Source organism: Prunus avium, chromosome 4 (assembly GCF_965620075.1).
Source record: "Prunus avium chromosome 4, drPruAviu1.hap1.1, whole genome shotgun sequence".
Taxonomy (NCBI): Eukaryota; Viridiplantae; Streptophyta; class Magnoliopsida; order Rosales; family Rosaceae; genus Prunus; species Prunus avium.
In genome coordinates this window covers 25,233,682-25,509,306 of record NC_142287.1, presented here as the reverse complement: position 1 = coordinate 25,509,306, position 275,625 = coordinate 25,233,682, and the positions used below count along the sequence as shown (strand labels likewise).

At 37.1% G+C, this 275,625-nt stretch overlaps 36 protein-coding genes, 2 long non-coding RNA genes, 1 other non-coding gene and 1 pseudogene across 58 annotated transcripts in view; 23 read left to right on the top strand and 17 right to left on the bottom strand.

The window, feature by feature from the left end:
* The window catches only part of LOC110771773 (RNA-binding (RRM/RBD/RNP motifs) family protein), a 5,783-nt gene extending 632 nt beyond the window's left edge, over nucleotides 1-5,151 (top strand). Inside the window, exons 1-2 of one of the 5 annotated variants that reach the window (XM_088251961.1) lie at nucleotides 1-809; nucleotides 4,656-5,151. The exon at nucleotides 1-809 is cut by the window's left edge and continues 632 nt beyond it. In XM_088251961.1, coding sequence (XP_088108087.1) covers nucleotides 1-808 — 808 coding nt within the window. In that variant the 3' untranslated portion in view covers nucleotide 809; nucleotides 4,656-5,151. The other 4 variants (XM_088251963.1, XM_088251962.1, XM_088251960.1 and 1 more) reach the window with 4 other exon arrangements.
* Nucleotides 5,152-6,682: 1,531 nt separating this feature from the next.
* On the top strand, nucleotides 6,683-12,967 carry LOC110773009 (mucin). Of its 2 annotated transcripts, none has more exons than XM_021977499.2 (6): nucleotides 6,683-6,839; nucleotides 8,144-8,258; nucleotides 8,395-10,066; nucleotides 10,146-10,262; nucleotides 11,035-11,189; nucleotides 12,638-12,967. In XM_021977499.2, the coding sequence occupies exons 2-6, from the start codon at nucleotides 8,163-8,165 to the stop codon at nucleotides 12,803-12,805; spliced, it is 2,208 nt and encodes a 735-aa protein (XP_021833191.2). In that variant the 5' UTR covers nucleotides 6,683-6,839; nucleotides 8,144-8,162; the 3' UTR covers nucleotides 12,806-12,967. The 2 variants fall into 2 exon arrangements, with proteins under 2 accessions (XP_021833191.2, XP_021833195.2); XM_021977503.2 differs by having other exon boundaries at nucleotides 6,718-6,839; nucleotides 8,144-8,184.
* A 290-nt stretch (nucleotides 12,968-13,257) lies between these two features.
* On the bottom strand, nucleotides 13,258-15,841 carry TBL31 (trichome birefringence-like protein (DUF828)). Its single transcript, XM_021977504.2, has 5 exons — nucleotides 15,302-15,841; nucleotides 14,755-14,926; nucleotides 14,358-14,557; nucleotides 13,923-14,066; nucleotides 13,258-13,670 (listed from the first exon to the last, which is right to left on the bottom strand). The coding sequence occupies exons 1-5, from the start codon at nucleotides 15,676-15,678 to the stop codon at nucleotides 13,316-13,318; spliced, it is 1,248 nt and encodes a 415-aa protein (XP_021833196.2). The 5' UTR covers nucleotides 15,679-15,841; the 3' UTR covers nucleotides 13,258-13,315.
* Nucleotides 15,842-16,703: 862 nt separating this feature from the next.
* On the top strand, nucleotides 16,704-21,565 carry IPT9 (isopentenyltransferase 9). Its single transcript, XM_021977497.2, has 11 exons — nucleotides 16,704-17,088; nucleotides 17,667-17,720; nucleotides 18,452-18,494; nucleotides 18,689-18,797; nucleotides 19,131-19,329; nucleotides 19,502-19,724; nucleotides 19,912-20,006; nucleotides 20,151-20,242; nucleotides 20,504-20,579; nucleotides 20,793-20,932; nucleotides 21,020-21,565. Exons 1-11 carry the CDS (start codon nucleotides 16,822-16,824, stop codon nucleotides 21,096-21,098), a joined length of 1,377 nt encoding a protein of 458 aa, XP_021833189.2. The 5' UTR covers nucleotides 16,704-16,821; the 3' UTR covers nucleotides 21,099-21,565.
* Nucleotides 21,566-22,315: 750 nt separating this feature from the next.
* On the top strand, nucleotides 22,316-25,166 carry LOC110771779 (malate dehydrogenase, mitochondrial). Its single transcript, XM_021976126.2, has 7 exons — nucleotides 22,316-22,626; nucleotides 22,728-22,901; nucleotides 23,013-23,181; nucleotides 23,413-23,474; nucleotides 23,617-23,738; nucleotides 24,090-24,207; nucleotides 24,767-25,166. Exons 1-7 carry the CDS (start codon nucleotides 22,393-22,395, stop codon nucleotides 24,905-24,907), a joined length of 1,020 nt encoding a protein of 339 aa, XP_021831818.1. The 5' UTR covers nucleotides 22,316-22,392; the 3' UTR covers nucleotides 24,908-25,166.
* Nucleotides 25,167-26,207: 1,041 nt separating this feature from the next.
* Nucleotides 26,208-30,404, bottom strand: GTE3 (global transcription factor group E3). Of its 5 annotated transcripts, none has more exons than XM_021976130.2 (5): nucleotides 28,483-30,404; nucleotides 28,351-28,396; nucleotides 28,135-28,242; nucleotides 27,964-28,040; nucleotides 26,208-26,546 (listed from the first exon to the last, which is right to left on the bottom strand). In XM_021976130.2, exons 1-4 carry the CDS (start codon nucleotides 30,016-30,018, stop codon nucleotides 27,991-27,993), a joined length of 1,740 nt encoding a protein of 579 aa, XP_021831822.1. In that variant the 5' UTR covers nucleotides 30,019-30,404; the 3' UTR covers nucleotides 26,208-26,546; nucleotides 27,964-27,990. The 5 variants fall into 5 exon arrangements, with proteins under 5 accessions (XP_021831822.1, XP_021831823.1, XP_021831821.1 ...); XM_021976131.2 differs by having other exon boundaries at nucleotides 26,208-26,542; XM_021976129.2 differs by having other exon boundaries at nucleotides 26,208-26,502.
* Nucleotides 30,405-31,382: 978 nt separating this feature from the next.
* On the top strand, nucleotides 31,383-32,833 carry LOC110771766 (UDP-Glycosyltransferase superfamily protein). The gene has a single exon (XM_021976113.2). It carries the CDS (start codon nucleotides 31,385-31,387, stop codon nucleotides 32,831-32,833), a length of 1,449 nt encoding a protein of 482 aa, XP_021831805.1. The 5' UTR covers nucleotides 31,383-31,384.
* Nucleotides 32,834-35,620: 2,787 nt separating this feature from the next.
* LOC148295100 (uncharacterized) lies at nucleotides 35,621-42,582 on the top strand. The gene is made up of 2 exons (XM_088252388.1): nucleotides 35,621-40,554; nucleotides 42,567-42,582. Exons 1-2 carry the CDS (start codon nucleotides 35,621-35,623, stop codon nucleotides 42,580-42,582), a joined length of 4,950 nt encoding a protein of 1,649 aa, XP_088108514.1.
* A 14,047-nt stretch (nucleotides 42,583-56,629) lies between these two features.
* Nucleotides 56,630-63,253, bottom strand: LOC110771789 (P-loop containing nucleoside triphosphate hydrolases superfamily protein). The gene is made up of 9 exons (XM_021976140.2): nucleotides 62,625-63,253; nucleotides 61,090-61,304; nucleotides 60,389-60,539; nucleotides 59,458-59,649; nucleotides 58,907-59,069; nucleotides 58,577-58,812; nucleotides 57,695-57,874; nucleotides 57,484-57,606; nucleotides 56,630-57,207 (listed from the first exon to the last, which is right to left on the bottom strand). Exons 1-9 carry the CDS (start codon nucleotides 63,057-63,059, stop codon nucleotides 56,902-56,904), a joined length of 2,001 nt encoding a protein of 666 aa, XP_021831832.2. The 5' UTR covers nucleotides 63,060-63,253; the 3' UTR covers nucleotides 56,630-56,901.
* Nucleotides 63,254-74,655: 11,402 nt separating this feature from the next.
* On the top strand, nucleotides 74,656-77,808 carry TCP4 (TCP family transcription factor 4). The gene is made up of 2 exons (XM_021976128.2): nucleotides 74,656-77,369; nucleotides 77,468-77,808. The coding sequence occupies exon 1, from the start codon at nucleotides 76,014-76,016 to the stop codon at nucleotides 77,331-77,333; it is 1,320 nt and encodes a 439-aa protein (XP_021831820.2). The 5' UTR covers nucleotides 74,656-76,013; the 3' UTR covers nucleotides 77,334-77,369; nucleotides 77,468-77,808.
* A 3,127-nt stretch (nucleotides 77,809-80,935) lies between these two features.
* Nucleotides 80,936-81,009, bottom strand: TRNAI-UAU (transfer RNA isoleucine (anticodon UAU)). The gene has a single exon. It is a non-coding gene; the product is annotated as a tRNA-Ile (tRNA).
* Nucleotides 81,010-85,253: 4,244 nt separating this feature from the next.
* Nucleotides 85,254-89,177, top strand: LOC110771785 (uncharacterized). The gene is made up of 5 exons (XM_021976136.2): nucleotides 85,254-86,958; nucleotides 87,080-87,193; nucleotides 87,553-87,719; nucleotides 87,799-88,006; nucleotides 88,112-89,177. Exons 1-5 carry the CDS (start codon nucleotides 86,269-86,271, stop codon nucleotides 88,274-88,276), a joined length of 1,344 nt encoding a protein of 447 aa, XP_021831828.1. The 5' UTR covers nucleotides 85,254-86,268; the 3' UTR covers nucleotides 88,277-89,177.
* LOC110771782 (sodium/calcium exchanger NCL-like) lies at nucleotides 88,784-93,835 on the bottom strand. The gene is made up of 7 exons (XM_021976134.2): nucleotides 92,955-93,835; nucleotides 91,084-91,269; nucleotides 90,677-90,858; nucleotides 90,405-90,550; nucleotides 89,914-90,190; nucleotides 89,452-89,757; nucleotides 88,784-89,174 (listed from the first exon to the last, which is right to left on the bottom strand). The coding sequence occupies exons 1-7, from the start codon at nucleotides 93,385-93,387 to the stop codon at nucleotides 88,926-88,928; spliced, it is 1,779 nt and encodes a 592-aa protein (XP_021831826.1). The 5' UTR covers nucleotides 93,388-93,835; the 3' UTR covers nucleotides 88,784-88,925.
* Nucleotides 93,836-93,985: 150 nt separating this feature from the next.
* Nucleotides 93,986-98,860, bottom strand: LOC110771783 (sodium/calcium exchanger NCL). The gene is made up of 7 exons (XM_021976135.2): nucleotides 98,337-98,860; nucleotides 97,221-97,406; nucleotides 96,632-96,813; nucleotides 95,766-95,911; nucleotides 95,344-95,620; nucleotides 94,939-95,247; nucleotides 93,986-94,462 (listed from the first exon to the last, which is right to left on the bottom strand). The coding sequence occupies exons 1-7, from the start codon at nucleotides 98,728-98,730 to the stop codon at nucleotides 94,214-94,216; spliced, it is 1,743 nt and encodes a 580-aa protein (XP_021831827.1). The 5' UTR covers nucleotides 98,731-98,860; the 3' UTR covers nucleotides 93,986-94,213.
* Nucleotides 98,861-106,560: 7,700 nt separating this feature from the next.
* On the bottom strand, nucleotides 106,561-108,651 carry LOC110771764 (uncharacterized protein At5g64816). Its single transcript, XM_021976112.2, has 2 exons — nucleotides 108,513-108,651; nucleotides 106,561-107,171 (listed from the first exon to the last, which is right to left on the bottom strand). The coding sequence occupies exon 2, from the start codon at nucleotides 107,135-107,137 to the stop codon at nucleotides 106,760-106,762; it is 378 nt and encodes a 125-aa protein (XP_021831804.1). The 5' UTR covers nucleotides 107,138-107,171; nucleotides 108,513-108,651; the 3' UTR covers nucleotides 106,561-106,759.
* A 456-nt stretch (nucleotides 108,652-109,107) lies between these two features.
* Nucleotides 109,108-115,468, bottom strand: LOC110771767 (sodium/calcium exchanger NCL1-like). The gene is made up of 9 exons (XM_021976114.2): nucleotides 114,903-115,468; nucleotides 113,017-113,241; nucleotides 112,452-112,633; nucleotides 112,214-112,359; nucleotides 111,679-111,937; nucleotides 110,802-110,947; nucleotides 110,197-110,458; nucleotides 109,692-109,997; nucleotides 109,108-109,463 (listed from the first exon to the last, which is right to left on the bottom strand). The coding sequence occupies exons 1-9, from the start codon at nucleotides 115,315-115,317 to the stop codon at nucleotides 109,215-109,217; spliced, it is 2,190 nt and encodes a 729-aa protein (XP_021831806.2). The 5' UTR covers nucleotides 115,318-115,468; the 3' UTR covers nucleotides 109,108-109,214.
* A 2,070-nt stretch (nucleotides 115,469-117,538) lies between these two features.
* LOC110771775 (sodium/calcium exchanger NCL1-like) lies at nucleotides 117,539-121,988 on the bottom strand. Its single transcript, XM_088251565.1, has 9 exons — nucleotides 121,474-121,988; nucleotides 120,619-120,837; nucleotides 120,332-120,513; nucleotides 120,094-120,239; nucleotides 119,558-119,816; nucleotides 119,152-119,297; nucleotides 118,538-118,802; nucleotides 118,034-118,339; nucleotides 117,539-117,839 (listed from the first exon to the last, which is right to left on the bottom strand). Exons 1-9 carry the CDS (start codon nucleotides 121,985-121,987, stop codon nucleotides 117,591-117,593), a joined length of 2,286 nt encoding a protein of 761 aa, XP_088107691.1. The 5' UTR covers nucleotide 121,988; the 3' UTR covers nucleotides 117,539-117,590.
* A 4,332-nt stretch (nucleotides 121,989-126,320) lies between these two features.
* Nucleotides 126,321-130,089, bottom strand: LOC110770939 (uncharacterized). 4 transcript variants are annotated; one of them, XR_015835057.1, is made up of 9 exons: nucleotides 129,845-130,089; nucleotides 129,241-129,338; nucleotides 128,962-129,032; nucleotides 128,530-128,673; nucleotides 128,169-128,273; nucleotides 127,951-128,037; nucleotides 127,605-127,781; nucleotides 126,719-126,801; nucleotides 126,321-126,522 (listed from the first exon to the last, which is right to left on the bottom strand). It is a non-coding gene; the product is annotated as an uncharacterized LOC110770939 (long non-coding RNA). The 4 variants fall into 4 exon arrangements; XR_015835056.1 differs by lacking the exon at nucleotides 126,321-126,522 and having other exon boundaries at nucleotides 126,609-126,801; nucleotides 129,845-130,084; XR_015835058.1 differs by lacking the exons at nucleotides 126,321-126,522; nucleotides 126,719-126,801 and adding an exon at nucleotides 126,808-127,064 and having other exon boundaries at nucleotides 129,845-130,086.
* Nucleotides 130,090-130,800: 711 nt separating this feature from the next.
* Nucleotides 130,801-131,969, bottom strand: LOC148295099 (uncharacterized). Its single transcript, XR_015835454.1, has 4 exons — nucleotides 131,638-131,969; nucleotides 131,445-131,524; nucleotides 131,231-131,317; nucleotides 130,801-131,095 (listed from the first exon to the last, which is right to left on the bottom strand). It is a non-coding gene; the product is annotated as an uncharacterized LOC148295099 (long non-coding RNA).
* A 6,431-nt stretch (nucleotides 131,970-138,400) lies between these two features.
* LOC110771777 (glutamate receptor 2.8-like) lies at nucleotides 138,401-142,049 on the top strand. Its single transcript, XM_088252634.1, has 5 exons — nucleotides 138,401-138,834; nucleotides 139,122-140,362; nucleotides 140,484-140,796; nucleotides 140,896-141,287; nucleotides 141,380-142,049. Exons 1-5 carry the CDS (start codon nucleotides 138,567-138,569, stop codon nucleotides 141,776-141,778), a joined length of 2,613 nt encoding a protein of 870 aa, XP_088108760.1. The 5' UTR covers nucleotides 138,401-138,566; the 3' UTR covers nucleotides 141,779-142,049.
* Nucleotides 142,050-147,339: 5,290 nt separating this feature from the next.
* LOC110774443 (glutamate receptor 2.7-like) lies at nucleotides 147,340-150,473 on the top strand (annotated as a pseudogene).
* A 2,222-nt stretch (nucleotides 150,474-152,695) lies between these two features.
* LOC110774442 (glutamate receptor 2.8-like) lies at nucleotides 152,696-157,416 on the top strand. The gene is made up of 5 exons (XM_021978978.2): nucleotides 152,696-152,993; nucleotides 154,446-155,698; nucleotides 155,788-156,100; nucleotides 156,213-156,610; nucleotides 156,727-157,416. Exons 1-5 carry the CDS (start codon nucleotides 152,726-152,728, stop codon nucleotides 157,120-157,122), a joined length of 2,628 nt encoding a protein of 875 aa, XP_021834670.1. The 5' UTR covers nucleotides 152,696-152,725; the 3' UTR covers nucleotides 157,123-157,416.
* Nucleotides 157,417-162,135: 4,719 nt separating this feature from the next.
* On the top strand, nucleotides 162,136-166,102 carry LOC110774460 (glutamate receptor 2.8-like). The gene is made up of 5 exons (XM_021978998.2): nucleotides 162,136-162,542; nucleotides 163,329-164,581; nucleotides 164,672-164,984; nucleotides 165,095-165,492; nucleotides 165,609-166,102. The coding sequence occupies exons 1-5, from the start codon at nucleotides 162,275-162,277 to the stop codon at nucleotides 165,999-166,001; spliced, it is 2,625 nt and encodes an 874-aa protein (XP_021834690.2). The 5' UTR covers nucleotides 162,136-162,274; the 3' UTR covers nucleotides 166,002-166,102.
* A 287-nt stretch (nucleotides 166,103-166,389) lies between these two features.
* On the bottom strand, nucleotides 166,390-169,368 carry LOC110774444 (basic leucine zipper 34). 3 transcript variants are annotated; one of them, XM_088252233.1, is made up of 4 exons: nucleotides 168,231-169,368; nucleotides 167,956-168,061; nucleotides 167,736-167,862; nucleotides 166,390-167,133 (listed from the first exon to the last, which is right to left on the bottom strand). In XM_088252233.1, the coding sequence occupies exons 1-4, from the start codon at nucleotides 168,827-168,829 to the stop codon at nucleotides 166,946-166,948; spliced, it is 1,020 nt and encodes a 339-aa protein (XP_088108359.1). In that variant the 5' UTR covers nucleotides 168,830-169,368; the 3' UTR covers nucleotides 166,390-166,945. The 3 variants fall into 3 exon arrangements, with proteins under 3 accessions (XP_088108359.1, XP_021834671.1, XP_021834672.1); XM_021978979.2 differs by having other exon boundaries at nucleotides 167,956-168,049; nucleotides 168,231-169,366; XM_021978980.2 differs by having other exon boundaries at nucleotides 167,956-168,046; nucleotides 168,231-169,359.
* Nucleotides 169,369-172,393: 3,025 nt separating this feature from the next.
* HGO (homogentisate 1,2-dioxygenase) lies at nucleotides 172,394-175,791 on the bottom strand. The gene is made up of 8 exons (XM_021978999.2): nucleotides 175,193-175,791; nucleotides 174,973-175,052; nucleotides 174,517-174,684; nucleotides 174,176-174,351; nucleotides 173,974-174,043; nucleotides 173,689-173,843; nucleotides 173,430-173,513; nucleotides 172,394-172,977 (listed from the first exon to the last, which is right to left on the bottom strand). Exons 1-8 carry the CDS (start codon nucleotides 175,651-175,653, stop codon nucleotides 172,753-172,755), a joined length of 1,419 nt encoding a protein of 472 aa, XP_021834691.2. The 5' UTR covers nucleotides 175,654-175,791; the 3' UTR covers nucleotides 172,394-172,752.
* Nucleotides 175,792-178,098: 2,307 nt separating this feature from the next.
* On the top strand, nucleotides 178,099-183,930 carry LOC110774453 (TAF RNA polymerase I subunit A). The gene is made up of 9 exons (XM_021978989.2): nucleotides 178,099-178,546; nucleotides 178,665-178,781; nucleotides 178,877-178,959; nucleotides 179,761-180,200; nucleotides 180,698-180,864; nucleotides 181,113-181,195; nucleotides 181,607-181,740; nucleotides 182,761-183,066; nucleotides 183,652-183,930. The coding sequence occupies exons 1-9, from the start codon at nucleotides 178,202-178,204 to the stop codon at nucleotides 183,837-183,839; spliced, it is 1,863 nt and encodes a 620-aa protein (XP_021834681.1). The 5' UTR covers nucleotides 178,099-178,201; the 3' UTR covers nucleotides 183,840-183,930.
* Nucleotides 183,931-185,749: 1,819 nt separating this feature from the next.
* RABA1G (RAB GTPase homolog A1G) lies at nucleotides 185,750-187,787 on the top strand. Its single transcript, XM_021979002.2, has 2 exons — nucleotides 185,750-186,171; nucleotides 186,970-187,787. Exons 1-2 carry the CDS (start codon nucleotides 185,954-185,956, stop codon nucleotides 187,400-187,402), a joined length of 651 nt encoding a protein of 216 aa, XP_021834694.1. The 5' UTR covers nucleotides 185,750-185,953; the 3' UTR covers nucleotides 187,403-187,787.
* An 805-nt stretch (nucleotides 187,788-188,592) lies between these two features.
* On the bottom strand, nucleotides 188,593-193,553 carry LOC110774464 (RING/U-box superfamily protein). 2 transcript variants are annotated; one of them, XM_088251553.1, is made up of 8 exons: nucleotides 193,407-193,553; nucleotides 193,155-193,215; nucleotides 192,143-192,348; nucleotides 190,425-191,283; nucleotides 189,723-190,102; nucleotides 189,534-189,626; nucleotides 189,168-189,335; nucleotides 188,593-189,053 (listed from the first exon to the last, which is right to left on the bottom strand). In XM_088251553.1, the coding sequence occupies exons 3-8, from the start codon at nucleotides 192,338-192,340 to the stop codon at nucleotides 188,904-188,906; spliced, it is 1,848 nt and encodes a 615-aa protein (XP_088107679.1). In that variant the 5' UTR covers nucleotides 192,341-192,348; nucleotides 193,155-193,215; nucleotides 193,407-193,553; the 3' UTR covers nucleotides 188,593-188,903. The 2 variants fall into 2 exon arrangements, with proteins under 2 accessions (XP_088107679.1, XP_021834695.1); XM_021979003.2 differs by lacking the exon at nucleotides 192,143-192,348.
* A 7,733-nt stretch (nucleotides 193,554-201,286) lies between these two features.
* Nucleotides 201,287-206,271, bottom strand: LOC110774470 (uncharacterized). Its single transcript, XM_021979012.2, has 8 exons — nucleotides 206,048-206,271; nucleotides 205,065-205,102; nucleotides 203,976-204,041; nucleotides 203,788-203,871; nucleotides 203,673-203,707; nucleotides 202,439-202,524; nucleotides 201,680-201,745; nucleotides 201,287-201,534 (listed from the first exon to the last, which is right to left on the bottom strand). The coding sequence occupies exons 1-8, from the start codon at nucleotides 206,112-206,114 to the stop codon at nucleotides 201,500-201,502; spliced, it is 477 nt and encodes a 158-aa protein (XP_021834704.1). The 5' UTR covers nucleotides 206,115-206,271; the 3' UTR covers nucleotides 201,287-201,499.
* Nucleotides 206,272-211,537: 5,266 nt separating this feature from the next.
* LOC110774451 (Polynucleotidyl transferase, ribonuclease H-like superfamily protein) lies at nucleotides 211,538-215,556 on the top strand. Of its 2 annotated transcripts, none has more exons than XM_021978987.2 (8): nucleotides 211,538-211,773; nucleotides 211,919-212,003; nucleotides 212,700-212,781; nucleotides 213,004-213,112; nucleotides 213,660-213,748; nucleotides 213,821-213,885; nucleotides 213,984-214,068; nucleotides 214,965-215,556. In XM_021978987.2, the coding sequence occupies exons 1-8, from the start codon at nucleotides 211,659-211,661 to the stop codon at nucleotides 215,133-215,135; spliced, it is 801 nt and encodes a 266-aa protein (XP_021834679.2). In that variant the 5' UTR covers nucleotides 211,538-211,658; the 3' UTR covers nucleotides 215,136-215,556. The 2 variants fall into 2 exon arrangements, with proteins under 2 accessions (XP_021834679.2, XP_021834680.2); XM_021978988.2 differs by having other exon boundaries at nucleotides 211,539-211,773; nucleotides 213,987-214,068.
* A 1,644-nt stretch (nucleotides 215,557-217,200) lies between these two features.
* Nucleotides 217,201-219,516, top strand: LOC110774471 (transcription elongation factor 1 homolog). Its single transcript, XM_021979013.2, has 5 exons — nucleotides 217,201-217,336; nucleotides 217,967-218,098; nucleotides 218,362-218,432; nucleotides 219,047-219,068; nucleotides 219,180-219,516. Exons 2-5 carry the CDS (start codon nucleotides 217,986-217,988, stop codon nucleotides 219,238-219,240), a joined length of 267 nt encoding a protein of 88 aa, XP_021834705.1. The 5' UTR covers nucleotides 217,201-217,336; nucleotides 217,967-217,985; the 3' UTR covers nucleotides 219,241-219,516.
* A 1,428-nt stretch (nucleotides 219,517-220,944) lies between these two features.
* Nucleotides 220,945-225,702, top strand: SHH2 (DNA-BINDING TRANSCRIPTION FACTOR 2). Its single transcript, XM_021979015.2, has 9 exons — nucleotides 220,945-221,340; nucleotides 222,896-222,981; nucleotides 223,069-223,114; nucleotides 223,303-223,465; nucleotides 224,020-224,095; nucleotides 224,279-224,330; nucleotides 224,599-224,742; nucleotides 224,854-224,973; nucleotides 225,092-225,702. The coding sequence occupies exons 1-9, from the start codon at nucleotides 221,287-221,289 to the stop codon at nucleotides 225,458-225,460; spliced, it is 1,110 nt and encodes a 369-aa protein (XP_021834707.2). The 5' UTR covers nucleotides 220,945-221,286; the 3' UTR covers nucleotides 225,461-225,702.
* A 413-nt stretch (nucleotides 225,703-226,115) lies between these two features.
* LOC110774467 (GroES-like zinc-binding alcohol dehydrogenase family protein) lies at nucleotides 226,116-229,934 on the top strand. The gene is made up of 7 exons (XM_021979009.2): nucleotides 226,116-226,528; nucleotides 227,168-227,395; nucleotides 228,159-228,232; nucleotides 228,342-228,501; nucleotides 228,652-228,771; nucleotides 228,882-228,990; nucleotides 229,497-229,934. Exons 1-7 carry the CDS (start codon nucleotides 226,301-226,303, stop codon nucleotides 229,676-229,678), a joined length of 1,101 nt encoding a protein of 366 aa, XP_021834701.1. The 5' UTR covers nucleotides 226,116-226,300; the 3' UTR covers nucleotides 229,679-229,934.
* A 148-nt stretch (nucleotides 229,935-230,082) lies between these two features.
* Nucleotides 230,083-232,110, top strand: LOC110774468 (uncharacterized). Of its 2 annotated transcripts, none has more exons than XM_088252166.1 (4): nucleotides 230,083-230,768; nucleotides 231,234-231,368; nucleotides 231,611-231,707; nucleotides 231,798-232,110. In XM_088252166.1, the coding sequence occupies exons 1-4, from the start codon at nucleotides 230,643-230,645 to the stop codon at nucleotides 231,953-231,955; spliced, it is 516 nt and encodes a 171-aa protein (XP_088108292.1). In that variant the 5' UTR covers nucleotides 230,083-230,642; the 3' UTR covers nucleotides 231,956-232,110. The 2 variants fall into 2 exon arrangements, with proteins under 2 accessions (XP_088108292.1, XP_021834702.1); XM_021979010.2 differs by having other exon boundaries at nucleotides 231,611-231,697; nucleotides 231,798-232,108.
* Nucleotides 232,111-237,718: 5,608 nt separating this feature from the next.
* Nucleotides 237,719-241,103, top strand: HCF243 (Serine/Threonine-kinase pakA-like protein). 2 transcript variants are annotated; one of them, XM_088252164.1, is made up of 2 exons: nucleotides 237,719-240,201; nucleotides 240,733-241,103. In XM_088252164.1, the coding sequence occupies exon 1, from the start codon at nucleotides 237,960-237,962 to the stop codon at nucleotides 240,189-240,191; it is 2,232 nt and encodes a 743-aa protein (XP_088108290.1). In that variant the 5' UTR covers nucleotides 237,719-237,959; the 3' UTR covers nucleotides 240,192-240,201; nucleotides 240,733-241,103. The 2 variants fall into 2 exon arrangements, with proteins under 2 accessions (XP_088108290.1, XP_088108291.1); XM_088252165.1 differs by lacking the exon at nucleotides 240,733-241,103 and adding an exon at nucleotides 240,478-240,492.
* A 2,185-nt stretch (nucleotides 241,104-243,288) lies between these two features.
* On the top strand, nucleotides 243,289-244,626 carry LOC110774465 (uncharacterized). 2 transcript variants are annotated; one of them, XM_021979005.2, is made up of 3 exons: nucleotides 243,289-243,602; nucleotides 243,681-244,033; nucleotides 244,133-244,626. In XM_021979005.2, exons 1-3 carry the CDS (start codon nucleotides 243,435-243,437, stop codon nucleotides 244,284-244,286), a joined length of 675 nt encoding a protein of 224 aa, XP_021834697.1. In that variant the 5' UTR covers nucleotides 243,289-243,434; the 3' UTR covers nucleotides 244,287-244,626. The 2 variants fall into 2 exon arrangements, with proteins under 2 accessions (XP_021834697.1, XP_088108880.1); XM_088252754.1 differs by having other exon boundaries at nucleotides 243,290-243,602; nucleotides 243,681-244,625.
* Nucleotides 244,627-245,091: 465 nt separating this feature from the next.
* Nucleotides 245,092-247,311, bottom strand: LOC110774448 (uncharacterized). Its single transcript, XM_021978983.2, has 4 exons — nucleotides 246,789-247,311; nucleotides 246,084-246,302; nucleotides 245,577-245,602; nucleotides 245,092-245,492 (listed from the first exon to the last, which is right to left on the bottom strand). The coding sequence occupies exons 1-4, from the start codon at nucleotides 247,185-247,187 to the stop codon at nucleotides 245,258-245,260; spliced, it is 879 nt and encodes a 292-aa protein (XP_021834675.1). The 5' UTR covers nucleotides 247,188-247,311; the 3' UTR covers nucleotides 245,092-245,257.
* Nucleotides 247,312-248,230: 919 nt separating this feature from the next.
* LOC110774447 (serine/arginine repetitive matrix protein) lies at nucleotides 248,231-249,803 on the bottom strand. The gene is made up of 2 exons (XM_021978982.2): nucleotides 249,002-249,803; nucleotides 248,231-248,799 (listed from the first exon to the last, which is right to left on the bottom strand). Exons 1-2 carry the CDS (start codon nucleotides 249,578-249,580, stop codon nucleotides 248,377-248,379), a joined length of 1,002 nt encoding a protein of 333 aa, XP_021834674.1. The 5' UTR covers nucleotides 249,581-249,803; the 3' UTR covers nucleotides 248,231-248,376.
* Nucleotides 249,804-254,074: 4,271 nt separating this feature from the next.
* Nucleotides 254,075-255,599, top strand: LOC110774445 (UDP-glycosyltransferase 79B6-like). Its single transcript, XM_021978981.2, has one exon. It carries the CDS (start codon nucleotides 254,135-254,137, stop codon nucleotides 255,530-255,532), a length of 1,398 nt encoding a protein of 465 aa, XP_021834673.1. The 5' UTR covers nucleotides 254,075-254,134; the 3' UTR covers nucleotides 255,533-255,599.
* Nucleotides 255,600-263,212: 7,613 nt separating this feature from the next.
* LOC110774472 (UDP-glycosyltransferase 79B3) lies at nucleotides 263,213-265,043 on the top strand. Its single transcript, XM_021979014.2, has one exon. It carries the CDS (start codon nucleotides 263,330-263,332, stop codon nucleotides 264,797-264,799), a length of 1,470 nt encoding a protein of 489 aa, XP_021834706.1. The 5' UTR covers nucleotides 263,213-263,329; the 3' UTR covers nucleotides 264,800-265,043.
* Nucleotides 265,044-275,625: the final 10,582 nt, after the last annotated feature.

The window sequence follows — 275,625 nt, the reverse complement described above, 5'->3', positions numbered from 1 at the left end:
CAATGTGCCGTACGACATGCCTGCGGATAAGCTCTTGGCGCATTTTTCTTTCTATGGGGAGATAGAGGAGGGGCCGCTAGGGTTTGACAAGCAGACTGGGAAGTGCAAAGGGTACGCGCTGTTTGTGTATAAGACTCCGGAGGGCGCTCAGGCTGCGCTGGTCGATCCGGTGAAGAACATCGAGGGGAGGCAATTGACTTGTAAATTGGCGATTGATGGGAAGAAGGGCAAGCCAGACGGGCCCGGTCAGGGTCAAGGACCTGGGAGTGGCCCTAATGCGCATGGGGACGGTATGGGGCTGGCACAACCTTCTTCGATTGCCGGGCAGTATGGTGGGCCCGGTGGGATTGGGTCGTATGGTGGGTTTTCCGGTGGGCACCAGGGCCCACCTCCGTTGGGTCATCATCCATTGGGAGGCCCTGGGCTGTCGTCTGTTGGAAATCAGGTGAATTCGGGTTTGGGTGGTGGTGGTGGGTATGGGGCCGGGTTGGGTGGGCCTTATGGTAATTACGGCGGGCCTGGTTCGGTGGGTTATGGTTTAGGTGGCGCTGGTGGGTTGGGTGGAGCTGGTGGTGGACTTGGTGGTGCTGCGTCAGGTGGTGGAGCTCCCGGTGGCGGTGTGGGTACTGGGTCGTCTTTGTATGGATTGGCGCCAAGTTCAGCTGGGTTGCCCTCTAGTAGGTTCCCAGAGAGCGGGCACTACGGCTTGTCGTCCTATCAGAATCAGCACCACCAGCAAGCTGGAACATCACCCATGCCTAGGGTTCCGCCAGGGGGGATGTACCCGAATGTGCCACCTTATTACTGAGGTATTTTCGTTGCTTTAATGCTGTGCTAGTGATTTTTTGATGCATTATTTGGTGCTTTGTTAGGATCACTGTGCATTGTGGCGTGCGTGGTTTTTGCTTTATAATGGTTGTTGCTTTGCGTCAGTTCTTGCATTTGTTCTTTGTTGCACGTGCCTTGCCTAGGATCCATGGCATCTCTGTTCGTGAATTTCCTTGTCTTTGTGACTGTTTAAATTCACTTTGGTTTTGTTGCGAAGTGTTTTCATTTTGCATAATTTTTCCCTTGGTTGTAGTATTTCTCTTTTCTTTGCCTTCTTTTGTTATGAGTGTTTTTTTTTTGTCAAATAGTTTCATGCACTTCTCTGTATCCTATCCTCCTAGTTGTGTTGCCTCTAAAGTTTCAATCTGAGCATAATTATAAGATAAAATATGTAACAGTTATGTTATAATCTATCTTGTTAGATCATATGTAGTAAACAACCAAAACCAATGGAGTTGCCAACTGAATCAATTCGTCAAAAAAAAAAAAAAAAAAACAAGGAGGAGCGTGTAGCCTGTCTTGTGCCTATATTAACCTATATTTTAATCTGGTAAGCTCATATGACTGAGTTTGAGTTTTAATGAGTTTCACAATGCTTATTGTTTGTAGTCTGTGATAGTTGGAGTACATATTTCTGTTATTTTAGTGTTTGCTACTTTTACTTAACTAATGTATTTCATAAAACTGGATGATGCATTCATTTGTACTTTTTACCTCTTACATATGGATGATTGTAGGGATGTTGGGATGCTGGGTCTTTAAGAGATGCTTTGTTGAGTTTGAGTTGATTGTGTTGTTAAACATTTTTGTTCAGTGATTTTGTTCGAGTATGGATGAGGTTGCATGCGTGTTTTATTTTAAATTAATTTGTTTTGAGGTCCCAAATGTCTCTTTTTCTGGGACGCTGGGGGAAGCTTTTCTTCTTGTGTCTGTTGGTATAGTTTTCATTTGGGATGTGATGGGATTGATTCAACATCGTAACATAATTTTATGTTCAAATGTGGTGATCATGGTATTACATGCCTGATGAGCTTTGTGTGGAGTTGGAGTTTTCTCAGTGTGTAGTTTTCATCCCATTCTTTGAGTGTGTCTCGATATTTGAATAAATATAAGAAGGTTTCAGATGTGAAATGTGATTGAATTATTTGGAGGTGACATATGAATTCTGGCTTTAGACGTTGAGGCTAATGTAGTTGAAATTGTATGGTTTGATCTTTAGTAATACAATTGAGTTGGAGGGTTAATAAAGTAGTGGGATTATGCTGGTGCTTTCCTTTTGAATGTGTTCTCAATGCACGCATTTATATGATGAAAATGTGTATTTTTACTTGTTGGATGGAAACTCTGGCTTGGGCTCAAGTTCTGCATTAAACCATCAAATTGATTTTGATTGATGGGAGCCAACTCTTTATTGTAAATGTTACTATTATGTCCCTTTAAAATGCTGTTGCATATTTGTAGCCTGTTGTAAGACGATAGAAATCATTTTCAGAAATTTGATTTGGCTGTGCCATAAATTTGTTTTTGGGCATTTTTTGTTTTTCTTTTCATTAATGGCTGCATTTCTCAGCTTAGTTGTTCTCTCTTGTTTTACCCCTTTTTTCAAAAAATTTGGGTAATCCAGTTTTTATTTTGTATGTTAGTAGGAAAGAGGCATGAGCTGTCGCTATGCTTTGTGTGCTGTTTTGGTTATTTATTTCAAGTTCCATGAACTCTGTTTTGCATGGTTGTTGAGTGGAGCTGTTTGCGTGCTTTATGGTTCAATTGAGCGATGGATTGAGTTGTTGATGGATGTTTGATTCAGGTGTATGACCGCTTGTTGGGCGCTGATGCTTTATCTGGTTCTGGTGATTGCGTGATTGCAGATATATGCTCTGGTTTGATGATTGTATTAGCTGTGCTTTTATCGCCTCTTCCTCACATCATCTGAACCTTTTAAGGTGTAGGTTGTTTCTGAGTTGTGGTAGCCAAAGTGACTAAATTAGATTAGTCTTTTGTATTCTGTCAGGTACTGATGTGTTATGTGAGTTATGTTTTTTTCAATATAAAGTATAGTTTTGTTTTTATAATTGAAGATTTACATTTTCTTTTACATCGAGAAAAGATGTATGGCCGTTGTTTCTCTGACATGTTTATTTGATTATTGGTGTGAGTTTGTTTTTATGGAGCTCTTCAAGGTGGCTGCTACCTAGTTTATTATTGCTGTTATTTTTGTATTAGAAATGCACACACACGTAACAATCTTAAATGTACACGGTTCTGCTTCTGCTGGTGAGGTTATTCCCTACCTATATTTTTTATGAAAAAGCATAATTGTTTTCCGTTGGTTTTTAAACCCAATGCAGGAATTTTGGTTCCCTATTTATCAGATGTCTTGACCATATTGTCTCTATAACTGCAGTGTGTTTATTCGTGAGTTTGTTCTTTTATTCGTTGTGAGGTTTCATTTCGCCTCCATGTTTATACCTTGATAAATATCTAAGGGTTTGATTATTCATCAGAGGAGGTCAAGATTAGCCTTGTGTGATATGTTTATTTTTGTATAGACAGTGCTTATATTTTTATGGTAATATTGCTGCAGCGGGACGTAGTAGGCTTCTGGTTGTTGAATAAAAAGCTCTGTTGTGTTGGTGACAGTAGAAATCTTGATTGTGAAAATGGCAGAACATACATCAAGCCTTTATGATTTAGCTGTCTTTGTTGGACTTTCTGAAAGTGAGTGTAGCATTGACTGCAATTGAGTTTTGATGGACGGTTTATTATAATTTGGTTCATATGGTGTTTCTCAATTTGAGAGGTGGTTTTTGGTTGATTGTTGGTAGGTGTTCATTTGTTTATGGACATGAATATTTTTATTTTATATTTTATGGGGATGGGTGGGTGAGAGGGCCAGCTTTGCGCATTGTGTTGTTTCTGCTTAGTTTTTTTATATGACAGCTTTTTGGTCTATCATGGTTTTTTGATTTCTTAGTAGACCTTGTGCTGCATTTCAGTTCAATTTCTATGTAGTTATCCTCTAGTGCAGCGATTTTGACACTGTTGGTCTATCCATTGTATCCAGTGTGATGATGTAGCTTTCTCCTTTCCTTTTTTATTATTTATTTTTAGATTGTTTGGAGTAGGTTAGATTGTTTGGTGTAGGTTGACTGACATACTCATTCACATTTTTTGTGACTTATGGTTGAGCTATATCTGCTGTTCTTTAGGCAGGTTTCAGTCTTTGCTCTTTCCTGGTTCCAATAGATATGGAATGACCTCCTAAGAATTATATGCTCTTTCGTGACTGAGCTATCAGCATCCCTACGCAGATGTGTTGGATTTCCTAGTTACACAGTTTTTTTATCTTCTCAAATTTCGAACTTCGAACCTCTTCTAACAAGGTGGAGGGAAATACCACTAGACTAATATGGTTCTCTTTGGCCTGTACTCCTTTATTCTGTTTCTTTCTTTTTTGAGTTTGGAGAGTTGAATTTCCCCCACAAAATGAAAAAAAATGTGGTTTGTCTTGTATCCTTTGCTAAATTCCCTAGCTTTGTCAGGAAAATAGTGTTCTTGACATCTCTAGGAAATGTAAAATAAGTATTGAAATGGTCGCCATCATCATTAGAAGTTTGGCTTGACTCTTTGCTGTGGCTGTAAGCTGAATTTCTTTTTTATTTATTTTAAATTGAATGATTGTGGAAATGCGTTAAGTGAAAAATGGGTCGACTAGATGTTGCTGGGTTTCTAGTTGTTTTTATTATGATAGATAAATATTCAAGTTGCACAATTTCAGACATTTAGTTCTGTATGACGTCTTGATTCTTTGTGTGCTGTAATTCAATTAGTGGCCGGACGTGCTTGTTTCTGTGGTTCTTCATGTCTTCCGTATGTTCGTGTACATGGTGGCTGACAACCATTGCCTTATATACGCTTGATTTTCTGAAATTTTGAGTTGTTACCCTCTCTGTTTTTCGGTTCACTGCGAGTGAGTTTTTGGTGTTGCGGGTGGTGTTCAATTCGAGGGCCACAAGTGATGTGAGGGAAATTGTGTTAACAAACCCCTGCCAGATGACCGACCAGCAGAGTGGTTATCGGAGTGCGGATGACATTTGCTGCATTGAAGCTTCCAATGCCTAAAAACAATGTCGAATGGTGGCTGCCAAAGGCATCATGATTCATGCTTACCTTTCCGGATAAATGATGCCGGGCGCTCTGTGTGTTGAAAGTTGTATAAAGTTAAATCCTTTGATGTCAAAATTGAAAATACCCTCTGTACGTGACCAATAAAAAGTTAATGAAAAGTGAAAATAATGGAGAATCAATATATCCCACTTTATTCTTGGTGCCTTTGTTTTATTTATGACGTCGACTTTGTTATCAATTGGCGACTTGGATAAGTATGTGGAAACTTGAAAGCCAATTTAGTTGGCCTCAACTCAACTCAGCTGCTTCAAGTTGGCATAGTCGTGTATGATATCTAACCATGACATCATAAATGTGCCTGTTCAATTAAGAATTGACCCCCCAAAAAAAGAGTAATGGCTATCCCAAAATGTCTTTTTCTTTCTTTACTAGTTAATACTATTTTTTAGTAGGGGATCAAATTTGGGTATAAGGAGACGGACACAATCAACTAGTCCAACTCCAGCCTTTCCAAAATTTCTTTAATATAAGTTACTTGACCTCAACTTTTCATTCAATTCAGAAATTGATAGAACAAGACATACTGAATCATGCTAGCCATGCCAATTATTTTACTCTCTAACTCTTAAATCTTTAGGTTCTATGCAAAATCCCAAAACAAATATATATTTTTTAGCCGGAGTCCGGAGAGGGGGTGGGGAACTCACACGCACATGTACAGTTTGAACCCAAGAACATTTGGGAGTACACCTAAAATTTGGGCGACTAACATCCCTTTTTATTCTTTAATATTCTTTGGAAATTATGATTTTTTTTAATTAACAAGGGGACCTATAACCCTTGTTATCAGGTTGTAATAAATTACTGTCAACATGAACAGAATAAACTGTTAATTCATAGTCATAGCGGAATCAGATTCGTTAGAGGTTATGGCTTTTAATTCAAGTCGACTTACAAAGGATACACCAGTCCAAGGTTTATGCGAATTTCTTTTTTTTTTTTTTTGGTCAATCAATGCGACTCTTTTTAACTGTCATGATTTTTTAAAATCTTTTAATCTTCATGAGTTGAAGACTTTACGCTAACCGTGCGGCAGAATTTGCTTCTTGTTTAATTCATGTTGAAACTTCACAAGTTCTGTATGAAAGCCAAGAAGATGATACTTCCAATTTTTAAGTTCAAATCAATTATTTTTTATATATTTATAGATAGCGATAGATTTTATTCCATGAAGAGAACTAACAGAAACAAAAGTGGATTAAGGCTGAAAGGATCAGGCGAGCCTCTCTCCACATATAAAAGGGAAGTTGTCTCACTAATACATCCATTAGCTTACCCTCAATTATTTTACTTATTTTTTGTTGTTGGAGCATATGCTCTATAAAATAGAAGCACTCTACAAGAGTACAAAAGATAACAAGAAAACTATCCGAAACCCAAATGTGAAAGGCATGGATAATAGCGTAATCTTTAAAACTTACTCTCAATTATTGAGTACTAATTAAAAGTCACTTTCAATTTAAATATTTCAGATCAAATTATAGTGAAAAGGAAAACAAAATGTTATAATGCATACAATAATAGGGTCAATAAACTTTTGGTCATTGTCTTGTAACTTTTCCTATATCAATAAATAAAAAGGAAACCAAAAAAAAAAATATTCTCTTTAGAAGTTTAGTCGGACTAAAATTATACCTACTTATGTTTTGTAATTTTTAACTAAGTATTATTTGAGTAATTAACATAAGAAAGAGGTTCTTAAAACCCTGCCCACAGCCCTTCTTCCTAAACCTCTCTCTCTCTCTCTTTCTCTGTCTGTGTCTGCCATAACCAAAGGACCAAGTTCAACTCAGCTTACTGGTCACACCACAGGCTACAGCTTTCCGGTAATTCATCTCCTCTCCGTCATCCTCCTCTTCCTGCTGCTGTTCTTTTCTCTCTTCTTCTTCAAATTTCGTCTCTTTTTCACTCAATTTTTTTTTCTTTTTGGTTGATCATATTCTTATTTTGGAAAAAGTTTTTCTTTTTCCGAGCTATAATAATTAAGTTTGTGTATCTCTGTATCTTTTTATGTATTCAGAAGGCTACGGTTTATTTTTAAAATTTTTTTGACAATGATTTAATTGAAGTATGCATTGGGGTATTGAGGTTGAATTTTAGGATTGCCACAGAGTATGATCAAGTTAAATTGATCGCCTAATTGTGACAGTACCTAATTTATGTTTGAAAAACTCTGGTTTTGTTCTTGGGTTAAATGATGGAGGACGCATATATATATATAGCACAATTGTGACAGTACATAATTTACGCCGTATATATATTTTTGTTGAAGAGCTAGTGAACAGGCAAACTTCTTGAACTTGGGAACTTTGAAATCGAAGAAATCGAATAGCACAATTATGAGAGTGTTTGATTCCCCCCTGCATGTTTTTACTGTTGTGTGGTATGTGAACAAGTATTTTATATATTTATTCTACAAAATAATGATCCTCAAATAAATATACAAACATACAATCTCGGTAGTGATGGTTACCGTGGATATTTTCGGTTCACTGTGTTCTCCAGAATGCTAACCCTCAATTCCTTTAAGTGGTTTGTGTAGACCTTGGTTTCCTATTTCTGTACATCCAATCTTATTACATTTTTCATTCTTTTTATTTCCATCATAAATAATTTGGTTTATTGATTGATCGTTTCATGCATTTATTCACCATCAAGTGTAGTGCTTACTTTGATTCTATTTTCTAGTTGGTTTGACTTCAAAATATCACATGTGGTGATTCTGTCTCCTATAGTTTTTGGTATTCCATTTTACTGCAGTTATGGTGCTTCCCATAACCCGCACCTTAGCCTTTTGTGAACTTTTGTGCACAGTTTTGATTATACTTGAAAAATTTGCAATCTGTTACTTAATGTGAATGTATGGTGTTAGTACTTGTAAAACTCTGCAAACCCTTTGTATTTAATATACTGTGATATTCTATACAAAGCCTTGGAGGACACTGAAACTTTCTTGGGATTGCATGTATATTTTTTGGTCAGAGTATAACCTTTATGTTTTAAGAAATTCAAACTAGTCAATTTGATGGCTATTAGTTGCTGTTGTGTTTCTTGCGCTGGGATGTTAACTTGTACTGTCCTCTCTGGCTAATGCAAACCATTAAAGAGAATATCATTTGACTGGCTGTAGGTGAAGTTCAGAATTCATCATGGATTTAAAAAAACTCAAAGGTATGAATTGGGTTGGAAACATTTACCAGAAATTTGAAGCAATCTGCCAGGAGGTGGATGATATTGTGAATCAGGTATAATGAAAGAAAAAAAAAAACCCAAAAGAAAGGATCTTAAGTGCTTCTGGACTTCGATTAATTTTGTTGCTGCTGCTAACTAGTGACTGCAGCTGTCAATTCCTCTTGTAATATTCAATGATTTCTTTCACAGGATACAATTAAATATGTCGAAACCCAGGTGCAGACAGTGGGCAAAAGTGTGAAGAAACTCTGTTCTGATGTCGTCCAAGATTTAATTCCTCCTTTAGGGAATCCTGTTAATCATGACGCTCAAGAGGTGGCTATTACATATAATTCTGCCATTAGTACTAAGTCAAGGGAAGACTTAGAGGAAAATTCTTCGGATGAAATTGAAAAGCAATCACCTGCAGAGCCCAATGTAATGGATCCTGTGATAAACCAGCCGAGTCTTGTCTCTAGTAAATATTTCCTTGCAGATCAACCTAGTTCTCCAACATCAATGGATGGTTCTGAGGTGTTAGAGTCCGACGTATCTGTGGGAAAGATTCGTGAAGTTTTTTCAAATGAAAAATCTTTAGGTGCAACTGAAATGAAATCACCTTCAGAGCCCCATGTAATGGATCCTGTGACAAACCAGCCAAGTACTGTGTCTTGTAAATATCAACTGGCAGATCAACCTAGTTCTCCAACTTCAATGGATACTCTTGAGCTGTCAGAGTATGACTTGTCTGTGGAAAAGATCGATGAAGTTTTGACAAATGAAAAGTCTTTAGATGCAACAGAAGAATCACCTACAGAGTGCAATGTAATGGATCCTGTGACAAACCAGCTGAGTCTTGGCTCTAGTAAATTTTACCTTGCAGATCAACCTTATTCTCCAACTTCAATGGATACTCTTGTGCTTTCAGAGGCTTACTTTTCCGTAGAAAATCAAGAGTCTTTAGATGCAACAGATAATCAACCACCTACAGAGCCCAATGTAATGGATCCTGTGACAAACCAGCCGAGTCTCATCTCTTGTAAATGTCACATTGCAGATCAACAAAGTGCTCCAATTTCAATGGATACACTTGAGGTGTCTGAGTCCGACTTTTCTGCGAGAAAGATTGATGAAGTTTTGACAAATGGAATTTCTTTAGATGCAACTAAAAATCAATCACCTACAGAGCCCAGTATAATGGATCATGTGGCAAACCAGCTGAGTCTTGTCTCTTCTAAATATCACCTTGCAGGTCAACTTAGTTCTCCAACTTCCATAAATACTCCTGGGGTGTCAGAGTCTGACTTGTCTGTGGAGAAGATTGATGATAATTTGACAAATGAAAACTCAGATGCAAATAATGAAGAAATTTCCATAAAAATCCTGGATTTAACTTCTCCTGTTGTGTCAGAACACTTTACAGAGTCACCATTTCAGGTATTTGCTCACAGTAATTATGAAAACAGGCATACTTTTTTGCCTGAGGTTGCAACTATATCCCCAGCACATGGATTGGAGTTTGAATCCCAGCAAAAATCTACTGTTTGTTCAGATGAAATTTTGAGTGTTTCTGGTGCCTCAAATACTACTTCTGAAATGGCCTTTTCAGTTGTATCTGGGGAGGATACTATAGCGGAGATGGGAATTGCACCCTTCAGCAGCTGTAATGCAAAGGAATCACTTAGGCTCTTTGAATATTCACCTGAAAACTTATCCCTGGAAGCAATGTTTTCTCATAATTATGTTGAGGTGACTGGGTGTGTTTCTGATGTTTCTAATGAGATCCCAACATCTGTTTCACCCTTAACTGTGTCTGGTAAAATTAAGGATGTGGATATGGGACTTTCTTCATTCAGCAGTGTCCTATCACTGGAACCAGTTGGTTAGTATTTTTGGTTCTCTCATTGGTATTCTTGCTTTTCCTTAGACAACAGGCATTCATTAACTTCTATATATTACAGAAGAAGGCACTTCCAGAATTACGTTGACCATGCCTCTGATAGTACCATCTGGAAAACAGCAAGTTCAGATCTGCGAGTCTGTTCAATTTGATGCTCTTAATTCCTTTTCAGATATTGGTATGTTCTAGAATGCATATGCGGCACTTTAATTTATTTCCTCTCTCATCTCTCACCTTTAAAACCCCATCGGCCAAAGTCTCGAGTCTTCTTTTATTTGGATTTTTTATCGTAGTAACAACAATAGTGATGAGATAATAATTCTTATGTTTCAATCTTGCAGAACCTCAATGCTAAGTATTATCTTTTAAGTGATCTAGATTTGCCCCATTTTGTTTTCCAACTTAAATGTTTGTTCCAGCTACTCCTCATTTTATCCCTCTTTGAGTTTCATTTCAAGCAATTAGATTCCTGAAGTTTCTAAACTGAGGGGGGCATCTGATTAATAACATAACAAGCTATAAGCCCAGAATCCTTTAGTAAAAGTAATTTGTAACATCATAGTCCTAACCACTTCTATTAGGTGTCTATTTCTGCTCTACAACCTCATTTTTTCATGGAGTATAACCACATGAGATTTGATGAAGAAGATTGCAATGCACCTTTAACATACACAAGTATGAATAAGAATGCCAAATTGGACCTGACCCTTCTTTATGACATACTTGAAATGCAGAACAGAGTACATAATGATGTTTCAATATATAACAATGCTGGCCATGATTTTATTTTGGTATTTTGACTCTACGACTGAAGTGCCCTCTTTGTGCTATTTTGCACATTGGTATACTTGGCAACTGAGGGAACTATTGTAAACCATAACTGTCCCTTGCGTCTGCTTTCTGTGATTTGTTTTAGATGCCACCTCTCTAATCTTGCAAAGTGTTTACAGGCCTTTCAGATGAATCAAGTTGTGATTTTTCTCACTCTAGCATGGAAACCATTGATTTGCATGATAAGGTGAAGCTTGAGGAGAGCTGTGTCATTGTAGACGATAGTGTACTGCATGCTATCTCTTGCAGAACAAGAAAACTAAGATCATACAAGGTATTCCTTCCACTTCTCCAATCCTCCCTTTCTGTTTAGGTAAATGAAATGTTATTTTAGAAAGGTTCTGCATATTGCATTTGTTATGAATATTAACATGATGGTGGCATGCTCAGTTTCGTGTTTGAAGTGTTCTTACATAGTCTTAGTTAGAAGGCATAATTCCAGAGGGCATGTTAGGAAAGAGAAGCTGAAGGCTATAATAGCAGATGGTTCTTTACCATGACTTTCCATATAAAAAAATTGACTTTCTGCAAAGGAGGATTAATGTATACTGCACATCTCAACTCTGGCCCCAGACTTTCCAGAATCCGGCCTAGTTCAGGAACAAATCCTGGAGTTCTATTTTTTTTTTCATGGGAAAAATACAATTTATTTCCACTCTTTGATCACTAAATAGGAATAATTAGGTTTAGTGGGTAATTGAAGGTTGACTGTGGGAAGGTTCCTTCCTTGAATGGTGATGCCTGCTAATGGTCTGTCCAGAGTAGGTTAAGAATGTATTACATCTCCTATTTGCATGAATGATTACTTAGAAGATTCTCATTGGCTTGGGTGATGCTCCTAATATTAAATAGCTTCCTTGGGTTTAATTATGAAACAATTTATCCCTCTCGATAGCTGTCTCTGTATTTACATGGAACATTACCTGCATGAGAGCAGTTTATCATGCGACACCATGAGGTCAAAGAAGGGAGTGAGAGACAGCAGATAATTTTCCCCTTGTCTTTTGTGCCATCTATGCTTAAAAGGCTATTCCCTTTTACTTCTTTTCGCGCACTTTTTCCTTTCAATCCACTATTTGGGAAACATTTATAACACAAAATTGAGTTATATTTTATGAGTTTTAACTCCTGATTACAGACAGCCCTTTCTCAAATATTTGAAATGTTTTGTGTTGTTAATATCCTTGATTAATCTTTTAGCAATAAACAGACTGGTCACTGGTGTGAAGAGCTCGAACCCGGCATTCAAAATGCCCTTTTTGACATACACTGTGCAATCACAGCAAATTAGATCTGTTGAGTTTCAATCGACCCAATTGATCGCAATTTTCTTAATGCATGTTATATGGTTTTCACTTGTCCAAACATTACAAATTTCTATTGAAACCAATTAGAAAATAAAGAAGAACTACATGCATCATTTCAGACTGGCGTTTAAAATACTTCATAATATGGTTATGGATTCTTTCTTATATTAAAAAGGCATATTTACAGTGAACCCATAATAAAGATTTAGATTGCAGTCACCGATCTGAACTTTGCTGAGAATAAATGATTTATCAATTTTTTATATATAAATAAATTTCTTGTAAAGAAAAGAAACTAAACATGTTGCTTGAAGGTGATGCCATCAGAAATGTGAAACTGTATCAACAAATTATGTGCCTCATTAGCATGATGAGCCTGACTCTATCAATTTTTCATTTGCTTTGTTGTATACAGAAAAGAATCCAGGATGCTTTTACATCAAAGAAGAGGCTGACAAAGGAATACGAACAGCTAGCAATTTGGTTTGGGGACACTGATATAAATTCCAGCCAAGAAACACTCTCTAACATGAAAAATTTGCAAACTCATGATGCCTGTGACTCTGAATGGGAGCTCCTTTAAGTAAATGAACGTGTCCCTGTAAATAATTGGATTGGTTACAAGGCTGCTTGCCTTTGCAGGTAAATATGTTGGAAATAATACCATACCGAAGATTTATGATTGTGGATGATGCCACTATTTCGTTGTTGAAATACACAAAATAAAGAAGTTAACCTTATAGTATCGAGTTCTATCTGGTCAGTATTTGTTTCTTTCTGAGAGAAAGCTGCAATACTGTGATACCCTTGTGGTGCGTGGATTTTATCTTCTCTCACCAAATTAAAGTCGTTTGCTGTTTGAAGAACATACAAAAGAGTTGCGGATTTTATGTCTATGGTCACCAAAATAAAGTTGTTTTTCGGTTGAAGAAAAGAAAAAGAAGACCAAAAGTGTTAAATTAAATACAAGTTCTGTTGCAGGTGTCACGTCCTTTTCTTCTTCCTCGCAAAATGCTGCACTATTGATCCTCAATATTAACATACAAATGTACCTCTCATAGATTTTATCCAAGGCTCAACTGTTAAGTTCAACTTACAAAAGATTTTGATGGCTCTTTAACAAATGTGCATACAAAATCTCATTCCATGTATCAGGAACCCCAGGTAGGCACCAGTGAATGCAATCAGCAAAATTTTTAGGATCAGATCTTTGTTCCTTTGTCAAGAGCTTCCCCTTGCGTTCCCCGTATACTGATGTATGTGCGTCTTTTCGGTACTCTGACAACTGGGTAATGTTCAAAAATGTTACCTTCACTTTCAAATCCTGTATTTGGTCGTGTATCATTTCCATGATTTCCATGTTTGAACCAGTACCCCAATATGAACCTTGAATTGGGTAAGACTCGTTGAAGCAGTTCTCATCACTTCCAGCCTTCCATTCCCAACTCCTACAAAAGAAATTTCAATGATGCTTTCATGATTACAGAATAGTTAAGGACTTTTGCAAGCAGTAGTCTTATTTTCATGGGATTAGGCAGGTTTGATGAACTCGGTCTGAATTAGGCCTGCGGATTAACATAACTATTCCATAATTGTGATGCATTTGGATTTAGCTGTCATTTGGGTTGCAAGGTTTTAGGACTTCAGTTTCTTCCTCCTTTTCTTTTTTGAAGATGTTTGAGTGGAAGTGTGAAACTCACCATAAATGTGTTGGAGACATACTCATGAAGAAGACCTTTTGTCTCTCAGGGTTGATGCTGGATTCCAACCATTCTGCCCAAGTTTGTAAGGCCAGTCTGTATGCTGTAGTGACATTATATTCTTGGACATCAGGAGATCCATATCTGGGGAAGACAAGCAAAACATAATTCATTGTCAAATCTCAAATCCTACTCTACTCTCGTCTCAAAATTCACTCAACAAGACTAACTTAAATACAAATGCCTTCAATTGGTTAACGCATTTCTAGTGACATTAAACGTTAGGTGATCAACAAATTTTGGCCATGAAATTTGCATTTAGGATTCAGGACCATCAACAAAGTGGAGATTGAATGTCACTAAAAATGCGTTAACCAATTGAAATCAGAACGATGAAATTATGACATAGGGGTGCCCTATAAATATGTCACTCACGTAGCATTGATGGTAGGCTTGTGCATCCACCATACATAGCTCTCGAACACCAAGATATCTACTCCTTCCCAGTGTTTTCCATGCTTAGCTATGGAGTCTAACTTCACCAGCCGTTTCAGTACTGTATGTTTTGTCGCATGGTCCGAAATCGACTCCACAATAAATGGAGCCCAGTAGTATTCAATGGATGCATCAAACTCCTGGGAAAGGGGAAAAAGAGTTTGCCTTAAAATGTAGGACACAATGAGAAGTTCCTAAGACCTGAAGAGCATGAGGGGGAGTCGAACTCTTACCTTAAGCGTGGGGTTAGTGTTTTAAGACATGAGCTTTAAGCCTCACTAATGAGAGGGTTATTTTGCATATAAAATGTTTAAGTTAAAGGCAGTAGAATGTTTACCTCAACTTTGAAGATCTTTCTGGGAGGGACCCTTTGGAGAGATTTCTTTCCTTGAGGAATTATAGATTGAACCATACAGACTAGGGATTCAAACTGCCCTCTCTGTACAGAGTCTCCAACAAACATCAGCCTTTTACCCCTCAAAATCTGCATTAGCTTCAATGGATCAAACCTGAATTCAAAGCCAAAGCCACTTACTAAAAAAAAAATTGAAAAGCATGAGATGGTTCGACCCACATCCCATATAAAATGCTTGAAAACAAGTTTCTTGCCCAATTGACATGAATTAGGCATGAAATAAGTCCACTTTTTTTCCCAGTGAAAATCCAATTTCAAGATTAAAAACCATCAGAATAATTTCATGGGCCACTTTTGAAAAAGAAAAACAAAAAGGAAAATCAGCACCTCTTGTGATGTTTTCCAAAGAAATTTTCACAGCACATTAACTCTGCTTTTAAGAATGATTATTGCTTCATTGTTTCTTTCTTGGACTGTCATATTGTGCCCTTAGAATTTAGAATGCATGCAAAAGTGTAGAGTTTTTTACCTTGGGAGGTTGCAGTCATTAGGTTGCCACCTCCAATTCTTATAGTAAGAATCGGGCCTACCATTTCTTTGGCAAGTAACTTGCTTTACCAAGTAAGGACAGCTCTCTTCTGTATAGTGAGGATGGGACACATTGTCCCACACCCATTTCCCTTCAAACACATTGCAACTTTCATCAATCCGGTCCTCAGGGGAAACAACAACTGCCGGTCTCTGTTGTTGACCTCTTGGCCTGCCATATAGCTGAAAGACAAAGCTGTCATTGCTCTTCAAGGCGTCGAGGACTAGTCGTGCAGTCCCAAGGACAAGCAGAGAAGCCAACGCAACCGGGAAGAGGGATTGGATTCGACGGTCAAGAGAGAGCTGCTGCCTTGTCATTTGGGGGAGGTGATGAAGATGATGGCTATGGTTTATGTTTGATTGTTGAAAGACATTTTCTTGGTGAAGTATTTGAACAGGGTACCTTGAAGTTTAAGTCTTTTTGGTGAAGTGACACATGCAACCACCAGTTGGTAGGATCAAGTTTTTTAGGTATGTCTCATTTTAAAATTGAAATAAGGCTGTTGTTCTTTTGAACTCCTATGTGGGCCTTCAGATAGTAAACAATCTTCTTGATGCCATAAGTGATTTTCTTCCCACTATGTTATTTTTTTATTTTTCAAGTAACATTAGTTTTCATTGATGAAGAGAGGTGGCATGTTGAACTCCCTGAATTGGAGCCCATCATCAGTGGTTGTTGATTGTAGGCCCTTTCTGTTTTGACCATGAATCCTTCACATGGAGAGGGAACTCTTATGCTATATTTGCTATTCTCGTCAATAACACAATTATACGTGGGATAACTTTTTTATGTGTCATTGTGTTATTCCGGTCACAAGAGAGTTTTTGTCCTTCATAATGATCAATTATGCATTGGTCTTGGGGCAAAAACCTTTCTGAAATTGGAGAAATTATTGTAAAATATTATAATACAATTCGTTCCCGTATGTGTCAGAAGTTAATTGAAAAAAATGGAAAAAAGCAAAAGAAAAATCACACAAAGAAAAGGGGGCACAAATATCTGAACCCCCAAAAAAAAAAAGGGAGTTTCACTAAAATACCCAAAATGGGGGCTGAAATTATAAAAATACTCAATACCCAAAACACTTTATAAACATACCCAAAACTCATCATTACACACACTTAAAATTCATTTATAAACATATCCAAAACCCATCATTACACACATACCCAAAACCCATTTTGGGTATGTTTCTATGTTTAAATAGTGCTTGGGTATTTTTATAAATACATGTCTAGGATTTGGTATTTTTATAAATATCTAAATAAATAAATAAAAAATCTGAACCCCAAAAGAACCCATAAAACCCAATAACCTCACTTAATCCATTTCCTCTTTGGTGTTTACAAACACTGAGAGCTTGAGACCCAAAACCCCCTAAACCCAAACGGACAAAATAACAAAGCACAAAAACAATCCAATCCAATCCTCTCTGAGCTCTCTCCCTCTCTACCCAAAACATGATTATCAGTAGTAGTTGTGTGCGTACATTTTGCCCGCGCCTCACGTCGTCGTCGAAGAAGCGTGCCCTCCGGACGGCTGCGCTGGTGACTTTCACTATCCGCCGGCGACGTTTGAGCACCGCGTGCTCAGTTTCAGCCACCAAGAGTAAAGAGAAGGAGAAGGTGATAGTCGTATCTGGGCCCACCGGAGCAGGGAAGAGCCGCCTGGCTTTGGAGCTCGCTAAGCGGCTCAATGGCGAGATTATCAGCGCCGACTCTGTTCAGGTTTTAGCAAACACACAATACCCAGTTGGTTTTTCTTGTTCTCTGTTTGGGTGCTGAGAAAAAAAAAGGGAAAGAAAATGGAAAAATGTAGCTTTTTTCAAAGTAAGCGGCAGAGTGGTTAGTTCATTAGTTGGGTGTTCTTGAGATACTAATTTGTAAGTATGGAGAGTTTGGTTTATTGGGTATTTAGTCATAAACCATGTTACTTACTGATACTAATAGACAAAAAGAAAGTTGACATTGTGTTATACCAAATGGATTTGAATTACTTAAGTTGAAAATTTTAATTGTTATAATCAAGCTTGCCTTCAATGAATAATGCTAATTTCTGTTTATAGAGGCCACAATAATCTAGATAAGGAACTGAAATGTAAAAAATTCCAAACAAATGATAAACATCAGGAAATACACAATAAAATAACTATGAGCATCGAAATGGAAGACAACTCAAAATATCAAAATCTCATTCAATATAACATTGCCTTGTTTGGATTGCCTTTTGTTTATGCTTATAACACTTAACAGGCAGTGCAATATTGCTTAAAGTGATTTTGTTTGATATGGCTTTGTTGCCTCAGGTATATCGGGGACTTGATGTTGGATCTGCCAAGCCTTCCCCAGGTGATAGACAGGTGCTTGCCTAATTGAGAAAATTGTACATTTAGTGTATGTATCTACCATTGAAATTTAATTTATGATAATATAGACTTCTGGAGTATGTTTGTTTCAGTTGCATTGTATGCCATATTAGTTTTATGTTTTTTTTTTTCATTTTGACCTTTTAATGTTTGTATCTATGGTGTTATGTCGTGCTTAGATTTTACATTTTAATAATTGTAATATGATAGTTGTGGATGTATTGTTCTGCCATTCTGACATGAATTTTTGACCCTTTTAAGCACTAGCAATTCATATTATATTCTCTAACAATTCACATAATATCCTCATTTAATTTTATCTCTTCTCTGCAATTCAAGAATAGTTCATATGGAGTAAGTCTATTGTATAGATTGCTTGTCTGATTATTAATGCAGAATTTCATATGTAGGTAGAAGCCTTTATGTCCTAATGAAGTTTTGCATGGAAAATAGAAATACTTCATCATATTGATAAAACAGCAAGTTTCTAGCTAATTCAAAATATAACGAAAACAAAGAAAAACAAAACTAGTATAATTACAAAGTAGGTTTGTTTAACTTGATACTAAATTTTACTGCTAATGATTGATTGGGCAACTTCTCCCTGTGTAATCTCAACTGGTCTGTTTTTTGTAACTGGAATTTGACCAAATTTTTTTATTCTTTTTGGTGGATTTTTTATAATAATAATTCTTCTTTTTTTGTTTTTCTTTCTTTTAATGCAGGAGGTGCCGCATCATCTTGTTGATATTTTGCACCCATCTGAAGGTGTGTTGTCTACTAAATTTAAGGGCAGATAGAAATGTATCATAGCATATTATGTCTTCATCTTCTAGGATTTGGAGGCTATAATTGAAATTTGGGTGTTGTGGGATGCTTGGATGATGTTGAGTTTTCTACTGCTAGGTTTGGAACTTTGGATATTTCTGTTCTCCCAATTCAACACATGTTTTATTCTTCAGACTATTCTGTCGGAAAATTTTATGAGGATGCAAGGCAAGCTACAAGATCTATTCTTGATAGTGGCCGTGTTCCCATAGTTACTGGTGGCACTGGATTGTACTTGCGCTGGTATGTGATGATATCTTCTCGAGTAAATGCTAGTTTTGATCTTTGTTTCTTTATTTGTTTCTTCTTGTTTTAGAGTTGGAATGTTTTTTTTGGTCTGTTTATAGCTAGGATGTTGAGTATAGATTAACATAACTGGTCTCTTAATGTAATAGCCTCCCTTGTAAACTAATAGCTTCTGAAATGACATCTGCTTATTGATTGATGATATTGGCAACATTTAATTTGGTTGCTTAAAGGTGAATTTGAATAAAAATTTATGTAATTAAGAGCAATAACCTTCATTTTCTTTCTCTCTTCTTGTTGGTTGTATTAATAGCATTTTTGTTGTTGCAGGCTCATATACGGAAAACCAGATGTTCCCAAAGCGTCTCCAGATATTGCATCTGAAGTGTATTCCGAGTTAGCGGATCTGCAGAAAAATGAGGACTGGGAAGCAGCTGTGCAGTTAGTGGTCAAAGCAGGTGACCCAAAGGCTCAATTTTTGGCTGCCAATGACTGGTATCGATTAAGACGCAGCCTTGAGATCATTAAGGTTGGTTTGTGACGTATATGCATTCCTTGAACAGAGACACAGACGCCTGCATATCATTATTTTTTTTGATAAATTTGCCTCAATATTGACTCTTTAGTTGCATTGTTTGAAGCTTATCCCCTTCAACTTCACTGATGGTAGATGTAATTATATGCATGTTCTGAAATGACAGTCTAGTGGATCACCTCCATCTGCATTTCAAGTACCCTACAATTCTTTCAGGAAACAATGTGATTCTAGTGTAGTTGACAGACATGACATCAATCCTTCTACTGATGTTGTGGAAGAATTAAAATCAAAGGAATTGGACTATGATTTCATTTGCTTTTTCCTCTCAAGCAAAAGAGTTGGTCTTTATAGATCAATTGACTGCCGATGTGAAGATATGCTGTCAGGTAAATCTTACTATGGCACATCACTACAAATTGATCATTCATCTTTGAGTTTTCAAACTCAAATCAGGCAATTTCATTAGGTTTACATATGCTGATCTTTTAGGATCATTATTTCAAAGAGGGTGGGGTACTCTCTCTCTCTCTCTCTCTCTCTAATCTTTTTTTTTTTTTTTTGAACTCTCTGCAGGAAGTGATGGTATCTTGTCTGAGGCTAGATGGCTTCTTGATAGTGGTCTTCTTCCAAATTCAAATTCAGCAACCAGAGCAATTGGTTACAGACAAGTATACCTCTGATATTCCTATATTATTTTTCAAATATTCAAGCAAAGGTTGTCTGATTTTGTTTCATTAAAATGTATTTAACATTTTTTGTCATTTTATTATTATGTGCAATAGGTAGTAACAGTAAGAAATATTTGCTTTTAGGCAATGGAGTATCTATTGATGTGTAGGCAGCAAGGAGGTAGCTCTCCAAGAGAGTTCTTCAATTTTTTATCTGAATTTCAAAAGGCTTCTAGGTAATGCGTTTTCTCTTCAGATTTATGTATCAAAAGCCATAATTGCCTAGGAAATATGTTTCACCAAGCTTTCAGACATTTTCAATGTAAATTGGTTGTAACTTGTATAAGCAACAACAGATGCAAAATATATTGTCTGGAAAAACAAATTTCAGTTATATGTATTTATAGAGAGAGGAGTGGAGAACTACATGATTTGTAGAGTTTACAAGATTCTCATACATTACATTCCTCAATAGAATTTGTTAAATTCATGTGCAGAAATTTTGCAAAACGGCAATTGACGTGGTTTCGTAACGAGAGTATCTATCACTGGCTTGATGCTTCCAAACCCTTGGTATGTTTTCCAATTTTGTTTTCATTTGTTTCCATTATTTGTCAGTAGAGAAAGATGTAGCTTCCGCCCCCAGTTGTTATTCCTATATTATTATGTCAATTGAAGATTTGGCTTTGTGCACGGTTCTTATTTCACCACAGCCTGTGAATGCTTTAATTATATATATGTTTTCCTTAACCTTGTTCTGATTAGCATAGTGGACAACTTTTGCAGGAAACGGTGCTCAACTTCATTTATGATGCATACCATGACAAAAGTGAAAATTTGGTTGTGCCTGAATCACTGAGAATGAAGAAAGAGTTATCAAGCCGCAGAGAAGAATCCGAACTAAAGGGCTATCGAACTCAAAATAGGTATAATTTACGAACATTGAAGGTTTACTTTACAGTTAATTTGTGGACACAGAGCTAAATACTAAATAGTTTCATTTACACATGAAGGCATTTTGTCAGACGTGAAGATTGCTCAGACATCCTAGACTGGATAAGGAGAACACAAGGCTTAAACAGTGAATCGTAACCTGATCATTCACTTCATTGAGTCTTGATTTTTGCAAAAGCAATCAATGCAATACGATCATCCCCTATTCCGACTGGGCGGGCCTCTGTTTGTCTCTACAGGATCAGAAAATCTCATGACACAAGTTTAGAGTTTGTTCCTCTGCAAAGGTTAGTGTTTGAGCTCTTGCTTAAAACAGTTGTTTGTGTCAAGAACCTGCCACTGATGTATCTCTGCAGCAAGTCGAGGGCTTCGCGGACAACCATTTTTTGAGCATTCATTCATCTTCAACTTATGGATTTCTAAAACAGCATGAAAGATATCTGAGTTTTCTGATTGTAATTTTTTGTCCACCGACTTGATAAGTTTTGTAATCTGATATTGTGAACAAATCCACAAGATTGTCACTCCAATGTCCAATGCAGCTGTTATCAATTATGATCTTCATGAATGTTAACATTATAAAACGTGATTACCAACCTTTCAAATGGGATGAGAGTCATGCATGTTTTTTTAATTAGCAACGCTGACAATGTAACGACCTATCGGTAAATGGCCTCTTCTGCTTTTCTTTTCTTCTTCTTTAGTCTTTTACCTTTGTTTTGACAGCAAAAGCGCAACGAAAAAGAAAAGATAACATGACAGTTTTATAATAACATGTGATAGCCTAATTAAAATAATAGAATTAGAGAATCTTTAGAGATTAAAATTCATTGTCAAAGTAAGATTCAGCAATGTTGTGTAAAAAATTAGATAGTGAAATGGTGATGTGATAGCTTTCATAAACTATAAAAGTAATTAAAAGATGAAATATTCTTATTTTATTCGTCATAAATTAATATAAAATCTTCTGAAATAAAATTTGTTGTTTTGAAGATTAAAATGTGCAAAGAAAAGGAACCATTAGTGTGGTGGTTTGGAAGGAGCAAATTCTACTTAAGAGTTCGAGTCCTAACATCCATGTGAATTTAGTATATTGTTGCTCATCTTAATGGGAAATGTCAACAACGAAAAAAGGATTAAAAGGCAATCTATAAAAAATATAAAAAAATTAAAAGGCAAAGGTTTATGATTGTTTTGGAAAAACGTAATATTCTAAGAATATACCATGAAACAAGATCAAAGTATAAAAATTTTAACTGCCCAGACAAAATAAAAAATCAAATTAACCCTTGATGTTAAAATAGTATCCAACAGTTGCCTGCCCTAACAAACCATAAATATCAAACCAACCCTCACTTCGTAGTTGTTGTCTAAGCAGCAGGGTAGCAGAGCAGAGAGCAGACTCCTCGACACTCCCGAAGAAAAAACAAAGATGAGGCCTTCCATGTCCCTCGTCAGATCCGTACAACGAGTCACTCGCCGGAGCTACTCGTCCGAGGCCGTGCCGGAGCGGAAGGTCGCCGTTCTCGGCGCCGCCGGTGGCATCGGGCAACCTTTATCCCTCCTCATGAAGCTCAACCCTCTTGTCTCCCACCTCTCCCTCTACGATATCGCCGGAACTCCCGGCGTCGCCGCTGACGTCAGCCACATCAACACCAGATCTGAGGTACTAAAAACCCTCTCTTCATCGATCGGTTGTCTCCGATTGGATCATAAAGTTTGCAACTTTTTTATTAATTCGACGATTTGATTGATTGCGATGGTTAGGTCAAGGGTTACGCCGGTGAAGATCAGCTCGCTCAAGCCTTGGAGGGAGCCGACGTCGTAATCATACCCGCTGGTGTGCCCCGAAAGCCCGGCATGACCCGAGACGATCTCTTCAATATTAATGCCGGTATCGTCAAGGGTCTCACTGCCGCCATCGCCAAGTACTGCCCCAATGTGAGTATCCCTCTGTGCAATTCATTTCTACCATTTTTGTTTCCCAAAGAGTTGAGTTTTACTTTTATTATTTTTGTTTAATTTTGGTTGTTGGGTGATTGTTTTGGGTAGGCACTGATTAACATGATTAGCAACCCAGTCAACTCTACGGTCCCGATTGCGGCCGAGGTGTTGAAGAAAGCCGGGAAATACGACGAGAAGAGGTTGTTTGGTGTCACTACTCTTGATGTGGTCAGGGCTAAGACTTTCTATGCTGGCAAAGCCAATGTTAATGTTGCTGGTATGTACATTATTGACCCACTTTTATTCTGAAATCTCTTTCCTTTTGGTTATGTTTGTGTCATTTCTCTGTTTTTTCTTTCTGGGTTTTGTCAAAGATTGACATTCTCAACTTAGGTAGGTGTAATTAGCATTTCTACCTTTTTTTTAAAATGGGTTTTAGAAGCTCAGTTATAATGTAAGCCTTCATTTTGTTCAAGCAAATAAAGAAAATGTTTTTTGGTGTGTGCAGAGGTTAATGTACCAGTCGTTGGTGGCCATGCTGGCATCACCATTCTCCCACTATTTTCTCAGGTACATATCCCTCAAATTGTTTAATCTTTTGATTGAATTAGATTGTTTGAGTTTAATGGCAGTGCTGCTCCTGTGGAATGTGCTTTGGTTGGGTTTGGCATATAGTTGGCTAATTTTGTACTGCCTTTTTTGAATGTTTTAGGCTACCCCAACAGCAAATTTGCCTCATGATGTTATCAAGGCTTTGACAAAAAGAACGCAAGATGGAGGAACAGAAGTTGTGGAGGCTAAGGCTGGAAAGGGATCTGCAACATTGTCAATGGCGTAAGTGTTCGGATAAAACCATTGCATGCACACTTCGTTTTGTACTAGATGCTTTGATTTTGTATTTCCTCATGGAATGTGCCTATTTTCAATTAGAAATTCATATTTGCTCATGTACAAAATTATACACAAAAGTTTATGTGTTGAATGTTTCGTAATTGATTTTCTTGTCTGCATTAAGACGTTATGTTTCTGTTGCTGTTGAAAGGTGTTAATGCTTCTTCCCTCACATTGTTCACCCTTTTCATATTACTCCATTGGTTTCCATGTTTATTTTTTCGTTTTCAGTTGTAGGAATAAAGAAAAAGAAATTTACGTTTGTCTCGGACTAACTTGCCTATTATCTTGCAGCTATGCTGGAGCTCTTTTTGCTGATGCTTGTCTGAAGGGACTTAATGGGGTCCCCGATGTTGTGGAATGTTCGTTCGTGCAATCAAGCGTTACTGAACTTCCTTTCTTTGCTTCTAAGGTTAGTGAGATAAACCAAAGTTGGTTCTTTACTTTCGTTTTGCCTCAAGCTAGTTTTAATTCTTCCACATCGGTAATATGCCAAGACTTGGCTTTACTGCTTAGCGCTTCATTCCTGTTCAGCTTGTGTATTATTGTGCTACTTGGCATGTCTCCAAATGCCATTATTTTTGTAAACACGTAACAATGTCTGCCAAGTGTGCACCTTCCCTTTTGGTTATTGATGTCTTTTCAATATATGGTGATTTTAATATATACTTGTAACTAATTATTATTCGTTGATGGATGCGCCCTTCAATGTCTCAACCATTGCTGTTGCATGCAAGTATGTTACATGAGAGTTAAAAACTTGCACTGTCACACATACTCATGGACTGCTGGCAGTAAATAGATATAGCATATTTGGTCAGTTGAATATCTCCATAATGGTTCATCCGTACAATGCCCAGTTTTTAATCTTATGTACTATGTTTGTTCAGTTGATTATGGACACGATAATGCTAAATTTTTCTTTGCTGTTCATGTGATGAGTAATTTAGAGTCCTTTGATTGGTTTGCAGGTGAGGCTTGGAAGGAATGGTGTGGAGGAAGTTTTGGGGTTGGGTAATCTCTCAGACTTTGAAAAGGAAGGATTGGAAAGCCTAAAGCCTGAGCTCAAAGCATCTATTGAGAAGGGTATCCAGTTTGCCAACCAGAATTAGTGTAATGTATTATTAGTGCATTGGGGATGGAGGTTATCTACCCATCCCGATAGTAACCCTTCCAAATTTTGCATTTGTCCAAGTAGTGTTATATTTTTAGTGCTGCCAGCAGCACGGGCACCGGCTTTACTGTTTTTATTGGAGTAAGCTCTGATAGACAAAGGTTTTATCAATAATCCCCAGTGGCATGTGCGGGGCTATTTGAACTTGAATGAAAATGTTTCATTTATTCAAGGAATGGAAAGTTGATTACTGTTTAGTCATTGACTTGGATTATAGTTTGTGGCCGCCATCATCTGGCAATCAGTAGTATTCTCCTGATTCAAGGAAGATTTCCAGTCTTATCATTTCTATTCTCTGCATGTTACTTGGATGTTTTGAAAATAATGTTATTGGATGATAACCTAGAACCTTTATGCCCCATGTAATTTTCGTAAAGTAAACCTTGTTTGGATGATTGCAAAGTGATTTGAAGAAAATGCTAGCAAATTTGCTGTTCAGATCTGCTGTTGGCCGCTATGCCGTGGGCCAGACAACTTCTTGAAATAGATTGATGAAACGGTTTGATGATTTGGGGTGGGCGTGGGTTTATTTCAGTCCACTACCCTTTAACCGCTGCTATTGTGTCGGTATACTGACCCAAACCAAGCTGATCGCTGTCGGTTTGGTATCTTCGATTTGTCGGTTCTATCATCGGAGCATGCATGCTGGTGAGAGTTGAGCAGATCTTGAGTAGTTGTCCGATGTTTTTGTCTTGTGATCCGGATGATTAAAAATGTAGTGAAGTTTTTATACTAATATAAGCATTTGGCTCCAAATGGATATGTTTGTATGATTTTTGACTTAGTTGGGTGATACTCTCTGTCCATGCTCCAAATGCTAAAGGACAATGATCCATTGAACTTGGGGTTTGCACAGTTGCACGCGGAGTTTCCATTAGAGGCCGGCATTCTACAAAGCGAGCACAACTTCACGCAAAAGCGGACCCTCTTTTTGTTTGTATTTTGTTGTGCAGAAGAGCAAGGTAAAAGATGATAAGGTACAAGCACAACCCAACCATATAAAATAAACGACTGGTTTTCCGTTTGAAACCAACCCTATGACAGTTTGTTTTTGGGTCCTAGAAATTAACATTAGGCAGAATATTTGAAGAGTTTTAAAAACCATAACTACAATCCATAACTCTAGCTCATTAGGCAGAGCATGTAACGATATGACCTTTGAATTCAACATGTGCAGGTGATCACAATAAACCTTCCCAGCAAAAGTTAAAATGGCAGCTCTGTTGAGTGAAAAAAGGTTTAAGCAACAAAAAAATAATTACTCTAATATATAATTTTGAGGTGGAAACGAGGAGCAACTAGTTTGCAGTTTGCACATTTGTCATAGAAACTGTTTCCTGCCATCATAATATAGTTTGGTTCTTTTACTTTTCATACAATTTGTTCATAAGGAACAAGCACTGCTAATTAAGTTTTCCACATCAATATACACCTTCGAAGAACTCTGATCAGGAGCAGCAGTAAGATGGACCACTTTGGATGCCTCATCTACACCAACCGTATCCCGGGCTGAACAAAGACTTCTAAAAAACTCTGATATGTCAAGAAGATGGGAAAAACTTATATCAGACGCCTTCCTAATTGAAGCAAAATAATTAGTGAATGACTGAATATCTCATGCATGTACAGAATCAGTCAATGGCATACACATGAGTTTAAGGAAACTACTGCAAACTTAATATGTTCATGAATCAGGACTAATAACATCATTTCACCCAAGTTGATAATACATAGTAACAAACTGCTGCAATTGCATATCCACTAAAATCCAACATTTTAAAGATTGCCACGGCATTAACAACCTCATAAATACTGTTCACAACATTTTATCATGCGATATTGGGTTTTGCATATGCATTTAAAGATGCACATAGCACACATGATATCTGTCTACAGTGTGAGACAAACTTACATTACAAGGGATTCATGTAATGCAAACTCAGAATCGGAGTATATTCACTAACATTTAGAGGTATTAACCATCTTTTAAAATGACTGTTAGAGAGGGGACTCTTAAGTATTGCTCTCAAACTAAACTATCAAGAGTTTTCCAGATACAGGAGTGTGCGCACACACACACACACACGCAAGGTGAAAGACTCACTGGATGCTAGAGTAATGATGGTATGCTGAAACACAGAATTGTGAAGAAGAAAACAGCTTCCCATAGGTCTCACAAAAAGTCAAGGGTAAACTGCTGTCAAGTCACCCCAAATTTTTCTAAACCTTCCAAGCATTTTAAGCACATATTCAACTTGGTCTCCCGGTAATTACAATGACCTGAATAAAATGCAAAACTTATAACGAGAACATGCACAAAGGTCTAAGGGCCAGTTTGGGATTGTTGTCACTTTTTTAAAAAGTTGTTTCTGTTGTACTTTGAAAATAATTAGCTGTAAAGTAAAGCAGCTCCATGTTTGGTAAACAATATTTTTAAAGTGCTGTTATAAGTAAAACAATTCATTAAAGGCTCATCTCTACTTCTTTGAAAAGCAGCTTTGAAACCAACCCAAAGCTTGCTTTTAAAAGCTGTTGTCAAAAGGCCACTGCTTTTAAAATAATCGGGATATTTTATGTTTACCAAACACCTTAAACTGCTTAACTTTAAAGTGAAATAGGTTTTTGGCGAAAAATAGCAATCCCAAACAGGGCCTAACTCTTCTGCCATGTATCTCTGCATTTAAGTCTTCAAAATCAGCCATTTATAGAGTGGAGAGAAAACAAAAGGAACAAACCATAATTGCTGCAATGACAAATGTCACACTTACAAGTTAACTTTTTATTAAATAAAAGATACTTTTCTAGTTTCCTTTTATGGGTTACCAAGATCAAAGAGGGCCAATTTTAAGCAATCATGGAACCCCAAAGATTGCATATTATCGTTGCCTAGTTATTGTCTATCTATGATTCAAAAGTTATTCAGTAGTCGACACACTGACTTTGACTCAAAAAAAGAAAAAAAGAACATTCATTAACAAAGATAATGCCACCTACCTCAACTAAATCAATTCAGGTCCTAGGTCAACGATTTGAATCTGATCCACATCCAGATGAACTATCATTGTCAGAATCTGCAAAGAATATAACACAATAAATATATTATTGACAATCTTAAACAGCACTGAGACCTTACGTGAACAATAACAGAAAAACACTGATAATTACCACTTGAAGAGGATCCCGATCCACTGCCAGAACTACTTGATCCACTCACATTATCTCCTTGCTCTTCTCTTCGAACTGGGGAAAATGCATTATTGTTGTTTTCAACTGCTAAATATGAAACTGGTTTAACTGACACAGTGCTAATAACTAGACTGTCATCAGATCCAACAGTCACCTCAATAGAAGTACCACTATGCTTACGTATTAAACTTATACCTGCTTTGGCTTCTTTTTCTGCCACTGTAGTGTATGTTGCCACATTCTGCAAAGATGATAAGTTTAAACATCATCTATTAGTGAGAAAAAATCAAAAGTAAGAAACAAGGCAGGGACTATTTATTGTCTTACTGTATCCTGGATGGCATGGCCAGGTTCTGCTATTGATTGAGGAGCAAGCTCTGTTCTTCTCTTATTTTTGCTCAAGCTTTTTCTGTAATTAGTCACGAACCTATCCAGTTCCCAAAGCGTTTCAGGATCAACACTTTCAATGTCCACCTCAATCTCATCCTCATGCTGACAAAGCCCTAGATTCCTCTTTTTAATAATCTGGACAATGGTATCTAGTTTCTCAGAAGGCAAAGTCTGAAGGTTTGTGCTGAGCCTCTGCTTCTCCGCATAAGTCATATCCCTTTTGTTGGGGTCCCTGGCTTTTGGCTTCTTCGGAACTGGTGGTCGACCTGGATGACCAGAACTGACAGGTTTCAACTTGGGATCAACAGGCTTTGTCGTAGATTCTGCTCTATCTAGACTCCTCATCTCTAATGGCAAAGGAGGAGCAGCCGCAGGAGCTTGAATTTTTCTTGAAACAGGTGGTGGCAAATTTGAATCATTCCCTATTTCATTTCTCCTATTAAGATTATACTCGGCCTCTATAGCCACCCATTGATCTTCAAACATTTTCAACAATTGCTCCGCCATAAGATGAGCATCCTGCTCTTTCGGGTTATACAACATTGCATTATTAAATGTAAGTCTCACCTCCTCTGCAAATTCCACAGGAGTCTTATACCAATTCTCGTTCAGCCTAGTCTTCACCGTGCCCAAATCCATCGGTTTCTTAATAATCGTATTGTAATCGTGAAGCCCAAGTGCCTTCACATCTACAGGCTTCTTAAACACCCAGCCAAACTTATGCTTAATCAACTTGTCAAGCAACGTACTACAACTCTTGAACAATGGACTCGGATTCTTACCTTTCCTGAACCAAGGCTCAACTCTACCCTCATCTATTGTCCTTCCATTGGATTTCAACTTCTTGCTACTCCCTAAAGGTGGTAACTTCTCCTTCCCAATAGGAAACTCTGAATTCCTAGAACATTGATTTGCCTTCCACGTCCTCTTCTGCTTCTCCATATACTGACCAGCTCCACCATCATCCTCCGCCCCCGAAACACTCAACCCCCGATATGGCCCCGAATCACGGAGTCCTACAGAACCCACCTCCGAATTGACCCTCATTGTAGTTTTAGTTTTAACATTATCTATCACATCATCAGCTGAAAACTGTGACTGAACATACCTCTCACTAAGCTCAGCCTCCTTAGCTTCAAGATTCTTTACCAAGCACCTGACTTGTTCAAGCTCACTCATCAGCTTCCACTTAATCTCTCTAAGGTCAGCCTTGGACCAAGAATCCAACTGAATCCGCACCATGTTCCCGAACTTTGAATACCCGCGTGGTCCATTGTCTGGCTCGGCAAGGCCAGGAAGCGAGCCATTGTCGCTCGACGAGTCGTTCGACGCCAGCGCGCCACGGACTTGCGTCATGTTCTGGGGAGGCGACGAGTGGTGGAGGACATGATTGGGATTCTTGGAGTAGCTCTGGGTCTTTCGGGAATAGGCCTTGTTGCTCGCTTCGTCACCTACCAGTGGCCCTGAAACCATGCTATGAAACCCCCTCAAACAACCCTAAATATTAAGCTCTGCTAGAACAAGGCTTCGGGACAAAACCCTAATGAATTATTACATACCTAGGGTTTTGCTTCAAGGAAATAAATATGGCCTCAAAAACCCTAACTTTTTAATTTTGCCCAAAAACCCTCAGAAGTGAAATCGAAGTTTATGCTGGGATTTTGGGAAAAGACTCCAACTTTATGAAAACCAAAGGCTTTGTTTTAGGGTTGGGGGAATTGGGATGCAGCAAGGGCTATCGCCGTAGTAGGTTGTATCAGCGGCTGTAGAAGACAGTGGCTCTGCAAGTAGTAAATGCCAGTGTTGCCTGCCTGCGTGTCGTTTTCTTCTTCTTTGTGTTGTAATTGTTGTCGTTCGAAATTATTATTAGCTTTTGGCTAAACAAGCAGGTAAACCCTATTATAATATAAATGCCTGCCATTATAATATTTCTTTTTTGTTAATAGAATGCCTTCAGTTTTTTATATGAGTTTGTTTTAGGAAATTGGTAAAGGGATTTGATTTGAGGAATTTTATTTAAGGAATTTGAATTAGGGTTTGTGTTTGAATTTGAGGATATGATTTGAAGATTTAGGGTTTAGAGACGACCTAAACCCTGTTAACAATTGTATGATTTGAATATTTGGATACTTATGTTCTTCTTTATAAAGAGAAATACATACATATAGCTTTACATGTGGAAATAGATACAGGAAATAATTAGGAAATATCTCCTAATTAGATAGAGAAATGTCAACTAAACTAATTTATACAGGGATATATTAATAGGAAATAAATATCCATAATTTGTTAGGAAGTAAATCTCATTAATTGTTATATTAACTCACGTAAAATATTCATTGGGGATTGTGTTGTAGCCTAGAATTAACAAGATTATGTTGCACCATGTAACTTGCCAATAAGTACCAGTTTTCCACATAAGGTGGCAAATATTGAAGCAACCAAAACATTTATGTCATATGAACTCAGTCCTCATTTTCATGGTGACTTTGTGACAGTTGTAGGCATCTTCAAGTGAAACACAAAACAAGTGGACATGGTCAAATATAGAGTTGAAAGTAAAAAGTGTTATCGAAATTGAAAAAAATAGGAAGTAAAATGCAGCGTTGACATAAGATCTCTCAAGGAAGGTCATGTGTTTGCAGTTTGCATATAGAATTATGCACAAGTTCGAGGAGATCCGGCATCAATGGCCTAAAGCATTTATAAAAATCTTATCAAAAAGTCTTCGTACGACTTACATTACCTAATTCATATAATATTTATCAACCAGTCTTGATTTATGCACTTGGCTTAAACAAACAAGCCAAAACTTTCTTTGAGACTCTCTAAATCAGCAATGGGGTTGAAGCACCAAACTCCCAAAAGCTCTTCTTCCAACTTCCTCTCTTGTAGATATTCAACCATTTTCACCTTACTTCTACTCTTTACATCCTTTTTCCTCTTCTTTGCATCTCTTAGGAACATCCAGGAACCATTCTTCTGGGCTGATTATACCCAATTCAATGGTGATCTTAGAGATGCTAAATTCCCATGGAACAAACTTTGTTTCGGGCCGACTTACGAAAAGCTCAAGATTGCTGTCTTCTCCAAGACATGGCCTGTTGGTGCAGCCCCAGGTGGCATGGAGCGCCATGCTTCCACTTTGTACCATGCACTTGCTGCTAGGGGCCATGAGATTCATGTCTTCACTGCGCCTTCAGATAGGAGGCCTCGCTGGGACATACATGAAGGTAACCTTCATGTCTATTTTGCAGCAAATGATCATGGCTCAGTCAACATCTCTTTAGCATTTGATGTTTTCAATAAAGTGAATGAAAATGGGGCATTTGATTATGTGCACACTGAGAGTGTTTCGTTGCCTCATTGGCGTGCAAAAATGATGCCTAATGTGGCTGTCACTTGGCATGGGATATGGTATGAAATTATGCACTCCAAGTTACTGCAAGAGCTTCTTTCAAATCCAAAAGGGCAGCTATCAGAGCCTATGACAGAGCTTCATGAAGCAATGCCAAGGCTTGTCGAAGAAATTCGGTTCTTTAAAAGCTACACTCAACACATATGCATAAGCAGTAGTGCTGGTGAGGTTCTAGTTAACATCTATCAACTCCCCCAAAGAAATGTCCATGTCATACTCAATGGGGTTGATGAAACAGAATTTACCCCCGATCAAAAAGCGGGTGCAAGGTTCCGAGAAAAATATGGGGTGCCTGCCAATGTGAGCCTTGTGATGGGAGTTGCAGGGCGGTTGGTCAGGGACAAAGGGCATCCGCTTCTCTACGAAGCCTTTTCTTCAATTGTCAGCCGCCACCCCGGTGTGTTTTTGCTTGTAGCAGGATCAGGTCCTTGGAGAAGAAGGTATGCTGAATTAGGCCCCAATGTGAAGGTTCTAGGAGCATTGGAGCCATTGGAGCTGTCTAAATTTTACAATGCACTTGATGTGTTTGTGAACCCAACATTGAGGCCCCAAGGGCTTGATCTTACATTGATTGAAGCAATGCAAAGTGGGAAGCCAGTTCTAACCCCGAACTATCCAAGCATAGTTGGGACAGTGGTTGTGGATGAAGAATTTGGATACACATTTTCACCCAATGTCAAGTCTTTTGTAGAGGCCTTAGAGTCAGCAATTAGAGATGGGCCTAATGTGCTGAAGAGGAAAGGCCTGGCTTGCAAGAAATATGTGGTTTCAATGTTCACTGCAACTAAAATGGCATCTGCTTACGAGCGTTTCTTTCTCTGCATGAAGAACACAAAATATTGCCAGTACCCTCTTCCCACAGACTGTTAAAAGTTCGTTCGGAGTTCCACCTTGAAGCAACATTTGGTATATGAATATTTATACACTTTTGAATCTTATTTACTTATATATATGATGTACTTATCCGGCCAAATAAATTTGTGCATTAGCATTCTTGAACATTTTTCCATACTGATACCAATTGTATCTCTTTCCTTCACAGTTATAAGTTAAACTTGTATTAACATTCTTTACAAATATGTACTTGTTTAAGTGTACTAGTTAAACATGTAATCTGATGACAGACCTTGGCTTGAACTTGTGAGAAGGTAGCCATCCGGATTTTGCCCCTCGTTTCAGTTATTGCTTGAAATTATCTCCGTTTGAATGCACCTTAGTTCAAATACAAATTGGTACTTTCAATGTGCTTCTTAGACAGATTTGTATTGAAAATAATGAATCTGAGGAAAACCATTTCCAGTTAATGCATTGCGCAGTGTTGAATTTCATATTTCAAGATGTTTGATTTATTCATTAGACTCTAATCCGTGCTGATCGCAAACTATTAAACACTTAGAAATTGGAAAAAATCAATCTAAAGGTTGCAATGCTGGTGGGCAGCAAAAACATTCCCAAATTGCTGCTAAAGTAGAAACTTTGGACAGAACTGAATGTGTCATTTATAACATTACAGCATCAAAGCTAATCTATAACCAATGCGTTTTAGTAGTCAGCCAGTGAGTCCTATGGAACCAGGCATATTTAAATCATGCTTAGGATTATGTCTGCTATGAAAGCAACATAATCAGATTAATCATATTGGTGAATCTAGCACTAGTGCATAATGTTAATGTTAAGCATGAAACTTTTCATGATCTAGATGATCTGGCATTAGTAGTTACTGAGACAAAACTCTAATTAAATGAACACAGCAAGAGCAGAATGATTGGTCCTAGATGTCACATAAATTTAAAACCGAATGAGTCTTTTCAAGTTTTGCCTGCTCGTGTTGCTTTACTAGGTGTCCTTGTTGACTGCTCCGCGTGGCACTCTCGCCTTGGTCATCCTGCTTCGTCTACTTTGCAATTTTTGTTATCTCATAATAAACTGCCATCTTCTGGCTCTCGGTCTAGTTCTTTTTGTCAATCATGTCCGTTGGGTAAAAGTGTTAAATTCCTATTCTAGGCAAGAATCAAGTCCTTGAGAGACAAGGAATATTTACAGCAAATCTATGAAATAAATACAAATAAAACAGGAAACTAAATCACGTCTCATTAAATACAACAACGGCATACATATAGGGGGGGTACAAAAGTTAGCATGGTGCAACTTGGAAGTTCAACTGGTAAGGCATGCATTTCACAGCTGATAACTGGAATTCTCAATAAGGAAATACTTTCTAAGTTTACAAGACCAAAACAAAACAAAACAAACAATTGGAGTGAGATCAGATCGCCTGAAGAAAGGTTGTAACATGATGAATAAGAGACTTTCCAGCTTGATCAGATTTGCAAAAATAGCGCTTTTCATATCTTGGACTGCTCAGATGATCAAAGATCTTTGCCCCCTGGCAAATGCGTAATGCTAAAGACACCAAAACAAATCCCAACACTTTGCATCCCAACTAATAATAACATACTACTATGTCATCTGCTACATCATTTGGTGACTAAATTTTGAGAAAAGTTTTGGTGACTCTAGTGTTATTTCTGGCAAAAACATTCCCAAATTGCCTAATGATGTTGTGGATCTGGTCCTCCAGGTGAGGCTCTATTTATATCTCCACCCAGAAGAAACCTGCTCTGATAAGACTCATTTTTTGGTACATGAAACCCCAGTTTACGCAAGAAAAGGCGGCTATCAGTTTTATGTGGCAGGGTTGAGAACACAAGAGAAAGACGTGCCTCTGAACTCACTACAAGCATTGACAGAATGATTAAGAATGCTATCAACAAGCTTGCCCTTGGAAAGCTAGGCATAATGATCATTAAAGGGCTTAAAATTAAATGACAACTAAGAAAGGAAGTAGCTGTAAATCTAATCACCAAGGTGAAGTAAGCAGCTTTGAGCATAACAAGAGGCCCCCTATATAAACATAACTAGAGGGAGACACGGTGAAGGGCTTAAAATGAAAACTAAGAAAGGAAGTACAGCTGTAAAGCTTAATTAATTACCAAAATGAAGCAAGTAGCTTTCAGCATAACAAGAGGCCCCTATATATAATATTTTATGTTTACACCATAATTAACCGAGCATGTCCAGCCTTAAAACAACTAGCACCAAGGCAGACTTGCCTTCTCCCCTGCCGAAGGAAGACACTCTTCCAAGATGCCAGACACCTGCCAAGGCTCCCGACTGCTGAAGGTCCCAATTGCTGAACCTAATCTCAAGGACACGTGTCGCCACCACAGCGCTTGGACATAGTCCCACATCGGAAATCTACACAAACCTCTCATTTTCACTTCCTTATAAGTAGGGAACAATACCCTGGTAACTGGGGGGACTAAATTCTGACTCTTACTGTTACTCTGTCAAAATTACCACTTACAGCTGACTTAAGCATCGGAGAGCCTTCGGCCGGCACCACACCGGTGTCCGAAGCTTAACGACTGTTTCTTCCTCTTTGTCTTTTGCAGGGTATCTAGATACTGAAGGTCCTAGCCACCTAAACTGCTGAAGACCCAAGTCTTTACCTAAGTTGACCCTCTCCCAAAAAGAGCATCAACAGTTTGGCGCCGTCTGTGGGAACCGACTTCTGAATCCCAACTCCCTCTACCAGCCCAGCTGGCTCCTTCCCCTATCAGGCCCCGTCGCCTCTTCCACACCCCACACTCCACTATGGTGAGCGAGGCTAGCCATGCTACCCAGCGCCCCACACCCCGTGGGGATTCCTCCCGAAAGAAACCTTCGGCAGAGGGGGATCTCCAGGCAGAGGTGGAACGCCTCCGCGCTAGTGTAGTCAAGATGTCAGAAAACTACGAACATCTTCGCACTAAGAATGTTGAGCTGGAGCACGATTGCCGAGCCCTAAAGCGCAATGTGGAGAACACTCGCCATCGATTTATCCAGCAAGACCTCACCCAGGATGTCGAGCACGCCCTGCCGAACCAACATGCCATCTCCCGTCATAGCGCCCCCATCCAGTCGAGGCCTGACAAAGGCAAAGGCCATCTTCATCCGGAGATGACCAAGTCGCGACCCCTCCACATCTCCCCACCAAGAGATCGGCCCCATAGCCCAACCAAAATCTACAAAGATTGCCGGGACCGTATCTCAGAGAAGCGGAAGAAGCCTATCCCCATCAATGTCGACCTCAGTGACCCAAGGGTGACGCACCTCGGTCCCCTACCAAAGCCAACCCGCGTGCTTACCCAAGAAGGAGTGGGGGACTCGGACGACTGGGAACCTCGCAACCCCGAAGACTGGGAGACCTACCATTCCGAAGACTTCGAACAATGGGAGGATTACCCTCCCCAACCCACCCAACACTTCAGGTCTTCGGCACCCAATGCTCTTCCGCATGCTGACCCAGCCATGCGCCTCCTCTTTGAGAAGGTCCGGCGCCTGGAGAGTGAGCAACACCGCAGCCACCAGCCTCTCTGGGCTAAACCTCGCCCTGGGCCCTTTACCGAACGCATCCTCAATTATCATCAAGAGAAGGACATTCAGCCACTTCGTATTGCCTCTTACGCAGGCACAGAGGACCCCCTTACCCATATCCATTCCTTCCAGTCCGCCCTCGGATGCAAGGGCCTTAGTGATGAGGGCATGTGTCTCCTTTTCCCTTCCACCCTCAGTGGCGCAGCTCTGAATTGGTTTTACCGGCTGAACCCCCGCACTATCAACTCCTTCGACAGTCTGAAGCAGACCTTCCTGGACCATTTCATGATCCAGACCGATCGCCTCTACTCCGCTGACGATCTGTACATGCTTCGGCAGGGTGAGGACGAACCCCTTCGGGAGTATGCTGCCCGCTTCAGCCACGAGTACTCTCGTTGCCCAGACACCGACGATCGAGCTGCATTCGGCGCTTTCAAAAGTGGCCTTAGAGAATCCAACTTCCGCTACCTAGTCCACAGCAACCCATGGAACACATATGCGGAGCTGATGAAGCAAGCAGCTATTCACGCCAAGGCCGAGTACTTTAACACCAAACGTGGCCCAGCCAACCAGTCGAGGAGCACCTTCGGTAATTCCCCATCTGCTTCAGCACCCACCCCGGCCAAACCTCACCATTCAGCTCCCGTTCCTGACCACCAGGGTACCCAGTACCCTAAGAGGAAAGACAGCCACCAGCATACCTTCAACAACGAGAAGCGTAGCAGACACGACAACCGCCATCAGCCCCGCGGAGGCCACCCTCCCAGGCCAGGTGGTCGTGCCCCACTCCCTTTTGAGCCGAAGCCCAGGTTCGAGGTATTCACCACGTTGAACACTACTTATGAGAATGTTCTGGTCCAGGAAGCCCCCATTATACCCAAACCTCCCCCTCGGAGACTGCCCAACAAGCCTATGCCGAACACAGGCGTCTTCTGCCGATTCCACCAGTTCACTGGCCATGATACCGAATCTTGTATCACATTGCGCAACATCATTGAAGGCCTCATCCGGGAAGGGAAGCTAGACAAGTACGTGCACAACCACCCAGCCCCACCTAACCCACACCAACGACAGATCAACATGATCTCTACCATTAGTGGTGGCCCTACATTGGCTGGAACCTCCAATAACTCCATCAAACATTATGTCCGCTCCACCTATGCGCACCAGGTCTTCAGCACCGAGCAGGGACGCTTGCCGAAGACCCATAAATTAGGCTGGGCCCCCATTACCTTTAGCGAGGAAGAGGAGCGTGGTGTCATTTTCCCTCATGACGACCCACTCATCATCCGGGCGGACATCTCTAACTTCGATGTTGGGCGTATCCTGGTGGACACTGGCAGCTCGGTCAGTGTGATGTTTGCTGAAGCTTTCAACGAACTCCAAGTCCCTACTCACTTGCTGGACCGTAGCATCACACCTCTGGTGAGCTTCTCTGGCGATGTTGTCCAGCCTATTGGGAGCATCCACCTCCCTATCTCCATTGGTTCAGCACCCCAGCGAGCAACGATCACCACTCCCTTCCTCATCGTCAACTGCCCCACGGCATACAACGTCATCCTTGGACGCCCAGCCTTAGCAAAAATGAAGGTATTCGTCTCCACTCATATGTTACTACTAAAGTTCCCCACCCCCCATGGCACAGGCATGGTGCGCGGCGACCAACTTGGCGCCCGAAGCTGCTATGCCTCAGCAGTGAAGTCCACCAACCACCAACATAGGGGTGAGGCCCTAGCAGTAACCAAGGCCCCAGCCCCTCCTCGAGCTGGCACTGAACGACCTGAAGACCCCAGGGAGGAATCTGTCACCCAGCTGGCCGAACCTGTGGAAGACCTTGAGCTGGTTACTCTCCATGACAACATCCCAGACCGGCAAGTTCGAATCGGCACCTCCCTCTCACCAGAGCTTCGCTCTGACCTTGTCGCCTTCCTCCGCCTCAACTCTGAGGTCTTCGCCTGGTCTTACAATGACATGCCTGGCATATCACCAGACGTTATATCCCATCGGCTGAGCATTAATCCCGCAGTCCGACCCGTTCGGCAGAAGCGTCGGGCCTACGACCCAGAGAGATACGAGGCCATGAAGGCGGAGGTGGACAAGTTGAGCAGCATCGGCTTTATCAAAGAAGTAGACTACCCCACTTGGCTAGCTAACGTGGTCATGGTTAGGAAGCCAAAGAAAGGCTGGCGCATGTGTGTAGACTACACCAACCTCAATCGGGCATGTCCGAAGGATAGCTTCCCTCTACCTAGGATTGACCAACTCGTGGACGCCACAGCAGGCCATGCCCTTCTTAGCTTCATGGACGCCTACTCCGGGTACAACCAAATCTTCATGCACCCTGACGACCAGGCCCACACCTCCTTCATTACAGATCGCGGCCTCTATTGTTATAAGGTAATGCCATTCGGCCTCAAGAACGCTGGTGCCACTTATCAGCGCCTAGTGAACAGCCTCTTCGCCCCATTGATCGGCAACACCATGGAGGTCTATGTCGATGATATGCTAGTCAAGAGCCGTACCGCTGATCAGCATATCCCTAACCTATCTGCTATGTTTGCCATCCTGAAGCAATATAGGATGAGACTCAATCCCACCAAATGCGCATTTGGCGTGGCTTCGGGCAAATTCCTTGGCTTCATGATCAGCCAGCGGGGCATTGAGGCCAATCCAGAGAAGATCCAAGCTATCTTGGACATGAAGGTACCGACGACAGTCAAAGACATCCAGAGCCTTACCGGGCGCGTCGCAGCACTCACCAGGTTTATCTCCAAGGCTACTGATCGATGCGCCCCCTTCTTCAAAGCTCTTAAGGGCACTAAGCGTCACATCACCTGGACCCCAGAGTGTGACAAAGCTTTCAACGAGCTCAAGGAATACATGAGTCGGGCCCCTTTGTTATCAACCCCTGAACCCGGAGACATCCTCACGATTTACCTATCCATCTCAGCTACAGCGGTTAGCTCTGTACTCATCAGACCACATGAAGGTACTGAGCATCCAGTGCATTACGTTAGCAAGGCTTTACAGGATGCTGAGGTTCGGTACCCAGACATCGAGAAGCTGGCGTTTTCCTTAGTAGTATCCGCCAGACGCCTGAGACCTTATTTCCAGGCACATACCATTCATGTCCTAACCAACCAACCACTCAGACAAGTACTGCAGAAACCAGAGACTTCCGGTAGGCTAGTCAAGTGGGCCATCGAGCTTGGCGAATTCGATATCCACTACAAGCCTCGCCCAGCTACCAAGGGTCAGGCGGTCGCCGACTTCATCTCTGAGCTCACAGAACCCCGGGCATTGGTCACCCCCCAGGTCATACCTGCAGGGCCCACTCCTCCATCGAATCTGGTTCACGTCGCCAGCCATGGCACCCTCGACCTTACTCAGCCCTCGTGGACATTGTACGTGGATGGCTCCTCCAATGCCCATGGTTGTGGAGCTGGCCTTGTTCTCATCTCCCCAGATAAGGTTGTCCTTGAGTATGCCCTCCGCTTTCAATTCCACGCTTCCAACAACGCGGCCGAGTATGAAGCACTCCTAGCTGGCCTTCGGCTAGCCAAGGAGATGGGCGCTAAACAAATCCAAATATTCAGTGACTCCAAGCTCGTTGTTCACCAAGTCAACCAGGACTTCACTGCCAAAGACATCTCTATGACTGCATACCTTCAACATAGTCGCCACATGTTGACTACTTTTGACGCTTATCTCATCAGCCAGGTACCACGATCGGAGAACAGCCATGCTGATGCTTTGGCTAGGCTAGCCTCGGCCTTAGACCAGGGCAGCGGCCGAAACATTCACATCGAGTTCCTGGACCGCCCTAGCACACAAACCCCACTCATCTGTACCATTGATCACAGCACTACTTGGATGGACCCCATCCTTCAATTCTTGCAAAACCAGACACTACCTACTGATCCTGCTGAAGCACGACGTGTTCGTTATCGCTCTGCTCGATACCTGATCATCAATGGCTCTCTATATAAGCGTGGTTTCAGTCTTCCTTACCTTCGATGTCTTACCCCAGAGGAAGGCAACTACGTCCTTCGGGAGATCCATGAGGGCATCTGCGGCAATCATTCAGGCGCTCGTTCACTAGCACACAAGGCCATTCGGCAAGGATACTTCTGGCCTTCAGTTCACACTGATGCCCAGGCCTTCACCCAGAAGTGCGACAAATGCCAGCGATTTGCCAACATACCACAGCTCGCAGCTGAGCCATTAACCCCCAAATCAAAAAAAAAAAAAAAAAAAAAAAAAAAAAAAAAAAAATTTGCACCTGCCGAACGGTAGGCAACGTGCAGAAGCAATTTGGGAAGTGAGGGAGCACTTGGCTGACCCAGCCATCAAAAAAAAAAAAAAAAAAAAATTTTGCACCTGCCGAACGGTAGGCAACGTGCAGAAGCAATTTGGGAAGTGAGGGAGCACTTGGCTGACCCAGCCATCAAAAAAAAAAAAAAAAAAAAAAAAAAAAAAAAAAAAATTTTTTGCACCTGCCGAACGGTAGGCAACGTGCAGAAGCAATTTGGGAAGTGAGGGAGCACTTGGCTGACCCAGCCATCAAAAAAAAAAAAAAAAAAAAAAAAATTTTGCACCTGCCGAACGGTAGGCAACGTGCAGAAGCAATTTGGGAAGTGAGGGAGCACTTGGCTGACCCAGCCATCAAAAAAAAAAAAAAAAAAAAATTTTTTGCACCTGCCGAACGGTAGGCAACGTGCAGAAGCAATTTGGGAAGTGAGGGAGCACTTGGCTGACCCAGCCATCAAAAAAAAAAAAAAAAAAAAAAAAAAAAAAAAAAATTTGAACCTGCCGAACGGTAGGTGACATGCAGAACCAATTTGGAAGTGCTCACTTGCCTAGCACTTGGCTGACCTAGCCCTCAAAAAAAAAAAAAAAAAAAAAAAAAAAAAAAAAAAAAACGGAACTAACCTTGTTTAAACCACCACGGAGTAAACCACCTTTTCTCCTCTTCACTTCCTTTTCCTCAAAGCTCAAGTGTGAGTCCTTCTCCAGTCCAAACTCTTATTTATAGATCCTCAAAAGGTACCAGTCTTGGGCCATGAGAGTACCCTAGCACCTTTTTCATTTTCCCTCCCAAATCTCCTACACAGTTTGAACTTCCAAAGAAAAAAAAAAAAAAAAAAAAAAAAAAAAAAAAGCCTGCCGAACGGTAGGTAGCATGCAGAAGCAATTTGAGGGGTGATTGTTGGCTGACCTAGTCACAAAAAAAAAAAAAAAAAAAAAAAAAAAAAAAAAAAAACCTGCCGAACGGTAGGTAGCATGCAGAAGCAATTTGAGGGGTGATTGTTGGCTGACCTAGCCACAAAAAAAATAAAATAAAATAAAATAAAAAAAAAAAAAAAAAAAAAAAAAGAGAAAACAAAAAAAAAAAAAAAAAAAAAAAAAGAATAAGCCAAAACATCTAGGCCATACTTTTGAAGCTTGACGCAACTTCTGGGTTGCCAACTTGGGGGACTAGGGAATGCCCTACGACTCATACTAACCTAGGAATGCTCGGTCATAATTATGCAAAAAACTTACAAGTTCCCAACCCAGAAGCTACTTCTTGACCGCGAACTTGGGGGACTACTGTTTACACCATAATTAACCGAGCATGTCCAGCCTTAAAACAACTAGCACCAAGGCAGACTTGCCTTCTCCCCTGCCGAAGGAAGACACTCTTCCAAGATGCCAGACACCTGCCAAGGCTCCCGACTGCTGAAGGTCCCAATTGCTGAACCTAATCTCAAGGACACGTGTCGCCACCACAGCGCTTGGACATAGTCCCACATCGGAAATCTACACAAACCTCTCATTTTCACTTCCTTATAAGTAGGGAACAATACCCTGGTAACTGGGGGGACTAAATTCTGACTCTTACTGTTACTCTGTCAAAATTACCACTTACAGCTGACTTAAGCATCGGAGAGCCTTCGGCCGGCACCACACCGGTGTCCGAAGCTTAACGACTGTTTCTTCCTCTTTGTCTTTTGCAGGGTATCTAGATACTGAAGGTCCTAGCCACCTAAACTGCTGAAGACCCAAGTCTTTACCTAAGTTGACCCTCTCCCAAAAAGAGCATCAACATTTTATATATAGAGGTACAGTTCATCAAGTCGAAGAATCTCTCTTAGAGGCCTTTGATTTGTGTTAAGCTCTAATGTGTATTTGAATACTGCAGGATATCAGGTTGTTAATGGAAAATCTTATAAGCAGATAACTACAATTCAGGAAATGCCTGTCTTGTCTGAAATGGAATTTATATACACTTTCTTAAGTCACTCCCAATCACACAATTGGATCTTTCTGACATTGCATTTTAAGGATTATCCGTAGCGGGCGCCGCCCTACCCCCTACCTACATAGTCCTTCTCATTTATAGTACATTCTCTGATATTGCTAATCTTAGTGTACATTTATATTCTTAGGTCTTTCTGACCCAAAAAACAAAAGAAAGATTCTTAGGTTAGGTCTTGCTTAAGTATGTTAGAGCTTCTATAGCATAGCCAATGTGTAATTTGAAATTCAAAAGCATCACACACTTATATTCTGTAATCTATTTGCATTAGTTATTTCTAAATGTATCTCTTCCTCTGTAATTGCTGTCTCTTTTTTAATGAAGTTTCTTTGTGACCAGAAGAAATAAATACAAAGAGCCAACCTTTTCAAAATATATATTATTTCTTCAAAAAGTTCTTGTGGAACTATTAGAGGCAAACAAGATCAAGATGGATGGTAGAAAATGGCAGGAAGGTCAAGAAACACATCATTTCAGGATTTGATGAGAGAATCACATCTTCTCTGGAAAGCTACTAGTTAGCAATTTGGATAATGGAAATTAAGGGACTCATGCCTTCACCTAATTAAGATCCTATCTACTCTACAGACAGGAAATTGGATAAGTATAAAAAGCACTATGCATGAAACACTGACTCATCCAGCTTATAAGTCAAAGAATGAGTTTAGAATTACTAGTCATTCATCATTTCCTCCATCTCTTTCCATTTTTTAAGAGATTATCTATTCATATAATTTGAAATTTTTTAGTTACCCTGTAAATGATTTCCACCCATGGTAATCTGTACCCTGTTCTTTTACCCTCCAAATGATTTTTTTACCATGTTTTCACACAGCTAGAGCCTAGATGCTATTGCTAGCATACAGGGATCTGGTCTTCAGGTAAAGCCATTTGTGTTTCCTGCAGTTTCTGTCCTGCCAATATTCAAGATAGATACCAAAGTCATTGACCTGTCAAAGTGCTCCTTAATTTCATTTCACTTGTAGAAAAATAATTAATTAGGGAAAAAGTAAAACACCTTTCTATACACAATATAGTATTGGCAAGCCAGTGCTAAACAAGAGATTAATGAAAGTTTTCAAATTAATATTAATTTGCTGATAACTTTATTGATTATGACCTCCCCTCTGTAAACAATAAGAGATAACTCTTGTCCTGTTTGGGGCACTACTCAAAGTTTGAATGGGATGGGATTGCTTATGATTGATGAGAGATAAACAAAAACTATATAAATAGTTATTATATGTGTAAATATGCAGGTACATATCAACTAAAACTATATATAATTTCCCAGAACAGCGTTAATTTTTTATTATCAGTTTGTTTATTTATTTATTTTACTTTTATCTACCCGATGACATGATTCAAAAAAGTTAAAAGTTACTCACTCACCATAGAGAAAGTTACATATCAATTTCTAATTATTTATCCATGTTAGATTCAGACTACAAGTTTCAACATTCTGATCCGGGGAGAATCATCAGTTGATTAGAACTAGAACTTTATGCATCTCATTCAAACAAGGAAACCTAGCTAGTGTTGACGGATACAAATTTCAGTGAAAAAACTTAGTAGTCTCACGAAGTTCAAGAGTAGCCAACGACCATTGGTCCACCAGCATCGAGTCTCCAGTTTAATTGAGGTCTTAAGTTCAAATCTCATGAACAACACTTGTTGAATAAAAATAAAAAGTTCGACAGTACAAATGTTTCCAAATGATCACAAGTTAGTGATGATGTCCATCGGGGCCGCCGGGACTGACTCGCTTGGAGTCTGTAAATCCACTTCCTGCAGCTGCAGTTGCAGCTTGCCTTGCAATGCTAGCCTTTAAGACTTTAATCTGCATCAATGCCTGCTGCTTGCTCATCTTGCTTAATAATGGAGCAGGGGGAGGACGAGACTCGGAGTTGGAAAATATAAGCAAAACCAGGAAAAGGCAGAAGCCAATTTTGAGGCTTGCACGAGGAGCCATTGTTAACAAATTGGGTCTTAAAAATTGCTCAATGTGTAGAGGGTAGAGACTTTGAGCCAGGCTGGTTGGATATGTAAGAGTTCTATATATATATATATAGAGAGAGAGAGAGAGAGAGAGAGAGAGAGAGAGAGAGAGAGAGACCTCCATTGCTTTTTTTTTTTAATATTCTATTAATATTGAAAGCACTAATTAATGGGGTAAATACCACAATCAAGCCCCTGTTGAAAAGGGTTAGGCTAGTGCATGCAATCCACTACCAAAAAAGAAACAAATTTCCATCAACAAGTGACATTTGCTTTGTTTTTGCTAGTATAAAATTGTGCACGTGAGGTTTTCGTGCATGATTTTTTCCATCACTTTTCTATCATGTCTTAATTTTCTCATTTAAAGTTATTCTTATTTTTTTCTCATAATAAAATGCTCTCTTATATAAGCACAGGGATTCTCATCGTGATCTAACATGCATGAAACAATTCAACGTAAAATTCACAAAGATAATCAACAACTATCAATCATCCACTATACACGTGAAGAACTGACTAAACAAAATACGAATGTGTATACATATTATATTATATTATATTATATTATTTCCACGTCTCCTAATTAAACTTTTGCCGTCAGTTTGCTTTTAACTAGCTAGGTCTAGGTCTTGATTTGCATTTCATAAAGGAATGTTTTAGATACCAAGTGTGTCTCTGCAAACGTGTAGAACATATAATACTAGTTGATATTGCTATTCATTCTTGTCTTGTATGCCATGTCTGATTATTACCTTTAAAAGTTGGTGCCAACTTCCAAGCCAAGTCATTAGCTTGGCCTTACGCAGCATGCATGAGGTTTTTTTTATTTTTCTTTCTTTCTTCATTTTTTTTTTTGGGGAAAGCCAAAAAAGATGGCATGTTTCAATGGATTCTTCTTCTGCAAAGTGATGCATTATCGAGCTTTCGAATATTTGCTTCACCTTCAATACTCCCAAGTTGAAATATTATATTTGTAGGAAAAGTTTAAATACTTTTTGGTACGTATGAACTTTTACAATTTGTCTCTTCTCTGTATAACTCCAAATTAAGTGATGCCCACCTTTTCACCTTCCTTTCTTTCTGCTTCTTAATTCCTTCTTGTTGTCTAGTGCCGGTGCTTCGATTTGATTGAGCTATAGAGATTGATAATCTAAGTTGAACTTGGAAGATCTCTGAAAAGCTTCTTCCTCGTTAATATTATTAATAAATTTGCAATCGTTTAATAAGATTCAATTGAGAGATCCCTCGAATAAATGGCGCAATCAAAAATTCCTATTTGCATAGTCTTTGACGATAAGAGAGGGGTTTTGTTGGTTGACTTAATTTTAGATAGGCTTATTTACACCAATGCCCCTTGAAACTACGATCAAATCTCACTTTGCCCCTCAAACTTAAAGTGGCCCACTTACCCCACTTGACCGTGGTTTGGTGACCCACTTTACCCCATAACGTCAACTTCGTCCAAAAGTCCATTAATTAAGATGACTTGGCAAGGGTGTTTGTGTAATTTTGTACCCATGGTTCATTATTCACCAAAATTAAGATGACTTGGCAAGGGTGTTTGTGTAATTTTGTACCCATGGTTCATTATTTCACCAATTGAGGAGTGACGTGTCAAGTGAAGACTACCTCCACATAGATAAAAATATAATTAAATATTTTAATAATTAAAAATAAAAATATTTAAAAAGTACATTTTTTAAAAAACAATAATAAAAAGTTTAAAAATTGATAACACAATCCACCTTACCCCATCCCCCTCTTCCCCATCCTCAACCCCAGCCACCCCATCTCCACCCCCTTCCCTAGCCACATCCACCCAACAGACCCCTCAACCCACCCCCCCACCCCCGACTCCCATTCCCAGTCTCTCCTTGTCTCCCTCTCTTCTTCTCTCTCCCCCTTAATCTGTCGCACTAGACCGCCCTAGATCTAAACCCCACCACCATCGCAACCCAATCCTTACCTCCCAGCTCCCCCGAACCTCGAACCCAACCCCTATAGATCCGCCGCCGACCCACTCCACAGACCTGCACTGACCTCAACCCAACCCCCACAGATCCACCCCGCCCTGACCCACTATCTCCTATCCTTCTCTTCTTCTCTCTCCCCTTGTCTTCGTCAACCCCCTCATCCTAATAGTATAAACTCAAAAATCTAGGTAATGATTTAGATGAACCCGAATTTTAAGAGTACTGCAATTGACAGAGTAGAGAGCCCTCACATGGCGAAGAAGTTCAGGCTATTAACGATCATGAAGTCCAAACTCGAGATTTCCTAAAATAAGAAGAGACTACTCCGAGGACATTGTTGTAAATAAGCGTTTTAGATAGGCTATCCACATATTGTTTTGTTCATCAGCTTCGGGTCTCGATCGACCGACAACAAGATAAGTGATGCACTATAAACTCAGGCGGCCACTTTCATCATTTGGTAAGCTGTCGATAAGTTTAATTGAATATAAAACTACGTACTTTTTCCCAAAGTCAATCTTATAATTTATATTGCATCAATTATGCCGGTGAGTTGAGGCTCGATAAGTACAAATCCATCTTCTAATATATGTGCTCAAGAGGTTCCACTTCCACAGCATATATAACCCACGGCTTATTAAACAAAATTGAATTGCTGCTAATAGAGTCACCGAAAGGTTTATGGATATATTTTTTTGGCTTTTAATAAACAAAGGTTCATGGATCTTTGAAGCATGAATGGTCAAAGTGCTATTATAATTCGTAATTAAAGAAAAAGCAATTCAACTCATTTTCTTGCTACCAACAACTACCTCATTATAGCATTTCCGACCAAGAGCCACATCCTCAACATCAATAATAGTGTTTTATGTTAGTTGTGACACTATTTTCTTAAGGCCACTATGTAATTCAACTCATTTTGATCACCAATAGAAAGCGCATAGAAAGTTGAAGGCCATTGTTTTTCTTTTCTTGGGAAAATACTACGAGGTGTTCCCATACCTAGAGAACGGGATTAATTTCCGTTTGGAATTCGGCTTACTCTTGACCACAAATTTCCCCCACTTGATGGCCATTATTTTGGTACAACATACATTGTGCAAAAGGAAGGAGTTCATTGAGAATACCCCACACCATCATAAAATGGTTAATTAAATGTTGCATGCATGATATGCATTATCCATATACGCAAATGTTATAGGACTTTTTATTATTATTCGAAGGAGTTGCATCTTAATTGGGGAATGATGCTTATTTGTCACCACATTCAAATGTGCTACAAAGTTCCACTACATATAGATAGATTGCATTGGATTGGAGTTGGACTCTCACAATACGCCTGATTCATTGCATTGGACTCTCACGATATGAAAGACTTATGATAAACAACACTCATTCTTGTAAAAGCCTAATGCAACTCGAATGCTTCGTGTCGGGAGAGACTAATGATGCCGGGGATCGGGTCCTCCTGGACTCACTCTGTTGGACGTCTCAAGAGGCTTTCCAACTTGTCTTTCGATGCTAGCCTCCAACACTTGTTTGGCACTCTCCATCATGGCCTCTTTGTGGTTGCTCTTGTCTAACAATGGTGCAAGAGGACGGGCTTGATCAGAACTTGAAAATGAAAGCAAGACCAGCAAAAGACAGAACCAGAATTTGAGGCTAGCCATCGTCAAGGTTGGGTTCTCAGAGCTTCTAAGTGTAGAACTCCACGTTATAGCGTGCGGTCGGGGGTGTATATATAGAGAGAGAGAGAGAATCCTCTAATGCACACGTGCTCGAATTAATGGGATCAGAGAACTTCAAGTAAAGCACAATTAATTCGGCTTTTCTCATCATGCTATATGCGGTGCATGAATATTCACATTCCTTTATTAGTCTAGATTTTCTTTAAAAAATTACAGTAATAAAAGATTTGATACGTGGTGCGACAGGAATTTGATAAGTTCACACTTCACATTCACATCCATTTTCAGTTCAAATTCCTTCTTTAATTGTTAATAACATCTCTCTAATTTCTGATAAATACCACGAGGTGTCCCCACACTCAAAGAATGAGATTAATCATCGCTCGGGGTTCGGCTTGTCCCTAGCCACAAAGTGCTTTCAACGGGTTTCAAACTTCCGCCATTGAGGCACCATGTAGCTCGCCGACTGGAGGTGGCAGTTTGCCAACCGCACCACCTTGTGGTTAACATCTCTCTAATTTCACAATGAAGGGAGACTCACCTGAGGCTGTGGGTCTTGGTATCCAACCGCTATACTCGAAAAATTCAAGTTGTTGAGGAATTGGTAAACATTAATATTGTATATTGAGCTAACACCCCTATGCGATAATCAAGCCGATTCCAAATTCTTAAAACGAATCAAGTTATACCAGGTCTCATTTTTGTAGGAGATTAATTTGGTCATCACAAATGTGTTGTGAGAAGAGAACAAACATTCAAATGATCTCACGGTGTTTATGCGTCTATCTCTTTTCTCATGAGATCACCTAATGACACAAAAGAGATATGAACCGTCCCATCCGAATCAAAGTTTTGTGTAATTGTGGGACGTGATCCTTTGCTTAATAATACCATGTGTCTCTTTTTCCCTTGCCTTTTATCGGCTTCCTAAAAACATATTACCCCACACAAATCTATCTTTGTCGATTGTGTTAATTTACTTCAACTCAAAGGCAAAAGATACCAAGGGCCCAAAATTTCTGTCTCACACGGCATAATATTATTACGATCATGAATCTCATGAAGTCTCTTTTGGCCTCATGCAGCATGCTGCATTTTTGTCAGCAAGTAAAAGTTTGCTGCCCAATGAAAAACCCTAACTACAACTTTCCTCATGAGGCTTCGAACCCATTAGATCAAGATTACTATTTAGAGATTTTATTTGACGAAATTCCCAATCAAATTAGCATAATATTTGTCTGCTTCTGTTCTCCAATATCAGTCACTGTTATAAATATTCATGAGTCAGCCACTGATTCGATCTCTTTTTCCGTACATTAAAGTGATTGTATACGAGGGTTAGATTGGCCTTGAATATTTTTATCACTCGGAGTTTCTATTTGTTGTTCATCTATTTTGTCTTACTGAATTCCAGTTGATGCGCCTGTATATATAGTTTATGGTTACGGTGGCTAGTGTTGCAGGGCAGCTAGATAATCACCACCACCTTGATTTAATTGTCGTTTTCCTTTGGTTTAAAATATTGCTGACAAGGACAAACCTATGGAATTATGATGCCTTAATTCTTGCCCAAAAAGTGCTAAATCCAAATAACATATACGACTTAACCCCACCCTAACGACTAATAATGCCAAAAGGGGAATTCGCAGGCTTATTTCCTCATCCACCAATATCATTGTCGTCTTTGCTCATCTTTGTGGATTAATGATACAAAAATATTGATTTTTTTAAAATTAAAAAAGAAAAGAAAAAAGAAATGGTTATTTATTTGATCAAGCAAAGCGTAAGCCATTTAACCATTTGATGGTGATCATTTCAAAAAATTTATGGAAAACAGTTGAATCACTGAAATACAGTGTGTGAGTAAGTTTCATCATGCGTACTCAAATGACACTATTCTAGAAATTTCTCAACCGCTAGCCAATTGTATATGTACATATGTATATAGTTAGAGGGATTCAATTGAGGAATTTCTCAAATAAATTTATTTAAGAGGCATCTTTGTAGGGCTCATACATTGTATTTCAATAATTTGGACCGTCTTTAACATTTGTATAGTATTATGTTGTATATTGCCTTTATTTATGCAACTGGATAGGTCCACCCTATGAGTGTGACAATTACACTGTCATGTCACGTTATCAACCCACACGTAATAACATGGATGGACGACATAGTTTATATGTCATGAACCAAAAGTATAGTGTTAATTAATAAATAAATACACATATTATAATATGAGTGGATGGAATGATAACATCACAGGTACACTTAAACATCCATGAAGAATAAGCAAAATGGGAATGAGACTTCTTTTACAGGAGTCGAACATTACTTCATAGGGACAAAAATACCACTAAAGTAAGACTTTTAGAGTTAGATCTCCCCCCAAGCAGGGACGGACCCATTCCCAGGCTAACCTGGGCTATAGCCCAGGTGTCTTGATTTGTTCTAGCCTATAGTAATACTCCCAGCTCGCCCAAGCAAACCCCACAAACCCTTAGCTAATGCACGCAGAGAAAAAACAAATTGAAGAAAGAGCCAATCATCTCTCCTGTTACACGCCCTTCAATGCTTAATCAAAGCAAACCAAATTAATCTTCAATTATTAATCTTCTTTTATTGTCTTAATTTGTTGATGTTGAAATTTGGGACTTTTTAGAGTTTATGAAGTATCAATTAGGGATTTACAATTTTTATTTAAAAAAATTCTATGTAATTTTTTTTTTGGCTTGGCCAAAGCATTTGATTGTACAGGGTTTGTAATTAAAAATATACAAATGAAAGTAGTTCAGCCCCTTATAGTCCCCTAAAATTCCAATATATTTGTAATTATAATCATTCATGTTTTACGCCATAAACCCTTAATCCTAATAATTTCTACATTTTTGGAAAGAAAAAAAATAGCTTCTTCATTAGTAATTGTTTTATTAGTATGAGTTTATTCCTTTTGTTGGTTAGTGTGAGTTTTTGTTTTGGTTAATTAATATAGGTTTTGTGTTTTTTTTTTAATTGGAAATCTATACACGTCGATTCCATTGATTATGTTCCTCCCTTCATGGCTTGTACGTAAGGTAAATCTAACCCACCCTAATTTGAAATCCTGGGTCCGTCCTTGCCCCCAAGGGGGATTAAGGGGGGACTGCGATACCATAAAAAGCAGCCATAAGAGCAACTCCACCCATTTGCCCTTAGCCATGGCAAGGGGGGAGTTAGGGCAGCCACTATTCACGTGAATAGTGGTTGCCCTTGCAAATAGTATTTTGTGTTTCCACCCGTTGCCATGGCTAAGGGCAATTACTATTCATTTTTTTGTTTTTTTCACAAATTTTTTTACCTCAATAATTAATTTGGACAAAAAATTTTAAAAAGATTTTTGGTGTGGGAAGTGAAAAATATGACTAAGTATTTATTTTTTAAAAATCTAAATTTTTTTTGTTTTTGTTTTCGATTTTAAAAAAAAAAAATTGTTGCTGACCTCATTGATGACGTCAGCAACCCTTGTTTTGGATCTGGGGCTGAATCTGCCTTCGGGCCAGCCCGACTTGCTGGGACCCACAGCCTATCGGGCTTGGGCTCACCGCTGGAAGCTGTTTTTTTTGTTTTTCTCCCCCCAGCCCAAGGCTAGGGAAACCGCTGGAGTCGCTCTAAAGTGTTGTAGGGGAGGCATGAGATCCCTTTCGGTGGGGGAGAGGAAAAGTGTTTGATGGTGTGACAATCACACCAAAATTACTCAACCCTTAGGACTTTTTTTTTTTCTTTAAAAATTATGGGATTGCATTCATAATTCAACAAAAAAAGTCACTAACCACAAAGGTCCAATACAAACTAGCCAAAAAGGACAATTACAATTACGAGGAAATCTTACATCAATATTAAGACAATATGGTGCGCCTCCACTAACGATCACACACAACCGAAGAAGCTCTGTCATAGGCATCCCAACTAAGATTATAAACTCTGAATAATAATAAAAAGATAAAGCTTGGAAAACCAAGACGAAACAATACAAATAAAAACTCTCTCAAAGAGATGCAAAAAACTCTCACAAAATAAAGGTGAAAACTACACATAAAACCCAAAGAGAGTTTTTGTGACTTTATTCCAAAAATAAAGAAACTAAACCAGCTGGATTGCCACCCCATTGTCACAAAGCCAACCCACTGTCCACAAACACTAGAAGATAATAGATCCACACCAATCGACTTTCCTCTTCAGTAAATAGAGCTGATTCATCAAAAAATGATAGATCCACATAGATCCATTATAGAGTTACGCTATAAACGAGTCAATGAAACATAGAGGAAGACAATGCGTGAGGGGGAAGCAAAGGAGTATGGGAAGTGGGGGAGGTGGAGTGGAAATGAAAAGGAGAGAAAGAGGGGACAAAAAGCATGGTAGTCACCACCCCAAAAGGGGTGGCGATATAGGACTTTTCTCTCTTAAGTTTTGATTAAGATTAGAGCCTAGATAACCGTCCCAAACTCACATTAAAGGAGGTCCAAAGAATTAATTATATTTTATATTTAGGACAACATAATATATATATAGCATTCTACTCCTTCCTTTGTGGAAACAAAAAGCTTTTAGTTCGTCAGAAACTAAAATTTGGTAAAAATTCTACGACGATAGACCTTGTAGATGCGTTGACCCAACTTAGAATATGCATATTCACTATTATGTTTTCTCGAACTAAATATGTTTTTCTTCTTCTTTCTAATATTGTAAGAAGGCCTAAACTCGAAACCAACTCCTCCTCTATTGATCAAGACTGCATAAAATAAAGGAGTCAAAAATAAAATAAAATAAAAGAAAAGTTTGCATGTCAAAGAAACACAATCGAAAGCTATAATAAATAAATAAAGAGTAAACCCATAAACACAATCACATCACAGCATAAAGTAATGATGCATGTATTACCGACCCATTAATTTTCAGGTTTAGTAAACCCATAATTAACATAATGTACATATCCACAGCCGAGCAGCATGTCATGATGTGGCTGGCTGGGTGGGTCACTCCCTCGCGCATTATATTATAGTGGTAGTTGACCACAGTAGGGCCTGAATTTGATTATTTAAGCATTTGACAATTAATATTTATGTTAATCCAGAAACTTATTATGGATAATGCTTCACTAATCATGATAGGGACTTTGACACTTTGAATGAAAAGTTGGTTTTTAAGAATTAGGAAAAGGATCTCAATGAATTCATCAAATGATACGACAAGCAACTTACGCATGATTTTTGCCTACACCAATCAATGTATACTAGCAACCTTGTGCAATTGGATATCGGTTTATTGGCTTGTGTCTTCTCAACTTAGGGACGTGGATCATATAGTTGGTTATTGAGTTTTTATTATCCCGTTTCGTCATACAATGTAATTTAATGATTGGAATCGCCTATTTTTTATTTTGGAAGAGAATAGCGTCAATGTATTATTGAAGAGGTGGTAATCAATACAACAAAAGAGACTAAAGTTTAGAGGATTAAGCGAACATCCCTACATATAAGGGTTTCGTACGTCGTAGGAATAACCATAACCAAGCTCCTTCTGTGAGACAAATTAGTTGTGAGACGGATCCGGGTGAAACACTGACCAATCATCTCTTTCTTTTAGGTCATTACTGACCGATCATCTCTACAACCCCTTTCAATTCTTCAAATTAAACCTTCTCTTGCTTGTTCGAAATATACATTTAACATGCATGTTATGGTTAACCACATTCAAGTCATCAACGTTCGTGACAACGTGGAAACCATAATACCATGTCCAAGAGCTCTCACCAACCGATTCTTCCACGCATAGAGACGTGAGAAAGTACAAAATGTTTATTGGATAATTAGGATAAAATTAACAAGTTCATTAATGATGAATGACGATAAGTTGATGCCATTTGGAGGTGGCTCTGCATAACAAATGTTGGTAATTGCGTGATGATCCGTCTATTTTATTGCTTATTATTTGTTTCTATGTCTAGCCAGTATCGACTTTCTTATAGACTTAGCACTAGCAGCTGAAGCTCTTCATTTATATGAATCTATATGCTTAGCATTATCAATAGTATCCCTAACTTTTATGTAATCTTTTAATGCGTTCTAGGACTAAAAGGCACTACCCTTTTGTAAAGTTATAAATTTCACTTTTTTGGCTATAAAAGTCAGTTTACTTTATTTTTATATTATAGTTATTGGCACAGCCTTTCAAACAACAAATCGTTTGGAGGTCAAATAATAAGAAAACAACTGTTTTCATCATCTTGGCTTGAATTTATAATTTATATGGGGATGGGTTGTTGAAAAGAACAAGGTTGTGGAGCTGAATAGGATTAAGCTAGTGGACGGCTGCTTTTCCAGCACTGCCTAGAAATTTAGAAATGTTATCACCTCCATTATCCCCGTTTTATGCAAGTGTTTCTCTTGAAGTTGGGATCATCTGCAAAATAGAAACTCATGGAAAGAATACAAAAGAAGGGATTTTTGTAGAAATGTCACCTGAACTTATACATCAGTTTTAATTTGTCACCTTAAAGAAAAATTTAAGCAAAATGTCACCTTAAGTTTTCAAAATCTATGATTTGTCACCTGACTTTAACATCATCCAATTTTCCATCCATTTTTAAGGGTATTTTAGTCTTTCCAATATGTAAACCCTCTTTTTTATATAATTTAAATCATGGTCTTAAATATCGATAATATCCCCGATATTATCCCAATAATATCTGATTTTTGGGGGTCCGATATTTTAACAACTAACCATATAGTTATCGTCAATATATCGATATTATCCCGATATTATCCCGATAATATCGGAAAGATATTTTCAACACTTTTATGAATGATTTGGTCAATATATCGAGATATTATCGATAATATCCCGATAATATCCCGATATGAAACTCAAAAAATGTAGAGAACTGAAGTAGCTCATTGAACTGATTTGGGCACTCTACGGAAAGCATGTCTCCTAGAGTAATACAAAAGTAGCTCATTGAGCTAATAAACAAAGCATGTCTAGCCGACAGAATGCTCACATGCTTTTACAAAATGGATAAAATATAAAACTTAGCTTTGGATTCCTGGCTTGGTTTACAAAATGGATAAAATATAAAACTCACCAACGTTTTTTCAACTTACATTACTTACCCTACCATTCAACCACTCACCTGCTTTTACTTACCCTACCATGGCAGTAGGCGGGCAGGACCAGGAATTGGTGCCATAGGGAAGAACTATACTCGTAGAGAAAGAGGCAAGGGGACATTGTCAAGTCAAGAAGATGACTCGTTATCTATAACTTCGGACTCTGTTGGAGTAGGAAGTAGTAACTATGGTTATACTCATAACCAACCATTTCCCTACCCTTCATATCCCATTCCTGTTGGGATGGAATCAAGTGACACATGGAAAGAATCCGAGACTCAATCTTCAAATGATTTTGCTTATGGACAACGTCAACCAATCTCGGATCCATATGGGTGGCATGTTAACAATTACATGGAAAACTATTTTGGGGATTTATCATTTGATGACTACTCTTCAAAATATACTTACTCTACACATAGAGATGATGAAGATAGTGAAAATTTTGAACCTCATAGGAACTCTATGTGGTACTAAGTCACTCATGTATCTTACCATGCAATGTATAAAGTGTAAAATATTGTAGTAATTCATTATATATAAATGATTATGGTGTGTTTAATCTTCTTTCATTAATTACTACATATTTCTATACTTACGGTGTTTGCCAGCTCGCTATATAATCAACTTAAATCAATTAAATCCATCATGCAATGCATTTCCTTCCAATTTTTTGTGATAAACTAATAGATAATTGACTAAATAAACATCCTACAAAATTTCAATAAAAATTTCCAAGTTTTTCTTACAATTTCCATGGTTTTTATTCAATTTTTTCCGATACCGATAATATCCCGATATTTCCTGCGATATTTCCGTGTTTTTTGACTTCCGATACTTCCGATACCTCCGATATTTATGACCATGATTTAAATATAAAGCCTATGTAAACCCTCTTGCTTGGAAAGACTAATATACCCTTCAAAATGGATGGAAAATTGGATGATGTTTAAATCAGGTGACAAATCATGAATTTTGAAAACTTAAGGTGACATTTTGCTTAAATTTTTCTTTAAGGTGACAAATTGAAACTGATGTATAAGTTCATGTGACATTTCTACAAACATCCCTACAAAAGAATGACATATTTCTCTGCAAATTAGTACCTGAAACTTATCACATTTAACAGAAGAAATCTATAAAACAGAAATCAAGATCATGCAGCATTTTACTTAAAATTATCATATCATTACATAGATGATCAATTGTCATCTTCATCTTTCTCTGTGTGTCATCAACAAGGTAGTTAAAATGTAACATTACATATTTGACATGAGAGAAGATATTTGGCAATTGGTACAAGATCAGACTGGCACAGTGCACACACAGACACCCTTACCCCGAGCTCGCAGGTAGCGTCATGAATTTTAGCATTAAAATGTAACAAAGTTCTATGGCAACATCCTAATAACTATTCTGGAAGTAATGGTAATCTGTCCACATTGGAGGGCGAACCATTCGTACCATTGGTACTGAGAAAGTCATCAAATCCACTATCAGCATCAATTATTTTGCTAGTATGATTCTCTTCTGTCGTTGTAGTATGAAATGGAAGGATACGGAGGCGCACATCCGGCTCCTTACCAGTTCTTTCTGCTTCTAGTTGGTATTTTCGAATAAGGTCAATCTGAGCAGATATAATGTGAGATGCCCTTGGAAGAAGTTCCACAGGTTCCCCTTTTGGAATTACAACCTGCTCAACGGCTATTCTTGCCTCCTGTAAGATGAATAACTATTTTATGGAGTTGTATTGCATGCAAAGTTAATGAACTAAACTTTGATTAGACTCAATGTTCCAGAGAAATCCCTCAACCAATTATTTGTAAACTAAAGCACAGATTGCTGCCAAGTTATTATCAGATTTGGGCTTCAGCTTTTAACTGTCTGGATTGGCTTGTGCTGAAGATAGCATAGTCAATTCTTGCCCACTTGAAGCAATCCAATCACAAATTTTTAAAGAAAATGTATGTGGGGGGAGAAGGTTCATAATCACCTCTAAAGCATCAATCTTCTCAGATGACTTCATATTGTCTATCGACCCATAATCCTTCAAACCATCTCTATGATCACTCATTAATGCCCGAACTGCCTTTCTTATTTCCACCAACGAGCTTGACTGGAAGAAAAAGAGAAACCAATGGTGAAACCATAACAACAACAAAAATTACTTTTAAAACTAGCAAAGCTAGTGCGATTTTGATTACCTTAGTCGCATAAATGGGTATTCCATAAGATTTAGCAACTGCTTGAATTCGGGGATTCTTCTTGAGCTTGGATTGCAAGGCAAGTAGTGCATCTGCCTTGCTGATATCATCTATGAACTGGACAGCAGCTTCATCCATCTTCAACTGTTTAATCCCTTGTATCACGCTGGCTTCTAAGATCTAAAATAACTGCTCATTTGTAAGTATTATGCTTGAAAATAACTTACGTAATCACACTCCAGCTTCTATGTTTTGAATCTATTTTATTTCATTTTTATTCTTCTTTTTGGACTGAACAATGCTTTAATTTCAGTTAACCAGGATAAGATGAGTATTAACCCCAGAATTTACATGCCTTTTTTTATTGACCAAAAAGCTATGAGGTATAGCAAATATAGCTTTTATGAAATGTCATTCAGTAAGAGGCTAAACCCTGATTTACTGACCGCTAAGCCATAGCCAGGAGTTCAAAAGAAAAGCTGCAGTTGTGTATTCGCTGCAGTGGGGCGTGGAAGATAAGAATATGCTACTCTGATATTTAACTTGTCATTTCCTTTAACTAATGAAACATAGGTGAGAACATGGCACCTGTGATTGGAAGATAAAATGTTGTCAATATCCTATAGGATTTATAATCTTCTCTGATTTTTCTTATATTAGATATTACTATTAGTCACTAGGAAGCACAGGTATGATAGCAAGCTTGTCACAAAAGATTCTTCGTTCAATAGTTGCCCCCATCTGTAACAAGGGTGATGGGAAGCAGGAAGAATGAAGACCCTTAACAGTTTCTAGTTCTAATTGGTTGTGAACTGTTACAGAGGTAGCAATTTTCACATTGTCCTCTCTCTCTCTCTAATTTTCAAGGTAGTGATGTCTTACCCCATAAACAAACAAGCGAAGTTGTATCCTTTCACCCCTAGAATCCTCTTGCATATTGGGAGAGACCACAGGAGTGAAATCAATATGGCCAAATCCTTTATCAGCCATATTTGGAGCATCTTCAATAACATATTCGTCCTCTTCATCTAAGGAACTGTAAAGAAAATTTTCCCTTTCAGTAGTTACTTCTGATCCCCGAGAGTGAATTTTACGAACTTCAAAATTTGGGAAACGACCTTCACCAGCATAACATGATTTTCAGATTTAATTCATAATTTATGGGAAAGGAAAATGAAAGAGAAAAGAAATTACGCTTCCAAAGAAGCATACCTGAGAGGATAGTATCCACTGTTGTTTCTAAGCTACGATGAACTCTCAACTCATCCTTTGAAATTATCTCCACCCCACAACTAAAGGTTGCAGGTCCTTTCCTTTCTTGCACTGTCTTCTGAACCCCCCTCCGGCTGGCCTCTTCATCCCCTAGTGTCACACTCTAAAAAATGATTGGAATGATGTAACTGAACAGAAATAACTTGAACTCATACAACCATTATAATTAAAATAAATAAAAGTCAAAGAGAAAATTATAAGAATTAGCAGAAAGAGATCGATGCACTGCCATCACTACTTTAGCACAACCCAAAGACCAACACTTGATTGTCAAGCTCAGCAAGAAAAAATGAAACACCAAAGAGAAGGGAGAACATAAACATATTAAAAAGAAAGAAAGAACTAATTATTATTTAACAATGAAACTAAACGTACTAAGTTTAATGCAAGAATATACAGTCGGTATAAATATGCGATGATGCCATGCCAACGTTATTGAATGTACTTTATGCGGTAAATTGCAATATCATTTTTTACTATGGCCAACTGACCTGTATTCCTCCAACAAGCATCTCTAATGAAGGATTCATTATCAAATTCTCGATAGTTACACCGTGAGCGGTGGCAACAAGCTGAATTCCACGTTGCGCAATTGTGCTTGCAGCCATTGCTTCAAGTTTAGTGCCAATTTCATCAATTACAATAACTTGTGGCATATGATTTTCAACAGCCTCTATCAAGACCTGAATAAAATGAGAGATATGAGAATGAGAATCATTTAATGATGGAAACACTTGCATTGTAACATGCTGCTAAATATTTAAATGTGTATAAAATGACAGTTACCATCTGTACTCTTTCATTTTAAATATTTCCAAGTTGATGCATTTTGTTCTAAGTTCTATCTGTCCAAAGCGATTTAGGTATTTGTAGATATTGGATTAAGCCCATCTCCAGGCACAGATGCACACACACACACACACACACACACACACACACACACACACACGCAGAGATATACAGAGACAAAAAGAGAAGGAAATAGAGGAATAAGAAAGGAGAATGACATTGTGAAAGGTATTTTCTGGGAATTAAGGTAGCATTGCCACAAAAATGTGATGAGAAAAGATCCTGCAGATTAAATAGCACAGCATACCGCAGAAAAAAATAGTCCTTACTCTATATGAGCTTAAGGGGGAAACAAAAGACTTTTCTTTTTATCTGGGGGAGGGAGGATTTGAACCATGGTCATCTTCCAACAAAGTGGAGAGAAATACCACTAGACCAACAGCTAGTTGGTAAGTCCTTACTCTGTATGCATTCTTCATGAATATAGTTTAAAATTTTCATTGGCTTACACACTTGACATCCATCAGAGAAAACTCTAATTAATGAAAATTCACCCTTATCTTGTCAATACAAGTAACAGGATAGTGACACTATTTAACAAAATAACTGATATAATACACTTTTCAATCATGCCTTATGTTGCAAATCAGAGACAGGGACTTGCATTCGCCGAGCATTGCCTATTCCTGAATGAGGTATATCGCCATCCCCACCAATCTCATTTGAGGTGTCAACAATCATGACACGTTTCTCATAATCATTTGCAAGCATTCGAGCTATTTCCCTGCAAGTTAGAATATCATGGCGATCAGATTGATAGACTCATGAAAAAGCATCCAAAACCTGCATGTTCTAAGATTGCACAATAACTACAATTTTGCCAAAAGTATATTAGCAACAATATACCCCAAAACCAAATATTTGGTTGGGTATATTTCAGGGCTGTTGTCGGAGCATATAATTTTGTACCACCGAAGGATGAATCCCTCCTGGCAAACTATATTATCAGTGAAGACGACTTGACCACAAGGCCTGTATTACTTTCCCTATGAAATCATATGATATAACCAGAGAGAAGAACTGCAAAAAAGTTGGATTAGGATTTAATTGATACTCATGATAAATGTAAAGATAATTCAAGATATTCCTGACTGGAAAACATATCAGTACAACAGGGTGCATAACTTTGAAAATTCTAATTCCTTAGTAAGTATACTATCTGCCAGATCTTGTGTAAACTGCATTGCAACTTCTATATTTCCTGCATTCTACTTTTACTTAGATATTGCAGCAGGGTGCGTTCAAGTCAAACAGAGAGAAAAGGCAAGACTAACCTGATGATTGTTGTTTTTCCTACACCTGGAGGCCCAATGAGTAACAAAGAACCACCATCTTGAACCAAATCTCGCAGCAAACTAGCACTGCCACATATTGCCCTACCAACACGGCAAGTTAGACCTATGATGGCACCTTTTCTATTCCTAATGGCACTAATGCGGTGTAATGTCCTGCTAATTCCTGCCCGATTGTCGATGGCAAAATCACCAACCTACAGCATCCAGATAGTTAGTGCCAAATATGGTACTCTGTTATATAATCAATTTTATAAATAAATTTAAAAAAACTCTAGAACAAAATGGGTGGTGGTACCCTTGAGCTTTGGCTAAGCTAGTAAGGGAGGGTGAGGATGGGGTAGGAAAATTTTGAAAACTAGCCGACTTTCAGACCTTTTAATATATAAAACATATAAAATATAAAATAAAAAAAGGGCTAAGTCTTTAGTGGGTGCAAAAGATAACTAGTTTTCAAAAGCTCCCATATAGAACAAATTTTATTGCTTCACAACACACTTTGCTATTCGCTTAAGAACATGACTAGACTCTAGACTAACTCAATTCCTAATTAGATATTTCGACTTTTGACCTCTACCTCATTTATCATTTCCATGCACAATTTCGGCCCAAAAAGTCCTTTTATACCCTAAATCTAGTCTACGCGAATGGTTAAAACCATTTTTTGTATCCTGTGATATCAAGCCTCTCTCTTTCACAGTCATACAAGTTCAGGACAAATGTACAACATTGCACTATAATGACAATTGTTATATCGCCCATCCTGCACTGCATGGGTCTTATTTATCCCCCAATGAAAAACTAACGAATTTTTACATGCAAACTTCATATAAATGATCTTTGGGTTTGTCATTCTTCCTTTTACAAGGAACTCCAAATCCGCAAAAATTAACAAGAAGGCACAAGTCTGATGGCTTATAGTTCTCTCTCACCCTCCTGTTTCTTTGTACGTGACCAAAGGAGCAATCTTCAAAATTTACAGGGGAGATTATCTTATAGGCAATAATCATAAAATAGAAATACTAAATTTGAACTGTTAAGAAGAAAAATGTGTCCCAACATGAAAATGGAGCATAAATGAATAGATAACTCATACTGCAGATAAACCTCTTCTGTCTCCCTCCTAACTCAAAATCCCACTAGGCCATTACTAACACTGGGTAATAAATCATTTACACAAAAGTCCGATGAAGAAACAACTAGTTAATTACGCTCAATGATAGTCCTTTCACAATGCAATCAAAGCTAAAGTACATCTATAACCTCCTACTGTTTTAGTCTATATATATAACCTGCTTGCAACAAGACGAAAAGCATTTTCCATAACCTAAACCCAAAACCCAAAACGCAAATCAGTCATGTTTTGCATAGCTGACCCAGCAACAAAAACTCATGAAATTCAACAACCATGATTAATATCCACACAAAACCATCAACCTAAAACTACCACCACACACTAAACTTGTATCACAATCCAAGTCAATTTCTCAAACAGTCAGTGGGAAAAAATAGTTCACCTGAGAAGTAGCATGCTCAAGATCCTGAACCGTAATAGGAAGCTCCGACAACACAAAGTCCCCAGAGGGAAACCGAGCCAAGGGCTTTCGACCCAAGTCCATAACCACTTCAATCAATTGGTGAAGCTCCGGGTGCTCGCCAACTTTCTGCCGCATTTCTTCTGGCAAAAGGGCCAAAAGGCGGCCCAATTCCACCTCAAAATCTTCCTCGTCCGGTGAAGCAGAACATGATGATGGACTTGAAGAACACAGAGAGCCCAGAAAAAATCTTGGGTACCCAGAAGGGATTTTGGTGAGAAAGTGAGGAAAATATGTGTTCGGCGGGGATTTATGGGAAAAAGCTTGGGTCTTGCATTGGAATTTTGGAGGTAAAGCTAAAATATGGAGTTGGGTTAGAGGTTGTGGGTGAAGCAGATGAAAACAATTACTGAGCATCTGTTTTGGAGGGAAGAGTAAAACTGTTTTTTCTTTTTTCTTTTTGCATATGAATTTAGATAACGGAGAGAGAGATTGAGGAGGTATCTCAGTTGTTAAAGGTTGGATTGGATGTGCCAAATTTTATGCCTTTATTCTTTTCTGATATCTATAAGGGGTCATGGGGGAATATGCAGATTCTCAGCCACAATCGATTGCGTTTCAAAGCGTAACATGTTTTTGGTTGATAAAAGAAATAAAATAAATTCCACATTTTCAAATGGTGAATCACAGAAACAAACAAAAAGAAAGGGTTGGGCCTGAGCCAATATTGTTTAAGCAGATGTTTTGTAACTGGGCTATCATGGTGTAATGGCTATCGGCTCCATTGGGCTTAGTTATGAATGTCTAGAGCTGCAACTTGTATATGTGTGTATATATATATATATATATATATATATTAATACTAACTCGATTGCTTGGGCAGCAAGGTTGATTGCTTGGGCGGCAGGGTTACTAATTTTTTGTCCGTAGAATTATAAAAATATAATTGACAATTGAAATATTATATCACTTTTAAAAAAACTCCTAATCTCAGTTCAAGCATAAATCAAATGCAGGATAATACTATTTTCTTATCAAGCTTCTCAGTCTGCCACCAAACATTGGACAAGCCTTATAAAACAAGAGATCTTTTGAGCAACAAACAAGGCCTATCTACATAATTCTAACTCTATAAGTAGAGGTGCTAATAAATCATTTTAAAACAAAAATAGGTGCTATATTTTCTCTACTCTCTCTCTCTTCTTAGAAATTGAAGTCGGCCAAAACCCTAAAGCCCCATTTGGTTCACGGAACAGATTTGTGGGAAAATCACTTCCCATGTCATTTTCCAATGCATGGGAAATGAAAGATTCATTTCTCACGTTTGGTAATGTTAGAAAAGTAACCGGGAGATATCACTTTCTTTCCTTTCCCATGTTTATTTTGAATATGAATGGAAAACAAAGTTTGTATAATTTTTCAATCATACCCATATTAAATCAAATAAAAAAAGAATACATTTAATGATATATTGTAATTCTAAATTGTTAATGGGGACAAAATGGTCATGAAAAATGTGCATTTAATGTTGGCTCATTTTCTCAAACTTTCTCATGAGGAGAGAGAACAAAACCCAAGTTTAGAGAAGAGCTTCACTTTCCCCCCTACTTTCCCATGTGCCAGGCAACCATTTCTCATGATTGGACTTACCAAACATGGGAAATCAATTGATTTCTCATCCCCAAGCTTCCTTTCCCATAAACCAAATGGGCCTAAAGGTAGTGTTTTCGCTAGGGTTTGCTTGCATCCGCGATTCTCAACGTCGTCATTTCAAAGGCCTAGAGATCTTCGACAAGGTCATTCAGCTCAACAAAAAATGGCGTTAGCTTAATTTCTCTCTCTCTCTCTCTCTCTCTCTCTCGATAATCTTCAGAGTTCAACAAGATCAACAAGCGAGTTGCTCAGCTCAAGATTGTCAGTATTTCATCTATCTCTTAATTTTATTTATTTTTTTATTTTTCAAAATTTTCAAAAAAAAATTTGGCTACGGGATAGTTTTCTGAAAATATGTTGTTTAGCTAAAAATAAATGTTTCTATAATTCCAAAAAACCAGATTCTATTATTAGTTCCATCAAAAGCAGTTTGACTGAATTTGTTTTCTTCGGGATTCTATGTTTCTTTTTTGTAATCCCAGTTTGTTATTCATGTAACTGAGTATTAAAATTTTCTGGGATAAAAGGCGGGTGACGATGCAACTGAGGTTATTAAAGACGCTGAGGAAAATAAGAGGTTGGTGGCGGAGAAAGAAGTTGAAGTTCGAGAAGCTTCAAAACAGTTGAATTCCAAATTGGACCTACTACACGGAGGGCAATTGCAGTAAGCTGCATTTTTCTATATTAACCCTGCTGTGTTTTTGTGCCTCTTGCAGAGCAATGAGCAGACAAAGGAACATGTCCACTTACTGAACTCCACTCTTACAGCGACTCAGAGAACCTTGTGCTGCATTCTTGAGAACTACCAGGGGGAAGATGGTGTGGACATACCACAAGTTTTACAACCCTTCATGGGCGGAGAGACCTTCCTACCTTACCTTTCGAGAACAGACCGGCACCAAATCGAAGTCCTAAATTCATAATTTTATTTTTTGAGTTGTCACTGAAGAATATGATAACAAGATTAGTTCATGAAATCGCTGCATATGTAAATTATTCTGATGATTGTTTTCAAAATCTCGTATAAATGATCTTTGGGTTTGTCATTACTTCCTTTCTATAAGGAACTCCAAGTCCGCAGAAATTAACAAGATAGCATAAGTCTGATGACTTATATATAGTTCTCTCTCACCCTCCTGCTTCTTTTTATGTGGCCAAATGAGCATTCTTAAAAATTTTACAGGGCAGCAGGTGTTATCTTATAGGCAATAATCATAAAATAAAAATACTAAATTTTAACTGCTAACGAGAAAAATGCGTCGCAAGTTGAGTTGTTAGATCAAGTGCGGAGGGGGTCATTAACAGCTGTCCGATCAAGTGCAGAGTTATTATTAAATTGAGCCATATATATTCAAAAGGAAATGAGCGAAGATAAGAGGGAGTTTAGACCCAATTACAATGGCCCTGAGAAAGAAGCTCCAAATATTGGACTGGGCCTTTCTCTCCTTGATTGGCCCTTAGATGAGAGCCCTTTTACTTCTTGTCCTTACCCAACAACCCACTTAGCTCATTTGTTATACAACTCTTAACCAAATTAATGGATTTCTTTCCCTTGAAACATATTCTCACTCATTTTCTTTGACAAAAAATTGAAGAGGGTAAACAGTTTTATATCATTTCCCTTGTGTTTGACTGTTGCAAGAGTTCCTGGACTCTCAATCACCACTAGTTAAATTCTCTAAGGAGATGATGATTGATGGGTAAGTTGAGAGCTGTTTTTAAGTGGGTCCAAAGGAAATATAACTCTTTGTTTCCAAGTCAATATCTTGAGTTAAGATTCATATCATGCCTTGGATTTTGGCTTAGAATAAAGCATGACATTGAAAGTTCATTTGAACTTTTCCAATTTTCTTTAATAAGTGTGATGCTCTGTTTGGTTGAGAAGATACCAGACATAAATTGATAGAGACAAGTGCGTTGTTGCATTGTTGCCCCCATTGGAAAGTGTTCAAAATGATTATAAACAGCTAGCTTTGATTTTATCAGAAGGCAAACCTGGATGCTTGTTTGCCCTTAATTGATATGTTTTAATGCATGTACGTTACTCAACGATCAAGAATCATCCACTTGTATAGTTGAAAGAAGAAAATTAAACTTTTCACAAGAATACTTTGATCGAAAGAAGATTAAAGATCGACCCTCCAAGTCAATTTGTCCCTAACTTTTTGTTAGTGCATTTCCATTTATTTCCAAGACAATTAACTATCACAAATACACATTTGAAACCTAATAAGGAAAGTCTTTTTCTCCAAACTTTAATAATAAGCTAAAGTTTTCTTGCTCAAGAAGCATTGATCTCTTTTCTCAATTGTCAAATTCTTAGTAGACACACGCATTTAAAAAGGGGGAAATTTCTATCTTTCACCGTCAATTAAAAGTAACTTTGATTTCTAGTGGAAAAGGAATCGAGTTCTTAGCAATGCATGAGCAACAAAACAAAATGAGAGAAAAGAAAAACTATCCAAGCAAATTCAAGATGCCATTTCGTATGGAAAAAGAATTGGCACCATGTCCAAAAAGAAGCAGTCAATCTAGGCGTGCTTTCAAACTCACCCACCATATCTCTCTTTCTCACTCTCTGAAATCAACAAGTATACATGGACCCTAGCTATTTCATTTTAGTACAAAATAATGTATTCTAACACTGACCTAAATAGATAAGATTTTGTAGTACTCTTCAAGTTGCGTATCTTATCGATGTACTTATAATCGATTCGTATCTTAGCCTATGACAAATCAACGAATACAAAAGTTTTTGTCTTGAAGAATGTTTGTTCTAAACCCTTAAAACAGATTTACAATCATATGTTATTGGCAAATTATTGATACGGGCCAGTTTGGCATTGTTGTGCTATGAAAATAATCGCTGTCAGATTTGCTGTGATAGAAATCAACTGTGAGATCAAACAGTTTGGCGTTTGGTAAACTTTTTGTTAAAAGTGTTATTGGTACTGATTCCCGCATAATCAAAAAAAGATTGTAGCATAATCATTAAACCCATCACCTCTTCGAAACTGATTCCTGCATAATCAGAAAATGAAAGCATCTCATTAGCTGATTTCCCTTATAGTTTTCTCTCACATCAATTTTTAATAATAAGTGATTTTCTCATAGTTTACCAAACGGACTGGGCTTCCCAAAAATGTTAAAAAATCACTTATTACCCAAAATAAGCAATGTCAAACAGGCACTACGTCTTGTCTTTTAGAGAGATTTTCTTTCTTTCTTTTTTTGATTTTTTTTTGGGGGGGTTAAAGATATCTTGTGCACCTTAGGCCAATGGACACATTAATGGTGGAAAAAGACTGCATTGATTGCACCATCCACATCATTTAAACGTGATCAACATTGTGGTTGTCAATTACCGTTGAAATGCTTAACCGCAAAAGGCTAACAACTAGTTGGGTCCTAACTATAATTGTCATTGTAACTTGAACACAAGGGCATTGAGCCATGCTTACATTAGGAAACCACCTGTAAATTAATCTGAACACATTGACATTTCCGGCCAATTGTCGGCTTCGAAAATGACTTCCCCAGTCAAATTGCCTATCGAGAAAATGAATCAAATAATTCCTCTTTTTTATCTCGTGTGTACGATAATGTAAGAAACTTGTTTCACAGTGCATGTATCAGTCCACTTGAAATATCAGGTTCCAAATGAAGGGTTGTTAAAAGCAATTACACATGCATCCCGAGATTATGTATTCGAATTTCTCCTTTCCTGATGTCACTTGTATAAATATAAATAAAAAATTATATTCCAAAATGAAAAATGCTTCATGAGTAATAAATAGTAACCTCAAGTTAAATTTTACCAATCATTTCCAGTGGGCCTTACCTCACATGCCCAAAAGCCCTTTACTTTGGGTACCCTAGGACCCATGTCCATGACCCCACACAATCAACACCCACACGTGAAGAGAAATTCCACGTGTCCTGTAAATTCTATCAAATGATTATTGTTTGATTTAATAAAAACATTCGTTTCCCGATATGAAAATAAAATAATGAAAAAATATATACATGTACAACAAAAACTAGACCAACTGTAAAGTGGTTGGAAAACTATGGAGCAGTGTTAACAGTAACCCAGAAATAATATTAGTTTATTTTCTCCCTCTCTTGTCTCTGCCTGAAAAAGATAGGGCGCCGAATAAGCGACACAACAAAACCCACTCCTAACCTTTTCAACACGCCCACACGTGTAAAGGATAACTCACAAATGGTCCTCCTCCTCTCATCAAGTCTTCTTCTTGTACCAAAAAAGAGAAGATTCTAGGTTCTATATGATCATATGCTGCTGATATGATACAAACAATCAATTCATCAGACAACATTTTTGTCTAGATGAGAGATGATGCTTTCACAATCCACTAAATTATAAATTTATAAGCGATTAATCTTAAATTACATATATCTGCTAAATTTGATCGGAGTTCCAATTCTGCGAATCGTCCTAAGCGCTTAAACTCAGCTTGTGCTATTGAATCACATGTGCAAATAATAGAACATGTAATACTTGCTTTGAGTATTATAATAGAATATGTAATACTTGCTCTAATATATATGACAATTTCTTCACTTAGTAGTAGTTGTGGGTATGAAACCATTCAAACGATCAAATCAAATCAATCCAAGTTGTTTGGTTCGATTTTTAACATTTAAGAAAATGTAATCTTGGACTAACCAAACCAATCTACAATTAATTTGGTTCGGTTCGATTGATCTATTTGGAAACCGCCTAAATTGAATCAACTTGTATTAATTTATTATTATTATATTGATATTTTGAATTTTCTCATTGTTTATGACCATTTACTATTATCTTTTATCATATATAATGATATCAATCATTTAATACCGGAGTTTCCCTCAAAACTTCATGTTTTCAAAAATCATAAAAATAATAAAGTATAAGAAAATATAGAAAACTTGGTAATTGTGTATGAAGAGAAATAATTGAATCAAACCGGTCACTAAATAGATTAATTTTTTTATCTCACTATTAGTTTACCGCCCGAACCAATCCGAGTTAATATTTTATATTAGTTTGGTGGGGTTTGAACCCTAAACCGAACCAAGTCATACCCCAAGCTTATAATTAACAGGTTCAGGATCAATTTATGCAAACAATGTCCCAAATCTCCAAAGTTCAAAACTATTGGGTTGACCTAAAATGATTTTTTCTTTTTGTTTCTCGACATACCTGACCAATAAATTAAATATTTATAATCTTCAAAATCCCAGGGATACTGTCTTCTCTTGCATTTTATTCAGTACTGTAGCTGCACATTCTTTCCAATTCTCCATGAGATCTATGCTCTTTCTTTTTTCCTTCTTTTTTATTATATTTTCTTGCTAAGTTCCATGAGATGTCTACTGAAATAGAAACAATGTATTTATTTTTTTGTTTTGGCTTCCCTGACCAATAAAATAATTAATTTCTAATTTTCTATGAGATTTCTACGGTCTAGCTTTTTTCTTCCCAATTTTCCATAGCTTTTTTTTTTGGGGGGCTAAGTTCCACGAGATTTAATTTATACTTCAAAGATTGATATGTATAATTTCTTTTTCTTCTCTTGATCCCTAACCATCAAAAGGGTTCTTGTCTCTTGCGTTTTCCCCACTGTTCCAGCACATTCGTTTTTAACAACTTTCTAGAGAATTCAAGCAAGTTATAGAAAGAATTAATTTTTGTTTTTATAAATGAAGCACAATATTCATATGAGTTAAATTAAATATTTTGTGTCAAATTATTTTTAAGAAGAGCGTTGGATTGATAAAACGCTAAAAATTCACGTGGTCTAAATAGAGTATTGTGAATAGAGTAACTAATCTTTTAATATAAATTTGAGATCAAAATACAAGGAATTTGTAGCTCAAACGGTTAAGAGCAATTATCGCTTTGCATGAGATTCTGTTTTCAAAACTTTCATTCTTCAATATCGTTTGCATAAAAAAAAAATAGAAATTGAAATGTGATCAACAAACTTAAATGACCAAGGAAGCCAAAATGATTGTGAAGTTGGCTTTGAGATGAAACCCAATGTGTGGAGAGACCTATATATATATATAAATGAACCCCAAAAACTTATACTAGATGAATGATGAGCACAATAGTTACATCCATATACAAAATTTTATATCTTTAACAATTATATTTATTAATACATCCAACCACACATGTACAAGAAACATTTCCATATCATTAGCAACTTCCAAAGGCTTGCATGCTCAGCAATTAAGTATGAGTACTTGTAATTCCATGGTAGGGTTCTAATTCTGTTTCCTAGCTTCTTGTTTTTATGTAGGAAAAGAAGATCTTCTTTCCAAAGTATAGTATTTTGTAGCTTTTCCAGCTTTATTTCAAAACCCAATTTTTTTATATATATCCAGAAAAATAGAAAAAAATATCATTGTGGGAAACCTTAAAACTTTCGAGCACTTCAAATTGATCCCATCTTTTGAGGTTTTGTTTTCTTCAAAGATGGCAGAAGAAGAAAAAAGTTGTTCAAAACGCATTCTCCAACATATAATTTGTGCACCATTTTGCCATACCAATTTTCGTGCGTTGGCAGCACCTTGTTAGATTGATCGAGAGCTAGCTAGCAACAATTGATAGGCTCAATCTTCTAAGCTTGACAAGTTGCAAGGGGCACAGGTACCTTTTGACAAGTTGCTTGATTTTGAGGCTGCTCTATCAGAAATTCAGACATTGATTTAGTCTAACGGACTAGGTTGTCGAGTCATTTGTTGTAGGGTAACTATCGCTTTTGATATATGTAAATTCATATTAATTAATGGGTGTCAGTTGAATTGGTCCTGGTGTGCTTTTAAGTGGTTCTCAAGTTCGAACCGCCATAATACCAGTGCATGTGAGTTTCTCTACTCCTCTTCCTAACTGTTGGCAATTTTTTTTTTTTAACCCCCTCTCTTACAAAAAACACTCTTAGAACCGTTTTCACTTTGAGGGGGGAGGAAGCCACTGTTCTTTCTCCCTTCTCCTATTCTGAGTTTGCAATCTTAGTTGGGATGTCTATGCCATAATTTCTTTAATCTTGCTTGATTGTTAGTAGAGGAGCACTCCATTATTGTAATGGCCATTTATGATTAGTGGCTTTTTTAGCTTAATTATAAATGCAATCCTAGAATTTCTTTATAATAAAAAAGTATAATTTTTTGACAGAAGGGTATGGAGACTAAGGTGCTAATACAAAAGAACAATGTGATATTATTTATAATTTGGCCTATGTTTGTAATTTAAAATGTAATTCTTACCCCACAAAAATGCTGAATAACGTGGTTTTCGTTTTTTAGTATTTGTTTTTTTGGTTTGTACCGAAAATAAAATTATTGAGGTGTTAGCCAACTTTTGGTGATGCAGGAAACCTCTGAATGTTGTACAAAAATTCGTGTAATGGCCCCGGAAAGAGGATATTGCCAAGCCAAATAATTTCCGACAGAAAAATTTAAAGCTAAGATAATGACTTGAATTGAATCATGGATGAAGTAATCTTAAAATAAAATGAATGATGAAGTACTATATATATATTTAAAAAATATTTAAGAATTTAAATGAGACGTGTTCTAAATTCCTTGTATCATATATTCTTTGTCATTACACTAATGTGCCCTTTGGATTATCTTAATTACATAATTAGCACCTAACACAGCAAGCAAACAAAGATTGAAGCATGCAAGACTGCGATGTGAGATTTACAAATTACAAATTCGGGCTAATAGTATCCTTGACTCATAGTTGATAGTGGTTGGTGCTAATTAAAATATCAATATTTCCACCATAACACAAAATAAATCTCATAGTTTAAGTATAAGTATATTCGTTTATTAGAGCGATGGGACTTGGCTAATGACCCATCAATGTCAATTTCGTATGTTGTCTGTTTGTAGGGTCAATTGACCCCGGTGAGTTTCATATTCTCTTATTTGTATATTGATATTGTTTGCCTCTCTTCTGCGATTCTTTTTACGAATCATGAATGTAAGTTCACGCTTACAGGGAAAGGAGGAAAGTATTTTTCTTTGTATATTATGGCATGGTTACTACACGTGGATTTATATCCTTGCATCGAAGCCTTGTGTTTAAATTTTCATTCTTAGAATATCGCTTATATAAAATAAAATAAAAATATTCATAAATGTATGACCGACCATATTAGATATTATATTAAGCCTCAAATTAGCAACTACATGAGTTTCATACTCTAACATTAAAATTAAGATACGATGACGTCTAATCGTTACAAGATAAAAATACAAATGAGTTATTTATAATAGTTGGTGTCCTAATTAATACGAGATAAAAATACAAATATTAATTATTATGAATATATGGTGGATAGCCTATTTTAGAAAAAAGAAAATATGAAAAGGAGGGGAGCATTCATGATTGAACCAGACATTCAACCAAATTGGAGAAAGAAGACCCGACTGACAGCTGTCCCAAACAAGAATATATCTTTCCCTTTTCTTCTCTCCAAGATTTGAAACGTAATTTCGAAATCAAATATAAGGGGAAAAAACACCATAGGTCTTACGTGATGTGCATGTAAACATACAATTGGATTCCCAACAAATATTTGTGAGGGAGCAGTTTAGTTGCCGATGCTCCATTTAAGGAAAGCTTTTCTGGCACGGATCTAATGTACTCTTTTCTCTATCCTACTCATTATTTAACTAATCAAATGAGCAGTGACATAAAAATAAGTGACATCGAACTTGTGACACCAAATTCTCTCCCCATTTAGGGTGTCATCTTTTACACCTCCAAGTGTTGCCAACTTGCCATGTAAGGTTTATGCCTTCAGACATTTAGGGAAGTTTTCATAGGTGAATGCAGAGAATCTGGATCCCATTAGAGAGTTGCTATTCGTACTCCAAAATTTTCATTCCACACCCTTTTAGTTTGCCCGTTCATTTCTTGAATTGACATGAAATAGTGTATAATGACTTTTCTAAAATGTCAATAACAACTCTCCCTAATGCCAGGCTTAGGGAAGCAAGCAACAAACAGTTTTGTATTAGGATCGCATGTATCTTTTTGTTGGTCTATGGACATATAGTAGGGTTTTTACGAAGGGAAGAAAATGATACTGCTTCCCTCCTACCTTAAAAAAATATTTTTAATTCGTGTTATCATGGCCTTATTAATTGTAAAAGTTCACTAAGGTCATTCATCTCATTTTGCTTACTAGATGGATATTTGCAGCAAATCAATATTTGAAAAGCCAGTTTTAAGACAGGTTTGAACAATGGAGAGCAAGATGAGAGGAATGTCTAGGGTTTTAATGACATTGATTAGGGTTGGTGGTCACTCGAACAAGGATACAGGACTTCTTTTTCTTTTCTTTTTATGGCCCTTCGATAAGTGGGTAGGATTTTATATCATTTGGTAAACTAGTAAATGATTCTTAAAGTTGAAAGCCGTATGAAGATCAGGGAGCCAAATTCGAATTGTCACTCTCGCATTAGTGCAGATAAAAATTAAGAAAACTCTCACAGAGCATCAAATCTTATGTGCATTTATAGATAAACCTTTAGTTGTGAGGTTTTAATTTAGAAAAATCTTGGTACTGGACGGCTTACTTTTAAACTGTAAATTATTATGGTATTTATCTTAAATGAGATTGTGGACGATTCATAACCTGTATCGAGCCACACATCTTCGGCGCTACTAATACTATCAAAGGTGTAGTTTTTAAAATTTTAATTTATACTTATTTCTAGGGTATTTTTGAAGGACTAGAGTTTCCGAGTCCCTAACAAAATTACAAACCTTAAGTATAAGACATTTTAGTTTACAACTCATTTCATATTCAACTTTAACAAGCTGCATTCATTTGCATGCATGCCATTTTAAAACATTAAGGTTTTTTTAAAGGACCTTTTATGTTGAGATAAGAGATAATATACTAAATTCACACACACTATATGAATGCTACTCGAATAAAAGAAAAGAAAATTGCTCCAAATAACTACACTTGTGGATTCTTTGCTAAAAATATTAAGTTCTTTCCATCTGACAAACACGATACATTAAATTGTTAAAAAAGTACAATTAGTAAAAAGAAGAAAGAAAAAGACAGGTCCCAAAAATGTCATGTAAAGTAAGCAGTAAACCAGAACAAAGAAAAAAGTGGTCTGGAAGAAGGACACTGAAGCGTAGCAAAAGAAAGAGGAACAGGGAAAAATAGAGAAAGATGACGTTGTTGCTTAACTTTCCTTTCAAAATGGAAGAGAGAGAGAAGAGAGAGAGGAGAGAGAGGACATAAAAAGGTGGAAGAGGGTCGCTTTCAAAAGGCGTGGTGGTGGTGGTGGCATATAAATGATCTAATCTAATCTACCAAAGAAAGCATCCCTCCGCAGACAGTGCCTTGAGCTAAAACCAAAGGTCGTAACTTGTGTCCAGCAAGTAAAAACCTGAATTTAAAACAACTGTGGGGGAGAGAGAAAAAGAGGTGAGAGAAGAAGGTTAAACTGGAAAAAGAAGTTCAAGTTAGAAGAATTCGATTGAAAATAGAAAAAAGGGTTTGGATTTGGAGGGTATTTTGTGTAGTGTCAAAGTTTAGATAGTAGAAAGAGAGGAAACCACAGCAGACGCAATGATGAGATCACAGAGATCTTTAATCCTCTTTCTGACCAAACACTGCCACCCTTACCACTGGCATCATCAACTCCCTTCCATAGCCCAATAAAAAGTAGGGTTTTCTCTCTTCTCTCCCTTTATTTCCCAATTTTTACTCTCTCTCTCTCTCTCTCTCTCTGGAATTGGGAAAATTGGGATTTGGGTGTGTGGGCTTTGTTGCCTGCGCAGCTGGGTATTGTTAACCCCTATAAACCAGTTTGGTAAGTCCACATATAGAGCAGAAGAAGCAGTGTATAATTAAAGAGGCACAAAAACCAAAAGTTAGACTAGCATAGAGGAAAGAGAGAGAAAAAGAGAGAGAGAGAGATGGGTTAGGCTGGCAAGAGAGCTGGTTTAGCCTTTCTCTTTGGTCTGCTTTGGGTTTTAATTAGGGGACCCTTTTGGAAATTGGTGGTGGTGGTGGTGGGGTGTTGTGTGTTATGTGATATGGAACTGAAAACATTGAATGGCAGAGGCTTTTGGGAGAGGCAGCAGCAGAAGCAGAAGCAGAAGCAGCAGCAAAAGAAGCAGCTTTCAGAGAAGAGGTGGCAGCACAAGCAACAACAGCATCAACAACAAGAACAGGAGATCAGAACCCACTAGCAAAAAAAAGTGTTGTAGTAGCAGAAGCCCAAATAGTAAAAGTAGCAATAGTGGTAGAAGAAGAAGCAGAACAAGTACTGTTCCATTAAAAGCTGGAAGAAGAAAATCACAAGGGCCTGACTCTGGATCCTCAAAGGAACCATCACCACCATTATCTCCACCTTCCTCTGCATCAAAACCAAAACCCAATTATCAATTTTACCCATCAACAACAAGGCCAAGAAGAAGAAGAAGAAGATCACCAAAATCATCAAGCTTTCAACTTTCAGCAACATCCTTATCTCCAACAAGCAGACCAACAGCAACAACACCACCAGCATTTCTTTGGTGGCTTATTGTTAGACACAAGATCCACAGAGGCAGCAGAGCTTCAAGCCCAACAACAAGAAGCCCCAAAGAAACGCAACTTCTTCACTTCTTCTTCTTCAACTTTGGGGGAACAGAGCATCGAATATGCAAGATCAAAAATGGGCGACACCCACCACCACCACCACCCCCAAGCAACGACGTCGTCCAGGCTGGGGATAAGGCCGTCTTCGGGACTCAGCGCCGACATCGTGGAGGTGGTTCGAGGCAGCCACATTGTCCGGTCCACGGGTCGAAAAGACCGGCACAGCAAGGTCTGCACTGCAAAAGGCCCACGAGACCGCCGCGTCCGGCTCGCTGCTCACACCGCCATTCAATTCTACGACGTCCAGGACCGCCTCGGCTACGACCGGCCCAGCAAGGCCGTCGATTGGCTCATCAAGAAGGCCAAAGCCGCCATAGACGAGCTCGACGAGCTTCCCTCATGGAACCCACATTCAGTTTCGACCACAACACCGTCTACGGCGGTTACAGCCATGGAGACCCAGAACCCAACAACCACTGGCTTCCACTGCTTTGCGGCGGTGGACGCAATTGGTTCTGCTAATCGAAGAGCAACAATGGTGGGGAGTGGAGTTTCAGAGCAAATTGTTCAAAATCAAAACCCACTTACCAACTCGACTTTACTCCCACCATCGCTGGACTCGGACGCCATTGCAGACACTATCAAGTCCTTCTTCCCAATGGGTGCTTCTGCAGGTGCAGCCGAGGCTCCATCGTCGACGTTACAGTTTCAGAACTACCCACCAGATTTACTGTCCAGAACAAGTAGCCAGAGCCAAGATCTACGCCTTTCTCTGCATTCTTTCCAAGACCCAATTCTTCTGCAGCATCAACAAGCTCAAGCTCAGCACCACCAGGCTCAAACCCATCAAAATGAGCAAACACTCTTCTCAGGAACACAGCAACAAAACCCACTTGGGTTTGATGGATGGACAGAGCATCATCACCAGCAGCAGCAAGCCGAGATGAACAGATTTCAGAGAATGGTAGCTTGGAATAGTGCTGGTGGTGGAGATACTGGTAATGGTGGTGGATCGTCATCATCAGCTGGGTTTGTATTCAACTCGCTGCTCCCAACGCAACAGAGTACTAGTTCTCTGCAGCCATCGCTGTTTGGCCAAAGCCACTTCTTTTCTTCTCAGAGGGGACCCCTTCAGTCCAGTAATTCGCCTTCAGTTCGTGCTTGGATGATGGACCAACAAAACCAACAATCGATTTCTCATGACCATCATCATCATCATCAAATCTCGCCATCCATTCATCATCATCATCAGTCTTCGTCTTCCATTTCCAACATGGTATTCGCCTCAGGAGGCGGATTCTCCGGCTTCCACATCCCGGCACGAATTCACGGCGAGGAGGAACACGACGGCATCTCCGACAAGCCGTCCTCTGCTTCCTCCAATTCTCGCCATTGAAACAAACAAAAAAGAAGACTGAACTTCTCTTCAAAGGTGCTACCTTTAATAAATTTTGTTCTGCAATCTCCTGTTTTGCTTGTTTTGGATCAATTTACACATTGCCTACTTGTTGGGTTGGTTTGTTATTGCAGGGCTCAGACTCATCTCTACCTTCCACAGGGAGATAAAATGAGTAAGCTGTTGGTGCCAATTCAGACATGGCCACAGAGAAGATTTTCCGGTCGCTTTGATTCAATGGCGTGCGCCTTGGGAAGAAGAAATCTGAGTGCATTTTCGGGTTTTTTCGATCTCTCGGCTTTAACTTTGTTTAGCTTTTATTTCATCATTTAGTTGCTTATGTTGTTGTAGCAGCTCTGTTTTCATGTTTGAGTTGAGCTCTTGAAGCTCAAACTTTTTGCTTACTCTCTTAAATTTGCTCTGTGTTTCTGTTGCTAGACTAGTAATGTGTTGTGTTGGTTTGCTTCATTTTTCATTCCTAGAGTTGATTGGAAGTTCTATGTCTTAATTCATTAGTTAAATTAGCACAGACCTGAGCCACCGAAATTGGTATTGTTCTGAAAATACCAGATCACCCAATATAGGAAATTTTGCAGATTTTGGTTTGAGAGGTAGTTGATCTTTAGCCTATTTCATTCCAGAAATGAGAGAGAAGTGCAAAGTGGCCTTCCTTTTCATCTCACTTAGAAATAGTACATTTATCGTGTAGGTGGAAGAGAGTCTTAATTCCCTTTGTCATTTTTTTGGTCTTTACTACTTTTCAGTGAAAGGGTTCATGCCTCAACAACTTTCTCAAACCTTCAAAAAAATATTGAATGAATAATATATTTGATCTTTTCTATCTCTATCCTTGACCAGCACAGTCATTTTCCATAAACAGTAGAAATTGTTGGGGATGGAGTAGACTAGTAGCTGATTCTTTTAAATCCATATCTTCCCAAAGCTGCAATCTTTGGGAAAATTCCTAACTTAAGCAGGGTTTTCCCTTTTAACTCCATATTGCTTTGCTTTAGCATCGCTGTATATAATGAGCAAACTTGAATGTGGAGCTGAGACTAGGATTTTTTTGAACTATCTAAACAACTGTTACATGAAAGTGATAGCATAGTTTGATGGATCTAGAAAAACCCATTTACCCAATTGAGTGTCAGTTGAACATGGTCCTGTTCATGCTTTGACTTGAAGAAGTAGAAGAATCACTGTCAGCCTTACATACTTTGAATCCCATTTTACCTGAACTAGTAGAATTGGGTTCAACTAGCTAGTTTGGCCATTTTACCTGGAGCTCCTATAATGCCTTTTTTATTGCAAAGCGAAGACCAAAGATCCGCAGGCTTGGGTTAGGGCCGGTTGGTTAGGGCATTGAGTAAGTTTGAATCGAGTACATTAATTTAGAGTATTTAGACTATCGCTTGTATTTATAAATAAATAAAAAAAACTGAAAAAAGACGAAGGAGCAAAGATCCAGTAAAAGTTAATAGCAAGTCCTGAAATTTACTTATGACTAAGGGTCCAGGTTTTGAAGGGAATCTAAGGGTCGTGGTCTATGACCTATAATGAGTACGGGTTTTAGACCAAGTGGGGCTAAGTGGGAGTACATCTGCAGGAGGAGCCATGAAGGAAGGGGATTGGGATAATCACAAACTCAATTATGGAGAGAGAATACACAGATGGATACCACCAAAATCTGGTACTTGCCCATCTGTCTTTGGTCCCCTACTACTACCCTGTAAATCTCAGTGCCTAATAAAAATCTTTTAAGAGCATAGCTGGAAACTTTCTTTTCCCTTCTTTTCTTTTTTTTTGGGCGCCCTTCAAGATAAAACACTTAGCTTCTACTGTGACGGTGACATTTTGTTATGGTTTCTGGTACTTGTAAGGGTTGATGACTTGATGGTTAGTTGATCCCTGTGTTTCATTTTTTTTCATTTTTTACCGAAGAAACCAAACATATGATCATGGTGGTATACGCATGAGTTGTAGGAAGACATTGGAAAAGGGTGGTGAAGACATAAGGATTTTGTCTGGATGCAGAAGACCTAACAAAGCATGCTCTGTGTGGTGAATGAATCTTATATATATTATCAGTTTTTACGATTGTAAGATAAAGCTGATCTTTTCCCTGCATGCTTACAGCTTTTAGCCCATCAATCCCACATCTCACATCCCTTCTTATTCTCTTGTTAATTTAGCATTAAACAACATAGATTATAAATCATAAGAGATTAAAGAATCCAAATCATTGAGTTGAGCAGTTTTTAATCATACGTTAACGACATACACAAGATCTATAATTGCACGAATGTGCACTTTAAATATACAAATAATAATATCATATATATGTAGCTATGTAGCTCATTAAAATTATTGTAACCCACTCCTTCCATTATAATTTATAAAATCCCACCACCATCCACAAGTGTACAAAACTAGAACACACAACGCATATCCTACACCACCTCTTAAATTCCAATCTATTTTTTTTATAATTATGTTTTTGAATAGTGAAAAACTAACAAAGACTCGTCATCCTGCAAGCTTGTAGCTTAAGTGGTTAAGAGCATTTATCATGTATATGAAGTTTTAGGTTTGATTTACTCCTCTCCAATATCGCTTGTATGAAAGAAAGAAAAAACCAGAAACAAAAACAAAGATTCATCATCCTGCCTGATATTATAATTCAACCCTGTTTTCTCTGAGTCCTTTTACCTGGAACTCAACCAGTTATGCTGCCATGCATTGAATGCCAGATATCTCAGCTTGGATTGGATCTATTTCCCAGAAGAAAAAAAAAAATCTGATAAATGATAATAACAAATGAACTGGACCAGTGGATCTTGGTGTCGTGTGAACACTCGAATTGCTAAAGGAGCAGACAATGCATTTATTTACTTTTTCCCCACCTTCGTTTGTTGCACAAATAAAGCTTGAGCTATAGGCCAAAATGGGTTGTGGAGGTTGCACGACACATGCATTGCTTCTTGATTTTCGGTTGCAACAACTACCGTCTATGAAATTTGAACTCAAGACATTCTTTGACAAAATGGAGACAAAGTGGCACTAGACCAAGTGATTATGGATAACCCTGATTGCCAAAAGTTATAAGGGAATACTCAAAATCTTGATCTCTTGGTCATCATTGCCTGTGAAAATCCATGGTTGCTTACAGGTTTCATTGCAAAGGCGCTGTGCAAGTAGAGCATTTTTAAAGTTTAAACAAGACAGAAAGCAGTGGCTGATTGCAGATGCATAATTAAAACAGGAGTGTTCAATCAGTTTCTGAATCCAGGGATTGTACAGGTAACATGTGCTCCACATGCATGGCACTGGCAGCAGGTACTGCTAAAAGCAAAACCTACTACTTTCAAAGGAAGTTTTGAAGAGAAGATGCAGGTGGCAGGCAAATACATGAAAATTAGGCATCCTATTCCTCATGCATCTTTAAGACCAAGCATAACCAGCGGCAGATGCCTTAGGGTTGTTATAATGTGTAAAAGAACAAAAAGAAAAAGAAAAAGGAAAAGAAAGCTCGATCGATCCTACGGTATATATTGATGCTCTCATTCTGATTCTGCATAAAAATAACATATTTACCCAACTTATGGTCCCGGCGGGGCTCGAACCCGCGACCTTCGGCTCATAAGACCAACGCTCTAACCAACTGAGCTACGGGACCTGTTTGTTATAAGATTCTTTCTTTTGCAATTTAAACTCTCCAGAAGAAAATATTTATACTCCAATTTCAAATATCTATGCACATATGATGGTTATTTTCTTAGTCTGTATAATCTCACAACTGTTGATTTAATTGGTAAATATCAAGCAAAGTCTACCCTGTTTAGGACGAACTCTAGCAACATATTTAACTTGGAGAAGTAGGGTTGAAAATGCGTTCTGAAATGGTACAAGAAAAACAGAGAGGAAACTCTAGAAACTACAATGGTGGGAGAAAATTATTTATTAGAAATGATTGCCAATGTTGCATTAGTAAACACAAATTAAGTGTCACACTGCTCTGGGAAGGATTGAAAAAAACTTACCTATACCATAGTGGCGTTATCTCGAGCCAATCACCCATTGTTATGTGTTTTAACTTTCTGATATGGCAATGCACGATAGGTTTCAGATACCACCACAGTGACATCCCGTTACATGTAAGTTCTTCTCAGAAAAATCGGGGGATTAAAGTGGGTGTTTTTCTTATTTAATTCAAAATCACATCTTTGAATTGCACAATTATTGAAGAACATAAAAGGTCTTTCCACAAACAAACCTCAAATAAGCAGCAAAATCTTGTTGATCTTGAGATTTGAATTTGAAAACCTACTCCAACAAATGGAGACTAAAATAATTCCCAGTACTAGATCCGACGATCATTGATTGAGGAGGGAGGATCTAAATTTAAAATTTTCTATCTATCTCAAGATTTTGCCCCAACAAGGTTATATTCCAATCACGTGAGAATTACTCTATTTCCCAGCTTTAGTATTATAAAAAAAAAAAAAAAATTCCCTCAAGAAAATTCACTGAAAATCCTATGTTCCAAGTAGAGCCACAAAATATGAAAAATGTGACAGAAAATGACATTCAATCAAATATGGGCTAAAAAGTTATGTCACTAGGGAGAAATTATAATATATTACGGTAGTATATTTATGTGTACATCTTGTATACGTGTATAATATGGGTGGATAACAGGGTTTCTTTTTCCACTTTTAGGGAATAGTATTAATAAATATCTACTTATATCACAAGTTATAACATGTGTACAAGATATATCACATGTCCATATTACTGTAATATTCTATAATCACTCGTCACTAGGGACTAATTAACATCAATTGTCATTTCCATTGTTATCCATGATATTATTGTTCCTATATTTCATAAGAGTGTGATTATTTCTACTCTTATTTTCTATTTCCCCACTCACCTTATCTTTAAAAAAATTTACCCATTTATAAAATGACTTCTAAAGACTTAGACAAATTTTAAAGATAAATTTACTTATTTCAATATTTTCATAAGCTACAAGGCAGAGAAAAAACTTAAAGATCCAGAAAATCAAAATATCTAGTCCATTGAACACAACTTGATCCTCTCCATATCTCAACTACTAATGATTAGCAAAGAGAATTTGCTTGAATTAATAATTAAAGGGCATTTTAAGAATAATGGTAGGTAGAAAGATATTTGTATTTTTTTCAAATTTACATGGTGAATAAGATAAAAAGTGGATAAAAAAAATAAAATAAGGGGTGAAAATATCAGCACTTGTTTCATAATCGTCATTCATGATGTTTTTCATGGTTTTGTTTCAATCATGGAATAGCATACCTTTACATTAATGTAACTAATTTTACATAATTATCTGCATAAAAGGAACTCCAATACTTCTGTTAAAAAATAAAAAATAGAGGGAATGAGTGAGAACTAAATGACAATTATGAAGTGATAGTGATACCTTGAACTAGAAAAAAACCCCATATTTTTATTTTCACATTAACGTACTAAATAAAACAAATTTGGACACAAGACGTCCCATCAATTTTTATGATGCTATCAACTACAATAAATTCTTGGTTGTTAACTATTATAACTTCAACCCAATGATGATTTCAATATAAAAAAATGTTTGATTATATATTCAATTCAATCAACAAACCCTAGAAATAAAGTTCGGTTTCTCTTGCCCCAACTTCCTAGTGTTTCAATGTGTTTTGTTTTTAGACAAGCCAATTTGACGATTCATAGATTAGCTTGCTTTGCTATGTTCTCTCATAAGGTATTTGAAATGGCACGAAGTCCCTCCTCATATCGTTCAAGATACTTTAATAGAGGACCTTATGTAATTCTTCATTTATTTTTCTAATACCATCGCTTCATTTTTATAAATAAATTATATAAAAAAAATTCTAGAAAGAGAGAAAGCAAGAATGAGACAAGGTAAATATCTTATTGGTAGATGCCTTAGCCTTATATTTTGTGTATCCAACAAAATCTTTGGCTTGTTATGTTGACAAAAGGAGTGGTGTCATGGAGGCTCCAGTGTCCTTCTCTATGGAATATCGATGGTGGGTGGCTGATTTTCTTGAAGGCACCATTTTTGTTTTGTTATGAGTAACTTTGGATAGTCCTGTTGTGGCCAAAGTGGATCCCTTGCTAAAGGTAGACATAGCTTTGCTCATTTTGTATGTCACAAGGAAAGATTTGAGGATTCAATTATAGTGACCTCTCAGCAATTGTGTTTCCTATTTCTGTTTCATATTTATCACCACATAATGATTTAACCTTATTTAATAATAATATATGCCTGGAAATTCTGAGTTGGCTGATTTGCTGTCAAATTTGTAATGGATGGTACTTGAATTTTTGAATCTAACGGCTCATCAACCAGATGAAGATTGAGGATCTAGTATAGTAGCATGTCCAAATTTGGTAGATTTTCATTTTCCATGATAGATAGAAATCTTAAAACCTTAATCCAAACCAATAAATTTCAGAAATTCTCATATTTGAAGTCTTTAATTATTGCCCTAATTATTATAGAATTTGAATCAGACCGAATGATTCGTCTTGGTTCATAGAAAAACTGATGATATAACAAACAATCCGTCTTGGTTAGCAAAAATCAACTAGGGTGGTCAAGAGCGTTTATCCTACGTTCACAAATGAAGAATGTTAATGTTGAAGATATGATCCAACAAAAATCAAGAAAACAAGTGCAAGATACTTGTAGTTCAAGTAGTTAAGAGCGTTTATCCTACACTCTTGTATTCGAATCTCTCTCCCAATATTACTTTTGTATAATTACTGGAATAAATATTAATGCGATGTAATTACTGAGCATTTTTATACTTTTTTGGATTAATGGAATAAAGGGATTCAAATTTTGAGACATCTTAAATACAAAATTGATTATAAAGCCGCATGGATTTGAATGGCGTAATTAAAGGGCAGCATCTTTGTCCATCGATTTTGTTGCCTTGTCAAGCCTTGCATTGCATTCTACATTTGATGTCCTCTTAAGCTTTGATCTTGTCAATCCAATTCCAATCCAAAGGGGAAAACCATTAAAATTTGATCTAGTCTATTATATATATCTTTCTTCACCTACCTATGCACCATGTCACATTCAACTCGGTTCTTGCTAGTTGGTAAGTAGCTATGAACCTCAGAAGAGCTTTCCTTCTAAGGCTTTACCTTTCAAAATACTTACTTAATAGTTATCAGTAACTTCCTATTTGATTTCAATAATCATTTCTTAATGGCTTGTTAGGCAATAGAAACTAACATAGTAACCAAAGAGGCGGGCTCAGGTTATTGAGGAAGTTTTTATCCATTTGATGTCAGGACATACCCATAATCTCGAGTCGGAAGGACTTATGCATAACACCCAACTACCAGCTACCATTGGTATAAATTTATGTAGAAAATTACAGATCACGCCCCAATAAGGATTGCTGGCAGCGGGACTTGAATACTAATGAGACTATACACAGTGCAAGAACCTTACCAACTAAACCAACCCTCATTGGTTATCTTTTGTTTCTCTTTTTTCTTGTTGTTCTAATAAGTTTCGATCTTCTTTTTTTATCAAAAAATACAAAGGGGGGCAAGTAATAGCTTCTTTCTTTTAAATTTTGTAGGGGTAGGTATGACAATGGGAGATGGGTTGGGTAGAGTGTGTCATTCTCCCCTCACCCTGCCTCTTTCAATGCTTTTCCTTTTTCTTTTCTTTCCCTTTAAAGATGATAAATGTTTACATTACATGCATAATGAAAATAAATCAATTAATATATAAAGAAAACTTGCACTTGTACATCTTCAAAAGAAGAAGATGTTCCAAACTAAAATTCAACTAAAATACATGCATGCAAGCAAATATTCAAATAAAAATAAGAATTTGAAAACTCCAATGTATGTTACAAGGTTTGGCATTTGATTTGGGAGGTGGTGAATTCCATGCAATGCAAGTGTCGGTGTTAGGGACACTTTTAAAGGGCTCCACGTGGAGGTTGAGAGGTGGGTCCTACCATACTGCAAAAGCCAGCCATAGATGCCCAAAAATGAAACAAACAAAGCTTATGGTGACATTGGCAAGCCAAGACTGTGGATGTGGCTGGTAGCTCAATTTGGTGCTCGGAAAAAACATTATTGGAGAGCAAAGATCTGAGCTTTTGGTTCACTTCACAAGGAGAGAAAGTAGTAAGTGAGAGAGAGAAAACAAAGCTCATAAGAGTCGGTCTAGCAAGGAAATGAGGAGTGGAGCGAGAATGTGGGCTACAAATTTGAGAAAAATATTATTCGTAGTGCTCTAGATTTGCATGGTTTGAATTTCAAAAAAGAAAAAAACCCAAAAGAAAAGAACAGATTTTTTGGTCATAAATTTGCATATATAAGCTCTGTCATCTGATCTGTCTCTCAGACAAACAACTACATGTGAGAAAAATCTGAAACCCCTCGGATTATCTCTCTTGCTCTACACTCTGTTTGCTCTCTCTCTCTCTCTCTCTCTCTCTCTCTCTCTCTCTCTCTTTCCTTTCCCTTTTCAATTTTTCAATTTTTATTTTTTGCGAAAAACTTGGCTAGGCTCTTGGGTTTGTTCCTCCCTTAGCGAGATTTTGGGCAATCTTAAATTCCTCTATAGAGTTTGTTTTCAAATCATGGTTCTTGAAAATCAAAGATTTGGGTCTCTCTCTCCCATCTTTGTTTCTTTGTTTCCTTAAACACCCAAAAAAAAAATCGAATTTTTATTGATGGAAGAGAAGAAGAGGAAGGGTGACAGAGACCAAAGACTCGAGATGGTCCTAATGAAATTAGCATCAAGAGCAAGTTCCTCTCTTATAAATCCCCATTCTGATTTCTGGGTTTGATCCAAAATTCCTTCTTGTCAATCTGTTCATTTTGTAAAAGTAGATGGAACATAGCAAGAATGGCTCAAGAAGACCAAACCCAAAAGTGTAGCAATACTAGTAGTGGTGCTAGTCTTGGCTTTGCGAGCATTACTAGATCTTCATCCAAAAAAACCAAGCAAAAAAAAGTGCCACAGAGAGGACTTGGTGTGGCACAGCTTGAGAAAATCAGGCTTGAAGATCAGCAAAACAAAGCAGCAGCCGCTGTGATTTTGTCAACCCCATCTTCTTTATCCTCACCAACCAAATCCACATCCTCATCATGTCCTTCTGTCCCAATTAGACATTTTTATCACTCTAATCATAATCAACCACCCTCTTCAATCCCATTTCCTTCTCTACCATCACTAGATCTACCTTCACCAAACTCAATTTTCAGGCCACCAATAATTCCAACCCAGAACATTGATGTAATTAGGAAGCCAATTAGCACGGTTCCATTGGGAAATAACAATAATAATAATGGTGGTCATGGGTTTGAAATTCAGGGACATGGCAATAATAATGTTCCTAACTTGTGGAACCCTTGTGACTTCAATCTTGATCAGAAGGAGAGTTCTAATTCTGGGATTGATCCCGGGTTGGCGTTTCGGTCTACTTTGAATTTGCCTTTTGAGTCCAACAACCCCATTTGGCCTCTCACCAATGTGCCACAAAGAACACAACCATATCATCAGCAGCCTCCTCCTCCTCCTCCTCCTCCTTCAATGGTAAGACATTTTTTCTTTGTAGTTTTTAACATTGTTTTTAATTATTGGGAAGAAGTAAACTTTTATGATCTCCTCCTTTTGATTGTGTTGAGAAGGAATTTTGGGGTATGGAACTCTGCAGGTAAATGTGTCATCAGCAACTTCATCATCATCTGTACTAAACTTTCAGATAGAGCCCCCTTCAAACCAAAGCTATTACAGCAACTATACACCTATGTGGCCGGATGAAGAAAAGGTTTGTTCACCTCTATATTTAGTCAGATATGATCGTTTCTCTTTCCGGTCAAATTAAGTTAAATTAGGAAATTTCTTACTAGTGTATCTATAAATGCTTCTTTTTCCTAGTGGAAATTAGTAGAAATTGTCAGTTAAAGGAATTGCAATGAGTGGGTTCTGATTGGATTCTGGAAATCCTAATTTATATTTTGAAAATCTTCTTCTCTTGAAAGGAATGTTAGAAGCTGCAGAATTGTATTTCATTTCAGTTTGCTTTATTTTGTTGTCTTAAACTAGGATTCAGCACAATTTGTTCTGTTAATGTGTGAGGAACCTGAGAGATTGGTCTTAATGCTGACTACCTTTGATATGTAGTAGATGGTTGGCATGAAGAGGCCATACCCCTTTTCCCTAGACAATCCACCAGGCCCCTCCATCAACTTTAAATTCCCTACCTTTGTTGCTCCTATGAGAGCAGATGAAGCAAGTTCATGTGGGAACAGATGCACCTTCAATTTGGAGCCTTCAGGCAACCCAATTTTCAGGTTAGCTTATTTTTATCTTCCAAAAATTGCACCAGTACATATGTATGCTTGCTCATGGTTTTCTTTGCACTATAATCAGAGAAGCCCCTTCATGCTCAACTTCAATTTCGGAGTCGAATTCGAGGAACAGTATTAAAGAAAATGGGAGTGTCAATGGAGATTTTCTCACCTTAGCCCCTCCTACAACCAGTAGTAGGACATGTCCCAGCCCAAAGTTGAACCTCCCTTCAGCATATCTAGCGTTCCATAACCGCGAAGTCCCTGAGTTTGAATCATTTTCTTATCAAGTGAGATAAATCAACAGAAACCCACTTCTAATTCACTAGTTCTGTTTAATAATCTGATCTCATTTTCTAATTCTATTTTGTTTCTTTCTATTGAATTGTTAAAAGGGCAATGCAGAGGACACAAATTTCCAGCCAGGACCAAGCGGTTCACATCCACAACAAGCTTTCTACAGCTTCTTCCCACCAGCAAAGGCACAAATTGGAAGAGCAGCAGCCACTATAAACAACAATTGTAATGGCGAAAGTGTGGATCTCAATTTGAAGTTATAAATCTGATCTTTGGCAGGCTAGTTGTTTCTCTCTGTGAACCATATTAGGAAATTCTTTTTTTTCTTTTTTGCTGCCCATAAATTTCAACATATCAGTAGGGTAGATATGTCTAAATTTGCTTATGTAAGCTTGAGACTTGTGAAGGGTGAGAATTAGAAAAAAGACAGAGGAGATGCAGATCTGTCTGTTTGAGTGGTTACATATATATTCATGAAGCCAAATACCAGTGGTTGTTAACTTCTTGTGTGCCTTGGGATTTTGGGGTTTTCTTTGAGTTATGTTTTAGTTTGTTTTGGTTGGTGGATGATGGATGACAGAGGCAGGCAGCACTGAGAGTTGCTAACAAACTTTTGCATGTGGTGGATTGTGGGAGGATCTGATTGTGCTTTGTCCTATCTTCTTTATTGTGGGCTCCACAGATCTGACCTTCATTATAGTTGCAAACGTTTGATGTAAGAGTTGTGGGTCATACAAGGAAAACCAGCTAACGAAGGCAGAACAGAAAGATAATAAGAGAAAATAAGCAAAGGTGTTCAATTGCTTAACATGAGCAGAACAGAAGAAGGTTTCAATTGGAAAATTTGTCCAAAATCTCTACTTTATTATTCTGCACTGCATGAAAAGCAAGCACCCTAAAGATCCCATCAGTCTAAGACCAACCATAAACGTAGTCCAGGACATAAATGAGTGCCACGGAGAAGGGGTAAAGTAGGAAAGCGATCGAAGACGTCCAGAGAGGGAAGACAGTGCGGAAACTGCTAAACACACCCATCACAATGCAGACAATGAGAATAACCAGGACTTCTGCTGAGAAGTCCCATTCTAATCCTCTGAAGTAAACCAGGGCCAAAAATACCGATAGGCAGAGGACGTTGTTCATGGTTGCCGATCCATACAACTGCAACACGAAACAAAGAGGTAAAGAGGTCTTATTTCAGTACACAATGCAGTTGCCAGATGTTAGAGTAGAAAAAGAAAAAGAAAAGAGAAGAAACTTTCATGATGCAAAAAAGCTACTTGAGAAAAGATTTTGATAAATGAGTGCATTGTATTATGTCAATGGAGAAGCTAATCGAGTTAAAATGGACTAAGTTTTACGTTCGATGTTTGGTGAACTTAACAATGATAAGACTGGACTATTAAATTGGAAAACTATCGAACATAAGTGTACAAACCTGAGAAAATGTCAGCGAGGCAGTTCTTATCTTTTTGCGGCTAGCGAACATTATTGCAGAGACAGCCTCACAAGAAGTAGCCAGAGGTAATGCAACAAATGAGATGAAGAAAGTTGGAATGCTTGTGGCACTTGAGAAGTTATCAACAACATCTATCAAGGGATCAGCAAATGCAGCCGCAATGAGAGTTCCTACTAACAACATCAGTACTGCTTTGAAGGTCGTCCACTTGGGATTTTCAACACCTTCAATGATCTCATCGCTTTGACCTCCCGCCCCGAGAAGATCGTGCTCTTGCTTTGTTCTCTGCCCATAAATTTCCAAGCAGTTAGTGTTGGGAAGAATCCAAGATCTTATAGCTTGGTATGCAAGGCTTAGAATTCCCAGTGTGAGAATATGAACTCCTGACACTTGGTAGATTAGCATGATAAATTCTCAAAGTTTTGGTAAGCATAACCTTACCGAGTGAAAGTCGAATAGAAATTTCATCGTGTGAGGATCATTGTTGGAAGAGTCATCTCCCAAACGCTTTGCCTCATGAATCCATTTCGAGATACCATCGAGGAACTCTTGAAAATCAATACGAGAATCGTGAGAAGTGTCAAATTCTTCCATCACTTTGCCCACAGCATCATCCCTATCCAACTGTATTTCATCAAATCGGATACCGACAATCATTGCTCTTAATTCAGAATATGAAATAGATCCATCTCCGTCCTGATCCATTACATGAAACAACCTGACACAACATATAGTAAGAAAGCAAGAGGGATAACAACATCTCTAATAGAAAAGAGAAGAGGCACAAAGAACGGACATGACTAAAATGCTTGTGCTTTTAAAAGCACTTTTAACTACTGCTAGAAGTGCTTTTTTAGTTATCTGAAAATGGTTTTAAACCTTCTAAAACCACTTCTAAAAGCACTTTTTGCTACTCCATTCCTGATACTAACTTTTTTATGATTTCTTCGTTAGGTTCACCATCATCTCTAAGGAGCTTTCCCAATGCTTGTTTCTTCAGATGTTGCAATATTCCTGATATAACATGCTTGTGCTTTGCATAAGCAATTCGTCTCCTCTGGATCCAAGGCTGAAACACCTGCACCAACAATTAAATATAAGACAAGTAAATAAACAAATACGACTTTGCAATCAAAAATCGAACTTAAACGTATTTTTGAGGTCATGCAGAGTATGTAATTGCTGCATGAAAATCACAACTTACCTGATAAAGGCAGTAAGAAATAAATAGTGCGACAGAGACAATGAGGGAAACCAAAACTGCTATGTCTTTTCCCAAGTTCGAATTGAGAAGCTGCGGTAGTTGAACTATAATGAAAGGGATGACAGATATAACCATAATCCTTGCAGCATAGCTAGTCCAGATATCAGTACTGACACCAGAACCTGCAATTACAAATAGCTTTACTTAATTCATGATCTTTACTTACAAATCAAACATTTCAAAGGGAGACAACACATTATTGTATCACGTAGACCGGCTCATTACCTACAAATCACAGTCCGACACATATACATAAGTAACTCGTTAAAAGAACAAAAGAAAAGTTTATGTACGCATGTCAAACTACGATCTGTCTTTAACGAAAAAACGGTTCCTCATGGACATACCAGTTAAGCTAAACCCTTTGGTATCTTTGTTATCAATGGCAAAGGAGTTCTGAATATCGCATTTGCCAACAACAACACAGGAACCCCATATTAGTGTAAGAATCAATACAGTTGAACCAGCTAGCAACCCCATTCCAACTGAGACTTGGCTTTGAGCTGTTTCTGTACTCCCAGAAAGTCCAGATACTGAAAAGAAAAGGCAATTTAAAGCTAATTATTAATTACCTGTACATACATAGGAATACAAACCGAGGAATGAAAAGGAAAACTGTTTTTTATTTTATTTTTAAAGATGGATGTGAATGTTGTTGAAGTAATCCTTTTTTTTTTATTTTTACCATGCGTTATTCTATGCTACTTTAAATTACAAACTACCTTGACAAAAAACACTACAAAAGAGAATTTGAATTGAAGTACAAGGGAGCGATACATTGCTATGGCTAACTAGTTCTTGTTTCTTTCGTATTTATTTTTCATCTGAACTAAGATTATTAGACCAAACAAGGCTTAGCCACGTTGGCTAGAGTGGATGTGCTTCCCGCTTTGCACCCAAGTTCAAATTCCCCTCTTCGTAATTTAGATTAGTTTAAAATAGATTATCGCTTGAAAAAAAAATATTATTATCCCAAACAAAGTCCAATGATTCCAGTCTCCAGACCATGTTCTACTAAACTTTTCATTTAAAAAAAATGTCATTTTCTAATACATGTGGGTGTGGCGTTTTGAAGAAAAGAATTGCTGTCACCCACACAATTTTTTTTACTTTTATTGTTATAACATTTTGTTTCATTTTGCTAGTGTTTTTGGAATGCAAAAAATTTGAAATAAAAACATGATACTAATTATAATTTGTCAGTGGTAATTTTTCCATTTTTCTAAACTGAATAGTAACTTTCGTTACATTGTTCACTAAATATAAATATATCCAATTTAAAAAGAATTTATAAGAAGATAAACTATCCACACACACACACACAAAAAAAGAAAGAAGAAAAACTACATGGTAGATTGAATCTATATAATTAAGACAATTTGCCATTGTCAAGTTCCATTTGGTGAGAGAGAGAGGATTGATGTTTGGCTTACCGGGCTGCCATTATACATGCAAAGACGAAAGATAGAGAGAGATTGATCATGGAGGGTTTGTTTGTTTCCCTAACCATGGGCCATAGTTTTGTCAGAAAGCAACCGTCTCAATTTCCATTAAATAATAGTAGGTCCAACATTTACTTCTTCATTTTCATACAACAAACAAGCTTTGCCAGGCAATAAATAATTTTATCAGAGTTTATAAATATTATAATTATAAAATGCTCGCACATATACATATATTTAGTAATATTGCACCCTCAAGTGTGAATTTTTTTTTTAATACAAGTATAGTCTAAATTACAAGGAGAATGAGAATTTCACACACAGAATACCAAGATATCATAGGTGTTCAAATATGAGACCATTAGTATGCAAGTGAATGCATTTTTTCACTAAGCTTGACCTCGTTAAGCAGATGAGTCAAGTTTATCTTAAGTTTGGGTTCGTGGCATCGAGTACGAGTTTAAAAAAAAATAAAAAAAATCATATGAGCCAAGCTTAAGCATAATTCTATGAGTTTTGTTTGGAAATTAAGCCGAACTTTAATATCAAGTAATATTTATCCAAAGGAAGCTTCATAACCTTAGTATTGGACTTGACTTTGACTCATTTCCACCCCATGTCATGTCTAAGCAAGCACATATAACAACTTGTTGTTTTGATGCGATATCATAAGTCAAATACACTGTCAAAAAAGTCGTCTTCTTAATATGAGTTTTTTTTTTCATGAAAAGCAAACAGAGAGGAGAATGAGAGAGGAAGTAGAGAGAGAGATTCACCGAGAATGAGAATGGCATCGGGAAGCGAGCCAAGAATGGGGAGAAACAAGCCTCCCACAATGCCGGGGCCGAGAATCTCCAGCAACAGCTCGCTGCCATTGGAGAGGTACGTGGCCGCCAAGTACATCAAGTATCCGTACACCAAAATCAGGAACAGGTTCCCCAGCACACTGCTCGTGCACGGTAAGAACCCGTACGTCTCCTCGCACGCGCCGTCCGCCTCACCCGACAAGGACCCGTTGAGGAGCTTGAGAGCTAGGTGGGGTGCTGTCGAGTTGTGGGGCCCCACGTAGACCCCATCGGAGATAACTGCTACATCGTGTGGTGGGGATTGATTGCCGAAGAAGAAGCGGCCGTGGGCTAGGCCGCAGAGGAATAGTAGAAAGATGAAGAAGAAGAAGGGACGGGGGAGAGCGTTAACGCGGTGAGGCATGGCTTAATTTTCAGGCGAGCATTAATTGGAGTTCTCTTATGTTTCAAATTTGGGCTCTTTTTTAAAATTTTGGGTCCATTTTTGGGTTGTGATAAAGTCGACGTTGTAGGCCACAAATTTTCGATTCTCCTTTGCTGTCTGCCAAACCCCTCAGCCAACCAAGCGGACAAAAAAGCAAGCAAAGTAAATTTTGGGTCCACATGATTTGAGAAAATTACATTATATGTCATTGGCGAGATTCCCTTCCCTTTCACGCTTGAACTTCAATTGAATCGAAAGGAAATGGGACTTTCAATGGACCACCAAATGGGTTGGATTAAGTTTAGTAGAGTCCGTAAGAGGCTTGTAGCTCAAATAGTTAAGAACACTTACCCTGCACCTGAGATTCCGTGTTCGAATCCCTAATCTCCCAACATCAATTGTATAAAACAAAAATATATGGTTTAGTCCAGTCCAGCCTCTACTTTAGCTAGCCAAACGTGGGACTGGACTGGTTGTACAATCCGACTCCTTATCCCACACATAAGAGAGGGCCTAAGAAGAAGAAGTTGTAGTTAATCGGGATAACACGCTTAATTCAGAAGAAGATGTAAACGCATGACACAGAATCTGTGCTTTTGCTTTATAATGAGAAAATTGGCTGATAATAGTTTTAGTGCTCCCAACAAATCTCAAATGTCGCTAATGGAAATGAAACCAAAATGCCTGCCTGCTCACAATAACATTATCAAGGATCATATAAACCATAGGAAAAATGAAAGGAAAACGATTCGCTTTATAAATACCGAAGAGCACCCCAACGTACTCAGATCACCTCGTCGTGAGTCTATGACCAGCCTAAAACATAATCCAGAACATAAACAAGCGCCAGGGAGAAGGGGTAAAGTAGGAAAGCAATTGAACAAGTCCAGAGAGGGTAGTTGGTGCGTAAACTGCCTAAAATACCCATCACAACGCAAACGATGAGAATGACCAGGACTTCCGCTGAGAAGTCCCACGATAGTCCTCTAATGTAAACCAGAGCCAAAAATACCGATAGGCAGAGGATGTTATTCATGGTAACTGCACCATACAACTGCAACAAGGAACACAGAGATAAATAGGTCAAACTTCAGCATTCACTGTTGTAGCTAAATATTACAGTTGAAACACCACCTATAACATTTGTGGGGAATTTTTATTTTTATTTTTTTAATAGAAAAATTTAAATCCCTGCTTTTTGGGGAAAAAGAAACCAAAAAAGGTTACTAGATACTACTATCCATCCATCAAAATAGTTAAATCATGACCAACAGAAGAATTTTATCGGCTATTTGTACGTTGCAAAATATGCTAAACAATATAGAGATATTGGTTAATAATGATTTTGATATGTGATTGCAATTTTCAATGGAGAAGTTTAAAGCTTAAAGTCTTAAGTTTACAAATGTATATAAGAAACTTCTAAGAGTTCAACTGATAAATTATCAACACAACTGTTAAGAGGTGAAGTATTGTCAGGCTTGCAGGGTGATAAAACATAAAGAGAGATGGAATATGAGAACTACAAACCTCAGAAAATGTTAAGGAGGCAGTCCTTATCTTTTTGCGGCTAGAAAAGATAATCGCAGATACAGACTCACTAGAATTAGTAGCCAGAGGTAGTGCAATGAATGAGATGAAGAAAGTTGGAATGCTTGTGGCATCTGAGAAATTATCAACAGCATCTACCAAGGGATCTGCAAATGCAGCTGCAATAAGAGTTCCTACCAACAACATTAATCCAGCTTTGAGGGAGGTCCACTTAGGATTTTCAGCACCCTCGACAACCTCATCACTTTGATCACCAGCCCCCAACAGAGCGTGCTCTTGCTTTGTCCGCTGTACATGAATTTCCAAGGAGCTAGTATATTAGCACAGATCTAAGTCTTAATAAGAAAACCTTTTCTCTATCAGAACTTAATAATCAAACATTACCGAGTGAAAATCAGATAAAAATTTCATCGAGCGATGGCCAGGGTCAGAATTGGCATTTCCTGCACGCTTTGCCTTATTAAGCCATTTTGAGACACCAACCTTGAACTCTTCAACACTGATTTTGGAATCACGAGAAGTGTCAAAATCTTTCATCACTTTGTCCACAGCATCATTCTTATTCAACTCTATTTCATCAAACCGGATTCCTACAATCAGTGCGCTTAATTCAGAATATGAAAGATGTCTATCACCGTCCTGATCGATTGTGTTAAACAGCCTGAAACATATACAAACAGAAAACAGAGTAAATACAACAATCTCTAACAATAAATGAAAAACAGAAACAATCTCTGATAAATAAATAGAGGCACAAAGTACACACATGACTAAATACTTCATTGGTAATACTAATAAGCACTAACTTTTCTATAATATCTAAATCAGGTTCACCATCATCTTTAAGGAGCTTTCCCAATGCTTGGTTCTTCAGATGTTGTAAGATGCCTGATATAACATGCTTATGCTTCGCATAAGCAATTTTTCTCCTCTGGATCCAAGGCTGAAACACCTGCACCAACAATTAAATATAAGGCAAGTCAATAACAATCCAAACATGCATGACCTAAATATCAAACAGGAAAAAGAAAATTCAAACAGATTATGGTTAGCTACATAACTAAATATCTGACTGAATCAGAATGGGTTTCAAAACCATGCCATGAAAGAATTTACAAATTATGACTGCAATCGGTCATTTTAAGAAAGGAACCTACAAACTCAAGGGGGCCTGCTCACCTTTGATCCCAAAAAGGGGGTTGTCCAAACATATTCCCACATCCCATAAGAAATTGGAATCTATCATTTAAAAATTCAAAAATGAACCAATCTAATTCTATGAAATCCTCGGAAGTTGTCAAGTTAAGCTATGAAAACTTATTAGCAGGAAGTCTCAGGGCGTGGTTCGAAACCAGCTATTGACAGAAGTAATCTATTGGTATGTCATCTTCAATTATTTTTCCTTTTCTTCTTACAAGTCGACAATGTTTGCTTTCACTAGGCATAAATAGCAACCTCAGCATGCAACTCAAATTACAAAAATGTAAGAAAAATTGTCAAATTCGCAAGATGTAAATCATAAACAAAAAAAAAAAAGAAATACAGTTCAGAACCTATTGAGAAAGTAATTCAACAAATATATAATTTAATTTCAGCAAGAAAGACTAAAAATGAAAATTTCAAACTACGCAGTACGTAATGGCTGACCTGCTGTATGAAAAACTATAAGTACCTGATACAGGCAATATGAAACCAATAGTACCACAGAGACAATGAGTGAAATCAAAACTGCTAAGTGTCTACCCGAGGTCGAATTGAGTAGCTGCGGTAATTGAACAATAAGAAATGGGATGACAGATATAGCCATAATCCTTGCAGCATAGCTAGTCCAGATATCAGTACTGACACCAGATCCTGCAATTATAAACCATTTTGCTTACTTTATCTCTACTTACAGATAAGAGATTTCCAAATGTATGATTTATGAAGAGAGAGACACAATCATTTAAAAGATTCAGTCAACAAGGCATACAACTTAGCCCACTACATGTCTTTTGGATTAAAATATTTCCCTTGATTCATTTTTTATCTTTTTCAATCCCCCGTTCCTGTGGATCTAAATTTAACAATCATCATTATGTTATGTATTTCTGCATCAACTTTAACAACCTTTCTTTTGTAGAAATGCAAATCTTTAAATAATCCCCGACCACAAATAAAAGACAGATATTTGTAAGGTGCAATATGCGTAGTTACGATCTCCATTTATCACAGGTGATTAGTAAGTCCTAAATAAAACAATAAAGAAAATATGGACATACCAGTTAAGCTAAGCCCTTTTGTATCTTTGTTATCTATGGCAATCGAATTCTCAATATCGCACTTGCCAACGAGAACACAGGAACCCCATATTACTGTAAGAAGCATTACAGTTGACCCAGCTAGCAACCCCATTCCAACAGAGACCTGACTTTGAGCAGTTTCTGTAGTCCCGGAAAGTCCAGATACTGAAAATAATATGATAAAGCATATCAGAAACCATCCGTAATAGGAATTCAACTCCTTATTTTGATTCCAATTACGGGTTAGTGAACATGCCATTAAAGTTAATTCTTAAGCAAACCATCATAATAGGGGTAAAAAGAAACAAAGGGTAAAAATTAGAGTATCCTATCCTTTTTGTAGATAATTGCTCAGATCCCCTAAAATCCAACACGGGTTGCTAAGACTGATGTGAAGGTTTAAGTTACTGTAGAAGGATCCATCACATAACATAAAAGTTCCAACTTTACATATGAAAACCGCTAATTCTGCATAATTAACACTACAGGAATGGTCCCTTTGGTGTTCTTGTTTTTAAATAATTTCTTTTTGGTTTTTTCCATAATAAATTTCCTTCTGAACTAAGATTATTAACCCAAACACAGTCCAAAGATTCTAGATTACATATTCCAGCAAAAGTTGGTTATAAGGACGAGTTGTAGGAGCAAACAGAGAGTAACAAGGACAAGTGGGGTCGTATTATAAAGCTATATAATTCTCCATCCACTGTGTATCACAATACAACATTTATTCTGTCCACTGAGATCCAAAGGAAAAAGTTGTGTACAGAAAAAGTAAAGAATTTTGTTTTATTTTCTTTAAATACAAAAAGAAAATTCATAAACTTGTAGAAGGTTCAGGAACTACGAGATTTGGAAATAGTGACTGAAAGCACTGTAAAGGTTTCAAAGGTATGATTTTTATTTTTAAAAAAATTAAGAGTCACAAAAACAGAGTATGCAGACACTATTATAATATGGACGGCACTCACCGTTAAGTTATCATTTAAAGACGTATAATAGTTCCATTGGAAATAAATGAAAATTGTTAAATTTTATTCTCCGTTTTCCTTCACTTTCTCGGCAACCAAACAGAAAAGTTATAAAGAGACTGACCGAGAATGAGCATGGCGTCAGGAAGAGCCCCGAGGATGGGGAGAAACAAGCCTCCAATGATACCGGGGCCGAGAATCTCGAGCAACATCTCGCTGCCATTGGAGAGGTAGGTGGCGGCCAAGAACATCAAATATCCATACACCAGGATCAGGAACAGATTCCCAAGCACGGTGGTGGTGCAGGGCAAGAACCCGTAGGTCTGGTCACACGTGGACTCCGCATCCACCGAGAAGGGGTTAAGAGTGAGGTAGGATCTGGGGATGTGGGAACGGTGGTGGTGGACGCCATCGGAGATCAGATCTTGCGACGCGGATTGGGTGTCGGAGATGAAGCGGCCGTGGGCTTGGCCGCAGAGGATCAGGAGAAGGAGGAAGGGCACGTAAGAAGAAGACATGTGGCTTCGTTTTCAGCTTCAGCTGGACAAGAGTGGATTTGGATGTGAGGTGGCGGTTGGTGAGTGATAAAATAGGGAAGGGAAAGGAAGGAGGGAGTGAGAGAGAGTCGAAGAGTCTCAGCGTAGATGACGTGTTTGTTGGTTTTTGTGGGGTACAAATAATAATACAATATTACTAGCTTTTGTATATGGTATAGAGTGGGGCCGACGATTTAAATAACTTCCCATTTAAGTCACTAAATGGCGCAGATTAAGCTTCTCATTGCTACTTTCTAAATTATTTTATATTTTATATTTATATCAAAACACATATATAATCTCATTTCAACGTGACATATTATAAAAAAAATCCATATAAATCCTATTTTGAGATACAATTCCAAAATTTTAATCGATTAGAAAATAATAAGTGGCTAGTTTTGGATTTTCCTCTTCAAATAAGCTCTATATGGATTTTTCTTTCTAAATAGGCTCTATTTTGATGTTAGATTGTTCCATTATTGTAATGACTCTTTTATAGCTAGTTTATATTGACACTTTGTGATTGGCGACTCTTTTGACGGAATTATGAATCCAATCCTAGAATTTATAAAATAAAAAAGTAAAAAAGTCACGCGTGGGGGGCTGGCTAAGTTTCTAACTTGTACAATATTGAATTATTATTTTTTTAACATGTTTATTATTAACACCTTTTGTTTTCTTCTTCTCAAAAGATAAGGTGGGCTCAGGGCCGGCCCTGGGTGATTGAAGGCCCAGGGCAAAACTCTAAGAGTGTGCCCTTTATTCATAAATTATTATTTTTTTAATCAAATAATTAATTGAGTGCTGCTATTTCCATCATTTTGTCCTATTTTCCCACTCACCAGATCTTTAAAATTTAAAAGACAAGTTTATCTTTTTGTAAAATAACTTATAAGCACTTATGTAACTCATCTTAAGTGTAAATCCAGCATGGATGTTAACAATTTTAAAAAATTATTTTAGAATATTAAAAAAACATTAAAAACTTCATCACTTCCTTCCCAGGCCGCACCAAACAAGCCACCACCCAAACACCACCAGCCACCTAGCAACCACCATCTACCACAAGCCCAATAGTACCCACCCGCCTAGCTAGCTCTCAAGACACCTAATCCCCATCAAACCAAATTATCCATAACCCATTCTAAATAATTACCGACCAAATTTGACAAAACTCATTAACTAGTGTATTGCAATTTGCAAGTATGAGAATCGATTGAAATAGCCTTCCTCACCATTTGAGACAAAAACCAAAAGCCTGATAAGAAAATCCTTGTTTAGAGAAACCCAGGAGGAGATGCGTGCTTTGGGTGAGAGAGAGAGAGAGAGAGAGAGAGAGAGAGAGAGAGAGAGAGAGAGAGAGAATTCTTATGCCTGCCACCACTAGTGGACCCATAATTTTTTTAGTGGAGGTGCAATATTGACTAAGTATGAAAAATGATTTCTCGGAATAATCATTTTCTCAAGATAATTTTTGGCGGCTTTTATTCCTTACACATCAAATAAGAAAACTTGATTTTATGGGATTTTAGTATGAAGTATATATTGACTTAATGAGCCATCATTTTTAGCATAAATCGTTTTTTGCACTAAAACCGATTTTTCATATTTTGATTTGGTGGGAATTTGATTTTCTAGTATTTTTATTTGAATCCAAATGGGGGGTACTTCCTTATTTACATTGTAAACTTAAGTAAATGAAGTAATATAAAAATAAATGAAAGTAATAGGACAAAGACATTTACTTAAATGTTGAAAATGGAAATAAGGTAATCTGTACACCAGTTAAGCAAAGGGGCAATATAATGTAGCCATACCCATTACTTTTAGTTATTTTATTTTTTTATGAGCACTTATAATTTTGTTTTGCATTGTTTTGCATATACATAATATATATTTTTGTCTGATCATATACATATATATAAGCTAATATAATTTTTTTTTGTGCCCTTCTCAATCGTGGGCCCCGGGCGGTGGCCCTGGTTGCCCTGGCCAAGGGCCGGCCCTAGGTGGGCTAGAACCCATAGGAGCCTATACCTACCTCCTCCCTTTCTAAACTATATCCTTTGAACCCCAAACCTAACCATTTAAACCAACCACCACTAACACCCTTTCCAATCCCTCTCATGGGGCATAATCAAAGGAAAATGAATTATTTATCTCATGCTAAATTTGTGGATATTTAATTCTCATACCACAAGCTTTTCAAGCCACGTTCAATATTGAACCAATAAATCCATTAAAATTAGAATTTCATGCCGTTTACGTCTCTTTAACCATTGAAGATGACCACAACACCCCCCAAAAGGTTCGCAAATGTGGTTTGGACGTAGTAGTGTGAAATTTCATTCTCAAATGACAAAATTGGCATTTCATACTCTTTGATTGAAAAATAATAATTCTTTGAATACCGTATTATTAATCTTGCACCATGCTATGTACGTGAGAAAATTATTACTCGAGAAATCGAGAATATATAAAAAGATAGAGTAATGGGAGAAAATATTATTTTGGCCTGCAAATTTAACTTATTTCTTTTTAGTGTAATATAAATAAGAGCATGATTGGCACTTTGCCGATCCTTATCTCCTCCAAATAATAGTAAAGGTGATACATATCCGTTTTTCTTATGTTTGATTTAGCTGCCGACTCGTTTCTACGGGTGTCAAAATCAGGCCGACTTATATATTATTCATGCTTTGACGGTTTCCAAAGGATCCGTAAGTTGGGATTTGTTTTTTACTGTCTCTTTTCCTTCGTTTCAAACTCCTTTTCATTTTGTAGAGGCTAAGGAATATGCTTATGCTTGTGGGTCCACCCAAAACATGGTGCCCCACATCATAAACTTAGATGAATCCATCTTCTAATGGAAGAAAAACACGTGGCAGTTAATAATAATAACCCATGGTGTTGGGTTCTCAATTTCAATAATTCATTTTGGTGGAACTTCTTGTCAAATATGAACATCAAATAGCGCACTAAAAATAGAGCATTATCCTCATTAGGAAATGAGATTGACTTTTAGGTATTTGAGAAAATACACGGCTAGAATTGGAAATATTTTATTTATTATATAATCGAAATTGGTATAGGGTGATTTGAACAAATAACTTCAGGTGCACGAATAACAACTCTTAATCACTTGAATTACAAACCTCTGTATCGGAAAGATTTTAAATTGAACGTATATTGTTATGATATTTGAATGATATCAAATTGATCTTTCTCACATAAAAAAGAAAATTTGCAAAACACATTTTTTACACATGGAATTTCAAACCTTTCATTAGAAACAAACATATGTCCTTACAAAATGCCATCGTGTCCGGCCCGCTTCCTAATCTCAAGATAAAGACGTGGGAAAAATGGCCCCCAGGGATCTATTATTGTCTATTGTCGGCAATACTTTTCTTCCACGTGTGAAGAATTCCCGCGTCTGAAAATCAAAGTGGGACTGAGAGGTGACGCGTCGTAACTGTAAGAGTTGACGCGGCCGCAGGTCGGCCATGCCCAGCAATGGCTCCACTCAATGTCAAACCCAACCCACTTGAGAAGTTCGACCCTGTTCCTATTTATGATCCAATATTAATGTTTTCCACTCCTTTTTTTTTTCTTTTTCTAATTGTCATATTTAGAAGTGTCTGACTAGGAATATTGATATCAATAAACATTTTCCATTAATAAGAAAAATATTTGAGATAGTCACATACGCGTAGATGACTTCTAACTATACTTAGAATAATGGGACAGGGATAGAATAGTGGGATTTACATTTACATTCGCGTATGCATGTGTAGACGACTGTTTTTAGCATATTTATATCCACTATAATGATGTGTTTATTAATCAGGAATTAGAATTCTTATCAGGAATTGAATTCCACCTATGAAAGATTCATACATTTACTTCACATCAAGGAATTGAAAAGTAAGTGGGACCCACAAATATTAAGAATTGAATTCATGATTTTGGAGGAATTCAATTCTTAGGTGAGAGATGGTATTCTAATTCATGTAGAACTAACCTATTATGAATTTATCTTTTTTATCCATTATATCCTCACACAATTTTCAAAATTCCAAATTTGCCATCTACTTTAATCAAACAACAAGGACATTTTAGTAATTAATCCACTCACCAACCCCAATTCCATATGGTTTAAATAAACAACTACAATAGGAATTTGAAATATAACTCTCTTCAATCCATATGGTTTAATAAACAACTTCAATAGGAATCCAAAAACTAATTCTCCTCAATCCAACACCTCCTCCATTCAATTCCGCCTAATCCAATTATGAATTAGTAAACATACCATAATACAATTTCTTCTTACTATTCATATCTAATAAAATTAGGTACTGATTCCAAACAGAATTTCCGAATCACGCTAAATTTGAAATATTCATATGTAGCGAAAAGGAAAATTTTGGAAATTTTATTGTATTGCTTGGTTCATTAATCTGAATAGCAGAGGACCATCAAGGTGGAGTGAAGGGCTCCCATGCTGCCTTAAAGAAATTAATAAAGTGCATTATTATGTAACTTTTAATAAACATTAAATTATTTGATGTACTTTGCTCGTTGAAGATGCAAAAAGTACAATTAGTGACAGAGACCGTCTCTCAATTTAATAAGCTATATATTAACTGCCATGGAGAGATGGAGCTGTCGTTGACCCCAGTTGAAATTTTTTTTCCAGGTATATATATATACACATATAAATGCCATAATTGATTACAACAACTAAACAAATATTCCGTGAATATATAGATTTTTTTTCCCAAATATTAATTTTAAAAAATAAGTCATTAGAGAGTTAATTAAGGAATATATGAAAGAAAAAAAAGTATTAATGTTTTGAAAATGTCACATTTTCTAACTATATTCGGAATTAGTTTTGTACTTCAATGGTAGTGCAAAAAAACTTACCTATAACCGTGATAACATTATTTTACTATTCTTGACCAACAACACAACGAAATATAAAAAAATTATCCTACGCGTCATTACGTTATTGGCAGGAAATAGTAAAAAGTGCTATCCCCGAGAGTTTCTCCCGTGATAGTGGGTTGGAGTTAGTTGCAATGGTCAATGGTGGTGGGGTGGAGTTAGTTGCCAATGGTCAATGGTGGTGATAGAGTGATAGCTACAATTGCAAAGTACATAGAGTGGTATCAATGAAAATTAATCTGAAAGGTTGAGGATAATACTAACATATTAAATAGGTGGACAACCACAAATCACAGTAAATAATAGGAAAATTATATTTGAATAATTAAGCTGAGCTAATTTTTTTTTTTACTAAGCTTAACTTGTATTGCTAGCTAGTTCTGAATCCCAAAATAAAAAGAAAATAAAAACCCAAAAGAAGCGATAAAAGAAAAGGAGACACTTTAACTGATTCTCACTCCAAAAAGAAAGCCAAACCATCTACCAACACTTCCCAACTTCCAACCAAAAGAAAAGAGTGAGCACCCACCTATCAACGAATAACAACCAAAAGAGAGGCACCTAACAAAAGGGTCACACTGTTACACTAGGCACACCGAGCTCATCAAATATCTGTAACTAATAATATTATGTCGATGGAGTAAAAGAAAGAAAGGAAGATAGTTTATTGAATAACTTTTCGGGATGACAATCACACTCCAAGTGATCATATCGCTTTATTTGTTTTATAACCGTGACACTCAAATATTGAATTACTGCGCATCGTACGCGTGGAGGATATATTGAGAACCCATAATCACACACAACGAATTTCTTAAACAAAAAGTTCATAATTTTCAAATTTTATAAATTCTTAATGTTTTGATTTTTGAGACCCATCTCGCAAAAAATCTTTTTAGTGTCTTTGATCCCTTATATTATTTATTCGATGTGCAGTGCAGGTGAGAGCATGCAGTGTTGTTCATAATTTGATGATATTGTCCTCTGTCAGCAATCTACTTGAGGATTACAGGCTACGTGGAGGCATTACCTCGTTACATAATAAATCCATGAATTGTCGGTACAATCAATCTCCTCAACTACCTTCATCATATTTTATTATATACAACCAAATTTGGCAAGCTCCACCTGATTCTTGACTAAATCATGTTTCAACTTCATTTTTTCCTGGGTCAAAGGGCAATAAACTTAAATGGAACCATAACTTTGACTGCTTGTATGAATGACGCTATTTCTCACAGCTTCTTTTAACAACCTTAACTGTCAAAATACATGCAAACTGCCGACATATGAGTTCTTTATCTTAGCTAACAGGTGTAGCCAAGTGGAGAAGTGGTTTGACTTGAAGATTAGTTTCAAATTCCTATGACACTTAGGTTTGAATTCCTATGGCACTTTGGTAGTGTGTGTGAGAAATTTTTCTCCTTTTACAATTTAGACTATCACTCGTATTTTAAATAAGAATTCTTTATTTAAAACGTATGTGTTTGTTTGTTTGGTGTGTGAGTGATTACACGTAAAGTGTGTAAATTTTCTTTCAAACTACAAAAACACAAAAAACAGATAAAGATTCCATGGCCTGGTCTTAAACATTCTAAGAATAGGATTCGGATCCCCGTTTTCATACATTGTAGTGGTGATGATGGCTTGTCTAGGATGGCCAGCAAATTTTTTCCTTTTTATAAGTAAAAGAATATACTCACCAAAGGAAGGCAAGGGCAACAGCCCAAACACATACAGACATTCGTATAAATGACCAAAGCCCAACAACCAAGGTTTTTTTTTTTTTTTTGGATGAAATGGGGGTATAAATCCCAACAAACAACTACAAATTAGCAAGAGAAATCTGACGAGAATGAGAGACCCCTAAGAGGTCATCTACCAAAGCTTCATTAGCCCATCAAAATAACAAATGTCTAAGCCCAGGTTGTAGCTCCACCTTGCAAGCCAGTCAGCAAGGCAATTCTTTTCCCTATATATATGATGTAACTAATAGTTCTTGCCTTAGAAGAGTGCAGCAATCTTGCAACAAACCAGCAAGTGGGTGAAACTGAGAGACATCAGTTTGTTGGATAAGTTGTACACCAAGAGCTAAGTCCATTTCAGTAATGAGCTAATTGATACCTTTATCTGAAGCCATTTTAAGACCCAAAAATAAGCCCCATAGTTCAGCTTCAATTATTTGGCCCTTTCCCAAGTTTACCGCAAACCCCTTAATCCATTCTCTGGTACAACCACGAAGAATACCACCAGCACCAATATTCCCAGAGGCAAGTTTGCAAGAACCATCCACATTCAGTTTAACCACTCCAGTACCAAGAAATTCTCAAGCCAAGAAAATATGTATCTTCTCCCCAGCTATATTACCACCACAAGGAACCTTACTCCATTCAGAGATAGCATATAAGATGATTTGCCTGGTGTTGGAAGGAGCAGCCTCATCAACATTAAAGATGGATTGGTTTCTCCATTTCCACAAATACCAATAAATAAACACAAAAACAGAGCACCAAGAAATACTCCCAGACCATCTAGTCTTTAACCAAGGCTAGAAGTCAGTATAAAAGAAATTATTTCGTTGGTGGGGAAGCAAGAAATATCACCAAATCTCTTTGGCTTTAGTACAATCTCTAAGAATGTGGAGAGTAGTTTCATAAGGTCAATCACATATGGAGCAAGAAGGGTCAGTAGCTAAATTCCTTCTTACTCTCTGATCATTTGACAGGATTTTATCTTGGTAGACAAGCCAGAGGAAGACTTTCAACATGGGGGGAAGGTTATACTGCCATAAAACCTTCCAAAATGAGTCATTCCAAGAATAGTCTCCAAAAAGCAGTTGATATGTAGATTTTACAGTGAACAAGCTAAAGGCCGCAGAATATATAAAAAAAAAAAGCAATGAGGAGGCTGGATGGCCAGCAGTTTCCAGACAAAGAAAAATACTGATGATAAGGGGGCTTGCACAAGCAACATTAATCACATTCATAATCAGAGAATTTATGTCAGAAAATGGGAGTGACCAACACTATGATAACTTGTAACACATGTTTCTCATTTAAAGAGAACTTGAGGATGAGAGTTTCAAGCATTCACTCTGGCATCTCCTAAGGCAGATGTCATTCCAGTTTGGTACTTGATGCTGGTTTACACAAACCGTCCGTGCGCATGCATCCGCACAGGCATCGAGCTCAGATACACCGCAGACAGTGACACAAGTATCAGGAATTGGGTCCTTTGAGAATGCACCAACCTTTTTCAGCATTCTCTTCGACGTGCATACCCTCTCACATACAAAAATTTCATCGGAACTCTTCTCCCTCCCTCTAGCACTCTTTATTCTCTCCTCTTCCGCACGCCTTTTCTTCACTCGAATTGCTTGTCCTGCAACCACTGCAGGGATAGCGGCTAACAGGGACCACCACACTTCCACCATCACCAATGCACTGGTCAATCTCTTCTTCAGAAGTCTAACAGAAAAAAAAGGAAATACAATGAACTTCGCTGATCATTTAGTTATCATTAGAATATTCACTTACGCATCACTTTACAAAATGCTACAGGTCATTTTGGCATAATCCAATGGCTATACAACTAAAGCCTGAAATATTCATGTCACCGTGAGAGAATCCTTGAATTACATGTAACAGATACAATGTCAACTAATAAAAAAGAAAGAAACATATAGCAGAAGTTGTAGAGCAAAATAAAATGAATCCCATGCAAGAACAAGGCCACAGAGAAAATGTACAAGCATTAGTCCGACCTTTTCTCTAATTCAGTTCCAAACAAAAGATCGAAACCAAGTTGACTCAAGTCATCTAGTAGAAAAACAATAGAGAAAGCAGGAAAGATTGCTAAAGGGGGTTGCCATTTGCCAAAAGCCTAGATCAGATATTTTCATTTTTCTTAATATGTTCGAAAGAATATTGGAGTCACCTGAGAAAACATTTGAATATACTCTTGCCTTGAAAATAAACAATTAACTATCATGAATGTACAGCCATCATACATTTTAAGTTCCAAGGGATATAAGAATCAGGCCACTAAGTTTGAAAATTTTGAAACTGAAAAACTGGGGACATCAAACTTGAAAAACAATATAACTAGCACATTTCGTACATTGCAAGCCTCTCTCTGTCAATTTTTTCCGGGTTCATGTTTTCTAGAAATTTGTTTGACCAAGTCTATCAGATGACTATATATACACACATGCAATTGATACAAGGTGCAGCCTTATTCAACTGGAAAACAACCCAGTTTATGTATTTCAAAAAAAGCAACCATCTTAAGCACAATAGCACAATTTTTGTAAGTTTCCCTTTAACAAGAACAAGTATTTCAAAACATCTCCTCAATATTTTTCTTGTCCCCTTCACTTCAGTTATTGGAACTTAGTTAAATAATAATAATAAACGATAAAAATAAGCAGACAGATAAACCCTTATGTATACAGCAGAGCAGACCCACTAGTTATTTCCAATAACATAATTTTTCACAGAATTAAGTATCATAACAATGCATCATATGATACATAAATGCCTACTCGGAAGAGTACAAACACACAGAAAAATTACAGTCTCAAACTCTCAAAGAGGCATTTCATCAACCATTGCAGTCAAGCACAACCTCGTGATCAAAGTTCATATCAAAATCAAGACTTTCCCAAATCAAAATTTGCACAAATGGAAAAAAATTTACAGACAAAAATCTAAAATCGCCAAATTAAAATCAATTTTCAGTAAGGAAGGCCATGGCAGTAACTGATTCAAAATCCTTGAAAATTTCGAGCAGAGAAAACGATAACTCACTGAAAAGGTTGAAGCTTTGGGAGTTGGAGAAGTAAACGTGCAAGAGTTTGCGAAGTTGAAGAGCTCCTGGAGGTGCCTGTGAACGTCGCGAAGGTGAGGAGCTTCTGAGAATCTGAGGCAGCGACCGGTTAGGTTGAAGAAATGTTTCTTATTCTTGGGCCAGAAGCCCGATCTAAACAGTAAAACCCAATGCACCCAGTTCTAACCACACCTAAATCTGATCAATACACCCAGTTCTAACTGATGATTTTTTTAAATTTATTTTGAATTTAAAACTTTAAAAAAAGCTCAAAAATTTGAAGAAAAATCCATGAGCTATATGGTTTGGTTTATTTATTTATTTAAAAATATTTTCTACATCATATAAATTTGGGGTTTTTTTTTTTCCAGAGCTGGGTGTTTAAATAAGATTCTAGGGTGCATTGTACAGCCCATGGAGGATGGCCTTTTTGAGAAGGGAAAAAATAATAATAATAAAAAGAAGAATTGGGTAAAAAAAAAAGGAAAGAAAAGGCAATCCATGTCCATTATTTCCATATTGTAAATTATTAATTAATGAATCATAATAAAATCTACTCTAATAAAAAAATGACAAAACTTTGCGATAAAATAATTATAAAAAAAATGGAAAATTTGATTCTAAATACATGTGCCTCCTAAGTTACAAAAATAATAATATCCTTTAGGTAGTTTGAGTATCAATTAGGTATATTTGAGAACGTCATTGAGAAGATAGACTAAAAGCAATGAAACAGGGTATAGCAGGTAGGCCAAGAAGGCTGTCCAGAGAGAGAAGGTTGAAACAAAACTTGCAATGACACCCATTACAGTGCAGACAATTAGAACCACCAGTAATTCAGCAGAAAATTCCCATGTCATTTCACGAGCATAAATTATTGCTAGAAGCACAGAAACCCCCAGCACATTGTTCATAAAAACTCCACCATAAATCTGCATAAAAAAAAAAAAGTTGGTCAAGATATGAAAATGAAAGAAATTTGAATACAATCGATAGTCTAAACTGCAACTTTACAAGGGGGAGGGGGGTTTCTCACACACACGCTATCAAGGTACTGTGGGAGTTCGAACCTGAGACTACTAATATGCAAGTCAAGACTATTTTCTATTGATTTAGACCCCATTGGCTAATTGAGAAAATGAACTTAGAAAATCACAAACCTCAGAAAATGTCAAAGAAGTGGTTCTTGGTGTTTTTCTAGAAGCTGCTTTAATTGCTGAAGTGGCTTGCCTAGCATTTGTTGCCAAGGGGACAAGCACAAATGCTACACAGAAAGAAGGAATGCTTGCAGCTTTGGAAAAAGCCTGAACACTATCTATAAGAGGCTCTGCTAGAACTGCTAAAACAACAATTCCAAGCACCAAATATGTTATGGCCTTCAACCAAGCCCATATTGACTTGTCAACAGCTGAACCACCCTTGCTTTTCTCTTCATCCACCAACCTATCTGTTTCTTCCCAAGTTCTCTGCATAATTTCATTTCAAAGAATTAAGCTTAACAATCCTTATATGCAAATCACAATTTGACACGTATTGTGTTTTTAATCTATATATGCGTCGAACTATGATTTATAGGTAAAAAAGAGTGACTTGTGTAACGTACAGGTAAGGAACCAAGCAATATTGTTTTCAGGCCATTTCCTTATAATTTTTACCGTTACTTACTTGATAGATATCGTCTTCAGATTCATAGGACGAGGAGGGGGGTTGAGTACCATTGGATTTATTTATCCATTTTGTTAATCCAGTAACAAATTCTTCCTCACTGATCATTTTGTCTCCACTTGTGTCAAGTTCTTCTATCAATTTCACAACTGATTCATCCACGTCCCCTGGAATCTTACCAAACTTGATATCCGCGATCAGTTCTTTTAGTTCTGCTTGCGATATATTATTATTTCCATCAAGATCAATCTTTTCAAACAACCTGTTGTTTTCACGTATAAAGGAACAAAAAGCATAGATTAATTGCTGATTAATTACATCTATATGACAGTTATGTTAGATTACCAAATACTCTCATACTATGCTACATTACCACTGGACTCGAAGCTTAAATTGTTAGAAAATGAACCAACATTGTATATATATCAAGCTAACAAATTGTGTTACTATTATTAGTATAATTGTTTGTATACCAACTAATTCTTCGTCTACTAGTATTTCTCTTTTTTAATGTTAGAAAATATGGTGCTAAATTCGATTTGTCCCTCCACGTTGATTGAAAAATAAAAAGTTTGTACGTGAATAGCAATCAAATGTGATCTAACCTTCTAATATTTGGTATATCAGGCATGCCATCTTCTGTGAGAATGCTTCCAAGTGAATTGCTTTGGACATGTCTTAGTACTTCTGACATTAGATTCTTCTTCATTTCACGTTCTCTTCTCCTATTTTCAATCCAAGGTTGAAAGACCTAATAAAGCATATACAAATTAATGAGGAAAATGGAAGTACTATTATGAATAAGGCAATTATCGTCCCACTACGAAAAAAGGAGGCAATACTTACCTTTTTGTCACTAACTAAATTATTTTCGTGACATGATTTAGCTGGTCAACTACTTTACTAAATTACTCACTCTTATTTGTGTCTAAGTTTGTCACCTTTCAATGCATTGGTGATTCTTGCTTAAAATATGACAAATTAAAGGGGTTTTATCATATAAGGACAAATAGGATGGCACCAAGACACAATGGTCCATCCCCTCAAAAATTGGACAAACTAGTCTAGTCACTGTCCGATAGTGATATGAAATAACTCCTATGTCACTGTCACTCTGGGGTCACTGTCAGACAGTGACATAAGAGTTATTTCATGTCACTATCAAACAGTGATTAGACCGGTTTGTCCAATTTTGAAGAGACTTGAACATTTTAACATTTTGTCTTGTGCGAAGGACTTTTTTATTTACATTTTCCATTAAATAAAACCTAATTTATTGTGGTTGAAAGATAAACAGTATTGATGTAATAAAATATATGAGGATAATATATCATAGTTATTGTAACCCAATAAATTATTACAATTATAATTATTTTTCCAATACATATTTTAAAAACCAATAAACTATTACAATTGTAATTAGTTTTCACATAATGCATTATGTTATGCTCACTATATGTAATTATGGATGATGAGAGTTACCTCATATATGTTCTCCAACGATCTTTGGGTACTTTGTTTATGCACTGCCTTGACCTCATCAATCCACTTTGTGAAGCCATTGATGAATTCATCTTTAGTGATTTTCCCATCATGATCCAGGTCAAACTGTTTCATCACTTCTGCTGTTCCTTTATCCTTATCGTCTTCTGTTGATATGAATTTGATTTCAAGGAGAAGTTCTTTCACTTCAGAAAGCGATATATAATTGTCACCATCTTCATCCACTTCCTCAAATAGCCTGCAATGTATACACATTGTTTCATTAAGTTAAGCAGTGATCAATAATAAACAATATATACCCTCTAATTCTTAGTTGAAAATCATATATATGACCCTACTCCGAAACCAAACCTCTTTTACTACTTAAAGATAAGATGCTAACATGTGCACATACGGATCATTTGGTAAGTAAATTTGGTGACTCTAGCATTATTGACCGATATACAAGAAAGAAAAAGAAAAAGCAGAGCTCCAATGGTAGAGCAAATACCACGCAGTTCCAAGGAAGCCTCACCTTCTGATAGCATATATATTTGGTGCCCCTTTGACAGTGAGGACTCTCCCTAATGCATGTTTTTGCACATGTTGTAAAATGCTCGACACCAAAAGCCCATGTTTGACAAACTCTAATCTTCTTTTTTGAACCCAGGGCTGGAAGATCTGCAGGGTTTTAAGATGTTGAAGATTATGAGTTCATAGACATTATAATTAGTAACATCAGCAAGTAAAAAAGATTAATTAGATGTGTATACCTGATAAATAAAGTACAATAAAAGGAAGAAAACAGAAACACAGAGAGCAATCAAGATGGCAATGCGTTCCTTGGAAGAGGATTGGAAGATATTTGCAATTTGCATTATAAGAAATGGTGCTCCTGAACAAATCATAATCCTTGCAAGGTGGCTGGTCTCTACATCCGTAGTAATTCCACAACCTATGAATTCAAAGGAAAAGTAAAATAAATAAAAAATAAAAAAGTTGACAGTGAACATTCTTCAAAGTAATTACTGTAATTATATGGTGCATTTTTGAAATTAAGGCAAAACTCATTGTGTATATATATATATATATATTATACTTTAATCTAATCTAAATTACGGGAAGTGAGATTCGAACTACAGTGGAGAGTCGGGAGCACATCCGCTCTAGTAAACTTGACTGAGCCTATTTTTCTTATTTATTACTGTAGAGAGGATGCATGATTTTTCTTATTTTTTATTTGGAATGTTAATAAATCCTCTTATTTTGGGATAAAAATTGTTTTCTGTTTCCCAGTGCACAAGTTTTCAGGCATATGACTAGGAAATAATCCAATACCTGTCAAGGATGCAGGTAGTCTTTTCCATGATAAAGGTGGAGAGGAAATTGAATCCTTGGAAGCCCCAGAGTCAGAGCTTAGTTTATTTGGAAAGTCTTGGCTGCTGACAATTACACAAGTCCCCCAAAGTATTGTTAAGAGCAAAATTGATGTTCCAGCCAACAACCCAACTCCAGTATACACATATTCCTCAGCAATGTCCTTGGAGTTAAAAAATCCAGAAGCTGTGAACAAGGGATATCAAATTAAAATTACAATTAGTCAGTCATATGCTATATGAATCTATATGTAATCAAAGCAGACTCTAGTACAATAACCAAGCTAAATTGCAACTTGCCAAATTAATTTGGTGTCATCAATAATTCAATTGTTTGTTTGATTCTTTTATTCCCTGATTTGGTTTTAGCTTATGTGGGTCTTGTGTGTAGATGCAGAAAAACTTGTATGAAACAAGGATAACACTGTTTTGCTATCCCTAACTAATCACAGATTGGAACGTGAAATAGTTATCACAAGTTACATGTCGCAATTGGAACGTGGAAAAGTGTTTCTCCTTTAGGATGCATGTGCTTGCTTTTTCTGCTATCTTGGTTTTTTTTCTTCTTTTCTTTTCTTCTATCTCGGTTGAATGAAGATAAAAGAAAAGGGAAAAAGAAGTAGAGTGATAATGCCTGACATTTATTATTGTTTATTAATTTTCTAATTAATAATAAATATATTGGATTATGATAAATTAACCTTTAATTTAATTTACATACAATTACCACTAGACCTGTACTATTATACGTTTTAAAATATAATCAAATCTTATATTTGTTGCGTGTAACTAACCCATTTGATTTGACCAAAAAAAAAGACTGACCCATTTGAATGTTGACTCTTCCAAGCTGTGCTAAATTTGACTTTAAAAGGTTGCTTCTTCTCTTTGCTCATTTGATTTGACTTTAGCCAACCTTAAGCCACGTTGTAACTTGTCCATTAAATAATCTATATATAGCAAAAGGTAGTGAATGGTAAAACATTCAAAATACTAAAAAATGCCTTTGGTTAATACAGACATTAAGAATTAAAATTATTAATTACATGAGAATAATATGGTAAATTCACACTTTTTTATATTAAAAAAAATTAAAAGAAAAAGAAAAATCAAATAATGGATCATATTTTTATGGAACACAACTATCCATTACCTTTTTTAGTTCTAAAATAATTTTTTTTTTTTTTAAAAACCCTCTCGCAGGCCCGGAAGCTGAGAGACTAGTTGTATAATATTGTGGATCACTAATCAGAAAATTTGTCCAACAAATGTGCAAATCACAGGCAAGTATATGTTTGATATCATCATCACTATTTTTAAATAATTGGAAGCCAGTGCACGTGACTTTTTCCAATAGGAATTGTAGACACATTACTATTATGGAGATCTTACAAATTAATTTTTAGAATGTCTTCTATATATATATATATTGACAGTTGGCATCCCTCACAGCCAGCAATATTATGTATTAATAAACAACAAAAGAACTTGTGTAGCTGTAGTGTCACATTTTTCATATATAATATAATTATTTTGATGTCAGCTAGGTTTTCGTTCAATATCATTTTTCTTGTGAATGTTGGAAGATGCCCTAAGTTTCCTCTTAATTATATCGCGGATGAAAATAATCATTAATTTAATGAATAATGATGTGTAGTTCAGATTAACAATTCGACAACACAATATATTATATGATAATTTAGCATTCAAGATGTGTCATTGACATAACATGCTTGATGAGAAATCAGAAATCAGATCCAACATTCAAAACCAATCAAAGTGATATAAGAAGAAGAAAACTAATGAAAAAAGCAATTAATGAAGAAGATGGAAATTTCAGTTACCTACCAAGAAGTAAAAGAGACTCAGGAAGGGCACCAAGGACATGAAATGCACTGGCACCAAAGACACCAGGACCCAAAATCTGGAAAATCTGCTCGCCCCCAGCAGCCAAATAAGACTCCCCATGAAACAGCAAGAACTCATAAACCACCATCAGAAACACATGCCCATACACACTGTTGGAGCATGGCAAGAACCCATAAAGCTGCTCACATGTCTCCTCTTCTGCATAATCAATTCCTTTGAAAACCAACAGGGAGCTGCTGCTGCTGCTGCTGCTTTGATTTTGATTATGAGGATGATGATGATGATGATCTGTTCCACCATCTGAAACCAGTCTAAACGAACGGCCTCCGACTTGGACTATAATTACAAGAAGAACCAAAACCCAATATGCAGTTTTGGTGATGTTGTTGCTCATATTCTCTTCTTGCTCTGCTTGGAATGAAGACGGGAGCTACATGCCAGTTTTCATGGTTTCAAAGCTTTGAAAACTATAGCTAGGAAGATCAGTGTGCATTAATAAGGTCAACGTGTTCTTTTTGTTGATTGTTTATTTAGTGGATTAGGTGATCTTTTGTGACTTTATTCCTAATCAGAAAACACAAAGCAACCAATTGTTTCATAAGTCTTGAAAGGTGTGCATAATTTTTTTTTAAATTTGTAACGTTGTTTTTCCTTTTGGGTCTGTCCAGTCTCATGACCTTGCTGGCCGTCATGTTTGATGCACATGAATTCCTAAACTATATATATATATATATATATATATATATATATATTTGTCACTACAAAAAATCACTTAAATTCGATATCATTTGACCACTCAATTGAATTATTGAAATTTTAGTACTTTTTTGAAGCACCATGTTTATTGATTTTGTAGGACATGATTGGATATTGAAATGGTTTCTGATTTGTCTAATTTTTTGCAAGGATGATTTTATGAATGTAAACTTAGAAAATAGAAGATTTGGATAATTGAAAAAATATTTGTAGAGGACCCTAAAGGATGTCCCTCAAATAAAATTGTTTGAAAAATCTCTTAATAGAAAGGGACTATATATGGGAGTTTCACTAAAACACCCAAAATGGGGGCTCAAATTATAAAAAAACCCAACACCCAAAACACTTTATAAACACACCCAAAACCCATCATTACACACACTCAAAACCCATTTATAAACACACCCAAAAAATATACAATTATTGATTTTGGGGTTAATTTTGGGTGTGTTTCTATGTTTAAATAGTATGTGGGTTTTTTTATAAATACATGTCTAGGATTGTGTTTATTTATAATAATCTAATATATATAGCGTTGGTTCCTTAAAAAAAAAAAACAAAAAAATTTGAGGGTTGGATGCTCTAAGCCTCCAAGGTTAGAGATATATGAATTCTGTGTCTAATGCATAATATTGTATAAATATAAAGCTAATTAATTTCTTGTTTATTTCAAATTTTGATAAGGGTTTTCATTCATTATTACTCAATTTAATACTTTCTATTGGCACAAAAATAAAGTAAAATACAAACGAAGATAATTCCAGTCACTTGGGTTGGGTCCCAACATGAGTGTCATCTTCATTATGAGCTTTGTGGCTGCGTGTTAGTTCTTTGAGGCCAGCCGGCAGTGGCTTTCGATTCGTTCCTGTCGATATATTCTGAGCTTCTTAGCAGCAGCCTTAATTGTTTTTGTTTGTCTTTCATAATTTACAACCATACATATATTACTGGTTAACGTATTTCTAGAATGATGTTAAGTATTGGGTGGTTTTACCAAAAATTCCAATAATGCACTAATTTGTGAATTCCAGAAGCCTGATTTGATGAGCTAGGATATTGATCTGGGCTTACTTACATGAAGATTGGGCTGCTTTACCGGGGCCAGATTAATTTTTTATTAACTTATGGGCTTACTATTTAGGGTCAGTTTGGCATTGCTATTGTAACACTCTGACCCTAATTTTATTGACTATTTAATTTATTTAATTATGAAATTACAATTTTGCTCTCGAGAGTAGGGGTATTTTGGTCACTTTTTAATTCAGAAGGGTTTTGGGGAAATGAATGGTACTATTGCGTAGATCGTGCTGAGATGAGTCTGTAAATACGTAGTAGGCTCAAATCGGAGTTGTAATGAAGAAGTTACTATAAAAAAAAACATAGTAGCAAAATCGTAAATGTTTCGAAATGGGTTTATTAAAATCAGATTTCCCTTCAGCTCTCTCTCCCTCTCCCTTCGCAAGAAACAGCCCCCAGAGTTACTATTCACCAACCCAGTTTTGGGCCACCATGGCCATGTCCGGCCACCAAATCCGGTGGGACTAGTACCAAAACGTCAAGCTTGACTTCCTCTTCCTACCCCACCCCTCAGCCATAAAACTGGAAATTTGGGGTTTTTATTTTTTTATTTTTTATAAGAGCTGGGTGTTTTAATAAGATTCTAGGGTGCATTGTATAGCCCATGGAGGATGGCCTTTTTTAGAAGGAAAAAAAAAAAGAATAAAAAGAAGAATTGGAAAAAAAGAAAAAAAAAGAAGGCAATACATGTCCATTATTTCCATATTGTACATTATTAATTAATGACTCAAAATAAAATCTACTCTAATAAAAAAATGACAAAAAATACACGTGCCTGCTAATAAGTTACAAAAATAATAATATCCTTCACACTTCAGGTAATTTGAGTATCAATCAAGTATATTTGAGAACGTCATTGAGAAGATAGACTAAAAGCAATGAAACAGGGTACAGCAGGTAGGCCAAGAAGGCTGTCCAGAGAGAAAAGGTTGAAACAAAATTTGCAATGACACCCATTACAGTGCAGACAATTAGAACCACCAATAATTCAGCAGAAAATTCCCATGTCATTTCACGAGCATAAATTATTGCTAGAAGCACAGAAACTCCCAGCACATTGTTCATAAAAACTCCACCATAAATCTGCATCCAAAAAAAGAGTTGGTCAAGATATGAAAATGAAAGAAATTTGAATACAATCGATAGTCTAAACAGATGCGCTATCAAGGTACTATAGGGGTTCGAACTTGAAACTATTGATGTGCAATTCAAGACTATTTTATACTGATTTAGACACCATTGGCTAATTGAAAAAATGAACTTAGAAAATCACAAACCTCAGAAAATGTCAAAGAAGTGGTTCTTGGTGTTTTTTTAAAAGCTGCTTTAATTGCTGAAGTGGCTTGCCTAGCATTTGTTGCCAAGGGGACAAGCACAAATGCTACACAGAAAGAAGGAATGCTTGCAGCTTTGGAAAAAGCCTGAACACTATATATAAGAGGCTCTGCTAGAACTGCTAAAACAACAAATCCAAGCACCAAATATGTAATGGCCTTCAACCAATCCCATATTGACTTGTCTACAGCTGATCCACCCTTGCTTTTCTCTTCATCCACCAACCTATCTGTTTCTTCCCAAGTTCTCTGCATAAGTTCATTTCAAAGAATTAAGCTTAACAATCCTTATCTGCAAAACACAGTTTGATACGTATTGTGTTTTTAATCTGTATATGTGTTGGACTGTGATTTGTAAGTAAAAAGGAGTGTCTCTTGTAACGTACATATAAGTAACCAAGCATATTGTTTTCAGGCCATTTCCTTATAATTTTTACCGTTACTTACTTGATAGATATCGTCTTCATCAGATTCATTCGACGAGGAAGGGGGTTGAGTACCATTGGATTTATTTATCCATTTTGTTAATCCAGTAACAAATTCTTCTTCACTGATCATTTTGTCTCCACTTGTGTCAAGTTCTTCTATCAATTTCACAACTGATTCATCCACGTCCCCTGGAATCTTACCAAACTTGATATCCGCGATCAGTTCTTTTAGTTCTGCTTGTGATATACTATTATTTCCATCAAGATCAATCTTTTCAAACAACCTGTTGTTTTCACGTGGAAAGGAACAAAAAGCATAGATTAATTGCTGATTAATTACATCTATATGATAGTTATGTTAGATTACCAAATACTCTCATACTATGCTACATTACCACTGGACTCGAAGCTTAAATTGTTAGAAAATGAACCAACATTGTATATATATCAAGCTAACAAATTGTGTAACTATTATTAGTATAATTGTTTGTATACTAACTAATTCTTGGTCTACTAGTATTTCTCTTCTCAATATTGGAACATGTGATGCTAAGTTCGAATTCTCCCTCCACGTTGATTGAAAAATAAAAAGTTTGTACGTGACACACGAATAGCAACCAAATGTGGTCTAACCTTCTAATATTTGGTATATCAGGCATGCCATCTTCTGTGAGAATGCTTCCGAGTGAATTGCTTTGGACATGTCTTAGTACTTCTGACATTAGATTCTTCTTCATTTCACGTTCTCTTCTTCTATTTTCAATCCAAGGTTGAAAGACCTAATAAAGCATATACAAATCAATCTTATATATTACAGAAACAATTGTAAACTAATTCCTAGCTGGGATGAAGCTGATCTTGTGATGGGGAGTCTGTCAATGCTAATTTAGTGGGATCGGCTGATTTCATGGAATGGGCTGATTGTGTGGAATCATGATCTGCATCATGATTCTCTTTAAATGGAAGTAATATTATGAATAAGGCAATATCTTTTTTCACATAATGCAGTATGTTAATGTTAATTATATGTTCAAGTTACCTCATATATGTTCTCCAACGATCTGTGGGTATTTTGTTTATGCACTGCCTTGATCTCATCAATCCACTTTGTGAAGCCATTGATGAATTCATCTTTAGTGATTTTCCCATCATGATCCAGGTCAAACTGTTTCATCACTTCTGCTGTTCCTTTATCCTTATCGTCTTCTGTTGATATGAATTTGATTTCATGGAGAAGTTCTTTCACTTCAGAAAGCGATATATAATTGTGACCATCTTCATCCACTTCCTCAAATAGCCTGCAATGTATACACATTGTTTCATTAAGTTAAGCAGTGATCGATAATAAACAATATATACCCTCTAATTCTTAGTTGAAAATCATATATAGGACCCTACTCCGAAACCGAACCTCTTTTACTTCTTATAGATAAGACGCTAACATGTGCACTGACAGATCATTTGATGAGCAAATTTGGTGACTCTAGCATTATTGACCGACATACAAGAAAGAAAAAGAAAACGCAGAGCTCCAATGGTAGAGCAAATATCCACGCATTTCCAAGGAAGCCTCACCTTCTGATAGCATATAAATCCGGTGCCCCTTTGACAGTGAGGACTCTCCCTAATGCATGTTTTTGCACATGTTGTAAAATGCTTGACACCAAATGCCCATGTTTGACAAACTCTAATCTTCTTTTCTGAACCCAAGGATGGCAGATCTGCAGGGTTTTAAGATGTTGAAGATTATGAGTTCATAGACATTATAATTAGTAACATTAGCAAGTAAAAAAGATTAATTAGATGTGTATACCTGATAAATAAAGTACAGTAATAGGAAGAAAACAGAAACACAGAGAGCAATCAAGATGAAAATGCGTTCCTTGGAAGAGGATTGGAAGATATTTGCACTTTGCATTATAAGAAATGGTGCTCCTGAACAAATCATAATCCTTGCAAGGCGGCTGGTCTCTACATCCGTAGTAATACCACAACCTGTGAATTCAAATGAAAAGTAAAAAATAAAAATAAAAAAGTTGACAGTGAACATTCTTCAAAGTAATTATTGTAATTATATATTACTAGGAAATAATCCAATACCTGTCAAGGATGCAGGTAGTCTTTTCCATGACAAAGGTGGAGAGGAATTTGAATCAGTGGAAGCCTTGAAACTTAGTTTATTTGGAAAGTCTTGGCTGCTGACAATTACACACGTCCCCCAAAGTATTGTTAAGAGCAAAATTGATGTTCCAGCCAACAACCCAACTCCAGTATACACATATTCTTCAGCAATGTCCTTGGAGTTAAAAAATCCAGAAGCTGTAAACAAGGTTTTTCAAATTAAAATTACAATTAGTCAGTCATATGCTATATGAATCTATATGTAATCAAAGTAGACTCTAGTACAATAACCAAGCTAAATTGCAACTTGCCAAATTAATTTGGTGTCGTCAATAATTCAATTGTTTGTTTGATTCATGTGTAGATGCAGAAAAACTTGTATGAAACGGGGATAGCACTGTTTTGCTATCCCAACCAATCACTAATCAGAAAATAATTGTATAATACAGATCACTAATCAGAAAATTTGTCCAACAAATGTGCAAATCACTGATATGTTTGATATCATCATCACTATTTCTTTAAATAATTGCAAGCCACGTGGCTTTTTCCAATAGGAATTGTAGACACATTACTATTATGGAGATCTTACAAATTAATTTTTAGAATGTCTTCTATATATATATATATATATATATATATATATATATATATATATATATATGTTGAGAGTGTATATGAAGGTTTATGTAGAAGATTTAGCAGATGATCATCTATGATTTTGTGACAACATAGGAAGAAGATAGAAATTTGTAAGTAACCAAAGTGATATAAGAAGAAGAAAACTAATGAAAAAAGCAATTAATGAAGAAGATGGAAATTTCAGTTACCTACCAAGAAGTAAAAGAGACTCAGGAAGGGCACCAAGGACATGAAATGCACTGGCGCCAAAGACACCAGGACCCAAAATCTGGAAAATCTGCTCCCCCCCAGCAGCCAAATAAGACTCTCCATGAAACAGCAAGAACTCATAAACCACCATCAGAAACACATGCCCATACACACTGTTGGAGCATGGCAAGAACCCATAAAGCTGCTCACATGTCTCCTCTTCTGCATAATCAATTCCTTTGAAAACCAACAGGGAGCTGCTGCTGCTGCTGCTGCTTTGATTTTGATTATGAGGATGATGATGATGATGATCTGTTCCACCATCTGAAACCAGTCTAAACGAACGGCCTCCGACTTGGACTATAATTACAAGAAGAACCAAAACCCAATATGCAGTTTTGGTGATGTTGTTGCTCATATTCTCTTCTTGCTCTGCTTGGAATGAAGAGGGGAGCCACATGCCAGTTTTCATGGTTTCAAAGCTTTGAAAAGTATAGCTAGGAAGACCAGTGTGCATTAATAAGGTCAATGTGTTCTTTTTGTTGATTGTTTATTTAGTGGAATAGGTGATCTTTGGTGACATTATTCCTAATCAGAAAACACAAAGCAACCAATTGTTTTTTTTTTTATAAACTTTGTAACGTTGTTTTTCTTTTGGGAAATATCGCTATATGCCACCAATTTTATAATCTTAACTAAAAATACCACCCCTTCCCAATTTTTTTGCAATTATCACCTATAAATACATACTTATTGCCCATTTATTGGCCAGATGACACTTTTGGTTAGTTTTTGGTTTCTCTTTCACGTCTCTCTCAACTCTATCTCACAAAACCCACAGCTTTGCCCTCAAAACCCAGTTCTTCCTCCTCCTCTCTGTTTTCTTCTCTACCCAAATCCAATTAAAAGGGCGGCATTTTGAGCTATTTCCCTATAATGGAATCGTGCAAGGCCCCCAAATCCACCCCCTTTTGACTTAAAACAACAAATCCACAAACCCTAACCAGTGAGAGAGGGAGCTATTTCAATGGCGATACAGACCTCGAGCTCGAGCAAAAGACATGCTTTAGGCGAAACGACTCAAAGCACTTCTTTGGTAAGCTTCCAATTCGCTATTTTCCCACTTATGTTATTTGGATTAGAGGGACCTTATGGCATAGAAATAGCGACAACATCAAGAAGTAAAAATGAAAGACTGAAACTATAATCTTCTCGCCAAGTGCAACCATTGACTATTCACGATAGGTTAAACTGTACATGTTTGGAATTTGAAGCAATTGAAAACACGATTGTTGTTTTTATTTTATTTTTCAATAGAAAAAGAACAGAAATCAAGGTTTCTGGTATTTAGTGCATGTATAACATTATGCGTTTATAATGTTTTGCATAGAGTGTGAACTATTTCTACAATGTAATTTGGAGGGAGTTTCTGTGGGGAGTTAATTCTTTAATCTGTCGATGTAGTTTAGAGGGAGTTTCTGTGTGGTGCTAATTCTGGGGCATTTGGAGAAGGAATAATGCGTCCAGTTGTCTCTGTAAAGATAAGTTTCTGTTGGGAGCTATTTTCAGGGCATTTGGGGACCTGTAAAGACATGTATTCAGAGCCAAGCTTATCTTTGTGCAATTCAGGTATGATCATAGAGTACAGATGTTATCGATGTAGCATTCACGGGTAATGGGTAAAGCTCAATTTTTTGGTATGCAATCATATGGATGGAATTTAACTTGACGTAAATTATATGTAAGAAAGTAAATTTTTGAGTATTGGTATCCAAATGTATGGTCCCTCCTCCTCCTTCCCTCTTCTCTCATTTTTTCATCATGATGGGGATCAGGGAATTAAGAGTCTTGAAGACTGTTGGCCTCTTAACTCAATCCTTGTGTGTCATCCAAATAGTTAGTTTGGTTTTGGCTGAATTTTTTTGTTTGGGATTGAGAACGTTAACAGGATTTTAGATTGACATCTCATTCATCCTTCTTGTAACTACATTTCATTAATAAAATCTGTGAGTGTTATAAGAAAAATTGAAGTAAAAGAATATATTAGTGTGAGGTTGTGCTACATGCAATCAAGTTCACCATGAGGCCATTAGTTCACTGTAAAATACTGGAGGTCTTTGCCTTTCAACAATTGCGGATTTAATTTTTCTTTCATTTGACAGATGCTGGTCCACACTCGCAAGAGATGTGTCATTTAGTGGTCTAATGGTATGTTGAATAGTGATAGTTTGTATGCATCACCCTTTTTCTTTTGGCCTTTCCCACAATTGCTTGGTAACACTGGGAAAATACGACTGCAACTCCTAATAGTCAAAATTTATTCTAATAGTGTTGCTACTTCTTAACATGCACTCCCCCACACTTGCTTATTGCTAGATTTTTTCCCGAAAAGGAAAGAAATACCCTGTTCTAGTCATTGGGGAATCATAGGCAGTTAAGCTTCTTGCATCTAAAAGATTTAGTTGTCATTATCCTATTTCTCCCTCCCTAATCTGGTTCTTATTTCTAGTATATTAGTTTTGTTTCAAATTATGATTTCATCTGCACTATGCAGGTTATGTTCTATCTGAAGGCTTGAAAGATTGAATAGAATATGGGAAGCAAAATTACATGCAATCCAAATTTCCATAGTGGTATCAATCTTCTTTCTTGGGCTGTGTGTTGCAAGTTCTTTGCTCTCAAGTATGCTGCAGATGCTACCTGCACTGTTCTACGGGTAGATCAGGTAACTAGTAACTACGTATTTGTCAATGGTTTTCCTAATTTTGAAGTACCCAAATTTGGTATGAACTACATCTTTGAATCCCTGATTGCATCTTTGAGGCCAAAGCAGAAAAAATGCTATACATACAGTTTTTTTTATAAAAAAAATCGAGGCTTTATGAATTAGTTGACTATTCTTTTTATTTATTTATTTAATTTTATACTTTTATACTTTTTGTGAAGTTTTTTTTTTCTTTTTTTTAAAGTTCCCCTAACTTGGCACAGATGCATGTATGCACGTGTGTACTCAGAACACAAACTCCTTTATAACTCAAAAGAACAGTCGCAAATGTTAGTTTTTAACTTGGAAAAATAAAATAAAATTGAAAGTTACGTTTGTGAAATGTTGAACTTTTATAATGAATATGGCTTCAGTGCAGAAGGCTTGATAGTAAATAGAAAATCTATATGCTGGGGGTTTTCTAGCTAGCTAAAAATGTGTGAGAAATGATGAATCTATCTGATTGCAGCCTATTTAATGTTTAATACCTTCATTAAAAAAAGGTTGTTGACAGTGCTTTGACTATCTTGCAGATTATAATGGGAAAACCAGCAGGTGGCCCTAGTAAGAGAGATCAGCCTGCAGGGATGGATGAGGACTAATTTTGTGTGTATGACAATTGACTATCTTTGCTTGTATTGCTCTATGTTAGGGAGACCATGTTCCGTTTTAGTAACAATTTTGTTTAGGAGAAAAAGAAACATATTGCAGTTCATGCTTTGTAAATGCCACTCTTCTGTTACTATGGACACGCGGTATGCCCTTGTTGGGTAGGTTTGGATTGAAACCATGGTCAAGTGCTTGAGCCATGTTTAGTGAGAAAGCTTGAATGGATTTTCTTTTCTGTTGTATTTGGCCCTTCTCTTTTCAAGCATGCCAAAAATCATCCTGGTTTTGTAATATGTGGTTTGTGCCCAATTAATTTACCGTGGATCTTGCATTTTTGTACCCAATATTTGATAGCTGCCTTCTTTTGAATGAAGATTCATTGAGGGAGAGAATTACTTTCCTTTTGAATATGAATCGATGTGCAACTCCAACTATCATTTGAAAGGTCAACATCAATTCATGCTAATATAAGGATGGATAACAATTGTCGTGTCCATGACATTTGAATTCAGGATTACTTTCAACGAAGTGGAGACTCTGTTATTAGACCAAATGACCATTGACATACGATATAATAGAAATATTAGGCCAATATACGTACACTATAGAGGCAATATTAGAGCAATATAACCACAATACGATAGCAATAGTATTACAATATACATCCAATAGGGTGTCAATATGCATACACTATCTATACAATACAATGGCAATATTAAGACAATAGACATACAATAGAACAGCAATATTAAGTGAATCTACATACAATAAACACACATCCATTACAGACTACATTTTACACATGCAAAATAAATCGCCATCGAACCATAACAATACTATCCCGCGAAGGGAAAAGGAAGATGGAGGGATGGATCATACCTGACAAGCTATTTCCATCCAAAGCAAGATAGCTAAGATTGGTCTTTTGGCCAAAGATATCTAGAATGCTTCCATTCAAATTATTAAAAGTTGCTGAAAGCCAAGAGATGATAAGTTGCTGAAAGAGTAAGGAACATTCCTGGTCAGGTTGTTGTTGTCAACTGCTATTTTTAATAGCTTTGACAAGGTGCCAAGCTCGTCAGGAATTCTCCCTACCAGCGAATTGTAACCAAGATCAATTGTGTGGAGTTGAGAGCAATATTCCTCGTATCTTTATTTTTTTAAGACAAGCGATATTCCTCGTACCTTTTTCACCATTTCTTGTTCATTTTCATTTAAAGATTTTTTATAAGCTCTTTTGTAGTGGCCTATTTTTTATACATTTTGATACCCCGATATTGGGATCGCTAAAGAATGCTTTGTTATATTAGTTGTGTTTCTATTTGTTTTTCTTTTGGACGGATTCATATGATGTTTGATCCATTCAAAATGCTGTGGAGAAATTGTACGTATGGTACAGATTAAAACAAATTCAACCAGAAAATGAGTTAAACATCTTTAAAACCTCTAATCGGATTCCCAATTCCATTTCGGATGCTTTCTATATCAGATTGAACCAACTAAACAGCAAACAAATCTGCTTCAGTTTTTGGTTTAAGTTTTACTATAACTTTTTAAGCTAATCCCAACTGTGGATTTGATCCAACGATCAAGACCTTTTCTCTCAGAAGGTTTTTAAAAATCCAGATGGAAGACCTCCTGTAAAATCATGCCTTCCTCTCCCCACTCCTTCCAATTTCCTACCAATATTTCTAAAGTGTCAACATTGGAGATTAAATAATACAAAAACCCATGCAATCAATGCATATGCAGAAATAGCATGTACTTAACAAATTTGAACTTAATATATAGTTTTGGGAGTTGGAGACACTGCATGGAAAACCATCTTGACAATGAAAAGTTTCACAAAATAATCCTGTAAAACAATGTACCTACCCGTAGCTGAAACTTTATTCAACTACGGCCAGTAATTCACTCTCTTTGCAGAAGCAGTGCCTGCCATCTGTTCCCAAGTCCACCTGAGACGTCAAAAATACATTATCAGTAAAAGAAAATGGCAATCCATAGTGCAAGCATCCATATGCACCCATTGCATGCAACAATTCATAGACCATTTGCACAACATAGACTTCAGTTTATAAAGAAGATAAAAATGTCAGCTCCTTGTTTTACAGTCGGCCATTCTTGGGAGTCAAGACAGAACATTTGCACATGACCGCCTGTTTTTGAAAGGCACGTTGTTTCTTTCTCGTCATTGTCTTCTTTTTTAATGAAGTAGGGCCTAAACCGTAAACCCATTGATGAGCCGTAGTCAATATACATACAATATAATAGCAATATTAGGCCAATATACATACACTAGAGAGGCAATATTAGGGCAATATAACGGCACTACAATAGCAATAACATCACAATATACATGCAATAGGGTGACAATATGCATACAATATGTACGCAATACAAAGGCAATATTAGTACAATACGCATGCAATAGGACAGCAATATTAAGTCAATCTACATGCAATACACACACATCCATTACAGACTACAATTTAGACATGCAAAATAAATCGCCACCGAACCCTAACAATTCAGACTACATTTTATTATCTTTAAAGCTGTCGTCTAATACATTCCCAAGCTGTTACATTTAGGTTTTTGTTTCCTGTGATTCTATACAACGATTTTAACTAGAAAACCAATTATAATGCTTTATTAACGAATATATATGCACAAAAATTATTTCTTTCATAAAACTTGAAAATTCAATTGTTATTACATAGTCAACCAATCTTTGCTCTATTACATACATACTTCCTACCTATAATTATAAATCATGGAGAGCTCACAAATTCTACTAGTTTGATCTTAACTTCACCAATTTGTTCTTCGGTGTATGAGTTAGCTCTCTCTTCTTGCACATTTTTCAAGCTGTTCTATTCTCCTCCCGTGTAGCAATATCAGCAACAAGAAGTTATCTACAGATCTGAAATCATAACTGCAGATGATTCTCAATTAACAAAGAGGAAAACCATTTTCTTTTATAGCTTTGGTTCTGAAATATAACAAAATGCAAAGACCTTTGCTTCTGAAAAGGAGCAAAAGTTTGTCAACCAATTCATAATAAAAAAGAAGAAACTAGTGAACCTAACCAGAGAAATGCTAACCTGCAAAACCAACTCCAATACTTTAACCACAACATAAATAATTGAGATTTTCTTCTCATGGATTATGATTAGAGGATTTTCCAATTCCTATAAGCACATACACAAGTTTGAAGATAATCAGCATCAAGCAAAAAGGGACTTGAGGTGCTACTAACTTTAGCAAGCAGCCCTCTAACAGTTTCAAGACAAAGTTATCGCTGAATCAAACCAAAACTTACACATTTCTGATTGTTCTGGTTGGTGATGAAATAAGGGGATATGTACCCCCTGTCTAGCTTCATTCCCTTAACAACCTCCAACTCATTGTCCAATATTTTCCCATCCTGCAGAAATTAACATAGTGTGAAGTTTACATGTTTTGGGTATCATTTGGGAATAAAAAAACTAAAATAAAATTATTTGCCCTCCAATATATTTATGTAAAAATTTCATAAGACCCATACATACCTCACTTTAAAACAACAATAAAAAGAAGCTGTTATCATCCCGATTTCAGCCCTTGCAATACGGTAACTACACTAATATGCCTATGACATATCTGCTGACTAGAAACAGACATAGGCAAATAAAGTCACATACCCATCAGCGCAGCCACTGTCCAGGTCGTGATGAGATACAAGCCAATAGACGACCACCACCAAATTACTCTTCAATATGTTGGTCAAGGGTGCAAATCTGTTGACGCTTCTCCAACTTTCTTACTACATGGTTGTTCTTCAGACCCTAATCATGAAGCACAACAATTTAAATTCATGCCATTGAAGAGGAACCACAAGAATCTAACTTCCTAATACAAGCGCAAAACCCATATGTATGCATAATCGGTACCTCTATAAATTCCCACATGCCTAAATATTACATATCAAATCATTAGATGACTAAACAGTAAATGCATAACCTATTTGCTAATCTGTATGCAAAACTAGAAATAACTACAAGCATCAGCGTGAAACATGAAAAGAAAGTTAAAAGATGAAACATGCAGATGCAAGGTAACACTTCACATTCAACCTCATAAGGTTTGTTGGCTCAACGGAACTGAGGAAGTCTTCCAGAACAAGGAAGCATGCAGTCAATAAACCCTGCAACGAGACATCAATGTAAACCAATTAGATCGACCCTGCATCCTGAACCCCCAAAAAAAAAACAAAATGACCGAGAAAAAAAAAACTACAACTAAAAGAAGGGAAATTAGATAAATTTTCTCCTTTTTTCCTCTTATATATTTTTGTTTTGCCTTCTATAAGGTAATTCCAATTCTTCTTTTGTAAAAATTTCAGGGCATAATACCTCCGAATTGAGGGTTCCAAGCTGCAGGGGCAGCTGCCTTTTCCATTTACGAACTTTCAAAAAAGTCACAATCTTCTGGGCACAAAACAAATCTACCTCTGCAACAAAGACCCATTTATTTACTTTAACACTAACCAAAATCATAGATATGAAACCAATCTCAAAATCATATGAGATGACCCAAAACAAAAACCCATCACCCAATCCTTAACTAGCAGGAATGAAATTCCCATTTATTTACTTTAACACTAACCAAAATCAGAGATATGAAACCAATCTCAAAACCATATCAGATGACCCAAAATAAAAACCCATCACCCAATCCTTACCTAAAATCACAATCACAAATAAAGAAAAACAAATTAGGGAAATCTAAAGCCCATATCAGATATCTCATCAATTCCAAACCCTACACTCTAGAAAAACCTATAAACCAATTTCATACAAACCCATAAACCCTAAACCAATTTCAGAGCAACCTCTAAACCCAAAAACCCTAAACCAATTTGGAAGAAACCCCTAAACCAATTTCATACAAATCCATACACCATAAACCAAATTCACAAAAACCCTACATTTCTAAGAAAAGGAACGTGAACAGTACCTCGTGGATGTGAATTGTGGAGTTAAGCTTGGATGGTTGAGGGAGGAAGATGACTGCGTCGGAGAGAGAGAGAGAGAGTTGCACGACAGAGAGAGACGGGCTGAAGACAGAGACAACCAAGAGAGTGAGAGAGAACCAATTTCTGAAAAAGTGATATGGGTGCAATCAATTTACAATAAAAATATATTTATAGGTGGTAGTTTTAAAATTTTTGGGGAGGGGTGGTATTTTTAGTTAAGATTATAAAATGGGTGGTATATAGGGCTATTTCCCTTTTCTTTTTGGGTCTGTCTAGTCTCATGACCTTGCTGGCCGTCATGTTTGATGCACATGGATTTGTTCATTTTTTTTTCTTCTAAATTTTCTAATATATATGGTTTAGGGATTCGTCACTGCAAAAAATCACTTGAATCCGATATCATTTGACCACTCAACCGAATTATTGAAATTTTAGTACTTTCTTGAAGCACATTGTTTATTGATTTTGTAGGACAATTGGATATCGAAACGTTTTCTGATTTGTCTAATTTTTTACAAGATGATCTATGAATGTAGACTTAAAAAATAGATGATTTGGATCATTGAAAAAATATTTGTAGGAGACCTTAAAGGGTGTTCCTCAAATAAAATTATTTGAAGAATCCCTCAATAGAAAGGGACTACATAAAAATATATATATATATATATATATATATATATATATATATATATATATATATGTTTGGTTCCTAAAAAAACAAAACAAAAAAACTTGAGGGTTGGATGCTCTAAGCCTCCAAGGTTAGAGAGACCTGGCATTCGTGTCGTGTTATCAGTATTCGTGTCGTTTTCGTGTCAACCCGTTTTTTTTAACGGGTTGACACGACACGGCACGATAAGAAAACGGGTGAGAAATATCAAACACGAACACGACCCGCTCTAATTCGCGAATCACACGACACGACCCGTTTCACCCGTTAAGAAAATAAAATTTTTTAATAAAAATTTAAAAAACCTATATTTTTACATGCCCAAAAAATCAAAATCATTCCAACAAATCTTTCAATTTTCTTCTTAATCTCTTCTGACATGCCTTCTCAATTTTCTTCCAAATCTTTTAACAGAGCTAGCTCTCATCATATCTTGCTCTCTTGTTCTTCTAATTGGAATTGTTCCTTCTGGGCAGAGAGTACCAGACATGGTCCATCGCTGAAAATTCTCAGTGACCATACCAGGAGGAGGGTTTTGGCCTTTGGGTCTCTCAGGTGGATCCTGAAAATTCAAGTTCAAAGAGAAAAAGTTGTAAACTTCTAAAGACTTCTCCTTTACTTGCTCTGCTTAGAATTACAATTTCTAAGAACCCCATGAAAAATATGAATGAGCTCATAGAAGAGGTTAAGTTAATACCAATGGCTTCTTCCCTTTTAATAGAGGATGATCAAAAGCTGGTTGACGATGAGATAGAACACAATCTATGAGATCCCCATCTGGACTCTGCAGCAACAGCAAACAAGAACACAACACATTTTAAGTCAAAAACAGATTGAAGAAGCAACAAGAAGGAAGCAAACAAGAATGGGAATGATTGGGGAAATCTTAGACCAGCTACAACAAGCCATGCCTGAGAAGTTTTCTTGTTTTGTTGCTTTTGTTGAATCTGTTTGTTGTTGTTGTTGTGTACGTTGTTGGTATTGTCTTCTTCTGTTGTCATCCAAACAGCAAATCCCAAGTCCCAGACTCCCAGTACATCAATATATAATTTCCAAAGTCCACATAAATATATAATTTCCAAACTGAAAATCAAATAAATTTACCTTAAGAGAGGATTTGGCAGCAGAGAAGATCTTCAAAGACAGAGAGAGGAGAGATCGCAAGAAGAAGGAGAAGATGAGGACTTGAGAGAGAGAAAGAAAACTGCAGAGAAAGAAAAGAAAGCTGCGGCAAAATGAAGAGATGCTAGGGTTAAGTTAAGGTATTTTTTTTTTAGAATAGAAAATTACAAAATTACCCCCGCTTAACGGGTTGGTTCGTGTATTCGCGAATGGACACCGAAACGACCCGTTAGCTTAACGGGTGGTTAACGGGTCAACACGATAGCAACACGACACGATAACTCCAACCCGAATACTGAATTTTTCGTGCGAATTCGTGTCGTGTTATCGTGTCGTGTGGGATTTTGCCAGGTCTAAGAGAGATATGAATTCTGTGTCTAATGCATAATATTGTATAAATGTAAAGCTAATTAATTTCTTGTTTATTTCAAATTTTGATCAGAATTTTCATTCATTATTACTCAATTTAATACTTTCTATTGGCACAAAAATAAAGTAAAATACAAATAAAGATAATTCCAGTCACTTGGGTTGGGTCCCAACATGAGTGTCATCTTCATTATGACCTTTGTGGCTGCGTGGAAGTTCTTTGAGGCCAGCCGGCAGTGGCTTTCATAATTTACAACCATACATATATTAGTGGTTAATCTTTATAGATTTTTTTGGGTCGAAATCAGTGCATTAATAAACCTAAAAGAGCAATAAATACACAACTAGAACAGCAAGAGAAACAAATACAAAAGGGGGAGAATCCACTAGAACCAAGCTCCGGACTAGCTAAAGGATAAGAACCCCTAACGAAAATGAAAACTAAACAAAAACAGGGGCATTAAAGTGTCTTGATACAAAAGTGACACAAAAATTAAGACCGAGCACACAGTGCCGCCACCACCGCCACGAGGACTGATAACGAACGACCATGGCCAACACGAGGATAGTCAACCTCCACATAGATCAGCATAGCTACACATATAGACCCACACGTGCATTTTGTGTGTATTATTGAAAATTTTGTAAAAAACCAAGTGTATTAAACATGAAAAATACATACGTATATATACAATACAAGTATTAAACATGAAAATGCTAAATTCTTTATACGGATAATAACTTTGGAAAAGTAAAGACTTCAAAGGGGACAATAAAGACTCGGGTAATGGCCTAATAGTAATGGATAATGCTCTAAACTATCGATAAACAAAAATTGGAGAAAAACAATATAAAGAAAAAGATCATAGTATCTATGTAAAGAGTATAGCCTCTCGTCTATACTATTTATAAAAAAAATAAAAAATAAAAGGACCCCAGTAACGTTGCGTGGCTATACTATTTTCTTAAAAAAGGAGATCCGACTAGCACTAGTGCCCACGTGTAAAAACAATATAGCCGCGCGGCTATACTCTTTAAGTATATTATATTTTACAAGAGTATTGCTGTGCAGTTATACTATTTATAAAAAATAATAATTAAAGAACGACCCTCGTAAAGCCACATGGCTATTTGCTTTTTTTATTATAAAAAAGATGCCGAGTATAGCCGCTAGGCAATACTATTTGTTAAAAAAAAAACAGCCCTGCCAGAGAGGTGTCAAAAAGAGTATAGCCGGAGGGGTATTCACTTTTTTATAATAAAAAATCGTAATAGAGCCGCGCGGCTATACGCTTTAAGTATATTAGATTTTGAAGGAGTACAACCGTCTGGCGATACTATTTTAAAAAAATTAAAAAAAGACCCTTGTAAAGCCGTGCGGCTATACATGTATTTTTTTATAAAGAAACGTATAGCCGCATGGCTATAAATGAAGATTGGGTTGCGTTACCTGGGCGCAGAGTAATTGTTTCTTAACTTATGGGCTTACTATTCAGAACAATTCTGCACCACAACACACAACGGAAATGCTTAGAGTGAGGAGCTTCTTACACTCTTCCTTATAGAAGCTCCCCAAAACACAATACTATTAATCAGAACTTATTTGAATGGAGTGATTTGAAATGCGATTCAACATATGTGAGTTATGCCAGTTGGTCAATACAGTGAGTCCGCATTACATTTTCATAATGTACAATCAAAATATCTTATACCACAAATTTTTTTTAGCCAATTTGACATATTACATTTTCATAATGCAAATATGAATAATTTGTGAAGTAAAATTGTGTTTGAATGTACCATTCAGGTTCATAATTTGCAACATAACTTGTTAAGTATACAGTAGAAGACATTTCTTCACTTCAACTACAACTGCGACAAGTTAATGCAAAAGCAAAATAAATACAGATTTTTTACTCAACATTATGAACTCTCTAGCTGCTAAAGGGCCAGTTAAAAGAGATTTCTTAAATTCGTGAGTGAAAAAGAAGAAGTCAACTAAAAGGACGTTTAAAGCAAATGCTCAAAACCCCAACATACGAATATTATTGTACATACATACTTCATTACCAACGGCTTTCCACAAATAGGCATATTCTAACATGACATATTATACAATTTTTTTTTTTATAGAATCTATTTGGAGGGAAAAAGCCAAAACTAGCAACTTGTCATTTTCTAATTGGTTCTTATAAAATTTTAGCCAATTAGACCATGACAAGTGGCTAGTTTTGAGTTTTTCTCTCCAAATAGGCTCTATAAGGATTTTTGTACAATATGTCACGCTAAAATGAGTTTTTAAATAAATATATCAAACAAGAATTGATGCAATATTTTAAAGCATGGCTGCAAGAGAACTGGGAAAGCCCAAATCAATAAAGGTATGTGAGCATCCAATTGAAAAAGAAAAGGAATTAACCAAGGTGGTTGGTTTGAGTGGTTCGGCACTCTCATTCCTTAAGAGAGGTCAGGGGTTCGATCCCTGCTCTCGTATGGAGTCACCACTTTGGTCAGCACTTTACCCCTTATGGACCGACCCGGTGTGAGCGGGGATTAGTCTGGGTTGTGGTTAAGGCTTAAAGGTGCCACCCATAGTTGGGGCCCATCTAGGACCACCTCGTGGTTTCAGAGCAAAAAAAGAAAAGGAATTTTGAGAAAACAAACCCCTTTTAATCATATGTTTGCCTGATGTGAGCCTCAAACACAAAGTCAATAAGGGCAAAACCTTTCTCTTTTTAGTGGAAATCGCCTTGACTTTCTTTTGAAGGTGGCATGGGGCATCTCAAATGAATTGATATGCATGATGTTGGAATCAAGTTCCCATATATAAAGTGAAAGATAGAAATCAGGTTTGCATAGATTTTGTGCTTTACCATCCCAAGTTAATTACTTAGACTTAATCAGCTAATTATTTGGGTGCCCTAGCTACACTCAGTGACAGTAATCAAATTATCATCCCAAATGTTGATTAGCTATATGCTTGTTTGCAGAGACATATTTAGAGATCATTTTAGGATTTAGGAAAACAAGAATTAAATTCGTGCTCCAGATATAAGAGAATAAGTGCTCTATTACTGAAGCTATAAGTCCCCGCAAATTAAGTCGATCCTCAAAGCACAAGGAATGTTTGATGAAAAGCAGTGGACATAGTGGTAGCATTGCAGCCTTCATAATATATATTCCATTACGACCAGCCAAACGATGCACCAAGATTTGATGGTAAAAAGTGAGTAGAAAAAATGCTAATGGACGAGGCAAATTGATGAGAGGGGAGCTGAATATGAACGAATAAGAATTTCTCATTAGCTATAAATAGAGAGCTCAAAACATTGTATTGGCATCCCATTTGTAGAATATTAATCACAATATTCAAAAGGAAGAGATGTCAAACATGAAAAAAGGAGCTTAGTTTGGTAGCCAAGGATGACTTGCCTACAGCCTTCTAAAGGGGGTAATCAATCAAAATCTGAAAACCCCTAGTTTGGTCCTCAGGCAAGCACCTTGGCTAACTCGACAAGCTCTTTTATTTCATGCTAGACTCTCTCTTCCGCAAATTTCGTAGGCACTTGCATTGTACTTCTATCCTAGGGGCATTATCGAAATGCGCCAAGAGGTTTGAATTTTATCAATTTGCACCCTAACGTTTTAACATTTGATCAATTTACACATTCTGTAAATTGATCAAATGTTAAAACCTACGGGGTCTAAAATGTCGTTAGCCCTAATTATTATTTCTTTTGTCTTTCATGTTCTTGGATTTTCTCCATCCAGATCTAGTGAGTGAGTATATGTTGTGTCCCGTAAATATAAAGTTAAATTGTTTGAAAATCTAGTCTTACTAGTTGAATTTTGGTCTTTTCTTGATTTCTTTTTTGGGAAATTGGGCAAAATACTATCCTTTAAAAATTTATTGGCCAAATATAACAATATTTATAAATATTGTCTTATTACCTACTTAACACTTTTCTCTCTCAGCTCTCTTTTTGCTCTCAGCTATCTTTTTGCTCTTTTCTCTCCTCTCTCTCTCTCTCTCTCTCTCTCTCTCTCTCTCTCTTTATTTTGGGCCTTTCTTTTGTGATTTTGTTCTGATGCTGGGACTATAAGAAGCGGAAGAGCTCTTCTTGGGTATTTTCTGCAGAACCTGGTGGCTTGGCTTTTAAGGTCGCAGCTGGATGTCCATGATGGAGTTGAGCTACGAGGTGGGTTTCGCGATTCAGAAGAACAATTATTCCTATTAAATTACAGTAACACATCAATATAACACAGAGCAAGAAAATTGATTAGGACAAGTTTGGTGCTTCGGTTGAGCAGAAGAATTGAAAACCTCAGTTTTGGGCACATTTATTTATCAGGAGCACCAGTAGATTTTTTTGTTTTGGGCTTTTTACCGTGTACTAAATGAAGAGAAAATAAAACGAAGTTAAAACGTGTTGTGGTTTGGCAGAACGAAGTGATCAAGCAGGAACCGTGAATGTCGAAGAGCACCAGAAGCCAACTGCAGCGATGTTGAATTTTGCCGCTCTGTGAAAATGACTGGTTGGGTAAGCAATTAATTAAACACATGAAGGGATTGAAATGGGATTTTAGGTGGAAATCAAAAGACCCAAAAACAGACATAGAGAATCATCAATTAAGAGGCATGAAACAATCATCAGTTAAACAAATTCATTCCAAGAAAGGGTAAACAAACCTATTGCTATTGACTGAGTGCTTGAGTTTGATTTGCAAGAAACAACAGAGAAAAGAAACTTTGAGAGCTGAAAGAGAAAGAGAGAGAGAGAGAGAGAGAGAGAGAGAGAGAGAGCTGAGAGGGAAAAGAAAAAGTGAGAAAAAGTGTTAAGTAGGCGATAAGACAGTATTTATACATAGTATTTGATAAATGATTATAAGGTTGGTAGTATTTGGCCGCCAAAGTTTGCAAAGGGATAGTATTTTGCCCAATTTCCCAAAAAAGAAATCAAGAAAAGTCCAAAATTCAACCAGCAAGACCAGATTTTCAAACAATTTAACTTTATATTTACGGGATCCAACATATACTCACTGGATCTGGATGGAGAAAATCCAAGAACCTGAAAGAAAAAAAAAAAAAAATTAGGGCCAACGATATTTTATACCCTATAGGTTTTAACATTTGATCATCAATTTACATATTCTGTCAATTTCATTGTCTAATATACTGTTAAATTGATGACGTCGCAAGTAACTTTGTTCTAATGGTAGATATATACCATCTAGTATTTATACTGTTTTATTTAATAAATAATTATAAGTTGGGTAGTGTTTTGCGCAATTTCTCTTGTTTTTTGTTGTTGTTAATGGTAGATATATTCATTTTAAAGCCTACATGCATGCATGCATGCAGTGTATGATTAATTTCAAAGTAAGTACTGGAGTCCAAGTTCAAAGATATACTTCTTCCTCTCCAAACTTGTGGGTCTTACACTCCTCTAATTTTATCAAACAAATTATCAGCTTAAATAAGTCAAAATTATTAAATAAAATAACAAAGAAAAATATAAACGAAGTTTCTATTCTTTGAGAACAAAATATATCTAGAATCAGAGGTCGTGATTCAATTCTAAGATTCTGTAATTGTAGAACTGACTCAGTCCATATGCCATGATTTTCCATATTCTAAGATTCAAAATTATATAATTCCAAAATAGGGCAGAGTATGACGTATGTACGTATACACTACGAGACAGGGGTACCAACAAATTGGCATGCATAAATTAATTCAAACTAGTGGTTCTGAACAAATAAATAAACATTACATGCATAGAACAAATATGAATTTCAGTAAAAGTAAAAAGTAACAAATTAGATAAATAGATTATTAGTTGAGGTTTGCAAATCCAAGAGTTAGAATATCTCTATACTTTATGCTTGAAGGGATCCCAAGTGAACAATTCAAAGTAAGACACTTTTTTTTTTAGTCTTTTGGACTGGTATGAAGGGAAACTACTAAGACATAACCATGAAATTAAAGGGGTACTTCTCACATTACCAATTCCAATCTTCTGGTGCTAGTATATAAGCAAGTCAACAGAAGTTAAACACTACTCAAATGTAATTTCATTTTCATCAATTTATAATAAAACCCTGACGTTATGTTCCAGAATATTATTGAATTTAAAGGGCCACAAGTATCAATTTGTTTGGTTCACTTGTATTTTTCTTTTCTGGTTTGCCATACATGGAAACTAGACCTTTTGAAGTTAGAACACAAATATATATATATATATATATATAGGGTTTAGACCAAAGTATATATATATATTGATTATGAAGCAAAAGAGGAGAAAATGACCAAAGTATATTGATTAATTCCTAATGTTGACCTACGACCAAAGAAGAGGAAGGAAGGAATAATGTCTGTTGACCGAGTAAAATAATATGACAGAATTCTTGTGCATATAAATAGGAAGAGAGATACTTGCAGACATTCTTAAAAAATATCTGTGTTCGAGTCCTAGCATCTGTGTTGTGTGTGTGAGTTTAGTATATTATCACCCCTCTCAATAGGAAAGGTCCTCCAAAAAATGTCTGGGTTTGCTCCTCTTTTTTATTTCTTGATCACAGTTTTAGTGTTGGGGGAAGGAATGGCATTTGGAAGAGCCAATAAACAAGAGAATGAACCCAGAAGGGGCATAATAGGTGCAATTATAGATAACAGTTCAAGAATTGGCAAAGAAGAGAGAGTGGCAATAGAAATGGCAGTTGAGGATTTTAATGCCGCTGGAAATCAGAGTTTGGCTCTGCGCATAAGAAACTCTCAGAGGGAGGACCCCTTGCAGGCAGCTCTTGCAGGTAGGCTTTTTCCCTTCCTAATTAATTAAGCTATATATGTCTATGGTTTAAGCATAAGTTTTATATATTTTTATCAGTAACTATCTGGTAATTATGAATTCAGTCCATTTTTTCATGTCTGCATTTTATTTTTCCCTCTTATTTGGTCTTAAATTTTTGGCTTGAAAAATTCATAATAAGGTAAATAGTTGACTGCTATAGTTTCTGTAAGTACTTTTCTCCAAGGCAATATTTATAATGAAAAGCAGCTTACATTTCCAATGCCATTGCACTTATCAAATCTGCAGCTAGAGATCTTATAGATGGGCAGCAAGTGCAAGCCATTCTAGGACCACATACATGGGAAGAGACATCATTAGTAGTTAAGGTTGGCAGTGAGACTCATACCCCAATTGTCTCTTTTGCTGAGGGTACTCCAAAGTGGGCAACTGAGCTGTGGCCTTTTCTAGTTCAAGCTTCTCGTGACCGGTTGAAACAAATGGAAGCAATAGCTGATATAGTTCAGTCTTGGGAATGGCATCGAGTCACTGTAATTTATCAAGACAGAGATTCTTTGGCCAATGAAGTTTTACCTCATCTCTCTTATGCCTTGAGACAAGTTGGTGCAGAAATTAGCCATCTTGTAGCTCTCCAACCTTTTGCTTCTTCTTCATTAATCGAAGAGCTTGAGAAGCTTCAAAAAGACCAATGTAGAGTCTTTGTTGTGCATTTGTCTGTGCCATTGGCGGCACAACTTTTTGAAAAGGCAAAAGAAATGAAGATGATGGAAAAGGATTATGTATGGATCACCACTGATCCTATAACAAGCCTTGTCAACTCCTTTAATGCCTCCAGCATCTCCTCAATGCAAGGGATCATCGGAGTCAAGAGCTACTTCCCCGAAAGTGGCAACCAATTTCAGGATTTTTATCATAAGTTTTGTAGAAGGTTTAGATCAGAACATCCTGAAGAGGGTAACAATGAGCCTGGCATCTTTGCTGCTCAGGCTTACGATGCTGCAAGGGCAGTGGCTCTAGCTTCGACAGACGGCAGCAAAGGAAGGAAACTGTTAGCAAAACTTTCGAGAAGTGATTTTCATGGCTTAAGTGGAAGAATCAATTTCACTGACCAAAACTTAGCTCCACAACATGTATTTCAAATCATCAATGTGGTGGGAAGGAGTTACAGAGAACTAGGATACTGGTCAGATGGAATAAGATTCTCGAAGACTATTGGCGAAGGTGCTAGTAACTACCCTTCTATGAAAGATTTGGGGTCAGTGGTTTGGCCAGGAGATCCTTGGCATACTCCAAAAGGGTGGACTGTACCAATACAAGCAACCGTGCTGAGAATTGGCGTGCCAAACGGATCAACATTCAAAGAGTACGTAAATGTGGAAAAAGATCCATTGGGAAATAAGTCATCTTTCACTGGACTTGCAATAGATCTCTTCAAAGCGACCCTAGAGGAGCTGCCTTACCATTTGCCGTATGAGTTATGTCCTTTCAATGGCGCATATGATTCTTTAGTGGAGCAAATCCATTTACATGTAAGAGATTTACTTACTTTCTAGTCTCTTAACTTGAGTAATTAGTTCCAAACAGCACATTTATATTTCAAGCACTAAGACTAATCTAGCTTGACTTGGAACTGTCCATGCATTGGATCAGAAATTTGATGCTGTAGTTGGTGATGTAGCAATCGTGTCCCGGCGGTATGAGCATGCAGAATTCACACACCCCTATACTGAAGCAGGATTGGTAATGATAGTTCCAGTCATGTCCAAAACATGCAATAAAGCATGGTTATTCATGAAGCCTTTCACAAAACCCATGTGGGCACTTATAGGAGCCATCAATGTCTACAATGGCTTTGTTGTATGGTTGATAGAACGAAACCACTGCCCCAAACTCAAAGGTTCTGTGCTAAATCAAATAGGAAGCTTGATTTGGCTATCCTTCACCACTCTCTTCTCTTTACATGGTAATCAATATAAAAGTTCAATTTCAAATTTTTTCCTTTGAAAATTGGATTAGATTATATATGTACCTAATATCATTTACTCCATTTGACTGAGCAAAGGAGGTAAGCTGCATAGCAATTTGTCACGGATGACAATGGTTGTCTGGCTATTTATGGCACTAATCATCACACAGACATATACGGCTAACCTCGCGAGCATGCTCACTGTCCAGCAGCTTGAACCCACCATAACAGATGTTGATGCTTTGCGGCAAAGCAATGCCATGGTTGGTTATTGTAGGGGTTCCTTTGTGAAAGCCTATCTAAGGGAAGTCTTGGGCATCCACAACATTAAGGAGTTTGACTCCATAGAAGATTATGCTGAAGCCCTCAAAAGTGAAGTAATTGCTGCTGCTTTTCTTGAAGCCCCTCTGGCCAAAATTTTCCTTCGAAAGTACTGCAAAGTCTTCATGGAAGCTGGACCAACATTCAAAGTTGGAGGATTTGGATTCGTAATGCTCTAGCCTCTCACGAAGTTAATCTCCTTACTCTTCGATGAAACTTTTATTTACGTAACAGATTGTGATAAACTTTTATATCACAGGTATTTCCAAGAGGCTCTCCATTGGTTCCCGAGGTAACTGAAGCAATGCTAAAGGTAACCGAAAGTGGTAAGCTTCGAGATTTAGAGAACAGCATGCTGGCCTCTCTGAAGTGCTTGGACTTGGATGCACAAAAAGACAGTGGTGATCCCAGTCTAAGCCCCAACAGCTTTTGGGTACTATTCGTGTTCACGGGAGGGACATCAACAACTGCTCTTGTGATTTACACTTTTTTCATTCATAAATCAGTGGCTGAACGCAAAACCAACTGGACGATAATGTTAGCCGCAATGAAAAAATGGGGCAATCCAAACAGGAGGTTCTCCAGAAGAGACAGTAATATCAATGCAGAAAGTCCTGCAATTCCTCCGAATGCCAGTGCCTTGCAGGCTCAAGTCTAAACATTAAAGAACATTGGACACAAAAGCAGCTAACCAAAAAGATTTTTTCCACTTACATTACAATAGATGACATAGAGTATAAGTCTTACCATGTTGTACAAAGGGAAGCACAGTAAAGAGGACACTAAACCATTGTATCAAATGCATAGAATTGGCCAACTGTTCGATCGGTTAGGACCATTACCTGCCAGTGAGGGTTATTTGGAACCGCTGGCTCATCATTCAATACCATAGTTTAAACACTGTAACATAGTTCCACGAAAAGAAAGAATCTTCAGTCAAGACTATAAGTTGTGTATCTTCTATTGTTTTACAATTCCGGTCACAGTTGTGCTATGCTTCAAACTGGTTGCAGAATTATTACTTTAGAGGTCTGATTCTGAAACATTGTACAGACTGTTAAAAGTTATGCTCGCGTCCAAATCTCAAGCACCAGGAGAGGACTCTCATCATTTTCTTCACCATGGCCTCATCATTTGAATTTACTTCATCATAGTAAATTCTACTAGGATGAAGTAAAAAAAATTTGGTGCCAACACTTACATGTGCAAGAAGGTTAGGCTTGTGCCACTGCCTCAAGTACTAGAACATCAAAGCTAAAAACATTAGATTTGAATGAGAAGATCCCATCAATTTCATACTACGGAGACATGTAAACCGCTGCAAAAGCACTTCATGAATTGAGGAAATTGTTGTCAATTGAAGTGGTGTAGTAATAAATAAGCTGTATATTTTATATAAATGGCCCTTACAATATCCCAATCACTTTATTTGCAGTTGCTTCAGTTTCATCTCCTCCGAAATTCAAAACTTTGAATTCATTGTGTAATATCTAGCAATGCATAGCTACCCTTTAGATCATCACAGTGAATAATCCTCAGTCCAGACATATTTTTATGAAGATAAAGTAACCTTCTAGCAATCCCATCGTTAACGTGAAAGCACTTAGGCCAATCAAGAATTATTTATGCTGTTGCTAAATTTCTAATGACTCTTTATGCACGTACGCAAATTCATTATTTGCTAAGGACTTTCTTGTGCAAAATTGAGTTCATTTGGTGGATTTTGACACACCCATCTAGAAAATCTGGGTGGTGGCTTGACAATTCAACTTGAACTTAAATGGACACAAGGACCTTGTGCAAAATTGAGTTCATTTGGTGGATTTTGGAAGACTCATCTAGTCCCAAAAAAAAAAAAAAAATCTAGAAAATCTGGATGGTGGCTTGACAATTCAACTTGAACTTAAATGGACACAAGCTAGTGGGCCCAATAGGAGCCCACTATCTATTCAAACCATGCACTGATATGGTTCCCACATTAACCACCTAGTAGAGAAAAAACCCAATGGACCTTTAAGTGTGGAGTTTTATCACAAAATGCATCGGTGCAGTTAAGAGTGGACCACCTATATTTAAACTGTAGATTATTATTGTATTATCCGATGTGAGACTTACACATCATGGCTTATATGAGCCACCTACACCAACAGACCATCCCCTAAAAATCCAAAAAGAACTCAAAACAACTCTTAATTTAATTATTCTCAAATATGACCAAAAAAGTTAATCACTTCTTTAGTCATATTTGAGGAAAGTAATTAGTATAATCGAACATTCTTCAACGCATTCCATCATTCAAGACTCTGCAGAATGAGGAATTAAGCTAATGTTTTCTCTAATTGCAAGAACTGATGACTCAGAATAATTCAAAGACCATTGTTTTCAAAACTTTAGATCAATCAACACGTATAGACCATAGACTGCGATGTGCAGGCCAACATTAATTCCCGTATAAATAAACTTGGTCCTGATATGTAACGTAAGCTTTCACCTTGTCTTCATAAAACAGTCCAAATAACATGAAGTTAAATGGCAACGGCAACGCTACTTGTTTAAACATAAAAAAGAATATGAACATGTCAAAGTAGCATTTAATTATTGTTCATGTACTTAAGTGGATGGTGAACGAGAGATATATTTATATGTATATATGAATCTTACTAGGAAATTGATCAAGTGGTCGTTCCACGTTTCGCCCTACTATGGATGATCGGTGTTGACTTGCTTGGAATCTAAGTAATGAAGACAATGTCAACATGAATGTAGTTAACAATTACTGATTTACTGTTAATTCACAGTGATCATAACTTGAAAGATGTCTCAAGTACGAATCCTCATCCCCAATTGATTAAAAAAAAACATTTACCAATAATCCCCATCATGATATGCATTAGACGCTATACATTTTTCTGTCTCATTTCCTCTTCTTTTACCATCACATTTTTGTTTTTATCTTGTTCATGCCATGACCAGGAAAGTAAACAATAACCTGAACACCATACATTCTGCAGATAGATTGGTCCTTACTGATCAAAAGCAAAAGACACGAAAACCAACTCTTTGCATTGACTAGGACCCAAGTAAAGAAGGGAAACATTTTAATACTGAGTAAAAAATATAAGACCAACTTCATTTCTTATAAATAGGACAAGAATCAAAGCCATTGTTTGCCATATTTGCAACAGAATGGACAAGTTTACTGCTTTGCTGTCACACCCCAATTTATTTACTTATTTAATTAATTAATTAATTAATTATTGGGAGTGTGAGGTGAAAGAAAAACTAAAACTAAAAAATTTAGATAGCAAGAAACAAGAGAATTGAACATAAACTTCTATTTAAACCAGAGTAATTTATATTGTGATTTTACAAGCAAAATAACATAAAAATATAGACTTTTAACAAAACATCAAAAGCTATCTGCAACACTTTCTTCTTGTTTTCTTGTCACAACTAAACTTCAGATTCAGAACCTGCAATAAATTCATTAAGGGGTGAGCATTACATGCTCAGTAGGGGCCTTATAAGATTAGTGAGATTTTTAATGTACAATTTATGCAATGTATGAATGAACTTCAATTCTACCCAACCAGTTAATCCATATAATAGGGCAAGCAAATCTGCATGTCCCATACCATACATTTTACCACTGTGATTCCGAATGCCCCATTATATAAACTAACACCCATTTCAATCATCCCATAATTCCCCTTTTGCTAGTCATCTTGTCCATACCATTGATCTCCAAGCCCTTATCACCCAACCGACAATTATACCGCCGATTTCCTAATCTACTGTGCACACGGGCTCGCCTGAACTTGGTCCCTACAATGGTTAGACTCAACTACACAAAAGATTCTTCCCATTATCCTCTTTTCCATAATTTCCTTATCAAACCAAAAATTCCAACCACCACCGACAACATATGAACATGTCAATATTAATCAAATTATAATGATAATTGACAATCATGTAAACACCCAATATCAAGAATAATAATCAAACAATATTACCAAGCATAATATAGTGTTCACAACATTTAATTAAATCAATTTATGCAAAACCTCCACAAGAAAGAACCCCTACCTCAAATCCAAAGCTATTGCGTAACTCCTAGTTGGAAGTTCAAATACTTTGAACTTCTCCAAAATCTCACCTCACTTAACTCTTTCTTTCTTCCGTCTAGGATTTTTAGGAGACTAAGGGGCCGTTCGGTTAAGTTTTCAGCGCCCGTTTTCATTTTCTGAGAATGAAAACAAACTAAGAATCCGTTCGGTAGACTAAAACAGAAAACAGTGAGAATGTTTTCATAAAATAAAAACAACATCACGTGTACTTTGGAAAAACAGAAAAAATATGTTTTCATTCTCACAGAAAACAAACTCCTAAACCATAAACAGAAACCCACAACCCTATCACTCTACCCAGCAAAACAGAAACGAAACGAAAATCACACCAAAACATCAACCAAAATCAAACATACCACGGCCACGATTGTCAGACCATCATCATCTCAACCGCCATGACTCTGCCATTGCCACCAAACCTCACAGACCCAGTCCCCACATCACCACCACCTATCAAACCCAACCGACACCAACACCAACACCAACACCATGCCAATGGAATCACGACCAAACACCCAATCGAACCCAATACACATCTCGCCACCTAGTAAAAAAGCAATCGACCCCTAGCACCTCCACCACCCATACCCAATCAAAGCATCACCATCGCCACCACCACCCAATTAAGGAGAGAGAGAGAGAGAGAGAGAGAGAGAGAGAGAGAGAGGTGGGTTGGTGGGATTCATGCCATGGAAGGAAGGAGTGGGTGCAGCGGCATGAAGAGATAGTAAAAAAGAGGGAAGGGAGAATGAAAGAGAAAGTAGAGGAAGAAAGAAAGGAACGGCTTGGAAGGGAGAAGAAAAGAGAAAAGGAAAAAAGAAGAAAAGAGGAAGAAGAAAAAAATAGATAAAAATAAATTTAACTTTTAAAAAACAATATAACTTTTTATTTGTCAAATTATACTTTTAAAAAAATGTTTTTTAGAACATAAATTAGCAAACATATGCTTAAAAAATAACTCACATATTATTATTATTATCAAATTGTACTACCAGACACGTTTTCATTGTTTTTGTTTTCTGAAGATGTTTTCCAATTAATCTACCAGACGCATTTTCATTTCCTGAAAATGCAAATTTGTTTTCTTGTTTTCATTCTCTGAAAATATTCTTAGAAAACACTCTCTGAAAACGTTACCAGACGGGCCCTAACATACTTGAAGTACCTATGATCAATGAACTATTGAGTAGACCTATTTATAGTATACTAGAGTCGGTTAGAGGAAGCTTAATATTGTGCCACTTAATCATTCTACAAGTTCCTAGACTCCCAAATAACCTTTTGCGTTGGCTTGGTAGAGTGCTTTGTGAGCACTCTCCTAACAAGTTTTTATATATAGGAATAACTACCATTATTACACCTCAAGCTTTAATGGATTTTGAGGACACCACCATGCAACACGTTAGTTTTCAACAATGCTTAGTAAGCATATAAGTTTTTCTAATAGTTTTTGTTATGCGGACATCCGGACGTTATTATCGTGCGGACGCAGTGTATTTTGTACTACCCCTCTCTGTTTTCCTGCCTGTTTACAATAGGATCCGCACGATAATAACGTGCGGACATCCGGATAAGAGAATAACTGTATATATATATATATTATAATAATAATAATAATGATAAATAGTGCTGAAATGAATAAAACCATGCAATAACATTTTTTTTGGTGAAAACCAAGGTATCCCCCGCGCGATTGCGGGGACTAACCCTCGAGGTACTGTCGGGCGCAAAGCGGGGACCTCTCCCAACAAAGTCTGCTCTATTCGCAAGCGCCTGGGATCGAACCCAGGACCTCTTGTTTAAAGGATCTAAGCCCCTTCCACTTGGACCAACTCCGGTTGGTCATGCAATAACATTTGAATGGCTATTAGTTAATAGCTATCTTTACGTAACTTACTATACAATTAATATATATATATATATATTATTAATTATATAATTTTTTTGGAGATTGATAATTGTAATTATTTAATTTATGAAATATTAAAAATATGGGGTTTCACATTTGCTGTCCCTCATTGCCTTTGTTTTACTATTTAAACAAAGGCTGAGAGTTAATGGAATTACTGATACAACAAAGGATGACCGCTTCATGGGCATACTGGGTGCCATTGTAGATACCAGTTCTCGAATTGGGAAAGAAGAGAGCGTAGCGATGCAGATGGCAGTGGAGGATTTCTTCAAAAAAAGCAGTCACAGTTTGGTTTTGAACATCAGAAACTCTAAAGGGGAGCCTTGGCAGGCAGCTCTTGCAGGTACCATTTTTTTTTTTTTTCTCCACCTCTAATTCAACTGTGTTCTGAGCAGAAGTTTGTTACATTTTATCTAAAAAGTGCATAGAGAGTAATCAATCAAAGATAGCTTACTATATCAGGTTCTTTCAAACTCCCCACCACTGTCTGGTTATCTTCCTCTTTTAGCCAACAAGGATATCTCATAGGATGCATGATGTAGCACTATTTCTATAACTAGTTCTTTGAATTTTTGTTTGCAAAAGCAAGAACTAGATATATGCAATTCCAATCTCCCTTACATTGATTAAAATGCAGCAAGAGATCTTATTGATACACATCAAGTGCAAGCAATTCTTGGTCCACAAACATGGGAAGAGGTATCGTTAGTCGCTGAGATTGGAACTCAGAGTCATATTCCGATTGTTTCTTTAGCTGATGCAACTTCAAAGTGGGAAACAGAGCTGTGGACCTTTCTAGTTCAAGCTTCACCAAACCAATTAAAGCAAATGGAAGCCATAGTAGCAATGATTCAATTTTGGGAGTGGCATCAAGTCACCATAATATACGAAGAAAAAGACTTTTCAGCTACAGCAGTTATAAGCCATCTCTCTATAATGCTCTTAAAGAAGTAGGCGCAGAAATTAGCCATTATGTAGCTCTCCCATCTTTAGCTTCATCATGGTCAGAGCATCTTGAGAGACTTAAGATCAGCCAAAATAGAGTGTTTGTGGTCCACTTGTCCTTGCCATTGGCAATTGAGCTATTTGAGAAAGCAAAAAGAATGAAAATGATGGAAAAGGATTGTGTATGGCTCATTACTGATCCCTTTGCAAGCCTTGTCCTTTCCTTGAATGCCTCTACCATCTCCTCAATGCAAGGAATTGTTGGAGTAAAGAGCTACATCCCCAAAAATGAAACCCATTTTCGGGATTTTCACGATAAATTTTGTCAGCGGTTTAGTTTAGAGTATCCTGAAGAGGACAACCATGAACCAAGCATTTTTGCGGCGCAGGCTTATGATGCAGCATGGACTGTGGCTCTTGCAATGAGAGAGATGAAGCAGGGAAGGCAGCAAATTTTATCAAACATTTTGCAAAGTGATTTTCATGGCTTAAGCGGGAAGGTTCAGTTTACCGACCAAACGATATCTCCAGCACATACATTTCAGATCATCAATGTGATGGGAGAGAGAGCTACATAGAACTTGGTTTCTGGTCAGATGGACTAGGTTTCTCGCAGAGTATTGGTGAAAGTGCTATCTTTAGCTCTTCCATGAATGGCTTGGGGCAAGTATTTTGGCCAGGGAGGGCTTGGGATACGCCAAAAGGATGGAGTCCACCAACAAGTGCCAATCCACTTAAAATTGGAGTGCCAACCAGAGCAACATTCAAACAATACTTGAAGGTGGAAGTGCAACAAGATTACTTGGGAAATAACATCTCTTTCTCTTATAAAGGACTTGTCATTGATCTCTTTACAGCATCTTTACAAGAATTGCCATTTGATTTGCCGTACAAATTTGTTCCCTTCAATGGAACATTTGATGCTTTAGTAGAGCAAATTCATTTAAAGGTAAGAGGTTGATTGCAGGATTATATACATTGTCAAACAAATGATACTAATCACAATTGCTTTTTTCAATTTTGAATGGATTGAAGCAGAAGTTTGATGCAGCAGTTGGTAGTATAGCAATAGTAGCAAAGAGATATCAGCATGCAGAATTTACAGTTCCCTACACTGAACCCGGAATGGTAATGATAGTACCCGTTCGGACACAAATGAAAGCATGGTTATTCATAAAGCCATTCACAAACACAATGTGGGTTATAATAGGAGTCACAAGTATCTACAATGGCTTTGTCATATGGTTGATAGAGCGAAACAACTGCCCTGAACTCAAAGGCTCCATCTCAAAACAAATAGGGACCATGATTTGGTTAGCCTTTAGCACTCTCTTCTCCTTAAATGGTAAGAACAAAACTTCTTTATCTTCATTCTAGAATCTCTTCACAAGCTTTAATTTTGAAGCTTATTTCAAAGCATCGATTAGCTGTCTCTTTTGATTAACTTTTGTTGATTGATTGAACTAAGGGAACAAGTTAAGTAGCAATTTGTCGAGGATTACAATGGTTGTGTGGCTGTTCATGGCGCTAGTTATCACTCAGACTTACACAGCTAACCTCGCGAGTTTGCTGACAGTATCACAGCTTGAACCGACTGTAGTTGATGTAGCGTCACTGCAAAATAGCAATGCCATGGTTGGTTGTTCTGGAGTATCCTATATTTGGAAATATCTGCAGGAAGTGTTGCACTTCCATCCCAACAACATCAAGAATTTCTCCTCCGGGGATCAGTATGCTCCAGCCTTAAGAAGCAAAGAAATTGCAGCCATTTTCTTGATCGTGCTTTGGCCAAAGTCTTCCTTGCAGAAAACTGCAAAAGGTTTATCATGACTGGGCCTACATACAAAAATGGAGGATTTGGATTTGTAACTTTCTATCTTGGAAGTTTTTTCATTTGCACTACTTTGTACACATTTCTTCAACAAAATGCATGATGTGATTTATTGAACTTCTTGCTTGTGCCGCAGGCTTTTCCAAGGGGATCTCAATTGCTTCCTAGTGTAATTCAAGCAATGCTCAAGGTATCCGAAAGTGGTAAGCTTCAAGATTTAGAGAATGCCATGCTTGCATCTGAGAAGTGCACAGACACAGAACCAGATGATGAACCTCTTAGTCTTGGTCTTAGCCCAAGTTACTTTTGGGTGTTATTCGTTTTCACGGGAGGCACATCTTCAATGGCTCTTGCGATCTACATCGTTCGTGCTTGCATTTCTGTGTCTGAACATAAAGCTATCTGGAAGTTAATGATGGCTGTAATGAAACAGTGGTGGAATAAAAAGAGATGGTTCTCAAGAAGAGTAAGTGAAATTTCAGAAAGTACTCCTGGAAATCCTCCAAGTGCATCTAACTCGCAATCTGGTGAAGTCTAGCCATTGTAAGGCCATTGCCAAGAAATGTTGCATAGAAATTGATGTTCCGCTTACATTCAAATTAAGAGTAGTGATGTGCCTTGATAAACACAACATTTTTGGTTGAAAATGTTGATTTGGGGTGTAACCTTATACAGTTGTATTTAAAGCATATATGCAGTTGCCTAACCTTAAATTTCGAGGTTGATGAATCAAATTGAATACGAAATAATTCGGATTAGTGTGAATTTATTTGTTATGATTCATCAAACAGGTTGGATTAAAATCTAATCTTAAAAGCACATCAAATTATTAGACCCAAGGGAAAAGAAAATCACACAAAAGGATACAACAATCAGATATACTGGACAAATTCTTCTTCAGTGACTCTTGTGCAAGTTGTTTGTACCATATCTGACCCTACACTCATACTGTGACACGTGGAATGGTAAGCTCTCCCAATCGCCTCAATGAGCAAACATTCGGCATCAGCTATCGATAAACATGCAAAACCTACAATCGGCATGCATCGACGATTTTGCGGAGCAAACCTCGAAGGCCCTGCCTAGATATCCACAGACTCGTGTCGACCTCAGAAGACCCTCCAACGAGTCCCACATCGAAACTAAGTACTAAGAGCATACCAAATGCCCTTTATAAATAAGCTCCTTCACTATAGATAAGGGGTAAGACTTTCAACTTGACTTTTATGCTAAATACATTGTCAATAGAAAAGCTCTTAAGATAAACTGACTTCGGCATCGGAGGGGCTTTAGCTGGTACCACACTGGTGCCATAGGCCTCATGAGCCGCAGCTCTCCTTGATTCAGGATCGGCATCCCAGGAAGAGAGGAATCCGCATCAGACTCTCAAATTGATCCCTAGATCGTCCACACCACTTATAAGTTACATCTATTTCTATCTGTTTAGATTAGTGCCAACACAAGTGATGGTGGCTATTGATGGATTTAGTTTTATGCACATGCACTCTAAATATGTAGGGGAAAATACAATATAATGAACTAAATAAATAACATAATTTTGGAGATGTGAAGCCCGAAGGCTACACAAAGCTCCTATACAAACTTACTTGAGACAAACTTCAATAAGATTGATACTTCAAATACTCTACTACAACACACTTGATACTCTTGATACACGCATAACATAGAGTGGATACGCCGCCTATTTATAAGCCAGAATATTAACTCAACATTAAACCTAATCATAACCACTATACCCACTAAACCTCATATTAACACCAACTCATAAACTAGACATAATAGCTAAACCCTTTTGATTCTAACTTTTTATTTCATAATCTTCTGACCTTTGAAATTACCCCAACAGTGGCTTCACAAGTCAAGTTTGGACTTAAATCAAAATTGTCAAAGGCATGAGGTTAGTCCTAATATAAAAATACAACAAGGGTTAAACCCTAAAATAACTCATGTTTATTCGATATCTAAGGTTTTAGTCATATTTGAGGAAATACATTAAAAGTAAATAGGATGGCGAAACTTTTCTATTTGCAAGAACTGATGACTTGGAACAATTCAAAGACCCATTATTTTCTAAACTTTCAACAGTTTAGACCAACAGGTTATTTTCAAAACTTGCAATAGTTTAGACCATTATTTTGTAATTTGAGCTGTATCTTGTCTTCTTCATAAACGTTACAATCCAAAGAACATGAACTTGAATGCCAAGGCAACGGTGCTTGTTCAAACATGAAAAAGAATAGCGTCCAAAATGAACATGTCTAAGTAGGACTTTTTTTTTTTTTTCTACTTAACTGCATAAATATATGTATATATATAGATCTCTTACTAGGAAACTGATCAAGTAGTCATTCCACGTTCAACCGTACTATGTATAATTGATGTTGATTTGCTTGGAAATTTAAGTATCCGATTAATTGCTTTTAATTTACAGTGACTATAACTTGAAAGAGGACCCAAGTTCAAATCCCCCTCCCCATTGATCACGAAAAGAAATTGCTAATTCACGGCATTATTACTATCACATCTTTGTCTTTGTCATGTTAATGACCAGGAAAGTATACCATAATTGCTGAACACCACACATTCTGCAGAGAGATTTGATCCTTACTGATCAAAAGAAAAAGACAGGAAAGACAATTTCCTTGCATTGACTTGGACCCAAGAAAACGAAGGGAGTAATTTTTAATCGGCATAAAAGAATATGAGACCAATTCTATTTCTTATAAACAGGAAAGCAAACAAAGCCATTGCTTGCCATATTTGCACAGAATGGACAACTTTTCAGCTTTTCTGTCCTTCATGGCCTTTGTTTTACTACTTAAACAAATTTTGATAGTCGATGGAATTAGTGACACAACAAAGGATGATGGTTTCATGGGTATACTAGGTGCCATTGTGGATAACAGTTCTCGAATTGGCAAAGAAGAGAGTGTTGCGATGCAGATCGCGGTGGAGGATTTCTTTAACAAAAACAATCACCGTTTGGATTTGAAGATTAGAAACTCTCAAGGGGACCCCCTGCAGGCAGCTATTGCAGGTACCTTTTTTTTTTTTCCCCTCTTCACTGTTAAGCTGTGTTTTGAGCAGAAATTTGTGTACATAATATGACAACTCTCTCACAAAACATGTTTCAATGATGAAACCTTCACGCTTCCTTATTTAACCCCTTAGACTAAACAAGAAAACTAGATCATCTATCCATTTTTCTTTCTTGAAAATATAAAACTGAAGAGGATCACAGAACATAAAATTTTACCCAGTGTATTGTTCTATGACGAAGACAAGTCTTGGGGCAAGCCAAAAACTTGAAAATTATTATTATTATTATTTTATCAGTTTCTAAATAAATAAATAATTGCAATTTTAAATAAAATATTTTGGTTTGTAATTTTTTTTTTCTTCAACAAAGATATCATAAAAGCCAACCGGTAAAGGCCCAAAAGGGAGCCAAACCGTTTCACCATTTCTTGCGTTCGCCGGTGTTGAATAATATAAGTCCTACATCGAAAATTTGACTAAATAAAATATAAGATATAATAAATGGTTCCACTACTAATATCACTGTGGCATTTTGTGATAAAACCTCACACCTACTAGGTTTGTAGGTGGTTAAGTTGGGGACAATAACAATGTTTTTAGTAGTGGGCCGCTGTCCCATCTTTCTAAAATTTAACATGGTAACAAAGCGAGTTGATTGACTGGGCCTGAATTACTGGGCCTTTACACTTACTCCTTACCCAACATGTGGTGTTCACATGTTAGGCTTAAATATTTACCCTTACCCAATACGTGGTGCTCACGTGTTGGACTTGAAAATTTGACTCCAATGTGGACTTGGCTCAACCAGCGGCACACTATGTGATGGTCCCACGTGAGGGGCGTACATCAGAAACTTGACTAAATAAATTAGAGTGTTGCTAAACGAACCCTAAAATTAACTGAGTCCCTCTTTACATCAGCCAAAAGAAGCAGACTATAACATCTTTCATGGAAAACCGAGACCCCAAATACAAAAAGCCGTTACATCCCAGCAAGTTAGTCATTTTGGTATATTAGGGTAAATTTATAATTCAATAAATAATTTGGTCATAGGGAGTACTCAGTTAATTTTAGGGAATATATCGGTGTTGCTAATAGTGGGCCGCTAACCCGTCTCTCTGAAATTTAACAGCGAGAAGGTCCAGTGCAACTCTCTCTACTTTTGTGACACAACAAGTCTACTGATGCACTACTGATTTCGGGCTCAGGATATCTAATACGACGAAAAACTTTTAAATTCAATTTTGACACATTTTTGTATGACATACTTGGAACTTAATGGTAATTTCTTAGTTCAACCATTCCGCTGCTAAGGATCTTTACCATGTAGCAAGAAATACGCATACTCACCATAGTACTTTTGCTAATACTAATTCCTGGAAGTTGTGTATTACTAATTCCTGCTATTTAAATATAAAATTTAAATGCCATTACATTGATCAAATTGCAGCCAGAAGTCTTATCAATACGGATCAAGTGCAAGCAATTCTCGGTCCACAAACATGGGAAGAGGTGTCGTTAGTCGCTGAGATTGGAAGTAAGAGTCACATTCCTATTATGTCTTTAGCTGATGCAACTCCAGAGTGGGCAACAGAATTGTGTACCTTTCTAGTTCAAGCTTCACCAAACAAGTTGAAGCAAATGGAAGCAATAGCAGCTATAGTTCAAAGGTGGGAGTGGCATCAAGTCACCATAATCTATGAAGACGAAGACTTTTCAGCTCCAGCAGTGCTAAGCCATCTATCTAATGCTCTCAAAGAAGTAGGTGCAGAAATCAGCCATTATGTAGCTATCGAGCCTTTTGCTTCTTCATCGCTGTCAGAGGAGCTTGAGAGACTCAAGATCAGCCAAAATAGAGTGTTTGTTGTCCACTTGTCCTTGCCATTGGCAGTTGAGCTATTTGAGAAGGCAAAAAGAATGAAAATGATGGAAAAGGATTGTGTATGGATCATTACGGATCCCTTTGCAAGCCTTGTCCTTTCCTTGAATGCCTCTACCATCTCCTCAATGCAAGGAATTGTTGGAGTAAAGAGCTACATCCCCAAAAATGAAACCCATTTTCGGGATTTTCACGATAAATTTTGTCAGCGGTTTAGTTTAGAGTATCCTGAAGAGGACAACCATGAACCAAGCATTTTTGCGGCGCAGGCTTATGATGCAGCATGGACTGTGGCTCTTGCAATGAGAGAGAAGAAGCAGGGAAGGCAGCAAATTATATCAAACATTTTGCAAAGTGATTTTAATGGCTTAAGCGGGAATATTAATTTTACTAGCCAAACAATAGCTCCAGCACATACATTTCAGATCATCAATGTGAAGGGAGAGAGCTACATAGAACTTGGTTTCTGGTCGGATGGACGAGGTTTCTCAGAGACTACTGGTGAAAGTTATACATTGCAATCTTCCACGAACGCTTTGGGGCTAGTTTCTTGGCCAGGGGGGACTCGAGTTACGCCGAAAGGATGGAGTCCACCAACAAGTGCCAATCCACTGAAAATTGGTGTTCCAACCAGAGCATCATTCAAACAATATGTAGAAGTGGAAATGGAAAAAGATCACTTGGGAAACATCTCTTGCTCTTATAAAGGACTTGCCATTGATGTCTTTAAAGCCACTCTAGACGAATTGCCATTTGATTTGCCATACCACTTTTTTCCCTTCAATGGCACATTTGATGCTTTAGTTGAGCAAATTCATTTAAAGGTAAGAGGTTGATTGCTAGACTATATTTATTGTCCAACAACTGATACTAATCACAATTGCTTTTTTCAATTTTGAATGGATTGAAGCAGAAGTTTGATGCAGCAGTTGGTAATATAGTGATACTAGCCAACCGATATCAGCATGCAGAATTCACAGCGCCTTACACTGAATCCGGACTGGTAATGATAGTACCAGTTCGTTCAAGAACACGAGAGAAAGCATGGTTATTCATAAAGCCTTTCACAAATGCCATGTGGGTTTTAATAGGAGCCACAAGTATCTACAATGGCTTTGTTATATGGTTGATAGAGAGAAACCACTGCCCTGAACTCAAAGGCTCCATCTCAAATCAAGTAGGAACCTTGATTTGGTTAGCCTTCAGCACTCTTTTCTCCTTGAATAGTAAGAATAAAACTCATAGTTCCTTCTTTCATAGAATTCCTTCACAAGCTTTAACTTTAACACTCATCTAAAAAAATCAAATAATCATCTACCTTTCAATGATTGAACAAAGGAAACAAGTTGAAAAGCAATCTGTCGCGGATCACAATGGTCGTGTGGCTGTTCATGGCGCTAGTTATCACGCAAACTTACACCGCTAAGCTCACCAGCTTGCTGACTCTGCCGCAGCTTGAACCGACTGTGGTTGATGTTTTTGCATTGAAAAACAGCAATGCAATGGTTGGTTGTGCCGGAGTCTCATATATTTCAAAATATCTGGAGGAAGTTTTGCACTTCCGCCAGAACAACATCAAGAACTTCTCCGGGTCTGATGAATACGCTCCAGCCCTCAGAAGCAGAGAAGTTGCGGCCCTTTTTCTTAACCTTCCTATGGCCAAAGTGTTCCTCGCAGAAAACTGCAAAAGCTTCACCATGACTGGACCTACATACAATGTTGGGGGATTTGGATTTGTAAATTTACTACCTTATTCTAAAGAAGCTTTTCTCATTTGGGCAACGACATTGCTGCAACAAAATGCATGGTGGGATTTAATAATTTAATCAAAATTTTCTTGCTTGTTCTGCAGGCATTTCCAAGGGGATCTCAGTTGCTTCCCAGTGTAACTCAAGCAATGCTGAAGGTGTCCGAAAAAGGAACGCTACAAGACTTAGAACAAAAAATGCTTGCATCTCAGAAGTGCATGGACATGGATCCGGAGGAGGATGAACGTCTTAGTCATAGTGTCAGCCTCAGTCATTTCTGGTTGTTGTTCGTTTTCACGGGAGGCACATCCTCCATGGCTCTTGCCATCTACATCTTTCGTGCTTATAATTCCATGTCCATGTCTAAACACAATGTTATCTGGAAGTTGATGATGGCTGTAATGAAACACTGGGGGAATCAAAGGGGGCGGTTCTCAAGAAAAGTGAGTGATATTGCTCAAACAACTCCTACAAATTCTCCAAATGCAACTGAGTACTGATCTTCAAATGTAGTCATTGTACATAGAGGCCATTGCCATGAAATTAATTAAGCACAGCAGGAGTTACCCATTAATCGATTAGTAATTTAATTGATGAAACTGTTTACCCGTTTTTTTGTTGTACCTTTAGCGGTTAGGTAAAGTTCTCGATTGACCTAAAAACCATTTGTAGTCAAGAAGTCAACTTTCTTTTATGTTAGAGCGTGCCATTGTTAGCGGTTAAAAACCCTAACAAATTTAAAAGATGTAATAACTTGCGCCCCAAGTTATTGACTTTGATTAAGTGATTGTGAATTTGGGTGAGGAATATCTCCAAAGTAAGTTTTTTTCCTACCTCAGACAGGCGATGACTTTATAATTTCTCTCAATAAATCTGGGAAGTTAAGCAAAATACACATGTTTGGAAAATAAGACACACAAGTTCAAGCAGAACTGCCTGAACTATATAGCATAATAAAAATTGCCAATTCTTGAAAGGTCTCAGAGACTTGAACTTTCATTTCCTATAGGAATCACCTTGCAGAATTGACTTCTGGTCAAGCTGGACTAAACTTCTAGCGTCTGGATTGAGTTTTCTTGTACTGGAATTGCATGTCAGTACATTCAACTAAGGAAGATTAGTTGAAAATCGATACCAATGACTGCATTGGCAGAGCTATAATCAGGTTGAGCCATAAAGAGGCTTGGAAAGTGGGCAGAACTGCGAGTTTGCACCTGTTCTGCTTGTCTTGAGGGACTGTATGTATGAGATTAAGACAACATGATGTCTTTGTCTGGACTGGATTGAAAGCGGCTGGATTGGCAGTGGCTGGACTGGAATTGCACTTCAGTACCTGTTCTGCTTGATTGGGAGTGATCTGTAAGCTATTCTAATGAGCTTAAGACATCAAGATGTCTTTGAGAATTTGTTGAGGTTTTCATATGATGAATAACCTAGCTTCTGCTTGGTTCATCTATTGTGAACCGAATTTGTAACGACAGAAATCTGAGTTTTGCTTGATCCTTTTAAGCTGGATTGCATTTGTAGGCTTGCTTGCTTGCTTCTTCTGAACTTGAAGGATTTTGAGATCGTGTGATCTTTGGTGTTTTGTCAATTTGACTAATAGTATTTTTGTATTGCTTGCTTGCTTTTGTTGTCCTCTTTCCAGTTCAAGTACTCTTATATTTATAGGAGAATGTATGATGATGACTCATGGATATTTGAAGAATAATATTCGGAAAGTATTACTCCACTAATCCCTAACAGATAAGGAAGTAATAATACTTTTGGTTTCTCAATGTCAAAAGTAACAAAGATCAGCAGCCGGCTATGGTGATCAGTTTTGGCTCTTTGTCAACCAATTTCCCTAAATGCCTCCTGCCCGTTCTTTGTAAACTGGTTTGTAGTGAATCAAGGATCAATTATCCTGTTAATGAAACCACACGGATGCTGGTAAAAAGGAACACAGCCTGTTTTCTATAAGCAAATAGCTAGGGCTTTTGATTAAAGCGAAAGCTGCTTTTACCCTTCTAGCTTCAAGGTTATCAATTTGGTTTTGAGTTAGTCACCAACAGTATGGTGATCAATTCCTCTAAGCTCAAAATATCATGAACTGGGTAAATATTAAGCCAATTAATCTTGGGTCTTGGATTAAATCACAATTGGTGGTAATTAACTTCCAATTTATCAAAATTACTTTGGGTAATTGGTATATTTTACCCCACCTGTCTTTGAATGGTATAGGCTATTCTCCATTTTTGGCAAATAAAACCCATATATTGTTTGTAGAAAAAGTACAATAGCCAATTAGGCTAGCGCGCAGAATTTAGGCCAAAACAGAAACTACTCCTACAAATTCTCTCAATGCAACTGGCATGCAATCCGGTTAAGTCTAGTCATTGTAATTAATACGCCTTAATTATCCGTTGGACTTACCGCGCAATGTAATCTCATGATTTGAACAGTTCATTTTTCAATTAAATAACATAAACAAATGGCATATCAAATTATTGGGTTATTGACCGAAATGGTCCCCCAACTATTGCTCCAGTATCGTTTTGGTCCACCAACTAAATTTTTCATTTCAATGGTCTTTCAACTTTTCATTTGGTATCAAAACAGTCCTACTATTAAAGTCTGTCAATTTTATTATTAAATTGAGAGGTAAAAATGTCTCTATGAATTAAAATAGTAATATATAATTAAAAATTAAAGTATTATAAAACTTAGAAAATTTTGAAAAATTGAATCTCAATAGCCATATGGCTTTTTTTTTTCGTGAGAAAGACCTAACAATTAATAATAATAAATTCTTTATTGTTTAAATTAATATCACATAAATATAAAAATAAAATAACAATTTTTTTAAAAGAGTAAACAATAATTAAAAATTAAAGGAAACTATTATAGGAACTTGTACCTAATTTTAAAATTGAAAAAATTCAATCTCACCACCAACATGGCTTTTTTTTTATGACATTGACTTAAAAAGTAATAATTTTTTTCTCTATTGTTTAAATTAATTAAAAAATTTAAAATCGGATAAATACAAAAATAAATAACAAAAATTTTAAAAAAGGTAACCCCAAACAAACAAACCCATCATTACTCAACCCCACCTCTCCAACCCCGCAACCTCCCCCACCCCTATCTCCAACCTCGCAACCTCCCCCCTCTCAGCCTCCACCCACCGTCACCTCACCACTCCCAGCCGCTCTCACCATGACCTGCACCCTCTCTCTCTCTCCCAAATCCACGATAATTACCACCCAAAAGCTACGAAAATGAAAACTTATGAATGAGGTCTCTCTCTCTCTCTCTGTCTCTCTCTGTAAACCAACTCAGATCTGATCTAGGGTTGTTTTTGTTGGGTATGGCTTATATTTGAATCGGGTTGGTCTGATTTTTCGGGCTCCTTTAGGCTTGAAGTTGCTACTTTATGCAAGAGATCAAGGGGGTTGGAGAAGGGGGGGCTGGGTTGAGGATGGAGGAGGCTGAGATGTGGGTTGGAGTCGTGAGAGAGGCTGAGGTGTGGGTTGAAGTCATGAGATGGGGAATGAGTGACGGTTTTACCCCTTAATTTAACAAAAAAATTGATAGACTTTGACGGTATGACCATCTTGATACCAAATGAAGAGTTGAAGAATAGTTCAAATGAAAATTTTAGTTGGTGAACTAAAATGATACTGGAGCGAGGGACTGTTTTGGTCAATAACCCCAAATTATTAGACCCAAGGGGAAAAAAAGGCACAGAAAAGGATACAACAATCAGACTCAGACATGAGCATGACCACTCCTATACCGGACAAAATCTTCTTCGAAAGACTCTTGGTGCAAGTGATGGTGGCTTGACAAGTCAAAGGCATGAGATCAGTCCTAGTACAAAAAAAATACTCTTAACTCCTATCAACTTCTATTTATTCATATTTAAGAAAATACATTAAGAAATTAGGAATATGGAAAAACATTTCTTCAAAGCATAATGTCAAGACTTCTCTACTTGCAAGAACTGATGACTTGGAACAATTCAAAGACCAACACGTACGTATAGACTCCTATTTTCTAAACTTTCACTTTAGACCATTATTTTGTAATGTAATATTTTCTTCTTCATAAAGTTTCAATCCAAATACCATGAACTTCAATGCCATTATGCCGAGGCAACGCTACTTGTTCAAACGTGAAAGAGAATAACTTCCAAAATGAAAATGTCTAAGTAGGAATTATATTTTATCTGCTTAAATATATGTATAGATCTTCCTAGGAAATTGATCAAGTGGTCATTCTCCAGGTTCCACCCTACTACGTATAATTGATGTTCACTTGCTTGGAATTTAAGTAACCGATTTACTGTTAATTCACAGTAACTATAACTTAAAACATGACCCAAGTTCGAATCCCCTCTCTTCCTGGATTAAACAAAATGATAATTCACAGTGTTACTCAAAATATGAAAATTTGGATGACCACCACTTGAAAGATATATTTTTCTGTTTTATTTACTTTTCAGGTTTTCAATTCAAATGGTCCCTCAATTTGTACACGAGTTACATTTTGGTCCCTTAAATTATTCGTTCAAATGGTCTATTTACTCTTTAGGTTGGTGAATTGATCTCGCCATTAGATTCTGTCAATTTTGACATTAAATTTAGGGGTAAACCCGTCCAGTTAAATAAATTATACTAAATAAATTAAAAACTAAAAATCAAAAGGGCAAAAACCTTCCTCCCTCTCCCACCTCCCAACCCCCAGCCCGATCACCATGCCCACCGATCTCGCAACTCAACCTCACCCTCCCCATAATCATCCCCACGACAGCCTAGCCCAGCCACTCATCAACGCCCATCCATTATATTCCCCAGCTAACAAGGTCACCATTTTCCCAAACATGAAAAATCCATCAAACCCAACCAATCAGCTAGAGGATCAGAGAAAGAGGCGGGGAGATAGTGGGTTCGCATGGAGGGGGTGCTGGGTTCAAGTTTGGGGTCTATTGAGGTGGATATGGCTAGGGGATGGGGGTAGGGAGTTGGGATCGGAGTGGGGGAGGATGAGATGCGGGTGGGTATTTGGGATCGGAGTGGATGGGGCTAGGGGATGGGGGTTGGGAACGGACTGGGGGAGGATGAGATGGGGTTGGGGTTGGGTGTGGTGGGTTTTTTATTTATTTATAATTTTGTTGTTGTTTTATTCTTTTATAGTTTTTAATTAATTTAAAAAATAAAGAAATTTTGTATTTATTTTTTTAACCCTATTTTTTCATTTTCTTTAGCTGTCAAAAGTCCTATTTAATCCCAAAAATGTAGCATGTGCTGCTCAAATGATTAAATTTTGATAGAAAATTAAACGGTAATACCAGTTCACCGAATAATAAAAAGTTGAGACACCATTTGAATGAATAATTTAGTTAAGGGATAAAAATACAACTCGTGTAAAATTGAAGGACCATTTGAGTTGATACATTACCAGGAAAGTGAACCATAATTGCTGAACACCATACATTATGCAGAGACTAGGACCCAACAAAAGACAGGAAATACAATTCCTTGCATTGACTAGGACCCAAGAAAACGAAGGGAGTCATTTGAATACTGTTTTTAAGAATATGAGACCAATTCTATTTCTTATAAACAGGAAAACAAACACAGCCATTGATTGCCATATTTGCACAGAATGGACAACTTTTCAGCTTTTCTGTCCTTCATGGCCTTCGTTTTACTACTTAAACAAATTTTGATAGTTGATGGAATTAGTGACACAACAAAGGATGATGGTTTCATGGGCATACTAGGTGCCATTGTGGATAACAGTTCTCGAATTGGCAAAGAAGAGAGCGTTGCGATGCAGATCGCGGTGGAGGATTTCCTTAACAAAAGCAATCGGCGTTTGGATTTGAAGATCAGAAACTCTCAAGGGGACCCCCTGCAGGCTGCTCTTGCAGGTACCTTATTTTTTTCTCCTCACTTGTAAGCTGTGTTTTGAGCAGAAATTTGTGTATATAATATGACAACTGTCTCACAAAACATGTTTGTTTATAAAACAAAAGCAGACAATTAGAACCATAACTTAAATAACAAGATCATGTAAGGACATCCATTTTTCTTGGTTGAAAATATAAAACTGAAGAGGATCACACACTGTATTGTTCTATGACAAAGACAAGTCTTGGGGCAAGCCAAAGTTGACAATCAAATTCTTTTGATCAGTTTATAAATTGAAAAAATTACAATTTTAAATAAAATATTATGGTTCATAAATGGTATTGCATCCTAATTCAGTTTCACCACTTCTTGCGCTGGCTGGAAGGACCAGCGCAACTCTCCCTGCTGCTGCATTAGCCATAGCTTTGACAGGTGAAGCTGCTAATCCATCTAATTTATCTAAGAGAGCTTATTGTTTCTTGGTTTTCAAATTCCCCACAATCCAAATGCCATTGCACTGCTTCTGTGACACAACAAGTCTTCTGATACACTAATATTGATTTCGGACTCAGGATATCCTGTACAACGAAAAACGTATAAATTCAATTTTGACACATTTTTGTATGACATACTTGGAACTTAATGGTATCTTCTTAGTTTAACCATTCTGCTGCTAAAATCTTTACCAAGTAGCTAGAAATACTGATACTCCCCAGAGTACTATTGCTATTACTAATTCCTGGAAGTTGTGCGTGCAAAAGCAAGAAATATAAAATTTCAATGCCATTACATTGATCAAATTGCAGCCAGAAGTCTTATCAATACGGATCAAGTGCAAGCAATTCTCGGTCCACAAACATGGGAAGAGGTGTCGTTAGTCGCTGAGATTGGAAGTAAGAGTCGCATTCCTATTATGTCTTTAGCTGATGCAACTCCAGTGTGGGCAACAGAACTGTGCACCTTTCTAGTTCAAGCTTCACCAAACAAGTTAAAGCAAATGGAAGCAATAGCAGCGATAGTTCAAAGGTGGGAGTGGCATCAAGTCACCATAATCTATGAAGACAAAGACTTTTCAGCTCCAGCAGTGCTAAGCCATCTATCTGATGCTCTCCAAGAAGTAGGTGCAGAAATTAGCCATTATTTTGCCATCCAGCCTTTTGCTTCTTCATCATTGTCAGAGGAACTTCAGAGGCTTAAGGGCAGCCAATTTAGAGTGTTTGTGGTCCACTTGTCATTGCCGGTTGCAGTTGAGCTATTTGAGAAGGCAAAAATAATGAACATGATGGAAAAGGATTACGTATGGATCATTATGGATCCTTTTGCAAGCCTTATCCATTCCTTCAATGCCTCTACCATCTCCTCAATGCAAGGAATTGTTGGAGTAAAGAGCTACCTCCCTGAAAATGAGTCCCGTTTTCAGGATTTTCGCTATAAATTTCGCCAGCGATTTAGCTCAGAGCATCCTGAGGAGGTCAACCATGAACCAAGCATTTTTGCAGCACAGGCTTATGATTTAACATGGACAGTGACCCTTGCAATGAGCAAGAAGAAGCAGGGAAGGCAGCAAATTATATCAAACATTTTGCAAAGTGATGTTGATGGCTTAAGCGGGAAGATTAATTTTACTGGTCAAACAATAGCTCCAGCACATACATTTCAGATCATCAATGTGATTGGAGAGAGCTACATAGAACTTGGTTTCTGGTCAGATGGACGAGGTTTCTCAGAGACAATTGCTGGAAGTGATGCATTTAAATCTTCCATGAACGCTTTGGGGCAAGTTTTTTGGCCAGGGGGGATTCAGGGTACGCCGAAAGGATGGAGTCCACCAACAATTGCCAATCCACTGAAAATTGGTGTTCCAACCACAGCAACATTCAAACAATATGTAGAAGTGGAAGTGGAACAAGATCACTTGGGAAATAACATCTTCTCTTATAAAGGACTTGCAATTGATGTCTTTAAAGCCACTCGACAAGAACTGCCATTTCATTTGCCATACAATTTTCTTCCCTTCGATGGCACATTTGATGCTTTAGTTGAGCAAATTCATTTAAAGGTAAGAGGTTGATTGCAGGATTATATACATTGTCCAACAACTGGTACTAATCACAATTTGTTTTTTCCAATTTTCAATGGATTGATGCAGAACTTTGACGCTGCAGTTGGTAGTATATCGATACTAGCCAACCGATATCAGCATGCAGAATTCACAGCGCCTTACACTGAATCCGGACTGGTAATGATAGTACCGGTTCGTTCAAGAACACGAGAGAAAGCATGGTTATTCATAAAGCCTTTCACAAACGCCATGTGGGTTTTAATAGGAGCCACAAGTATCTACAATGGCTTTGTTATATGGTTGATAGAGAGAAACCACTGCCCTGAACTCAAAGGCTCCATCTCAAATCAAGTAGGAACCTTGATTTGGTTAGCCTTCAGCACTCTTTTCTCCATGAATGGTAAGAACAAAACTCATTTCCTTCCTTCATACAATTCCTCCACAAGCTTTAACTTTGAAACTCATCTCAAAACATCAACTAATTATCTATCTTTCACTGATTGAACAAAGGGAACAAGTTGAATAGCAATCTGTCACGGATCACAATGGTCGTGTGGCTGTTCATGGCTCTAGTTATCACGCAGACTTACACCGCTAAGCTCACCAGCTTGCTGACTCTGCCGCAGCTTGAACCGACTGTGGTTGATGTTTTTGCATTGCAAAACAGCAATGCAATGGTTGGTTGTGCTGGAGCATCATATATTTCGAAATATCTGGAGAAAGTTTTGCACTTCCGCCACAACAACATCAAGAACTTCTCCAGAGGTGATGAGTACGCTCCAGCCCTCAGAACAAGAGAAGTTGCAGCCCTCTTTCTTGACCTTCCTTTGGCAAAAGTGTTCCTTGCAGAAAACTGCAAAAGCTTCACCATGACTGGACCTACATACAAAGTTGGGGGATTTGGATTTGTAAATTTTCTATCTAAGTCTAAAGAAGCTTTTCTCATTTGAGCAACTACACATTTCTGCAACAAAATGCATGGTGGGATTTAATCATTTAATCAAGTTTCTTGCTTGTTCTGCAGGCATTTCCAAGGGGATCTCAGTTGCTTCCTAGTGTAACTCAAGCAATGCTGAAGGTGTCCGAAAACGGAACGTTTCAACACCTAGAACAAAACATGCTTGCTTCTCAGAAGTGCATGGACACGGACCTAGAGGATGAACGTCTTAGTCTTAGACTCAGCCCCAGTTACTTCTGGGTATTGTTCGTTTTCACGGGAGGCACATCCTCCATGGCTCTTGCCATCTACATCTTTTGTGCTTATAATTCCATGTCCATGTCTGAACACAATGTTATCTGGAAGTTGATGATGGCTGTAATGAAACACTGGGGGAATCAAAGGGGGCGGTTCTCAAGAAAAGTGAGTGATATTGCTCAAACTACTCCTACAAATTCTCCAAATGCAACTGAGTACTGATCTTCAATCTGGTCAAATGTAGTCATTGTACATAGAGGCCATTGCCATGAAATTAATTAAGCACCGCGGGAATCGATTAGTAATTTAATATGCGTTAATTATCTGTTGGACTTACTTCATTTCTAATTTCCTTGTTCAGCTAAATACAAGTTAAGTTCTACAATAATGTAAGACATGAACTTCTTCATCCAAATTTAAGACACAACAGAAGGTTGATTAGTGTCGAGTCATTTTATACGATTAATTAAACAAGTCGAATTACAATCTAGTCTTACGACCCTAACTTAAAATAATGTTACTAGGAACAATACAAATATCACCCACCTTTAAATACAGAATTTATTGAAAGAGTAGGTGTATGCTGGCAGATTTGGTAAACAATTCAAGATGCATTTTGAATGTTAAATAAATTTTTACATTTCCTTTCCAAAAGAATCAAATAACATAAAACAAATGGCATATCGCATTATTAGTCCAGAGGGGAAAGAAAAAGCACAGAAAAAAGATACATCAATCAGACTCACACATGGTCACTCCTACCCTAGACAAATTCTTCTCCAATGTAATTGGATCCCTCCCTCCCCACCAAGGAAAAAAAAATCCCCACCAAAAATTTAAAAAAGAAAAAAAGAAATCTGAAAAACAATAATCTGAAAATTAAGAAAAAAAAAAAAAAAAAAGTAGAAAACCAAGCCAAGTGGCCAACCTCCCAACAAAAAGAATTGATTACTGAAAATAAAATAAAAAATGTTTTCAGCACCCTATCCAAGCAGTCCACGTGTCCATGTTAAAGCCTCTAATCTCACACAACCTTGTCAGGGGTCCCACTCCCACACAAGCCATACCAAGTGGAAACACATCACGTGAATGTAAGGCCAAAGTTAGCATTATATGCCACTGTGCATTTTTTTTTATTTTTTTTTTATTTTTAATATAATATCATCTCAATTCAGAATTTGCTGCTCATTGTGATCCGTACAGACCATGATATCTGGGTTTGGTTGCTGCTGCTGCTGATGCTGCTGATGCTGCTGTTGCTGCTGTGCGTTTTGGTTTCCCATCTTCTTTACGCTCTGGTGGTGATAAACCTGCCTTAACCTCTCTATTTCCTTCTTTAGTGCCTCTTGATGAGCTGAAAAAAACAAAAAAAAAACCAAATCATGATGCTGCTTCGGCACATAGAATTGCATTACACTTCTGTCTTACTTATCAATAAAAACTATCGCGTATTCCACCAAAAAAAAATTTTAATCTTGGGATTTGAGAAGAAATCATGTTGTGACTTCAGTTCTGTTTCTATAGAAATAAATCTTGGGATTTGCATATTCTTAAATTTATCCACATCCTAATGATAAGCATGAGAATATAAGATTAGGTAGCCAAAAAAATAAATAAATAATAAAGGGCTGAATAATACTGTAGAAAACACAAATATGCCACTTTTTGTTTGAATTTGTCTGCGGGATTTAAAGGTCTAAATCAAGGCTTTTCCAATTGTGGAAGGTGGACTGTGACAGGGAAGAAAGCACTTTCCTAAAATTCCCATGAATTCTTGAATATGTTCTCGAGTGGGAAAAAGCTACACCGCAAGATGAAGATGAAGGGTCTGGATGAAACTGATTAACCTAATCATGGTTTCTATATGCAATTAAATTACATAAACACATGGTTTATTAAAGTTAATCATATCAAATTAAAGAAGAAGCTCTCTCTCTCTCTCTCTCTCTTACTTACCATCTTTGAAAAGCTTATCTTGAGCCAAAGCAGCAATCCTTTGCTTCAAAGCACTATTATCCACATTCAGAATCAACCTCTGGTGGTCTAGAAATGCCACCCTTGGCGACAGTGCTGATACCTCCGACTGCAATTTCGTATTAATTAAAACGCAATTTATAATTATTAAAATTAAAAATAAAATGAAAAGAAAAGCAAAGCAAATTGATCTTGCACCTACCTGTAATGTTGTAACGCTGCGTTCAAGCTCTGAAATGTATTGTAACTTTCTGACCCTAGACCGTTGAGCCGATTGCCGGTTCGCCAAAATTCTGCTATATATATAGCTATGGTTATAAGTTAAATCTCATTTTACGTAACAGATCTGGTGTTTAATTACCAAATTTGAAGTCATTGTGAAAATGGGTTATTGTCCAATTCATGCATGCAAAACCATGTGCAGAAAACTTATTGAAATGCTATATATATATGTAATTTATATTGTTGTGAAAATACCTTTTGACCCTCTTGGGATCAGCTGGGGAGGTTGGCGGTGGCGGATGAGATTGAGCATGAGGGTCTGCCTCGCATGAGCTTTCGTCCTCTCCCGGCTCGCTTTTTGGGTGCTGCTGCTCCTGATGAGCCATCAATGGCTTGTTGCTGTTGTTGTTGTTGTTATTATTCTCGTCGTTATTGCTGTTCTGGTCGGATGGCGTTGACGGGTTCGAAGACGACACGGTAGGCGGGACGGTGACAGACATGTCGTCGGAGAACATGGACATGAGCTGCTCGTCGTCCAGCCTGTCGAAGCAGAGGTTGTTGGTGGATCCATGATGCATCATGGCGGCGCTCGGGTTCCTGCATTCTTCGTCCAATATCAACGGGGACTCCATGAAGGCTATGGAATCGCTCGCGGACCTCCGGTGGGCCCCACGCCTGGCGGAGGAGAAATCGAGGAACTCGTCGATCCAGTTACATTGCGGTTGCGACGGTGGCTGGACCGCGGCGGAAGTAGCGGTGGTGGGGATGAAATTGGCCATGGTGGGTAGCCTTTGGTGAGGGAACGATGGCCAATTTTGGGCCATGCTCGGTATTTTAGGTGGTAATTGAGCCATTATCTCAATGTGTGCCCCCCTCCCAAATATAGGGCACCCTCAAAATATGTGTGTTATGTGGTAATGTGTGTGTTTGTGTTAACTTATGAGAGAGAGAGAGAGAGAGAGAGAGAGAGAGAGAGAGATTAAATAAAGAAGGGCAACACCAACCAACTCAACAAACAACTTACAACTGCAAAATTGATCTTTTGGGCAAATCTTGGGCTCCTAAAAAACACACACACACTAAAACAGTAATGAGAGGGAGAGAGAGAGATGTTGAAGGGAACTGAACAAGAGTACATGGGCAGCAGCAGAAGCAGAAGCAGAAGCAGAAGCAGATGGAGCAGAAGCAACATGCACAATAATCATCATAATGACTGGCAATTCTCTCTCTCTTAAACTTATGTTATTTCTCTCTCTCTCTTCTGTGGTGTGTGTCTATGGATTTTTTGGGACAATTTTTTAAGGCCCAGAGGTTTTGGAGAGAGGGGAGGTGGGTCACATGGGGGTGGGGATTAGGGACAGCTAGCACAGCTGGTAGGGGAAAGGAAGGGGTTGAAGGAGCATTGAGGTGGGTCTACAAATTGGGTTTCACTGGAAAGTCATCCCCTCTAGCATTCTGCTTAGTTTATTAACTCAGGGAATCAGCCCTCCACGTGCCGATGTGACCCCTCTTCCTGCCCTCTCTCACCTCAACCTCATTATAATATTATTACAATATATATATATGTATCCTAATTTTAATGACTCATAAATGGGATATACATCACTTCCCTTGCCATTACACATATGTACAAGTTTCTTGTGTCACATTATTGAGGTTTTGATCCTTGGATACAATAATGATGCGAAAATCTATGGCCCATATTTGTTACTTATCTTATAGCATCGATTGACCGAGATCTTGGTATTTATTTTGTTGAGATCGTAACACCGTCATACGGTGTGATTGTAATTTTGCTAGATATGTGACAAGTCAATTCACTAATGTTATATCATATGTACACTTATTAATAGTGTACATTGGAATATATAAACTCATTTTTCACAAATGTGAAAACTTACGACACGTGAATTAGTAACATTGTATGAATGTATTACGATCAGACACAAAAGTTTCCCAGTCTTGTTGCTCTAATGAAAAGAATGGAACATGATCAATAATGATCAAAGGGCCATGTATGTTGGCTTGCTCATCTCTACATTCAATTGGTAAATTATTTTATATATCATGTATATATACAAGTATTTCTTGGTGTGGTAGACTCACATATATAGGAGAAAGTCCCCTACTTGGGTATGTATATAAAAAAATATTGGATAGTAGTGTATAGTGGGGAGGATGTGGGAATTTAGAGGCGATGAGCTGTGAAAGGAAAGGGAGAGAGCTTGTAAGAATCATGTCCTCCTTCCCCCCATGTGAATTGCTAGTAAGAGCCCACCAATGCTTGCTTTGTCCCCAAATCAACCTCACATGGGTGGGTTTGAGAGTTCCTTTTGCGTCTCTCTCTCTCTCTCTCTCTCTCCCTGACAAGTTTCTTGGTATCTTCCATTGTCTAATGTTGGCAGATTTATGTTGTTTTTTTAATCAAAGTACTTAGGAGACACTAATAATGATTAGGGGAAAAGTTAGAACGCATGTTGAGTATAAGAACTTGATCCAAAAGTTTGTCACACTAATGTGGACCCCATCTACACTAATCAACCACTTGATAATGTTAATTTGTTCTTCCTCTATTGGTCAAATCTATAAAAAAAAAGTCAAATGTATCAATGGCTTGTAGGGTTTAACATTACATCCACCCATCGCATACAGAAAGGATGCTTATTCCATGATTTAACGTATAATTATTATATTAAACGAATAAATGTTGATTAGTGGTTTGCATGTGCATTGCTCTTACTATATTCACACAACTAAAATAATATTATTTCCTAAATAAAAACTCTCTTTTTCTCTGCCTATTTATTTATTTATTTATTTATTTATTTATATTTTAGTTTTGTGATCTCAAAAATGTTGAAGTACCGTACAGGAAAGGGGAGAGGGGAAGAACTGTGCAAAATATGAATACAAAGGCATTATTGCACGTGGGAGGAGCAAAGAGGTCCCCTGCCTGTCTTCCTTTCTTTTCTTTTTTATTTTTTTATTTTTATTTTCTTTAAATTTGAGAACAGCTGATATATCGTGATGATTGACCCCCCAAAAAAAAAAGAACGCGTAAGCACATCAACAAAGATGTCCAAAAGAACACATAATTGATAGAGAAATAAAGAAAGAAAGGGGAGGTTCTCCCCATGAGAATAATTTGTATACCACGGGAATAACACTGTTTTGTTATCTCCAATTAATCATGTTCCACTGCACGTAATAATAATTCTACATGATGATAGAGCGTGATTGAATAAGGATAGCAAAACAGTGCTAACATAACATATAAGTCCTTCTCGCATGGCCAGTGACCACTATTAACATCAGAGTTTTAGGCAGTTCATAAGATTAAGCATTTCATTTTATGTTACTTTTTCAGTAATTTATTTATATTTAGAGTTTGTTTTCCAAATATTTATATTTAGATTCACTTATTTTCATTTATAGATTATTTAGATTCACTTTGAGTCTTAAAAGTAGGTCTTTTTAATCTTTCTCAGAAGGAAAAAGGTCTTTTTAACTCTAAAATTGACCGGAAATAAATAGCTTTTTTCTCAAACCCAGACCCAACCCAAATGTGGATTTGGGTTTAACTCATAACCCAAATGATGAGCTCCACACGGAACAGAGAGAAGGCCCCAGACCAAACATTTGGGTCTTTTTCCATTGGACAAAAAAAAAAAAACAATTTATGGATATTCCACACCACCACCTTTCGACCCAAATGAGATAGAAGGGAAGGGCCAATCAATTTAGGTCCTTTATCATCAAGAGGCTAGTTAAGCACTTGATCAAGTGTTATTTTTAGCACAAATGAGAGTCTAAATTTCAGGAGAATTGGGTTTCTCCCACAAACACTAACACGGCATCATGAAATTCGAACCTGAGACCACTAGTTGGACTAAACCCATTGGCTTGATCAAGTTTTTCCTAAGACTTAAAAAGGCAAAAAAACGAAAATCCATAGTGTTTGGATGAGGTAGTCACCAAGGTTTTTCCTAGGATTTGCAAGTTTTCGTATTGAATTTTTTTAATTTTTGATTTCAATCAAATCAACTATAGAATTTCTATGGAATTCTAATTTTTCTTTCTAAAAATATCAATTTATAAACATGAGCGGTGGAGATAATGGCAATGCCAGTAACGTTGGTGGTGGCAACAGTGGTAACGATGGAGGTCATAGTGGTGGTGAAAGCAATTACAACAATAGTAGAAGTAGCAGCGGCAGTGACAAACCAGGTTTTTAGTATTGCTGGTGCTAATAAGGGGATTCAGCTACAGCCCATACAACCCACCATATGGTAAGTCCCGCCCGTCCCCGTGGTTGCAGCGGCAGCAGCGTCAATGACGGTACTTGTACTGGTTATGGTGGCTTCTTTATCAAGGTTTCACTGTTTTGTGATTTCAAAATCATGCAAGTTTAGACGGCATTTTAAAACGGAATTTCAATCTAAAATCTCAACCCAATCAATTGCCACATGCTATTTTCCACATCTATTCGCATCTCCTAAACTTGATAGAAGCCCCAATCGTATTATAGGCTTCAATACAAAAGTTGAGACAAATAAGCATGTTATTGGTACACTCATGCCCATATTATATTGTACAATGTACACAGTAGGGTTTATGTGTTTGCTTACAGTCTCTGTATAGGAGCTTTAGTGTTTCCAACACTCATGCTCATATTATATTGTACTATGTACACAGTAGGGTTTATGTGTTTGCTTACAGTCTCTGTATAGGCGCTTTAGTGTTTCCATCTGCCTACATTGTCACGCCCGTCTCCACCCTAATCCTCGTTCTCCCCATTCTGGATATCTCCATCTTTAGCACTTGCCCCATCGCGTGTGAAATGCGATCGCAGACCAATCCAACACTGGTAATAATCACTGTCGATGAAGGGAGACTCAAGAGCCCATGGGCATATTCTGGGGATCAAACAAGATTCAAACATGAAAGCCAAAGTATCACTAATTCTAGATGGTCCTGCTTCATTTCCGCGTGCAATGGTAGCCTGTCAATCCAACATATATTATGGTGTTAAACAAGGACTGATCATTGAACACTTATGGGTGTTGTCCAACTAAACAAGTGTGAAGCCAGTCCATTAGCAGAAAGGAACAGAAAAATTAAAAACCAGTCAACCATATCAGTTAAGTGAACATTAAGCCTTTCGTTTCATAATACTTCGAAGCATTAACCTACTGTAGAAGAAAGGTGGGAACACTTCACGAGAACACAACCAGTTATGAAATGTGATCAACCAAAATATATTGTTATTTTTGTCTGTGTATCAATCAAAAGAATATAACTATGAACCATCCATGGTGGAACTGACATCTCCACTTTATAATTCAAACAATGGAGTGAGAAAAGTATAACAGACTAAGCTATGTGCTCAAAATTGAAACATGGAAAATAAATAGCATCTTTTATGTATTATTGTGTTGCATAAAAAAGGCATACCTCATATGTTTTGGTATCAGGACCATGGGGAGTCATGCAGCTATGAAGGCTTGCACCGCCTGGAAGAAACCCATCAGCTTTCGCCTGCAAAACAATAATACGTATTAACTTTTTTGTGCTGAGTCTAACATACAGATAACCCTCAAACCCTAATTCAGTTCGAAAGCAGAAGTTCAATAGAGCTCCTTCAGACACTTACAGTGAAATTAGCAAATTTTATATTTAAGATACTTAGTAGTCAACATTTTCATGGTATTACCTCATATCCTCCGTAAATAAGGCCCATAAATTCGCTCATACAATTACGATGGTAGTATGGAGGTCGGAATGTATGTTCGGCAACCAACCATCGCGGAGGGAAAATAACAAAATCAAGCAATGCAACACCAGGTTTATCAGTTGGTGCTGTCAAAACTGCATCATAATTGCACAAGATCAGTCACGATAACTAACAGAATTTTATTAACGATGAAAATTATTATCTTTCAAAGAAAATGTTTGGGAAAAATTAAAAACAAAAAGGAAGTGCCACATTATATATTACCTGTATTGATTGATGGATCACCATGATCAAATAAAACAGTGTTGAAAGGGCAGAATGTAGTCAGATCATACTGCAAACAAATAACGATTTTTTACAAATCAGGTCCCCTGAGTCAAAAGATGATCATTAACAAAACAGAAAGAAAAGGGAGCAACAACACTAAACATATGAGCAAAAAGGCAACAGTAACAATATCACCCACCTTATATGGAGCGTAATTGCCATGCCAAGCAACTACATTGAAGGGAGAGAATTCTTGCTTTGCAGTAAAAAGCTCCCCACCAAATTTCTGTATAATAATGTAGCCTGGACAGTAACTATCTTCGAACCAAGCTATGGGAACAAGAAAATCCCTTGGAGCAGCAAGACCATTAGCTCCTACATGTATTCAAAATTACACTCTCACTGCCTACAGGTAATGAAAACACTCAATATAGTAGCCAAGATCACATGATTTGAGTTCTATCAACAGTTATTCTACACTTCATACATTTACTGCTGACAACTGGAACAAAAGGAGATGAAGACATAGGGTGTACCTACCTATTGGTCCAAGATCAGGGAGTTGAAAATGGGTGCCGAAAACCTCAGCCACATAGCCACGTGAAGGGCCATCTGGCAGATCAACTGCAAAACGAAATCCTTGAGGTAATACAGCAATTTCACCAGGAGAAATTTGCAATTTTCCGCATTCGGTAGTGATCCATAGCCCTGCACAACCAGAATAGAGCATGACAAAGAATGTCTTTATCATTACACAGCCCAAATTTAGTCTCAGAAAAATGACCATTAACTAAGACCATTAATTCAGTTTTCAAATAGAATTAACAAATATTAAAGTTCAAAAGAGGAAAAAAAAAATAAAGCAAATCCAACAGAAAAAAAAAAAAATAAGACATGAACAATAAAATGCACAGAACCACATCAAAGTCTAAGCACCCCAATAGTGAAAGAAATTATGAGTTGCATTTTAACAATTATCATTAACCAATCACTTACTTCCAGTTTGGGGAACTATCAAGAAGTCACCATCAGCATTGCAAAATGCACAATTATCCATTGATTTGTTGGCAGTGTACCTACACATAATCAAACAAAACAAAAACAAAAAGCCTCAGTCTTCCCATCAATGATCAAAAAATGAATTAAAAAAATTCCACCTTTACATGCTTATACACATGTTCTCTACTTGGGTAGCAAAGCAAAGAGTACCAATTACATGTGAATAGCAAAACCATGGCGGAGGAACGAGCTCCCAGCACCACACACAGTGTAAAGCCCTTCAACGAAGTCTGTGGGGGTCTCGGGTATATCAACCGGCTTCCACCGGAGCTGGGTCGGCGTGGTGGAGCTGTTCGAGTCGGTGAACTCGGAGACGAGCTTCCTGTGGCTCGGCTCGAGCGGCTTGAAGGGCTCGTGGGTCACTGAAGGCTTGACGCGATAAAGCCATGTCCGGTGGTTGAGCTTGCGAGGGGAAGTGAAGGAGGTGCCGGAGATTTGCTCGGCGTAGAGGCCGTACGGGCAGAGGAGAGGGCTGCTCTGGCCGTAGGGGAGAGCTCCGGGGAGAGCTTCCGAGGAGAAGTGGTTGTGGAAGCCCGATTGGTATTGGAGGTCGGCGAAGGAGGGCGAGGATGAATCTGGGCCGTTGGTTTTGATGACCGGTTGCTGATGATCATCCATTGTGGAGTTCGATTTTCAGCTGGCATTGAAATTTCTTGCAATTATATAAGAAAGGATAAAACTTTGGATTGGGGAAAGAGGAGAAAGCTGATGATGACGCGACATGCTCATCATCAGTTGGAGAGTCGTATAGAGAAGTGGGAAAGGATTTTTTGGAGGGAGCTACATTCATGGATCATTGCCAATGTTAGGACAAAATAAAAATGGATTTTTAGGAGCTATGGTCCCTGAACTTTGTACTCGCTTGAGCTTAGTCCTTCAGGACCTTTCAAAATGGCTTCCACAGTCCCTCAACTCCACTTCCCTTTGTAACAGAAGTCCTTGACTAACTTCTGTTACTTTTTTCCGTCAAAATCAGAGGCAAATTAGTCCTTTTAAGTAAGAGCCTAGTCATTTTTTTGTTTTTTAAATGAATTTAAATTCAAAAATTAAACAATTTAAAAAAAGAAAAGAAAGTAAACTCAACCTCCAACCTGAAGGACATGGTGGCGCCGTTAAGCTCAAGGAGATGGTGGCGTCGAGATTCTTAACCCGCCCGTCGCCAATATGGACCATCCGCTCGTGCTCTTCTCCATGGACAAGCCCAAGCTCGAGCCGTTTGCGGTCACTAGGTTCTTTGAACAAGTCCGAGCTGGTTGACGAAGAGGTTCGAATCCTATTCTTCTTTATTTTCTGTTATGACGATTAGTTTGGCTTCTTAATTTGCTCTAATTTAATCATCTCTAGGCGAGCCTATCTGAGGCAAGATTCATAGTTTCATATGCATAATGCATGCTAGCTATGCACATGTTTGGTCAAAGCTGTTTAGTAAGTAAGTAGCCTATAGTCTAGTGTAAATACCATAGCCAACATGGTGTATAGATTTGAGTTTTCATAAGTGTTAAAAATGGAGATTTCCAGAACAGATATTTAGAGCATGGGTCTGCGATTAATCTTATTTATTTACTTCATTATGGATGACAGTCATGAATTTATAACGCTTGAATATAGTTTTGTGTGATTATGCTTGTGGGAGCAAATATTTAGACAATCAATCACGAGGCGCCACGTGAATGATAAGAATATTTCGTATGTCAATAATTATACTCCATTTAATTGGTCAATTGTTTAGACGTAAGATATGAATAATAGCACAAATTAGGGATTTGATCTTCATTAAATCTCTAATTGATCCAATCTTTCCATCTCTAAAAAACCCTAAAAGGCAAGAACACTATAAATACATTGTTACACCAAATACATGAGGTAATTCTGAAACCCTACAAAAATTCATCTCTCTCTCGTTGCCCACTCTCTCGCTCACACAGCTCTAGCCACACACTCGGCTCCGGCCACCTGGTTTCTCTTGTACCGTAGAGAAAACTCCGACCTTCTCTATTATTTTTGTATCTTCTTAAAGATCACATTCTCTATTATTTTCGCTGGTGGAGGCTGGGCTGTTGGTTTTTTTTATTATTCCTAAATACTTAAAATGACCAATTTGCCCTTATTTTGAGGGAGAAAAGTAACAGAATGTCAAGGATTTTTGTTACAAATGAAAGTGGAGTTGAGGGACTATGGAAGCTATTTTGAAAGCTGAGGGACTAAAGCTCAAGTGGTTACAAAGTTCAGGGACCCTAACTCTTAAAAAACCAAATAAAAATTAAAGGAAATAACAAATTAGGTTATTTTGATTTTCCAACCAAAAATAAATAAATAAAATTATTAATCAACTAAGAGATTGTTGGTTAGGTTCTTCTTGGATTTGTTTTGCATTATTGGGCTCGTTGAATTTGTTCCCTTTTTGAACTTGGAAGTTTGGTTGTCTTGTCGAAATTTTGGTTGTGTGGTTGAAATCAACTTCATTATAAGATTTTTACTTGGAATTAGTAATAATTTTGGAGCAACTCTATCCAAAAAGTTAAGAGCATTTTGTTGCTTATTTTCAAAGTTTATATTACTCAGCTATTTTTTCTTTTTATGTTTTGAAAAGAAATTACATCGAAAATTCTCGATAGATCTTTTATCCATGCATATCACAAAGCTCCCTTACTCTTAAATGATCATGTTTAGGTTTTTATTGAAATTCATATTGAAAAAGTATTTTTTGAATATTAAATATGAATAATTTCAGTATTAATTTTTTAATTATTATTTTGACCACGGGTGAAACTGAATGATACTACTTTCATTAAAATAAACAAGAATCATGATCATTGTTTGGTGCGCTGTAATTGAATTTATTAAATTGAACAATAGTCACATATTGTGTCTTACAAGTCACATTTAGAGGAGGTGGGACTCATGACAACTTTAATCAAATCCAAGCGTTTGTGTAATTTTCTGTTAAAAAAGAAAGAGTACCAATATATTTGTTATAAATTATTTAATTATATATAATTTTTTAAAACTCATTCAAACTTGGTTTGTAAAAAAACTAAACTCTGTAAAAATTAAACAAGGCAAAATTAAGCGCCAATAGTCAATATTCCGAACCTGAAAAACCCAAAACCCTGTCCTCAGAAAAATACTTGGGAGTTTGGCTCTCTCAATCTGCACCTGCGCTGCCATGGCCGAACCTTACTCACCAGAAGCAGAACACGACAGTCCAATCAAACCAAGCAAACAAAACAACCGCAAAAGAAAGCTTACCGATGACGAAGAAGCTCATACCGCAATACCTCCACACATTCTAAAGCTTCTCAAACGAATCGTTTTGTCTTTGAGCAAGCCCTCCTACCTCCTCGGCGTCGGCTCCACGAGGCCGAGAGCCGAGCATCGAACCAGGCTCAACAAGCTCTTGCGCAAGCTCGTAAAACAGCACAACTGGGTCGAAGCCAGCGGGGTCCTGAGCGTGTTGTTGAAAAGTGGGCGCAAGGACAGGTCGCCAGTGAACAACAGGTTCAAGTATTGGGTAATGAGTTTAAGCCTTCTGGGTCTCAATTGGAATTGAAATTGAACAATTTGATTGTTTTGAGGATAACCCTTTAACAATGTGATCTTTATTGTTGGTTTTCGCTAATGGGTTTTAGGTTTTGATGGAGATGCTTGAGCATTTGGGAAGTGAATATTCCAAGGAATACAGGATTAAGGATGTTTATAAAGTTTGGGAGAGCAGGAATGGGATTGGGTCAGTTAAGTCCTTTGAGGTATGGTTTATTTTCACTATGCTCTACCTGTCTTATACACTTAATTTCTGTATATGTTTATATGATTATCCATATCCTATTTTGCTTTTGAGCAGTACACATTTGCGGTTCAAGTGGAGCGCATTTTGTTGTGGCTTACACAAGGGAATCTTCGTGATGCCCATCAGGATGCCCTGGGGTATGTATGATGCTTATATTTGCTCTACTTGGTAGCTTTCTGGATGTGGTAGCAACTGATTTGCTATTTAATGCCTTGTCCTATTGGCTGCTGTTTTGCTTGTCCATGACATATACACGAAGTGTAACATCTTTGGAGAAATCTAGTTTGTTGCTAGTGTGTTTTTATTCTCTTGGGGTTATCTTATCTGGGATATCATCCATCCATTTGACTTATGCTGCTCCTCTTTCCTTTGGCTAATGTGTCTGTGGGTGTCCAAATTTTAGAAATTTATCTATTGAGTTCTTTCCTTTTTGAAAGAATTCCTGATCAGCTAACCGTGGCTACTTTGGTAATGCCCACTAATAATAAATCACGTCTCTAGTTTTTCTTTTCTTTTTTTTGAATCATAAATGTAGAAACTGTTGGATAAATAGGGAGCACTGGCTGTGTACATGTATAATTTGTTTCATGTCCCCACTATGTCATGTTCTATTTCTAGAATTTTTCTGTCTCGGTGTCCATGTTCTGTCTCTTTGCATTTCACGTGTCTGTATTTCAGATAGTTTGCATGTCCTTGATATTTTCTATAGGGTAGAATTTCTCTGCCATTTTTGTTTGCCTGAGGTGAGGATAGACCTTAACTAATGAAGGACAGAATTCACTTGTTGGTTAGTGGAAATGTGTTGCAATCTTCTGTTTTAATGTCAAAATTACCTTTTCCTTTTTAGCCATCTCATTTAGACTGCAAATATGGCATCTTTAAGGAGATATCATTTGCAAGACATCATCTAAATCATTTATGCTTGCCTTTTTTCCCAGTCTCATGCAATTAAAAGGGTTTGGAAAGGACCCACTGTTAATGATGATTGTGGGATTGACATTCCAGCAACTGTGGTATTCCACTATCCCAAAAGAGATGCAGTGGAAGGAGTCTGACCAGTTTTACAGCGCTAGGCAATCAGATGAACTACTTCCATACTCAGAGGGGCATTATGCAGTTGACACTCACAAGGCTGGTACTGCCTTTCAATGTGGTTCAGACACATCTATCATGAAGGATAAAGTATTATCTAATGATGCTGACAGTGGCTTACATAGAGAACTCTCTGTGACGGTTGATGAGATGGAGATAGAAAACTCTCAACCGAACTTTGAGACCCAAAATTTCTATGCAGACTCTGGTGAAAATACAGAAAATGAAGCTTCTTTATGTAATGATGGTGGCCAAATGCAGTATGCTCCCATTTTCTCAGCCCTTGGTGAGTCCTGAATTTCCTGCATATTGTCATTGAAGTAATATTCTTTTATATGTTAGGCTTTTAATTATTGTATTTCTTTCTTTGTGTAAGGAAGGACACCCTTTGTTCCCTAGCGCATCCATGTGCAGGATGATGAGTTTTTTAAAACAGCACTAGCCATATTGGGGGGAACCAATAACTGTTATAATGTCATTTCAGATAATTTAAGTTTTACTTTTGCATGGTCCAATAAATTGTATTCAATCTGTAGTGTGCTAGTCTTGACTACAACTAACGGATAGGATACCGGTTGTAATAACTTCTCTTTGAGAATCTGGAATTTCAACAGAAAGATAACCAGAATGCATTGAGGGGCAACCAACCTAAGTCTAATGTGTGTGTATGCCAGTGTTTGTAGTCTCTCTGTATTTTCCTAGGTTTTTATTAGCTTCCTAAGTCCTTCGTTATTATTTTATGGACATATATAATCATACTGGATTTATCATCCATTTTTTCAGAGGGCTTGGAGTCACTGTTACTGCCCATACGATTGCCAGACTCTACAGATAATCATAAGGACTTCATGTATTTGTTTAGTGACTATTATAACATTGCAGTGAAGTACTTACGGCTTGCTCTTCACTCCACACCTCCGGTATTGGTGGCCTTGCATCCTTTGATACAGGTGAACATTTGTTTTAGTGAAGAAAGAACATTATCTTACTCTTAGTATGATATTGTATAAATGTAGTTGCCAACTTTATGGTTACCCTGTTAGAATTTATCTAGGAAGGAGGCTTCTCTTAGAAAATATATAAAAAACAAGAGGAATTAAAAGAGCATTGACCACTACACCACCTGACATAGTTATAGCTTATGGTACCCCACCAGAACTCAAGTACTCTCTTCTTAGGCTTTTTCTTTTTGTGGCAGCTGTTGCTGATTGGAGGTCAAGTTAAAGAGGCCCTAAATGAGCTTGACTACTGTTGTAACTCAAACACAACTCTGCATATTCGGTACTGATTCCTTTGCCAGTTTTGTTCTTATGTCTGAATTAGTGAGAGTGAATTCAATAGAGAAGTTAGAAAACACAATACGTGAATGAAAATTAATGATAGTCTGCTTAGGAAAGAGAATGTTACTAGATCGATCCAAGAAAGTATGGGGTAAAAGGTAAATGATAGTTTCTTCATGCTTTTAATGGAATGAAATTTTATAGGATGATCATTCCTGCTTTGTTTTTTTTTTTGGGGGGGTGGTGGTGTGTGGGGTGATATGTGCATCCTATTCCAAGGTTCATTCCAATAAACCGAATACTTGCTTAACTTTTGTAGTTCTGCTTGTGAGATAGAAACTTTTGCTACTCTAGTTAATTAATGCTTACCTATCAAGCGGTAATAAAGCTGTAATGCATATGTGTTGGACAGATTAAGGGCTAGTCTTCTGGAGCAATTTGATCGTTACAACAGCGCTCTGCTTTCTACTTGTTTTGAGGATATCTTAAAGAATGATCCGACCTGTTGTGATTCATTGGCAAAGCTTGTTTGCCTGCATCAAAGTGGTACATGATTTTTCTCAATTTGATCCTATACATAATCTATGAGAGTAAATCCATCATTCTTGCAAACAGACAGATAGTTAACACTACATACTGAGAATTTCGTCTTCACGTGGTTACCATAGATATTTCTCGTTCATGTGATTACTAAAGATATGAGGAGTGATCTTATAAATTCTTTGGCTCTCTTTAATCTCAGTTAATGGAGCATTGACCAATTTCTATCTTCTAAACCTTCTGAAAGAGCCTGTTTAGCAATGCCTTGTTTACGTTTACAAACCCCTAGTCTCTGTTAAGAAATGTCATGACCCTATAGCCTTTGATTTTCTGCTTTCTACCTGTGAAATGTTTTTTTATTATTTTTTTGTAGAAAATATATAAGTTTTTATTGTGGTTTCAATTGTTAAAATCCCTTTGAGGACCAAATTCTAGGAAATGAAACCAAGTTTTCTATTATGATGTGTATGACCAGAATTCCCAGTGTACCAACTTCTCCATTATTGATATAATAAATGTTTCCTTGGTTGTCATATTAAGTTTTGGTTTCTAATCATTCTGATGCGGAACTTATGAGGATTTTTTTCTTTCCAAGTTTTCATGGTTGTAAAATCTCAGACGGAATTGCAAAATTGGTATTTTGGTCACGGGCGGTAAACTTGGTTCTATTTCCTAAAATCCTGGGAATCCTTTGTCTCTCCATCTCTTTGGTTTTTGGGCTATATGATTTTAATAACTTGGGCATTACACATCCCCTTCCTTTGACTGTAGTCCTTTTGTTTTGTTTTTATTTTTATTTTTAAAGATACTGTTCTCTAACTTCGTGATTCATTTCATTTTGAAACTTGCACAAACTATAATTTCTGAGGAGAAACTATTAATGAAAATATTAGATTTTCAGAAATAAAATAGATGTGAAAGCAGTTATAGTTTGGAAATCCTTTTAGCTAACAAGAATTTAAACTGCAAGTTTTAATTTTTCAAGCTATAAATTCTTTCTTGTTGCTCTCTTCTGATATTTTGCAGAAGAATATAGTTCTGAGTCCCTACTGGAAATGATAGCTTTGCATTTAGATGCCACCTATGCAGACTACAACACATGGAGAGAGTTTGCTTTATGTTTCCAAAAGCTTTCTCAGTATGAAGAGGACCGAATGTCTGTGTGTCTGAATGGAAATGAAAAAGGACATAAAGACCGCTACTCCGTTTGTTTCAACAAGACCCCCAAAATGTTTATAGAGGGGAAATCTGGGGAGAGTTGGAGACTTCGCTGCAGATGGTGGTGCACACGTCATTTCAGCCATAACATACTGGCCTCAGAGATTGCAGCAGGTATCTATTTTTAATTCAATCGAGAAGTTGTCCCAGTTTCTCTACTTGTGCCATGATTTCATTTCTAAACTTGTTTGAGTTAGTAGTTTTTTTCCCCTAAATAGAAGGGTGATTTTGAAGGTTGTGGATTGAAACCTAAAACCTTACCCTCCCCCCTTACTCTTCACTGGGGTGGTGGCTAAAGGGGATTGGATCTTGTTAATGTGCCATTTAAGGATTTAGTGTTAAATTAGAGTATACATAAGCAAAATCTGGACTTGGTTAATGTATAATTCAGACCCTGATGGACTCGTGCTTGCCTTTATCTCTAGGAGCTGCATCCATCTAAATAGTCTTCTAGTTTTATTGAGTGTGTACAATTATCTCATCTAGAAGAATACAACCTTTAGCAAGAATTCTTTTTTTATTATTATGTTAACTTCTTTGTGCAAAGGATTCTAATTATTAAAATTCCATTGAGAATACGTAGAGGATGAATATCTTCAGATTTGAATGGCAGAGTTTTTATTTATATTTTTCTATTGCATTGGTTTAGCCAGAGTAGCTGAAAATATAAATCTTCTTTTTACACTTTTTTTCAAACAGGTGATTTGCAGCTCTTAGCTTACAAAGCAGCATGTGCGGTGCATATGTATGGGCCAGAGTGTGATTACTTTGTGGATGCTTATGCCTGCTTAGGGAAAGAAAATGAGAGGGACTTGCTCATGTTTTTGCAGACGCACGTTCAAAATTCGGTTCGAATCTATTCAAACTTTAAACAAAGAACTAGATGAGTTTGTCCAAACAAATTTTGATCATATTGTTAACCATTTTTTCTTTGTTTCCCTGCATTTCAAGCAATCAAAATTGGGTTCCGAAACATAATGTGCAAATATCTTCTGTAGGACTAGGACGATATATTTTTTTCCCTGCTTTATATTCTTGAAAACATTTTGTGCATACAAATAGTAAATCTAGAGGGGTGGTTGAGATGAGACAACTCCTATGAATATAGAGGGTACGTTGTTTCTCGGTGATGATAGGGAATGTACAATTCGTAATCCAATACTTGAAAAATCATATGAATCAGATTGGATAGGAGCTAGTGAATCTCATACTCATTCATTCTCTCCAATGAGGTGATGATAGTTGTGGGTAACAAGGCAGACTTGGGTCACAAGCTAGAAAGCACTTGAGTTTGGAGATGATGGTCCTGCAGCCTCCTGACCTAATGTACCAAACATCAATATCTGGTGCAGTGTTAATGTGCCATACATGCATGGATGCACTTTTTTTATTGTTTGTTATTTCATTTTTGCTTGGAAAATTAATTAAAGTGGTGGTTTTGAAACGACTTTGAATTCCTAAAACTCATCCTACACTATTCCTTTTTAATTTTTTTAAATAGAAGCGATAGTTTAAATTATTTTAAATTAATTTAATCTAATGAGAGGGGGATTTGAACTTGGGTGCAAGAGGCAGAGGAAGGGACACAGGCTCACTGCCCTCACCAACTGGCCATACTACACTATTCTTAAAGGAGGGGCTCATGGCGACTAGACGTTCTTAATGTGACATTAAAATGAACATTAACTGTGGTGATGGACTTGTGGTTGGTTTTATTTCATCTCATCAACAAGCTCCATCAATCCATCTAAATCTAATTCAAGTTATGAAGGCATTGGTCATCTTGGTTTACCTACATTTCAAGCAATCAAAACTGAGTTGATGCTGAAAATGCATGTGCAATATTACATCTCCTGTTGGACCGGGATGAGATTTCTTTTTGTGCTTTATATTCATGGGAAAATGTGTGCATATGGAATCTCCTAGTTTTACCAGAAAAGCTTTATAAATTACAATTTGCGTGCAATATTTCTCACTTTGTTCTTCCTCACAATCAGTAGACATCGTCCAAATGGAGCTAAGTCTATGATGCTAAGTTGACAGTTAGACTCCTTATTATATAGGAAAGACTTGTTGCATAGGCTCCAAATGGCTTCCTCTACAGTATCTATACAAATGGAGAGAGAGAGAGAGAGAGAGAGAGAGAGAGAGAGAGAGAGAGAGAGAGATTATTTTAAGGATGTATTTAGCAGTGTTTTTTACAATGTTAAAAGTATTTCTAGATAACCAAAAACCTTTTACAGTGCTCGATTGAAATAAACCAAATTGTCCTTCAGACCCTCCACTAATAAAAGTTCTTCAAAACTCCCCTTCATAGTAAAAAAAACACAAGCGCTATTTTGAAGAAGAAAAAAAACTCTGACTCAACCCTTATTGCACTATGTATTAAAATAGATAACAGAAAAAATGTTTCCCACTAGCTCTCACATACTATAAGCTTAATTATATATGTCGTTAGATTGTGAATTTTTGTTGTATTTTAATCAGTTTACGAATGTGAATCACACATTTGGGTAACACGTAACCTAATTAGTTGTCCAAATATACACTTTGAACACAATTAACCTAGACTGTATGACAAAAGAACATCTCTGCTCCTCCTAATTAACGTAACATAATCGAGTGAGATTATTATTATTATTTTTTCACAAGAATATTGACAAATACATATATAAATAAATAAATAACTTTGACTGTGCAGGCCCGGCAGTAAAAAAAATAATTGACTGGGCCTAAAAAATCTGAGAGCCCACATAGCACAATCTGATAATTCTCTCGCACAATATCATCTGATATCTCATTATCGTCGCCACCCACAGAAGAAGCTCATAAAGTCGCTGTCTTTCCCTTTTTCACACGCTCCCACACAAATCCTCCTTCATTCCATGTCTCCGAGTCCGAGTCGCTCTTCCAATTGATATAAATCGGCGACCCATTTCGGATCCGACCCGGAAATCAGACCGAACCCGCGAGTCGAATTTGGAGCGGAGAGGGAGGAGGCATGGCCTACAGAGCAGATGACGACTACGACTACCTGTTCAAGGTGGTGCTCATAGGCGACTCTGGTGTTGGAAAATCCAACCTTTTGTCCAGGTTCACGCGCAACGAGTTCAGCCTCGAGTCTAAGTCTACCATCGGCGTCGAGTTCGCCACTCGGAGCATCCACGTTGATGAGAAGATCGTCAAGGCCCAGATTTGGGACACCGCCGGCCAAGAAAGGTATAAACTTGCACCCTTTTTCCCATTTCAATGATTTCAGTCAATTTTTCTGTTTATTGGGTTTCGTATAGGATTTGGGTAAATTGGTTTTGCCCGTTTGGGTGCTGAGAAAATGTGGGGAAACGGAAGGAAATGCTTTTAGTTCCTGGTCGTTTAATGAATCGAGATCTATTGATGGAATTGGGTTTTTTTATTGCTGGGGTGCTGAGGAAAATCTGATATTGATGTAAGAACACTGCTTTACTTATTGGCTTGAGTAATATAACTTGCCATATTAAGAAAATGCGCATTATGGGCTTATGGCAATACATTGGTTATTGGAAGCCAACCATCTGTTTGGCTTCATTTGCTTAGTAGTTGGAAGCAATTTCTCTTTCTGGAGGTATATATATTATAATCTCAAAGCATTCGGCTTGAACATATTACTCTTTAGTTCTGCTTGGTTCATAGCAGAAGGATCAACTGTTGAACCCTGTAAGTAGGTTATTGGGTGCGCCTAATTTGTCTTGTATGCGCACCAAGTGTGATCCAACAAGAGATTCTGTCGTCCCTCTATGTTCTGAACAGTTTTTTTATTTAAATAAATCGGTACTGAGTATCTTTCGGTTTCCTTCTATGAAGGAGATACGATCTTACTATGTGTTTCAGAACCTATTTGGTAGCAGACTAGCTGTGCCTGAGAGATAATTAGTTGCAGAGGAATAAAAATATCTTGTTTATTTCATGTTGGTCTTGGTTGTGATGATGATTGTTTGAATTTTGAAGTTTGAATAATTACTCATTTTTTTCCTGTCAAAGGTACCGTGCAATTACAAGTGCATACTACCGAGGAGCTGTTGGTGCTTTGCTTGTCTATGACGTCACCCGGCATGTTACATTTGAGAATGTTGAAAGATGGTTAAAGGAGCTACGGGATCATACAGACTCCAATATCGTGATAATGCTCGTGGGTAACAAGGCTGACCTGCGTCACCTGCGTGCTGTTTCTGTTGAGGATGCTAAGGCCTTTGCTGAGAGAGAAAACACCTTCTTTATGGAGACATCAGCACTCGAGTCTATGAACGTTGAAAATGCATTCACTGAGGTCCTAACACAAATATACCATGTAGTTAGCCGGAAAGCACTTGAGGTTGGGGATGATCCTGCAGCACTACCTAAGGGACAAACCATAAATGTCGGAAACAAGGATGATGTTTCGGCTGTTAAGAAAGCTGGTTGCTGTTCTGACTAATCACCAGGGCGACAGGTCAAAGCTCAAATATGTCGTCTTCTCATTTGCTGCCCCTAAAGTATCAGGATTTCTACCTGGCTGCTCATGGAATTTCTCATGAACTTTTTACTGTATGGTCATGTCTTCCAGTGCTTGAGTTTTTCTGGGGTTGGCTTATAGTTTTGGATTCAAAAGAATTCTCACAGCTTCCATCTTATGTCAATTTCTTGATTATTTACCCCTGCTCTTCTCACGTAAATTTTCTTTGTTTCTTTATCTTTTGTTGTACTTGGTTGCTCTAGTTTAGGAAGAATTTTCTGGATAATTTTGTTTTTGTATCTGAATTGATGATTAGTTAAATCTTAAATGTATGATGAATTAGCTTCCCTTTTATGGCTCGAATAAATTGTTGGTCGTGTATTTGGAAATACAAGATTTAATGAGATGATAGGTGTACCGGAGAAAATTTGAAGGGCATATTTACAAGAACGACAGATCTAAATGAATCCTCCCCTTATTAAATTTACTCCAGGGAAAAAAAAAAATCGTTTGCACCATTTCTATCCTCCCAAAACCAACGAATGAAAAAGAGAAGAAATTTTACATTTTTTTTATCCTCTCTCATATATCAAACTTGCATTACTCCCACGGAGCAAAAAGAAACATTACATCATGAAAAGAGGTTACTCTGAAAGTCACTTATTGGCTTTTTGTTTCTGTTTCTAACTACTGCAACAATGTAGATTCTCAAATTTACAGGTTATAAGCTCTATCTACTGCAACAAGCTACTGCAAGTCATTCCTGACAGTCTGATGGCGGGCTAAGATTGTCTAATTTACGAAAGAAACTTAATAGTCCCGGGTGCGCATCCCTTGTCTCCCTATAGCAGTCATCATGACCCCCCGCTGTCCCTAGGGGTGCTAATCAGTAGAGGGGTCATGATGAGTGATATAGAGAGTACACCCCAGTGTAAGCAAGTTATTCCTTCATGTTATAAACATGTAAATCCTGAGTCTGCAGTTAATAGGCACCTAAAACCATGTCAAAAGAATCAGAGAAGGCAAAACGATCCAAAATAATACGGACCTGAAAAAGAACCTACAAACTATATAGCAGGGCGAGTATAGCCAAAAAGCACCCACCTAACAGGAGTGTAAACTTTAATCAATTAATCATAATTCAGCGTTCCATCAATTTGAATTGATAAAGATGAACTATAAAAATAAATAATAATAAAAAAAGAATGGACACAAATGAACAAGAATGTGGCATAATTACCAAGAGTTATACAGCACATGAAGACTGAATTATAAAAAAAAAAATTGAAAAAAGTCTGTACAAGTTTGATAGATACATGACCAATGTTTTCGAAAAGCCAACAAATAATTGAGCTGGGATAGTGTTACTGTTGGTCAGTATATTTATATATATATGCTGAGTGCATATACAAAAATACATAACAAAAGAAAATTAGCATAACAAAGGAAGGAAGCCCTTTGTCATTCAACTGTCACCCCATTTCTATACATTCTTCTTCCCGGTGGTCGTCAATGCTTCAGATTTGCAGATGGGGCACACATTCTTCACAAGCAACCACTTCTTTAAACAATCCACATGATACTCATGTCCACAATGAAGAGTTCCTATCCTCTCACGTTTCTTATAATTATCCTGTAAAATCCCAAACGCAACAATGGTGACTACAGCAATATATTTAAATATTCAGTTGCACATGAATGTCAAGACGAAAAAATATTTTGTGATTTACTGAGAGTTTTATCGTACCTGACATATAATGCAAGAATCAGCTTCCTTATCGGAGCATCCAGCTTCTTCCAGATTAAAATTTGTAGAAGATGATAAATAAGTCCTTGTCTTTAGTTGTTTTTTAATTCTCTCCTCAGACAATCCAGTGCTTACATGGCCAATTTGCTCCCCCAGTGCAAGAAGCTCCTGCAATTGAAAGTGGAGATATCAGGTTGAAACTTTGCAGAGGCAGCATAAACATGGGAATAACGGAATAACAAAGAGGAATATAAAAATATTCAAGAATCTATCTAAGCACCTCTTCATCTTTTTCTTATCTACCTGATCGAGTTATCTATCCATATGAACAAGTAGGTAGGTAAGAACCAAACTTCGTTAATTTACCTCATATGACATGTCCTCTATGTCCAAGCGCATGTCTCTGTGCTGGTCAAGAAAGCTGCTATAGAAGTTTGGAACATCTACTATGACACCCTCCTACAAAAAAGCACCAAAACAGTTCAGCCAAAATATTCTTCCACTCCACATAATAGGCAAACGAGAGAGAGAGAGAGAGAGAGAGAGAAAGATTACATCAGCCTGAAGAACTCTCAAGTGGGGAAGGTTCTGGTGTCTTAGAGCTGTCTCAGGAGTAACTCCTTGCTGAGGCCTGTATATCCTGAAGCCATTTGGTGGAACAAGTCCTGGTTGCCGACGACCAATCTCCAAACCATTCTGAGAAGGATTCATTGTGCTGCGCGAGGAACTTGTGGGTAATCTATATGAAGCTGTCGTGGCTCCCTGGGGAGGAAAATTAAGATTGTGGCCTCTTAATCCTTGCATGGGTGGTGCTACTACATGCTGACTATGATGCCGGTGGTTGAGCGGAGGAGGATGCCGGAGAATGGTGGAACTTCTGTTGCTAGATGAATCATGATATCTTTGAATACCCAAGTTCGCACTGTCCATGGAACCTACAGTGAGAGAGAGAGAGAGAGAGAGAGAGAGAGAGAGAGAGAGAGAGAGATCCCAATCAAAAACACATTTGGGTTTCTTAATTAGGCTCCATAAGTTGTAACCGAAATATTTTCCATGGGAAATAGACATGACATTGAGAGCAAGTTCTCAAAAGGAAATATGTGCATGAGCTTCATTCAAAGCAGGCCTACATTACTTTAAGAGATGGCAACTGCTTCTAGAGATCAGCCTTTATTCAACCTTTCTAACATGAATGAACTAAATTGATGCAAATAGGAATCCAATTACAGGGGAAGAAAATACAAAGCAAGTACTGACCATGCATAAAAGGAATATTAGGAGCTTGATTCCAGGCTGAAGCACCTCCATCTCCATTGTTGATAGTTAAATGTTGGTCCAACCAAAGAGTTCCAGCTGGCTGAAAGCGCTGACCCACATAATTTCCTTGATTCAGATGGTTATGGTCATGTGTCATAGAAGAATCAAGCCCAGTTGTAGATGACCTATTCCTCATACTACTCTGAGGTCCTGCTTCCATAATTGGTAGATTGCCAGTTCCCACATACTGAGGCATGGCAAAGGTTACTGCATCCATTACAGCAACCCCATCAGGATTCCTTATATTCAAAGGAGGCACTGAAGAACTAGAGGTTGCAGAGGCATTAAAATATTGGAAATTCCCTGGTAGGCCTTCAGGATTTTTCCTCTTGCATGGACCTCGGACATCATCCATGATGCGACTATTCCTGCCATACTCATCTGCAGAAACTCCAATGGTTCCATAATGGCTAGAAGATGGCAGTGGATCAGAAGCCCCATGATTTAGAGGAACAGGTAACACCCCAGAACTCGATGAGGGGGTCATGTAAGAATAATAATAGTTGGAAGGAGTTGTGACGCCCAAATCAAGATTATGATGATGCTGAACACCACTGTACTGGGCCATCCCGTAGAACGCAGCATTATCATAGCGCTCAGGTAAATGTTGGGCATCAAAACTGGTCCCGGAAGCTGTTATCATTGTGTGAACATTAGGTTGATGGATATTGGTTGCGCCCCCGAAATGGATGGAGGGTGGGGGACAGAGATAACCTTCCCCTTGTTGATTCATTTCCAAATCAATCATCTGACTAGGGCATAGCATGTTTCTTTGCCCCATTGGTGTCACAAGTGATACCTATTCTCCAACCAAGGTTTTTATAAAAATCAGTCACATGAGTAGTAAGGAGATTATAGACCAAAGTCAACAACTAACATTTAAAGAGAGAGAGAGAGAGAGAGAGAGAGAGAGAGAGAGAGAGAGAGAGAGAGAGAGACATAATATATTCGGATAAAAAAAAGGGTTATAAAGTCTTCCAGATTAGGAAGTTCAAGTTGTGTTACTAAGCACAACCAATGTGACTGTTAGTCACAAATATAGCACAATAAAAAGGCACCTAACAGATTCCGTAGAATTTCATCAACTTCCCAATTAATTTTTCCAAAATCAAGGTCAATTACTGAGGATATGGGTGACTGAAATTTGATACTCAACAGGTAGAAAGCAGCATAGAAAGTCAACAAAAGACTATTTCATGCAACTGTAATGACACGATCACATTGACCACAAAATCCTTCAGGGATGGAAAGAAGCATAAAGGAAACCCTTGCACAGCAAACACTATCTTGAAAAAGAAAACGGATCCATCCATCCACCCCCTCAAGATGAATGTAAACAGTTTAGGTTGCCTTGGACACAAAACTGGAAAATCCAATTGTCCAGTATCTTTCAAAGGTAATGAGAATCAGGAATCACCAGTTAAACATGATGAAAATAATTTCTGCTTCTCTCGGTTTACAACTCTCTACCATAAGTAACCTTTAAAGGTACCAACTACACCCCATATTAAAAGTAGAATGAATGACAGGTTCATTGATTAAAAACTCTTACTACAAAAATATGTAGTTACAGATGTTACAGTGATAAATAAATATAGAAGCACCACTTGAAAGAACTTCCTTCCAAGGGTCGAGGAACTTTAGGAGAAAAAACTCACCCTTCCAAATGTATACCAACGTATATTGCCTTCATACATCATCTCTCTTAAACCATACAAAGAAGTCCTGTCCATGACTTTGTCCAAACTAATCCTGCATGTACCTCCAATCTTTTGGCAGACTAAATCAAAACATTCCCCATTAAAGATTACCCCGTCTCGAAAGAACCCCATTCCACCAAAGCTCATTAAGGGCATGTTTAACACTGATTTTGGAAGGGCAAAAACCGCTTTCAGATAACCAAAAAAGCTTTTTAGCGTTGCCGGAAAAATTTAAAAGTGCGTCTAAATTACAAAAGCGACACTTTTTACAGTTTTTCTGGAGCAGCCCTCTTCAGAAAGCACTTGGATTTTTAATTAAAAAAATTTGTGTTTAAAAAAAAAAGCAGTTCTAGCATGAGCATAATGCTTCCAATAGAAGCATTCCTAAATGGGCCCTAAATGTAGCATCGATCTCATGGTCGCAAACTACACATTCTTTTTTATTACATGGAGATGTGAACCTAGGATCTCTATCCTCACCCCATCACAAACTATACACTCCAAAGCAATATCTGGAATCAGATACAGAAAAACGAATACCTGAGGAGAACTAATATTATGAGATTCTAAGGTCTATGGAAAGGGGGCAATTAAAACAATTATATAAAAAAAAGGTTGTATATTAATAAGCCTCATGAAGACAAAACAAAGAATACCATACAATCTAATATTAACATAGAAAAGAACACAACAATCAAAAGTAAACATATAAACGATAACTTCAACAAACTTGGTCCTGTATAAATTCACGTACTGTTAGAATTACAGAAACTACCCAGGATTTCTGCATACCATTTTAAAGTGGGCAATTTCTATATAATAGCATATTTAAATTTCATTTTTTTTTAATGGTTTCTTTGAATTTTTTAGGAAAACCAGATACCCAAGTCATTTTAACAAAAATAATTACAATAGCAAACAAATTATAAAAATTTAAAAATTAAAAGAAAATTGGTAAAAAATTATTTACCTAGTTGTCATAAACAAAGGGATTATAATCGAAGAACGAACCGGATTTCTTCAAACAGTGCCTGCAAAAGAAAAAAAAAATCCTAATTTAATTACAAGATTACACAAACAGAAATCGTCGAAATTGTAATCGGAAAGATAAAAAAACCTTAGAACTCCAATTGAACGCTAACGGCCACAAAAGCTTGAAAATTTAAAGAAAATAAAAGGTGATTGTGAAAAATATAGAGAAATTGGCATAAAAAAAACTCACCCAAACGAAAACCGATCAAAGCCAACGAGATCAAAAGGGTCTCTGAGGGAGAAAGAGAGAGAAAGACAGAATTGTGTTTCAATATAATTGAGAGAGAGAAAATTGAAATTCTATGTTCTTCTTTTATATACACAGAATAGAAAGGGAATATTTATTTTATTCACGGTTTTACGGCTCTGAGTTTCTAATTCTGACCGTTTGTAATTTAATTTCCGAAAAGAAAAAAAGTTTATTGTTTTTTATTATTATTATTTTTTTCAATTCCAGTTTTTCGTTGGTCACCCTTTTCCATATCCAGTTATCGAAGAGGAAAATATAGCTGATATGCTTAGGTGGTTCTGTTTTTATTAGCTAATTAGGTTTAAAATCTAATTAATTTTTATTTTGTAAAGAATTAATTCTTTTATTTTCAAACAAACACAAAATAAAATCTTGTTGGATTTATTTTGTACTTTTTTTAATTCGAAATTGAACTTGCCCAATAACGACCTTTTCCCTATATCTGTTTTCTTTTTCTTGTAGGCAGCACGCAAGTTACACACGCTTGACCTGTTTATTTTCCACCCTTTGTTTTTAAGTAAAGAAATTAAAGTGTAAAAAAAAAGACTAAAATCTCTCCATTATTTGACTTTCACTAAAATCTCTCCAGTATTAAACTACTTGTATTGATTTTGTGACTTCAATTAGATATATCTTGGAATTAAAGTAAACTTTGGATTATGTCTTTGTTTACACTTTCTTAAATAATCAAAATTTAATATAATACAATTCACCCATGTGTTTACCATTACTATCTCTTTGTATTTTGTTCTCTCTCTTCTTTTTTTTCGGTAATAACTGCCACACGTGTATAGGGGCGGATCTAGCCCTTTTTCGACTAGGCAGCCGCCCGGCCAATAAATTTAAGAAGAAAAAAAAAATGTACATACTTAACATATATGAAAGAAAATTGACTTCTAAGCTTCTTGTATAGTAAAATTTTAGATTTAAATAGTGTTGTTTTATATTGCATTGCATTTATTTGTGTCTTTTGTTTTTGTTAAGCTTTTATTTATATATAAAAATGCATTAGTAAGTAAGTTTCGTCTAGTCGGCTTTCAAATTCTGAATCTGCCACTCATCAAGACAATATAAACGTTTTCATTTACATTTACGATTAAAGTTCAACTCTTACTTTTTTTTCCCCTCTAATCAATTAAATATATATGTTGTGGATAGTTGACAGGTACCACCACCATGATGAGATTGAATTATGGTAATCATATCCACATGTCAACAAAAACAATTCACGTGGTAAAGACATTTTTAAAAAAACATCAAAGAATGATATTAGTTTTTTTATCAATGACATTGAATTAAGATGGACCTTTAGAGGGTGGCATTAGGTTAAGTCCATCTTAAACATAAATAAATAAATAAATTATCAATATTTTGGTGGCCAATAAAACCCACTTCCTAGAAACTCATTTACAGTACACTCTGGTTGACCTAAACATCTAAAAGCCAAACGTTTTTGTTGTGCTTCTTCTTTGTCATCCTTCACTAATAAAAGCCACCGTTCTGGTTTTTGGGTCGGAATACCTGTTTTTGACTTACCTCATAACAACTTATGTTATTGTCATGGTATGCAAACTGATAACAAAGAAAAAGAAAAGGGAAAAAAAGACGAAAAAGGTTCCTTCAATATGAAATTTGTTTGATCTTTGGATTAGCGGTATTTGCATCAACTTTGTTGAAGGAGGTTTTAGATTCGACTCACATGAATGACGAGGACGATATTTATCTGTAATGAGTTCGATTATAACAGTGTAATTTTATTATTTATTAGCTTGTTGTAAGTAATTTGTAAATATTCTAATAGTTTGTCAAGAAAAAAAATATTAAATTCATTTGAATTTAAAATATTTTTCTCGAATTTAGACTTTGAGTGTATTTGAATGAATTTTTATTTTATAAAAGCGATATTAGGGGAGGGGGCTTTTCCCACATAAACATTGTCAAGGTGTCATGGGGGTTCAAATCTGAGACCATTGGTGTGCAAGTCAATGCCCATTTTCACCTAGTTAAGCCTCGTTGGCTATTTTATTAAAATTTTAAAAATCCTATAAAAGTATTTTTGTATTCAATTATAACTTTTAGAAATTCCTGAAAAATTAGTAAAATTATATACCAAATAAAGTCGTAATAAGAAATTATTTTTTAGGACTGTATTGAAAGAAGAAAAAAAAGGACTAATTGGCATAAGAGTTAATGTCAACAATCCACATCACCCAAAAGTACTGCGAAGAGTATAAGAAAACATAAACTGAAAATTCAAAATGCCAAAAGTATATTCCTCACATTTAGAGTTGTAAATTACATTTCTTCCTATTATAGGGATAAAGTTTTGGCTTTTGTCAATGTGGTCCATTCTCTTCTCACCAAAAAAAAAATAGGATGGAGTTTGTGGTGGGCCAATTGAGTATTTAATCTTCTTTCTTTTCTTTCTGTATATTGCTGGAGAAAGAATGATACTTATTGGCACCTTTTTCCTTTCCATTTTAATCAACTGGTGATAAATGAACCACAAGAAAGGATAATCTTCATGCCATCTTTTTCCTTTTTTCTTTCCAATTATTATACTCAACTAAGTTATGCCTTCCTTTTTTTTTTGGTACAAAATATTTGACTACTCTAATGTATATGGAAGAAGATCGAACTCGTGTGCAAAGGGGCAGGTACTAGTGGCGGAATTATTAAGATGTAAGGAGGTGTAGCTGCATCTTCCCTCGTCGAAAAAGTCATTATAGGTGTTGCATATTGCACATGTACTCAACCTGGGAGGTGCACTCTAGGTGTTCAACAAAAAGCCTAAACGAAGTCAGTCTGCTGTTGCACTGCACTTGTTTTTTTTTTTTTTTTTTTTATCCTGGTCAAAATTGCACCTTCGCTAAAAAATTCATGGGTCCACCAATGGTGGATACACCATCTTAATCAATTGACCTAATGTTTATTTTTATTTTATTATTCTTCTTACTTCAAAACACTATAATTCCTCTGTTTTCTTTTCTTTTTTCTTTAGGATGCCGCGCAGCCCAAACCTTCCCATTTTTTTAACCAAAATTTAGGCATACTTAAATTGCATCCATTACTTATCAAAGAGTCTAGATACAAAAGCTGATGTTTAGCTGCCCTATTGTCGTTCATGAAAAAAATTCATATATACAATTAACTAAACCTAATTATTCAATTCTTACGTGCATGTTGGACCCCAACAAAATATAAATCTCTATGTGTTGATTTCTTTTGCCATTTGAGAGTTTTTAAAATAGTTGAGGCAAATAATATTTGGAAAAAAGAAAACAGGTCTCATCTACAATTGTTTAAAGTCAGGGGCTATGCATTGATAAATGACTCTTGGATCCAAAATTATGGTGGAGTGGAGTTGTCCTTTTGTTACCCAAAATCAAGTTGTAACTACGACGTCGACTGCGAGCTTATTTGATCTAATGATATTTCTCTTCTTGATGTTGGAAAATGTCCAAAGTTCGGTTCCTCCAATCCGATTAACAAAATGAAAAAAGAAAGCTACAAGATTGTTTTTGGTCAACAGCGTTCCCCTTAAGGTTTAGACTACTTGTTTAGTAAGTGTGAGAAGGGATAACTTCTCCACAACGTGTAGAGGGGTTGAATGTAATTCTCTCATGAGGCTGCTAATGATGTATTTAAGATTGCAGATCTCACTTTATAATTTAGTGAAAATGCCTGAAGTTGTCAAAACAAGAAGTTGATTACAGAAAACTTGAGCATGGACAAAAGCAAAGCACAAAGAACATTCCAAATTTGAGAAACATTCATGCATAAAGATAAAGAATTTAAAAGGTCTGTGGATCATGTAGCCGCCCAATTGATGTAAACAAACCAAATCAAGCATCAAAGGTATCTTCCTTCTTCTTTCTCCAGCTTGTAATTTGCTTAAACAGCGGTTTAAGACCAGATTCTTTCACTTTCTATAACCTCAAATGGACGATCAACAGATACGCTCCCAATCAAAAACCCACCGTCCACAACTTGCTACATTGCCATTTCAATCATATCTGAAACTTCATAGATTCTTTGTTCTTTTATTCGTTTAGAAATCGAAAGCTGTTGGACCAATGCTACTTATTGGCTCAAGTGGATTTTGGTTGAGATTGAGGTAGATATAGGCCCCGTTTGGTTCACGGAATGGATTTGAGGGGAAATCAATTCCCATGTCATTTCCCAAGTAATGGGAATGAAAGATTCCTTTCCCACGTTTGGTAATGTTGGGAAAGTAACCGGGAGATTTCACTTTTTTTCCTTTCCCATGTTTGTTTTGAGTAGGAATGGAAAACTAAATTTGTATAATTTTCCAATTATACCCATATTAAATCAAATAAAAAAAGAATGCATTTAATGATACATTGTAATTATAAATTGTTCATAGGGACAAAATAGTCATGAAAATTGTGCGTTGAATGTTGGCTCATTTTCCCAAACTTTCCCATGAAGAGGGAAAACAAAACCCAAGTTAAGAGGGGGGCTTCACTTTCCCCCATACTTTCTCATGTGCCAGGAATCCGTTTCCCATGCCCGGACTTCCCAAACATGGGAAAGCAATTGAATTCTCATTCCCAAGCCTCCTTTCCCATGAATCAAATGGCCCCTAAAAGAAAAAGAAAGGAAGAGGGTTTAGCTAAACATGGGAGAGAGATGGGTATCAAGACACCAACTTGTAGAGCTAAAAGAAGCATTGTATGTCATCGACTAGCCCTTGATCTAGTGGTATTTGTCTTCATTTGATTAGAGGAAGTTTCAAGTTCTCCGCACATAGATGGCGAGAACAATATATATTTATGATGGATCTGATACCCAGCTATGGGTAGGCCTATTATTGTGGTGTTGCCTTGATGGCATGTTGTAAAAACATATGGGTTAATCGTTTTATTAGTCCTTAAATTTAGACCCGATTTGCATTTAAGTCCCTCAATTTCCAAAATCGTTCCCGTGGTCCTTCAACTTCAGTTTCATTAGGACAAATGGTCTTGCCGTTAATTTTGTTAGCTTTTCTATTAAATGCAAGGGCAAAATGGTATTTTTGTATTAAATTGATTAAAATATGAATAAACAATTAAAATTAAACTCTCTCTCTCCCCCTCTATCCCGATTTTTAGGCTGCATTTGGGATTGTGGTGATTAAAAAATAAGCCGCTTTAGAAATAAGTTTTGCAAGTGAAAGTGTTTGGTAAACCAAAGAAAGCCACCTTATTTTAAAAACTAGGGTCATCCACAGCAGTTTCTCAAAGCTGCTTGGACCCAGCTTTGAGACCAGCTTTGAGAAGCTGCTTTAAAAAAAAAAACAACTCGTCCTTTTAATGAAATTTTCATTTTTCCCATAACGCTCTCACGACTTTTCCAAAATGACAATTCTTCTTCTTCCTTTTTTTGAATAGATTAGACTTTTGGGAGAAGAACCCAGATCATAAACTCTAGGCCACAAGTAGTCTCATCACCGCACACTTATGATTTAACAGAAAACACAAATGAGCTGCAAAAAAATTTGAATTTGATTGAAAAACCCTAGATTTGGGATCTAAGAAAACTTCAATTCTTCTCTCTTCTTCTTCCTCACTCCACAAATGCATAGAAGAAAACATGAACAAGGGTTGTGGTTGGGTTAGGTGGGGTGGGGTTCATCTTGTGGGGCTGGCGTGGAGGAAGGGGTTGGGTGTGGTGATATCGGGGTCGGGTGGGGTTCTTCTTCCTCTCTCTGTGCATATCAATTCTTCTTCTTCCTCACTCCAACCACAAAAAATCCAATCACCAGCTTCCCCACCTCGTTATCTCCAGCCAATGAAAATCCCACCCCAGCTTCCTCAGCAAAACAAAATCCAATATTCTCATTATTCACATACACAAGGCAAGTTGTTATAATAGTAATTTATAATTTATGGCAAAATATGTGTGCTAATTGTAGATTAATTTTTTTTTTATAAAAAAAGTGTAAATAAAAAAAAATTGATGTAGTGAAGTTGGGTTTTTTTTTTTTTTTTTTTTTTTCAAAAGTAGAAAAAGAAAGAAGAAAAAAACAGACAGATTCATCATCATGCCTTTTTCAATCATTATACACATTAAAAGCATTTTGATAAAAATTTACCAAACACTTTAACTACTAACAGCTCTTTTTTAAAACCAGTTTACCAAATGCCTAGCTGTCTTTTTTCACAACTGATTATTTTTGCAGCACAGCAAAAACAGTTTTTTTTTTAAGCACAGCAATGCCAAACTAGCCCTTTACTCTCCCCAAACTTGATTTTTTTTATTGGTTTTTTATTTGATTTGATTTTAATGTTATTTTAAAGATATGATTTTTCATTAATTTTTTTATTTTAATATAAAAATACCATTTTGCCCCTGTATTTAACAGAAAAAGTTAACAAAAGTGATGGCTGGACCATTTGTCCTAATGAAAGTGAAGTTAAATTAAGGGCTTCTTAGATCTAGGTCCACAACGATTAGCTATCATTGGGTTTAGTCCTCGCGGTTTTAGTTTTAGATGCAGGTCCTTTTACATTTATTACTTTTTTGTTGTGTCAATTTTACCCTTTGAGGTAAATAAGGAAAACACATTGAAAATCTAAATTTAATACATTATTTCCTTGTAATTGAATTCCATAATTTAAATTTTGAATTCTTTCCTTCATAATATTCCTAATATATGGACAAAATACAATTTAATCAATACAAAGTAAAGACCCACAAATTATACCAATACAAGCACCCACATTAAATTATATACCTGACATACAAGTAAATAGTGTTATTATTAGTAACGAAAAATACTTAGTGATAAATCATGTTACCTATAAGTTAGGAACATAAATTAGAAAACTACCTATAAGTCAGATAAAAAAATAGAAAACTACCTATATCTCCGGTACATAAAAAAGATAAATGGTAAATCGTATGTTACCTATAACTTAGATTCATAAACAAAAAGGCAAAAAAGTGTGGTACCTATATCTCATGTATGTCAAAACACAAGTCAATTAATAACTTTTTTTTTTTGTTAAAGGAATATGTTACCTATAATTTAGATATATATATATGAAGAAAAATGTATTACGTACCTATGTCTCCGGTATACTATACATAAAAGAACAACTAAAAAGAACAAAATAACTGAACCTGATTAAAAGTTGAGCATATATTCAACATAAAATAATAATAATAAGATTACCTCATTAAGAGTTGTTGGATGAGGAAAGAAATATAATATTGGCTAATTATCTCATTAAGGTAAGTAATCGAAGATAATGGGCAAGGATAAATTGGATAAGGAAAGAAATATAATATTGGCTAATTATCTCATTAAGGTAAGTAATCTAAGATAATGGGCAATATTGGAACAAAAAATGATTTTAAATATATAAAATAAAAAGATTACATCAGACAATATTCAAAAAGGAATGTAATCCTATGTGGCACAAAAGTCAAAGGACTTGTATCAAAGTCACCAAATCCGAGGATTAAACCCAACTTCTAGATGAGAATTTGGATCTATATCAACTTTTCTATTAAATTAAAGGAACACAGGAATGATTTTAAAAATTAAGGGACTCAAATGCAAATCATGTCTAAATTCAGGGACTAATAAAACGATTAACCCAAAACATGTTGTCAATATCCTTTTGTTTGTCCGAAAAGAGAAACCCTGGGTGCCTGAAACTGTAAGTTCGTTTGAGCCGCTCACCAAAACAACTACTACGCAAATTATACAGGGAAAAGTGAGTTGAACAAGAAATGCACACAAAGGATACTCTATGCATCCTCATGTCAACCTCAACCAAACTCTATATTGAGATTATTAAAACTTCTAGTTTCAATGACCAAGAGATGTTTTCTCCCCCACACCATGTTTTAATTAACACCGAAACAAACTGACAGTTTATAAATACAGTAGTCATGTCAAATAAGAAAGCAAAAACTTTGGTAACTTAAGCTAGATTGGGATACAGATAATACATATAAGAAGGTCAAACATTAAAAATAAGCAGCCCAAGTGAATCTACTGGGCTTCTCCATAACTTATTTCACTTGCGTCCCTCGCCTTTTTTCTGGTCCCTGGCTGAGAAAATCATAGATCACTATCAGTACAGAGGGCAAAAAGAGGATCATCAAGATTTAGATAGCACTATTCCAGCCTTGAACAAAGAAAACAGGTGAGGCAGAGCAGGTGTATCACAAAGGGGAACACAGTTTGGGCTACATACCAGCCTTTTCTTCTTCTCGCTTCTTAGCGGCTTCTGCCCTTTGTTGGCGAATCAGGGCTAAGCGTTCTGCAAGAACAATTTAAATAGAAGAATGAAACAGTGAAATAGAGATGATGTTCAGAGGTGATCAAAAGAATAGTCAAGTTCCAATCCATCGAAAGACATTTAGAACCAAGCATGGCTACATGATCAGATCCATACTCACCACCACCAAACTACACCAACTGAGCAACAAAGTAGACAAAAATCCCAAACCCCTTATAAAGTTCCAATCCAAATTCTTTTGTCTTGCTAAATGTCTAGCTAATATCCAATATAATCCTCTAATACTTGGACAAGCAATATCTCACCACCTCAGTTGAAAAATCTATTCAGGAAGAACCATGGATGGCCTGGACAAGTCTATAATTGGTCTATACAACTTGATTGCACACAATTCTACTGTATCACTGTTACAGAAATCAAGGAATGTTGAATATATTAAAAAGCAAGAGATGCAGACATAACATTCTCTCCAACTAATTTTTACTCAACTTTAGACACAACATACATCTAGTTTGTAGCCACCAATAAGTGGAGCCACATATCAGCAATGAAATATAAAGACAACAAAATATGATAGTCTTAAGCAAAAATATATGAACCCATGTTCTGTGTATACTAATTGAGAAAATTTAGTTAGCATATTATTACACGCCTAATGTAATTTCAATAAACTGCTAAAAAATGGAGCTAGAATTTATCAGTTTCCAATATTACCTAAATCTTTTTTTGCTTGTTCCGTTTTTCCCTGTTCCTGCAACCTCATGTACCGCTCATGAGCCTTTTGCTTCTCTATCTCCTCTCTGCAAACAGATAGAATTAAGTTGACACACTAATTAAGCTTTGATCACTCAAATATTTGGCTCCAAGAACAACCAATTCGAAAATATTGATCATAAGCCTTTGCAAATCAATTATATAGAAATCTAAGAAACTGTAACTAAAAAATTTGTATCTCTTGGAGGTTCAACCATCACAAGTACTATTTGGAAGCATAGACCTATGCGAATGACATTCAGCACCCGCTATGATCAAAGTTACACATTGAAAGTTTCAATCTTCATAAGATGAAAAACAGAATGCCAGAGCATGAGGCAGAATATTACAGGCATATTTCAATTCTTAAAAATGAAAAAGAAATTTAATTGTCCTGAACAATCCTAAATAATATATTCAGCTGGAATTTATGCAAACCCGTCTCTGATAAAAAACTAAATCTTTTCAACAAAACATAACTTTTGACAAAAAATTATTAGTAGTTCACGAATGCTGCTGGTGAAAAGAATCCTAGAAGAAAATTATGATTTACCCCTCTATGATATGCCTTCAGTTTGACAAATATGTATCCCACTTGCCCCCATTGTCAGGAACACTCACAACAAAGTGGCGAAATAAAGTTCAGTTGCATAAAATGCAAAAAGGTACAGTTACCCGAATCAATTAATAAGAACTGTTGGACAATTGGTTCTCCTTGTTTAACAATCAGACCCTCAAACTTAGACCAATTTCAGAAGCTAAACATAGCCAAATCTTATAGCAATTCACAGCCAACTCCACCACCCATACCACCAATAGTTTCACTTATTTTTCAAAGTCTTTCCTCAAGTGTAACGTTCCAACAAATGAAAACCAAAACCAAAAGGACAGTGAAAATAGTCTGTGGTATGACATATGTAAATTAAAACAAGGAACTGCCAGGAACAAAAAAGGGTCATCCTATAGTATGTAGGACCTTCTGGTGCTTATAGATAGAACCAGATGCTACTATTAAAGCCTGATACCCAATCGGACAGTTTTGATTTTAGAGAATAATAACATATTTCTGGAAAAACAAAAGAAAAATAAGATACAAGCATCATCAATGAGGAAGCAGATTTTGTTTCATAGAACGCTTGCTACAGAACTTGGCCTCCAGATATTGAATGCACAAGAGGCAAGGAGCAATGCATACCTTTCACGCCTTGAGAGCTCCGAAGTTTTCTCAATCTACAAAAAGAATAACACCAAACAATTATGATGATTGAGTTATTACTTCAAGTAAATATAAAATATGGTCACGAGCTTACATCGACATTTTTAGCCTTCACATTCTTTGGTTTTACTAGATTGGGATTCTCAATTTCGATGATTCCCTGAGTGCCTTTCCGCTTCTGTTAACATATGGCCACAATTTCAGTAAGTTGGAATCATAAGAAATGCAAATGCTACCAGATGAATAATGGAATAGCAATAAAGCACCAATGAGTATACTGACTTCAGATTCTTCTTCTTCTGATGATTCCTCTTCAGACTCTACTTCTTCCTCCTCTTCAGCTTCTTCCTGATAATATTAAATAAATATGACATTTATATACAGAAGCACCACCAAAAACTTAAATTCATAGCAACAGAAGGGGATAAAATCAACAAACCATAAAGTCTCCTCATACATTAAAAAAGATGATTTCAATGACAATAGAGTAATTTTCTGCCTTCAATAATCACGTTATTTCAGACAATATCCAACAATGATTATATTGATTTGCCTCTTTCAAAATACTATCTCATACTTGAAAACTTTATGCTCTTTAATAGTTTCCTACATTCACGGCCTGTCATATCATTCTTGAGGAATTAATGTGTGTGTTTCAGTGGATCAAAAGTCCTACTCCCCAATGCTAGCCTACAATGGAAGCAAAATCAAGAGAGCCTGTTGACTGTTGACAGCTCGACACGAAAAGTAGGAAAACTATAACACATAAGCTACTCTTTGAGCAATTCATATTAGGAATTCTTTTCAAGAGATTCATATTAAGAACATTTTTATTATGATGTTTGGGCAGATGGGTTGAGTGTGGGTTTTTCGTAGAAGGCAAAAGCTACTCCTTGGAGTACTGCAGCAAGTCCATAAACTTCCTAAAGGAGACATGCTCTACAGGGAAAACAAACCTTTGTTTCACGTAGTAACCCTCGAAATCATGTAATGCTTAGAGTCATCCAAGACAGATGCATTGTGGTTCGGCCATGCTTCATATGATTCCTATTAGCCAGAAAGTTTTGGTTACAGAACATCCTGGTTCTGCAACTTCTGCTAAGATCATTTCTTGTGGATACAATGAAGAATTTGCAATATGATTACATCAATATGGATGCATCCAGTGCATTAGTTCAACATGCCAATGTCATGTACCCATTGCCTGCATCTGTGTGTGTATGTATTTTCAAACAAAATACTATAAGAAAATCCTATAGAAACCATCACCTCTATATTTGACAATCATGACTGCATCATGGAAAGTGCAGTGTCTTCAACTAAAATATATGAGAAAAGTGTAATACTTAGGAACAAAGGACAAATTATTACCCTTTTAAAACTACGTGGACGAGCAGAGGTACCAGCAACTGCAACCATTTGAAGTATAGACACAAAGGAAAATAAAGTCAGCTAATAGCAGATGAAAGTACAAAAGCATTTGAAACAAGTTTACCAATTATCAATAGTATTTGAAAATAAGAAAACTGTCTGACACTTAAGCAAAAGCAATGTTATTTAACCATCACCCAAATATACAAGATCACAAATTGTTAACTTCAGACAGTAATATAGAATACAACTGATAAACCCGTCAATAACTACTCAAGTATGATAGACAACAACCTTAAATTTATTATCATATTAACCAATAAAGCCATCCCAAGAAACCATGATGTATAAAAAAAGGAGTTGAGGGAAATATTCTTTCCTAGCCTGACATATAATGAAACGTACAATCAACAATTACACTTCATATGCTCCTTAATACAGAGTATATTTCAAATCATCCACACGAACATCATGGTCTTTTGAAGCAAAAGTAGTGATGAAATGCAAATTTAATTGACTGAGAATGTTTTCACAGCGTAAGGGGTCAAAAGGGACTCACGTACACCCTATTAGGAATTAAAGCTTAGTTAAATTGAATTCTATACCCAACAGATACAGTCCAAATTTCAATCCAAAAGAATCAACCATTTTTAACAAGTTTTCCTTTTTGTGTTCTTACAGAGGTCATCCAATTTACTGGTCCAAACTTAAGGTGAATCAATACGAACATAACCAACATTCCAACGCAGTCAATGAAATATCTTCAAAGAACAAAATTTGATGAAAAAATTCAGATTGACAGCTAAAATTTCTAAACCAGAAATGCCTAAAACTTGCACAAACTTATCTAGATCTAGATAAGCGCAAACAACTGAGACCCTGCGCAACGCATGCATACATACATATACATACGCATATACATATACATATATAAATTTGAATCAGATTTGACAAATAGAGAGAAATAGATAGAGAGAGATTACCCATCTCTTCGTGGGTGGAGAAGTGGCGGTGACCGGTGGGCTTGCCCTTGAACTTTCCTCTTCCCATTTTCGATTGATGTTTCAAGACGAGACAGAGAGAAAGAAGAAGAAAGCTAGGGATTAGAAAGGCTTTGTCTGAGTATATATAGCTGCTGCAGCTGCTGCTGCTTTGCCTTTGCCCCTTGCACTTCAAACCTACTGGGTGTGAGAGTGTACCTGGTATTTTTCAGTTTCTGTCTATTTAAGCCTCCTGGTCCGTCTCATCCAGACACTCTAGTCCATAATTAGGCTCTTACTTTAGACCATATATTTAAATATAAATAAATCACATGCCAAAGTATATAACATTTTTGGTCGAAAGTACGTAACATATGAAACATTTTTCATGTCAACGGGTCTAATTCAATGAAAAAAAGGGCATTTATTTACTAACCAGAGATCTCATGTTCGAACCTCTATACCATCATTTGTGTGTGTATGCGAAATAAATCTTTCTTCCCTCTAATTTAGGCCGTCGTTTATACTATATAAAAAAATGAAACATTTTTCATCACACCTCATATTCTAAAACTTTGATATCATAATAGCAAGACTATAGATTATGTAACCTATTTGAGTTAGGTTTAAGTGAAGACACTGGATGAGAAAATGAGTTATGATTATGATAAATTATCTCAAAACTAACCAAATATTTGAATGGAATGAAGCTTCTTAGAAAGATTTTTAGAAGATAGATTGAGAAATAAACAAATTTATTCAGCATCCCATTTAACCCTAAAATCCTTCTAAATGCAACTACACAATCTAACAAAACCATATTCTCACTTGCTTCAATGCCATTGAGTTTATTATCTTCCTTCATTACTTTTCTTCTCTTTTATTTTTGTTTGTTTTAATGGGATTTGATTATTTTGAGAATTATGATTCATCTCATAAAAATCGCTAGTCATATTATGCACCAATAGCCTCCTTGTCTTTGTCATTGCATCTGTGCAAGACAAGATGCTCCCAAAGTGGCATCAAAGTAGCCATAGCTCCAATAACTTTCTCAAACTTGCTATATTTTCACATTGCATTGTATATATATTTTTTTTGTAAAATCGAGCATGGAAGTAGGGCTGTAGATTGATATATTTTATTTATTTCTCTTTGAAATAACCCGATCAATTGTTTTAATTTTGGCAGGAAAGAAATTTATTCCATTTTTTATTATTCCTATAAAGCTACATTTTGTTGTTCTAAAAGAAGAAAGAAAGAAAAACTAAATATTGTTCCCCAAAAGCATAATACTCATTTTTATGGCAGGTTGGGTGGTGTGAGTCAAAGTACATATCATTGTCAAGAATATCATAAAATAGAGGAATACATGGCTATGGAATCTCTACTTTTCTCTTGTCCAATTGTTTAGAGAACTCGATACTACCTTAGAAGGATTTTTTAAAGTCGGAATATTGATTTTTATTTTATTTTAGATACAAACCATATTGAAAAGAGATAAATCAACCTAGAATATCAATAGCATGCGTGAATATTTTTAAATACTTAAACTATAAGCTTTTTGCATAATGATGAAGTTGAGATCGACTTGAAAGCAACAAACTTTGGTTATGGTTAAATAGGGTGACAAGGGGCTTGTAGTGAGTAAGGGTATTTATCCTTGCACTTGAGGTTTTTAGACCATCTCTAACCATTGGGGTGGAAACCCAAATTTTCATTTTTGAGTCCAAAATTCTTCTCCAACCCTTGTATTTTAGAGGGTGGAAATTTGAGAAAGGTGAAAATTGGGGTGGAATTCCAGTTCAAGTTTTGCCTAGAGTGGTAATTTGTGTGGAGCCCAAAGCTCTATTTTGCAGCCCATGTGAAGAGGAAAAAGAGGTGAGCCTCGCGTGACAGCAAAGCTGTCTGGCTAGCAGCCCTTTTGCGCGACACATGGCAGCTTCAGGAGAGGACGTTGGAATCTAACGACTGAAAAAAGTTGGGTGGTTTCTTTATTTATTGCAAAAGCTTGGTTGTACTTGTTTTTATTTTTAAGTGAAATTCTATTATGCTTTGGAATTTTAATTTTTAGGAAAATTAGGTATTAGACATAGATAACTTTACTTATTAGTATTTAAGACATTTGATATTTTGGTTTGGGTTTTAATACCTAGAAAAGAATTGTTATTTTGGATTAGGCCAAAAAGGAAGACCAGATTTATTGACCCATCTTACATTAGTCCTTAAAAAGACAATTATACCCTTTTCATTTAAAAACCTAACCCAAATTCGTTAGTTTCTTATATATATATATATCTCTCTCTCTCTCTCTCTCTCTCTCCCCGCGTCTTCTCCCATTCTCCTCCCCTCTGTTTCGACCGACACCGACAAAACCCCCCAGCCACTGGCACGTCGGCCACCCAGCCACCGGACTGGTCAAGTTTTGACTGGCGTCGCACCCCAAGCCAGCTCCGACCTTCCTCCTACCTCAGCTGCTGCTGTTTCCTGCGCAAGGATGACACGCATAAATCGAGAAATGGTCCAAATATTTTTGGCTCTTTTTCCGCCAAATTTCGAATGGTTTTTTTTGCGCTCTCCATGGTGTTAACCACAATCTCAAGGACCAAAGGCGTAGTTCAATGCAGTTGCAGAGGCTTGAGAAGCTATGAGCATTTTGCATTTGAAGTCTTCGATGGTTCGGTGGCTTAGTCTTTGATCTTCCAGGTAGGAGTAACAGTTTCAATTCAATCTACTTTTTTAATTTAAAAGCATATATGTCTAATATTTGATGGTTCAGTGACTGATTTTTTTAGTATGGGATCTTGTGTTTCCAATTTAATCCATGTAAAAAAGCTCGCCTACTAGCTGTTCGATAAAATGACTCTGTTACTATGACCCTTATAAAATTGTTTAAGTATGCATTTCAAATGATTCTCTGATAATCCCTTACATTTGTGAGGAGCTGCTCCATGTTTTTTATTTAGTCGAGTCAATGTTCACAACATATGATGAATAAACCCAACATAGGGCAGATTAGTATACTATTTTTTATGGGTCGTGATGATTACCAATTTGGAGTTGCAGAATGGGAGTTTGATTCTGCAGAAGTGGAGATTTGGGAGCTGGCTTGATGGGATTGATTAACGGTGTGTGAAGTTTTGCTTTTGGTTGAACGTATTTTTGGTTGATTTTATTTGGTTTTGTGATTTGTGGACTGAGTGTGTTTCGTTTGAATTTTTACTCGAAGAGCCTGAACCTGGCTCACTGTTGTTAAGCTAACACATTCGGATATTCCCGAGGAAGACAGGTTAGTTTTGATTTGAGCTTTTAATTAATGGGTTCTTCTCAGTTTATAGCTTCATTGATTGGGATTCTGTGAGTTTTATTGTTTTCTTATATGCATTGCTAATTGCTTTGATTTGGTGCCTTTGGTAATGTAGATATTGGAATGCGACTGTGGTGGAGAATACAGAAAGAGTTTGGCGGAATCTTATTTTCTGCAGGTACTAGGATGAAGGTTTTAGGTTGTTTTGTAGAACAATGCTGGTTATGTACGGAAAAGAGTGTCATGAATGTAGGTGAAACAAGTGGACAAGAGTAAGTTTCTCAAGGGAAATCTATTCATGGGTTTGGAATTAAGGCGGGCCTTGATTCAGATTCTCATGTGAAGAATGCTCTTACCTCAATGTATGCTAAATGTGCAGATTTGGAGGCGGCAGAGCACTTGTTTGAGGAGATAGTTGAGAAGAGTGTAGTTTCTTGGAATACTATGATTGGTGCTTATGGACAAAATGGCTTCTTTAATGAGGCAATGCTTGCCTTTAAACGAATGCAAGAGGAAAATGTTTCAGCCAATCTGGTGACCATGGTAAGCCTTCTGTCAGCAAATGCCTTCTGTTTCTGCATCCCAGTTTCTGTTTCTGCATTGCAGTTTCCGTTTCTGCATCGCAGTTTCCATTTTAGTACTTTCATCTCGGTTCCTCCATTTTGCTTCTATTAAATTAATTATATATATATATATATATATATATATATATATATATATAATTGATATCTGCATTGTATTTTTGTTGCAGTTTTTGTGTGAATATGTGGTGAAATGATTTTTTTTAATTTTTAAAACCGTTGATCGTTTATATAAATATTGTTTAATTGAATAAATATTACAAAATCAAGTTTGGTGTAGTGGTTTGTGAGTGAGCCCTCTTCCTTTGAGGGTCAAGGTTCGAGTCCCTTTAATGACACAAAATCTTTTTTTTTTTTTTTTAAAGTGAATAAGGGGCAACGTAGTTGGTCCCATGCAGACGATGGCAGGTCGGCGATGGGTGGTTGCTGGCTGGCGGCGCTGCAGTCTAGTGGTGGTAGGTGGCCGACGGTGACAGGTGGCTGGAGGTGGCGACAGATGGTCGGCGGTGGCTGGCCGGAGGTGGCCGGCAGCGGCTGGTCGGAGGCGGCCGGCGGCAGGTGGCTGGCCGGCGGTGGTGGTTGGCTGGATGTGGACATGTGGCATAGTATGCTTGCCTTAGAAGGAGTGGCATTGTGTGTAATTTTGATATTTTTTAATGATATTTTTGTAAATTAGGTACCACATTTTGGTCTTTGGCCTTATGCTAATTAGATGAAATTGTATTTCTATCTTCCAAATTAGTAAACTATATTGTGGTTTAAAACTAAAGCTCCCTAATTTTTTTAGGTTAAAATGTTCACAAAATTAAATCATGAATGTTGAAACAAAAAAAATATCAAGAAAAATTAATGACAAAAAAAAATTATGGATGAATCATTCTTAAACAATTTAATAAAGTTGTGGACTCAAATTATGAGTTTGCAAGGGTGGATGAAAAAAAAAATTTGAGTCCTGAAAATACATGAATAATTGTATTTTGAAGTGTGGAAATTTGAGTTTAGCCTCAACATGGTTGGAGATGGTCTTAGGTTCGATTCACCCCTCTCCATATTGGTTGTATAAAAAAAACAGTTATCTAGGATGAGGATTTCTAAAAGTTCGTTGTTAATCATTCAGTTAGCTTATTAATGAAGTGGTAAGGGCTGGTAGAGAAATGAGTTAAAAGATTATGATAAAAGTATGATCCCTTTTAGTGGAGAAACACTTGCCTGCACCGGGGATAGGACTACAGTCCTATCCCCCTCCAATCGCAGCCCGCCACTTGTTCATTTTCTGACAAAGTTAGACACATGGCGGGTTGCGATTGGAGTGCAGGCAAATTTTTTCGCTTTTAGTGTGACGAAGATAAAAAAAAGGGCATCCATGAAATAAAATAAAAATAAAAAACAACCTCATATTCTAACTAAATAACTAAATTCCATTTAATTGGTAATAATTTGATTTAGTGAAATTTAACATTAGTTTTGTTTATTAAGTTCAAATCTCATGAATGAAATATTTATGAAAAAGAAAAAAAAAACTAGATGGAAAAAAAGGCTATTGAAATTTTTTTTAAAAAGGAAAAAGGGTTTTTCTCTGCCACTTATGCTATAGGCTATAGAAAGAAGACAACAAAAACGGGATGTCGTCGTTTTAATGGGATCAGACGCCCCCGTGAGTCGTGACACCTTAGCACAGTGAATATACTCTTTTATCGCATTTGTGTTTCCCGGCAGACGAAGAAAGAAGATGAAGAACCCTAATCAGCAGGTGCAGATAAACCCCAACTGGGCTCAACTCCAACAAAAGCTGAAGAGCCATGGCCCTAAACCTCCAGCAACAGAAACCCCAGCAACCATCTTAGGTAAACAGCACAGACATCTTTGTTTTCCTTCAGCCACTACTTGGCTTGCTTAGAATTTATATAGGTGAAAGCACCTTTCTTTTTGTTGGGTTTGAGTTTAAAAGAGCATAAAGCAAAGGTTTTTTATTGAGATTTTTATTCACAGGGAAGCGGAAAGAGAGAACGGATGCAGAGTTGGATGATTCTCTATCTCATGTCAATCCTCTCACTCCTGTTAATGATGATTGCAGGTGATTTTTTGGGAGATATTGTTGTTTGTTGCTCTGTTGGGTTGATGAGGGAATGCAGGAAAAGAAAAGAAAAGAAATTTCAGCTTCTTTTTCTTTTTTGTTTGGTCGTATGGGTTTTGTTTAAATGTGGATTTTAAGACTCTTGAGCCTATTGGTTTAGTTGAGGCGAATTGTTCTTCTCTTTGGCTATGGGAACTAAACTACGAGAAAAATAAAGGGTAGGAAGAAAAGAGATTAATTGTTTCAAATTGTTCTATCTCATGACTTAGGTGTAGGGAAACCCTGATGGCTTCAAATTAATGGAGACCAAGTTTACAAGAATTTTTAGTAGTTAGGCACTTAAACTTGAGAATTCAGTAATGCAATTGTATCCATTAGAGTAATGCTTGACCATGATATGTGTGTGAATCATGATTATTAGAATTTGTCTTCCCACTCGCCCGTTTAATTTTCTACAAGAAAATCTTCATAAAACTTCCAGAAAGACCTTGAAAGTTATGCTTTCTAGTTTTGGTATCAATCAATATCATGGTAACATGTAATGAACTCCATTTTTGTGAACATTTGTTTATTGGTAAAAATTGTTTGAATGCACATCTTCTAAGCATTTTTCCATGTGTAAGATGTTGTGTAAGTAACTTTCCCCCTTAACAGCTTCAATTGGTCATATCACCTAACTTATAAACCATTTGACAGTGTGACAGATGAAGTAGCCATGGATTGTGAAATGGTTGGTGTCAGTCAAGGAAACAAAAGTGCCCTTGGACGTGTTACACTGGTAGTCCTTAGTTCCTTTTCTTTCATCTCTTACTCTTCTGTCATATAGTAGTTGGACAGGTTGGATCTTTAAGATTTGCATTTTTGGCAAACAGTTTTTTATCTGTTATTTCCTTAGTTGATTTGTGAGTTAATGTGTTTAGGTAGATATCATCTTACACTTGGTACTTTAACTTGTTAGGATCACTGATTGGTGATTGCTGATGGTACAGTTTTTTGGCAGGTAAATAAATGGGGTAATGTTATATACGATGAGTTTGTTCGCCCACTAGAACATGTTGTTGATTTTCGCACTCAAATAAGTGGCATTCGTCCCCGGGACTTGAGAAAAGGTTGACTTTATCTTTATTTCTGCTGCTTTTCTAAATATATTAAATGTAGGTATGCTTCACTAGAACTTCTATATGAAATTCTTGTTCTGAAAATAAAAGAAGAGAAAAATGTTAGAATGAACTGCTACTAAATTGGTGGTTTCTTAAATGGCTATGTTATGTTAGCTCCGTAAGTGACTTCCATTGGTCAATAGATTAGGCTGTGCTTTATGTGCAAAATCAATTTTTTTAATATTGTATGTGCAAACTAATACAACTAACATCAATTTCTTCTCCGGATGAGCTACATGATTTTTTTGTTGTTGCCAATTATGTATTTTCTTTCTCACTTGGTGTCTATGTCTTAAATAATCTTGTCTCTCTTTAGTGCCCATCTCAGTTCTGTAAACTATCATTTTCATCATCCTTACACTCCATTTGCAACATCTTGTTTTTTTAAATGAACAATTTATCAATATGTATTTATTATAACTAGAGTTACAAGACCAATATATGCGAAATTATGCTGACAGTGATAGAATGCCTCATGCATCTTTGTTATCTGCAGCAAAGGATTTTCGAATTGTTCAGAAAAGAGTGGCAGAGTTGATTAAAGGACGAATTCTTGTGGGCCATGCATTGCGCAATGATCTTAAGGTATCTGGCCTTTTAATATGGTTGTGTAGAGTAAAGATGTGAATCTTTAATCTAACTTTTTGACTGAAACAGGCATTGCTTTTAAGTCATCCCAAGGAGGACTTGAGGGATACATTGGAGTATGAACCTTTTATGAGGTAATTTTTTCGTTCTTTAAGAATTATTCAATAATTAAAATTTGCTGAGAGTCTTCAAGTATCATGATTTGCCCTCATGATATGTGTGGTTGGTGAAGCAGGGGGAAAGGGTCCAGAAGGGCACTTCGGCATCTTGCAGCTGAGTTTCTTGATGTTCAGATCCAAAATGGGGAGCACTGCCCAGTTAGTATTCTGATTCTTTTTCTCAGTGCAGTTTGAACAGAAAATTGTATTCTTGTTGCACTTTCTATACAACTTCTACAACATTTAGCATTAGGATATGATTTCACAAACTCCACTGAAATGCGACAAGGCTCATCAAAAAGGACAAATGCTATACAACCCAACTCTTTATCCCAACATTTTCTTTCCAACTTAGATGACATGCTGAAATTGGGTTTGCCACATTGTTCTTCTTTTAATGCAATGATGTGGTCCCTATCATGTGGCATGTAAGTTGGGAAAGAAAGGGTGGGATAAGTAGCATTTCCCTACTGTTACATGTTAATGTGCTAAGTGCTAGAAGGTTCGTGAAGAGTCTGGGAAGTCTTAGAAGTCTAAGACTTCATGCTTTTGTCTATGTGCCCTAGAAAGTCTAAAAGTCTCTCTTAGCTGTATTTTATATTTGAGATAAAAGAAGACATAAAAAATAAGTAACTAAAGCGCCTTGGGACTCTGCTGTATCACTCAGAACCTGAAAATAGAGGGACCATGTATTTTGTTCAACCTTCTTTCTCTTCACACCTTCTCCTTTATTTTCTTCTTATTCCAAACACCTATCAAAAGTTTGAGTGGAGGCAGATATTTTCTCCTCAAATGAAACTTGATTTGCCTGCGAAGTTGGTGAATGCAATGCCTTGAAGAAGTTTTAATTCATTACCCTGTTATACAATTATTATATTTAGTTTACTTCGTTGAGAAACTCATATTATTACCTGTTTGGATGCTGTGTTGGTAAAAGTTTTTGTTTATAGTTATATTGCTTTATGTCTTGAATGTTGCTGCATATTGCTTATCATGTCCGCATCTTGTCAACAAATCTGTTGGATGCCTTTGTTTAACTCATGACGTTGTTTCAGGTAGAAGATGCTCGCGCAGCAATGGTTCTTTATCAGAAAAACAAAAAAGCATGGGAAAGGAGAGTTAAAGATCAAATTAAACTCAAGCAGAAACAGACGAAACGAAAGCCTAAAAAGAAGCGGAAGGAGGGAGATGATTTGAAAACTGACCTTGCAGAAACAGCACCGTAGTATTGACTTCCTGTTTATAGTTCCATTTACCGTTCGGAAGCTAAGTTCAATTCACAAGGAACAGATCCCATGTAGCCAAAAGGAAGAACAAAAAGAACGATATACCAGACAATAACAATTTCTTTCATCAAACAGAGCTACAGATAATCTCATGATGTCTTGAATTGATAAAAAAATTTAGACTCACCGCCATTCTTTCTCCATGGAGGAAATTTTCATTGGTGCCAGCTGAATTATTCTTTATATTTAATCCTTTGGTGAAAAGGTTCGTGAAGACAGGAAATTATTCTCTCTCCATGGAGGAAATTTTCATGTCTTGTAAAATGTTTGCTTGTACGCACAATTTTGTCCCTCGAACATAAATTATTGGTGCAGCATTTACCCACCAATTTTTTACAGGAGGAAAATGCCTGCTTTGATAGACTTGTGGTTCAGTTCTTGTTTTGCTTTTTTAAAAATGTGTATTTTACCGAGTCTTAAAGACTTGTACGGAAAATGGAAGTAATATTGAAAAATACAAATGTACATGTATAATACGAGTATCAAACCGTAAAATGCTAAATTCTTTATATGGTTAATAACTCTGAAAAAGTAAAAAATTAAAAAGGAACAATAGAGATTTGGGTAATGGCCTGATAGTAATGGATAATGCTCTAAATTACACTTATTGATAAATGAAAATCAGGGAAAAAAAAGTATATATTTAAAAATAAAAAAAAGACCCAAGTATAGCCGCGCGGCTATACTATTTATTAAAAATTATTAAAATAAAGAACCGAGGTATAGCCGCACAGTTGTACCATTCATTTTTTAAAAAAGGGGGACCCCCGTATAGCTGTGCGGCCATTCTATTTATTAAAATTTATTAAAATAAAGCACAGCCGTATCGCCGCACGGCTATACTATTCATTAAAAAAATTTAAAAAGGAGACCCCGGTATAGCCGCCCGGCTATACTATTTATTATATTTTTAAAAAGCCCAGCTAGCCCTAGGAGGCATTTTTTTCCGAGTAAAGCCGCTCGGCTATACGATTTATTGAAAATAATAAAAAAAAAAACCTCACAGTGTAGCCGTTCGGCGATTCTATTGATTTAAATAATTAAAAAAGGAAACCTCGTATGGCCGCGCGGCTATCCTATTTATTATTTAAAAAAAAGCCGCCTAGAGCAATGGTAGCCTTTTTTTTTACGAGTATAGCCGGTCGGCTATACGATTTATTGAAAATAATTATAAAAAAACCTTACAGTATAGCCGTACGGCTAGACTATTTAAAAAAATATAAAAGGGTTACACAGTATAGCCGTTCGGCTATAATGTTTATATATATATTATATTTATAAAGTATAGCCGATTAGTTAAAAAAAGTATAGCCGATTAGTTAAAAAAAGTCCCGCCTAGCAATTAGGCGGCTATTTTTTTATTTTTGTTACAAGTATAGCCGCCCGGCGATACTGTTTTGAGAAAATAAATACAAAAACCTCACAATATATCACACCTCCTAACCTCCCCTACACTTTCATTTAATTTTTTTTAATATATATTATTTTTATTCAATAATATGTGAAAATTATGTGTATAATACATGAATTTTGTGTGTATTATTAAATTTTTTGTAAAAAAACATATGAATTAAACATAAAAAAATACATACGTTCATCTATTGTACGTTTACCTTTCTTAGGGGAAAGTACTTCAGTAACCATGTTTCATAGAATATCCATGAACATAAATTTAGTATTAAGTTATATAAAGAGCTAAATTTAGTTTTTTTGTTATTGAATGAATAACAGTAAAAATTGAGATTTTTCTAGTGGCCAAATTGAATTTTTGTGTAAAACGCAATGACCAAAAAGTTATTTAACCATTTTGTAATAAGAATGGAATAATATTACTGATTTAAGTAATTATTAATCAACAATGGAGAGTAATAAAAACAACCCAAGGAAGTATAATAAATATAAAGTTCTTTAATACAGATCCCCCTTTTCTTTTTCTTTTTTTGCTAGAGTAGCATTAACATTTCTTGAGCCTTATGCCCTAAGAGAAGCCGATATTTATTTTTTGGCCCTTGATTACGTGGGCAAGCCGCAAACAGATGCCTATAAATAGAGACCCGCCCTATTTATTATTTTCTCCCGCAGAAATATAGCATTTCTAAAGCAAGCAATCATTCGATTCGGAAGTGCGTTGTCTCACTAAGGTACGGTCTTTCTCTTTTCCCCGATCTCCTTTTAAGGGTTCGTGATCTTAATGTTTCTCTCATTCAACGAGAACATATTCTCAGTTTCTCCTCAGAATCCAGGGTTTCTTCATCGCTTTCCTAATTTCGCTTTCTTTGACTTCAATTTCGTTTCTTTGACTGTAAATTTTCTAGGGTTTCCCAACCCCCCTTTTGAAGTTTTAACTTTTTTTTGGGTATGCGAATTTGGAATTCAGCAGTATGTTTTCCGGTGCAAAAGTTCTTCCTTGTTCTAATTAACAGCAGAAACAATTTTATTTCAATTCTGAAGGTTTTTTGTGATTATGTTATGTATATAAACACATATTATCACAACCCTCAATCGAATTTTTGGGCTTAATATTTCCCCAAACCCCATGTTCTCCTTGTATTTGTCAAATGCATTCTAAATTTCACATCACGGCAATATCAATTAATTGAAATTACACGCACACAGGGTTTATATAACTGTTAATTAAAGCATATACTTTAAAATGATAGCAGGCATTGCACCATCTATTTATGTATGTGGGAAGCCCAAGTGATATGGTGGCTGCATGTTTTGTTTAATATCCTAAAACGAGAACTAATTGGTTGAAATAATGATAACAGGACAGAAATTTGTTGAAAAATGGGCAAGAGAAAGTCCAAGGCAAAGCCTGCAGCTAAGAAGCGAATGGACAAGCTTGATACTGTTTTCTGTTGCCCCTTTTGCAACCATGGGAGCAGCGTTGAATGCCGAATGTAAGTTTTTGTTAATCTATTTTCTCCATATTTTATCTTCTTAGGAATGTATCGAGTTTATTTGAGTTCTATATGTTCAATGGTGCTGCCAAGGAATGTGTTTTTGGTCAACTATGGTAGAGATGTGTGGTAATTATCACATTTTCATTTCCATTTCTTTGTTTCATATATGAAATAGAATCTGGCTGGGTTTAGCTTACTTGCATATGTACTTGTTTCTCATTTGGTTTTGAATTGAAAGTGAATAAGTTATTTGGTTTCAGTGACATGAAGAACTTGATTGGAGAGGCTATCTGTAGCATTTGCCAAGAGAATTTCAGCACAACCATCACAGGTTTGCCAAATACTTTATTGTGGTCTTAAGTTACTATTTTAAAGGTACAGCATTTCTGAGATCGTGTTGTTTCTGGATACTTGTGAGGTCCAATGTTGGGAGTGTAACAGGATGGATTGATAATTATATAACCAGAAGTACACATAAAGATTAGTCAAAACTACAACACCAATAATTTCTTTTTGTGAGGATTTGAGTTTTGTTATTGGTTTTTCAGTAATTAGGTTTTTTGTCGGGTGAAAATGAACATGGTGCTTTTCACAGTCACCAACTTCGATGTAACAGTTAATAATGCATATGAAATGTAGGGAGATTTAAGTGAATAATTCAAAATGAAAATATGTTTCCGAACAGAGTTTTGAATTGTTATGGTATGCGGACAAAACAAGGATGGTGTTGGGAGATTTGTGGATAACCTGAGTAGAATCATAATTGAATATCTATCAACCTTGCACTGGAAAACTGGATAGAGAATTCCCCTAGGTTGTAGGTAAATGTGGCAACTTTGGTTTTGGATGATTATTCTGTTTAGATGCTTCTTGTTCTTCCGTATATTTACTGCCATTTCCATGTGTGTTGATAATTGGTGATCTTTCTTTTGTTTGTTTTTGCAGCTTTGACTGAACCGATTGACGTGTAAGTAGTTCATATCCTTTTGTCTAGTGAATTTGTTAATGGTTAGTTTCATATTAAGTTTGTTCTCTTTTCCTTTACTCTTTTGTATGACCATAAATTCTTTCATTACAGATACAGTGAATGGATAGACGAATGTGAGCGGGTCAACACTGTTGATGATGATGGTGCTTAGGAAAGAAGATAGGGGATGTTTCAAGTTCAGTCTTGTTGTTGTAAAGGAAAGAGAGGGCTGGAAAGTTCTGTGCCCTTGAATCCAATAAAGTATTATCGGGCTTTATTCGTATGGTGGCTGTAACATAGTAGAGTTTTGAACCCATGTATGTACATTTTTCAATTTGTTTTATAAGTTGGTATATATATAGATATATATGTATTCTAACATACTCTGAATGTCCGAAGCTATGAGAATAGGCTTGCTGTATAATTTACCTATTGGTGGTTCTTTCAACTAGTTTTTATACTCTTCCCATATAGATTGATGTGAATGATTGCGTTTAGATGGAAATGGTTGTGAAGATTTTGACCAATCCGATGTCTCTGCTTAGTTGAATATGTGAGAAGGAGCTCGGGTTAAGTCTTATGTTCAACGGCCTGGCATCAAGTTTGCAACCATTACCAAGCATTTGGAACATGTTTAAACAAGATACCCACTTATAATATAACGATGTTGGTTTTCGAACATATGACGAATTAAGGCCGAGGTTAGACCTGGTACAGGTTGTGTGTCTGATAGTTGCCCTGAATCGAGTTCCCCACCAAGGCTGTGTCTGCTACCTTGCACTGAATTTGAATTCTCCACCAATTTGCACTGAATTTGAATTCTCCACCAAGATAGTATGCCGCTTCCTTGTAAACGGAATATAAGATTTTTGTCAGTGCACTAACATTTAAAACAACCCAACGGTTTGTCACCGCAAATTTACATCAAACATGTGGCAGTAAAGTTTTCTTTATAAGGAAAATTTTATTGTCGACTAATTTTTTGATCTGAGAAGACAAAGGCCAACGATGCTTGTTACGAGTTAGATTTAGCTATAATCCAATGTGAGGATGTGCCGTCAGTGCCATAACTCTGTGTAATAAATAAATAAAAATTATTTAAAAAAACCCAATTGACAAACGCGTGAGCGCATGTAAAGTGAGGCTAGTCAATTTGAAATATCAAAGTTCAAACATATCAAACCTAATTTTGTCAACAATAGAAAACAAGTTGGACCCAAGAATGTGAAAGTTAGGAATGCCTTTTGGATGGAAGAACTAAAATTTTTATTTTTGGGTTTAAATCTCTGAATTGGAAATTATTTTCAAATATTTTCTATATTAATAAAATCCACATATGAATTTGGTTACTTTAGAAAATAAGGAATTTGAAATAATACTTTCATGTTGGAATTTTATACAAGAATTGTTAATCACATTCTCAAAAAGCTATAATGTACTCCTTACGAGTCATTCTCTCATTTACTGAATTGATATAAAAAAAAGTGCATAATGACTTTTTTAGAATGCTAAAAAAATTATGACGATTTTTTTGAGCGCAAATAAAAAGGGTGCATGGTGACTTTTTTTATAGCGCAAAAAAAAAAAAAAGTGCAGAATGACTTATATACTCCTTCAGAATGTCTTTCTTTAACTTATATTTTCTTCAAAGATAGAAGGATCAAATTCTTGCCATAAGTGTCAGGATAAGTAGTCTATCATTAGGCCGACGGGCTTACTCATTTTTTAATTAATTAAAAAAAGAATAGAAAAACCAACAACTATTGCTATTTTAAATAGAAAGATATCTAAAAATACAAAAACAAAAAAAACTTGTAAAGAGACATTGGGGTGATTGGTCGTTAGTGGACAATACCAGAGAGTAACCCTTTTCCAGGGCTTGCCCCCAATTTTGCATTTTTGGGCTTCAAAACCTTCAGATTCAAACCCAAACCAAATCAAACACCCACGATCTCTCGCTCTCTCGCTCTCTCTCTCTCTCTCTCTCTCTCTCTCTCTCTCTCGTCTCTATAAATCTCTACCGAATTATTTGTTTGTTTTTTACCTTTTCCAGATTTTCCGAGTAAAATTGTCTGTGCCTGACACTCGCGATACGTACTTTGCCAAAACCCAACTCCTGTCTTCGTCCCTCATTCCCTTTTTGCTTCTTCCAAGCAAAAAAGGAAAAAAAGTTATCTTGTGCTTCTGAGAGTCTCAGACAAAGACACAGAGAGCAGCCATGGGTAGGCCTCCGAGTAACGGAGGCCCTGCCTTCCGCTTCACGCAGTCTGAGGTACCTTATGTTCTTCTTCTTACTCTTCTATTTTATTTTTCTTTGACGATTTCTTAACTAATTATATGTATTTGGGAACCTGCTACATTTCGACATTAGAGTTGAAGTTATTGAAGGGTTTTCATAATTTTTTGATTCTATGTTTGCATGTCTGCTAAATTTCGAATTAGAGTTTAATTTTCTGAAAGTTTTTTTTGTAAATTTTGAATTCGCTAGTAGAAGTGCCAAATTTCGAACTAAGAGTGATGATTCTTAAATGGGTCAGTTAGATTGTGGGTTTTGTTAGCTTGATTTTCAGCGTTGTTTCAATTCTTTGGTTTGTGCTTGAGTCCTATTGATATTGTTCCTGATGTTATTGCAGTTTTTTCTTCGGATGATATTTTACTTCTTACAATACCATGTAATTTTTTTTCCTTCTTAAAATATAATAGCTTACCTAATATCTCTAGCTTAGGTTTTGGTGGTTCCCCTTCCCAATCTTTCTTTAAATCATATCGATGGTCCTTGCTAGTCCGTTATGTAAGTAATGGTTTGTAGTTCAATTTGGCGGGTTTGTTCTATGAGAGTTCCCCTAGTCAGGAAGGCATTTTAAATACTATCCAGAAATTCTTAAAATGGAATAGGCATAGCTTCCGAAATAATGCCTCTTTAACAACTTTATTACTGTTTAACATAAAGCACAGAATGGAAACTGAATACCTTGTGTCTACTTTATATGTTATCTTCATATATATTTCATAAGCTTGTTTCCTACCTTGTGTCCATTTTGGGTGTTTGGGTTGTATAGGCATAATTAGTTGTGAATTATTACCCCAATAAGAGCTCCATATTAGTTCATTGTGTGGTTACCTAGTATGGGGAATGAGAGGGTGCGTGGAATGGGTTTGGGTTCAGGGTATGCTGGTTTCTATGGTATGGGGCATGAAGGGGTAGGTATAGTTGGTACGGTTTTTTGGGTAGCAATTCGTGTAACATTTTAATTTGGTACAGTATTTATTTTATAAATACTCATATATATAATATATAAGAAAAAGAGACGCACTTCAATTCAATGATTGTATCAATATATGAATCAATAATGCGGTTAAAGTCTTAAGGATCATTCCTTTTTTTGTTTTTGTTTGGAGCCAATACAGAGCATTCCTTTAATACTGAATCAGTAGCCAGCAAGCACTATTGCACTAATATGTGGAGATGAAACTTGAATCGTATAGATGACCCACTTCATAGTATAACAAATACATGTAAACAAAAAGAGTTGAGGGGAGCAAATTGGGTTGCTGAAATGAGCGTTAAAATAGGTTTTTGGGACCATAACATATGCTGTGTAAATAGAGAAGTAATGATTCATAAGCAATAGAGAATTCCTATGAAGAAAATCTTCACCTTTTAACTCACTGTACCTGTTATACTTATAATACATATCCATATTCCATATACGTGCACATATACATATCTGTAGATGATTGTTGATTCGTGAATGCTGATTAGTTTTTCTTCAAGGTATTTTATATTTTGAACCTTAATGACACCATCTGTAAATTGGCATTATTAGGTTTCGGAGATGGAAGCTATTCTGCAACAGCACAATAACACAATGCCAGCACGTGAAGTTCTTGTGGCCCTTGCGGATAAGTTCAGGTTTGCATTAGTTCTAAACACTTAGAATTTGAAAAGATTATGTTCTTCTTATAAGCATTAAATCCAAGATACTTGTCTTTGGTGTAGTGAATCGGCAGAGCGGAAGGGCAAGATTGCAGTACAAATGAAGCAAGTATGAAAATTTTCCGTTGTAATTTTTCGTAAGGAAATATCGTTTAAGTCTGTTTGTAATTTATAATGTGCATTATAGGTTTGAAATTGATTTGGGATGCCATTTAATTCTGTTTGTAACTTATAATCTTCATTATATTTATAGGTTTGGAATTGGTTTGAACAAATTTCTTAATTCTTTGGTTATAGGTTTGGAATTGGTTCCAAAATAGGCGATATGCTATTAGGGCAAAATCAAGTAAGGTTCTTGGGAAGTTAAATGTATCACCTATGTCTCGGGATGATTCAAATCCAGTGAGAAATGTTCCTCAAGGCCCTGAACCTGTAGCTGCTCCTATACATGCTCCTTCAGGTAGGATGGAACTTGCTCTATATTTAGTTTAATATCCTTTATATCTCATTTTCCTTAGTTTTAGGCTTACTCATCTGGTGGCATTATATACTCATTTTACTTGTTTGAACTTATGTTGAGTAGCCTATATTGATGTTGTCTACTTGAATTGTTTCTTCAATCATCAATATGTGACCTTATATTTTTGGCTGCATGGGCAGCTAGTTTTTTGGTCAGTTAACATCATTGAAGTTTAATATTCTAGAGATATGTTTTCCTGTTTAGCCTAATATAGTCATCTCTTGGTTTTTGTGTATGTGGCATGCTCTATTTATAACTTACTCTAATTATTTACCTTGACATACCAATTCCGTTGAGCATTTATGTACATGCTTGAGTTGTTAAGGAGGGCTCTTGTAATGGAGGACTCTTATTTTAGGTATTTTTAGGCGGTGCAAGTCTCTTTTCCATATAAACATATGCATGAATTGTGAATAGGTGTTAATAATCCCATCCTCTTATGTATATTCATCAGACTTTGGATATTTTTGCCCTTGTTTTCATTTATTAACCAGCTCAAGGTTCCGGAAAGGGTGCTTCTGAAAATTCTATTTTTGAGTTTGAAGCTAAATCTGGGAGGGATGGTGCATGGTCAGTAACTCTTATCCTTCTTTCTATGAACTCTAGTTTCTGTCATGTTGATGTTTCTTTACCCTTCCAATTAATAAATAATAAATTATTCTTTTTGTCAAAAATGAATTCTCACGTTTTTAATAATTGGACTCATAAGTGAGTTATCATTATTCGTCTAATTTCATTGTCTGCTGTGCTCAGGTATGATGTTGCTAACTTTTTATCTCATAGATACTTGGAGACTGGTGATCCGGTAATTTTCTAATATGAGTTTTCTTGCATGTACGGCATTAAGTTGTTAAAAGGAATTCATTATAGGTCTTTCTTTGTTGTTATTTTTCCTTTTCTTTCTTATTTGTTCTGCATGTCTATTATCTTAGTATTCTTCTCCTTAAACATTTGATTCAACTCAACTGCCTCGGCCTTGAATCCCAACTAAACTTGTGCCAATTTCTTGTAAATGAAAGATAAAATTGGTTATTATAACAAATCCCCAGATTGAATCTTGCTGGCTGTTTCAGGAAGTACTGGTTCGATTTGCTGGGTTTGGACCAGAGGAGGATGAATGGGTCAATGTACGGAAGCATGTCAGGCAGCGCTCTCTGCCATGTGAATCATCAGAGTGTGTTGCAGTTCTCCCAGGAGATCTCATACTATGTTTTCAGGTGGCGTTCATTTGTTTCTATGTCCTTCAAAGAGACATATTGGATCAATGATTAAGATAAGTTATTTCTGATCAGATCTTCATGGAAATCTAACGGATTTAAATTTTTCAGGAAGGTAAAGAGCAGGCTTTGTACTTTGATGCCCATGTCCTTGATGCTCAAAGACGAAGACATGATGTAAGAGGTTGTCGTTGTAGGTTTTTGGTGCGCTATGTTCATGATCAGTCCGAGGTATAAAACTGCCCACATGTTTAAATAGTACCTTTTAAATTTATATCTTCAATTAGTGAATCTACAAGTTCAGGTAATGATTTGCATAACCTTTTGTTCTTAACATGCATTTCGACAGGAAATTGTTCCACTAAGGAAGGTCTGCCGTCGGCCTGAAACGGATTACAGGTTGCAACAACTTCATGCTGTGAATGAGGCAGCATCAGCAGAGCAGAAAAGTATGGATCATTTTATGGGGTCTGTTACTTCTGCTGAAATGATGCACAAGCAGCAGAATACAGATGCAGCTTCGGCGCCCCCAGTTTTGCATGCTAATGCTTCTTTAGCTACCCAATCTACGACTCCAGAATTGAAAAGAGCTGAAGTCAGCACTGTTATTAGTTCAGGGAATTCTAATTTTCCTCCAGGTAGTGCTGTAATCACAAGCGGCACTGCTACAGTTGTTGTTCCTGGTGGCTCTCTCGAGAACATGCCAAAAGGAAACTAGAAAGTTGCGTTGACAAATTTGTCAGCCCTCTTGTTGTTAGCTCCTAGCTCCTCTATCCTGAAAAGGATGAGTAATATACAACCTCTTCTCAGCATTGGTTTTCATCAATGTATGATTTGAGTATGAGCTTCCCCTGTATACTAATTCTGAATGCCAATGACTAGTTCCAAAAAAGTGTGAAGTCTTACAATTTCAACTGTAACCTCAAATTGTTAAATCCAAAGCTTCCATTTCTTTTTTCATGTTCTCTTGGCCATTAAGTGAGGCAGTATTCTTTTTAGTGTTAGTTGGCTTGTTTTGGCATCAAATCTTAAGTAATACGGACGACACATTCATGCAAGAATCAACTTGATCGATGATTTAGATTCACCGATAACATAAACATCTAGTTGATTAATAGACTTGGTTAACATTTGATTAGTATTGTGAAAGATGAATATTACCTTAAATCTATTTAGGCCCTAAATTACCTTAACGTAAACCCTAAAGTCCATTGTGGTGGAATGGAACCAAATTCAAACGAATGAAAACGCAGACGTTAGCAGAAAATGCAAAGAAACAATAAAATGCGCCAAGGCCCAAGCAAAGGTAGCCCCCACAAAATCCAAGAAAGCAAAGCAAGCCACGACGCAATGCGCAACATAACGAACGAACCCTCTCTCACTCTATTTCTCTGCGGACCAAAACACAGACACGTTTCTCTCTCTCTCTCTCTCTCTCTCTGTTTCCTTCTCTCATACTCACTACCATATTTCCTTCTCTTTAAAAAAACCCTAACAAACTCGCTCTTTCGATCTTTCTCTGATGATCTGAGCTTTCTGGTTTGATCGCAAAGTCACAATGCGAATTCTGAGGTCACGAAGCTTCCGAGCCTCAGTCTCCGACTCCAATTACCACCTCAAGGTAGGGTTCAGGCGCTTCGCCACCAGCTGTAGAGCTGTGGTGTTGCCGCGCTTCGGTGGGCCTGAGGTTCTGGAGCTCCGGCCCAATGTCAACGTCCCTGATCTCAAGCCCCATGAGGTCCTCGTTCGCACTCGTGCCGTCTCCATCAATCCCCTCGATACCAGAGTGAGTCAAATGTCATTTCTTTCGTTAATTGATTCTCCTGTTTAATTTCTAAGGTCTGTTTGGTTGCTGAGGAAACAAGGGAAATTAAGTTTTTGATTTTCAGCTTCTCTTCTCCATTTTGGCCTTTTCCAATTCCAACAATAACTTGAGCCACAAATTTTCATATTTGCGCAATCAGCATTTTTTTTTTAAAATTTCTTTAATCATTCAGCTGCATCTATGCAGTAATTATGATTCTGAGTATGTTTAACATTTGAGTGTTTGAGTGATGACATTACGTTGGTTAGTCTAAAATTTTATCACATGAAGTTGAAGATATATTTATAGTTAGTTTCTGCTGTAGTGTGACCATATAGAAAATCATTTTCTAATCTAAACATCATTGGCTGTCAATTTATTATTAATTTTAAAGCAAGATTTTAACATGAACGCCTGCTATTATTATTATTTTTCATGCATTTGCTCTTTTCTCCTGTTTCAAATAGCCCAGATATAACGTGAATACCTTGATTCAAACTCTCATAAGATTATTTCATTTTATGCCTGTCATACGGCTGAGGTTGCAGCACACTAATTCTGTAATACTATGCAATAATGTTATCATTGTATTCAGTGTTCTGGTTATTTTAATTTTTTCAGATGCGATCTGGCTATGGTCGTTCAATATTTGAACCCCTTCTACCTCTTATTTTGGGTCGTGATATTAGTGGTGAAGTTGCAGCTGTGGGAGATTCAGTTCGGGGATTGAGTGTAGGACAAGAAGTTTTTGGTGCATTGCATCCTACTGCTGTAAGGGGTACTTATGCTGACTATGCAATTCTATCAGATGAGGAACTTGCACCAAAACCAGCGTCAGTTACACATGTGGTAAATGTTGTTGTACTTTGTTCCTAGCTAAAGAACTGTAGAATGTTACACTTGGTGGTCTTTTGCTTTTTATGATTTGGTTTGGCTCTATGTGTTCTGTTATTCTTCATACCCTCGATATAGTGTTAGTGGATGGTTCAGTTTTAGTTGTGTTAGAGGATGATTTAGTAGGTGGTAGAAAAGTGTTATTACCTTAAAATGTTTATTTGTGCTTTCTTTGCTGTTATTTGATCAACTACTTTGCTGTTATTTGATCAACTATGGAAAGCTAGTTTTGAAAGGTTTATAGCTTCAAAACATGGTGAAGGGGAAAACGAAGCATCTTTCAAACTTCCTCCTTGCTCAGGAGAAAATAGAATGATAGAAAACAGTTTTCTTAGCTTTAGATTGTAGATTAATTGGAGTAGAAACCACCTGATATGGAACTCAGGCCACCAATATTAAACAGCAATTGAGAAGGTGCTTTGTGAAAATTGGCAATCATTTTTATTTGGAATTCTAGGGGTGAGCATGTTTTTCTGCTTCCACTCCCATTTTTATCTTGTCTGTAGGAAATATTGAAAGTGGCTTGCATATGATACAAGATGGGCGAAATTCAATGTAGCATGAAATATGAGCATACTATGTTTTGTAATCAATTCTCTTAGGATTCCAATCAACCTTAGGAATTGATAGTTAAGTGGAGGAGAGGTTTAACATTTACGTTCTGTTTATTGCTTTCTGACTACAGAACTTGGCTTTGTCTTGTTCTGTGTGATCCTAGGAAGCAAGTGTCATTCCTTTTGCTGCTCTGACTGCTTGGCGTGCTCTCAAAAGTACTGCTAGGATAGCTGAGGGGTATGCTTTTATAAAATGTCTTGCCTCTTGTTATTTTTATTATTTTTTGAAGTTGCTAACTGTCATTAACAATTTAGCATCCTTTTGTTATTGCTTCTGATCTCTACAGACAAAGGGTGTTAGTAGTGGGTGGTGGAGGAGCTGTAGGTTTGGCTGCAATTCAGATTTCAGTAGCCAAAGGCTGCCATGTTACAACTACCTGCGGAAAGCAAAGTATAGATCGAGTATTGGCAGCTGGTGCTGAGCAGGCTGTTGACTATACTGCTGAGGTGATGATGTAATCAACTGCTACTTGGCTTTCATTTCACTTCCCTAGCTGAGTGAAACTCCTATATAGAAAAGTGTTTCTATGTGCATATATATATGGATGTAAAAACCATGAATGATTTATTTGCTGAGTTAACATGTTTGATTCACAGGACATTGAATTTGTAATAAAGGGGAAGTTTGATGCTGTTTTGGACACCATTGGTGGGCCAGAAACTGAAAGAATAAGCATAAATTTTTTAAAAAGAGGTGGACACTACATGACACTTCAGGTAGGAGATGGAAACTTGTTAGTATTGCTTCTCTCTAAGGGACCTTTGATTTTTCCTTTCAGAATTCTGCAGCATAGGCTGATAAGGCTTTTATCCTCTTTTTGTTGTAGGGTGAGGCAGCATCTTTGACTGATAGGTATGGGATAGCTTTTGGGCTTCCAGTTGCTACAGCTGTGTTACTAAAGAAACAGAATCAGTACCGCTGTTCTCATGGAATAGGTAAAACCAGCATTCATTTTTTGGTACATGTTTCATCATGGTGCGCACTTTAATTTCATTGTTTGTTTAAAGCAGGGAAATTGTGATAATATTTTCACAAGTTGATTAAATGTGAGTTTGTTGATGTCCTTTTGGTTTAAACCTTTTATCCTGCTTGCTTTGGTTTTGTTTGCGTATGAATTTTTAAGCAGTTTTAGACTTGAATAGGACGAAGGCAATAAAAGGGAGGAGTACTAGGAAGAATATAATATTTGATAAAATAAGCTGATGTTACACGTTTTGTCATTAGTTCATGGTTTATTGTGTTAATTGACATAATAAGCATGTCAAATTATATTAAATAACAAAAGACGGTCTGAAAACCTTCTTTCTTTTTGTCCTTTTTTTAAAGATCAGATACGTTTTTGTCTAGTTACATCTGATGCCGAAATTACATGTTCTGATATTACCTTTGCAAGCCTAGGTTGTTATTTTAACAAGTTCTATTTATTCTGTTGATGGTGTAGAATACTGGTGGACTTACATGAGAGCCGACTCAGAAGGGTTATTTGAGATCCGAAAGCTGTGCGAAGCGAGAAAATTGAATATACCCGTGGAGAAAACATTTCCCATCACTCAAGTGATAGAGGCACATGAGGCAAAGGAGAAGAAGCAGATCCATGGCAAAGTAGTGCTCAAATTTGATTGATGAAAATTACAGCTTGCACTGATTTTGTCTATTTCTTGCACATTTTACCACTATATTTGCCTTTAGCATCTCTCCGTTGGTTACACGTCTCCATACAATAAGAACTGGCAGTTGTACAGGAGTTGCAAGTTCAGGGGTTGAAAAAGTCTTTATATCCGGTTGGCAATCTGTAAATGTCTGAGAATGTTCTTGTGATAAATCTTTAAAATTGCTCTATTTTGTAATCATTAGTCTGATACAAATCATAATTTTACAAGATGAAGGAGTTTGCTTATTAGACTCAACTCAACTCAACTGTAGGTAAGTTGGCTTTGCCGAGGCATCATTGGAGGTAATGTGACCTAACATTTGCAATTGCCAAGCACATCCGGTAGGGTAAAAGCTCCAATTGCGAGAGCCTCTTTAAACTATTTATGGCAAAAACATTTTTCACCATTTTTTCTAGTTTATTTATAGTTTATTTTTTAATTTGCAATTGGAAGAACTTCACAGCCTAACTACACTTGTGGTCTCAAGTTCAAACTCCGTATCACCTTGATAGTGTATGTGTGAGAAACTCCTGTCTCTCTTAATTTAGACTATCGCTTGTTTTTAAAATAAAAAAATTGCACCATACAGGCAAGCTTGAGTTTAAGGTTGCTAGGCCTGAACCCTAATAATCAAAGGGCGGTTATCTAAGGTTTTACACCCTCCTAAATGGGCTTCATAAAACAGCTATCAGAGGTTTAGGGAAAGAAAAAAAATACAATTGAGTAGGTAGGAAAAAAGTTATTTCTTATCCTAAATTATTTGCATACTGACTTGACAAAGAAGTAGCCACCATCTCTCCCCTGTTTGTTCTAATCTCGAGTATATCTTGTAAGTTTTCTTGCTCGACAAGAACCAAAAGCTTTTAGACGACCCAATATTTTTGTACGTGCACACCATAATACAGCTACGTATATCAATCAGAGAGAGAGAGAGAATGCTTCCATTGTTAAAACTTGGAACACTAGCCTTACGAACTATTTCCAGGCCCATTGCTAGAAGGCTCAAAGTAGAGGCTGGCTTACACCCCAGGTTTCGTGACTATATCATCAGCTTTGCCCAGGTTTACTCTCTCTCTCTCTCTCTCTCAAATTCACTTGCCGCCCCTTTTCTCTTTCTTTTAATGTAATTGTTTTTTTTTCTGTGTGTAGATTTTGATTATTTATGAATGCTATTTTGTGCTAAAAGTTTGATTTTTCAATTGGGTTTTCTGTTTCTCTTTTGGTTCCTCACAAGATTACTGAATTGCCATGGACATTCATATTTCCCAGTGTTAAGGGATTGGTTGGGAACTTTTGTCAAACACATCAAATTAATATTTTGTCAAGATCATTTGATATGGAAGAATGATCTAAAAGCAAAATAAGAATGAGATTTTTCAGAATGGGGTGAGATGTAAACCAAGTCCTTTTCATTAAGTTGGTCTTCAATGATACATGCATATATATATTTACAACTTGCTCTTTGAACATCCAAACTATTTGGTTTTAAGTGATGTACTATATTGTAACCCTGCTACTTGAATCAGGCAAACTATCGTTTCGGAACAAATGTACAAAGACGTCTATATGGACGGGCAACAGATGTTGTGATCCGTCCTATGGATGAAGAAAAAGCTGTTGGAGCTGCTGCAGAGCTTCTTGGGGAACTTGTTATCTTCACGGTACCCACCGGCTGCTGTATTATCTTTAACCTTGTCTCTCTAGGTTGCAGAGTGTTGCTTTACTTTTGAGGAAACCCTATGCAATTGCTGGAAGTGCATGGTCTGCAGAGGAAAGTCAAATAGAAATTTTTTGGATGACTTGACTCTCATCTTTTGCAGCATTAATATCTTTGTTGATATCTCTCCTTCCTTTGTTGATATATTATAGGCCACTTCAAGTTATAGCTGCTTTGTTTGCCTAGGTTGCAGGACTTGCTATAATCTTTGAGGTGCAAAGAAATGCTAGATCAGAAGCTAGAAAGGAGGAACAGCGCAAGCAAGAAATAGAGGTAAATTCAAGAACAAAAGATCTGGTTCAATGATTCAATACAAGTAGCTAGACAGCCGTAGCATTTTGGTAATTGGTATTTTGAACATTTCAAAATGTAGGCAATGAAGCAAAAGGGCACAAATTTAGAAAAAGAAGTGCAATGTCTAAAGGCCAAACTGCAAGAGATGGAGCAACTTGTCCAGAGAAGAAGCTGGCTAGATCTCATCAGGTTCTGGCAATCCCAAGCACTAGAAGAGCACAAGTCAGCAAGGTTTGAGTGAATGATGTTTTAAGACTTTTGTTACTCTCCTTCCTTGTATAAACATGCTAATGATAAAGAGAAAAACTTACCTGCAACGGGTGTATATCTATCTCATCAATCCTTTAACATTCATCACATGATGATATTAACTGTTGCAATTGGATCTAAAATCATATTACTTACTTGATTCATGTAGTTTGGACTGAATTCGATTTTGATTCTCATAGTTTTCAATACAAGTATACTTCAGCTTTTGCAATTGGGTCTAAAGTCACATTTCCATAAATGTAGTTTACCAAAACTTAGAAAATGTTATATGTTGTTTTTCTGTCAATTAGTAACTGCCTCAATGAAAATGTCAAATTGTGATTTTTTTTTTCTTCCAATATAAGCGATAGTCTAAACAATAAGGAGATGAGAGTTTTTCACACACACATATTATCAAGCAATAATCTAATCTATAAATGATAGTCTAAATCACTGGATAGACTCGTTGGCGATTATGATTTGTTTGTTCACTTTTTACCTCCAGAAAAGTAAATATGACAGAAGTAAGGGTAATTAAAACTGTAGCATGGGTGAGTCAAATAGTAGTGAGGTAAAAAGGTATGCATGACCTATTTCCATAGGGCTGAGGCAGCCATGGACCACCTGATCTCTTATTGAAATTTGAAGGTATGGGATATCCAGATAACAGAGTAACATGCTTATTTATAATCTTTGGCCCAACATGTATTTAAAAAACACTTAGAACCAAACCTTTATGCTACATTAACAGTTGGCATCATCTGACTTCTGAGATTAATTTAAACAGCCTACAAAATTCTTTTGTATTAAAAATTAAACTAGTAATCTGCTTTTGATACTTGTTTTGTCTGCTTCTGGTGTAATGTTGGTCAAACCAAACCCCCTCTATTTCAAGAAACCTTGACCCACTTATTATTTTCTACATCATCTTTAATGCTTTGCTTTTCTCTGTTTTCTTTGACTATGTGGGAGAGAAATTCCCATGTAAGTAAGGCTATCCTAGTTATTAACGTAATGATACGTAGGATAATTTTTTTACATGTCACTGCGTTATTGGCGCTTTAACATCTTAGCCTGGTATTAAATTATTTGCCCAAAAGGAAAAAAATTGTTTGCAGCAATCGTCTGTTGAAGGCGCTACGTTGTCTTGTCATATTGATGATCATCCAAGAGGCACATGCCATATTAACTCACAAAAGATAGAAGAAAAAACACTAACACAATGTTTGATGGTTTGTGTTTGTTCCGAGATTTTATATATAAATATTTTATATTACATGAAGACAAAAACGAATAGTATTTTGGGAGAAGGGAAGAAGCAACGGTGTCCATTGGCAGATACACATAGGAGCAAGAAGAGTCACTCCTGCAAGTCCAAGTCTGGAATCCACGAGGCGAAGATATTGACCATTGCAAATATCTTTGTCCTTTTACTTTCATTTATTTTTAAATAACTCGTTTACAATGTAAACAAGGAAGTACCCCCATTGGATTCAAATAAAAATACTACAAAATCAAATTCCCACCAAATCAAAATATGAAAAATTGGTTTTAGTGCAAAATACAATTTATGCTAAAAATGATGGCTCATTAAGTCAATATATACTTCATACTAAAATTCCAGACAATTAAGTTTTCTTATTTAACGTGTAAGGAATAAAAGCCGCCAAAAATTATCTTGAGAAAATGATTATTCTGAAAAACCATTTTTCATACTTAGACAATATTTTTACAGAAAATAGTTTTTCATGTATGATATGAATGCATGAAGGGACCTAAGGTCAATTTAGGTAAAAAGCCTTAGATGTTCAATCCACAAAGAGTTTTACAAGAATAACATAACTGATATGTATTAAAGAAATAATTGCTTGAATAAGCTCCCCTTAAGATAACACTCATAAGGGTCCAAAGTTTGAGAGCTAGAACCCAAAAGAAATGCCGATAAAGCCCAAAATCAAAATGACGACGGACCTAAAAAATGACGTAAATGCCTTAAAATGAGCAGGATTGCGCTAATATATGCCAGTTCTTAAGTCAAATAGGACAAGATGCCTTGGGAGGCGAAGAGGATTGCGATAATTTTTTGGTTTATTATCACATTCTTGTAGATATTTTTGATGTATTGCAATGTGTCTATTTTTTGAAGTTGTTGTAGTTCTCTTTGATAATGAACATGAGTATTTTGTATGGTTTTATCTATTAACTATGAATTAGAATATTATCGTTTCATTTCAATTGGTCTATTTTGTATAGATTTTTTTTAACCTTTTACACATTGACCTCTGAAATAAAAAAGAGATGAAAAAATAAAATAAAATTTAAACGGTAGTTCCTTGTATATAATCATTTTAAATTTATCCCAAATATAGTGTAACTAGCTATTTCAAATACATTTAATCATTTCTTTCAAATATTTCCATTTAAATATAGGCTAATTTGGATTGAGACATTGCTTAACGAGTTATTCATGCCTATAGACCAATTGCAATATGAAATATATGCAAAAATAAAAATTTATACACACATTTAGTTGGTAAGGTCCTTGCACGGTGTGTAGCCCCATCAATGTTCGAGTCTCGTTACCAACAGTCCTTGTTGATAGGAGATTTGTAATTTCCTATAGAAATTCATACCGGTTGCAGCTGGCAGTTGGATGCCACACGTAAGTCCTTTCGACTTGAAGTTGTGGGTCTGCTCTAGCGCCGGTGGTGAGAGTAGCCAATCTCCCTCTAAATTTTTGTTTTTAAAAAAAAAAAAACTATAATTTATCTGAAAATTGATAATGATTCCTACTTTTAAGATTTATTGACATGGCAAGTAACTATTTGAGCTAGGAGGGTATTCCATGGAGGTACTTCCCTCACTCAATAACGCCTCTCTTATTAATCTCATCTCCCCTCACGCGCTGCTTATTTGCGGTTCTCTATGTGAAGCGTGCAACTATAATTACATTGAACACAGAGCTGTACAGAACCCACCCCCACTCTCCAATCCAATGCGCGTGTAGTAATTAACCCAAGTACAGACCGTACAGATATGAAACTCCTTCGCACTCCCCACCGCAGCGCGTTGGTCAACAAATCTTCCAACATCATGATATGACCATGCGATCATGACCGTTGATAAGCTAATGAAGCATGATGATGATGGTAATCTAAATCTAGTCGTTTTATCTCGGGGTCTGGTCACGTGCGTCCTTTGGATTCTTCTCTGTTTTTCACATCGTCCCTGTCGACCCCTCCATGTGATCTTGGTGCCCGAAAAGGCCCACCTTTTTGGCGTTGAATAACAAAATTGCCACTGCATCCTTGTCATTTAGCTGCCGAGGCAGAAGAAAACGGCTAGTGAAAATAGCGATGGCGTGAAAAAAAGTTGAGAAAAGTGCTTCTTCTTCAAGACACCACGGATGGTGAAAAATGAAAATGGCGGATTTGATATTTCCAAAGACACACTCATTTGTCACTCTTGTCTTTTTTATTATTGTTATTGCTTTTGCTTATCATTATCTTCCCACGTTGCTTGAGGACCCATTCTTCACATCACACACACTACACCATCTCATGAAAGTAACATGTCCAAAGTCCCCATTATATGCGATAACTAGTTGCAATCATGCACATTAATTATTAAGTACTTGTTTATACTGTTTTTAGAAAGGTTAAAATCGCTTTCTAACGACTCAAAACGTTTTTGAAAGCGTTTAGAAATAAATCTCAAAATGTATTTGGAGTACTCTTCTATTGTCAATTTATTTTGAAATGGAACATCAACTTTTTTCATGATATCAAAGTGAATACAAGAACTATGAATGGGTGTGCCTTCTCATCAAACTAATACCATAGATCTCTTAGGCTTTGTAAAAAGTAAATGAGTAATGTGGCTTTTCAGTAAGATGCTTAAGCCATCTCCAAAAGTGAGCTATACCCTTGTATTTAGCCATTTCACACCCCAAAACTTATCTTCAGTAAATGGGTTATATGTGTCATGTCATTGAGCCAAACCCAGTCAGCAGGCCAAATGTGGTTTGATTCTTGGGTGGGCTATATCTTATTTTATTATTTATTGGGTGAGCCAGTTGTTGTTTTTAAAATTAATGTTTTAGTTTTTTGGGTGGGCTGTTGTTGTTTTTAAATTAATCATATCCAATCCAAAACTATTTTTCTCTTCTAAAATGCTATCCGAAAACATTTTTATCTTCTAAAATAAATTTTAAATAGGGTCTAAAAATAGTACTTTAATTAAATTATTCTATATATTTAAAGAATATATTAAAAACTACTAAAATATTAAGAGGGCTATGATTTAACCCTGCACCGCTGGAGATGGTAAAAATATAGCCTTAGAGCATTCACAATGGGCTTCTTAAACCATCTCCTTAGACAAATTTTAGGGAGGAATTGGAAAACTCCAACTCCAACCAAGCTCTCTATCCACCTCCTAAAATAGTGAGACTTTTAGGAGCTCCTAAATCTGAAGAGAGAGAAAAGAGTCCTAGTGGCTCCCTATAATTTAATGTTGTTTTTTTTTTAATGCATATTTTAATCTTTTAATTAATACTAACTATTTTTAAATTATTTTTTAATTGAGATGGACCAATTTTATTGAATCAAAAAATAATTATAGTAATTATGACTCCCTAAATTAGGGAGTATGATTGTAGTTCAAATTTTATAGAGAGCTCCTAAAATAGCTTTTGTGTGTTTTTAGCTACATCATACTCCTTAGTTTAGGGAGTCATAAATGTTATAACTCTTTTTTAATTGGTTTATCTCTATTAAAAAAATAATATAAAAAATAGTTAACATTAATTAAAGGTTTGAAAATACTCATGAAATAAAACAACATTAGATTATAGGGAGCCACTATGAGTTCTTTCTCTCTTCTTAGATTTAGAGCATCCACAATGATGCTATCTATTTCTTAGCTAAAATTTAGCTAAAAATATAAGAAAGCTATTTTAGAAGCTCTCTAAAAAATTTCAACTCCAACCATACTCCTTAATTTGGAGAGTCATAAATGCTATAACTCTTTTTTGATTGGTCCATCTCTATTAAAAAATAAAAAAAAAAATAGTTAACATTAATTAAAGGTTTGAAAATACTCATTAAATAAAACAACATTAAATTATAGGGAGTCACTAGGAGTCCTTTCTCTCTCATCAGATTTAGGAGCTCCTAGAGAACTCCCTATTTTAGGAGGTGGATAGGGAGTATGGTTGGAGTTGCATTTTTATAATTTCTCCCTAAAATTTATCTAAGAAAATGGTTTAGGGAGCTCATTGTGGATGCTCTTAGGAGCTCATAGAGGTCTTCCTATTTTAGGGATGGATAAAAAGCATGATTGGAGTTGTATTTTTTCAATTCCTCCCTAAAATATGTTTAAAAAGATGATTTAAGAAGCTCATTATAAATGCGAACTAAATTTTTTGAGTGGGATACGTTTAGCCCTTCATTGCTGTCGATGGCCTTTATCTTCTCCCATTTCTTTTTATTTCCACCTTTTCATTTCTTTGGCTGGTCTTTGGTTGGTCTTTGGTGTACGTGTACCTTCTTTTCCTTGACTTTAAGATTTGAGTACCAAGATTCCACACCTAAAAGGCTAAAGGTAGAAAGCAGGCAAACCATGCATGCTCACAAGTCACAACAAACTCCTCCAACCTTCGAAGTAATAATCTACAAAGACAAAGGGTATTATGGTCATGTAATTGTAACGCATGTATCACAGCAACTTAGTTTCAAGGCCCAAGTAACCAGATCCTTACACTCACTCAGTTCCATTTTGATAAAGACAAACTCCATTCTGTCACCTTCCAGTACCAATAAATCTCTATCTCTCTATCTCTCTCTCTCTCTCTCTCTCTCTCTCTGCAGCACAACCCACCATACAAACCAAACAAATATTCATCAATCATTCATAGCCCCCCATTCTTGCTCTGCTTATGCTAATGGCCACCACCACAACCACAGCTCAGTAAAAATTATAATGAAAAACAATGGAGTCAGACAGACCCCATCGCACCAAAAGCAACAGCAGCATTAGTGGCACTACATCCACAACTACAAGCGAGCTCTTCATTTGCTTCACTACTTCTCGCCTCTCTTCTTCATCCATGAAGCTCTCCTCCAAGTCCATTCTCAGCCCAGGCCGAGCCAGAGAGCCTTCCCAAATCTCCCTCTCCTCTTCTCTCAGCCGCAGGCTTAGAACCAGTGGAAGCATCAAGGGTGGCCAAGCCTCCCCAATGTTCCCTAGCAATGGTGGCACTAGTAAAAAACGTGGGTGTGCTTTTGAAAACCCAGAACCGTCTTCCCCTAAGGTCACATGTATTGGTCAGGTCAGGGTCAAGACCAAGAAACAGGGCAAGAAAATGAGGATAATTAGTAGATCCAAGCGCAGCAGGGGAAGTGAGGCTAGTTTCAGAAAACCAGAGCAAAATCAGCAGAGCACCAACAACACAGCTAGTCAAAGTCAAGAGCTTTACAATCGAGACAACAGCAGCAACAACTTCCAAGGTTTGCACTTTCAAAATCACCAGATGAATAATAATAATCAACAGGAATGCTTAAGGCACAGAAACCAGAGGTGGGTTCATCTTCCTTTGACGATTTGTGAAGCTTTGAGGGCTTTTGGGTCCGAGTTTAACTGCTTGATTCCGAACCGGTCTTCTTGTTTGGCTAGTGATGACAATAATAACAAGGAGAAAGAAGAAAATAAGGGAGTGAGATCAGAGAGTGGAGGGTCATCTTGTGGCGCAGTCTTTGCGAGGTGGTTTGTTGCTTTGCAAGATGGGGATGGGAAAGGGAGAGAGATTGAGTTGGTGGTGGGTGAAGATCAAGAAAGAACAGAGAGAAGTACTAATAGTAGCAGTGGCCATAGCCAGAGGAGGCAAGTGTTTGAAGGTATTGAGTTCAAGGAAGAGAGATTGAATGAGAGTGTAATGGAGGAAGAAGAAGCGGGGAGAGTGAGCATTTGCGTTCCTCCAAAGAATGCTCTTTTGCTTATGAGGTGTAGATCTGATCCAGTGAAAATGGCTGCTCTTGCTAATCGATTTTGGGAGATGCCTGCTGCTCCTCAAGATGAAGAGGGTGAAGATGAAGAGGAGAAAGAGGACAAGGGTCTTACAGAAAGAGCACAAGACTTTGTAGAAGAACAAGGTACTGAAGAAGTACTTGAGCAGGTGCAAAATGGGTTGGAGACACAGGTTGCTGAAGGGGATGGTGTGTGTGAGAAATGGGTTTGTGATGGTGAAGAACATGGAGACTTGGAAGAGGTAGAAAATTTGGTTTTAGAAGAAGAGGGGGATGAGAAAGAAGGTTTGGATGAGAACCCAGAAAAAAGGCAGCAACTTTATGATGAAGTACAAGAGATTGAAGAAAAGGCTGAATGCCAACAAGAAACAGAGATAGAGGAAGAAGGGGAGCAAGAATTGGATGTTACCCAGCAAGCATTGTCAGAAGAGTGTTGTGTACTTGATGTTGTTGCAGATCCAGAAAGGTTAGAACTTGAAGAAAATGACCATGAATGTGAAGCTACAGAACAGGAGCAAGAGCAACAAGAAGAAGAAAAAGAAGAGGAAGTGAGAGAAGTAAAGCTTCCAATACCTTCCAATGAGTGTGTAAAGTCAGAAGAACTAGAAGAAGAGGAAGAAGAAGAAAAAACAGAGGCTGAAGTTGCAGACGAATCAACAGAGACAGTAACCCCAGATAGACCTGAACCCGTACCCGAAAACCCGAAAACCCAATTAGATTCCGGGTCGAATAGGGCGGTTCAGAATCCGGTCTTACCGGACTGCCTACTGTTAATGATGTGCGAGCCTAAATTGTCCATGGAGGTGTCCAAGGAAACTTGGGTCTGCACCACGGACTTCATCCGATGCCTGCCGGAGCGACACGTCAAGAAAGTCGACGCTCCAGATGAGGCCAAGAAGCGGGTCAGCATCGACTCGAATCCTGCTGCGGCACCGGCGGCGCAGCCGGTCATTCAGCCGCCGAGGTCGTCTTGTTCGTTCCCAGTTCAGGCAGGTCCGGTTTCGATGGCCACGATGATAGGGCAGAAGCTGGTGGGGTCCACTGCTTACGAGCCGTTTGTGCTTACGCGCTGCAAGTCCGAGCCGATGAGGTCGGCGGGTAAGCTCGCGGCGGCGGAGACGTGTTTTTGGAAGAATAGGAAGATGGAGCCGCATAGGCGGGCGGCGATGGGAGTCGGCGCGGCTGGGGTCGGGTTCTGACTGAGCCGAGGTAAATTAATTTGGATTGTGAAAAACCCAAAAAAAAAGAAAAAAAAAGAAAAAAAAGAAAAAAAAATTGATGTAGGAAGTTGTATGATTATATATGTAATGGGGTGACCTCTAGGTTTTTCAGGTTGATATTATTGCTCTCTTTTTTTGGGTTTGTACATCTTTATGTAGTGATTTTCTATAAATTCTTTTTCATGTTGCTCTTATAAATTTATTTATGATTGATTTCAATTCCCTTTTCTGTTCATATTAAAACTTGTTCACTTGGGTTCGATAGAATGCAAGTGGATGCATCCAGAAATTGCAGGACAGGTTTTTGCCACTTAGATTGGGTTCATTGGGTTCCTCTATTTTCTACTTTTTCTCCTTTGCTCTGAATAAATGGTGATGCTGTAAAAGTTGGTATTGGAATGGGTATGTGCAGAGAGAGCAGCAAGCACTTGCTTGGTCGGTCGACTGTAAAAAGAGCTGCTTTGCTCTCCTTTATAGGGTAAATGATGGCAGTTAAAGATTGCTTTTTTCTGGTGTGCAGATGTAAGAAGGTGGTGAAACACATGGGCTATGGGGGTATTTAGGTTTTAGAGCAGAGTGCAGGGCAGAGTGTGGTTTCGTATTGGGTAGCAGAAACAAAGGCACTCTTGAGAGCCTGAGCCAAATTCAGAAACTTTGGTTGGGGAGTGGAGCTCCAGCTTGCATTGTGCTCAGATAAATATTGTTTTTATTAGTTTATTTATTTGTTAGGATTATTATTTAGGGAAGGGAGAGAGAGAAGTTTTGCTATCACAAAGATATCACTGTTTTGTTATTCCCAACTAATCACATTCCATCATGTGAAACATTTATATCAATCACATTCTGCCATGTGGAACAATTATCATGCGTGGCAGAACATGATTAGTTGCGGATCTCGTGATATACAAGTTTTTCTCAAGGAGAGGAAGAGATATGACAATAAAGTATTTATGAGGAAAAGAACTTACTTGTAACGGAGTATCGTAAGCCTTTTGGAAACTCTATGCATGTTAGAGTATTTGAAAAGACAATTGGTTTCAACCTTAGCCCGAAATAATTTAATATCAGTAGCTTATAGATGAGATTAAGAATCATCTAATATCCATAAGACTTCTTTTAATCTCATCTAATATCAATGTAACCAAAAAAAAAAAAAAAAGTGTTTATAATATGAGATTAAGTATCAAGGAGTAGCTCAACCTCAACCCATCCCGAAAGGCCCTTAGCTTATTCTCAAGCCATTCCCTTATCCAGATGCCAATCAGCAATCTCAATTCTCACTTCCTGGGTGCCTTTAATTCTGCTACTTCTAGTCTACAAACCTGTTTGACCAGTTTTCACCATTGTCAGCTGAAAGGGCTGTTTGCTTGCTAGGTAACCCTACTACCCTTTTTAGATAAATAATCTGCTTTTTTTAATTTAAAAGAATTTTATTTGATATAATCACTTTATTAGTTGTGATGCACAATCAGATGTTCAAAGAAAAGAAAACAACTGCTGAATTTAGGGGAAAAAGAAAAAATAACAGAGAGAAATTTAGCAACCAAAACAAAAAATTAAAGTAGATTCCTTTACAGATTTCTTACCTATCTAGATTGATTATATGTGGCAGCATAAAATAATTGACAGCAATTCAAGATAGTAGCAGCAACAAGCTGCCTAAGTTGTCACATTCCCCATAATGCTGCTCTGTCACAATCCTTGAGTTTATGTTTTTTGTTTCTATATATCTGTAAGTGCTAGAGAAATGAAAAGAGAAAAAGGTTCTAAAGGCATGGTTTAGTGAAAGTGAATTCTTTAATGTTGTTTTTTATTATTATTAATTATTTTGTCAAGTCTTTGATAGGGTGTTCAACTATTTCCAAAGCAGCAGCACAAGTTAGTGATTTGAAGCTTTTACAGAGATTCCATCTTTTCCTGGACAGAGATTTTCTTTCACTATGGAGGTCCTTTTTAAGGTAAGGACAAGGACAAACATATAAAAAAATGAATGCCAAAAAGAAGAAAAGTGGGGGGCTCTACCATCTACATTTGCCTTTGGAGGATCATCTACAATGGGAGACTGAAAAGAACAAGCAGGTTTTCATTGGCCTCATTATATGTCTGTGATTTGCTCATCAATTGCAAAGGCTACCTGACTACACTATTCACTTGTAGTTCACAAAATCCTATGCCATGGTACTGAAGATGCACAAAAGCAACCTATTATTGTAGCCCATTCAAACACCACCAACTACATATGAAGTGCAAAGAGCCCAATTTCAGTTGACTTGACAGGCAAACTTAGAAATATGAGCTCCAAAACATAGAAAATTATGCCATTCTCCTACTTGAGATGCATTGATTTGCTAGCTTGAGTTTAAAAGAAATCACATTTGAGAAACTATACAACTTTCAACTTTTTCACAAACCAAAAGATTTGAATTAAGGATCCACAATCTAGTCATTTTCACTATGTTGATATTCTTAGTCACCTAATTTTCACTTCGTTTCGTTGGAGAAGTTCCTGAGTTCAAATCTCATGAATGACAGTCGTTGGAACAAAAAGAAACTTAATATCACTTGAAGAGATCAAAGGGAAAATAACTATGGAGTTGGAACACAATAACTTTGCCCAACATTGTAGAATCTAAATCATTATTATTACTTCTTGCCTGAGACAAATCAGCCTCTTGAAAACCCATAGTTTCGTTATTTTTTATAATCTGCGGTGACAAAATTTGATTGATTGGTCTAAAGGACCCATTGTTGTGAAGAGTTTTGGAACTTTGAAAAGAGTACGTGAAGCTGTGAAGTGTGAACCAAACTTTGTAACCTTACGAGCTCTCCTAACCATTGAAACATGTTCACAACGACTACTATTTCCATGTGAAGTACTGTAAAAGAAAAGCTGCACTGCACTGCACGGTATTTATAAGTTGTTTTTGCTGACTCGTATTTGAAAAGTTGTGCACATCTTATTGGTCATGATCTTGATCATCATCATTTTTTTTTTATTGATTAATTGAGAGGTCGGTCATCTTCATTCAAAAGTAAAACCAAATTGCCTCTACTTAACCAACCAAACCCACTATACAGCCAGAATATTATTAACTTACGAATCTTGACAAAAAACCAACCAAACCCAACAATTAGTTTGTTCATCTTAGTTGAGAGAGAGAGAGAGAGAGAGAGAGAGAGAGAGAGAGAGAGAGAGAGAGAGAGAGAGAGATATTAGAGAGAATGGTTTGGAAGAAAGAATACTTAGATTTAGTGTTGGTCCCAACTGGTTTGCTAATCATGTTCTGCTACCATCTCTTTCTTCTCTACAGATGCCTAAGACATCCAGAAACCACAGTTATTGGCAATGAGAACCACTGCAGAAAAGCTTGGGTTGAGAGAATGTTGCAGGTCAGCAAGACTCTAATTAATATAAATTAATAGCATGCTAATCAAGTTCAAATTTATTTGGTCTCTAATTAATTGCAGGTTGAAGCAAAGGACAGAGGCCTGTCCCTAACAGTAATCTCCGGCACCATAACAGCGGCGAATTTCTTAGCTTCAACCTCTTTAGCCTTGAGCTCTCTGATTGGAGCATGGATTGGGAGCTCTTCACACAACATCTTCATGAGTAGCATTACATATGGTGACACAAGTCCTGCCATAATTTCTATCAAATATATTAGCATTCTGGCCTGCTTCCTGCTTGCTTTGGCTTCCTTTTTACAGTGCATAAGAAACTTTGTCCATGCCAATTTCCTCATCAGCATGCCAGACAATGACATTCCTTTGGCTCATGTGGAGAAGGCTGTGATAAGTGGTGGCTTGTTCTGGACTCTGGGGTTAAGAGCTATCTACTTTGCCACTACTTTGCTCCTCTGGATTTTTGGTCCAATTCCGATGTTTGTTTGTTCAGTGATTATGGTGTTGATTTTGCACAGGCTTGATTCAAATTCCACTCCATTGCATCAGTTCCAACCAGCCAAGAGTCATAATGTGCTCAGGAAAATTGGTGAAGAAAACAGCAGAATAGAAAGGGTTATTGAGCAACAACATGAAAGATCACACATGGATGGAAGCAGAGCTCAAGGTTGAAACCAACAACCAGCATCATGTAAAGTACAAACTAAGAGGCAATAAGTATAGGAGAATATCTTTGGAGTATAACACTTGAGAGAGAGAGAGAGAGAGAGAGGTCTGGAAAATCACATGTTGTGTATGCTAATTCCCATCGTAACATTTTTTTTAGTAGCAAACTTTGACATGATCTGATTTAATGGTTTTAATGGTTTTAATAATTTAAATCATTTTGAATTTTTAGTTTCTTACTTAAACCCTTTGAATTTGAAGTTTGCTTATTTATTTCTTCAGCTAATCTCTATATAAACCCTTGGAAGATGAATAAATGCAGCGCATTCATCTTGACACTCACAGTTTGGTTAAATTTCAACTGGCATTACGTTAAGTTCTGCATCGTTAGCAAAGCACAAAAACTTGGACTACTTCTGAAGCAGAAAGCTTTCCCAATTTTTAGCTTTTGACAAGGTCCAAGGCAACTGGAGATATACTTGGTCCTTGGAGTGTCACAGTTTGTTTGATCAAACTCTCAATCTAGACCTGATGACAGATAAACAAATTGAACATGTTCTGCTGATTTGTTATTTTCTTACTTTTTTGGGATAAGTCAACATGTTCTATTGAAATGCAGGCAGCTAAAATGATTGTCAATTCGTTCCACAAATTTCTGTCAAAATGAATGATAAAGGTATGAAGGCAAAGTATCAAAGTTTTATCCAAGACTGAAACTCCTAGATCATCTCTTGTTAGGTTATAACTTTTCTGCCAGATGAATATGCAAGATACACAAACATTAAAGGCAGCTTCTGTGGACCATTGCATCTTTGACAATCATATTTAGTAATTGCATAGAGGGGTTTAGTGCACATAGATTGACGAAAAGACAAAAGCCTGAAATGGCATCTATTTCATTGAAAATATAATTTTCCTAGAACGAGGTTGAAATGGAAAACAACCTATTCCTCTGCGTCAATAACGGTTCTACTCCTCTATTGTGTCTCATCTGAACTTTGGTCATCCTTGCCGCTGTTCGCACCACTATTTGGGGGGCTCTCAACCGTTGAATTCAGTGAGCCTGATTGCTCTTTACCTTGATTCTCAGTTTCCGTACTTGTATCTTCCATGATAGAGTTGATGGCGAGCTGACCAGCATAAAGGACTAAACCAACAGCGTTGATGCCAAAAACAAATGTTGCAAGGTAGCACAACCCATTTATAATCGTCCTGACAACAGGAGATTAAAGGTTATCATTCTCCAGATCGATTTAAAAGCAAGGAACATCGAAAGGAAGTAGTAGTAGGAGCTACCTTATGGTTATTGTAATCTGACGAACCTGAAGAATAGAAAAACAAGTACAGTGATTAGAGTCTAGGTTGAGTAGTCAATGAAAATGAACCCAGTTCACACACCAACAAGAATAGAAATGAAAAGCTGTCCATAGTACACTTTTGCTATCACCAAATTCAATAGATATGAAAAGTACAAGCATTTTGTGGTTCAAATTGTGCAATGCATCACCAGTCAGCTCAAATTATCTAAGAACTTAACATTCTTAATCGTACTGTTCTATTCAACAGTGAACTTCGAGCATAGTGGCTAAACTCAATACAAAAGAAATGATTCAACATAAATCAAGAGGCAGTTAAAGTGCAAGAGAATTTATCTCAAAGTTTTTAGGCAAACCGGGAGAAACTACCACAGTAGCAGCAGGCTCACAAAGAATAAATGTGCTACTTCAACAAGTACAGCTACAACCAATGTATAAGAAACAACTCAATTAAAAGTAAGGACATGAGGCAAATCAAGGAACGGACCGAAAAGTTATCAGAAATTGTTTGGCGGTTGAGAGATGCTTCAATTGTAGTAGTGAACTTATAAAGAATAAGTGCGATGACACCGGCTGATATTCCACCCAACAATGCCTGAACAGGTGAAGGTGGACCCTTTTCTTCAACAGAACCAGTAGACAATGCCTTCAGGCTATCCAAAGCCTCCTCCTTCAACGACTTCTTCACTCCAGAAGACCTAAATTTCTAGGCACCAAAATCACTCCATCAAATCCCACAAATTGGCTCATAATTCCACAAAATAAAAAACTTGGAAATAAAGTGAATGGAAAAATGTCAAGACCCAAATCCTCAAAGTCCAAATTTGACCACAATGGCAAATTAAATTGTAGTATCACAATTAACAGAATCCAAAAAAAAATTCCCCAAACCCCAAAATGGGATATAAAATAAATCAGTTGAAATGTGGAATTATCCTATTCATGTCAGAGCACAGCTCAGCTCACAACAAATTGAATTCAAGCTTAACAATGCATAAAGAAGTGGCACTCAAATTAAAACAGCAACACCCAGTAACCCAATGTGTAATCACGAACACACAAAAAACTAACAATTGGTAATAAAAGGGAATTCCTACCAAAACCCAGTTCCTAAAATTCCAAACTTTAGCATAATAACACACAAAAAACAGTAATTTGTACACATAAATGAAAAGAAAGCTATAATCTTTACCAGCTCTTTAGCACGCCTTGCACGACGTCGAAGAGAGCGAAACAGGAAGACAGAAATGGCTCCAGTGAGAAGAACACTGGTAGCTACTTGGATAGAAGAAGGGTCATCTGTGGTAGCAAATACTGGAGAGGAAGATGGTGGCAATTCTTCGGGACCCTCCGGGGCGAATTCCAAGGGAGTGTATGGAGCTGTAGGAATACTGGTTGTGGGTTCTGGAGCTTCGGCTAGCCATTGTTCGGGTCTGGGCCTAGAATGGGCTGAGACAGAGCAGAGACTTATGGGTTTGTAGAGAAAATTGAGACGAGAAGATGAGAGATTTGGGGGAAAGAGAAAGTGGGTTTGGGGAGGAGAGAGACAGATGGGGAAATGGGAACAGAGAAGGTGTTGGGTCTGCAACATTTGAGGGTTTTTAGAGAGGGAAAGCTGAGTTGCTGAGGGTTGGGTTGGTTGTTAGTTATTGCTCTGTTTCTTGGTTTTTTTTTCTCTCTCATCTTTGCACATTTTTGAGATTATGGTGGGATTTGATATTTGAAAATATCTGTTATCTACTTCAGATGTTTGTTTCTTATTTGTTGTTTTTTCCCTTACAATTTTCTTTAACAATGTTGAAAGGACTACAATTTTCAACCATATCAAATTTGTTGGCCATTCAAATAGCACCTGAATGGAAAACCATTTGGTTAATTGTAAAAAATTAAATAGAATTATTTAATGTTTTTGATAAACACAAAGATGATCATGACAATAATAAAAAGGCTAAATAGTTCATGATTTAATTGATTTTATCATTTTTTGTTAAAATGATTTTTACATGCCGACTTAAAAATTCATTTTAATAAATAAATGTTTTTTTTGCAAGTAGCTTGTAGCTCAAATGGTTGAAAAATAAAGTCTATGAACATCATTGTTCGAGCATACTTCCTTGTAATGTGACGATCAATTCTTCCATTTTAGGTCTCCATTGGGAAAAAGTCCTTACAAAAGAATGAGCATCACATTGTGAAGAACATTTCCTGACCAGAGGATCAGAATAACACCTTAACATCCTTTGTTTTCTGTCAAGCAAGCTGTAAAAGAACCAACACTCTTTCCAAAATGTCATTAGCTTCCAAGTTCTGGTTCCCACTTGAACTTGCATGAAGAAGATGGCTCAAAAGGATCATCATGAGTTCAGAATTGAACAGATGTTAATGAAGACAGTGCTGTTCTTTCCATGTAAGCATTGTTTTTTAACAATTCCATAAACACTCACGGGTTCACATCCTAAAAGGCAAAAGCATTTGCTTTTCCTTGTCTCATCAAATCAGGCTGTCCATTTCAAATGTTATGGTATAAAATAAATAAGTATGGGTTCCATTTGATTTGGGATGAATGCCAGAGTCTCTGAAAGTAGCAAGAACTTAAAAGCTTAACCAAATAATTAAAATCTTCTAACAAAAAATATGATTGGATTAATTTGGTTTTTGAATGGATTGGATGTTACAGTTTCAATATAATCAGACTACACAATTGGTATGTTATTCAAGTTACAAATCACAAAAATTCCCATGATGTTGTATGTTATTTTCTTTAGGCACACACATTAATCCTAGCGCACATTGGAAGCCACAGCTCTAGCCCAGAACTTGATCTGTGCCTTCATGTCCTCAGCAGACCTACTTGCACCCAAGTTTGGAGGTGGAGGAGCACAGCTTTGCACCAGCCATGATTCAGAAAGATAAGGCCTCCTAACCTTTTCTGGGTTCAAATCCTCTGTGCTCTTCTTTTCTTGCAAACCAGGAAGTATGTTAACCACACTGGGGCTCAGTTCTTTCTTGTCAAATGTGAATCCCAGGTCCTTGAACCCTTGCAGCTCTTCAATCTCAAGATCACTTAGGCTCTTTCTCGTGGTTAACCCGTTAAGGCTTCTGCGTCTCTTTTCCTTGCACCCATCTGTACTAGCATTGCTTTCCCCTTCTGTGTTTTTTGGTGGTCTATATCTTGGAATGCTAGAACTTTGTGTCATGAGCCCCTGCAATTTTCAAATGTAACAACATTATAAGCATATAGTTCTAATTCTTATATAACCTATGATTCTTAACACAAATTTTCAAATACACCAATGTACTTTCACGATCAACCATACAAAAATTCAGCGAAACGGGAAATGAAGTAGTCATCTAATTGTAATCAAATAAATTGATGAACAAAGATAGGGATTCTATTGCTAGTACCTTATGTCTCTGAGGAACACTTTTTTGGTTGCTCTCTTCCCTTCCTATACATGGTGGCAAGGAGGGTGTCCTGAGCAAATTCTGGCGCACTGGCTGCCCATTCATTTTGCTTCTTCTGTTATCACTTTCCTTATCTTGAACTCCTTCTGTCCTGCCTATACAAGCTGGTGATTTGGTTGGTGTCTGCAGCATTTTCTGATGTGATGTTTGCCTTGTCAATTTGCTCAAACTCTTATTACTACCACTTTGCTTTACTTGAACTTCTTCCTCTTGCCTCCTCCCTATATGAAGAGGCAAAGATGGTGTTCTAACCAAATTAGAACCAGCACAGCCATTGCCTTGTGTGGCCTCACTTGTTGTCAACAAGGACTTTTGGTCATGTGAACTCTTCACTGACATTTCTTGACCAAAGTTTGATGAATTGCATTGAGGATCAGAATAACACCTCAACATCTTCTGCTTCCGGTTGAGCAAGTTGTCAAAAAACCAACACTCTTCCAAGAGATCATTTGCTTCCTCCACATTGTTCTCCTTCCTGCTTGAAGATTGCTCAACTTGGTCATCACCAAAAGGCTCCATGGCTCCACAGAAGTAGTAAAAAACACCCACTTTTGTGTTCTTCTATTTGTACCTATTTAAATCAAGATGCAAGAGAATTAAAAATTAGAATTGTGAGCAACAGCTAGGTGGGATGACTGGGGAAGCCATGTGTGGGGGCATGGAACCATGTGCTTTGGGAATCAAGGCATATTTTAATGTTGAAATGCATTTGGACAAGGTGGTTCATGATTTGCCCTATAAAAGGGATAAGATAAAAGATTTCAGATTGAAAGCAGGGAATGTGGCATTTAAGTCAATACATACAACTACGAAAATATGGAGAAGGATTAATGGCTTATGTCAATGACAGGGTCATGCCAGCGCACTCCCCATGTGATGGGCTTTTGTTTATAGAGAGGTGCACAATATTTTTCTCCCCATTATATTACAGCCAAGGTTCTTTTGGTGTTTTTGGTGTTGAATAAATACTAAAAGTAGTCCTCTCTCTCTCTCTCTCTCTCTCTATTTTACTTTCCCCCCAAAATATGGTTGAGGCTACCCATGTCTTTAGTATGCTTTCAAATGATCCTAAGTTCAAGTCCCCATAGTACCCGTTATGTTGCACGGACACTCCACTAAGCCCAAGCGTCGAACTGTAAGAACACTTGGACACTTCTCGGACACCCGTGTTCATGGTTAAGACACTCCCCATACACGGTCAAGACATTCTTCGGACATAGGTCAACTCATACTCAGGGTAAACTAATGTGTTAATTCATATAAAAATAATAATATACATTTGAAAGACTTGGAAACTTTGAATTTCACTATATATGGTATTGTGAAATTGGAGTATGAACATCAGTATTTTGTTTTTAAAAAAAATTATAAGTATTATTATAATATAAAAAAATTAATTGTCATGTCTCTGTGTCCTAGTTTTTTGAGATTTGCCTTTTCCCTGTGTCCCTGTGTCGTATATCCGTGTTTGTGTAGCATAGGGTACCCTTGTGTGTGAATTTCCCCTTAACATTTTCTATTTTTAGCAAAAAAATAAAATATGGTTGAGGAGGGCCTAACTTGCACAACTAAATGTCTTTTGGGGCATAAGCCCAACAAACAAAAGTAACTTTGTAATTACATTTCAGCCCAGATGAAGTGCTAGGTCATATATTGCAAGCCCATCAGCTGCAACACTCTATATGTAACTAATCTGCAGTCCCGATGCATAGAAAGGAGAGGGATATAATTGACACAAGTAATATTAGAAGAAATGGGAAATCAAATAGTCTGATTTTCCCACTACTCTTTTTTCTACTTATATTTTATTTGTTGGAAATTGTATGCTTCCATCCCACTCATATTTTGTCAACCCCTTGCATGTTATAATCAGAGTGCTACTATTTCCACCTCTCTGTCATATTTCCCCACTCACCTTATCTTCCCATCCATTATATTATGATAAGAATGCTGCTATTTTCACCCCTTTATTCTATCTTTCCACCCACCATAAGTCCTAAAATATCCTTTAATTATTACCTCCCTCTCTCTCCCTTTCTTCTCTCTCTCAACCACCCCACCCCCACAATTTTGAATCTGCAAAGTATTGCTGCATACGATTGTATATCCGAAAACAAAGTAGATTTTGTTAGCTTTTTAAAATCCTCTCCTGTTGTTGTATATGCTATTCAGTTGCTCCACCTTTATTTTTGTTCCAAGATGAGAGTATTTTAGTGCAATGAAAAGAGGTACAGACACCAATCCCAGCAGAGAAAAACTAAACAAAACTACCCACCCAACACAGAAATAGACTTCCTACGCTTGATGAAAGGCATAGATATAAAACCCATTTCAGCCAAGATAACAACTGCCACTTAACAGTAAGACATCAAGGAGTCGCTTTGTTGTTTTTCTCTTTTCTTTGTTAGAGTCTACGCTTTTTTATTTGGTTTTCTTTTTCCTTCAAGTCCTTACAAGTAATTTTACAAAGGAGTAAATTTGTCTTCAAAATTTTGAACATAAGGTGGGTGAGAAAATGAAATAGATGGGTAGAAATAACAACACTCCATAATAAAAAGTAGAGAGATTCACTATTATACCTAATATAGAAGCCCAAATTATAAAAAAACCCTATATGAAATGGACTTTAGAAATACACCCAAAATCCATTTACAATATAACAAAAAGACTTTTAGCTTCTTTTAAATTACAAAATTGCCATTAATTTCTTAAAACAAACCCAACCCCAATACCTCATAAAAAAAGCCCAAAAAACTCAATAGGGCATTAAAATAATTTAATAATCAAAATTAAATTCAATAGGGCAAGCTGTCATTTTTTTTGGGTTTGTATATAGAAATTAAATGGTGTAAGGTTTATCTATATTATTAGTGCTAAGAATGGGTATATGACTAAATATCTCTAAAAAGTATTAGAAAATAAAGGGAGTGTAAGTGGACAAAAGAGAAGTGGGAAAATTAGCACCCATATCATAAAAAACAAAAGGGAGTGTAAGATGACCAAACCTCATGCACTATTGTGTTACTAGCTACGAGCACTCCGACAATCAAGTTTAGGGGTGGTTGCGGTTCGGTAACCGCGAATTTTTGTCCAAACCGAAAACTGACCGACTATTTGCGGTATGGTGATTTTTGAAACCGCAAACCGACCGCGTTTTGCGGTTTACCGCAATGCGGTAAACCGCAAAACGCGGTCGGTTACCGTGAATTAGCGGTTTAAAACCGCAAGTTCTTTTTGTGTCATAAAAGTCCAACTTCTCAAGCATATATAAATTCACAATCTCCTCAACTTCTCAAGCATTCACAACCTAAAGAAAATTAAAGTTCAATTCCAAGCATTCCAATTAAAGTTAAACTTCTCAAGCATTCCAATTCCAAATTCTTTAAAGTTACAAACCAAAAGGAAAATGCAATGCAAAATAAATTAAAGTTACAACCCAAAATAAAATCCAATTCAAAGTTAATTAAAGTTACAAACTAAAAGGAAAATGCAATGCACCAATGTTATAAACTAAAGTTACAAACTCAAGTGTTGGCGGTGGTGAGTGGATTTGAAGAACCCCGTTGTGTTGTTTGAGCACCAATGCTATCTACAAATAAAACAACATAAATTTAGTACATTTTATTATAAGAAGAAGCATAAATAACATGAGCATAAATAAACTAATAACTTACAAGTTGTCATATATTCCATTTCCTTGTAGAATTCACCATCATCATCCGTTGGTTCCTTGTAAAAGGAAAATTCGTCCGCTCTAAGCCAATCACTAGTACACACTAATGCCTCTACAATTTTAGGATGCAATGAACTTCTAAAAGGATCCACAATCCTCTTGCCTAGGTTAAAAGCATTTGCACTAGCAACCGTAAAACTTGGAATTGCAAAGATATCCTTGGCAACTTGTGAAAGAATAAGATATTTTACATATAACATAATATAGACAATATTATTTAAAATATATTCGCGGTTTGCGGTAACCGCAAGTTTTGAAAATCAAATACCGCAACCGCAACCGCAAATGCGGTTCGGTTCTAAATACCGCAAATGCGGTTCGGTTTACCGCGATTGCGGTTTCATTGCGGTAAATTATCGGTTGGTTTTTGCGGTTTTTCGATTTTTCGGTATAAAATGCCACCCCTAATCAAGTTAGTGAACTACAGTAAAAATGGAATAATGAGTTGAAGTTTGTGCAAATGATGACATACATGAATTCAGAGGGTGTAGATACTGATACTATAGTTGCTTGAAGGCTAGGATTGCGAGCTTTTCCCAATTATAATCCTTGAAAGAGGAGGGATCCAATTTTTAGCAACATTATTCCTTAGTTGTTGTTAATGATTCTAGCTAGATTCCGTTAATAGTTACCAGTTGTGAATGGAAGAAGTAGGGGCTTCGATCCAATTGGACCAAGATTGGAATCTTTATTGAAGACCAGATAGTGGGTATTGAAGATGGTGCTTAACTATGCATTCTTGTATTAGTAGAAGCAAGATGACCAAATCACTCACAATCTCTCATATGTTTGGGAAATAGTTAAGATAAATAGTTAGGAAATAGGGACAATATGTTTGGGAAATAGCGCGCATGCAATGCAACTCTCCTTTGTTAATGTGGGATACTCTCATCTCAATATGCATTTGTGTTGGGATAGGTGAAGAGTTTAACACGCCCCTATTTGCGTGAGATCTTTTATGTCTAGCATGTGAAACAATTTTTATTTGATGATATTATATATTTTTTTACGTCGAAAGTTGTTGATATTATGTTTGAATGTGAGTATCCAAGGAAAATATCATATTTCTTATGTGCTTAGAAATATTGTATATTTTGTGCTAAGGAAAATATTAATAACCAAACTTATTTTCTGGTTAGCAACTGGGTCAAAAGTTTTTACCAACATTGTCGCAGTAAATAGTAATATATAATTGCACACAACCAGCAACCAAACCCAACAAATATGCATAAATAATAGCCTCATCAGTTGAGATGTCTTGACCCAAATGAAGTAATCTCGCAACCCTATCTATAGTGCCATACTTGCCAAGAGCTGGCTAGCTAGCTCAACCCACAAAAATGTCTCAGCCTCCCAAGACGAGCTCGTCAAGCTTTCACATAGCCATGTTCCCATGGTTTGCCATTGGCCACATCACCCCTTACCTTCACCTCGCCAACGAGCTCGCTTCCAGAGGCCATAGAATCACTCTCTTGGTGCCCAACAAAGCTCGCCTCCAGCTCCAACACCTCGTCCTCCACGCAGACCTCATTGTCTTCTCCCCTGTCACCGTCCCTCACGTCCACGGCCTCCCCGAGGGGACCGAAATCGCCTCGGAAATCCCCATTCACATGACCCATCTGCTCGCTACTGCCATGGACAAAACACGCGGCGAAATCGAGCAGTTTTTAACCTTCAGCAAACCCGACTTTGTTCTATACGACACTGCACAGTGGGTCCCGGGCATCGCGAGAAGAAATGGCATTAAAACCGTTTGTTACAATGTTGTTTCCGCCGCTGCACTCGCGATCGCCCTTGTCCCGGCCCGTAATGTACCCAAGGACCGGCCTATCACCGAGGAGGATCTGCGGGAGCCGCCAGCTGGGTACCCGTCGAAGAATGTGGTGCTTCGCGGGGCCGAGGCCAAGGCCTTGACGTTCATAACGTTGCCGTATGGGGAAGGGATCACGTTTTACGAGCGGACAACGACGGCTATGAAAGAATGCGACGTGTTGTCTATTAGAACCTGTAGAGAGCTGGAGGGTGATTTGTGTGATTATATGGAAGCGCAGTATAAGAAGCCGGTGATTTTAACTGGGCCTGTTCTGGGCCTGGGATCTGATAAGAAGAGTGAGAAGTTAGAGGAGAGGTGGGAGAAGTGGTTTTCTGGGTTTGAGGCAGGGAGTGTAGTGTTTTGTGCATTTGGGACCCAGTGGATTATTGAAAAGGACCAATTTCAAGAGCTTGTGCTAGGGTTTGAGCTAACTGAGTTGCCATTTTTTGTGGCTTTGAAACCACCTTTGGGTTATGCTACAATTGAAGAGGCTTTGCCAAATGGGTTTGAAGAGAGGGTTAAAGGGAGAGGGGTGGTGTTTGGGGGTTGGGTGCAGCAGACAGCCATTTTGAGCCACAAGTCAGTTGGGTGTTTTGTGAACCATTGTGGGTTTGGGTCAATGTGGGAGTCTTTGATGACTGATAATCAGATTGTGCTTGTGCCACATTTGGGTGACCAGATCTTGAACACCAAGTTGCTGGTTAACGAGCTCAAGGTTGCTGTGGAGGTAGAGAGAGAAGAAAATGGGTGGTTGTCGAAGGAGAGCTTGTGCAAAGCTATTAAAAGTGTGATGGATAAAGACAGTGAGGTGGGTGTTATTGTAAAGAAGAACCATGCAAAATGGGTGGAAACGTTATCAAGTCCTGGGTTTATGAGTGGCTATATTGATAGGTTTGTTCAAAAGCTGAAAGAGCTTGTAAATTAAGTTTTATTGTTAACTGGTTTCGTTCTTGCTTATTTTGTTGTGTTGGAACTAATGTGAGAAAAAATGAACGGTCTTAACATGGTGGTGTTTAATTGGGGTCCTTCTCCGTTACGCCGTTACGGAGTTGAAGTATGCGAATTCATTATGGATTTGTGTTTTAACAGTGGGATCTGCACCAATTGCCGTATTTTTAATATCTCACCCTCCTTTTTTTTAAATATATATATTCTATTTCCTCTTCTCTCACTTTCTTTCCCTCTTTTTTTTATTTATTATTTTTCCTCGTCTCTATCTCTTTCTTTATTATTTTTCCTTCTTCTCTCTTCCTCTTTTCTTTCTTCTCTCCTGGTCTGCTCAATCTCTCTCTCTTCGTTCTTCTTAGCATTGTTCTCTCTTCCTTGCTCCCTCAAGTCCAGGTTTTTTTTTGCTCCCTCTTCTAATGGACAACACCAAGATAGACATGACATGGGCATCATGTAATAACTCGATCCTGAATTAATATTTAATTATTAAATTATTCAAGTAAAAGACAATTTTACCTCGAGAATATTTTAATGGGTTTAAAGTTGACTTTTTGTTCAGGAAAGATTTTGGGGAATTGAATGATACTATTGCGTAGATCGTGTCGAGATGAGTCTGTAGACATGTAGTGGGCTCAAATCGAAGTTGTAACGAAGAAGTTACAAGCTACGGAAGCCTAGTGGCATAACTGTAAATAAAATTCAAAGTTTGATTTTATTAAAAACTTGGTTCTCTCTCTCTCCCTCACAATCCCTCCCTCTCCCATCGCACAAAACAGACCCCCTTGTTACTATTCATCTGCTCGATTTTTGGGCCACCACCACCGCATCCGACGACCAATCCACACAAGGCCAATACCAAAAGAACCAGCTTGTTGTCCTCTACCTACCCCCTTCAGCTGCCGCCACAGCGGCCGTATTTCACTTGAAAATACAAAAAAGCCGTCGGTTTTACCCAAAACTTCCCAGAGTTCATTCGGACGTTTCCGGCCACCATTTTCTTCGATCTAGGTATGTTTTTTCATCCTCTCAATGTGTTCTAGCTGATGGTTGGGTTGAATATGATCGATTTCTGTGTTTTGAAACTCAATTTATCGCTTAAAGTTTCAGCCGGTTTTGGCTTGTGTTTCTGGCAAGTTCCGGTCACTTTTTGGGGTTGGTCCAAGAACAAAAGTTGCTCAACTCAATGTCTTGATTATGTAGGTATAGGTCTTGATCGGTGGTTTGGAGATTTTCTGATCGCCAAAAATCGCTTTGGGCACCCACGCGCTGCAGCGTGTGGGGGCAAAGCGTGGGCTACCTTGTGGCTGGCCATTGAGTCCTAAAATTATCCCCATGTCGTCCTGAGAACGACGGTATGCTCGGATTTGATTTTGGTTATCGTTTGACTGTCGATTGGATATCGCATATTAGGCGTTATCCGGGTTCGATATGTTCGGACTGTTGGATCAACTCAAATTTCATATATGTTGATCTAGGCATCTCTAGGATCGTGTAGGAATTTGCGGATTGTGAATCAAAGTCCCGGATACTCTGATTCAATGACTTAAAATTTGCATTAAACGATAACCGTCCGATCGTGCGATTGCGAGCAATTCGACTGTTCGATTCGAACCAAACTTACATGACATGTTTATTAAACCTTGTTGAACCCACAAGAACTTTCGAATCGGAAATCGGAGGTTGTGGGCCCAGCGGGGCCAGTTGACCAGATTTGGGAAGTTTGACCACTCGGTTGACCAAGAGTCTTCCGAGGTAGTTTCATCCTTGGAGAAGTACTAGAACGATCTTATAAATGAGGCTTGACTGTTATGTGAAGTATTTTGATTATGTTTGGATTATGAGATTATGTTATTATTTTATGGTATTCTTGGGTATTATTTTGATATTTGAAGGTTATACAATATTGGAAGTTGTGGGATCTCTAGGGGTTATTATTTAACATTATCTATTATTATTATTATGATTATTATTAAAGTATATGATTGAGTGATATTTGGTTATTTACGAAAGTCTATTGTTTTAATAGTGGAATATAGTATTTTATGGAAATTATATGTAAACAAGTGTTGATTATTATTTGAATTACTTTGGGGTCTTGACGGGTTTACAAGATTATGTTATGAGATTATCGGACTTTAATTTGATATTGAGGTTTGTGAATATCTTTGGATCTTTATGAACTTTATGTTTGAGAAGGGATTTTGGCTACCCATGTACAAACTGATTTTTTTGAAAGTTGATAAAAGATTTGGAAAATGGATTTGTGGAATAAGGGAAAGTTTATGATAAGATTCGGAATATGGTTTTCAAACCCACCACAGGAGTACCCCCCCAATTGCCTTTGAAACAGTTTTTTCATTTATGATAATGCCCTACGAGTTTTGGGGACGCCTGAACCTTGTGGTGTAAGGATATGCATTTTCGGGTTGACTACATGTCCCTCTAGTTCTGCGAGGATGTGCATTCTCGGGCTGACTATATGTTCCTCAAGTTCTGCAAGGAATGCGGCTCGGGTTGACTTTGTGTTTCCGAGGCTTGCGAGGATGTGTCGCTCATGTGACACTTGGAATTGACGGAATATTAGTGGAATTGACGGATCATGAATGGGGGTACGCCTAGGTGGAGAGTAGTTGAGTTTTGAGATGTTTTAAACTGAAATGGATGATTTTATTTTAGTATAAAGAGGCTTGAGGCCATTCAAAGTTATTTGTTTGATGCATGCTGAACGATTGTGGATATATGAGTTGCATTTTGTACAAGTGAAAATTTTGGGAAACGAGCAAATTACAGGGGAGACTCTGCCGAATTTTTGGCAGAAGTCAAACCTTAAAAGAATTTTGAGTCTTAGTTAGAAGGGCAATTTGGTCAAGTGTGCCCGACACCTCCCAGGTGTTGGACACGCACAGGGTTTGGCTCTGATTCCAAAGTGGAATTTGGCTTAGATTCCAAAGTGGAATTTGGCTTGGGTCCTGTCACATCAACCCACCCCTTCTCATACATGTCATTGAAAACATTTAAAGCCTTTTCGAACGTCCCTGTATTGCAATAAACCTGCAAAGCTGGAGTCAGCGTGTACTTACTGAATTCCCACAGGCTCCCATAAATACAAACTCTCCTTAAAAAGGCATCCCTAATGGTGCAAATTTGGGGCTCTAAAACTTGAAGCCCAACTGGAGTAGTAGCTAAATCTATATGCTTGGTTGAAGCCCTTGAAACCAATTGAGTCATGCAAGGAAAAAAGCTACAGCCCACATTTTTTGGTCTCTCACTTGCCTTGTGATTGTACAAAGCCATACTTGCCATTTTTTTTTGTTTTGTCAACAGCATGCTGACCCACCATGCTAAACCAATTTTTCAAAAGTTGTGTAAACGGCTATATTGTTAAACCACTTCTTCAAAGCCAACGAATATAAACGGCTACGAAATATAATGTTGTGCATCTTGTTTTAATTTAATCATGTTGTATCATATCTATGAAATAAAATGTTGATTTTTGATTTGTTTTGGTTGAAATGTTCACCAAAAAAAAAAAAAAAACACTAACATAACATGAACAAACATTAAAGTAAAATAGTTAACCAAAAAAAAAACCATGTAAATCAAATTACATCATAAAAAAATATAGAGCCCGCCATGAATATAGGCCTCCCATTGTGGGAGAGATACCTTTAGAGCCCCAACCATTGGGGATGGCCTTAGATTTAGATATAGCCTCCAACAAGCATTTATAGTTATAACTATTTGGAACACAAAGACGCTTCACTTTAACTTAAACAAAAAGTTAGCTTCTTGAACCAACTCTACACAACCTAAACATCTTATAAAGAAACCTAAAGCTCCAGGACTACAAGAACAATTTGAATTCACAATTTCCATAGCCACGCCTCTCAATGGAACATTTTGTCGAATGATCAGCCTGATAATTTGATTGGTCTGGGGGTTTTTTTTTTGGTCGAATGGGTATGGGTTTGTGGGTGGGGTGAGGAGCCAAAAAAAACTTGGACTTGAGGGAGCAGGGAAGAGAGAACATAGCTGAGAAGAAGGAAGAGAGAGAGAGAGAGAGAGAGAGAGAGAGAGAGAGAGATTGAGTAGAGGAGGAGAGAAGAAACAAAAGAGGAAGAAGGAAAAAAAGAAGAAGAGAGAAAGACGAGGGAAAATAATAAAAAAGAGTGTGGGAAACAAATGGAAAGAAAGAGAGAGAAGAGGAAATAGAATTAAAAAAATAAATAGAGAGGGTGAGATATTAAACAAACGGCAATTGGTGCAGATCTGACGGTCAAAACACAAATCCGTATTGGATTGGCATACTTCAACTCCGTAATGGAGAAGGACCCGTTTAATTGTTACTCTTTATTGAGTTGTATTTGTTGTTGGAGGGATCCAAGGGACGGTCCTACATCCAGGCTAAACAGGCTGTAGCCTAGGTGATTCGATTTTTTGTAGGCTAAAATAATACCATAGCCCACGTGACATTCCCATCCCAACCAATTAAAATCCCATTAAAAAACCTACACTACACCACATGTCTGACCAATAAGTTAATAATAATAAAAAATTAAAACTAACCCGCACACAAATAAAATCCCATTAACAAACCTACACTACACCACATGTCTAACAAATAGAAAATACAAACTAACCCCACATGGGATGGGACCACTTGGGCAAAAAACATTCAATCTTTCTTTGCTCAGTTACTCAACCTGTGTTCTTCGAAAAATTAAAAAGAAAATCATCCCTCCTTGTCACGTAGCACGCGGCAGTGCACGCCAAAGCCAATCACCCATGTCATTCTTGAAGACTTAATTAAAGGAGGAAATCTTCAATTCGTCATCTTCTTTAATTTACTTCTCTAAATTTGTTGATGTTGAAATTTTGGAGATTTAGGGTTTATGAAGTATCAATTAGGAATTTACAATTGAGTCGTATGAATTATCAATTGAGGATTTTGTTGGTCTTTATGTTTACATCTTCTATATATTATTTAATAGGTTATACTTTATAATGTTGGATCAACATTGAAATGTTAAGAGATCAAAGACCCTTAGAGATTTGTTTTAAGAGAAACAATGGTTAATCATCAACTAGCATGCCTTTATGTTCTTCTCCATCTCCTCCAATTTGTGAGGAGTAACCTCATTCTCAACCTCAAAGAATTGACTCTGAAAATGTAAGAGTGGAGCCTTGTGATCGAGAAGTTAATACCAATTCTCTTGAGTGTGATTCGGGATTATGTCCTCAAATAGACACATTTCCACCAAATCAATGTGATAGCGTTCGAAGATCTTATATTCTCTTAGGACCATGTCAACCACAATTAAAGGAATTTCCATCACACTTAGAAGGGAAACAAAATCGTCAATTTAATGGTAGTTGGTATAAGCAGTACAATTGGCTTGAGTATTATATTGATAAAGATAAAGTGTCTTGCTTTCCATGCTTTCTTTTTTATATTGATCACTTACGTAAGGCACTCACTTTAGAGGGGTTTAGAGGTTGGAAAAGAGTTGGTGAAAAAGAGTGTGTTTTCTTTATTCATGTAATCATTATAAATTTACCACATCATTTTGCTATGCAAAAGTGGGTGAATTTAAAAAATCCAACTCACCATATTGACAAAGTAGTGCAAACCCCACAAGAAGTTGCAAAACATCGGTTGAGGCTTACAACCACAATAGAGGCTGTGGGAGCAAATTTCCTCCCACGGGAATATTCGGTTGAAAGATTCCTTCGTCTTCTCCGCCTCTCTTTCTCCATGCAAAATGAATAGCAATAAGAGGACCATACCCGGGGGGTGTTGGCCAAAGGCCCTCCGATGCCTAAGTCAGTTCAATCGATCTAAAGAGAAACGATATCTAAAATAGGGTACGGGGATATGTATGTGTGGTACCGGGTGGCCAGAGCCGTGAGTGGTGGCCGGAGCCTTGTGTAAATGAGAGAGAGAGAGTGGCGGCTAGGGTTTGTGAGAGATAATTTCTGCAGAGATTTGGTAGTAATTTTAGACGTACCTCAACCCTTGTATGTGGCCATCCTTTTATAGAGGTCTCGGGAGTTAGGGTTTCAGATGAATAATTCCGTAGATGGAAGGGAATTATTCCTCCCCAATTTGGCGAGATTTGACTAACTAGGGATTTGATTTATTTGATTTAAATTAAATCCCTAATCAGGATAGCAATCAAATCAATACCTAATTTAATTAGGTAACTCCTCCATTAATTGAGAATATTCGTAGGAATCAAATCAATCCTCAACTTAATTAGGTAACATTCTATTTAATTGGGTAACCCCCAATTAAATTGAATAATTCTCAATTAGGTCAAATAATCCCCAAATGGAAGGAATTATTTGACCTAGGGTTATGAATTAATTCGGTTCCCACAGAGGCCATTAGATATCTAGCAAATCAAGGAATGGCTTTTAGAGATGATGATGAATCTTGTGACTCCTCTAATTGAGGCAATTTCGTTGAGTTGTTGAAGGCTTTTGCAAGAATGAATGCAAACATTGAAAAAGTTGTGTTACAAAATGCTCCCTTAAATGCCCAATATATTTCAAATAAGATACAAAAAGAGATCCAAAATATCTATGCTACGAAAGTGAGGAAGATGATACGCGATAAAATTGGGGAAGATGAGAAATTTTGTATTCTTGTTGATGAAGCACTTGACGACTCTAAGAAAAAACAAATGGCTATTATCCTAAGATTTGTTGGTTGTGATAGGCATATTTGAGAAATGTTTTTGGTTATTTTGAGTGTTTATGACACTAACTCCTCAACTCTTAAAAATAATATTTGTAAAGTTCTTGACAAGCATAATCTTTTAGTGAGCAATATGCGTGGTCAATGATATGATGGTGCTAGCAATATGCGTGGTGAATGAAGTGGCTTACAACCATTATTTCTCAATGATTGTCCGTATGATCAAAGGCTACTTGACCAATGATCTGTATTACTAGACTGGGTTTTGGTTTTATACTTAGATCTTCCCTTTATTTTTGTATTGTTACTTCCTGGCTGGTGTCTTTCGACCCTGCTTTTTGTAGTCGTCCCTGGCTCTTTGGTTCCATAGGGAGTTCTTTTGATTTGACCCAGAAAAGAAAGAAAGATAGAGAGTATCTTTTGGCTTGTCATTATGATCCGGCGTGTTTCACAAGTGGCAATCCAACAAAGGTATGGCCCGCACGAATGCAAATTACTAAAGTATCCACTGCCAACAAAGGGAAAGAGGGAGAACAAGACAAGACCCAAGAAAATGAGTGGTGTTACTTTTTTTCTTTCTTTTTTTCAGGATAGCTCATAACCACATATTCTTTTCTCGTACTTGGGTGATCAGATGTTGGATGATAAGAGCAGTGGGTTGTCTAAATCACATTCTTAGACAAATTTTTAAGAGTAATTTGAAAATTACAACTCCAATCCAATCATACTCATTATTCACCTCTTAAAATAAAGAGATTTCTAGAAGTTCTTAAATTTGAGCAGAGAAAAAATACTCTTACTGACTCTCTATAATTTAATGCTGTTTTGTTTAATGCATAGTTTAAATTTTTTATTTTTATTTTTATTTTATAGAGATGAATCAATCATATTGAATTGAAAAATACCTTTAATATTTATGACTCCCTATATTAAGAGGTGTATAAAGACAATAATTGATAATCTAACCTCCCACAGAGTTTCATTCGGCCTAATAAATGACAAGAATGATTTCAGTAATTTATCAAGCAACCCCCTCCCAATTCTCCGAGATATAAAAGCATAGGGAACACACACATGCATACAGGAGCTAGCACAAAAGCTGATCAAATGGCGCAACCTAATCTCAATAAGACGAGCTCATCAAATTTTCACATAGCCATGTTCCCATGGTTTGCAATGGGACACGCCATCCCTTTCCTTCAGCTCTCTAACGAGCTCGCAACAAGAGGCCATAGAATCTCTTTCTTGCTGCCCAAAAAAGCTCAAATTCAGCTTCAACATCTCAACCTCCACCCGCACCTCATCGCCTTCTATTCAGTCACTGTTCCTCACGTTGAAGGCCTCCTTGAGGGCACTGAGACTGCCTCTGACATCCCAACATCTTCGACCCCCTTGCTAGCGACTGCCATGGACCGCACCCGTCAGCAAATACAAGGCTTCCTAGTAAGTTGTGGTGCCAATGATCATAAAGTCGATATGATTTTCTATGACTTTGCTTATTGGGTTCCAGAAATTACAAGAGGGCTTGGAATTAAGTGCTTTTGCTACGGCGTTGTTTGTGCTGCGATAACTGCGATGGCTATTGTGCCAGCACGACACGTGCCCAAAGATAGGCCTGTGACTGAGGAAGATCTACGGGATCCACCTCCTGGGTACCCATCATCGACTGTGGTAATGCTTCCTGGTCGCGAAGTCCAGTCCTTGATGTTCATTACGATGCCGTATGGAGATGGGATCACTTTTTATGAGCGACTCACAACCGCTGCGAAAGGATGTGACGCGTTTTGCATCAGAACATGCAGAGAAGTGGAAGGTGTTTTTTGCGATTACCTGGAAGCACAGTATAAAAAGCCTGTGCTTTTAACTGGCCCTGTTTTGGGCGTGATGGACTCTAATAATAAGAACAAGAAGAAGAGTGAACAATTAGAAGACATCTGGGCTAATTGGTTTTCTGGGTTTGAACCAGAATCTGTGGTGTTCTGTGGATTTGGAAGCCAATGTACTCTTGAAAAGGACCAATTTCAAGAGCTTGTGTTAGGATTTGAGCTAACTGGGCTGCCCTTTTTTGTAGCTTTGAAACCACCTGTGGGTTGTGCTACGATTGAAGAGGCATTGCCGCAAGGATTTGAAGAGAGAGTTAAAGGGAGAGGGGTGGTTTTTGGGGGTTGGGTGCAGCAGCCAATGATTTTGAGCCATACGTCAGTTGGGTGTTTTGTGAGTCACTGTGGGTTTGGGTCCATGTGGGAGTCTTTGTTGAGCGACAATCAGATTGTGCTGGTGCCACAGTTGAGTGACCAGATCTTAAACACCAAGATTCTGGTTAAAGAGCTCAAGGTTGCTGTGGAGGTAGAGAGAGAAAAAAATGGATGGGTTTCGAAAGAGAGCTTGAGCAAAGCCATTACAACCGTTATGGATAAGGACAATGAAGTGGGTGTTATGGTGAAGAAGAACCAAGCAAAGTGGAGGGAAACACTATCAGCTCCCGGGTTTATGGATGGCTATATTGATAGGTTTGTTCAGAAGCTGAAGGAGCTTGTAAATTAATTTTTAACTAGTCTCATTGTTGTTTCCTTCCTCCTTGTATTGGGTTGTCTTATATTTTAGTGTGTTCAATTTTACGAATATTGTTGGATGGAGCTCAATTTGATACATGGTCGATGATCTTTCAATCTGAATGTAAAATATTGAAGGTCAGATCACATCTTGAAGGTCACACAAGTGATTCATTTCGTTTTTAAGAAAGTGGGATTTGTACTCTAGTTATCCATGTGCTCAAGTGGCACACAAAGTAAGGGAAATAGTTGTCGTTCTACTTAGATTCTCTCCTAGACTTGGATTTACAAAAAAATTATTTTTGAGCTGCAACCTCAACCTTTTTCATGGAATCAGAGCCTGTCATTCACGTATGTTGGGGTGAAGAGAAAGCGCACCCTCTACTTTATAGCACGTGATCAATCTGAATAAACAAAAGTCATGGGCCACATTTGCTTGCACTTATTCCTTGTATAACACTACCGACAATGGGGAAAGGGGGGGAGGACAAGATAGAGAGTGAGTGGTGGAATATATATATATACTTTGAGTTTTTATTTTCTTTTTTGTTGAGAAAACTGTTTAAATACTACCTAAACTATTAGTAATTTGTGCAATAGACACCCAAAGAAATTTGTTTGACAACGTGACACCCCAAAGAAAAGTGGACAAATTTGGGTAGAAGTGGCAGATGCACACTAATATTAATATTGCGCAGTTTTCCACCATTAGCCAAGGTATTATGCAATTCTCCATTCAGTCTGGTTATGGGGTGGTTGTGGTGGTGGGCCTATTATGTATAACGGTGGTAGTGGGAGAACGGGGATGAAGAAGAGAGAGTAAAATTTTTGGTATATTTTTAGTAGTCAAACTGATGGTGAGACCCACGTTGAATGCTATGGGTATACATATTGTCGAAACTAAAAGCATGAATACTAAAGTGTCGTTTGGTGAATAGCTCAGGATACTAAACTGAAATTAACACATACTTAAATATTGAAAACTGTCTTATAAAAAGATTTGGATGGATTTTGTAACTGAGCGGTAGTTTATTCATTGGAAATTTTGTGATATTTTATAATCCAAACTAACAAAAAAACAAGTGTTCAAGGGTAACTTGTCTTCGTGCTGGTACCACACTTCCTTGACGAGCTCTCAATTCATTGCCCTCTTTTTGGTTTGACGGGGTGTGAAGAGATTACAAAAAGATGTTTGAGCATTTTCAGGAGACTCTCATGTCTATCTAGCTATTTTGGCTTAAAAGAAGGAAAAACAACACTCCAGTGTCGCTACTTGACTCTCTATTTTAGAGAACCAACTTTTGGCTCCCCACATCTAGCAAGGAGGAGAGAGAAAGTGAGCCTCGCCAAATGGAAGCCATGCGAGAGAGAGAGAGAGAGAGAGAGAGAGAGAGACATTTGGGAGGTTGGTGGGGTTGGATTTAAACTTTTCCTTTCAATATATTTCATTTGCAAGAGAGAGAAGGAGAATGAGAAAGAGAACAAAATAATAAAATATTTGAGATTAGCCAAAATGGAGAACATTGCTGGAGAAAACACATTTTAAGTAGTTTGCTATAATGACTTTCTAGCTATTTAGCTAAAATTTGACTAAAATTTGGAGACTCTCCTCTTAATCAACATATATAGAAAAAGAGTCTTCATCGAAAAAGAAAGAAGAAGCAAAAGTCGGGAAGATATCATATATTATTATATCTTATATTTATTGGGACAAGAAGCACAACTACTCAAATAATGGTGACATTTCATAATTTATTGTGACAAGAAGAACAGCTTGTGAAATGTTTCATTGAAAAGAAGAATTCAGCCACTTGCATGCTCTCTCTCTCTCTCTCAAATGGTGATATTGAATTGACAAAGAGAGACAGAGACACAAATAGACACAGACCACTCTCCTCCACCAATAACCATTTATAGCATTTATTTCTTCCCCACCAACCATAACAGCATTCATTCTTCCCCAACAACCATTGCTATCTAGAAATGAAAGAAGAAGAAAGCTCCCACATGGAGAAATTTCGCATAGCCTCATAGCCAAATATATATATATATATATGTTCTCACCTCTATATAAAGCTCTATCGATCCCATCAAATCAAACCAGCTAGCTAGCGAGGGAGAACACAAGAAAGAAAGGCTCACAAGCTAGCTATAGCTAAAATAAAAGTTAACTAAATGGGGCAGCCCAATGAAGTTGAGAGCTCAAATACTTTTCACATAGCCATATTCCCATTCTTTGCAATGGGACACATAATTCCTTTCCTCCACCTCTCTAATGAGTTGGCTGCTAGAGGCCACAGAATCTCTTTCTTGACGCCCAAGAAAGCTCAAACTCTGCTGCAACACCTCAATCTCCACCCGCACCTCATCACCTTTTGTTGAGCTTAACTCCAAGGTCCCGCCACATTTGAGCCATTTGGTCTGTATTGTTGTGGATCGCACCACATTTGAGCCATTTGGTTTGTATTGCCGTGGATCGCACGTGTGACCAAATCCAAGCTTTCCTGAAAACCAGTGTCCTTAACCCTAAAAATAAAATTGATATGGTCTTCTATGACCTTGCTCATTGGGTACCAGAAATCACAAGAGAACTTGGGGTTGAGATCAAATCCATTAACTACATCGTTGTTTGTGCAGCACTGTTTGCATTTGCTCCTGTCCCAGCGCGAACTTACAATCGTAGCCTTACTGGTAGTATTGCTGAGGAATAGTTGTTGGACCTACCTCCTGGGTACCCATCATCGACCATGGTGCTGCACCCTGGTCATGAACTCCGCTCCATGTTATCGTTTTGGATGCTGATTGGATCAGATGGGATCACATTTTACCAGATGATCATAGACACCGTCAAACAATGTGATGCGTTATGCATAAGAACGTGTAGAGAAATGGAAGGTCATTTATGCGATTACCTGAGAGAGCAGTACGAAAAGCTTGTGCTTTTAACCGGCTCCATTTTGGGGTTGGAAGACTCTAATAAGAGTAGCCCACTATTAGAAGACAGGTGGGCTAAGTGGCTTGAAGGGTTTGAGGCAGGGTCTGTGGTGTTTTCTGCATTTGGGAGCCAATTGATCCTTGAGAAAGACCAATTCCAAGAGCTTCTGTTGGGGTTTGAGCTAATTGGGCTGCCTTTTTTTTTTTTTTTTTGTGGCTCTAAAGCCACCTATGGGTTGTGCTACAATCGAAGAGGCATTTCCAGATGGGTTTGAATAGAGGGTGAAAGGGAGAAGGGTGGTGGTTGGGGGTTGGGTGCAGCAGACATTGATTTTGAGCCACCCATCAGTTGGGTGCCTCTGTCAACCATTGTGGGTTTGGGTTCATGTGGGAGTCTTTGTTAAGTGACAACTAGATTGTGCTTGTTCCACACTTGTGTGACCAGATCTTGAGCACCAAAATACCGTCTAAAGATCTCAAGGTTGCTGTGGAGGTAGTGTTGGCGAGATATCCTAGTCATATTAGGATATTTCCTTCTTATTCTATTAGAATTTTATTAATTTCCTTTTTTGTATAGATATTATGTAATTAGGACTCTTCTTATTTCCTAGTATAACCCTACTAGGGTTTGTACCTTCGTATTATAAATAACTCATTTCGAAGAATGAAATATATCTGAAAATATTCTTCCATATTGTTTGACGTGTCATTCCTGTCTTCGTGCATTTACCGTATTTGTGCATTTGCTGTGTTCCGTTGTGTACTCTGCCGTGTGCGTGCCTCTACTGTGTTCGTGCTTGTCTTCGTGCATCTGCCGTATTTGTGCCTCTGCTGTGTTCCGTTGTATACTCTGCCGTGATCTGTTGAGTTTCTGCTACAATTATGAGTGATAACTCTATCGTTGATGTTGTTGCTGGTGCTTCTGCAAAATTGTGTGGTTTTGACTCTATTCCAGGTACTGGCTTCAATACTTGGATAATTGACACTGGTGCTTATGATCATATAACTTATGATGCTAAATTTTTTGATAAGTTGTCTAGTAACACCCGTGACCCATACATAACTAGTGCTAATGGCTTGCCCTCTCCAATTACTGGCGAGGGCACAATCTCTCTCACTACTCTGTCATTGTCTCGTGCGTTATTAGTTCCCAATATCCATTGTAACTTGTTATCTGTTGGTCGATTACTTGATACACTTAATGCTTCTGTTACTTTCTATCCTACCCATTACTCTTTTCAGGATCTCAAGACTCACGAGTGATCGGTGCATATTTACATATCATTTTGTACCCTTCTAGCTTATGATTTGGTTATGTTTTTGAGTTAAACTTGTGCTTTTAATCCTTTTTGTGTTTATCTTTCAGTTCATTGAGCTTTAGGTAATAATGAGGGCTTTGGATAGTAAATGATGCAATCCATGCATGTTAGGGCTAATTTGGATGAATGGATGAAGAGCTTAAAGACAAACTCAATTTTGGCTACAGTCCCCTGCCAGCCCAGTTTCGTAGGTCATATTGCAAGCTTTGTTTCAGCAACCTACATAGCTCGGATGAGGCCACATTCTTCATGAAAGTTGTTCCAATGGGTGTGTAATATAACATATCCAAAATTCAGCCCCATTGGATAAATATGGAGTCTGTTACCTAGCAAACACAGAGCCATGCTCAGGATGGATTTTATCAGCGCGCAAAATGAGTTAGCAATTTGTTTTGGCCTTAACTTCCTCCTCCGACCTTGGATTGGCCCAAATGATATATGGCTGGAAAGAAGACATTCTGAACTTCAAGTTTGAGTGCTTAAAGTCTTAATTTGCTTAAGGGAAGCCCAATTCGTAAGCCCTTGAAGTTGCTGGTCATGCTGACCTCAGGATGAGCTATTATTTCTGGTTGGAAGCTTGGTCATGGTGACATGAAGATGAGCTAGGGCTGCTGGTGGGATTTATTAGTGAAGTGCATCAACCATTTCAGATTTTATAATGGAAGTGTTGTATGCATTAGTGAAGTGCATCAACCATTTCAGATTTTATAAAACAAGTGTTGTATGCATTAGCCATACTTAATTCAGATTTTCAGCTTCCTTAGGTCTATATATAGTGAGGTTTCCCAAGCTTGTAAACACACCCCAAGGGGGGGAGCTCTCAAACACTTCTCTAGAGCTCCCTTCCCTTCTCTCCCACAAATTCTCTTAATTTTGCTTTCTAGTTCTCAATTCTAGCTTTGCTTTTGCTTCTTAGTTGTAATTTATTTTTCATTATGTAAATTCTTTTCTTTAGTTTCAAGTTTGATTAGTTTCCAAGTTTCAATTATGGTTCATGTTCTTATTCATTATGCTTATAAGTTAATATGCTAGTTTGAATGATTGATCACCATTAAGGCTTGCATGTTAGCTATCTTGGTTTGAATTAAGAGTAGACACCATGCTTTAATTCGAATTGAACTATGAATAGGAAGAGTATGTATGGACATTCGACAACAGGGATTAGATACATACTTGGTTGTTTAAAATGTTCTTCTATGCTTAATGGGTTCCTAATGCTTAATTTTAGGTTAGACAACAAATGATCAAATTAGGGAATTAGGAACACAAGGTTATGACCACACACCATGACTTAATCATACTTTAGCTAGAATCAATCCATTAATCTAAATTGAACTTGGGAACTTATTTGCTTGAGTTACGTTCTTATTTTCTTCCTTCTTTCATGTTCTTTGTTTTTGTTTTTGTTTTGTGTAGGGAAAATGAATTGAATCATTCAATCACCAATCCTCGTGGGATCGACCTCGCACTTACATACGCTATACTACCGAACGACTCGTGCACTTGCGAGTATCACAAGTTGAGGATGCAGCTTAATCCATTTTGGTGCAGCTGTATTTACGCAACAACGAGATGATTGGGCATTCTGATATGTGGGTTTCGGCTCGCGTTACTTCGAACGAATTTCGTTGGTTCGTCACATTTATTGATGATTGTACCCGATTTACTTGTGTTTTCTTGTTGAAAAATAAACATGATGTTGTTTCCATCCTTCCATAGTTTTGTACTATAGTGTCTACTCAGTTTCATGCTCGGGGTCAAAGTATTCCGGACAGATAACGGAGGGGAATATGTGAATAATACTTTGGCGTCTTTCTTCCGTACTCAAGGTATTATTCACCAAACGACAACCCCTTTTACTCCTCAACAAAACGGTGTGTATGAAAGAAAGAACCGACAATTGCTTGAAGTTGCCCGCTCACTCATGTTGGATATGTCTGTTTCCCATCATCTTTGGGGGCATGTTTTTCTGTCTACTGCCTATTTGATTAATCGTACTCCTAGCCGGGTTCTTGATTTCAAGACTCCGCATGATGTGTTTGGTGACCATGTTTCCCCTGTCTCCGTTACCAAGTTGCCCCCTCAGGTTTTTGGGTGTGTTGATTACGTTCATGTCTATTCTCATCAAATGAGTAAACTTGATCCTTATGCTCTGCGATGTGTCTTTATTGGTTATTCTTCTACTCATAAGGGTTATAAGTGCTGTCATCCACCTACCCAGAAGGTGCATGTTACTTTGGATGTGACTTTCCATGAAGAAGTGCCATATTATATCTCTCCCTCCTCTCCAATTCAAGGGGAAAGGGGGAGTGAATTGAAGAGTTTTGGAGTGGAAAATGTGGAAGATCTTGGACATGAAAAAGGAATTTCCCACGAACAGGAAGCGACCGGTGGCCCATAAGAAGCAACCGGTAGCCTGACAGAAGCGACTGGTCGTCCAGAAGAAACGACCGGTCGCGAACGAACCTGCCTGGAAACGACCGGTCGCTCAGAGGCTAGCAACCGGTCGCCTGCCTGGAAATGACCGGTCGCCCAGAGGTCAGCGACTGGTCGCCTGCCTCGATGAGCGACGACGACAGCCTAGCGACCGGTTGCCCAGAAGTAAGCAACCGGTCGCCAGGCGTTTTTTTTTGGAGTTTTTTTGCTCTTCCCCAGAAGAACGTAATAGTGATACTAGCGACTCTGGTGTAGATGAGATTGACACAAGTGTAGGAATTTCAAAACATTTTTCCAAAGTTCATTTGAATATTAAACATGCATTTAATCAAATTAATCGCAGCGGAAGTCTAAGGTGGTTGTTTAAATTCAAAACAAAACTTCTTCCAAGTATCTTAAGCCATGAACATTGATATGTTTTTCATAAATGAAAATTCAAGAGAAAGGATAAGATCTAATTACCCTTGAAGCAATTATATGAACCAATTTGTGTTTGGTCTTCTCTTGATGATTTCCTCTTTGTTGATCTCCTCTTTGATCTTTGCTCCTTAATCTTTCTCCTCCATGTGAGCCACAAAAGTATATGGCCTCTAAGTCTCCACACCAATGGAACCTTGAGATGAGAAGAAGTATCTTGAGAATACTTGGATGCTAGTGCAAGATTCTCAAGATTGGTTTCAATCTAAACCACTTTGAAAAATGAAAGTATTTCACTCTTGAAAACTCTCCTTTTTCTCTCTTTGATCTCCCAAAACCTATTTGGTTGATGTTGGATTGTGTTTTTGTGTTAATGAGCTTTTGGAAACAATTCCCATACACATTCACTTAACCATTTTCGGCCAAATCCCATTGGGCTTCCAAAATTGGGCCTTATGATACTTAAACCATAATTTATAGGTGTCTTAAGCCCTTGGGCTTGATACCCAACCATTTGGACTTCCCTCTAACTATTATCGAGGCCCAAATACGTTTTTACACGTAGTAAATCATCCACATCAAATCAATCAAATTGATTTCCTCATTCTCATTTGTATTACTCAAAGTTAACCATTTAAGGTGTGCGATCCATTAGGTTCTAATTAGCAAGGCAGTGGGAAAATATTAGAACTCTTTCTAACCAACTGGAATTAAAACCCCTTTTTAATTCTTCCTTTATTTGGATCGATCACAATCAATCCTAGGACTTCCACAAGCCAAGAGTGACATCTAGCAATATATCAAGGCTACCCAAGCTAACCAGAATAGATGAAGAACCTATTCAGTTGGAATTGCAATGCAATACGATCCTTCTCTTATACAATGTTTCAAATCATATTATTAGGGTACGGATTGTTTATGTCAAACCCCTAATATGATTTATAACCTCATGTGATTCAAAAGAACATGATTAAGAACAACTTTCTAAATCAAGCTCAAAATACTTTGGCCAAAGATTTACTGAATCACATCTTGAAACATTCTCCTTCTTTATCGAAAGTAGAGATTCCTTATTGTACATTCACATGCCCCTATGATGAATTAAGAGATCCCAACAACACTTAAGACAAATCTTTTACGGCTTGCCTTTAAGAGCTATCAAAGATCAATAACGCATCACAGGACAACCATGATGCCCCAGGTCTAAGGACTAATTTGCATTATTGCAACTATGAGTTCTCATTTGACATATAGATAAATACTCCATATGAGAACTACGGTTGATCGCGTTCAGTGTACTCATTCACTAATGAGCACCCACATACTTGTATTAGTGTCAACTACACAAATGGTTTGAGACTAACCATCCTCCCAATTGAGCATACATAATATGTGCTAATCTTGACGGTTTATCAATGCCCATTTGATAACCTATGATTAGGAACATTTTGGGATGCTACAGTTAGAGATTAAAGGTCTCCCGAATCTAATCTTCTTTAGATTACTTTATCTCTTATTTAGCATACCCGGGACATTTGTTTCTTTACACAATGTAAAAGATAACAAATAAGTTTGCCCTTTATATATCATATACGAAATGTATTCTAAGGAGATTACATCAAATGTATTGGCTCTTAGGGCACATTTCTAACAATCTCCCACTTGCACTAGAGCCACATAGCCATGTATCTCATACCCATTATCTCTGTATGTCTATCCAGTTGTGACTGTGACATAGGCTTAGTGCGTGGATCTGTTACGTTGTTTGCAGATGCCCCATCTAGTGGTAACATTTTTCTATGTGTTTGGATCTTTGATGAGACCTAGGTTCCTCGGCTTGAGCTATCGCCCCATTGTCATCACACAGTAATGGTACTTGTGACATTATGGTTAGAACCTCATTTAGTTCGGTAATGAACCTTTTTATCCAAACAGATTTTATTGTAGCTTCTAAAGCGACAATGTAATCAACTTTAGTTGTTCTCCAACAACTACGTGTTCATTCAAAATGAAGACGTACCCTTAGGTGGATTTGCAATAATTGATAATAGATATATTATCCAAATCAGTAAATGCTTCCACTTGCTACTCTGATGTTTCTCTCATATGAGGAACATGTCCTTAGTCCTTCTTAAGTATTTAAGAACATACTTGACTGCTCCCAATTGATCCAATCATGGGCTTGATTTATATCTTCTAGTTATACTCGTATAACCGATATCATGTCTCGTACATGCTATGACATATATGAGAATCCCAATTGCATATGCATAAGAGATTTTTACTCATCTACTGTATCTCATAATGAGTTTTTGGACACATGCTCTTAGAAAAGTGAAGTCCATGTCATACTGGAAGTAAACTTTTCTTAGACTGTTCCATATGAAATCTCCTTAGCATCTTATCAACATACAAGGATTGAGATAATCCAATTATTCTCTTAGATCTATCAGGATAAATCTTTATCTCAAGTATGTAAGATGCTTCTTTAAAATCTTTCATTAAGAATGATTTTAATGAGTCACAGCTTCACTGAAGATATCATTCCTATATCGTTTCCGATAAGTAGTATGTCATCTACATACATCACTAGGAATGCTACCAAACTCCCACTGACCTTTTGTACACTCATTAGTCATCCATGTTTTTGTATGAAGTCAAATGTTTTGACAACTTCATCAAATAGGATGTTACAACTCCAAGAACCTTGCATCAACCCATAAATGGATCTATGTAGCTTGCATACCTTATTCTTATCAACTTTAGAAATGAAGCCTTCAGGTCGATCTATATATAGTTCTTCCTGAAGGTGGCCATTCAGAAAAGCCGTCTTCACATTCATTTTGATAAATCTCATAATCATTGTATGCATCTATTGCAAGAAAAATCCGAATAGACTTTGTCATAGTGACAAGAGAGAAGGTTTCTTCATAGTCAATCCTTTCTCTTTGCTTGTAGAACTTTGCTACTAGCCTTGCTTGTAGGTTTCTACTATTCCATCTGAGCCTATCTTCCTCTTAAAGATCCATTTATTCCCTATTGGTACAATACCAGGAGGAGGATCACTAGAGTCCAGACTTAGTTGGTATACATAGAATCCATTTCGGATTTCATGGCTCCAAGCCATTTCTATGAGTCAATGTCTGACATTGCCTCATTGTAGTTCGAAGGGTCTTCGATATCCTTACAATCACTTAGGAGATTCAACTTTCCTTTGTTGTCATGAAGGAAACTATAATACCTTTTAGGCATTCTCCTAACCCTACTTGAACTACGTGGAGTCTGTGTTACAACAGGTTGTGGATCTGGGACTGCATTTAGTTATCCGCATCTTGCCTTTTGACATATGCTGGACAACCCCAAATCTTAATCTAATCAAGACTTGGTTTCTTCCCAAATCACATTTCAAATGGAGTTTGGGGAACGGATTTTGGAAGGCACTCTATTTAGCAAATGAATTGCAGTTTCAAGTGCATATCCTTAAAAGGATATAGGTAAATCAGTACAGCTCATGAAACTCATTTTAGAAACTCCATTACGTTGTGGAATTCCTGGTGGAGTCAATCGTGATAAGATGCCATGTTCCTTAAGGTAATCAAGAAACTATGTGCTTAAGTATTCACATCCTCGATCGAATCTAAGGATTTTAATACTCTTGCCTGTTTGGTTTTCAACTTCATTTCTGAATTCCTGAAACTTTTCAAAATTCAGA

Excerpts from the sequence above, each read along its gene's own strand:
- LOC110771766 (XM_021976113.2), top strand. The coding sequence starts at position 31,385 with ATGGGGTTGAAGCACCAAACTCCCAAAAGCTCTTCTTCCAACTTCCTC.
- LOC110774468 (XM_088252166.1), top strand. The coding sequence starts at position 230,643 with ATGCTTCCATTGTTAAAACTTGGAACACTAGCCTTACGAACTATTTCC. Across the intron at positions 230,769-231,233 it reads ATATCATCAGCTTTGCCCAG|GCAAACTATCGTTTCGGAAC; the intron begins GTTTACTCTCTC and ends TACTTGAATCAG. Across the intron at positions 231,369-231,610 it reads GGGAACTTGTTATCTTCACG|GTTGCAGGACTTGCTATAAT; the intron begins GTACCCACCGGC and ends TTGTTTGCCTAG.
- LOC110774444 (XM_088252233.1), bottom strand. The coding sequence starts at position 168,829 with ATGGCTCAATTACCACCTAAAATACCGAGCATGGCCCAAAATTGGCCA. Across the intron at positions 168,062-168,230 it reads GATCCCAAGAGGGTCAAAAG|CTATATATATAGCAGAATTT; the intron begins GTATTTTCACAA and ends TTATAACCATAG. Across the intron at positions 167,863-167,955 it reads GCAGCGTTACAACATTACAG|TCGGAGGTATCAGCACTGTC; the intron begins GTAGGTGCAAGA and ends ACGAAATTGCAG.
- LOC110774471 (XM_021979013.2), top strand. The coding sequence starts at position 217,986 with ATGGGCAAGAGAAAGTCCAAGGCAAAGCCTGCAGCTAAGAAGCGAATG. Across the intron at positions 218,433-219,046 it reads TTTCAGCACAACCATCACAG|CTTTGACTGAACCGATTGAC; the intron begins GTTTGCCAAATA and ends TTGTTTTTGCAG. Across the intron at positions 219,069-219,179 it reads TTGACTGAACCGATTGACGT|ATACAGTGAATGGATAGACG; the intron begins GTAAGTAGTTCA and ends CTTTCATTACAG.
- LOC110771777 (XM_088252634.1), top strand. The coding sequence starts at position 138,567 with ATGTCTGGGTTTGCTCCTCTTTTTTATTTCTTGATCACAGTTTTAGTG. Across the intron at positions 140,363-140,483 it reads TGGAGCAAATCCATTTACAT|AAATTTGATGCTGTAGTTGG; the intron begins GTAAGAGATTTA and ends GCATTGGATCAG. Across the intron at positions 141,288-141,379 it reads AAGTTGGAGGATTTGGATTC|GTATTTCCAAGAGGCTCTCC; the intron begins GTAATGCTCTAG and ends TTTATATCACAG.
- HCF243 (XM_088252164.1), top strand. The coding sequence starts at position 237,960 with ATGGAGTCAGACAGACCCCATCGCACCAAAAGCAACAGCAGCATTAGT.
- LOC110771782 (XM_021976134.2), bottom strand. The coding sequence starts at position 93,387 with ATGCCTCACCGCGTTAACGCTCTCCCCCGTCCCTTCTTCTTCTTCATC. Across the intron at positions 90,859-91,083 it reads CAAAGGGTTTAGCTTAACTG|GTTCTGGTGTCAGTACTGAT; the intron begins GTATGTCCATGA and ends TTGTAATTGCAG. Across the intron at positions 89,758-89,913 it reads TTCTATTCGACTTTCACTCG|AGAACAAAGCAAGAGCACGA; the intron begins GTAAGGTTATGC and ends ATTTATGGGCAG.
- LOC110771767 (XM_021976114.2), bottom strand. The coding sequence starts at position 115,317 with ATGAGCAACAACATCACCAAAACTGCATATTGGGTTTTGGTTCTTCTT. Across the intron at positions 110,459-110,801 it reads GATATACCAAATATTAGAAG|GTTGTTTGAAAAGATTGATC; the intron begins GTTAGATCACAT and ends TGAAAACAACAG. Across the intron at positions 109,998-110,196 it reads CTGAAGACGATATCTATCAA|AGAACTTGGGAAGAAACAGA; the intron begins GTAAGTAACGGT and ends GAAATTATGCAG.
- LOC110774465 (XM_088252754.1), top strand. The coding sequence starts at position 243,435 with ATGGTTTGGAAGAAAGAATACTTAGATTTAGTGTTGGTCCCAACTGGT. Across the intron at positions 243,603-243,680 it reads GGGTTGAGAGAATGTTGCAG|GTTGAAGCAAAGGACAGAGG; the intron begins GTCAGCAAGACT and ends AATTAATTGCAG.
- LOC110771775 (XM_088251565.1), bottom strand. The coding sequence starts at position 121,987 with ATGCACACTGGTCTTCCTAGCTATACTTTTCAAAGCTTTGAAACCATG. Across the intron at positions 119,298-119,557 it reads CGTTGGAGAACATATATGAG|GTCTTTCAACCTTGGATTGA; the intron begins GTAACTTGAACA and ends ATGCTTTATTAG. Across the intron at positions 118,340-118,537 it reads ATGAAGACGATATCTATCAA|AGAACTTGGGAAGAAACAGA; the intron begins GTAAGTAACGGT and ends GAACTTATGCAG.
- LOC110771779 (XM_021976126.2), top strand. The coding sequence starts at position 22,393 with ATGAGGCCTTCCATGTCCCTCGTCAGATCCGTACAACGAGTCACTCGC. Across the intron at positions 22,627-22,727 it reads ACATCAACACCAGATCTGAG|GTCAAGGGTTACGCCGGTGA; the intron begins GTACTAAAAACC and ends TGCGATGGTTAG. Across the intron at positions 22,902-23,012 it reads TCGCCAAGTACTGCCCCAAT|GCACTGATTAACATGATTAG; the intron begins GTGAGTATCCCT and ends TGTTTTGGGTAG.
- LOC148295100 (XM_088252388.1), top strand. The coding sequence starts at position 35,621 with ATGGTGAGCGAGGCTAGCCATGCTACCCAGCGCCCCACACCCCGTGGG.
- LOC110771785 (XM_021976136.2), top strand. The coding sequence starts at position 86,269 with ATGGCTCAAGAAGACCAAACCCAAAAGTGTAGCAATACTAGTAGTGGT. Across the intron at positions 87,194-87,552 it reads TGTGGCCGGATGAAGAAAAG|ATGGTTGGCATGAAGAGGCC; the intron begins GTTTGTTCACCT and ends GATATGTAGTAG. Across the intron at positions 87,720-87,798 it reads TCAGGCAACCCAATTTTCAG|AGAAGCCCCTTCATGCTCAA; the intron begins GTTAGCTTATTT and ends CACTATAATCAG.
- IPT9 (XM_021977497.2), top strand. The coding sequence starts at position 16,822 with ATGATTATCAGTAGTAGTTGTGTGCGTACATTTTGCCCGCGCCTCACG. Across the intron at positions 18,798-19,130 it reads ACTGGATTGTACTTGCGCTG|GCTCATATACGGAAAACCAG; the intron begins GTATGTGATGAT and ends TTGTTGTTGCAG. Across the intron at positions 20,007-20,150 it reads GAGCAATTGGTTACAGACAA|GCAATGGAGTATCTATTGAT; the intron begins GTATACCTCTGA and ends ATTTGCTTTTAG.
- LOC110774470 (XM_021979012.2), bottom strand. The coding sequence starts at position 206,114 with ATGGGAAGAGGAAAGTTCAAGGGCAAGCCCACCGGTCACCGCCACTTC. Across the intron at positions 203,872-203,975 it reads CAGAAGAAGAAGAATCTGAA|AAGCGGAAAGGCACTCAGGG; the intron begins GTCAGTATACTC and ends ATATGTTAACAG. Across the intron at positions 201,746-202,438 it reads ACAAGCAAAAAAAGATTTAG|AACGCTTAGCCCTGATTCGC; the intron begins GTAATATTGGAA and ends TTGTTCTTGCAG.
- LOC110771789 (XM_021976140.2), bottom strand. The coding sequence starts at position 63,059 with ATGCTCAGTAATTGTTTTCATCTGCTTCACCCACAACCTCTAACCCAA. Across the intron at positions 59,070-59,457 it reads TGCTTGTTGGAGGAATACAG|AGTGTGACACTAGGGGATGA; the intron begins GTCAGTTGGCCA and ends ATCATTTTTTAG. Across the intron at positions 58,813-58,906 it reads AGTGGATACTATCCTCTCAG|GTCGTTTCCCAAATTTTGAA; the intron begins GTATGCTTCTTT and ends ATGCTGGTGAAG.
- LOC110771764 (XM_021976112.2), bottom strand. The coding sequence starts at position 107,137 with ATGGTGGAAGTGTGGTGGTCCCTGTTAGCCGCTATCCCTGCAGTGGTT.
- LOC110771783 (XM_021976135.2), bottom strand. The coding sequence starts at position 98,730 with ATGTCTTCTTCTTACGTGCCCTTCCTCCTTCTCCTGATCCTCTGCGGC. Across the intron at positions 97,407-98,336 it reads TGACGCCATGCTCATTCTCG|TATCTGGACTTTCCGGGACT; the intron begins GTCAGTCTCTTT and ends TATTATTTTCAG. Across the intron at positions 95,621-95,765 it reads GATTTAGATATTATAGAAAA|GCTGTTTAACACAATCGATC; the intron begins GTTAGTGCTTAT and ends TATATGTTTCAG.
- LOC110774447 (XM_021978982.2), bottom strand. The coding sequence starts at position 249,580 with ATGGAGCCTTTTGGTGATGACCAAGTTGAGCAATCTTCAAGCAGGAAG. Across the intron at positions 248,800-249,001 it reads GTGTTCCTCAGAGACATAAG|GGGCTCATGACACAAAGTTC; the intron begins GTACTAGCAATA and ends TGAAAATTGCAG.
- LOC110774442 (XM_021978978.2), top strand. The coding sequence starts at position 152,726 with ATGGACAACTTTTCAGCTTTTCTGTCCTTCATGGCCTTTGTTTTACTA. Across the intron at positions 155,699-155,787 it reads TTGAGCAAATTCATTTAAAG|AAGTTTGATGCAGCAGTTGG; the intron begins GTAAGAGGTTGA and ends GGATTGAAGCAG. Across the intron at positions 156,101-156,212 it reads CACTCTTTTCTCCTTGAATA|GAAACAAGTTGAAAAGCAAT; the intron begins GTAAGAATAAAA and ends GATTGAACAAAG.
- LOC110773009 (XM_021977499.2), top strand. The coding sequence starts at position 8,163 with ATGGATTTAAAAAAACTCAAAGGTATGAATTGGGTTGGAAACATTTAC. Across the intron at positions 8,259-8,394 it reads TGGATGATATTGTGAATCAG|GATACAATTAAATATGTCGA; the intron begins GTATAATGAAAG and ends TTTCTTTCACAG. Across the intron at positions 11,190-12,637 it reads GAAAACTAAGATCATACAAG|AAAAGAATCCAGGATGCTTT; the intron begins GTATTCCTTCCA and ends TGTTGTATACAG.
- GTE3 (XM_021976130.2), bottom strand. The coding sequence starts at position 30,018 with ATGGTTTCAGGGCCACTGGTAGGTGACGAAGCGAGCAACAAGGCCTAT. Across the intron at positions 28,397-28,482 it reads GCCATGCCATCCAGGATACA|AATGTGGCAACATACACTAC; the intron begins GTAAGACAATAA and ends TCATCTTTGCAG. Across the intron at positions 28,041-28,134 it reads ATCGGGATCCTCTTCAAGTG|ATTCTGACAATGATAGTTCA; the intron begins GTAATTATCAGT and ends TATTCTTTGCAG.
- LOC110774448 (XM_021978983.2), bottom strand. The coding sequence starts at position 247,187 with ATGTTGCAGACCCAACACCTTCTCTGTTCCCATTTCCCCATCTGTCTC. Across the intron at positions 245,603-246,083 it reads CAATTTCTGATAACTTTTCG|GTTCGTCAGATTACAATAAC; the intron begins GTCCGTTCCTTG and ends TCTATTCTTCAG. Across the intron at positions 245,493-245,576 it reads CAGATTACAATAACCATAAG|GACGATTATAAATGGGTTGT; the intron begins GTAGCTCCTACT and ends TCCTGTTGTCAG.
- RABA1G (XM_021979002.2), top strand. The coding sequence starts at position 185,954 with ATGGCCTACAGAGCAGATGACGACTACGACTACCTGTTCAAGGTGGTG. Across the intron at positions 186,172-186,969 it reads GACACCGCCGGCCAAGAAAG|GTACCGTGCAATTACAAGTG; the intron begins GTATAAACTTGC and ends TTCCTGTCAAAG.
- SHH2 (XM_021979015.2), top strand. The coding sequence starts at position 221,287 with ATGGGTAGGCCTCCGAGTAACGGAGGCCCTGCCTTCCGCTTCACGCAG. Across the intron at positions 223,115-223,302 it reads TTGCAGTACAAATGAAGCAA|GTTTGGAATTGGTTCCAAAA; the intron begins GTATGAAAATTT and ends CTTTGGTTATAG. Across the intron at positions 224,096-224,278 it reads TCTGGGAGGGATGGTGCATG|GTATGATGTTGCTAACTTTT; the intron begins GTCAGTAACTCT and ends TGCTGTGCTCAG.
- LOC110774467 (XM_021979009.2), top strand. The coding sequence starts at position 226,301 with ATGCGAATTCTGAGGTCACGAAGCTTCCGAGCCTCAGTCTCCGACTCC. Across the intron at positions 228,502-228,651 it reads CTGTTGACTATACTGCTGAG|GACATTGAATTTGTAATAAA; the intron begins GTGATGATGTAA and ends TTTGATTCACAG. Across the intron at positions 228,772-228,881 it reads GACACTACATGACACTTCAG|GGTGAGGCAGCATCTTTGAC; the intron begins GTAGGAGATGGA and ends TTTTTGTTGTAG.
- LOC110774472 (XM_021979014.2), top strand. The coding sequence starts at position 263,330 with ATGCATACAGGAGCTAGCACAAAAGCTGATCAAATGGCGCAACCTAAT.
- LOC110774451 (XM_021978987.2), top strand. The coding sequence starts at position 211,659 with ATGAAGAACCCTAATCAGCAGGTGCAGATAAACCCCAACTGGGCTCAA. Across the intron at positions 211,774-211,918 it reads AACCCCAGCAACCATCTTAG|GGAAGCGGAAAGAGAGAACG; the intron begins GTAAACAGCACA and ends TTTTATTCACAG. Across the intron at positions 212,004-212,699 it reads CCTGTTAATGATGATTGCAG|TGTGACAGATGAAGTAGCCA; the intron begins GTGATTTTTTGG and ends ACCATTTGACAG.
- HGO (XM_021978999.2), bottom strand. The coding sequence starts at position 175,653 with ATGGATGATCATCAGCAACCGGTCATCAAAACCAACGGCCCAGATTCA. Across the intron at positions 174,352-174,516 it reads CCCTGATCTTGGACCAATAG|GAGCTAATGGTCTTGCTGCT; the intron begins GTAGGTACACCC and ends GAATACATGTAG. Across the intron at positions 173,844-173,973 it reads TGATCCATCAATCAATACAG|TTTTGACAGCACCAACTGAT; the intron begins GTAATATATAAT and ends ATTATGATGCAG.
- LOC110774460 (XM_021978998.2), top strand. The coding sequence starts at position 162,275 with ATGGACAACTTTTCAGCTTTTCTGTCCTTCATGGCCTTCGTTTTACTA. Across the intron at positions 162,543-163,328 it reads CCTGCAGGCTGCTCTTGCAG|CCAGAAGTCTTATCAATACG; the intron begins GTACCTTATTTT and ends ATCAAATTGCAG. Across the intron at positions 164,582-164,671 it reads TTGAGCAAATTCATTTAAAG|AACTTTGACGCTGCAGTTGG; the intron begins GTAAGAGGTTGA and ends GGATTGATGCAG.
- LOC110774445 (XM_021978981.2), top strand. The coding sequence starts at position 254,135 with ATGTCTCAGCCTCCCAAGACGAGCTCGTCAAGCTTTCACATAGCCATG.
- LOC110774453 (XM_021978989.2), top strand. The coding sequence starts at position 178,202 with ATGGCCGAACCTTACTCACCAGAAGCAGAACACGACAGTCCAATCAAA. Across the intron at positions 178,782-178,876 it reads GGTCAGTTAAGTCCTTTGAG|TACACATTTGCGGTTCAAGT; the intron begins GTATGGTTTATT and ends GCTTTTGAGCAG. Across the intron at positions 180,201-180,697 it reads TCCCATTTTCTCAGCCCTTG|AGGGCTTGGAGTCACTGTTA; the intron begins GTGAGTCCTGAA and ends CCATTTTTTCAG.
- LOC110774464 (XM_088251553.1), bottom strand. The coding sequence starts at position 192,340 with ATGCCCTTAATGAGCTTTGGTGGAATGGGGTTCTTTCGAGACGGGGTA. Across the intron at positions 191,284-192,142 it reads GTTGGTATACATTTGGAAGG|GTATCACTTGTGACACCAAT; the intron begins GTGAGTTTTTTC and ends GTTGGAGAATAG. Across the intron at positions 189,627-189,722 it reads TGAGAGTTCTTCAGGCTGAT|GAGGGTGTCATAGTAGATGT; the intron begins GTAATCTTTCTC and ends GCTTTTTTGTAG.
- TBL31 (XM_021977504.2), bottom strand. The coding sequence starts at position 15,678 with ATGACAAGGCAGCAGCTCTCTCTTGACCGTCGAATCCAATCCCTCTTC. Across the intron at positions 14,927-15,301 it reads AATGACTGCAACCTCCCAAG|GTTTGATCCATTGAAGCTAA; the intron begins GTAAAAAACTCT and ends CTTTGAATTCAG. Across the intron at positions 14,558-14,754 it reads GAAAGATCTTCAAAGTTGAG|GAGTTTGATGCATCCATTGA; the intron begins GTAAACATTCTA and ends CCCCTTTCCCAG.
- TCP4 (XM_021976128.2), top strand. The coding sequence starts at position 76,014 with ATGGGCGACACCCACCACCACCACCACCCCCAAGCAACGACGTCGTCC.